Here is a 238425-nt window from a genome sequence, read left to right as displayed (position 1 = left end):
TATGCACTTTAAAAAAACATAACCAAGTGACTGGGCTGATGTCCAGAGGTGTTGAGTATTGGTTGCTGGTTGCTGTAGTTTATATAACTTGGCAAATTCTTGCCTCGATGGTTGTAATAAGAAAACTCATTCTTCATTCCAGTGGAGCTACAGTTGGGCATTGCTTACACAACCAGTGTATAACTTATCATGGGATGTAAAACTGATCTCAGTTCAGCAAACTCTCAGTAGAACATATTTTGGAATCCAAGTTCTGTTATCAAACTCAGAGGGTGGTCTGAAAGCACATGGTGGAATTCTGCTGCTGAAGCTAAATGGGTCTGGTCCTCTAAGTTACTTGGATGGGAGGGTGCCTGGGAACTGATACACACATGAACTCACTGCTCTAAGCTTTTTGAAGGATGGAAGGGGCTGAAACAAAACAAAAGCACAGTAACTCTAAGAAGGATCGGATCCTTTTCTTATATCCTCAAGGCTCCCCACGCCACCTTTCATCAAAGTTTGTGTGGCGATCCTTGAGAATATAAGAAAAGAATAAGACCCTTCTTAGAGTTGGTTGCTGACATCTTGATTAATGAAATGCATACATAGAGATGTGGGGAGGCAACTGGACCATCAGCCCTTCTATATGCATGCTGCACAAGCAGGCAAAACACCCCCCGCTCGGCCCACCATCTGGAGGTGCTCTGGAAGAGAGGGAACATGTTGACGAGGTGATGTTCCCTTGCTTCTGGAGTGTGAGCAGAGTAGAAAGATGTCACCTGAGGACTGGGGCAGTTGTCTGTGACCCAGGCCCAGTCACGTCCCCACAGCCCCTCAGTGCATGTGCTACATGAGTCAGCATGCCGCCACTGTTGCTTTTGTTTTGCTCTAGCCCCTTTCATCCTCCAAAAAGCTGAGGGCAGTCAGTGTGTGTAAACACAGCAGCTGCAGAGAAGAGATCAGGGCCACAGTAGGAGCAGAGTCTCTCTCTCTCTCTCTCTCTCTCCCCCCCCCCCCCGCCCAATAAAATCTCCCCCCAGTTGCTATTTGCCTCAGAAGGGAAGCTCACCCTCCTCAAACAATTAAAAATATATGCAAAGGCAAACTACATGATTAATGTCATGTTTTCAGCCCTTAGTCAGAAGCTGATCTGACAGGAGGAAGAACACCATGAGGCTGTGAAAGAATGCCTGGATTACTTATCAGTTCATATCCAAATTTTATATCTCTGGACAGCTGCTACAACAATAAAAACACTCCTCATTCTATAGAGCCCCCTCAAGCTACCTTTTCTCTTGTGGAGATAAAAGCAACTGGTGGTGTGTATGTGGAGAGAGAGAGAGAGAAAGAGCAGGCCAAGAGGAGAAGGTTAAAATGCCTCTCTTCCACCAAGGAGCCTGTCCCTCCAAATTCCAGCTTATATGGCTGTTTTGTAAAACAAAATTTAAAAGTCTGTAAAAAAAAAATCATTGGATAACTACATGTAATGTGTAGGTTCAGCCACACTCTGAGTCCTCACTCCTCCGCATTCCTCACTCTTCAATGGGAGGAGAAGTGGTCTTGTGGTAGCAAGCATAACTCGTCCCCTTAGCTAAGCAGGGTCTGCCCTAGTTGTATTTGAATGGGAGACTAGAAGTGTGAGCACTGTCAGATATTACCCACAGGGGATGGAGCCGCACTGGGAAGAACATCTAAGGTTCCAAGTTCCCTCCCTGGCATCTCCAAGATAGGGCTGAGAGAGATTCCTGCCTACAGCCTGGAAGAAGCCGCTGCCAGTCTGTGTAGACAATAGTGAGCGAGGTCTGACACAGTATATGGCAGTTTCCTATGCTGCATCTCATTGAAGGTTGCCAAACTGCATCTGGTCCACATACATTTGCCCTTCAACAGACCTACCAGGTCTTCTGACTGCTTTCATGCTTTTCCCAGGTCCATTTGGCTGCTCTTCCCCCAGCCAGCATTTGCTCTATTGCAGGTGAAGGAGATGGGCAGACACTGGACTGGCAATGAGGGAGGGACTGCTGGGAACAGCTGGCATAACTCCTGTTTTGCTCTGGTTTTCTTTAAATGCATGTTTTCCAGGCTGTAAGCTGATAACCCTGCTAGAGTAAATAATTACGAAATGCATAGCATTTCACCACATGGAAAAGTGAACAGGTCCCCTGTACCTTTAATAGCTGCACAGAAGAGGAAATTAGAAAGAAAAGCTGTACCTGCTGAAATTCCCTCTTCTGTGCAAATATACAGGAGACCTGTCCTCTTTTCCATATGGCCTCTCTCTATGCAAAGGGCCTTCAACTCACCACATATTTTAGGCCAAACTTTAAATGTTGCTCTGATTGTCAAATGTATTCTGATGCTGAAGAGCAAGGATCAAATATCTCTAAAAATCAGTAATTGTGGAGAGGAGTTTGTTTTTTTTTAAAGAAAAATTACACAATACACAAAATTACAGCACTTGCCTATAGCACATTGTGGCTAGTCTGTAAAAACTAAGGTGAGCAGGGACCTTCAGTTCCTTTTACTGTACAGTACAAATATTCACACAGGTAGAAACTCCAGAGAAGTCAAAATACGGATGCAGAGGAAAGATTCTCCAGAAATATGTAGACGCGCACACTCTAATGGGTTTAGGGCAGGCTTCTGGAGATTTACAGACTAAATAAGTGAGGCCCTGGGGAGCTTTGAGCCCATTTCTTTAAATGGGCTCCCAGGCTCAGTTAAATTACAGCATACTCACTTTCAATAAAGATACTATTTCCATTGATAAACAGTCTCCTCTGAGGTTCAGCTCCATGGTAACAAAATAGGGTCTCATGCTGTTCTTATGAGCAGCCACAAATGGTTACATCTCTGCACCTCTTCTCTTGAATGCAACCTGCTTTTCTGGTCCAGGTGCAGCAAAATATGACAGCTGGGCTTTAAAAGCCCTACCCACCTCTATTCCTCACCAGTAGTTAATCCATTTTCCACATCACAGGCAACAAAACAACATGTATTGTGTGCTGCTGGCATTTGTAAAGGTACTCAGAAATTGGTATATGTTGAAAGATGAAATTCACATCTGTATGGCAGAGTCTGATAGGTTCAAGAACCTGCTTACTGGAGGCGGTTTGATCACCCTTCCCTTTCCCCTTTTCAGAACTCCCTTCTGAGTTCTGACTAAAGTCTTCTCCTTTGGATTTGTCAACAGACAGTAGGGTTGTGCATTTTGAGATTATTCTGTTTTGTTTTGGCCCAAATCCAAAACACCCCCATTTTGTTCTTTCTTTGAAATCAACCAATCTGAAATACTCCCATTTTGTTCTTTGTTCGAAATTCCAAAATCTGAATCAGAAATGTTTTGTATTTAAAAAAATGGCCCTGGGGCAACACTGGTGGGTGGGGGTGGTAGTGCCCAATGGGTGGAAGCTACCACCCAAATTTCAGAGGAATTGAGCAAAGGGCTGATTTTTGGTGAATTTTTGAAGTGTAAGATTTTTTCCCCCTTAGGGAATAATGGAGGTTTCCGCAAAAGTCAGGGGGGAGGGGCAGCCCAGAGCAGAGTAGGGTGTATGTATGGGCCAGTGGGGGCAAGGAAGCTACCATAATTTTTTTTTAAGGAATTGGGCAAATGGCTGGTTTTTGGTGATTTTTTGAAGTTCATGCATCTTTAAGGTTTTTCCCCATAGGGAATAATGGAGGTTTCAGTAGCCCCATAACTAGCTGGGGGGCACTGGGGTGGCCTGGAGCAAGTGGTGGTGTAGTGCACATAGGGTGCCAACCACCCTCATACTCACAAGCCCGTGGGGTACAGGGTTTGGTTGTTTCTGAGGTGTTCCAAATGTAGATTCTCTGATAGCATATGAGAGTGGATTCATGGTTTGTCATTTTAAATCTCATATGCTACCAGAGAATCTACACTCAGAAAACCTCAGAAACAACAAACCCAGTACCCCATGGGTTAGCAACCCATGGGGGTGGTTGCCACCCACTGTGCAAAACACCACCACTCACTCTGGGCCACCCCAGCACCCCCTCAGTGCAGTTATGGGGCTACTGAAATCTCTATTGTTCCCTATGGGATAAAACCTTAAAGATGCATACACTTCAGAAATCAATTTAAAATCAGGCCTTTGGCTAACTCCTTTGCAATTTGGGTGGTGGACAGGCACCCCTTGGGTTGCTAATGCTCAACCCACTGCTCTACCCCCTTTCTACCCCAAATTTGCCATGAAGACATGGAAACTTCAACAATTCATAGAAAATCATTGCCAGGCAGCACATACAACAACAAAGAACAGTAGACTAGCAGAGCGTCTTAAAGAACCAGGTTTCCAAATCAAGCATCAGATGCAGCAAACTATGGCCAACAGCAGCATCAAGTGTGCCCTGCCCTCCCTCCTCCACCAAGCAAGCAGTTCTCATCCACAGACATTTTTTTCAACACATCAACAACAACACATCAAAAACAACAGAAGAGCTTTACAAAGAACCAGGTTTCCAAAGTAAGATCACACAGATGCAACAGAACAACAAACCATCCTAGGCAGGCATTTGAATTCACACACACACACACACACACACACACACGAGCAGTAAGGGAACTGAGAGACACAATATAACTATAGCTACACAATAGCTAGATTCTCCCACACAGAACCCCTGTTTAAACTTCCTCTAAACTAAACCACAACACAGAACTTTTTAAATTCAATTGCAACCCAAAACCTTCCTCCAACTTGCCTCCCCAAATTCAATTGCAACCCCAAACCTCCCTCCAACTTGCCTCCACACTCATTCAGGACACTGGTGGCTGCTGGCACAGGGCACAGTCAGGCAGTGATTCTCGCAAGGGGGTGGAAAAAAATTCTTCTGGAACAGAAAAGCAAGAAATGCAGCAGATTAATCCATTCCCAGGCTGGCATGAAGTAGCATGCAGTAGCCATAGCAGGCTTGCATGCTGGGCTCAGGCTGGCAGCAAGGCAAGCATGGCATCATGGAAACTTGAGTTTAGACATGCAATGCAAAGCTAGTTCTTTCTCTCTCTCTTGAATGAGGCAGCCCGAAAGGCAGAAACTACTGAGTAACTAACTTGTTGAATGAATTGAACCAAACTCCCCTGCCACCCTCAAAGCAATCAGCCCAGACAGAGTGGAAACAGGGCATTGTTTTTTAGAGCTGTCAATGGTTAATCAGAATTTCTTAGCACACAATTGCATTACAATACAACACATTCCAAGGAAATGAGCTTCCTCAGGGATGCTGTGCCTGCTTTTTGCATATCTTATCTTCTTCTCTGCTGCTAGTCTTCTTGACAAACACCCACTGCCTCGCTAGTCGCTGCAGTCAGGAGACCAAAGGTCTGAAATGTTTTCCAAAGAACAAAACTTAGGCTCCAAAATAGGGTCATTTCGATTTGTATATAAAACGTCCAAAAATGCCATTTTCGGACACAAAACGTTTTGTTGCCGAATTGTAATGCACAAGCCTAACAGACAATGCTAGACAGCTATTTTGCTTCCAAAGTAGAGGCCGCACTGTCTGTGTGGAAGATGATTCATTAACCTGTTGTCATAGAAATGTCATAAAAAGCTCCAGTTTTTAATTTATAGGTAGGCAGAATCTGAAAATGTAATCCAAAAAGAGTTTATCCAGGACAGATGGCTTGGTTTATTAAAAGCCCTATTAGCCAGTATTTCTGTATTAGTACATTATCATAACATTGCCCATACAATGTGTCATGTTCTCACACTTCTGAGGAGCCAGAAAATGCTGTCTTTCAGCATCTCATACCAGGAAAACTGCCTGACATAGCAAGATAACATAACATAGCCAGGAGTACCAAAACAATGAATTGTATGGTTGCGCCACTCCTATGGGAAGCTAGAAACTGCTACAACGCCAAAGTAGACACTGAGGCTATTCACATGATGGGGCGAAATCGGGCTAGGGGAGGCTAGCCCGATTTCACCCCATCGTGTGAACCACTGGGCTCGGCTGCAAGCCCGGTGGTTCCTAGGTGGGTAACCCGCCTAACTACCCCTGCCCTAAAACCAGGTTTGTGGAGCGAGCGCTCCGCAAACCTGGTTTTACAGATCGTGAGTGGCCGTGGCATGGCTCCATGTTGCGGTTACTCATGAGTAGACCCCTGGAGGGGAGGCAAAAAGCCACCTCCCGGCTCCGGGGGTCTCCCCAGTATGCCCTGTGCGCTTGCGCAGGGCATACTGGAGCTTCCGGGGGCTGCGCAGCCCCTGAGCTCCTCAGTCCCCACCGGAGCCGGCAATCATGTGGGCGGCCGATCCAGCAGCCCAGGGCTCCCTCCCTGCTCGGGAGAGCAGGCTTAGCCCACTCTCCCAGCGCACCCTCCAAAACCGAGTCTCACTGATCGTGAGACCCGGCTCATTGAATAGAAGGCCCTTCCCCTCTCATTACTTCTCTCAAGTATTCCCCTTCCTCATCTGCTTTTCTCTAGCCAGAGTTGCCAGATGTGCTTTCTGCAGAAGAGGATGGGGTTTCAGGGCGTCAGCACAGGAGTAGGGCCTTGAGGCACACTTCCATGGATGCCATACTGGGGTACAGCCCATGGGTATCTAATAGGGTTTTTCTGCTTCTCTGGTTCAGGCAGGCTGGGTTTTAAAAGCTCTCCCTGCTGGCATCCTCAGCCTATATGTTGTGTGTTTCGTCATGCTCATTAGTTTGCAGGGGCTTGCATTGTGGTCTAGTGCAGTGTGTCTCAAACTTTTTGGAGTCAAGGACCGCTAAATTCTTCGTGCAGAGTTTCAAGGACCGCTACATTCTTTATGCGCAGTTTCCCGGACCAGCAGTTAGTAAAGGGGTTTCAAGTCTGTCTATCTGTCTGTCTGTCTGTCTATCTATCAGACTTCTATACTGCCCAAAACTTGCATCTCTGGGCAGTTTAGAATGAAAATAATATAAGCATTAAAATAATTAAATTTGGAATCTTTTGCAAACATTGAATATTAGGGGTTCTTAACCTTGGGTCCCTCAGTTAAACTCCCATAACCTCCAACAACAATGGCATTTGGCCATTATGGCTCGGGATTATGGGAGTAGAAGTCCACCAACGTCTGGGTACCCAAGGTTGGGAACCCCTGAATCTAAAAGCCTGGGTGAACAAATTTGTCTCCAGTATGTCTGGAGTGGAGGTGCTTGTGATTACTCAATGGAGAGGGGATGCTGGGCCATTGGAAAAATTCAAAAGCTACATGGGGCCAATGAAAACAACATACAAGCAAGCCCCACTGATGCAAGAGGGAAACAGTGTTCCCTCTCAAGGCGCCTCGACCACAACAGGCAGCTGGGTTTCAATCAACCAACCTTTGGCTGCAAACAATGAGCATGCAAGAACCAGCAGGCCTTCAAGTGGCGCCCACTGCCATACTTTTTCCTCCATGCCCCCGCATCGCATACAGTTTGAAGCTGTAAAGATAGGGAATAAGATAGCTATAGGAAGATCTCAGCAGCACGTGGAGGCAAGGCACAAGAAGGGTCCCATGCCTCCGTGATACTCTTCCTCTTCTGTGCCATGTGCAAAATTGAGGAAGTGAGTGCCTTGATTTCAGTGTGTGTGGGGGGGGGTTGACTCCCAGTCAGGGACCGGCACTCAACCCTTCGGGGACCGGCAGCGGTCCAGGGACCGGTGGTTGAGAAACACTGGTCTAGTGTGTTCACAGAGTGAACACAGATGGCCTCCCCACTTACGGTGGTGCCCTTTGTGGTAGTGCTCATGCACACTCAAACGTACCCTTCACTCATTCACCCCCCGCCTATGCTCACCTCCCCTTCCAGCCGGCTGCCTACCTGGCAGGCGCCCCTCCATACCTGCTGCTGACTGGTTCTGCCTTCTGTCCTGCTTGGCTCCCAGGCCCACCCTCCTTCCATTGTCCCATTGGAGCACATGCATGCCCTCCTTCCATTGGCCATCCATCTCCCAGGGCCATCCTTCTTCCATTGGGAGCACGGGTTCCACAGGAGTGCATGCACACACCCTCCATTTGGAGCACAAGTTCTAAGGGAGCACATGCACACTCCCGCCTTCCATTGGCCCATTGGCAACACCTGGCTGGAAGCCAGGTAGATGGAAGGAGGATGGACCTGAGAGCCAGGTGAGTGGCTGAAAGAGGTGGCTGGTGGTGGCGGTGGCAGCAGGTGGCCAGCGGCAGTAGTAGCAGGAGCTCCAGGCAGCCAGAGGGGGAAGGGGGAGCCCAGCAGCTCCTCCTGGACACTTGGTAGGTCTAGGACACAGGGCACCTTAGGTTCTTTGAATCCATCTGCCCTATTATAGTTCTAACTCTGCCAGTGACTTTGCCCCATATTAATGGGTGGGGACTAATGGGATTATTTTAGAGATGTGCACAAATTGATTTTCAATTGATCAATTGATTTTTGATTTTGTACCCAAATCAAATCACCCTTGATTTGTTTTGGGTCCGAATCTGGCCAGCTAGCACAGAGGTGATTTGTTTTGTCCACAAATTTCTTGAAAGAGGTAGATTTGGGTACAAATCATTTTGTACCCAAATCGATTCACACAGACAGCAGGCTCAGCCAGTGATCAGGCAGTCATTCTCTCAACAGCAGGAAGGGGGGTGAAAAAAAGTTTTCTTCTCTTTTCCTCAATCAGGAAAGCAGGAACAAAAAGCAGAGAATCTCTCTCTCTCTCTCTCTCTCTCTCTCTCTCTCTCTCTCTCTCTCTCTCTCTCTCTCTCTCTCTCTCTCTCTCTCTCTCTCTCTCTCCTCCCCCTTCTCCCATGAGGCAGAAAGGCAGAATAGTGGCTGACTGCCTCCTTAAGTATATTTGAAAATCCCTCCTTCGTACTATTGTCATTGATTCTGTGACATGAGGGGGAAAGGTTTGATACCAAGCAAAGGTTTGATGATTTTGTCCAATTCAACCACTGCAGCATTGATTCAGATCTGATCTGGCAGATCAGTGAATCAGGCTAAACTGAAGCCACCCTGGCCCAATCAGCCCCTCTGCCTCACCTTGCCAACTGCTGTAGTTATTGGGCATTGGCAGGAGACAAGGCAGGCTGTATATCTTCACTTCTGGGGGCAAGGGAGCACCATCATTCATAGATCTAGTTTTAAGATAACTTCCAGTAGGGTTTATTTCCTTCTTTCCTGCAGTGTTTGGAAAGGCATAGAGTTTCATGGGAATTATAGTCTTTTGTGAATACAATGAATATTTATATTTATATACAAATATTCATCATATTCATATTATAGTCTTTTCCATAGCTGCAACCATTTACTAGTTGGCAAAGTGGCAGGGGCGTATCTAGGGTGGGGCAGGCAGAGCACGTGCCCCGGGCACCACTTGAAGGGGGTGCCATTTTTAAAAATTAAAAAAATAATAATAAATGGCCACCATGCATGTTCTAATGGTGGCCATAGGCCATGCCAGGCCTCACAGAGGCCATTTGAGCATGCACAGTGGCCATTTTGTTTTCAGCAGCCATTTTAAAAAATTATTTTTAAAAATGGCCACTGCACATGCTCAAATGGTCCCTGCGAGGCTCTAGAGGCCAGCAGGGGGAGGGGGAACTTTTGCAGACCCCCCCCCCACAGCCTTTAGGAAGCCCCCTGAAGGGGCTACAGATTTTAAAAAATTTAAATTAATATAATATAAGTCACTGTACAGATATTTAGTTTGGCACTATGTACAGAGAATCAGGGCTTGTGAATACTGAGCTGAAGCTTATGAGCTAGGATTGAATTCATTTGCTCTACTTTGCTTCTTGTGATAAGTGAGTTAAATGTGATGTCTTAACAATATGACTATTAATGGTGAATTTGTCTTTGAATCAGTATGAAATCTTTAGTATAAAGGCGCACTGGGAGTTCCTTGCTCTCTTTCTCTCATTTTAACTGTCTTTCTGAAATACTAGAATATATTCCAAGCAGTGACACAGTTTACTCTGCATATCTTTCAATTATTTTCAGAGTATCTGGGAAAAGTCCAATTCTCCATTTATTTTTAAAACTTATGTAATAGTGATGCTGCAATGCATAGTAGAGCATTAGACAGGCACTTCTGTTTAGTTTTCCAAGTACACCTCCATATAGTATTTAGGTATTTCATGAGCCCCAGCATACTGAAATTTGTCATTTTCTGGCATTTTTTGGTCTGGCTACGTTCCCTGCTAATTTTTTTAAAAAAATATTAAAAGATTAAGGAGCTTGACTTGTATTTTTCAGCTGATATTATGGTAAAGTTATCTGAAAGATGGGTGTCAGATGTTTGGATAGGAGGCGTCATTTCAGTGCTTGCCCTAGGCGCTATTTTCCCTAGATACGCCTCTGAGAAGTGGTGAGAAGCGAGGAGCTGATAATCTGGCCAAAACAAGTAGAAACACCCTGAAATGTTAAATCTTGTTGAGAAGCCTTCCAAAGTGCCAAGGTGACCCCTGAACTGAAGCAGCCCCACTTTGCACAGCCCTATTAAATAGCCAGTCCCTGCATTCTGTGGTTCAGATCCTGATTCTACTCTGTGGCTTTAAGTAAAACCAAAAAAGAAAGAAAGACAGGGCCAAACTATGCATTTAACATAATGTGTAGTTTAGTGCTTAGAATCTGGATTACAGGATACAGAATATTTATTTGTTTAGTGCAAAGTATGTACAGCACTACACATAGCCATTTATCTCCTTTACACTTCTGAACATGGCTAAAATTATGCCATTATTATGCCATTCTTCTGGCTTTACCAAGTATGCTATTCCTTTGGCATTCTGCAGTATGTTCTGCATGTTCTGTTTCCTCATGTCTTGATTATTTGTAGACATCTTATCTGGGATCTTCCACAGTGGGGTCATCCACACAATCAAAAACTGTGTTCTAACTGGGTTTGGGAGCTGTATGTGCTCCCAATTTTTGGTTGTGTGAAAGCAAGGTAATAAGAGAACCTGGGTAGAAGTGATTGTGTGGAAGCAACGTAGGAGGGAAAGCTACCCAGGTTTTCCTCCTACCTAGCTTCCACACAACCAAAAATGGGCAGCACACACAACTCCCAAACCTGGGTAGAATACAGTTTTTGATTGTGTGAATGACCTCAGTGTTTATTACATCCCGTGCTCTGTTTTTTCAGCTCACAAAAATAACTTCCTCTTGGGTAGCATCTGCATAAACTCTGGTAAACAAAGGCTACCTTTGGACATAACACAGAACCATTATCCAACCGACTGCAGTTCCGCTTCCCCACTCCCCCTGCTCTCCCATCCGAATGTGGACGTTAAGGAGAGCTCCCTCTCTGCAGTCTCGCTGACTACAGAGAGGAGGAGGGATTGACTGCTGGGGCTTCCTTCTTTACTAAAGGACAGCCCAGGCAGCCAATAGCATCTGGAGTGAGAGAGAAGCTTCCTCCCTCATCTCTGGGTGCAAAGCAACCATTCTGCCGTGCCAGCGTTCAGACGGAAAGCTGGCACCATGGTACTGGAGGTCCAGGCAGCGGACCTCACTACAGACCAAAGGTGAAAATCTCTTTCTGGGGAGGGAAACTGCAGGTCAATTTTATGGCAAAACGGTGGTTGCCCGCATTTGGACATTCAGGACAAACCAGATGACCCTTCACCTCCGGATTCATGTTACATGCGAATGTGGCAAGAGAGCCTGCAAAGTTACAACCAATTTTTGTCCTTGCTGATAGAGGCCTCTCCAGTCTCATGTCCACGACCCTTGCTGAAGAATGTTCCCAAGGCAACTTGATATATTGACATATATAATTTGGAAGCTCCCCCACACACACAATGGGGCTATTCTCACGAGCAGCAAAAATCGGGCTAGGAGAGCCTAGCCCAATTTTTGCTGCTCATGTAAACCACCGGGCTCACAGGCGAGCCTGGTGCCTTACAAGCGGCTAGCCTGCTTTTGTAGCTGTCCCCTAAGCCTAGGTTTTGCGGAGTGAGTGCTTCACAAACCTGGGCTTCCCGATCATGAGTAGCCACAGCACGGCATGGCTACTCACGAGTAGACCCCCAGAGGGGAGGCAAAAAGCCACCTCCCGTCTCCGGGGGTCTCCCCAGTATGCCCTGCGTGCTTGCACAGGGCATACTGGAGCTTCTGGGGGCCGCGCGCCCCCCAAGCTCCCCAGCCCCTGCTGGCTCCATCACGGAGCCGGCAATCGTGTGGGCGGCCGATCCAGCCACTAAGGCTCCCTCCTTGATCGTGAGAGGGGAGAGCGGGCTTAGCCCGCTCTCCCCACTCTGCTGCAGAAACCAGGTCTCACTGATTGGGAGACTCGGCTCAAAGTTTTCCTGTTATCCATCTTTACTGTTTTAAACCAGGGGTTTCAAACTGCAGCTCGCCTGCAGATATTAGACTACAACTCCCATCATTCCTGGATACTCACCATTGAGGTCCAAAAACAGTTGGAGGGCCACCCAGGTTACCCAGGATGGGCCATAGCTGGAGGGCCACAGTTTGAGACCCCGGGAACTTCTTTCTGAGTGCTGAATAGAGGTGATCAATGGAGGAAGGACGGGGCTAGAGGAAGAGGGTCAGCTCCCTAGCTGGCTCCTGCATTTTGCCAACAGTAACATTACATCCCACCTTAACAGTGAGGCATGCATATGTTGTTCTCTAAGTGGTTATCAGTAAGAACAATCTTTGTTATGTCTACTGAAAAGATAACCTTGCCGGAAGGCTCTATGTCTGTAACACAGCTATTGTCTCCCCACTTTTATTTTGAATCCCAGTGCTCCCTCCCCCCGGTGCCCAATAAAGAGGCAGCAGAAGAAAGGAGGGGGTGAAGAGGGATTATATTGCATTATTTTAGAGTGGAGCCACTCCCTTGATATTATCTGTTGACTCAGGATGGCACCAGTAGTTTATTTTAAGAGGTATGAAACAGTAAAGATCTCTTTTGGGCCCTGAAGTGGCAGCCATCCAATAGCCGAGGAAAAGTTAAACAACTTTAAACAAAAGAAGCCAGGGAGAGGGGAAATAACTGATGGTCAAGTTCTAGCATTGTTATGTAGGAAACTTTAATGATTAATGGGAACATGTAAACAATTAGAAATGCAATCAATTTGGCTCCAAGACTCCCCCCCAAGTCTAATTAGAACAAGCCATCTTCATGTTGTTTTTGAAAAATGTAATTTTCCAACATCATGTCTGCATCTAACATTCTAATATACGCTCTTTATATGACAAGCTTCTCTGGCTAAGACTGTTTGTATTCCAAATGGCGGTAGGGAAAAGGGTTGCAGCTTTACTGCTGCAGGCTCAGATTAGTCAGATACATGCAGTGATTTAGCCGTGGAAGTCCTTGAAACCTGTCCAGTCATATTATGTCATCTTGGTCTTGGACCTGCATTAAAATGGTTACTCCTGGGAAGGGGATTTGGAGAGAGGCATTTTGGGTTTATAGGTTCAGCATTAGGAGAGCCCAAGAGAGAAAAACTACCAGAAGAACAGGTAATTTGCTGGCTTACAGAATTGACCAGGGAAAGCATGGGATTAGTGAAGAGATATAAAACATAAATAGGACTTTTTGAATCTGCATGCATGTATGCATGCGAGCAAAATGCACACCACACCACTCTTTCCGTAGAGCCTTTAATCCATTTATATTGCAGATCAGCTTGACTCTGGAAATCTGAATCTAGAAATATAAGCTTTTAAAAGAGGAAATACGTGGTGTAGCATGGGGGAATCAGATTTCAGTTCTTATAACTACAGGTTTTGTCCAGAACTAAAACAGTTTACACAGCTGGAGTTTTGATTTGAGCCATTCCATACCATGGTTACTGCCTTTACAGGGGAATTGTGGCTTGTACACATTTCTTCCATTTTGTTGTGTTTTTAAATGGTGACAATTGACTCCAGGTGAGCTGGGCTCAGCAATGGCATAAACAGCCAGCTAAATTAAAGCCACACTTCAATCCTCCACAGAAACTGCCCAGAAAGTGTATGTTAGGATAGTTACAGTCCTTTTCTCATATGTGAACTGTGTCATCTGGAAGTAAAGAACTTTCCATGGAGCTAGATATATTTGGTACGTAATGTATATTTGTATCAAGAAACAGGGGTTTAAGAGTGTCTCAGAGCTTCTTTGATGTAGGAAGACTAATTTGTTAGGATTTTAACTTCATGGTTCAGACATCGAAATCTGATTTTAAACTTACAATACCTATTAAAATATCAACAATCTTTTGGTTTAAGATAAGATAATTTTAAACTGTTTAATTGTTTTTGTCCTGTGAAATTATTTTAACTGGCTTTATTCTGTGAACTTGTTTTAATTGTTTTTACTTTGTTTTATATTTCTCCTGTTTTAAATTTAAACTGCCTAGAGATATGCATATCAGTATATAAATATGATAGACTAGATAAGCATTAAGGTGCATACAATTTTCACACATGCTCTAAAAAGCATGGAAATTGCAAGTTAAGGTGGTCACCTTTACTTCCACACCATATAATCAGTAAAGATGTTTTAAAGGTAAAGTGTGCCGTCGAGTTGGCTTCGACTCCTGGTGACCACAGAGCCCTGTGGTTGTCTTTGGTAGAATACAGGTGGGGTTTACCATTGCCATCTTGCGCGCAGTATGAGATGATGCCTTTCAGCATCTTCCTATATCGCTGCTGCCCGATATAGGTGTTTCCCATTGTCTGGGAAACATACCAGCGGGGATTCGAACCGGCAGGCTCTGATGCTAAGCAAGTCATTTCCCCGCTGCACCATCAATGTTGTATATTATGCTGGCTTTACAAATTAGGCTTCCATGTACCTTCCTTCTGCTCCTTGTCCTGGCCCCCGCCTTGCAGGAGAGCAGGATCCAAGAGAGGTGGAAGAGCAGAAGTGGCAAGACCGCTCCTGCCACTAGACTGCTAATTGGTTGTTGCTGAGCCAGGCGCTGGAGGTGGTGAGTGGTGGAAGCAGCAAGTTCACTGCCTACACCAATCCATCATCTGAGGTGGCCGCCTCACACAAGGCTTCATTAGCAAGCCGGTCCTGTCTCTGCCAGTCTCAAAATAAATAATAATTAATACACACCCACTTGGGCTCATGAAAAGAGGACCACTAGGGAGAATTTACAGTGGTTGTACCGGTTGATTGTACTGATGTGCCTTTATTTAAACTGTGTGGTCAGTGGGAATCAGTTTGTGCTGGATCTTGAAAAAAAATTCTGTTTTCTGAAACAGTGTTGTGTTTTATCTCCCTGGATAACCAGCACTTAGCTCCCAGGCACAACTTATTTGGGTACATAAGAACATTGGGTACATAAGAACATAGAGAAGGAACTGGAGCATGCCAGCTAGATGATTCCAGTGATTAGATTCTTCTGCAGTCAAAATTCTGCAGGGCATGTGGCTAAGCAGGGGTGGAGCTACCGGTGTTCTACTGTGTTCTTGGAACACAAGCTGCCCTATCTCTGGGAGCTACCTCACTTCCCTTCTCCCACCTTGGGAGCAGGCTCCTCTTGCTGCTTGTGCTCACCAGTGGGAGTGTGGAAGAGCGTTGGCCACCATCACCCTCATTTACACTGCCCCAGGGCTGCCTCCACCTCCTCTCTTTGCCTCACCTGCCTGCCTGCCTCCTCCACTGCACACCACTGTGGCTTGCCAGGTTGGTAAGTTGCAGCAGTGGTAGCTGAAGGCAGGTGGACAACTGGAATGGTAGTCACTGTGGGTGAGTGGGGGCTGCATGTGTTAGATGTGAGAATTCTACAGCATTGACTCTTAACATCACAGAAACCTATTTTGAGCACTAGAGGCATGATGAGTCTCTTGGCCAGTTAGAATTGTTCAGTTGTTGAAGGCTAGTGCCTGTTTGGGTATGTTGTCCAATGGCTCTCTCCTGGTATGTGATTTTTTAAGATCTTTATTTCTTTTTTAGACCCGGCCTACTGTCTCCAGATAGTCTCTTGGGCTAAACTTCTTTACCACCAGAGCATACTCTGCTGTGTGAGGCCTTTAATGTTTCTCCTCACACCCCTCAACAGCACACACCACTGGGGAATGGGGGCTGAACATGGGCCTCCTCTCCCCTACCTCCACCACTGGGACAAAGAGTGTTTTGATGCTGGAACAGGAACTATCAGTGTACTCTTATTCCCTCTTTACTCAGGTATGGACGTTGTACCCGTAAGAAATGAACGTGTAACAAATGAAGGAAGTTTGGGTATTAGGGGTATCTATCTGAACAAGTAGAAATGTCTAATTATGTTATAAATGGAGAGCACTTTGCTTAACTACAGTGTTAAATCCACACCTTGTTGATTCTTTCTGGGCAGTGTGGGGATGAGGCAATGGAGTACATCAATGTAGGGGTCAGGGCTTGCTGTTCTGGACTATCAGATGGTTTCTACTGGTTTATAAAGGTTTTATTTGACTTCCAAGCATGCAAAAGTAACACACATCTCAGAGGCTTAGCAGTTTGTAGGAGTTTTGCAGTTCAAATGGAGATCAAAGTCCAGGAGGTAAATTCTTGAGGGTTATGAATTGTGGAAAGATGATTGCTAGGTCAAAAGCCATGTTCACTTTTTCTAACTATAAAAGTCCATGTTACTATTATCTAACTACAAGGACCCCTCTTAGAGAAGCTTCTGTCCTGTGGCAAGAACTCTGGGAATCTGAACTAAGAACACATGGCAGAGCTACTTACTCTGGAATAGCTAAGACAGAGGAAGCCCTCTGCTTCTGGGTAATCCATATAGACTAAAGCTCTAGACAACTACATAGGATTTTGGCGGGTACACATAGCAGTAATGCATGAACTGCTAAAGAGCTAATATATAATAACATAATGTTTCTGCCTTGCATGCATTCTTTACTAGTGATACCCACGTGACAACACACTTGCCAGAGCACTCGTGTGAATGCTGTACCTAGACACAGTTCCTATACTTACCTTAATGACTGGAAAGGGCAGAAAAACGTGAATCCTTCATATTCTTCCATGAATTTCTGAGGTGTTTTCTTCTTATTCAATACTACTTGGTTCTTTGTTTAGGGAAGTAGATGGTTCTAATTTCTGACTTTTTTTAAAAAAAGAAAGATTTCTGGAAAGATTTAAAAAAATGTGTATGTGCACAAATCATAACAAGATACTGTAAGGTGAAAAAAGTCTAAAATAATATTCACTTTACACTTTGAAATCAAGATAAATTGTACAGACGTAAATCTCACTAGGGCCACTAAATCTCAGGTTTTAGCTCAGGAGCTGGGACGATATGCCTGGCAGAGTCCTAGTTTGGAGAAACAAATACCTAAAGACGTACTGCAACTTTGGGGGTCTCTTTTTTTGTGTGTCTTTCAAGAATTGGTGGAAGTGAAGGACTCTGCACTGCCTCATGTCTCAGTGACAGAGGGGGACAGATTAGTGAGTTAAAGGACTAGAGGGGTCAAGACATTGGTCATTCCTTCTCTCTACTGCTCTGACACTATCCCTTTGATATGTAGATTGCTGTTCTCAGGGACTTCCTTCCTTCCTGCCTCTCTCTCACTTCCTCTCTTCCTTCTTCTTCGCCCTATCACACATGCTCGTCTCTCTCTCTGCACCATGTGTGCAGAGATGCAGACAGCAGCTCTCTGCATTCAGGTAGCTAGATAGATTAGATATTCTATGTCTCCACTTTCCTATCTAGAATGGAGTTCTCCAATAAAGAGTCCTCATATTGATTTGAAACTATGAACTGGCTACAAGTTTCTTTTACTCTCAGCAAACATGCTTGCCTGGGCAGATGCCACTGTGTTTTGCCTCTGTGCACTCTGCTGTAATAGAAGGGTATCTCTTATCAGAGAGAATTCCCAACAGCCTTGTGACATCACCAGAACCTGACTTGACATTGCATCTCCTATTTCTATACAGATTCCTCTTTGGCAAGTGGTACCCACCTGCAACCTTTCCACAGGTCACATGCAGTAAGGTGTGGAGTTGGCTGCATTGGGCCACGAGAAGGCTAATTTTACAACACTCCTGCTGCCTCAAATGTTTGATTACTTAGATGTAAAATTAATTACCAAAATGTACAATTTGTTATTATGTGAAGAAACAAGAGATGAAGTGGTAAAATCAACCATGGTAAAATGGGCACAAGATGTAGGTCATAATATTAACTTAGAGGCCTGGGAGAAGCTATGGAAGAAAGATCTTACATTTACAGCATGCTATAATCTAAAAGAAAATTTAATAAAAATGATGTACAGGTGGTATTTAACATCTAAGAAACTAGCTTTAATGTATAGAAATCTATCTAATAAGTGCTGGAAATGTAAAGATAGCGAGGGGTCCTTCTACCACATGTGGTGGTCCTGCAGAGAGGTAAAGAGGTTTTGGGACATGATTTATGATGAACTTTCTGTTGGGCATAATTGATGAAGAAATCTCGAAAGAAAATAGAAATTTATTCTTATATCTTATGACGGCGGCTAGAATGGTTCTTGCTCAGAAATTGAGATCTGCGGAAATTCCAACAAAAGAAGAATGGCTGATGAAGGCATATGAATATGCAGAAATGGCAAAACTTACTGTATTAGTAAGAGACAGTTATATAGAAAACTTCGTAGAAGATTGGAAACCCTTCTTGCGGTATATGAAAAACAATGTGAATTTGGATTTACTAATGAGGGTTGAAATGTAAAAATAACAGGTGGGGAATTTGTTATTTATATGAGAGCAAATATGGATGTTTTAGGATAACTGTGCTGAAGGATGAATGGGAAGTCACATTATAATGCAGAAAATTAATAAAAATAAAGTGCAAATGTTTGATTACGTATATATGGGGCAAAACCTTCCTCATTACATGATTTGGTGCCACTGAGATTCCCAACCGAGGTGACTGTGCACAGAAAAGGGGTGAGATTAGCAATGGAGAACCTTAGTGGAAACGTATTAAGCAAAATGCCTTACACTATATGTGAACATTGTGCTGAGAGGTTAAGTATCTAGGCCCTTGAAAGTACTGCTGTCTATATACTTGTACAGATGGGCCTCGTTATTCATGGGGGTTCCATTCTGGCCTACAACCGTGGATAAAGAAATCACGGATAATGACACCTCAAGTCAATGGGAATTGGCAGTTCGATTCCAGAGCCCAGGAAAATGGCCGTAAAATCACTGAAAAGACAGGGTAAAAAAGAAATAAGGATGGAGCACAGTACTCTACCTTGGTCACCTCAGCAATCCCACTATCCAGCTCCTCCAGCAATGCTCCCCGCCCCCAGCTTCTCCAGTAATGCAAAATCATGAAGTTTTCTCACCTCACTAGTTCAGCACTTAGCAGCACAAGCCCCTCGGTCTCCTCATTGGTTTGTAGGTTGGCCAAAGAGTCAGTACAAAAAATGTGTTCTTGTGATAGCCAGCATGAATTGCCCTCTTTGCTAAGCAAAGTCCTCCCTGGCTTTCATTTGAGTGGGAGACTACATGTGATCACTGCAAGATATCCCCTTTAGGGGATGGAGCTGTTCTGGGAAAAGCAAGAAGGTTCCAAGTTCCTTTTCTGGCATCTCCAAGACAAGGCAGAGAGACACTCCTGCCTGCAACCTTGGAAAAGCCGCTGCCAGTCTGTGCAGACATTTACTGAGCTGGACCAACGGTTTGACTCAGCTTCCTAAATCCAATTCAAGTTAACTCACACAGAGAAGTGTGTGAGAATCAAGGAGTGAGAAGAGAATAAATTTTCATTGGATAATTAAAATCAATTTTTAATTTTTAATTGAAAGTAGACATGCAAAGCTGCATACGATGGATAATGAGGTCGGGTATATATTGTCCGACCGCAGATACATGAAACCGCGAGTGCCGAAACCCCTGATAAGGAGGGCCACCTGTATCTCCACAGATATTTTGAAAAGCATGATGCTTCCATTTTCCTATTCTTTCATTTGTTTTTGAGCAGGGCCATCCCTAGGGGGTTGCGGGGCTGGGGACGAATCAGCATGTGTGGGGCCTTGCTGCCTCGGCCACCGCCGCTCCCCTCCCAGCACACATGGCAGCCACGCTAGCTGTTGCACCACCGGGAGCCAAGGCGGGAGCATGGGCAGCCTTGCCGAGGGGAACAGGCTGCTCACTGCTCGCTGGCCACTGCCACTCCCACCCCCAGCACAGCATTCAAGTGTAATTTAAACGCTCATTGCTGGCATCCTACCTAGCATTATGCACTAGAGGGCGTAGAGGAGAAAATGTGCGAGTCTAGTCTGTTTGCAATCATCTGTTTGTGTTCTACTACCAAATGGCTGACAGAACCTCATAAAAATACTTAGTAATGCAAATGTGCATTGCATTAAAGTGTCCGGAAAGAGGCTGGCAAACCGACGATGGAACTGATGGATTCACTGAAATGTGCTTGAAATAAATGCTACCCTTTACCGATCCACCCACTCAAGAAGGCTTCCCCCCCTTTCCTTCGAAATGGGGAGAGTATTTCCCCCCTCTCTCGCTTGCTTCTCGGAGGCAAACCCATGTGGCTTTTCTTTGCATGTTTATCTTACCTCCTGCCCCAGCTCGCAATTCCACTGTCACACACATGGTGGCCGGGCCAGCGGCTGCGCAGCTGGGAGGCTGCTCGCCACTCGCTGGCCACCCCCCACCCCACCCCCAGCACACATGGCAGCAGCCGGGCTGGCTGCTCTGCTGCCGGGAGCCGAGGCAGGCATGTGGGCAGCCTCGCCGAGCGGGGCAGGCTGCTCGCCGCTTGCTGACCACCAGCACACATGGCGGCGGCTGGGCCAGCTGCTGTGCCACCGGGAGATGAGGCAGGTGTGTGGGCAGCCTCGCTGAGCACAGCAGGCCGCTTGCCGCTGACTGGCCGTGCCACCAGGGGGCCCCTTGAAATGCGGGGCCCGTGGCGATCACACCGGTTGCCCTGCCCTAAGGACAATCCTGCTTTTGAGTTCCTGCTGGCACCTAAAAGTCACATTTTATAAAATATGCATAAGATAGTGCTTCAGTGACACTGGAGAGAAAGGTATTGACAAAGATGGAATGAGTTTTTGCTAAATATATGCTTCAGATCATTTTGGAAGAACTTGCAGTAAACAACAACTTAACTCTGACCATATCCAAGTGAGCATAAGGAAGAGCTGCACTATAACTGAGAGAAAATAGGTAAATATGCCCATGGCTAAATGTATAGTGGTGGATGAAATACAGACTAACTGTGCAATCCATTTGCTTCCCTTCCCCATATACAGTAGTAATAATGCATCATGTTCAAGAAGGTGAGTGGAAATTGTCCTGCATAATTCATTATCCATCCAAGGTACCTATTGAAGAGCTAATAGTTCCCTTTATATGGACAAAGAGATAAGAATTTTAAATGGTAGTATTTGAAAAACAGGAGAAAGAAAGTGGGCATTGGTCCAGGTTGCTTGAATGCTGAGTTTCATCAACTGTTTATTACATCATACCGAAAATATGCTGGAAAGCATATAACTGAGAGAAAATATGCTGGAAAGCACTATAACTGAGAGAAAATAGGTAAATATGCCCATGGCTAAATGTATAGTGGTGGATGAAATACAGACTAACTGTGCAATCCATTTGCTTCCCTTCCCCATATACAGTAGTAATAATGCATCATGTTCAAGAAGGTGAGTGGAAATTGTCCTGCATAATTCATTATCCATCCACTATTGAAGAGTTAATGAGCAATAGTTCCCTTTATATGGACAAAGAGATAAGAATTTTAAATGGTAGTATTTGAAAAACAGGAGAAAGAAAGTGGTCATTGGTCCGGGTTGCTTGAATGCTGAGTTTCAACAACTGTTTATTACATCATACTGAAAATATGCTGGAAAGCAACAAATTATTCATTCATTCATTCATACATTCATTCATGCGATTTCTATACCGCCCTTCCAAAAATGGCTCAGGGCTGTTTACACAGAGAAATAATAAATAAATAAGATAGATCCCTGTCCCCAAAGGGCTCACAATGTAAAAAGAAACATCATATAGACACCAGCAACAGTCACTGGAGGTACTGTGCTGGGGGTGGATAGGGCCAGTTACTCTCCCTCTGCTAGATAAAGAGAATCACCAAGTTAAAAGGTGCCTCTTTGCCAAGTTAGCAGGAGTTATAACAAAAGAACTGGGCTACAATAAGCCCAGTACTGAATCAGTACTGAAATGCTGATGCTTTTGAGGTAACAAGTCTTTCTGCTGTGGACTATTTCCCACCCTCACATTATTTACTTACTTCCTACATGTCTATACCACCCCATCCAAAGGCTCCGGGCGGTATACAACAAATAAAAAAACAAAGGCAAACACTATTTAAAACAAGGTACTTAAAGCAATGTACAAACAAATTTAACACAATTTAAAATCATTTAAAGCCAATTAAAATACTTTAAAACAATTGAAAAATCGTGGAAGGCCAGGTCAAACAAGTAAGTCTTGAGAGCTCTCTTGAAAGTCAACCATGAGTCCAAACTATGGATGTCTGTTGGGAGTGCATTCCACAGACAAGGAGCAGCTACAGAGAAGGCCCGGTTCTGAGTTGTGACAAGACGTGTCGGAGGCAACTGGAGACAGACATCTCCAGAAGACCTCAGCGTATGATGGGGATCATACAAAAGAAGGCACTCTTTAAGGTAAGCTGGACCTAAGCCATTCAGGGCTTTAAAGGTAATAACCAGCGCTTTGTATTTTGCCCAGAAACATATTGGCAGCCAAAGCAACTGCTTGAGAACAGGCATTATATGGTCTCTGCGGTGCACCCCAGAGACCAGTCTGGCTGCCGCATTTCGGACTAACTGAAGTTTCCAAACTATGTACAAAGGCAGCCCCATGTAGAGTGCATTGCAGTAGTCCAACCTGGAGGTTACCAGCTGATGCACCACTGTTTTGAGATTGTTCTCTTCAAGGAATAGACGCAGCTGTCAAATCAGCCGAAGTTGATGGAAAGCGCTCCTGGCCATAGCCTCCACCTTGGAAACCAGGGAGTTATTCACACATGTCTTCATGTGGGTCAAACCCACTCTCCTCACAGACCCCATTTTGGTTCTACACACAGATCGTGTGTGTAGAACAATGAGAAGAGCTTCAGGGCTAACTGTGGGGAACGAGGGTTGACCTTCCCTTCCTCGTAGATGATCAGTATTCCGTCCCTGCACAAGTGGATCGCCTGCCCAGACGACTGCCGGTTCTCCTGTGGGCCACCCATGCCTCACTTGGCCACTCCGGGGGTTGAGCTCAGGGAAGAGGCCACTGCACAGAGTCCCACCCCCGGAGTCCCAATAATGCACTGCACAAGTGCATGGTGCATTACTGGGAACCCCCCACCCCCTGAGTGTGCCCACCATGGCTGCCCACCAAGCAGATGCAGCTGACACATGATTAAGGGAGTGCTTGCTCCCCTAACCTCGTTTAATGAGGTGGCTACTTTGGTGGGCTTGCCTCCATGAAGCCACCAGGATTGCTCATGATCCCGGTGGTTCACACAAGCAAGCAAAACTGGGCTGAGATCCCTTAGCCCATTTTTGCTCGCTTGTGTGAATAGCCTCAGTGGCTGATTTGAACCTGGGCCTCTCTAGTCCTGGGACAGAACCCAGACCAAATTTGTCATGATCAAGTCCCATGATAAGTAACTTGTCTCATTGATTTCATTGCTGCTTAGTTATGACTAACGGTCTGGATCCTGCCTCTAGCCTGACACTCCAACCAATAGACAACACTTGCTTTAAAAATCATGGCAACTCATGACCCTTTACTGTTGCTTGCTTTGGTTACCGCAGTGTGCTGTCTTGCCTCAGTGAGCACTTCCACTTCTGTTTGTTTTTAAGCATGGACATTGGTACCTTATTTAATCCTCCACCCCTGTACAAGAGGAACAATAACATGGACAGGATCTGCAAAGAAACAACTTTTAATTAATGTTGGAAAGGGGCCTTTTACTGAACAACACTTTCTTGTAAGTTAACATTGAAGCTATTCTCATGAGCAGCCTGACCCAGGCTAGGCTGCTCGAGTGGAGGGCTTGTGTGGAGTGCCAGGAACTCAGAAGTTCACCACCAAGTCTTCAGTGGCACCCATCCATGGGATGAGTTATGTTTTGCCCCAGATATAAGTAATCAGAAATGTGAGGTAGCAGAAGTGTTGTAATATGATCTTCTTCACATGATTGCATGAACTCTGTGGTGAGACTGCAAGTTGCTACCACACGACAAAAGGGAATCTGTATAGTGTTTGCTGGCCTCTCTTAGAATTATCCATGAAGGCCCACTAATATGCATGGTAGCTTCGGAGGGTTACTTAGGTACAGGAGGCAAACCTGGGTGTTAAATGCCCAGCTTCAGGGCTCCAAGTTTGTCTAAGCTCCTGACAGGTAATTGGTTCTGAAATTTACTGAAATAACATGTAGTTGAGAGTTCAGTTGAGAGTTCAGCTCAACTGATGGCTGAACTCTTAAACTATCTTCCAAGTTTTAGCTAATGCACAAATGTTTAGCACTGTGATATATCAGAATCACAAAAAGTCTCCTCACAACAATTAGGTTTCATCAGGTCTCCAGATTTACCTTTTAAAATAATACTCTCATTTATAACTAGGCTCTTACTTGGGATGGGTCAATGTATTGCAACAGCAGAGTTCCCAATGAAAATGTACATTTCACTTTGCCATCTCATCTTGGTTAGCTGAAATCTTGTGATTGCTCCATCCATATTTTTTTATTGCTTCTAAATCACACTATTACTCTGACCATAAGTGCACTATTTGGAAATAAATCCCAGTAATTTAACTAGAATTTTGCCATGCAAGTAGCTGTGCAACTTGATCCAATGCAAGTTTACTTGGAAGTGAACCCCATTGGCTGTAATCAGACGTTAATGACAAACCATGTTGTTCTGAAAATGTGCCATGGTGAGTCCTGGGCTCATTCAAGCTCCTCACATGCAAGGTAAGGAAAATTAAAGTTTCCTGTTATGCTTTGTAACAAACTACAGTTTCCCATTTCACCCCACTATGGAAACTGTAGTTTGCACAAACTATAGTTAGTTAACAAACCAGGATTTAAATGATATTCAGGTTTGTTAACTAATTATGGCTTTTACAAAACCTAGTTTCTGTATACATAATGGAAAACTGACGCTTGTTACAAATCACAACCAGGAGATTTAATTTTCTTCCCTTCAGGCATGAAGGAAGGGTATAAACAAGTCTAAGGCATAGAATATTCTTTTAACAGTACATTGTAACAATTACATCTAGATGTGGTCCCTAAATTCAATGTGGCTTATTCCCAAGTAAGTGTATATAGCATTACAGTTTTAGGATTGGAGCCTGCATGTTATACTATGGCCAGGTTCACGCTGAATGCAGAATCTGAGGTTCCCTCTGTCCAAGCTATGGAGGAAACTTGAAGCTGGCGCTGCAGACAATCAGATATCTCAGTTTGTTAGAAGAAGCTGAGTTGAGCCAGAGGTACTGCCCTGCCTGGGCCTCTCAGGGAGGCTCTACATGCTGTCCCAGCCTGCCTTGTGCTGTCCTTTGACTGGCAAGCCTTCACTATATCATCTGTCATGCAACCATTGGTCCCAGTTGCAAAAGGGGGCTAGCTTGCCTAGAATGAACTAGACATTCATGAAGAGTGTAGGTTTAGACATAATGCACACCTTAGTGAGAGCAGCACTTAGACTGGCAAGCCAACTTCAAATCTTGGTTACATATCTTGGTTTAGGGCCCCAATTGAACTTTAGATTCCTGTCTTGGCATAGGTTCAGGACAAGTTGAGGACCAGTCACTTATCAACTTTTCAAGTAGGTTCCATGTCATTTATGAAACCCAGCCTATGTGATTGATAAGTCCTCCTGGTTGGTTTGGCCACACTGGCTCAACATGTTCCTCACTACACAGTTAAGAGAACTGACAGAACAGATCTAATGGATCTATGTGATGACCTCACTATCTGGAATAGTAAAAGAGAGTAGCTGACATACAGCATAATGCTCCATGTGTATTTAACACAACATGGGTGTTGCTGCATCTTCCTAATGCAAGTTGCAAAAGAGCAACTTGCGCACTTGCTGAAATTGTGCCAGGATACTTGTATGATTGCATGGCCATTGAATGTAATGTCAGTGCGATCATGTGAGTACCTTGCACAATTTTGGCATTTCTGCAAGTGTGGGCTTTTCACAACCTTTGTTAGAAAGATACAGCAGCACCCGTGTTGCACTAAACTCGTGGAGCATTGTGAGATATGGCTGCCAACTTAGCCTTTCTTGGATTCCAACAGCACTAGCAACTGTTAAAATACAATTGTGCAGCTCAAGAAGAATTCATCGGGGAAAACAAGGAAGAACATGTTTTCAGCATTAGCAATGCACATTCTGAACACATGATGCTGATTCAAGTTTCCCATGTAAGTGTGCTTAGGATCACGACTTGGCTTACAATCCTAGCTCGTGTTTGCTGTTGAGATATCATGTGTCCAATATTTTATAACATACATTTCTCTGTTTTATTAAAGAGAATTCAAAGCATGACATTTAAACCTCCCTCTGCTCTTAAAAAAGGGGGGGGGGGAGGTAATAAATAGACATATACTAAATACTGTTAGCCAAAGAGAAGGCTATTTTTAATTAATCTCACATAAAGAAATTCATGCTTTTATGAACATAAAATAGAACTGCTGATGCCCTTTTAGAAAAATGAAGTGTTAGACCTCATGGGCCTTAAGATAATAAATGCAACAAGAGAGGATTATAAAGAGGCAAAAACTGTTATTCCTGAGTAGTGGGGAAGGGGGTAGGGGAAGCTGACAGCTACAGGCACACATGGATGGGTTTAACTTAAGTATTTAATTTGTTTCTAAGCCATTTTCAGTCAGATATTCCTCAAATTAAAAAGTAAGTATACAGATAAATGATAATTCAATCAAAAGGCAGCATGAAAAATGAAAGTAAAAAGCTCCAGAGCCAGGAGCTCCTTCCCCAGGAAATAAAAGCCCCCAAGAACTAGGATGGTCTGAACTAACAATCTGAAGCTCAAAAGGGAAGTCATATTTCCCAAGGATGGAAATTTCAGAGCCTAGGTGCCCCTACCATGAGTGAGAATGGTCTCTCCCATTTACCTACTTACTTCTGAGTGCAGTGGGACAAATCTCCAAGGATGGGTCATTTGAACTGGTCCCCCACCTCTCTGAACACTGGAAGTCCAGCCACATCTAAACCCCATGTCATGATTACCCTCACCCAACAGATCACCCTTATCCTGTCCAGTGGGAAGAAATGAGTCAAGAGGATGCACTGTCCCATGAGTGGAACCCAGTATTAACTGAGATAGGCCCATGGTTCTCATGGAGGCCATGAACTCCTGATCTCCTCAATCCTGGTCATAATCCTCCCAAACAATAAATCTGGGAGTCTCCAATGTAACCATGGGTATACTCAGGGTTGGAAAGGGGGGCAGTCCATCCTGCCCAATTTATTGCTGGCACCAGAGACACTGAGGGCCTCAGCAGTTGAGAGCAGAATTCAAAGGGGAGGGCAGTTCTAAAATGTGTAACTTCCCTTCTGTATTGGCCTGCTCTAGTAGTCCTTCTATTCTTCTCTCCTCATGCACATTATTTGGCATTCAGTCTCCTGTCACCCCTTCCAACAACCCCTCCCCCCACCCAAATTCTCTGGCCATGATATCCATCAATTGTCTGCCACAACTAGAATAAGAACATGATACTCTCCCAGACAGCAAATAAAACTAGAATGTTCACAATACAGATGTTCCCAAGGGCAAAACATTCATGGGCAAAACTGCAGCTTCACTCATCCTAGGAGCTTCAGCCCTTCACAAATGTTAGATCCCCAACAAGTCAGCAAAATTATTAAAAGATTCTCACCAAGGAAGATGGCAGCCACTAAACAAGAATATCTCAGAGCTGAAGAACCAATCTCATACTTTCATTATTTCCTAATGAGAAAGTAGTAGGGTTCCAATACTTGCTTAATTCTTTCCATCCCTTCAGTGCTTATGAGTTTTGTTATGGCATTGTTGGCAATGGAAGAAATATATCTTGTGGACTGTGAAGTCCACATAGCTGAAATTATTCTGACATTGCTTGGAGCCAAATTTGATAGTATGCAGTCTTGCATGTGGAAAGCTTTCATGTCAAGCTAAGGGCTTCCAGCCTGGGATGAGACCTTAGCGCTATCCATCTTTCTATGCTTTCTCTAGAAACCAGCCAGGATAATTTAGAACAAAGATACAAAGTCTAAAGCCCTATACAGACATGTGTCTGTGTCTGTCCATGTAAAGCTTTACAGGACTACAGTGTGGCACGCAGGCCCTGAAATCTTGCCCTGGCATGTCACTCACCACACTCTACACTATTATGGCAGCTTTTGTCTGAAGAGGCAAACACTGTAACTGTGATGACAAACACTTCAGTGATTGGTGAGCTGGGGCATCCCAGGCTGGCAATCATGGAAATGCCCATCACGATTATGACATTTGCCTCCTCAGACAAACATTACCATGACCGTGAATAATACAGCCGGGAGATGAATTGTGCTCTAGGGCAGGTCTTCTGGACCAACTTTCCATGCTGTAATCCTGCACAGCGCTTTTAAAAATAATGACTGTATAGGGCTTCTATTACCACAGTGACCCATAGCGTCCTGGTTAATTCACACAACAGAGACTTTGTAGTGCCCAGAGCATGGCAGCCCTCTCATAATCTTGTCTGACAGCCTTTAGTGGACATAGCATTAACTTCAGCATCTAGGTTAAAAGAAATGTTTTGTTGTTTTAGCTTTTAGCCCTATCAGCATGATATTAAGCATCAGTGCAAGCAGTATGCTAAAGTAATCTGTGTTGAAATCCTATCACCTGTGATATGCAAAAAAGACCAGAACAAATGATATGGATTCTGCTGCCCTTACAGTTCATTGACATGAAGATGCAGATCATTTATTACCTTTTGTAAAGCAGAAGTGCCCCAGATGGTAATCATTACAAGGCCCAGTTCACATAAAGTTGAAAGGAAACTAATGACACTCATACACAAACCTGCTTAATTTTAAAAGCCCCCTTTTCTTTAGTCCAGCTCTCTGTCCTGTCCACTTTTATTTTATTTTATTTTTTAAAATTATTTTAGTTTTCCCAATGGAACCCAGTGGATTACAAAGTACGGAGACAAATAATAAAAGCCTCTTCATATAACGCTTGAGTTTCAGATTTAAATTTAGAACATGTTATCATAGAAGATTGGTTTGGGATATATGATGTGCTCCAATGACTGAATGAGGGTGACTTCATGCTTTTTGAGAAACATTTTTACAGATGTGGTCAAAGGAAAATATTCTTCAGAAAAACAGCAACATCTGCAGATAGCATGCTGATTATGTCACCACTACTACACTATAATCAGAGCTTCTCTACCATGCAGCTTGACAAAGCCAATGTGAAGGCTTTGAGCCTGGCCATGAAGAGGACTCTAGGAAAAAAGAGGCACCTACCTCCATACTTCCGTTTCTGAGGTGCCTGTTTCCAAATTCCTCTGCAGCCTGCATCAGAATAGAAGTACTGAGACCTGCTCTGTCTCTTGGGATTTCTCAAGGTCTAATTTCTCAAGGGTAGATCCTCTCCACACACAATTGAGTGGGACTGACCTGCAGTGTGCAGGTGTACTGCACACCTGACAGGCAGGTGTCTGGATGGCAGTGTGCCTTCAGGTATTATTTGAGGAACAGAGCAACCCAGGAAAAGTAAACATTTTGCACATGCAATATTTCTGCTGTGGTTTGTATGCTGTGAGACATCCTTGTGATTTGTGCTTCTAATTAAGTTTCCCAAGGCCTGTTTCTTTGTCACTTCTTTGTCACCTTATTCTAAGGTGCTGATTCAGGGCCAAAGTGTGCGTTATATTATCTTAAATGTGATTTGGCCCTGTGTACTTGCTTTTTTACAAGGTAAATAGGAGCCATGGGCAGCCCAATAAGGATCAAGACCCCCCCTGCTCACCTTCCAAGCTGCTTTTGGCCTGGGAGACTGTAGAAACCAGAGGAGAGAGTTTTGGTATGCAAGGACAAGACAGTGGAGCTGAATCAGGAATATTAATGGTTTAATGAGACAAATACTATTTACTGAGAGGCAAGTACACTCTGCGTTCAGGACTCTTGCTGCTGGCTGTTTGTTTGCCCTGTTTATACTCCAGGATTGGGATAAAAGCACCATTAAAAAAACAAACAAACTAAAGCACCATTCAAAAGCTGGCCTGGATCAAGGAATGGATTAACCATAAACAACACAGAGGCAAACTTTCTTTGGTGCCAATGGGACTTCCTGACTAGAAGTTATAGCAGGCATGATTGTTTGTATGTGTGATCCAGACTGAGACCATGTCATGGGGAAAGAGTTAGATCCCTCTGCCATGCCACACACTCACCCTTGGTTGCTAACGCAGAAATAGACATAGTGGGCATAACAGAAACATGGTGGAACAGTGAGAACTGGTGGGACACTGTTATGCCTGGGTATAAACTCTATAGGAAGGACAGGGAGGGGCGCCTTGGAGGAGGGGTAGCACTGTATGTTAGAGAAGGGATAGAATCTAACAAGCTAGAAAACCTAAGTGGACTGGAGTCCTCCACAGAAACCCTGTGGGTGACTATACAAGGCCGGAAAGGAAACGTGCTACTGGGGACGTGCTATCGCCCTCCGGATCAAAATGCCGACAGTGACTGGGAGTTGCAGGAGGAAATCAGGGTGGCATCAAGGAGAGGCAGGGCTGTAATTATGTGTGATTTCATCTACCTACACATAGACTGGGTTAATTCACATTCAAGTCAGGACAAAGAGGTCAAATTTCTAGATACGCTAAATGACTGTGCCTTAGAACAGTTGGTCATGGAACCGACCAGAGAAAAGGTGACCTTGGATCTAATTCTGAGTGACACCCAGGACCTGGTGCGTGATGTCAGTGTCATCGACCCTTTAGGGAACAGTGACTACAGTGCCATCAAATTCAGCATACATGCGGGGAGAGAATCACCAAGGATGTCAAACATGGACATTTTAAATTTCAAAAGAGGAAACTTCTCCAAAATGAGGAGTATGGTGAAAAGAAAGCTGAGGGGGAAAATCAGGAGAGTCACTTCGCTCCAGAGTGCATGGCGTTTACTCAAAACCACAATACTAGAAGCCCAGTTAGATTGTATACCCAAAAGGAGGAAAGGTACCACTAAGTCCAGGAGGATGCCAGCATGGCTAACGGGTACCGTCAAGGAAGCCATAAAAGGGAAGAAGACTTCCTTCCGAAATTTGAAGGCCTGTCCAAACGAAGAGAACAGAAAGGAACACAAACTCTGGCAAAAGAAATGCAAGGTGACAATAAGGGAGGCAAAAAGAGAGTTTGAGGAACATTTAGCCAAAAGTATCAAGGGGAATAACAAAAACTTCTTTAAGTACATCAGAAGCAGGAAACCTGCCAGGGAGGCGGTTGGGCCATTAGACAATGAGGGAGTGAAAGGGATTATTAAGGAGGATATGGAGGTTGCAGAGAAACTGAATGAGTTCTTTGCGTCTGTCTTCACGGCAGAGGATACTGAGCATATACCTGTTCCTGAACCAGGCTTTTTAGGGATGGAGGCTAGAGAGCTGAGTCAGATCAAAGTGACAAGGGATGATGTTCTAAACTGTCTGGAAAAACTGAAAGCTAACAAATCACCAGGGCCGGATGGCATCCATCCAAGAGTCTTCAAAGAACTCAAATGTGAAATTGCCGACCTTCTTGCTAAAATATTTAACTTATCCCTGAAATTGGGCTCTGTACCAGAGGACTGGAGAGTGGCAAATGTAACACCGATTTTCAAAAAGGGATACAGGGGAGATCTGGGAAATTACAGGCCGGTTAGCCTAACGTCCGTTCCAGGCAAATTGATGGAAAGCATCCTCAAGGATAAAATTGTAAAGCACCTAGAAGAACAGGCCCTGCTGGGAGTGAGCCAGCATGGCTTCCGCAAAGGTAAATCTTGCCTCACCAACCTTTTGGACTTCTTTGAGAGTGTCAACGAGTATGTGGATAAAGGTGATCCAGTTGACATAGTCTACCTGGACTTCCAAAAAGCTTTTGACAAAGTTCCTCATCAAAGACTCCTGAGGAAACTTAGCTGTCATGGGATAAAGGGACAAGTACATGTGTGGATTGCTAACTGGTTGAAAGACAGAAAACAGAGGGTAGGTATAAATGGAGAGTTTTCACAATGGAGGGAAGCAAGAAGTGGGATCCCCCAGGGATCTGTACAGGGACTGGTGCTTTTTAATTTATTCATAAATGATCTAGAAGCAGGGGTAAGCAGCGATGTGGCCAGATTTGCAGATGATACCAAACTCTTCCGGGTAGTGAAATCCAAAACGGATTGTGAGCAGCTCCAAAAGGATCTCTCCAACCTGGGGGAGTGGGCGACAAAATGGCAAATGCAGTTCAATGTTAGCAAGTGTAAAGTGATGCACATTGGGACGAAAAACCCCAACTTCAAGTATATGCTGATGGGATCTGAGCTGTTGGTGACGGACCAGGAAAGGGATCTTGGGGTTGTGGTTGACAGCTCGTTGAAAGTGTCAATTCAATGTGCGGCAGCTGTGAAAAATTCAATTCAATGTGTCAATTCAATGTGCGGCAGCTGTGAAAAAGGCAAATTCCATGCTAGGGATCATTAGGAAGGGGATTGAAAATAAAACGGCTAACATTATAATGCCCTTATACAAAACTATGGTGCGACCACACTTGGAGTACTGCGTACAATTCTGGTCACCACATCTTAAAAAGGACATTGTTGAACTGGAGAAGGTACAGAAGAGGGCAACCAAGATGATCAGGGGACTAGAGCACCTTTCTTATGAGGCAAGACTACAACACCTGGGGCTTTTTAGTTTAGAAAAAAGACGACTGCGGGGAGACATGATAGAGGTCTATAAAATCATGCATGGCGTGGAGAAAGTGGAGAGAGAGAGAGATTCTTTTCCCTCCACACAACACTAGAACCAGGGGTCACTCCATGAAATTGATTGCCAGGAGGTCTAGGACCAACAAACGGAAGTACTTTTTCACACAACGCGTGATCCACTTGTGGAACTCTCTGCCACAGGATGTGGTGACGGCTAACAACCTGGATGGCTTTAAGAGGGGTTTGGATGACTTCATGGAGGAGAGGTCTATCAATGATTACTAGTCAGAGGGCTGTGGGCCACCTCCAGCCTCAAGGGCAGGGTGCCTCTGAGTACCAGTTGCAGGGGAGTAATGGCAGGTGAGAGGGCATGCCCTCAACTCCTGCCTGTGGCTTCCAGCGGCATCTGGTGGGCCACTGTGCAAAACAGGATGCTGGACTAGATGGGCCTTGAGCCTGATCCAGCAGGGCTGTTCTTATGTTCTTATGATTGACCTCTCCCCCCATGGCTGCAGTTTACCGTAGAGAGAGAAAAACATACTGTGTATGTAATGTAAGGTCTAGTTTGATTCTCAGTGACCACATACTCAACACATGACTTTAAAAGAAATTAATGTGCAAATTGTCACTTTAATCATTTTATTTATTTATTTATTTATTTTTATATCCCACTCTTCCTCCAAGGAGCCCAGAGCAGTGTACTACATATTTAAGTTTCTCCTCACAACAACCCTGTGAAGTAGGTTAGGCTGAGAGAGAAGTGACTGGCCCAGGGTCACTCAGCTAGTATCATGGATGAATGGGGATTTGAACTCGGGTCTCCCTAGTCCTAGTCCAGCACTCTAACCACTACACCACACTGGCTCTTTTTTCATCTCTTGCATTTAGATACGGTTCTCACAATCATTTTAATGTAAGCTTACTGGCAAACCTGAGATCCCCAAGCCTCACACTCTCCCATGGAGCGTGTTGTATGAACTTAAGACATTTTCACTAGACCCAGATCTGCACGGCAATGCGATGCAAATGGCTGAGCCACAGACAGGCACAGAAAGAGACTGGGAAGATTAAAACATGAAAGACCAAGAAGGCTCGACCATGTGGGATGCTGCAAGACCTGGTTCTCCAGTTGCTAGTCAGCTGACTTTCTGGGAGCTGTTACCCTCTTTCAAGCGTGGGCTCCCCGCCAGCTACCCCAGAAACTCTGGCCTGCCTAGGAGGGACCGCCTTTCTCTTGAGTGGCATTGAAGCAAATAATATAATTAGCCAAGAGGTGACCCTTGGCGAATCACAGATGTTCACTCAGCGCTGGAGGCTGCGGCAGGGAGCTGAGCGTAGCCGGTTGCCTGTACTATACTATTTCCACCCCTCTTCCTCCCTCCGTCCCCGTGCCTGTAGCTCTTGGAAGACAGAACTGCAGGGGCTTGAATTCTCAGCCAGGGTTTGGGTGAGTTTAAGAAAATGGAAGCCAGGGCTTTGGGAAGTTTCGTCTAGGGAAAGTTTGTTTAGTCAGATTTTGCATTATACTTTTAGTTTCTTTTGTTTGTTTAGTATAGCCTTGATAATGGTCTATTATTGTTTACCTGTAACATAACTAAACTAAGAAACACTAGCCTTTGCCCATCTAGCCAGGGCGTTGTGAAAGACTCTATACGCTTTTAAAGGTGCTTTTGTATTTTCCTACATACCTGTTCCTTGTAACTGAGTGGCTATGATTTTTTAATTGTGTTGCCCCAACATCATTTGGGGTGTTTTCTGAAGTATTCTTGTAACCTACTGAGTATTTTTATCTGTAACTAAAAGCTGACAGAGCCTCAGATGGAAGCAGTCTGTAGCATTTAAATAAAACTCTTTTCCTTTTTGTTATTTTCTTTTACAAGCCTCTCCAAGTGGGTTTTTTTAAAATCAAGAGAAGTGGTGGGGGCCTGGAAGGGGGTCTTACACTGGTGCAAGCACATCCTCAGACGTTCAGCAGCTACCAGTTTTCTCATCATGAGTAGGTTCACATGTGGAGGATTTTTGTGTACTTTTCCAATAGCAAAAGAAGGAGAGTTTCCCTGGGATTTCCACCCCAAGCGGGTTTAAGCTCTGTTGATAAGCTTAAGGTGGTGGTAGCCTTTAGAACCTACCAAAAATAACAGGAAAGTTTTAGAAGCCTGAGTCGGAATGCTCAGCAGGGATGATTCCACATTTTTCTTCCCCTCACATGAGCTTGCTCCGATACAAAGGCTTTAATCCACTACACCGACACTCCACACAAGCAGCCCAACTTAGGCTAGGCTGCCCTAACCTGGATTTGGCTGCTTGTGTGAATAGCTTCTATATCTAATCTAGGATGGGCATGACCCATAGTCATGTCTGGTACAAATAAATTCTGTTATGTACACCTAGGGCTTTGTGTCATTTCACTTTCTATGGGAGCTTCTTTCCTTGCCACAAATCACATTTAAACTACCCCAAGGGGAGGAGAGGGAGAGACTGCTGAAATAAATAAAGGACCGGGTCTCACGATCAGTGAGACCCGGTTTTAACCTGTGAGCAGGAAGGGAGCCCTGTGCAGCCGGATCGGCTGCCCACACGATGGCGGGCTCCGAGATGGTGCCGGCGGGGGTGGGGGAAGCGGGGGCCACGTGGCCCCCACATGCCCCAGTATGTGCTGCGCAAGCACACAGGGCATACTGGGGAGACCCCCGAGCCGGGAGGCGGCTTTTCGCCTCCTGGACGGGGGTCTACTTGTGAGTTGGCATGGCGCGAAGCCGCACCATGGCTACTCACGATGGTAAAAAGCAGGTTTGCTGGAGCGCTTGCTCCGCAAACCTGCTTTTTACCATGGGTTCTTGAGCGGGTTTGCCGCTCAAGAACCACCGGGCTCAGCTGCGAGCCCAGTGGTTCTTATGGTCACCAAAAATCGGGCTAGCCTCTGCTAGCCCGATTTTTGCTGATCGTGAGAAGCGCCCCATAAAGGAGGAACCCTTGCCATGTATATTTTTATACTCTGCTGAATCCTAAAGATTTTCTGGAAGATGGGTGAGAGGCAAAACACATCAGTTAGGCTCTTCTGTTGCAACAACTTAGGTTCAGGGTATTTAAGAGAGCACCTTCTCTGTCGTAAACCCTGTCTCCTATTAAGATCATCTGGAGAGGTCTGGTTACAGTTGCCACAAACTTGTTTGGTGGAGACTCGGGACCTGGCCTTCTCTGTGGCTGCCCCGGGGTTTTGGAATGTGCTCCCTGCTGAAATAAGAGCATCTCCTTCTCTGTTTGCTTTTAGGAAGACCCTGAAGACGAATCTGTTTTCCCAGGCCTTCAACTGAGACTCAATTTTTAAAATTTTAATGTGTTATTAATGTGTTAATCATATATTATGATTTTATCTTTTTATGAATTTTAAATGTGTTATGTGTTATGATTTAATTCTGTACGCTGCCTAGAAATTTTTATACTAGGCAGTATATAAATTAAACAAACAAACAAACAAACAAACAAATAAATAAATCAAAATGTAACATATTGTTAGCAGTAACCAAACTCCAGCTAAATGGCTGACAGGTGTGTGAGAAATATGTCTTCTAAAATGTAAAGAAAGAACAAGAACCAGCACTGCCAAGTTCCAGATGATGTTTGGTATGCGTGACCTAGTGTGATTTGCACTTGTCTCTGCTCTTTGGACCACCTATCTTGTTAATTGCTTCTCTGCACAATGTCATGTCCTATTCTCCACCCCCACTCCTCACAGACTATGTTTGTGGTTTTCAGAAATCAGCATGCGCTTATTTTGATCATGACAACATGGGAAAGAAACGGAAGCTAGCTGACCACATCTGGCCTCCTTTAGTTCTTTATTGTCATGAAAAATGGAAACATATTTTATAGCCATGCACAAACAATGCTTTTCTAATTCCAGCAAAACCAAAAGCCCTTATCCGGCAAAGAAGATCTGATGTTATAAAGAGGCACATTGTTGGCTGGATCAGGAACTGGGATTTGTCCTCTCAGTCTGCCATTTCATCTGCATTGCTTTGTCCCCACACCCCAATCCCAAGGAGCACTCAGACACAATAAGCCTGGGTAAAGGGAGCCAATTTTTATTGAAATATAGTACAGTTAGTTAACTGTGAGCAGCAACTCCATCCCTTAAACAGTGCGAACCTAACCAGGCTAGATTTGGACATTGCTGTCCTCACCAAGGCCCCCTACATGGCGACACACCCTGGCTCAGGATATAAGTGGGTCTGAGCCCGCCTCATCACCATCCTTGCCAACCCATCCGGGTCAGGGCAACTCCCAGGGTTTCCAACACCCCAAGCCGTGCAGCCTTTGAGGCGTGGGAACCCCTGAAGCATTTTCTCTGGCAAACCATGCTCCTTGAGCCGCCAAGCCTCATGGGATCGATTGCCAACTTCACCTTTTCTCAAACTGCCCAAGGGTGCTCACCAATCTCATTTCATGTGTACCTCCATCCAGCCCGCACTGTTCCTGCCTCTTCCTGCTACAGAAGGCGCAGAATGGAGTCGGCGAAAAAGACCCCCCAGCCTAAGCCAATCTGCCAGTGGGGCCAAAAAATTCCTACTTGGCCCCGAAAAGGACGACCAGCCAAGGCCTGTTCTGTGCCTAGGGAGGGATGGAGAGAAGCCGGCCAGAGCCCGAAAGAGGAAGGAGGCCACATGCCACTGCGCGAAGAGTGCGTGTTCCCCGTCCCCTTCCTAACCCCAACTAATCGGGGCTCTCTCTCTTTGCTCTTGTGCTGGGGGTGGAACAAAGAGTCTGTCCCCTGCACAAGGCTATGGCCAGGAGCATTCAATGGAATGCACATCCCCCTCCTCTTTCTGGTACAGTTACTCAAATGTAAATACTCTCCTAAGAATAACTAGTCATTCAGATCAGAGCAGTTGTCCATGAATATGAAAGCTAGCACCATGGTTTACTAATAACATGCCAATAATTGCAGTCCGTTTGTTCCATGCAAGATATAAAGCAGCAGATGAGAGAATGGGTGGATCTCCCAGGTTCTGGTCTGACCCTATGATGGGCACTATTTCCAAGGAAAGCTATAGGCATGAACTTGTCACATCACAAGCCACAGTTTTTGTTTGTGTGATACAAGTCATCAAATGCCATGCCTACCCCTGCCCCACCCACAAAAAAACTCCTGGCTTCCAATATGGCAAGTGCATGTCCAAAGCAGCCCCAGACACAAGCAAAGGCACTAATTATTGCCTTTGGTATATCAGACCAAGTGTGGCACCTATCCTGGCCATTCACAAACAGAGCAAGACGGAGATAATCCTCCCTTGCTTTTTGTCCTCAACATATGTATATTAAATTGCCTCTAAAATGCTTTCCATCACTGGCTTATATTATCTCTTTTAGAGCTATATCAGCGTGGTGGTGGTGTGTGTGTAGCCACTGTTTGTTGGTAGCAACTGACCCAATAAAATGTGGATGAAACTGTATCTGAATCTACTCCAATCTAATTTCAGGCCTGGTTTTGGCTCAGAAACTTCCTTGGTCACCCTGATGGGGTGATCCACATAGGAGTGATATGGAGGAGTGAGACTGTGCTAATTTTCCTTGATGGATCAATGGGTCTCGGTAATAGTGCCGATGATATCCTTCTGATAGTAGACTGTCTGGATTGGGATCAGGGAGTGGTGTTTTGTGGCTCCTTTCCTACCTAGAAGGTCCATTCCAGAAAGTGGTGCTGGAGGACTACGGTTTAGCCTGGTGGCATCTACATATTGGCCCCCATGCTCCATGAAGTTGTAGAGTGACACCTGGGGATTTGGCATGAGCTGTCTTCACAATGTTTGTTTCCTGCCTATATGTTTGCATCCTGCCCTTTCCAATAAGGTGTTCTGTGCCTGGGCACTGATAATAAATAATAGTAATTTTCTCTGATGGTGCTATGCAAGACTATTCCCAGGTTTCCCTTAGGGTTTTCTAGGCAGCAGATCTTGGCTGGGAGCCAGCTTAAATCTCAGTCTTTTCCCTCACTTTGAAACTCACAAACTTTGCTTCAAGTGGCCACAAAATAAATTTCCACTCACTTCAGTGCAGTGCTGTAGTTGCAGTTATTTACTAACTATAGGTATTCATAGCTATTTTCATATTGATTGTGATTGTGTAAACAACACAATCAACATTTCATTTTAAAAAATCCAACCAGGTATAAAAATGTGGATGGATCTGCTAAGCTTTCTGGATGCTTTTTTGTCCAGGCAGTGGTTGACACAGAATAACAAAGCACCAGTGCTGGTGCTGCTGTGGATGGATTTTCACTGATCTCCCCTTCCTCTGAAAGCACTCTGTGTGACCTGGTAGTAGGTCCCTGAAGGCTATGTGACCCTCAGGCACCTATTTTTGTCTCACATGGAACACTTTTGGGAGAAGGGGAAATTGGCCAAATTCTACCTTACGCAAGCATGGGTGCTCTGCTACTTGGGAAGGCAGCAGCAGTGCCTGTACAGCGCCAGGGCATCTCACAAAGCACTGGTGCTCCATTAGTCTGCATGTCAGCCCATATGCTGAGAGAAGAAGAAACCACATTATTACCTCCAAATGCAAAAGAATATCTAAACAGTTATGTTATTTGTGTGACACGGAAAATTTACATGGATCATGAGGTGCATGGCTATGTACATGCTACAAATGGCTGAAGAATATTCCCCGCAGAAGGCACCCTTCTGGCTCTACTGCTGGAGCAATCTGGATTGAAACCCTCCACCTCCGCCGCTGCCCAGAATGGCATTTTCGGTACTGTAATTACCATGAGATGCCGCATATAATCTGACAAGATGCAGTTTAAGGCCATCGTCTCCTTTCGGCATGCTAATCCTTCCTCTCCTAAAACGTTGTCCCACTTTACCATTAGACAGAAACAATGAAGGAAGTCCCCTGGCAGAGAGGAAGTCCGCAGCAGCAGCAGTTCTCTACAGTCTGATGGGAAGCTTCTGAGGAATCCAGACCGTGTTGTGTAAAGTGTCTCCAGTCTCACGGAGGAGTTTCTGCAGTAATTTGCCCAGCATGTGTAGAACAGAGGTGGGGGTTAGGATGATTAAGGCCAACACAAAAGCAGATATGATGTAACTTACCTTGAGGTCCTGGGAAAAACACACACACTGGGGAGAGTCCAAGTGGAAAGGCAACTCCAGCAGAAGCTAACCCAGCAGTAGCAATGGTGTGCCAAGTGCATCCGATCTCCTTTAGAAGTGTATTAATGACATCAGGGAATGGCTTTGAAGCACAACGGAGCTAACAATAGCATGCTTGTTCCCAGCAGAGTTGTCAAAAACAAGATGGATCTTTCTGTGGGCTGAACTCACCAGCTTGTGCCAGGCCTTGGCAATAAGTGCTGGCATGGGACAAGGTGGCAAGCATCCCGCCTTGCATCTCTGCTCCCAGCTGCTAGTTGCTAGCTGGACTTCATGAACTTATTCCAGTGCCTGTATCAGGCTCTTATTATCTGCCAGAGCTCATTAAACCAAAGTGGTTTTTCACACGAGATCACGGTGAGCTTTTTGTGCTTCTGTATTCTAAACATATTGCTTTACATTAAAAATATTGTGGTTTAAAACTTGCCTTGATTGAATGTGTATATACAGTTGCATTCTCTTCTGCATTCCCTCCCACATTCACAACAATCACATGGAATCCAACTGCCATGAGAGAGTCTCAAAATCACTTCAAAGTATCATGTGTGAAAATGGTCCCCAAGTTTTAAAAAACTGCATATTGTTTAGCAACATGCACTTGCCATCTTGAACATTTATTTAGGTGTGTATTAAGTGCTGTATAGCACATGTTGCTTTACTACTACTTTCTGATGAGATAAGGATACCTTTAATATAAAAGTCAACCTAGTAGGAACATAGCTTCACTTTCCCCAAATGGTGAATGGTACCAGTTTCTGAGGGGTAGCTGTGTTAGTCTGTTGCAGCTAAAGAGGCTATTCTCACGATGGAGGAAAATCAGGCTAAAGAAGTCCAGCCTGGTTTTTCCCCATCGTGAGAACCAGCAGGCTCGCAGGCTCACCCGGTGGTTCTCTGGTGGCTAGCCTGCCAAAGTAGCCCTCCCCTTAGCCCAGGTTAGCAGAGTGAGCGCTCCACTAACCCGGGTTTTCAGATCATGTGCCGCCACGGTGCGGCTCCGTGCCATAGCGACACATGAGGAGACCCCTGCTGGGAGGCTGCAAACGACCTCCCAGGTTCAGAGGTCTCTCCAGGATGCCTTGCGTGCTCGTGGCCCCCAATCCCCGCCGCCCCGTTGGCTCGGTGATGGAGCCGGCAGTCGTGTAGGCAGACAATCCAGTCACCCAGCTACGAGCAGCTGCTCATCTGTGGAGAGAGCGGGCTAAGCCCTCTCTCCCTGCAGAACCCCCTCAGGTACTTCGCACTGATCATATGAAGAGCCTCAAAGACTAACAACTTTATTGAGACATAGGAGCTATTCTCAGGACCAACAAAAATCGGGCTAGCAGAGGCTAGCCCGATTTTTGTTGGTCGTCAGGACCACCGGGCTCGCAGCCAAGCCCGGTGGTTCTGGAGTGGCTAACCCACTCGAGAACCCCTGGCAAAAAGCAGGTTTGCGGAGCGAGCGCTCCTGCAAACCTGCTTTTTGCAATCGCAAGTAGTCGCAGCACGCCTTCGCGCCACGCCTACTGATGAGTAGACCCCTGGTCGGGAGGCTTAAAAGCAGCCTCCCGGCTTGGGGGTCTCCCCAGTATGCCCTGTGCACTCGCGCAGGGCATACTGGGGCTTGCGGGGGCCGCGCGGCCCCCACTCCCCCCACCCCCACCGGCTCTGTCTCAGAGCCAGCCATCGTGTGGGCAGCCGATCCGGCCGCCCAGGGCTCCCTGCCTGCTCGTGAGCGGGGAGAGCGGGCTTAGCCTGCTCTTCCCGCTCAGCGCCCTAAACTGGGTCTCACTGATCGTGAGACCCGGTCCATAGGCTTTGGTGGATCAGAACCCTCTTCATCAGATGCCTGAATGGTAAGCTGAGGGCCAAGCTACATATATAAAGGTAAAGTGTGCTGTCAAGTTGATTTCGACTCCTGGCGCCCACAAAGCTCTGTGGTTTTCTTTGGTAGAATGCAGGAGGGTTTTACCATTGCTACCTCCTGCACAGTATGAGATGATGCCTTTCAGCATCTTCCTATATTGCTGCTGCCCAATATAGTACCAGTGGGGATTCGAACCGGCAACCTTCGGCTTGTTAGTCAAGCATTTCCCCTGCTATGCCACTTAAGGTGACCTAAACGACATATATACCAAGTCATTATTAGTAAGAGGCATGTTTGTTACCAGAAGTGTGTCTTTAAAAAAACAATCAAGGTGGGGAGAGGGTTCTCATCAAGACCTGATATTAGCAACAGAGAGTAGTAGCTGGGGGAGATTCGGGGAAAATGGAACAACAGAAAAGGACTAAGCTCCCCCTCCCCCTTGCATGCTGTGGCCCTGATGAGAATCACTCCCTCTGCTATGGTTTGGGGGAAAGAGCAATAAGCATGCATCTAACACAAACTGGCCACTGTTTTGTTTGGCCCTTAGCGAGTAGGTAGACATGGGTAGAGCAGAAAGAAGAGTGGGTGGTGGGGAGCAGGTGAGGGGGAAGGGGAGAGATGAAATATATATTTCCAGTATCATGAAGGATTATTTTTCCTCCACATATTCTAATGTGATATATACTAGGGGCGGAGGGAGGCCAGTGGTGGCCCGAGTTCAGACGCCGTGGCCCCCTAGCCCTGCCCCCTGCATCTGACATCAGATGCAGGGGCGTGGTTTAGCTCCGAAACAGGGCCGTGTGGGTTCTTTGAACCCATTTGCCCAGTGGTGGCTCCGCCCCTGATATACAGGTATACTGTCTTTCTGCCATTGATATAAGCCAAACAGGACTATTCCCTCTAGGCAAAGGAATAGATGGGACATCAATTCAGATAGTAATCACCAGCAGGAGAATATTTCAGTCTCTCAGAAACAATTTCAGCCAATCTCCCAGCCAAAACCAATGTCAGTCACGCAAAATCACCTAGTTTCAATCAAAATTCTGCTACAAGACTGTTAACAGGCAGGTCTTTGCTTGGCATCTTAAAGAGTATAAAGTAGGGTCTAGATGAAATGTCAGTGCCTGCTATGGGCCATAATATCAGCACTCAGCAAAGGTGGGTGGCACTGGTTGTAGTAGCCAGGCAGACAGTCCATGGTCAAGCCCATGAGTGATGGTAGAGAAGGCTAGACAGAGCAGAGTCAGGCAGACTGAAGAAACCAACCAACAAGGAGCACAGAGGACTAAGCCGGCTTGGATTAAGAAAAGAAGAAGAAGAAAGATGGAAACCAGAAGACAGGCGAGATAAGCAGATCCAAGAAGAGCTCCACATTAGCTGTTGCTCCAACAGAGACCTGAAGCAGACCGTAGGCTTTTATTCAGTGTTGCCCAGGTTTGAAGGGAGGTAACTCTACTTGCAAGAGTTGGGCTGGATAGTTTGAAGGGACCTTGCCTGCTGTCTTAGTCTCTGCTACTGGTGAGGCTAGGATACTTCCGAGTCACTCGTGGATCTCTTTGAAGGAGAGTCTGGATGCAAGCTAGTGTCTTCTGGCCTTATACGAATATGACAAATATTTATATTCTGCTTATAAAGGAGGAGTGCAGGGTCCCTGGAGGGTCATGGGTTCTCCAAGTAAGGCTGTAGCTTGGGGCCCTGTACTCCATCTTCGTTCTCATCTGTGGTTTTATCCAGGGTAGGCAGGGAAGGGCATGATTGCCAGGTGTGTCCAAAAAAGCTCTGTTATTGGCAGGTCCACCTCACTTTTGAGGGCAAGGACCCAGAGCAGGGCCTCATAGAGAATGAGACATGTGGAGAATGACTCAGAGAGGAATTGTACCTGCAGGAAGGAATTATATCCCATTAGGAGTTTCTGTATAATATTCATCTTGCTTTGTCAACATATCATCAGTTGGAAATGGGTCACACCCTTTCTGATTGCATCTTTCCCTCTTTAGATTTAATCTTGTTTTTGCCCAGAGAAGAAAGTTTGTGTGGTATAGAAGTCTGATAAATAAAATAAAATAAAATAAAAATTTATGTATGGCATAGTAATCTCTTGTATCATCTGGCTTTTTGACCTCACTTAGTTTTTTAAAAAAGTTTTCCTCCCCACCACACTTTTGTCTCTCTGTACTCCTAGTGCCTAGTCATTGGGCTTACCACTTTATGTATTTGACAAAGAAGGTTCCGGCCCACAAAAACTTATGTCTCAATAAATGTGACAATCTTTAAGAGTCCCCCCAAGACTCTTTTATGCTTTATGTTGCAGACTACTAAGTATGGATTGGAAGGGGGGGATTAAAAAATAGTCAAAAAGAAATAAGAATTACAAGGTGGGATATTTTCTTTCTGATCCACACTATTTTTCTTTATACATAATGCCAATATGGGAATGGCATTCTTTAGCACCTCTGCTGCAACATTGAATCAGATTAATTGGTTAGATCAAATCAAACATATCAGTTTTAAAAAGTGACCTCAATTAACCAGGCAGATATATTCTTTGTAAAAATTTAATTATTTTTTAATACATCAAGGCTGACATGATGCTCAGCCTACCTCAGGCTGAGCACTACCCACGCTCAGCACCACTTGCTGTGGGTGTCTAAAACAATGCTGGTCCTCTTGCACATGTGCACTCCTGCGCTAATGCATAAAATTCTTCAATCCAACAGTAAGGCCATTATTTCCAGGGTCACATAAGTGTGGTTGTGCAATTTTATGTATTAGTGCAAGAGCACTCTTGTGCAACAGCAACAGCATTATTTTGAAAGCCTGCATACGTGCTTCCAGGATGCTGTGCCTCATGTCAGCCAATGAGTAGGAGGTCTACTCTACTTTCTATCTTAGAAGAAACATTTCTTCTCTCATTCACAAAAGGGGAACATCTTCTAAAAAGGATGCACGTCTGTGCATCATTTCTAACCATAGAAATATTTTCTTTCTTTGGAAATATTGTTTTATTCATCCAAAAAATTAGATTTTATTGATTAATACATATACATTAATACATTACACATGCAATTTATCTCCAAGATTTATCAGATGACAGCCCTATTTAATGAGCAACTAAGTGCTCTCTGCTTAGGACATATGCATCTATGGCAGGTATTCCTACATTAGGATCATTATGTACGAGTCTTGCTTCATTTAATCTAGTGTCATGCCATCTGTCAAACTTTAAATTGCCAGCTGGACACTTGTCTGAGGACACTAGTCCTCAAAATGGGACGTTTAGTCCTCAGAATAGACTAAGAGGCCCAGTTTAAAGTGCATCGTACTCTAAGATGAGTCGCATGTTTAAGCTCTATTTGTAAGGTTTGATCTGTCCAAGTTCTTGATGAGATTTATTAGTGTTTCTGAAATGTTTTCAAATATGGACCAGATTTAGGAAGGGCTATGTTAGGAAGATAGGAAGCTGCTATATACTGAGTCAGACCATTGGTCTATCTAGTTCAGTATTGTCTACAGTACACAGACTGGCAGCGGCTTCTCCAAGGTTTCAGGCAGCAATCTCTCTCTCCCCTATCTTGGAGATCCCAGGAAGGGAACTTGGAACCTTCTGCTTTTCCCAGAGTGGCTCCATCTCCTAAGGGGAATATCTTACAGTGCTCACACATGTAGTCTCCCATTCATATGCAACCAGGATGGACCCTGCTTAGCTAAGGGGACAATTCATGCTTGCTACCACAAGACCAGCTCTCCCATCCAACCTGCTACCTGGTTGCATGGTAGCAGCATCTTATTTATGGCTGAATACACAATGCTACAGAGCTGTTAGGCCACAGAAATATGTCTTTTTAGATGTGGCTATATATTGTATAGGATGACATCTCTCTGTATGTGCCTGCAACTAAGAGCTACAGCACTTGTCTCGGGCCCGTTTTGAGAAGTGTCTTGGTGGGACAAATAATTCTGATTACAAGTTTAGGGAATGTGAAGATCAGTGTTGTCCGAAACTAGTGGAAAATCCTCTGTATCAAATCCTCTTACCACTGGCATCACTGGATACGCAGATATATCTTGTGAATGTAGACATTTGCACAGTGAATGAGACACATATTGTAAATAGGTATGTGAAACTGGCCATAACGATGCTCATGCTGAGTGTGAACCTGGAAGCCTTATGTTATACACTGCTGTAAATGTCAGATCACAAGCCAATAATCTGTGCAGTTTCAAAAATTCAAACCATCACCTGTTTAAGAGCTTCCATAGACTATCAGTTAATAGTACAATACATCTGCAGTTATTATTCACATATTTCATAGGATTCAGACTTCTTCCCTCAAGGCAGAACCCCGGTTGCTTGGATATGTTTTCTGAGTACTGAAATAGCAGCATTTTGTCACCCGGAAATTGTGATTTCCCCTTCCAATCTAGTAAATCTATCACTATTGCAAGCACCGTGTAGAATGCAGTTATGCAAGGATCATGGCTCCCTACTGTTTCCAGTACCTATAACATCATTAGTAACAGAAGCATTGCCCATGAGATTTTATGAGTTGTTTATATGACCTCAGAAGACTTTTTCTTTCTGCCCACTGTACTGGATTTTTTTTTTTTTTTAAGTAGAGTGATCTAAAATAGCAATTTCAGGATTTTTTTCTTGTGAATTTTCTTATACCCAGTACATTTCTCCTATCAAGCGAAGTCAGCACAAGGGAGCTCATCTAGCCCTGTTTTTTGTTTTGCTCCAGAAAACTGTTTACAACTAGGGGTGTGCACAAAACCGGGTTGCCTGGTTTGGTTCAATTCCTGACTGAACTTGAACCAGACTGGGCATGTTCTGTTTTGGGACCCCCCAAACATCCTCCCCAGTTTGAGGAGGAAGTGTTCTCAAGGTTTTTTAGGGTTTTTTTTGGGGGGGGGGTTACATTTTAAAAAGTAAAATTTACTCACTGCCACCTGGTCTGGGGGCTTAGATTCGGCCATGGTGGGAGAATCCTCCAGAAGTCCCCCTCCCCCACCAGCCTCTATTTATGTACAAATCACCTGGTTTGGGCGGTCTTCAGCCTGTTCCAGGTCTGCCCTTCATTAGGGCAGCCATTTTGGAGGCCGCTGTGCATGTCCAATGGGCACTTTTAGACCATCAAACTGAACCTGTTCGCACATCCCTATTTACAACATCATGGTTATTCCTCTAACTCTCCCAGCCACATACATCTAGGATGTGAGGAGGGCGTGTAGCACTATAGCTAGTGGATTAGGACTTAGTTATAGTGATAAAGGAAAGTGCAGGGTCCCTCCCCCCGCTTCTCAGTGTCAAGGCTATAAAGCAAAGTAACTGTATTTAATCTGACTTACTTTTCTTGATTAAAACAGCTGCACTTCTAGGCACATTTGCCTAAGAGTAAGCTCCATGAGCCACCAAACACAATGGAACTTACTCCCAAGCACTGCAGTGTGTTTGCAGCACATCAAAGTATTTTAGTTTAGTTAAGTTGTGGTTGAGCTCTTCAAACACATGTGGACCTCAGTGGTCCTCATATTCCTCCCTGGTAGTTTTTGTTTTACTTTTTCTGCTGTTTTCAGCAACTTATAAAATATAACCCATTGCCTTTAGGTCAGACTACAAACATTCAGCTGTTCATATTTGCTCAGTTCATAGATATGTTGCCATGTGCTTCAACTCTGTTCCAGCTTCCAGAGCAAGAACACACTATGCTTTGGCCTTCATTCCCATTTACTTCTAGGTCTTTGTCCTCACATTTGAAGTTTTTCAGAATTGCTACCAATTATATGTAATAGGGACAATTGCCTGTTTACATCAGAATGACATCAGAATGAAGTTTACAAACAGTTGTCTGCTGAAAGCAACAGAATTCCGATAGATCATCCCATAGCATTAAAGAAAAACTGACATTTACAATAGATAACCACCTGTATTTCGTATTCCGAGTGCTACTGGTCTGTCAACACCTGTGCTTTATTTTGGCTGCTATTCAGCAGAATGTGTGCTCAGAATTGAGGAAAAGTGGCTAACTGTGGTGACAAGGCCCAGAAAGACTGAAACACAAATGCAATATGCACCTTGATCTTTGGTAGTGAAAGCTGATATACTAGAGGAAGACTACTGAGGCTATTGTGGTGGTGATGAAATGATTGCCAAACTACAATTAATTTGATAAGGGATCTGGCTATACATTTACAATCTATATGAATGGTAATACATTTAAATTTCATACATATGTGGTATCCCTAAAAATGCTTTGCATAATTATTAACGGATGAGTATGATATTTAGGGTAGCTGAAAAGCCAGTTCAAGGGTTGGCTCCAGGTTTAAAGAGGCACCTTAGACAAGGTCATCTCTGGTGGAGTCCTCCTAGCTGGGTGGGCTGCCCTCCCCTTACAATGATGGTGGTGACACAAGTTTATTTTCATGCTTGGATGGCTGCCAGCACAACAGTAGTCATTGACTGATTGATTTAGCACATTTATATACAACCCTAAACTTATGTCTCTGGGCAGTTTACAGCAAAATACAAATTAAAACAAAATTTAAACATTAAAACATAAATAATTTAAAATTTAACACAATGTTAAAAACTGTAAATCTAATTAAAAGCCTGGGGGAACAAATGTGTCTTAACTGCCTTTTAAAAAGTTGTCAGATGGAGAGGCTCTTATTTCAGCAGGGAGTGCATACCAAAACCTTGGGGAAGCAACGGAGAAGGCCCGTCCCTAGTCTGGGGAAGATGAGCTGGTGGCAACTGCAGACTAACCTTTCCAGATGATCTCAATGGGCGGTGGGGCTCATGACGAAGAAGATGTTTTCTTAAATACCCAGGGCCTAAGCTGTTTAGGGCTTTATAGGTTATAACCAGCACCTTGTATTTTGCCCAGAAACTTATCAGTAGCCAGTGTAGCTCTTTCAATACAGCAATAATATGGTCTCTCTGAGATGACCCAGAGACCAACCTGGCTGCCGCATTCTGTACCAACTGCAGTTTCCGGACTACGTACAAAGGCAGGCCAACATAGAGCGCATTGGGGTTGTCATGTCTGGAGATTACCAGCAGATCTACTACTCCTCTGAGGTTGTTTATCTCAAGAAATGGAAGCAGCTGGCGTATCATCTGAAGCTGATAGAAAGCACCTCTGGCCACTACCTCAACCTGAGACACCAGGGAGGGGTTTGGATCCAGAAGCACTCCCAGACTGCATATCTGTTCCTTTTGGGGAAGTGTGACTTCATCCAAAATTGGCAGATCGAAATCTTCTCCCAAATTCCAACCCTGTACAATAATTACCTCTGTCTTATCTGGATTGAGTCTGTTTGTTATCCCTCATCCAGACCATCACTGTCTCCAGGCAGGCATTTAGGGAGGTTATGCCTTCTCCTGATGCTGTTGACATGGAGAAATAGATGTGGGTGTCATCAACATACTGATAACACCCTGCACCAAATTTCTTGATGATCTCTCCCAGCAGTTTCATGCAGATGTTAAACAACATTGAAGACAATGTGGAACTCTGAGGGTCACCATATGAAAGTTCAGATTTTGAACAACAGTATCCAAAGGACACCATCTGGAATCTGCCCAAGAGATAGTAGTGGAAGCACTGCAAATTACAGTGCCTCCCACCCCTAACCTCTTCAGATGCTCCAGAAAGATACTATGGTTGATTGTGTCGAAAGCCACCAAGAGATCCAAAAGGACCAACAGAGTCACACTCCCTCTGTCAATTCCCCTTTGGAATCCATCAGGCCAACCAAGGCACCCATAGCCTGCCCACTTCTTGTGCCTTTCACATCCCAAGTAACACTACATGGGCACTGCTAGAGAAAACATATGGTGTGGAGCAGTTACTGGCTAGAATGCCATTGCTGGTGCAGGACCTCTGAGAATGAGATAAACCTTCAACTGCCGTGATGGTAAGGGAAGTGGGGGTCTCACCCAGCCAGCAGGTGTTGGTTGCTGGCTGGGCCCATCTTCCCCAAGCATGACAGTGGGCCAAAGGTGCAGCTGCCCAAAAGAGCCTTTTGTTGTCACCAGCTCTGGTCAGTACACTGGCAGAGATGTAAAAACAACAATGCTTTTAGTAATTTGTTTCCAGATTAGTTCTGCTGCGGGAATGGAACACATCCAGAAAGAAACTAATTTACTACAGGATGTTATTGTGCATGGTGACTCTATTTTGTGTTTCTAGAAAATCCAATGAGTTGTTAACTCATTAAAATAAATCGCTAGGAGACACGTTTGGGGGAATTTTGGTTGCAGAGAACTTGTTTTCAAATGAGAGGCAAGGAATGTTTTGTTTCCTTGCCAGTGTCGTTAATTGTATAAAGCCTGAAAGAGATAACTGAAGAATACCTACACGAATAGTGTTGTGTGATTTATAATGTTCAGAACTCAAGGGTAATGACACCACTTAAGAATTTCCAAGATGTGCCACTTTTTTAGTAACGCAGCACATATGAAGTGGACAGCAGACACCTGCAGGGTGAAAAATGGCCTTCAAAATGAAGTTGAATAGGAGGCAAAAAGCTCTGTTGTCTAACATGTCAAAAATGAGGGTTCACAGCATTATATGAGAAAAGGCTGGCTACATGAGGCTTGTGATACACTCTCCAACACAGGCATATTCACAAGCATCTCTTATTTGCTCAGAAGAACGACGCTCCCTATTTACTGTTAGGCAACCATATGATGATGATTACAGATGCATGTATATATTTTAGATCTCATCCTCTGTTGCTGCAAATGTTTGAGAAATGAGAAAACGTATGATGACAATGAGATATATGATTGGCATTTGTAGGTTTTAAACAGATAATAAACATATGTAAGAATGAGAAGTATGAACAGAGTTTGGACAGCGCCAAGCAAATACGATGGAAACATATGCTTCTCTCTTATACTGTGTGGGCTCATGCTGTGAATTCCTGAACGAAAGTGTTTCTCCAAGTGGGGTGGGGTGGGGGGGAGTCAAGCCTTGATGAAAGAGAAACAAACTTGTGATTGACTCTTGTATTTGATTAAAAACAATACTTGGCCTCTCTGTATTGGCTTTCAAAAGATTATTGCAAGGCATGTGGGTGAAATGGCCTCCCACCAGCTCCTGTAAAAACATATTAGGCAACATTCAAGCTAAATTAGCTGTGACTAAATTCCATTAGAATTAATGGGACTTATGTTAATCATGACTAACTTGCCTCATTGATTTCAATGGTGCATATTCATTAACTACCCTGGATGTTGTTGCCTGTTATTTCCATCACACTGATATGTAACAAGAAACGTTTCAAGGGGATCACTGAAAGTAAGTTTACGGCATGGTGGGAATGTAACCTAAAGGCAAAGTCTTAATTGTGCAAGAAGCACAATGATTGGTGACATTGTTTCTACATTATCGTCTAGCTGCACAATTGTTTTACCAGCTTCCTTGAGACGAACAAGTCTGAAAGATGGGGAACCCCTCTTTTAAAGCAAGAAATGGTAAATTATCTGTTAAGGGGGAAAGTGCCCAATATACAGAACTATTTTTGAAGATAAAATGCACCAGTTAAAAAAACTGAGATTCATAATACACAATCTATAAATTTATTTCTCCTAGGCCTACCCATCGCTAGTCCCATGCATGGCAGCTCTCGTGAGAGTTTGCGAGCAGCTGCTGGACTAGCAACAGGGATGGGGAGAAAACGGCCGCCCAGATGAGGAGCCGGTGGGCCTGCCAGGCTGCCATGATGAGGAGGTGCTGGCTCAGCTGCTGGGAGCAGGCAGTGGCGGGCAGGAGGAAGGGCTGGGCTGACTTGAAAGCTGACCAGAAACTGTGGCTGACGGGGTGGGGGTGGGGAGAAGCAGGCCAGGCGGGCCGACAGAGGCGCAGATGTTCTGCTCCTGGCCCAGCTAGTCAATTCACACCAATGTTATAATCATGCTTGGGCCTTCAAGGTCCAATTAGGTTAACACACCAAATTAAAATGAATGTTCACAGCAACTGCAAAAGTAACAATTCTCTGTAAGCTGCTCATACATGAATATTTTCTACATTTGATTTAATTAATAGGCCTCCAATGCATTTGCACTGACATGATTTCTTATATCAAAACACATAAACAAAACCCTATGTAGACAAAGCTGAACTTTATTTGGTGAGAAAACCTGTCTTATTTACTAAACCGCTGACAGGAATTTCAAAGTGGCACGTGGGTGCATTTTTTTTGACATGATAGAAGATTTGTTAAGTCATGATGTGGAGATATTAAGCCTGTGACTTTTAGTTGACTAACTGATAAGATTCATTGATCAACAACAATTTAACTTTTGTTTTTGATCAATTAAAAGTGACTCAAATTAGTTAGCCAGGAAATCAAAATACATTTATATTAATGTATATTGAACTTACTGGGGATGGTAAGTGCCTTCCTGAAATAAGCATTCCCTTTTATATAGAAAAAATGACCTCTTTAAAGATGACTCCTGCTAACACAGGCATGCCACTAAAACAAAGTATGCTTCTTTGGAACTATATCCTCGTATATAAAGCTATGCACTTTTTATCAATCAATCAATAAATAAAAAACTCATATGATTACTTGGTTAAGATTTCACCCTGAAAGTGCATTCATTGGGAAGAGAAATATATATTAACTGGCAAAGCCATATACTTTGTTCTCGGATACCAGCCCACAAATTATTTTTTGGCTGTTGCCACAAGTTAAGGAGAAATGTATTTGTTCACACTGGGCAAGAACCATCTTTTCTAGTAGTGTGACTGTGAAATGAGTATGCCATTTCTAAGTAAAACACAGCATATTCAGTCTAAAGAGATAAATGAATGTTTATACAAGCGGAAATGAATGAAACCACCGTATCAGTTTACAAAGAGTTCTTTTCTGTTTATTATTATCGATTCTTAAATTTGTACCCTGCTTTATGTACCCAGCAGGCCACTTATCAGCGAAACCTGACTGAATGATGGTTGTCTGTTTTGTTTTTTCTCATGATGTGTATAATTGATTGTTCTCTATTATAAATTCTGAGATGGTGAAACAATGAACTCTACTATCCCACTACACCCAGTTTCTTTAAAAAAGAAGCAGGGGGCATTCTTCATTAGTCCAGATAAAATCTCTCATGCAGTTGTGATTTGGAAAAAGCCTCTCCCTCCTTATGAAGTTCTACCAGATCCCTGACACCCAGCTTGATGAGAATTTTTTGTATTCCAGCTGACTAGTGTGTATTACAATATAACCACATCATGATAGTTGTATGCCAACCCTATGCTAAACATGCTAATGGCCCACTGCTCTCAGACAGTGGCCACATTTCATCTTGGGTAGTGACCAATGGATTTATTTTTTATTTTTACATTTATTCAATTCAATTCAACACAAATCAATAATTCAATACAAATCAATATAGCATATTTACGATATAAACCAACAAAACTATCTACATAGTATTGGACCACTACAAGGAGTGGGTGGTAGTGACCAATGGATGTAGCCCACTCTTGCTGCAAAAACCAAGCTGTTGCAGCTTTCCCAAGATGCAGCTGAGGTCTGAAAGTTTAAATATATACAGTTGTTTCCTCTTTACATTTAGGATTGAGCTTGACTGTCCAGAGAAATTTCTGTTTCTGAGTGTGCTAATACCTGAATTTAGATATTGAGACTGTTCTCATGACCAGCCTAACCCCATGTTCTCATGACCAGCCTAACCCCGCTGGGCTGCCCCAAGCAGAGTTAAGCTAGTTGTGAGAAGTGGCAGGATTCTCGAGGATCCCTCCCCTCCCCTCCCGCCGAATCTCCTTAGCAAACCTGGCCTTTAGCTGAGGTTAAGGGTGCTCTTGCACCCTTACCTTGGCTACCGGGTATTGTGTGATTCCTTGGGTGGCACGCAGCCTGGGGAGTCACAGAGACGGGTGCATAGAGTGCCCGTCTCATGGGGGAACCCCCAATGCAATGTGTGTGCTGCATGTTGCATTGAAGGATGCCTGGAGGCTGGAACAATAAGTTCTGGCCCCAGATCCCTCTGCCCTGCTCCATGCTTCATGGAGCTGCATGGAGCAGGCCTGTCCGTGTGGGCTTGTGGGAGGCATGTTGACACTGGATGGTTTGGTCGTTAAGTTCTTCCTTCTCCCAGTTCCCTCCCAGCCCACCCAGGATGATCATGTGACTTGCTCCATTATTTTGACTTTCTACGGTCTACAAACAGCTGAAGCTGTCTAATACTGAGTTAGACCCTTGGTCTATTTAGATCATTGTCGTCTATGCTGATTGGTAGCATTTCTCCAGGGTTTCAGAGAGGGGTGTTTCCCAGCCCTCCAGGGAGGTACCAGGGATTGAACCGGGGATCTTCTGCACACAAACATAAATTCTGTACTGTTGAACTACAGTGTCTCTCCTTAGTCATATCCATTTTATGACTCAGTCACATTCTTTTGATCTCAAACTACAGTGTTCCTTGCTTGCTCCGTAACTAATTAGGATTGGTGATGGCACAACTTCCCTTAAAACAACAAAACAATTCTTGTTCATAATATCAATTTCAATGCAAAATATGAATAATGAATGTGCAGTTGTGCTATGAAATGATTGCCTGGGAAAACCTAAAATGTTAATAGAATTTAGAAGTCTGATACCATAGTCAAAAATTATCAGGGAGGAGTTCTTCTTTTCATTCTAGGCTAAATTTAGATGCTCTGTATATAGTGCTGAATTCTCTAAGCCAACTTCACTGTATCTGTAAGGAGTTTTAAGTGATATGTGTTTAGGAATGTAAAACCCTTTGTTAAAAGTAAAATTAAACAAAAATGAAATGTAGGTTCCTGGAAAATGCAATACTGGAGAATGTCAGAAGAGAGATCATGATAACTCTTTAAGAAAGAGAACTACATATATACAGTGTAAAGACTCTATGATATACCTCATTCTTTGCTATAAGTACATACCCTGGACATGTTAGTGGTTTACATAATTATACAGGCGGCCTTTGTTATCCGCAGTTTCAACAACCATGGTTTTGTGTATCTGGCGACGGGTCTGAGAGACCTGGTTTCATTTTCTGCTGTATAAAAATAGGCTAAAATTCACCTATCTGCGGAACTTCTGATGTCATTTACAGCCACCATTTCACAGTGCAGAGCCATTTTGTGGCTCTTTTTAAAATAATTCCTGCAATTTTTCATGGAAAATCAAAGGAACCTGGGGTTTGGTGAATCATTGCTGGAGAGCTAGGCACAGTACTTTATTTCTCTTATTTCCTCCCCCCCCCCTTTTTTTAGCCCCGCTTTTTTTGTTAGGAACCTAACCGCAATCCCCATTGACTCAAGGTTTCATTATTCACATTTTCCATATTTGCGCCCATAGGCAAGAATGAACCCCCACGAATAACGAGGGCCGCCTGTATTAAGGTCAAGCTTGTCCTAAGGTGCAGTCATGGAGATTGCACTGGAGACTTATCTTGATCTTAATACAAGGAGATGTGTTACATGGCCTGAGGCAAGTAACTGGTTCTGTAACATCTACAATCCCTCACTACGGTCAGCCAACTTGGGACCATCCTTTGGGGTTCCAAGAATATTTTCTTTAAGATAGCAAAGAGGGCTATGTTGTTGAACACACCCCAGTGGACCCTGCTGGCTGATGCTGACATGCTTCAGCACAGGGTGGAAAACACAAGGAAGTGTGTGGAATGGCAAGCAGGGCATTATTTTCCAAAGTACTCTACAGAAATATAACAGAGAATAAAACACATTGTGAAAACAACAATTTTCTCAAATGTTTTACTTTTGTACTTAGAAGGTCATTTATCTGCTCACTTCCAGGTTCACGGTATATTTATTTTTTATTACATGTGACTTTAATTTTCTATCACCCTGTCAGTCACAAAGCAATATTTATGGCTTACCTATGTTGCTGACAATAGGACAACAGTAAATTTAATGCAGTGTTTTAAAATGCCATTTTCATTTCTTAAAGTGCCTTATTTCCTTTGAACTTTTAAACAGTCAACTTTATATATAAAATGAGAAAGAACAAGAGAATACTGGTTGTATATGAAACAGTTTTAAAAGCCTCCATATGTACACAGATATTGGGACTGGGCTATGACAGAAACTATTTGCAGTTTAAAAAAAGAAGACAAACACAGCAACTCAAAAGCAAAGTGTCAAAAGGAGGGGGGGAAACCCCTTCTCAGAGGCTTTCAGCACTATCCCCTTGAGATCCCAAGTGTAAACCACTTTATCGCTGAAAAGGCATCTTACAGAGACTCGAGTAATCGGACTTGATTACAGCCATACGTTAAAACAGAGACTGTGACTGCTGGTGGGTGTTCCACCTTCTGACCTCTTCGGGAAACAAGAGTATCTATTTAGACAAGTTCAACTTTAGCATTGGGATAAACAGCTACCACGTCATAGCCTTCTGGGGGCTTAACTCTTTCCTTGGCATGTGTTTCACAGTACAGCTGCTCCTCAATGAAGAAGTATCCTCTTTGCTTCAGGTTGAGGCCACAGTCATTGCACATGAAACATTCTGGATGGTAGAGCTTGTCACGGGCTTTCACTATGGTACCACTATCAGAGTGCAGGAAAGAAGAAAGATTAAAACTTTTTTTTAAAAAATCCATATTGATTATAGGTTGCTTTTTGTGTACCCCATGGAAGAGAATGCTACACTCAATCCTTCCCCATTCACACACCTTTTTCTTCTCTGACATTATACAGCCTACTTTAAAAGGTCTGCATCAGTGTAATTCAAAATGGAGGGGGCATTCCCCATTCCTGCATTTCAGCTCTGCGCCCCTCTGTTCTTGAGCAAGCTGTGTTGGGTTCTGGGCAACCTTTGTCAGGTTCCATTGCACACATGCAGCTGTATGAGCAGAAGTGGTTCCATTAACTTCAGAGCCGGGAAAGCGAATGCCGTGTGTGGAGCGCTCGCTGACATTGACGTGAACAGGGAAGGTCTTTCTTGAACAGAGCTCAATGTGTGCTTTGGAGCAAGAGAATATTTATTAACACTACAGCCCTGTAAAACATGGAGCAGAAATGCCATCTGACACTTTTTATTTCCATTCAGCACATGGCACTGCCTGACGGTATGCATCAAGATAAGGTTTCACAATGAAGCAGAGAGCAATTTCATTGTTTAACTTTACCAAAAAGTATATTAAACATTAAAGCTCTTGGGGTTTATGTACTTACACAATTCCATTGCCACATCTGGTGCACTCAGGGAGCATCTGTAAGCCAGACATGGCTCCACCCAGTTTAGATACTGGAGATTTAACATGTCTAGGACTAACCAGTCTGTCATGTTTTTCACCTGTCAAGAATTTAAGATAGCATTTTGAAATTATCTATTTAAGGCATATGGAAAGTCTCCAATTAACTCTGTACATCAAGAAGTAACTTATTCTTATATTCTGCAAGGTAAAGATAGGTTGACAACAGAATATCATAAAATAAACCTACCAGATGAACTTCCCCCTCCCTTGCCACTGGAGTGATAAAGAAGTTCTAAGGTTGCATTTCAAAGCATTCTTACCTAGAAGTAAATCTCCAGTTTGTATTGGACCTTAAATGCAAAAGTCATTAGAAGGGGCAGACACATGGGCACACGCATACAGCCACAGTGATATCAGAAGTCTTCTTCCCTTTGGAAAGTAAGCTGGTATGAATATAAGAAGAATAAAAATCATGTGAACACCTGTGCCATGTGTGAAGCGGCTTTGTGTTTTAAAAACAACCAAAAGTTGACCTTTTGGGAAATGTTAATTGGAGGAATTACAAGAAAAGAAGGAAAGCTGATAAGAAAGTGACACGAATGATACACAGAACAGAAGATTGTCTGGCTTCATCAGATGTTTATATCTATACCTGGAATCTGTAATCAAACCAAGCATTTTAAAAAAAGCATAAAATCTTTTGCTGTGCTGTGGAAATGAAGCCCAGCAGTAGGAATGCAAAGTGCACTTTTACATCTATTTGTTTTATTGTATGCAGTGACTCAAGAAGACCTTTGTGAGTCTGTAACAAAAATGACACATATTATAAGCTGGCTGCTTACTTGGTGTTAGCGCTTCTTCAATATGAATCTCCAAAGCACACAGGCAAAAAAGGGGGGGCGGGGAGCAATGAAATCTTCTATTTATTTCTTACATGCATAACCCACTTTCCTCCATCATGGAACTTAAGGAAGTGTACATGGCAGTTTCCCATCCTGATTATACACAGATCTACTTAGCAAGGTGCCTTTGCTTTCAAATTATGCCCTGGGACCAAAGGGAAAGGCACTATTACATCCTATAGTGCTCATAGATAAATTCACACAAGTGCTCACGTCCTAATTTGGTAGTACACATCTTGTGGGCATCTGCTGAAATGCCATTGACTTATCTGTACTAGGGATGTGCATGAAACAGTTTTTGCATTCTGTTTTGAGCTCAAAACAAAATGCAGATTGCTGAAATAGTTCGTTGGAACAAAACCTGAAACGTTTCAAGTGTTTCGGCCACAGAGAACAGTGGACGGGGGCGGGGGGTGGGGAGAAGCGCCTTTAAGGTGGTTATTTTAAAAAGGGGTGTGGGGTAGGATGTGGTCTGTTTATGCTGTGTGCCACAGTGCTATCTATAGCACTAAAGTGCACACACAGATGTTAAACAAAATTAAATCCCCCAAATAAAGACGCAGGCTTTATTGGGGGGGGAGGCTTTTTTTGGAGGGAAGCAAGCAACAATGGGGTAAGGCTAAGGGAAGGAGATTACTGTGGCCTCTCTTAAGCCACCCCTCCTGTCCTACAGTCTTAGTACCTAATCCCCTCCCAAAACCTGACCCTATTTAAAGAACTCTAATCTGTCCGGGGTGGGGGTGGGGTTTACCTTCCGGCATCTTCTGCTGGATTCTGGCCAGGTGCTGCTCTCCGAGGCAGTCAGGCCGAGCAGACACCAGAACTCAACAGCTGGGGCAGGGGCGGAGCAGCCATTGAGTGAACAGGTTCAAAGAACCCGGGCTGCCATGCCCCACGGGCCGTGCCTGACACCCCAGCCACTCCCCTACATCTGATGCCAGGCGCAGGGGGCGTAGCCACATTAGCAAACGGGGCCACGCACACTGTTTGGAAGTAAAATTCAGCCAGCACCACATTTGCAGTATGGCCAGAATGGTTTCTCCCTGCAAGCAAAAGCAGGGAGAGGCGTTCCTGGCCAGGCTGGGAGCCCAGTGCTGGTCGAAACTTCTCAAAAATGGAGCCGCACAGCTCCATTTTTGAGAAGTTCCAACTAGTGCTGGGCTCCCAGCCTGCAGGGATAGCGTCTCCCTGCCTTTGCAAGCAGGGAGAAGCCATCCCGGCTACGCTGCAAACACGGTGCTGGTCAAATTTTACTTCCAAGTGGGGCACATGGCCCGATTTGTGAATGGGGACATGCCCCCTGCCTCTGACAGGAGAAGCGGGGTGTGTGGCTGGGGTGGCAGGGACAATGCAGCAGGATGGACAAGGGCTGCCATCATCCTCGCTATGCCACTGAGCTGGGAGTAGGGCAGGTGGGTGCCAGATAGGCACCCACTCACCCCCCCAAATAAAAATAAATTAAAAGCAGGGGGGACAGATAACCAAAAACACCAGGGAAACAGAGAGAGCCTAGTAGGCTGGGCACCTGACAGGGGTCACAGAACATACCAGCCTACAAAAACAAAAAAACAAAGTCTGATAATCCAGGCACACAGCAGCAGCAAAGTGCAGCTTGGGGCTGCAAAAGAAAAATAGAGCACAGCACCCCAGTTATTAAGGCTACTGGGGGTTGGCTACAACAAGAAGAAGAAATCCACAGAAGAAGAAAAATCCACAGGAGCACCCGGTTAAAGCCACTGTGGTTGCTGATACAATTTAAAAGGGGTGGGGGGGAGCACTGACTGCTGCAGTCTCTGATCCTTCCTCTAGTGTATCCTCTCCAAAAGAGGAACACTATGATTAGGGCTCTCTCTGCTGCCCAGTCCCTTTAAATACATTTTGAAACTTCCTCCTTAGGTCTCCCCACTCCCTCTTCCCTCCCCGCAGTTGCCCATGACAACACTTGATTTATAGAACAGCAAGCCAACCAAGAAGCAAGGAGATTGCAAGCCAATTGGAAGTCAGTGCCAGAAAACCAATCATCAAGGGGAAAACAGGACTCTAAAATGGCACTCAGTCAAAACGTTTCAACTCAAAATTGGGTTGCCTTGTTTCTAGCTTGAAACAGGCCCTAGATGGATGGCTCCTTTTGAGTCAATTAAGTTTCGGCCTCAAAATGTTTTGCACTTCTCTACTCTGTAGTTGCTTTTTAATGGTATGCTCAGATGGATATTCCTGCTTCTTTTTAAATCAGCCTTTCATGGATTGCAGAGCTGTGGGTGTGTTGCCATGGCTGGATGGCTCCATTCCCAGAAGCTGCTTTTACCCATTTTGGGGGAATCCCCTCTCCTTCTGCAGTGTTCCACACCCCATCCCATTCCCAAGGATCCTCTCATCCCTAAGGAGTGAGGGGCCATTATTTTGGGGGGCAGGAAAGTTTGCTTTCCATAGCTACTATGCAAGGATAAATTCAGATACAGTCCATTAAGGTTTTTCACATGACCTGTGAGTGGGATGGGGAGTGGGGGAGGAGGCAGGATCGCACCTACCTTCTCCCCAGACAATTCTCAGTGTGACTTCTTGGCAGAGCCATCCATGTGCCCACATGAGTGGTGCTGCCGGGAGAAGCACGGGGATCCGGAGGCCGTGGAAATGCAGCCCAACCTCTGGAAATCCCACAATGCATTGAGCAAGGAATATGGTGTACTGGGGGATTTCCCTGCAAGCCGGGCACTTTAGGCACATGGTTCTGTGGTTGCTCGGGCTGCAGGCAGCCCAAGCAGACACACAACTGGGAACTGGGGTAGAAAGGCACAAGTGTGCCCTTTGATCTTGGTAACAGCCTGGGCTCGATGCCGGCACTCCACATGAGCAGCCCTACCTGGACAGGCAGCTCATGTGAACAGGCTCATGATCTTTTATTTGGTGAAATCATTTGACTAATGAAATCATTTGTTTTAATAAACATAATATTATTTTAAATTATATGTATTGCAAACCTGCATAGAAGCTCCAGGAATAAAGTCTTCAAAGTAGTAGGCAATCTACCATATTTAGGAGGAAATCTTTCCCAAATTAAAGAAAGAGGGATGTTAAAATCAGGTTGGATTTCACTGCATTCATGACTGTTTTTCTTGTCTGCTTCTTCTTGCCCATGCGTCCCACCTCAAATTTATGTCCCTAAACTAGGCAGTTACATGACTTTATAAAGAAGACTAAACAGTCTTAAATCCTGGAAATTCTTTTTCCTTTGTAGTTTGAGGGCCCATCTTTCACAATTGTGGGGAACCTACTGAGGTAACTATTCTGTTTCTTTACAAATCCTATCAGATTCCCTGCATGAAGTATTTTTTATTAAAAACACAGTGGGTGGCTGATCATTAAAAAGAAAAACCAGAGCTTCTCAGAAAAACAAACAAACCAATAGTCCTGTGTTTTCAGTGAATTCCATCTTAAATAAGGAGATGCTTAACATTTTAGGGACCCAGATCCTGAATCCTGCATGATGTCTGGTTGATACATAGACATCTATATGAAGCTTTAAACCTTAGTACTTGTATTCTAAAGTTTTCCACCTCCAAAGGAAGGAATCTTCCTACAGAGAAGGGAATCCTTCCTCCACAAAAGACTTCTTCCTCCAGAGAAAGGAAACCTTGGGATACAAATCTTTGTGTGCCAGAGTCACTAGATGAATGGGATAATTAGTTTTTGAAGGAACTGGGATGGAAAAACATTTAAGAAGATTAACAAATCAAAACCAGGCCACTTAAGAACAAATACTGCTTGGGGTACCATAATATTAGAAATAGCAATATAGCACTAGCAATAGCACTTACATTTATATACTGCTCTATAGTCGGAGCTCTCTAAGCGGTTTACAATGATTTAGCATATTGCCCCCCAACATTCTGGGTACTCATTTTACCGACCTCGGAAGGATGGAAGGCTGAGTCAACCTTGAGCCCCTGGTCAGGATCGAACTTGTAACCTTCTGGTTACAGGGTGGCATTTTTACCACCGTGCCACCAGGGGCTCTTCCAAAACAAAACAAGCTGCTCTTCCAAAACAAATTCAATGTATTATCAACAGAATCTTCTTTTCAATCAATTCTGCCCCTTCTGAAACTGTTTACGAAGCTGAACTTATAGGACATGTATAACTGTAGCTTTAGTGCTACGCAAACAGCATGGAAAGGGCAACTGAGAGATAAAAAGGGTGTTCACACACACAGCCTAGCCCAGGGTAGGGCAGCCCAGCCTGGATTGTGGTCGCTCCCAGCACTGCACCCGTGCCAAACCTCACGTACAAACCTGTTATGAACCTGTGGTTGATCTTGGCCAGTTATCACCTGAGCACTTACCGCTGGGTTAAATGACTCCCCTCCGGCCACCGGCCATTTCCAGCAGGGTGCCCCAGGTCATGAGTGTGGCCGCTGCTCTCGTTAGCGCAGTTGCGCCAAATGCAGTGGCTGCCCTAACGAGAGCAGCTGCCATGCTCGTGCCCTGGGGCACCCTGGGATGTGGGAGGAGGGGAAGTTCTACCAATCCCAGCATCTCCCTTCGCTGCACCGCCACTTGTGAGCTCTTGCCTCCTCCACAGCCCGCCCACCAGCAAGGTCGTGGGCACGACCTCAAAGTCCACATAACTAGATTTCCTTACATTTATCTCTATTTCTCGTCTCTCTTTGGGTTAAACTACCACATAACACGCAGTTGCTTGTAACTTTGCCACAATGCCGTCCTCCCTCCACCCGCCACCATGAAATTAGCCATAGGAGACTGCCATCTTGAGTGAAAGAATAGCAGGTAGAGAGGAGATGCTTCACTCTTGCCTAGTGGGGCATTTTTCTGCTGTTATTTTCAGTATTTCCAATGCTAGTGGGTACAGTGTTGTGCTGGCAAGTGAAAAGCCATCACTGATATTGGGCTTTAAAGGAGAAAGAGAGGGACTTGACATCCTGACACTGCATGTCACAAAGCGACCTATGTGCAATTGGAGCTTCCAGGCAGTATTGTGGTCTGTAGCTGCTGTCTGGCTAGCAGCAGCCAGCACCGGCTGTGTAAGAGAGCAGGCCAGTCAGTAGCCACATGCCCACACAATACAGACACATCAGCCCCCATGCTACCTCCACCACTAGCTTGCAACACTCATTTATAAGGATCTTGGAAACCACCCTCCTCCCCCCCACACTAATGCTTGTATGCATACATTACAGGTGGGGCTATTCACAGGACGGCATGCAAATTGCATGGGGCTATTCACACAACCCATCTCCCCCCAGACAATCGCACTGGACCCTTTGGGCATGCAAGCCGCGTACGCACACAACCGGTGCTGCCAGGAGCAGCACTGATGAGGCTTCACCAGCCTCCACATATCCCACAAGGCACTGCGCGATGAGCGTAGTGCCTTGGGGGATTGCACCGTCAGCTCTAGCTGCCGGTCTCTGTGTCTCCTCAGCTCTGTGAAGCCGAGGAGACAAATGAGCCCGGCAGCCGAGTAAAGGAAGCTCTTGCTCTCTTAACCTTGGCTAAGAGCTGGGTTTAGGAGCGGGATTGGGCTGGCCAGGCGTGCCGGGATCTTAGACTGCCCTAGCCTGGGCTAGGCTGCTCGTGAGAACAGCCTCTGTGTATATTACATTATACATGCATAAAATACACGAAGTGGTGACAGCCTCTTATATCTCAGCACACCCCTCTCCAGCCACAGTATATTTGGTTTTATTATTGAATGTAAGTGTATTTTTTAAAATTTTCATTGTAAGTCACTTAGAATTTTAAGACAAAGTAGGATAGAAGTTTTTAAAAAACCAACAAATAAAGTTATATTCCTTACCATTCTCTCCAGCTTCCAGCATGCCCTGCAGATATCGAAAGGATCCTGACTGCTTAGGTTCTGAAACTGGTCTTTCGTAATCCTGCAGCATTTTGTACACATCCGAGTCCATGTCGATTCCATTTCTGTTTCTTGGCAGGGACCTCAAAGGGTCAGCACTATTTAAATATAAAAGGAAGGTCAGCCAATCACTGCACACCTGAGAGGAAGGAGCTGATCAGAAAAGGATGACCCCTGGTGAATGCTGAAGGTTTTTTAAAAAACAGGATTCTCTAGTACTTCTGCGTTTCACAGAACAACAGTGAGTTCAATCATTGAAGTTAACTTATGAACAAAGCCTATGTTGATTTTAATGAGGATTCAGTTAAGCACCCCCATTTTTCCTGGACTAGTTTTTCTACTCACTACTTTGAAACAGGGCTTAAGATTGACTGATGACCATGTGCATCACAGAGAGAGCAGCTGCTGTAACTTATTACAAATTACCATGCCACACATGGATCATATTTTTTTTAAAAAAATGCATTAAATTAAATTACTGAAGCACTTGGAAGTAATTCAACCATTGAAAAATATCTGGCATTTGGGAGATTATTCGTTATTGCCAAACAACAACTTATTTTCATTTAAACACTTTTTATATCCTCTTTTCCTTCTGGATTGTTTCACATTTTCTGAAATACCTACTATACAGTATATTTATAAGAAGAAACAAAGCTAAACCCTTTGGGGACAGGAAACCATTTTTTAAAATAACTTTTGCTATGTAAACCACTTTGGGTACATTTTGGTGAAATACATATTTTTAGTAGTAGAAATAGCAGCAGCAGCAGCAGTAGTAACAAGAACAGCAACAATAATGATAAGAATGATAACTGGTGAAATATAATTCCTAAGAAGCCAAGACCTAAATTCGCTCTACATCCCACCACTGCTATCCCATTTGACCTCATATTTTCTATTTGCTTTCTAATGAAGAGTGTATACATTTGTTGTCTAACTTGAGAGTGGCTATCAGGTAACTCTACAAGAAAGAACATCAGGCAGAAACCTGTAACTGGGCTTCTTCTAGTGGTCATCTGTCCTGCACACAACCGGGCGCATCACAAGCTCACATTATCATTGGAGGAGGATAGGGATGTGCAAACTGGGTCGACCTTGAGCCGGTTTGACATAGAACTTGGCTGGCTCGAGGACTCACTCCTGGGTCACCCTCAAGCTAAACTAGGCTCGGTTCGGCTCGAGATTGAGTGGAACCCCCGCCGTTTAAAAAACAACTCACCACCTGGGGGTGTGTGTGTGCTGCCGCAGCGGGGGGTCTCCGGCAGCTCTTCCTCCCCCTGCCACCCTCCCCCCAGTCTCAAAACAGCCCAGTGTCGGTGGTTTCGGGCCCGTTCTGGGCCTCTTCCCGCTGCTGATGGCCATTTTGGAGGCAGCCACACATGTGCACTGGCCATCTGCAAACACCTAACCAGTGTTCTAATTTTTTTCATCTGTGTGTGGAATGACTTTTGTTCTGGGTGGCAGTATCAAGGCAATGTGTGTGCACATGCATTCAGAGTGAGGCCTTTCTGATTCAACCTGAGTGGAATCTAAAATTAACTGAGTAGACATAAAAAACTGTGTGAGCATGCGCACATGCGCACGCCTTAGAGGAAATGCTGCACCTAACTGATCTGAATCAAATGTGCTACAGCTCTAGGGACATATAGGGACACCTCAACAATGTAGTTTGTGATTATGCCATTCACCCCAATTCAAGATGGCAGGTGCATAAACATTTGAGGCACAAGTGGGAACTGATCTGAACCAAATTTGGTACAGTTGTAGGGACACATAGGGTGCATGCGTGTATGTTTGAGGCAGAAGTGGTCCAACTTTTGAACTGCCTAACCGATTTGGACAAAATTTAGTTCAGTTGTGGGGATAATGAAAGGAAAGTAGGAAGATTAGTTTTTACCAGAACTTCTTATTTTAATTATGTATCTGATTTTTTTTTGTCACTGCAGTTTTTTAAGCTGGTATGTTGATGCCTCCTGTTATTCAAAACCCTACTTCCCAGACATTTTCCTGTACCTCTGGGGAGATGTGATATGGAGGCTGCTCATTTGTGATGGTAAACTGGAATCTGTATTGTTGTTTGTATGCAGTCGTGTAGCGTTATTGTACTGCAAGTTTGGTATCTGTTTGCTGTCTGTTGGACTTCCCTCAGGTGAGAAGGTTGCTGGTCTTCTGTTCGGAACAGGCCCGTTGTCCTAAAACATAAAGAACAGATTTGGTGAATTTGCTTGTTGTAGCCCACATTAAGCAGACTCTTCTGCTAAACGTTACACACACAACAGTAATTTTTGTGCTGCTTCTTATCTGGAAATGCTTCTTCCATATGTGTAGATGAGCCAAAAAGAGAAATTTGCCAGCAAAATGGGAAATACAGGTTTGAGCTACATAGGTGGCTCTTGTGGAATCTCCACTGCTAATTTCTGAGTTAGCAATGTGGACTATTTAGCTGGGATTTGCCTGAAATACATATTCAAGTTTTGTTTTAGTCCTGCATAAATAATACCAGATACAGACTGAAAGAAATGGGACACAGAGTGGGATGCCCATAGATTAAACATTAGCTAGTGCTGATATGGGAAACTAGGCATGTGAATGACAGTATTGTACAATGTTACCTATTATACAATACCATAATATTTGCATTAGGATCCTAAGTTCCACTTGAATTTGATTAATAGAGGGACTAGAAGAAATTCCTTTCTATCCTACGACTATGAATGTTTATGTACCATCTTTTGACAAAAGTTGCCAAAGCGATTTACATAGAAAAATAAAATAAGATAAAATAAAATGAATAAAGTTGCTTTCCTGTCCCCAAGGTGCTCACAATCTAAAAAGAAACACAAAGTAGACATCAGCAACAACCACTGATGCTATGCTGGGGTTGGATAGGGCCAGTTGCTCTCCCCGTGCGAAATACGAGAGTATCACCACTTTAAAAGGTGCCTCTTTGTTCACTTAGCAGGTCCCCCTCTGCAGGGGCGGAGCCACCATTGGGCCAATGGGTTCAAAGAACCCGGGTCGGGCCCAATCAGGGGCCGCGCCTTGTGGCCCTGACATGCCCCCCGTGTCTGATGTCAGACGCGGGGGTGCAATTTTAGCTCCCGAGTGGGGGCCGCATGGCCCCTTTGGGAGCTAAACTAAGGCTGGTGTTGCATTCTTCCCTGCCCAAGTAGCTCTTGAAGGGGCCACGTGGCTCCTTTGGGGGTTAAAAGGCTGGTGCTGCGAAAGGCTGGTGCTGCGAAACTCAACCGTGCCAACTCAAGCCATGCCAACTCAAGGCTCCGTTCAGGAGCCAGACCACGGCCCCTGCGTCTGACGTGGGGACATGGCTAGCCCCTGCGTCTGACATCAGGGGCGGGGTCAGCGAGGCCGCCGCTGCAGCCGCACACAGGCCAGTGGTGGTCAGGCCCCGCCACTGCCCCTCTCATTAATGTCCCAATTCCCTCCTTCCACTTGAGTTGACTTCTGAGGCCAGTTGTTTAGGCCTACTCTCCTTTCCACAGGTCAACAGCACCAGCAGTCACAAAGCTAGAAGTTCCCACTGGACACAGAAGCACCACCTTGTTCCACCAGCCATACTCAAATTAGTATGCTGAGCAAGCAGTGTAAGACTGTGGCTGTGCAGCTTTACTCTATCCAGCTGCTCACCTTGATGCAGTGGCAGTCAATGAGGGCTGTGCAGGTGGGGTGGGGTGGCAAGAGGTACCTTTAACAGATTTAACCAACGATATCACTGGCACCTGATTGCTGCAGGGAGCAGCAGTGCCCTGCCCGGCATTCTGTGCAGAGGTGGTCTCACCTACAGCACTCACAGTGAATGTATTCCAAACCCAAAATAGTGGGAAAGGCAGAGCTCCAGTCATAAAGTTCATCACTTACATAAGGCTGAGGCAAAAATGACAGTGTGTGTGTGTGATGTCATGAGCTGGGCTAGTGTTTGCCAAACAGAAATCTAGCTTACAGGGTTTTTAAAAAATAAATATCATAGCTCTGTAAGGTCTGTACAAAATCCTTAAAAGAAGAAATACCACACTGTGAATACACAAAAAAGATCACAGAATAGGAACTGTTATGATGATATGGGTATAAATGTTTGCAATTAAAGTTTGGTGGGAGATCTGAATTTAAAACATAATGGTTAATGTCCAGATTAATGAAATGCATGTGCAGAGATAAGGGAAGGGGTGATTTTTGTTGATCTCCCCTTCCTCTGTAGCCAACAAGAAAATATTCCCTGAACACTGCACAGCCTTCAGGGATATATTTTCAGTAGTCAGAGTTGGCTAAAGAGTGAAGGGAAGATCAATGAAAATTGCCCCTTCCTACAGTATGTGCTGCACTTTTGCTGCACAAATTCTTCATTAGTCTGGTTGTCAGTCAATATTTCATTCCCAGTAGCACATAGCCTAGAGTACCACATTAGAAGTAGCACATAACCCAGCACCAGCCTGGGTTAGGCTGTTTGTGTGCAGCGCTGGGATCTGTGCAGATCCCAGCGCAGCCCACCTGCCTGACCCAACTTTTAACCCCAGCCTTTGACCCAACCCTAACCCCAGCTCATTGCATGGTGCATTGTGGGATACGTGGAGACTTGTATGCATTGTCCCGGACTCTGGAGATCCATGCTGTGGGCAGCAGCGTGGATCGTGTGGGAGTGCGGTCCACGCTTCCAACCAATGTGAAGGGTTATCTGGGGGGAAAGGTAAGTTCTATGCAGCCTTCCCCCCGCCCGCCCGCCTTCCCTGCCACCCTTAGTGTCTGTGTTTCCAATTTCTGTAAATAATAACTTTTAAAAGGTTGACTGACATCTTGACTAAATTACTATATGGAAGTTCTATTGAAATCATGAGGTTCTTTAGAATAACTCATTAGCAGTACTATCGAGCAACTTAGATGTCAGTCAAAAATAGAGACCTAACTAATGGAAAATACAGTGTGCATTTCTGAAGCCTATATTACATTTCACCTCCATTCAAACTAGGCTGAGAGCCATTCATATCTCCTTAATGAGATGATGTAGAAAACAAAGTTTATCCTTTTAAAATGTGAGCCTCCTGCTTTGCTTCCCAACCACAGCCCTAGCTTTTCATTTAAAGGAGTGGCTCTTTTCTTTTATATCTTAAAATCATGCTAAACTGGAATAAAGTGTGTTTTAAATTACTTAGAAAGTCACATTCTTCATGGTTATCTCTAATCCCAGGCATTTTGTACACCACTTAGTATTAAACAAAATGAGTTCTAAATACACACTGAATTCTTCTGCAGAGCTATAATTATTGCCTGAGTGCTTTCCAGAGGGCATAAAACTTTGTTGATACACACAGACATACTAAGATTCTTTTGGGGTCTTGTTCAAGTCTGCTGTATTGTGCAGCTCTGAAATATTTATTTATAAAGAAGTATCAGTCTGGCTAGCTGTTTTCTACAGGATAGTTTCCCAGTTGGGGTTTTTTTTGGTGGCTTGACAACTGCAGAAGATTAGGGTCATTTTGAACAAGCCAACACATACCTTTTACCCCTTTGTGTTTCTTCCAGAGTTTTCTCCCCACAGGAGTTTTTACCAGCAGACAGGGCTAGTAATTGTACATGATTCCCTGAAGCCATTCTCACAAGCAGCCTAACCTGGGGTTAGGGCAGCCCAGCCTGGGTTAGGGGGCTTGTGTGAAGCTTCAGGATCGCTCCTGATCCTGGCACTCCTGTCTGCCTAATCCTACTTTTTGCCCCGGCCTTTAACGAGGATTAAGGGCATAAGAGTGCCCTTAACCCCAGCACCATGGTCATGTGTATGCTCGGACTGCACACAGCCTGAGCATACACTGAGCCGGGCTCCTTCAATGTGGTGCATTGAATGGTGCAGTGCACTGAAGGATGCCAGAGGACTTCCTCCTCTGGTTCTCTGCTCTGGTGCTCACTGCGCCGAGTGTCAGATTGAATGGCAGAGGGAGGTTGTGTGCAGAGAGGCAGGCTTGTGCCTGCCTGCCAGCACCCCTACTCCCACCGGCAATTCAGGTCATGTGTATGACCTCCCTATCTGTTGTCCAAAGCTGTTCATCTAAAAAGTAGCAGGATGTGATATTTATACCTGGTTTTGGTCTACCTGGTGGTAATCATCATCACCATCACCTGATGATGATGTTTTTCTTGCTCATTGTGCAGGAAAATTGTGATGTACATGGGAAGTGAGGCATGTTTTAAAAGAGATCAGGAGCATTTTCCTGTCCAATGAGTTGAGGCTAAGCTGAAATGGTTATGGGAACATCTGTTAGTTACTTCTACCAAACAGTTGCCATAAGTAACCAGATAAAGATTTTCAGTATTCGTAATACTGTGAGAACTCAGTAGAGGGAATTTTAAGAACAGAGAATGTCTGTGGCTGGGTGTCTATGAGATACACAATTTGGTTGTTTATCTGCCCAACTTAGAGCTATGAGTTCCAAAATCAGATGTTGGTCTTCCATTAGAAGTATCCAGTTTCTTCAGACTTTTTAAATGTGTCCCAAACACTTCATGATCTTTTTTTCATATCTCTCATGTTCTTTGCCCCTGTAACACTATGGGGCAGCAGGACGAAGGGTTGGTGGATTGGTGAAAATCCATTGTAGATTATGTGTTTTTTATGATGGCTGAACACAAAGTTTTGAACATAAAGAGAAACAAAGTTAAAAATTAAATGTTTAAGAAGCATTTGGGATATCAGAATACTCTTTTGAAATGGCACTTTGCCTAGAAAAACTGTTTTAGGACTGTAGGTAGGGCCCACCAGATACTAGAGTAGGCTTGGAAAGTATTTTGTAAGGTTTGCTTTGCCTTTACTGAATGTTATAAATGAGGTATACTGATTTATTCCCCTTGAAGAAAACCTTTCTGATTTGTTATCGTATTTCCTGCTGAGTCATGTCGACTAGCACATAGGGCCTCTATAACTATAATCGCTTTGCCAGATAGTTGGCTTCTCAAAGGAGAGCGAAAATGTCATGAGTACACAGCCAAATCCTTCTTTGTTTTCAGTCTTTTCCTCTTCTTGATGTAAAGACCCTAGCAGATAATACAATTGTTGAGATTAATTTAACTTTAGGTGCTATGCATATTTTAATTTTTAAAAAATCATTTTTAAAAAGATAACTCAGAGCAGTTTACAACCAATAACCATTATTGCAAACACATTAATTCAGTTATAAGCAATGCATTGTAAAACAATGGAACTTCTGTAATACATGCGGATACATAAAAGACTAACAGGCCTGGTTTACACGAACAACAAAATCAGGGGGCAGGCTTCCCTGGCTTGCAAGATATTGTAGACTCACAAAAATCGCTCCAGCCCAGGTTGCACAAAGCAGGATAGGTAACCCAGCTTTCCTATCTTGCTCTTAACCAGTGTAGGAGGAGATGAGGGTTCTCCTACCTTGATTCTCTGGTCATGTGAACTCACTTGCCTCTTTGACTCAGCCACCAGGACCTAGAAGGCATGGAAACTATAGAAAACTGTGGCTTCAGTGGCTGCTATCCATGGATGTGCCACTCTGCAAAGCACACTCTACAATCCTGAAGCAGAAACATCCACAGCAGAGCTGGGTATACTTCCTGCTCTTTTGTAGCCAATCAGAGGGCAGTTGTGGACATCAGCAGCTTTCCAGTCTTCCAGCAGTGCAAAGCATGCTGGGAAGGAATGGAGGCCTTGGAGGACTTTCAGCTCCCAATTTCAACAATGGATACCAAGCCCAGCTTAATCATGTGCTTCCTTGGTTTGTTGACTCAAAAAGAGGTTCTCGTATCTCGTGCTGCTAATGGGATAGGAGCCCTCCAACCAGTGGTCCCTCTAATTTTTTAAATCTTTGTATGGAATTAGTTTTGTTCTGGGTGGCAATATGAAGACACTGTGTGCGCAAATGCATTCAGAGTGGAGCCTTCCTAATTCAACCTGAGCAGGATCTAAGTGGACATCGGAAAACTTGTGAGCACGTGCACACGTGCACACCTTAGAAGGAACAGTGCCTCCAACTCACTGCTAAATGGCCATGTGAACAGGCCTACAATATCTTCTAAAACCAAGAATGGTTTTGGTGGGCTTCCTAAGATAGTGAATTTTAAAGTCACTTGACAACAGGTCTTATTCCCATTCTTTAGCTGACTGTAGTAGAAGGAACCTGGAGCAGACCCTTCACCTGAAAGTTAAAGTTTATGAAATTTTATACATTACTTCTTGCTTCCTTAGTTTTATCTGAGGCACTCTTAGTTACTGTCTTAAGTCCATTGATAAAAATTATATTTTCCAACTATTGTTAAGGCCAGAAATGCTATACTTCCTGTCTCTGATGTTGTTCAAAAGAACCTGCTCTTCTTGTAACCAAGTGTATAAGCCTGCCCAGTGTAATTCATGGTAAGTTCCAGAATCCTGCACCTAGGTAATTTTGGAGCCTGGGCCCAGGGCTGTCCTTAGAGAGACCTGGCGGGGTGCGGGGCCCAGGGCAAATCAGCCAGTGTGGGCCCCCCTTCCAGTTAATTCTAATGGGGATTAAAAGAGCAGGGCCTGGGGCAGTCACCCTGCTTGTCATGCCCTAAGGACAGTCCTGCCTGCACCTAAAGGTCTTTGGAGGTCCCCCACTGCAAGTTAAGCATCATTTTTTAACACGTAGGTTCTTGAGGGCACAAACCACACCATCCAGGACAGACTAAAGACTCTTTGGGGCCCCCCAGGGTGCGTGGAGGCCCTGGACTTCGGCCCTGAAGTTCAGAGGTAAGAGTGCCTCTGATCCTGCCTTGAACAAAACAAACCTTAGTGTAGCTTCCTAATTTTATTAAATTAAGCAAAAATATATACTACTTGAAATATTATGTGTAGACTAGGATGCCCTTGATATTCTCATTGGGGTTTTCTTCCCTCCATAGGAACCCTTAGAGGGAGCCTGCAGGGAGAGTTGCTAGTTTTGTTTTGAGGGAGGGAGAAGATATTTCACCAAGCAGCTTGGCTTTTGCTGCAGGTTCTGGTTCAACCCCCTCCCCCCCACCTTAAGCTTTAAATTATTATTTTAACTCCCAAGCTGGTGCAGGGGGTTGTGGCTGTATAGTGTTTTTTTAATGGGATGCAGCCATAGCTTTGTTGTAAACCACCCAGAGATGCAAGTTTTGGGAGGTATAAAAATATGTTAAATTAATAAAAATAAAATAAATCTACGATTCCCATTCACACAATCCCCTGCACTGGTTGGGGACCTACAAAGAGTTTAAAGAACAAAAAGGTAGCTTTTAAAGTAGAAGCCACTGCTCGCTCCAGTGCTCCATAGGCAGTGAAGAGAACACCACTTCTGCTCTCCCTATACTCACCCAGGTCCCAGATAAGCAGCGGGACAGAAAGAGCACTCTGTGTGTGTGTGTGTGTGTGTGTGTGTGTGTGTGAGAGAGAGAGAGAGAGAGAGAGAGAGAGAGAGGTTTGACAGGCATGTTGGAACTCTAACAGAGTTCTGCAACGACAGGAGGGAATTTGCTCAGAGTCTGATGATCTGAGCTCCCTCCTGTGGTTGCAGAACTCATTCTGATAATGCCAGACATAGGGCAAACTGGGTTCAACATGCTAGATCCGACCAAACACACAGCCCTAATAACTACCATCCTCTGAACAACTCTCTGGAACCAGACTCTACTTGGGGATAAGTAAGAAGGGGAAGTGAACAAGCAGGCAATATCTAACTCTAGATACAAAGCATTATAGTCAGGGGAGCTATACAATCTTCTGGAACTCTGTCAAACTTGGTTTTCTATTCCCGACTTTCTCATGGGCATCAAGAGATAACATCTCTAATGTCCATTGTTCCATGTTCAGCTTGACTGGAACTCTTTAGTCCTGAAGTATGAAGCAATTGGCCACATGCCCTGACCTGGGCAGACTGCAATATATCACCAATCCAGTCCAGCTGCTCTCAGACTCAGTTGCCTGGACTGCTGACCCATTGTCTTTGCACACAGGTTCTGGCCTGACCCGTTCAAAGACCACCAACACCATCATAGGAATTAGATTGGCCCAAAACATTAAAAATATAGAACATTTGTTTCTGTGATTAGGAATTGTCTCTCTGTAGTCTTTCTATCACTTTCCAGCCTTTAATGACTTTAATGCCTATTCTAGGTCCCACCCACCCCCGCATCCTCTGTAAAAATCAGGTTCATAGCTTGGATTGGGTGTGGCTCTTGGGGCACATTTTTTAACCTCTGGCTGATGTTACACCTTTGCCTCCTGCTGGAAGAGCCATTGTAATTCATGCTTTCAAGTTGTACAAGTTAGAGTACTGTCTGACAGCGAGGTGGGATAGAAATGCATAAATATATATTACTGTAATGCACTCTATGTGGGGCTGCCTTTGGAAAAATTTCAGCTAGTCAGAACTACTACAGCTCTTGGCTGGGACATGTGAGAAGGCCTTCTTCTCTGTGGTTGTACCAAGACTTAAGGACTCCCATCCAAAGGAGGCTAGTTGTGTCCCCTCTCTGATATATTCCTTGTCACTTTGATGATTTTGTTTGTTTATTACATTTCTATATACTGCCCAGGTGCGTAACAACGATCGGGCAAGGGGAGACAGTTGTCTGGGGGCCCCACTGCCTGGAGGGGCCCCCCAGAGGCACCTCACGTGACTTCCCATTGCCCCCTGCCCAGCCCCAAGGCCCCTCAGCCACTTGCCCTGTTCGCCGTCTCTCCAGCTTGTTCTCCTGGCCGGCAATCGAGCAGCAGACAAGCTGCAAAGAGCTCCTTTTCTCCTGCCTCTCAGCTGATCGGCGGGTGGGCGGGGCTTCCACGGAGGCCTCGTGTAGGCCTCTGTGAAGCCTGAACTCCAGTAGGGCCCAAGCCAGCCAGGAAGGAGGAGGCAGCCAGAGTGGCCACCACTGTTCTCTGCAGCAGAAGACCCCCTGCTGCCAGGTAGAGTGTGAACTCCTTTTTGTGGTTACCTTCCCCACCCCCCCACCCGGATATATAGGGATCTGCTTGCCATAGGGCTTTGATATGGGGGTGGGGGAGGAGGGACCGAGAAGTCTCTGAATATTTATTTTGAAACAGCTTGGAAAATTTGCTGACTTAAAAAAAACTATCTAAAAAGTCCTATAAGTGGCTTGTTTCATGGCAGAAAATTGCAAAAACTTCTGGAAGAAACAGTATTATATTTATTTTATTCATTCATTCATTCATTTATAAATGCACTTATGTTCAAGTTGTTTTGCAACCCAGAAGGTCTGAGTGAGAACTGTGAAGCTTGTCTTCTGCTTTTATTTTATTTTATTTTTCTTGTGTGTGAACTGCTCCCCAATAACCTGCAGGGACTTCAGGATAAATCTGGCCAACATGTGAATGCAGCACCTCCATTCCAGAGGAGATGTGTGTTAAAGGGCTTTAAAAGCCTCCTGTGAAATCCTCCTGGAATCAAACTTGACTGAATTTATTCAAAATTCTGAGAAAACATGCATAGGCTCACCCTGCATGGTTGAAAGTCTCCTTGGCTAATCTGCAGCGAGGGGCCCATTTTAATCATTCATCTTTCTAGTGTGTTCTAGGCATTAAAAGTAAAACAAATGTATAGTACTCAATGTATATCACTATATATTGTGACGTGTGCGTGTGTGTATTCAGTGAAATGTATTTCCAGGCAGCATACTTATTTTGGAATATCAGACTTAAATCCTTGGGGGCCTGGGGTGTGCGGAGGCCCTGGACTTTGAGTGGGGGGGCCCCATTTTAAAATCTTGTCTCTGGGCCCACTCCAACCTTGCTACGCCCCTGATACTGCCTCATACCAAAGACTCATGGTGGTTTACAAAATTTATTTGAAACTTTTCATGTATGAATATTTGTTATTTATTGGCCACCTGTCATCTTTAATGTTTGACAATGAGGTCATTCACACAATCGAAAACTGTGTTCTACCTGAGTTTGGGAACTGTGTGTACTCCCAATTTTTGATTGTGTGGAAGCAAGGTTAGAGGAAAACCTGGGTAGAAGTGATTGTGTGGAAGCAAGGTAGGAGAAAAAGCTACCCAGGTTTTCCTCTAACCTTGCTTCCACACAATCAAAAATTGGGAGTACACACAGCTCCCAAACCTGGGTAGAACACAGTTTTTGATTATGTGAATGACCTCAATGTTTGTGTTTTAAGACTGTTTGAAAGCTATGCTCTAACCTACCTTTTATACAGAAAGGTGGCATATACAAATCTATAAAAATTAAATATATTAATGGGCTCAAACTGGCATTCTCATATCTTACTTATTTTAAAACATCTATCAATTTGTTTCTAGTCCCAGTTCAAAGTCTGTGTCCTTGCTGGTTCTCAATAGCCTGGGTCTGATTGTCTCAGGGACATTTCTTCCCATATGAACCTACCTGGCATCTGAGATCTATAAATGAGGCCTGGGTACTTATTTCATGGACACTAGATTAGCATCCACAAAAAACTAAGGCCTTCTCTATATAATCCATAATTCCGTGGAATGCTCTTCCTTGAGAAATTCATCCAGCACCTACTCTGTTATTATTTCAAAGGCAAGTCAAGACCATACTTATGGAATTACTTTTTGTATTTTGATGTTGGTTTCATAGTATTGGTTGTTTTTGATACTGTTGTGTTTTAAATGTTCCCATTGTACTCATTTTGAAGTTAGCTTGAAAATGGGCATATTGAATAAAACAAATAAGTAAAATTAAAATAATAGATCAAGTGTCAGAGGATTCAAATAGCCACTCGACAGGAAATGACAGGAAATATTAAATCCTCTTCTGCTTAAACCATTGTACTTCTGTGAATTGCATCCCCTTTGCCCCTGAATTTCTCATGAATCCCCAGTAGAATTTCACCAAGTATTAAGTTACTGGCCCTTGGCACTTGGGAATCTTGATGTATTGTCCTCTTGCTTTCAAATTACAGGCATTCTCTCAGTTTGGAGACTAACTGAACTGCTTTATATAAAGCTTTAGAAATCATTTTGTTATCCTTCTGTTTTTGCAGAATGTTTTTGACTTAGCTTCTTTTTGTTTTTATGCTTCGAAGAAGGATACCTCAAAAGCTCATTTTTTAAAAAAAACAGAGTTAAAAGTCATCTTTTGAGACACAGAAGCCCTCTTCCGATGTTATTCACCAAAGTGGTGCTGAGAGTTACAGCACCAAAAGTAGATAGGAAGTTCTGCCCCAGTGCTGTCACTCACCTGCTGGACCTCTCTGCTCACAGTTACAGTGGCATTTGTGTGAACAGGGACACGTTGTAACTTTGATGGCTGTTGCTCCAGTAAGTGAAACGGAGAGTAACTTCTGAAGAGAGCTGAAATCAAACAACTGTTCCCTACTAGGAGAAAATTCCAAATTTGTGTACCCCACACACAGAGGAGTATTGATAGAACATACAGCTTTCCGGAATGAGACTGTTTGTATAGTACTTTGCACATGTTACTATCATAAAAAATTATTATGAGCCCTAGTAAGGTATTTACGCTTAAGGTTAAGAAATACGTATCTCATTATTAAAAAGACACAATGGCCAACACCCTGATTAAACCTCTGTGTGTGCAACCAAATGCACAATGCACAAGCAAATGCACCTGCACAATGCTAGGATCCCTGTTTATGAAGTGTGGGGACTTGTGTGTGAGGGGGAGAGGGGGATTGGCAATTCCCCCCAATCCCCCTTTCTCTCAGAAGTGCTCCACGAGACCTGGAAGTAGGTCTAGGGAGATGGGAGATGTTGGGCAGCAGATGACAGGAACAGAGGAAGCTGCCATATACCAAGTCAGACCATTGGTCCATCTAGCTCAGTATTGTCTTCACAGACTGGCAGCAGCTTCTCCAAGGTTGCAGGCAGTAACCTCTCTCAGCCCTATCTTGGAGATGCCAGGAAGGAACTTGAAACCTTCTGCATGCAAGCATGCAAATGCTCTTCCATCCTGAGGGGAATATTTTCCTGTGCTCACACACGTAGTCTCTCATTCATATGCAACCAGGGAGGACCCTGCTTAGCAAAGGAGACAAGTAATGCTTGCTACCACAAGACCAGTGGGAACCCTGCATACATTGGGGCCCCTGAACATGCCTCTGCTCCAGGTTCACCCATAATGTGGACTCAGCCCTGCAAATAATGATCACCTACTTCTTTCCAAGGAACTATACCAAAAGCTGTCTGAGTAAATGTGTCAATTTCTTAAAGCTTACTTTTCCAGAACAACCAAAATGTAAAAACAGTTTTGGTGTTAATATTCCAGTTTACCTTTTATGCCCCACTCTCACATACTGCATCAGTGGTCGTTTTCTCCCCCCCCTTTTTTGGGGGGTGATTTATGACTAATTCAACAAATAAGGCTATTTGCAATACATATTCGATTTCTTTTTAAACATTCTAGATAGTAGGAACTACAACAGAATGTAGGCCTGCTACTTAGGCAGTGCACAAAGAAAGACAAAGTATATGCATTAAGTAACATTGGCAGCAAGTAGGTCATTATATCACAAGCTGAGTTAAGTGCTCTCTCTAGAGAGATATTTTAAGTTGCCTTGTGCACTCAGAGCTACTGGATTTCCTTCCAATAAATCCTTTCATTAAGGTCTATGTTCTGCAAGCTTTACACATGTTCTGCAGCATCTTGCTTCAAACTGCGGTCAATTTCCAAAGGCAAAAATTTGGCTCATGACTGCTTTGCCTCACTTTCGTTAGAGCTGAAAAAGGATTTGGGTATATATATGCAATTTCCTTTCCACATGAATTAGTGAGGTCATTTGACATCATATAATAAAAATATAAAAGAAACAAATAATCAACAATTAATAAAGATGCCAATGATGCTTCAAATGGTTCAAAACGGTGGGTGAAATGGAAAAACCTTATTCATTACAGCTTTTGGCTGGAATTCTGTGGGGCGATTCTTGCGATCAACAAAAATCGGGCTAGCAGAGGCTCGCAGCTGAGCCTTGTGGTTCTTGAGAGGGTAACCCGCTTGAGAACCCTGGTAAAAAGCAGGTTTGAGGAGCGAGCGCTCCAGCAAACCTGCTTTTTATGATCGTGAGTCGCCGTGGCGCGCCTTCGTGCTGCGCCTACTCATGAGTAGACCCCTGGCTGGGAGGCGAAAAGCCACCTCCCCGCTCCGGGGATCTCCCCAGTATGCCCTGAGTGCTCGCGCAGGACATACTGGGTCTTGCGGGGGCCGCACGGCCCCCACTCCCCCCACCCCCCGCCGGCTCTGTCACGGAGCCGGTCATTGTGTGGGTGGCCAATCCGGCCGCCCAGGGCTCCCTGCCCGCTCGTGAACAGGGAGAGCGGGCTTAGCCCACCCTTCCCGCTCACCCGAGGAAACCGGGTCTCACTGATCGTGAGACCCAGTCCTGTGTATACATCCAAAGTAGCACTGCGCTGGGACAATACTGCTGAGTTTCATGCTAACATTCCACCATCACAATGTTAGTTTGTAAATAACATGGGGAAGGGGAGAACTGAAGATCTCCCCTACCCTCTGAAGCCCACCGTGCATTACAAAAATATATTTGTGTGGATTGCATGACCCTCAGGGACACATTTTCATGTCTCAGTGTGGGCCTTCAGAAAATTGCCCCTTCCCCTGCCCAAGTGACAATACAGTGTTACTGTGGAACTCAGTTGCCCCAGTGAAGTGCTCATCTGGGTATCAACCAGTTGGTTACAATGAATTTAGCAGGACTTACCACGGAATAAACATGCACAGGACTTGGCTTGGCTACAGAAGTGAAACTCTTAATTTTGCAGCAATATTTTACAGGTGAAGGAAAGTATATTTATTGATATATTCAAGGCATAATGGATGAATGAATGAATGCATAGATAAAGATATCTCTCATAGGTAGTCTTAAAATAGCAGCTTCTGTAGGTGTACATGTCAACAATACTATGAATTGTGTTGTTACTTGTTAATCTCATGAGATTAGCTTAAACCAGTTTAACTAGTAAAGTGCAAACAAAGGCTTTGGAATGCTACTTTCAGAACTCAGCACACATGAGATGTGTTTTATTTGTAGGAGAGTTAACCATTTATAAGAAGAAAAATTATATAGGAGCAAATGTTTTGTCCTGTGTAATGTTGTTTATATACATTGTATTACCAGGCAACAAGAAAGCCCCCTTCTGAAAAGCATGAAGATGCACCCAAAATTATTAGTACTGGGCCCTTTCCAGATTAGACCCTAAAATGGGGTCAGGATGTATCTCTGAAGTGTGTTTCCACACTTACTGTGTTGTGGCAATGGAGTCCCAATGCTGACCGCAGGGTGCAATTTATATGTCGAATGCCTTGTTTCAAATTTAATCACTGCGATTTAGTGCTATGACATTGTTTATCCAGCGTAAAAAAGGTGTCAATTTTCTGGGTTGATCGTTTTCGCGGGACTGCTCCCCCTGCAGATTTTACATTTTGACTGCGATTTGCCTGAATGAGGCATTTAGCCGCTTTAAGCGGCTAATCTGGAAAGTGCCCTGGAGATGATGAAGCTATTCACATGACCAGGAGAAAACGGGCTAAGGGAGCCTAGCCCGATTTCTCCTTGTCGTCTGCTACCACGGGAGCTGTGCAGCTCCCGGTAGCAAACCACCTAAAGTACCCCTCCCCTTAAATGAGGTTAGCGGTGTGTGAGCTCTACTAACCCCGTTTGGTTGCTCGTGTGCTGCCATGGCGCGGCTCTGTGCCGCGGCAACACATGAGGAGACTCCTGGGCTCAGGGGTCTCTCCAGGATGCCCCGCATGCTCACGCGGGCCATCCTAGGACTCCTGGGAGCCGCACGGCCCCTGATCCCCACAGCCCCCACCGGCTCCATGACAGAGCCGGCAGCTGTGTGGGCAACCGATCCGGAAGCCCAACTATGAATGGCTGCTCGTCTGTGGGGAGAGCGGGCTAAGTTCGCTCTCCCTGCAAGACCAACAGAAGCTCTTCTCACGGATCGTAAAAAGAGCTTTGATGTGTACTATTTTTAATGCAGTAAATTATGCAGTTATAAAAGAAGCAACTATCTTTTTATTACATTTACTTAAATTGTGAATTAAAATATCTGCATTTATATTATGATCCATGATCATGCCATCAACACAAAAAACAATAAGGGAACGGAAGTTTTTCCTGGTAACAATAATGCTGTGGGACACAACTTTTTCTGTCAAGGGAGAAGGGGTGATTTTCAGTGATCTTCCTTTCCCTTTATAGCTGCATGTGTCTCCCAAAACTATGTCCCTGAGGAATGGAGTACCATTAAGGACATAGTTTCATGAGACACAGGCAGCAGCAAAGGGACGAGAAGACTGGGCCCTGGGTATTTAAGAGAACAAGGCTATTCACATGATTGTAGAAAATCGGGTTAGCCGCCGATTTTCTACAATCGTGAGAACCACCGGGCTCAGCTGCAAGCCCGGTGGTTCTTGAGCGGGTAACCCGCTCAAGTATCCCGCCCCTTAAACCAGGTTTGCAGAGCGAGCGCTCCGCAAACCCGGGGTTTTTTTTTAATCGTGAGTAGCCGTGTGAGTGTGGATTCTATGATAGCTAATGAGATTTTCAATGAAACACCATGAATCCACTCTAATTTGCTATCATAGAATCCACACTCAGAATACCTCTGAAACAACAGAACCCTGTACCCCATGGGTTAGAAACCCATGGGGGTGATTGGCACCCTATGTGCACTACACTACCACTCGCTCTGGGCCACCCCAGCACCCCCCAAGTGCAGTTATGGGGCTCCTGAAAGCTCCATGTATACCCTATGAGGAAAAACCTTAAAGACACATAAACTTTAACAATTCCCCAAAAATCAGCCCTCTGCCCAAATCCTTTGAAAAAATTCAGGTAGCTTCCTTGACCCTACCTGGAACTACCACCAACCCCACACTGCTCTAGGACACCCCTTTGCCCCTCACGTGAAGCTATACATTTGCTGACACCTCAATGCTTCTCTATGGGGAAAAACCTTAAAGACGCATAAACTTCAACAATTCCCCAAAAATCAGCCCTCTGCCCAATCACTCTGAAATTGGGGTGGTAGCCTCCACCCATTAGGCACTACCACCCCACCCCACTCTTTTTGCCCAGATCCCACGCTATGCCCCCGAACTGCCCCAAAGACACTAAAACTTCAAAAATTCCCCCAAAATCAGCCCTTTGCCCATTTCCCCTGAAATTTGGATGGTAGCCTCCATCCATTAGGCACTACCACCCCACCCCACTATTTTGCCCCTGGGACCCGAAATTCGAGCTGACTTCACATCAGACCTTTTTGCATTCAAATCAATGGAGGCAAAAAGGCGGGAAATTCAAAGAGACGTCATCCCGAATCACCCGAATTTTTCAGGCACGAATCAGGGGTGATTTGGCTCGGCCCCAAAAATATCGGGGGACATCGGGGGTGATTCGGTTCAGACCCGAATCACCTGAAATTGCTCGTTTTTGCACATCCCTAACTAAAAGTCTCCCAAGTGCTAGTTTAACAAAATATCTCACTTCCTTAAGATGGAAAATATTAAACCAAGAGACAAAAAGTGGTACTGTGCTAGATTACAGAATTGCCTGATTTTTATTATGTACTTTTAAAGGAGATGAAATATTTCCTATAGTTGACAAGTAGCAAATGGTCTGAATTTTAAAATCAGCCCTAGACCCTATTGATTGATTGTTCAGTTGTTATACCACCTTTCATAATGCATCTCAAGGCGGATTACATGAAAGTTACATTTAAAACCTTAAAATCAATTAAGCATTAACACCATAAAACACAAAGAAGAATTTTTTAAAAAGCTGAAGAAACCTGAATCCTCTAGCAGGTAAAAGCCTGAGTAAATAAAAAAGTCTTTATTTGTTTTTTAACAAATAACCGCCCTGAGCCATTTTGGAAGGGTGGTATATAAATCAAATAAATAAATAAATAAAATAAAAGCAGCCACAGCTGTCACAGAGCGGATGTTTACTGGGAGAGAATTCCAGAGTCTGGGGGCAATAACAGAGAAGGCCCTGTCCCATGTGCAGGACAATCTAGTCTCTCTCAACGTCGGCACATGGGGCAAAAGGCCCCCCCCCCCCGATGAACTTGTTTGGAGGGCAGAAACCCTTGGAAACCTTACTATTACTTTTTTTTCTTAACAGTATTTAACCTTAGGACTCCGCTACATGCTATAGAGTGCACAGAACACTGCCATTGTTCACTCTCAGCAGAATGGAGAGGATGAAGGTTACAGAAAGAGAACAGGAACAGATAATAAAGAGCTGTGAGAGTGTTAAAAATGGTCAAGAAGAAAATATAAACCATATCTTATTAAATTCTGAAATATACATCTAAGAGGAATGCGTGTTCGGTTTTTTATTACAAAGCTAGTTTTTACAGTGAACTCTGACCCAGTTGGAATAATGAAGCAAATACACACTTAATAATCTCTAGTATTCCTAATTAACATATGAAATCTAATATTTAAGTAAGGCACTTGCATCATGCAAAGAATTTTTAATGTTGATATCTGGTTCTTATAATAGGAAAAAATATGCAATCTGCAAGGAATTTTGGAAAGAAGAAAATTATTCTTAGAGAGAAAAGCGTATTCATCATTTTTTATTGCCTTATTTATGTAGAATCAAACACACTAAAGTTTAAACATATCTGACATATAGAGCATGAGACTGGAGGATTGTCTGCCTAGTGGGAATGAGTTGGATTCAAAACTTCAAAGGATCTTAAACCAGGAATTTGCATATAAGCCTTTTTCTTGGCAAAGGTACTCTGTTCCCTTAAACTATGTTACTAACAATGAGATCTGGAGGTACCAACATTTTATCTGAACTCTCCAACCTTGTTTTGGAACTCATTTGCTGCTCATAGTCATATATTCCCCCCCTGCTCGGAGAGATTTATACAGAGCATGTTTTCTAAGCAGCACTCTGTTAAGTAGCACTTTGTTTTCTGACCTCCCTTATCCATATCAATACACACTTAACTTTAGGAAGCTGAGCAGTATTTTGATTTTATTTGCTGCTTGTTGATTTTTCCATTTCTTAAGGCTCTCTTTTTCTTTTTTTACAATGTGTTTGGCATAATCAATTTGTTCTCTGAAATATGTTCAGGGTATTTCAAGATGGAAGGTTGTTTTTCTTTTTTGCATTAGCTTCAATGGGTTTTTGGAATGAAATGCATAGCTGGTTGTCCTGTGCTAGCTCATCGTGCTATTTTCAGTCTGCACTGGGGTGGAGCTCTGGGGAGCATTGTAGGCTGGGGTCCCTTCCATGTCCCTTCCACTGTCACCGTCCCGCCCAATGTGTGCATTCAAGAGAACAAGAAGTTTAGTTTTAACAATTCTGTTCTTGTGCTATGGTGCACTTCTGGTTCAGCACATGTTCAGTTTACCAAACTTCTGCAGCATTTTCCCCACTTGTGCCAAGACTCCCATGGAGCTGGGTGGGAGTGGAAGAAATCCTGTCTGATGCGGTTTTCCGTGTCTCCTTGTTCTCTAGACATAACTGCTGATCGCTTAAGAAATCATTTCCTGAAACCCCTCTGAATTGTTCCCTTTTCCTCCTGCCTGATCCAATAGGATTCTAAGAAGCCTTGGACGGATTTCGTGTTGGCTCTGCCAGTGATTCTATTGATGCCCTGGTAGAGAACTGGAACACACCAGGGCAGTAGACACGATCGCCCCTAAGCGTCCTGTCTGACTCGCTTCAAAATTGGCCCCTTGATATTTGGAAGAAGTACGGGAGCTGAAGCGGCAAGTCGTCTGACTGGAGTGCAAGTGGAGAAAGACTCGACTCAAATCTGACAGATTACAACATAGAGCCAGGTCTCACAATCAGTGAGACTCGATTTGCGAAGTTGAGCGGGGAGAGCAGGCTAAGCCCGCTCTCCCCGCACACGAGCAAGCGGCAGCCCTGGGCGCCGGATCGGCCACCCACATGATTGCTGGCTCCGTGACAGAGCCGGCTGGGGCTGGGGAGCTCGGGGACCGTGCGGCCCCTGGAAGCTCCAGTATGCCCTGCACGAGCGCATAGGGCATACTGGGGAGACCCCCGGAGCCGGGAGGCGGCTTTTCACCTCCCCTCCAGGGGTCTCCTTATGAGTAGGCGCGGCGCAGCATGGATCCACGCTGCGGCTACTCACAATCTTGAAAACCAGGTTTGCGGAGCGCTCTCTCCGCAAACCTGGTTTTAAGGCAGGGGTACTTGAGCGGGTTACCGGCTCTAGAACCACCAGGCTTGCAGCCGAGCCCGGTGGTTCTAACGATTACAGAAAATCGGGCTAGCGGAGGCTAGCCCGATTTTCTGCAATCGTGAGAATAGCCTCATAGTGCATTAGAAGACTTATTGCTCAGATAACAAGTGTGACAAAGAAGTGATTCTTTTCTGCCCATATTGCAACTGCTAGCTCACATCCAGCAGAGTTGTTTAGGGTTATAAGAGGGCTATTATATGCCTGTCCTCCCTTGAATCAGAATTTGGAACCATCCAGGGGCAGAGCTACCACTGAGTGGACGGGTTCAAAGAATTCGGGCTAATGTCCCTCAGGGGCTGCACCTCGCGCCCCAGAAACGCCCCCTGCATCTGACATCAGACGTGGGAGGCATGATTTAGCTCCCAAACAAGGCTGCATGGCCCCATTTTTGAGCTAAATCGGCCAGCGCTGTGTTCGCAGTGCAGCCAGAGCAACTGTCCCTGCCTTTTAACATCAGGAAGAGCCACTCCTGGCCACGCTGCAAACACAACGCTGGCCTATTTAGCTCCCAAACAGGGTCACATGGCCCTGTTTGGGAGCTAAATCACGCCCCCATGACTGACAGATGTGGCTGTCAGAGATGGGGGGGCATGGCTAAATGCTGCCTGCATCTGGCGTCAGATTCAGGGGGCAGTACAAGGAGGGCTGTGGCAGCGGCAGAACCCAGGCCACCACTGGCCTCCCTCTGCTCCTGGAACCATCAACTGTGACATTTTTAATGAGTCCTTTGTGGATAAAATATCTCTTATTCGGGTTGACTTCGATCCAGACCCCACAATTATTACAGAGTCTGATGCAAAGGTGTCCAGCAATTCCTCTTATGTTATTAGGCTGGATCAGTTTCAGTTTGTGACTCCTGAGGATGTGGATAAGCTGCATGGAGTGGTGCAGCCTACCACCTGTTCTCTTGGCCCTTGTCCGTCATGGCTTTTACTATCAGGCAGGGGGGTTGTAGAAGGCCTGGTAGATATTATAAATGCTTCTCTGAAGGAGGGCAGGATGCCTCCTTGCCTTAAGGAGGCAATCATTAGACATTTCCTGAAGAAGCCTGTATTGGATCGCTCAGAGTTAAGCAACTACAGGCCTGTCTCCAACCTTCCAAGACTGGGCAAGGTAAGTAAAAGGGTGGTGGCCTCCCAGCTCCAGAAAGTCTTGGAGGAAACTGATTATCTAGAACTATTTTGAACTGGCTTTTGGGTGGCCTATGGGGGCTGGGGAGACTGCCTTGGTAGGCCTGATGGATGATCTCCAACAGGGAATTGACAGAGGGAATGTGACTGTTGGTTCTTTTGGAGTTCCCGGTCGCTTTTGATACTAGCAACCATAGTATCCTTCTGAATTTTCTGAGGGGGTTGGGAGTGGGAGGCATTATTTTGCAATGGTTCTGCTCCTACCATTCAGGTAGATTCCAGATGGTGTAGCTTGGAGACTTTTGTTCTTCAAAACATGAACTTGTATATGGTGTCCCCCAGGGCTCCATACTGTCTCCAATGCTCTTTAACATCTATGAAACTGCTGAGAGAGATCATCAGGAGATTTGGTGCAAGGTGTTATCAGTGTGCTGATGACACCCACATCTATTTCTCCATGTCAACAGCATCAGGAGAAGGCATTACCTCCCTAAATGCCTGCCTGGAGGCAGTGATGGGCTGGACGGGGGATAACAAATTGAGACTGAATCCAAATAAGACGGAGGTATTTCTTGTGTGGGGTCAGAAGTCAGGAGACAACTTTGATCTGCTGGTTCTGGATGGGGTCACACTTCCCCAGAAGGAACAGGTACTTCTGGATCCAGGGCATCTAGTCTAGGGATGCTTCTGGATTCAAACTTTCCCCTGGTGACTCAGGTTGAGGCAGTGGCCAGAGGCACTTTCAAATTAAAAGGCGGTTTACAATTAAAACAAACCACTAAAACAGTAAAGAGCTAAAACAAATTAAAAAACAACATAATTAACAATTTAAAAACATTTTAAAGCAACAATTAAACAATTATAGTGATTAAAACCCCCGAAGTTGGGGTAGTGAACAAATATAACAAACAAAAAGATACATAATAGCCTGAGCCTGACGCTGCTAAGTCCAAGACTCTGCATGGCCATTTTGGCTGTGTATCCTAATTGTGTAGCCATTTCGGCTGAGAGTGACTGCAGTCTGGATAAAGTTTTAGTCAATAGTTATGTTCTTATTTTACAACTCACTCAGACTATGCTGTTCCTTATCGGACAAATAGACTTCTAAGTTATTTAGAACTTTTGTTATGACAGAGTGTAAGAAGATCGGGTCTCTTGCTCGAAATACACCAGCCTTAGGGTAAAAAAACAGAAAACATGTATCATTCTTGTTTCCTGTTGAAGGTCCTGGTTTTCCCCTTGTCTGATTCTTGTTCTTTATTTCCTGTGGACTTTCCTGCTTGCTGTAATCCATCCCTTCCTGCATGTATTACTTGTCTGAGACATGTACCTCAGATTATCTCCTGGATTGCATAATTTAAACAAAGTTACTGAGTTGCGCCCTAGCTTTGATGCCCCGTGTGCGTTGCCCTGACCACTGACCTGAACTAGACCTGACCCTGTGTGGTCTTCTGTCTAAGTCTGCTTTGTGACCTGCTCCTGACAAGGCACTTCAGTTTCGTGCAACAGAGATTAGGAAATTGCAACTTCATTTTTAAAAATGAAAGCAATTTGATATCAATCTTGAATTTGATGTCAGTGCACAAATTAAGTATGCAAATTCAAACCAAGAGCTGGTAAGACCAGTGCTTGCCTTCCAATATGTACACTAGAAACTAGTGCCAAAGATGACCATGTATGGATTTAGACCAAGAGCATTGTTTCAAACATTCTAAGCAGCCACAGCTTCCATTTTTCTTGTTAAGAACTTTAATGTGTTTGGAAATATGTAATAATGTGGTACTACAAGACTCCAAATAGTGTAAGAATACAGAAGGATCTTCAGAAACAATTTCAGTTAATTTGCAAATACATGCCTGGTCATGAGCAATATCTAATGATCCAAAAGTAGAGCATATAATCTAAATTCCTTTTCTTAAAAAAAAATTTTTCCAACATTAGGATAGAAAACAAACAGCACTGTGGCATAACGTTCTAGAGAGCAGAAAGGAAAATCGCATTAGGCCTATTCACACAATTATCAGCAACAGGGTAGGAGGCATTTTACCCTGGTTTGCATGACTGTGTGAGCTCACAAAAATCCCTCTGACCCAGGTTGTTAAATGCAGGGCAGTCTAGCTTGAGTACCTTGCTCTTCCCCAAGGAAAGAGGAGAGGAGAGCTCTCCTACCTTGCTTTTCTGGCTATGTGGACCCATTTACCTTTTCTAGCAGCCACCAGGATCCAGCAGGCCTGGAAACAATAGAGAGCTGTGTCTACAAGGGTGGCTAACCATGGATGTGCCACTTTGCAAAGCACATTCTGAAGCTACTCACACGAGCTGCCCAACCTCGTGTGGAGCACCAGGATCACTGCCAATCTGGATGCTTCTGCGCTCGCTAGGCCTTTAACCAGGGTTAGAGGGTGCGAACATATCCCCAGGTCCAGGGTTGTGTGTATACTTGGGCTGCATGCAGCCCAAGCATACACAGTCAGGCACCTAGAACACCCAACTTGAGGGAGAATCCCTCAATGAACCGTGTAGTTCGAGTGGTGCATCTTGGGATTCCTGGAAGCCAGGACTCATTTTCCTGGCCTCCAGCAATCTGCGTTGCTCAGAGCAATGCAGATTGTGTGGGCGCTCGATCCACGCACTGAAGAGCAGCAGGACGATCGACTGGGAGGAAGATAGGTTCAATTTTAGTATAAACTGCCCTAAGCCACTTTAAGAAGGCCTTATATAAATCAAATAATTAAACAAACAAACAAAATCCTGCCTTCCCCCTGCCCACCCTCCAGGGGCATAGGGAGCATGGCTGTGGCTGGAGGACAAAGTGCTTTATTCTTGCCTAACCTATTTTCCCCTTGAAAAATTTCCTGGCCTTTATGGGGGAGTCTATTTTACTTGCCCCCATTCCGCCCTCATGGCTCTAATACTGTGAGTCCAGACATGGGGAAACTGTTTAGGGGCAGTAGCTGCAGGGGACACTCAGCAGAAGTGGGAAAGATTAACACTTGCTCCCCCACCAATTATTTTTTTCCAACAACTGCTCCAACCCTGCAGCCATATAAGCAAAGAGGTTTGAGAACATGCGTTTGCTCAAGAGACTAGGCTTGTTCACACATTCATTTGAATCTAGGTTTAACATGGATTTCCAACATTGAAGTGATTGTGTAAACCCATACCATTCATATTGTTTGAATCTTGGCTTAATGTGGGTTACTAACATTAGCATGATTGTGTGACACACCAAGGTGGTTTATGGCCCGAGATTCCCACCTTGGCATGGGTTCACACAATCACACTAATGTTGGTAACCCACATTAAACCTAGATTCAAATGACTGTGTGAACCAGCCTTATGTAGGACAACATTTGGGATCAGAACATAGTTGATGGTATCTGAGTTGCAACCTTGATGAGTATTTGAGCCAAGTGATCACAATCACCACTGCAGATCTTTTACACCTGACTTGTACTTTCTTTCCCTCTGTTCCAGACCCTATCCTCTCTTCTGTCAGTTCCCAGCCGTAACACACTCCGGTGACCATGTTGGTTGGTGATTTGTCCACCAATGTTACTATGCATACCAGGGAGTTGGGTTTGGTTCTGGTTCAGGTTCAACAGCATTTTTAAACTCCCCAGTTCAATTACAGTTCAAACATTAAAAATTGGTTCAGTAACCAGTTCATACATCTGACTCACACGCAGGCAAAACCAGGCTAATGAAGCTAATTCCAGTTTTGCCTGCACGTGAGAGCTGCTGGGATCATACCCAATCCCGGTAGTGCCTTGGCGGCAAACCTGCCTCCAGAGCCACCCTCTAAAATGGGGTTAAGAAAACGAGCACTCTCTTAACCCTGTTTTTCTGCTCGTCTGCCAGCTCCGGCTGCTGGCAGCTGAGGCTGACAGACTGCAGGGCTCCCAGCCAGCTTCGGGAAAAGGAGTGGGGAATCCACATAATGGGACTTCCAGAGGGTGGGTCGACACATCCTGGCACCCCAACCCTCTGAGCTACCGGCAGCAGCCAGCAATTGTCTGGGCTGGCGATCTGTACACCCAACAAACAGGAATGGATTGTCTGCGGGGAGGTAAGCTATTTAAGGCTTCCTCCCTGCTGACCCTGTAGCCCTTTCTAAATGATTATGTGAAAGGGCTCTCTGAGTACCCAATTATTGAACCACTTATTCAGAACTGGCTACCACAGTTTTTTTTTAGGGGTTCCGTTCTGGTTCAGATTCAAGTCAAGCTTGAGATTTTAGGATTAGGTTCAGGTTCAGGTCCATTCACTGAACAAACTTCTCTGAACCAGTTTTTGGGTTTGGTTCCAAGCTCGGTTCAACCCGCTGAGGTTCACACATGATTTCAGCAGCCATTACACCAATGGCTGTAACCCTCAACCCAGGCTGTAACAAACCCAACCTAGGTTGTAACAAACCCAAACTCAAGCGCAGTGCTCCTGAGAGGAGATTCTAACTGAGCCATGCCTCTCTGAGCCTTGTGGGCTGACTGGGTTTTAAATTAATTAAAAAGAATCTCTGGTAGAGTATATCACTGCCACCAGGCATTCCTTAGCGATCACAGAGTTACCTCTGACTGGAATGGGAATGCTAAAATGCTAAAACTTCCAGTCCCCTCTTTAGTTTTCTAACAGGCCACTATAAAACTGTGGTTCTCTCTCTCTCTCTCTCTCTCTCTCTCTCTCTCTCTCTCTCTCTCTATATATATATATATATATATATATATATAATCTCCAGTTGACGGGAACTAGAGACAGGGCCTTTTCAGTTGTGGCCCCTTGGCTTTGGAATGCCCTCCCTGAAGATCTTTGCCATGCTCCCTCCCTCAGTGGTTTTTTTTTAAAACAACTTAAAACGTATCTTTTTAAAGAAGCTTTTTAATGCTCCATCTTTGGCTATATCTAGTAGGTTCTTTGGCTTTTAAAATAACTTTTAATTTGAAACTTAATTCTGATTGTGGTTTTAGCCTGACTTTTAACTTGTTTACTTAATTTGGTTAATTTTATTAGTTTTATTTTACATTGTATCTATTTTACTGTTGTGAGCCAGTTAGGGTTAGTAGTGTACTAGATGAGAGGGGGTATAAATATTTTAAATAAAATAAATAAATGTAAGAGGGTAAGTAGCAGGCTTAGAGATCCTGGTTGCAGCCATGTGAACTAGAGGCTTCCCCTCCCCTCTCCCAGAGCCAGTCAAACACTCTGAGAGGGCTGTAAAAACAAAGGAAACAATTTATTAGTTTACTACCAAAAAAAAAAGGAAAAGAAAAAAAGGGATGTCTTGGGCTTCAAGCGTAACTGTTGCAAATAGGATTATTCCTCTTCTGTTGTTTCAGGTATCTGGGTTGCCTTACTTCTAGCAAGTTGCTGCTACTGCTAACCTCAACTTGTTCCAGCTGTTGAATTTCTAGCAGAAGGGTTGGCTGGCTGGTTGCTTACCCCACTTCCCCTTCTTGGACTGTGGCCAAAGCGCAGCCAATGGCACAGCCAGTGGCCTGCCTGGAGGTGGCCATCAAAGCCAGCCGCCAAAGAAAGCCAACCTTGGATGGCTGGGTCTGTGGTGGTGGAACTGAGGACTGGGGGCAGTAACGTTATTTTGAAAGACTTGTGTTCGGTATTGGGACTACCTCTCTGTTGTTTGGCTGAAGGATGCATTTGTGACTCCTGAGGATGTGAACAAGCAGCTTGGAACTGTATGTCCTACCGCCTGTTCTCTTGACCCTTGTCCGACATGGCTTATATGATAAAGCCGGGAGATTGTTGGAGAGGGCCTGGTTGAGATCATAAATGAGGGAAGGTAGGATGCCTCCTTGTTTAAAGGAGGCAATTATTAGGCCTCTTTTAAAGAAGCCCACAGTGGATCCTTCAGAGTTGGGCAATTATAGTCCTGTCTCCAATCTTCGGTGGTTGGCCAAGGTGATTGAGAAGATGGTGGCCTTGCAATGCCAGGCAATCTTGGATGAAACAGATTATCTAGACCCATTTCAGACTGGCTTTTGGGCAGGTTATGGGGTGAAGACTGCTTTGGTTGGCCTGATGGATGATCTCCAAAGGCGAATTGACAGAGGGAATGTGACTTTGTTGGTCCTTTTGGGTCTCTCAGCGGTTTTCAATATCATCAACCATGGTATCATCAGCCTGGGGAGCAGGGGACTGGGCGTAGGGGCCACTGGTTCCGCTCATACCTCTCAGGCAGATTTCAGAAGGTGTTACTTGAAAACAGCTGCTTTATGAAGATAGAGCTTTTGTAATTTGTATTGTGTCCCTCAAGGCTCTATTTTGTCTCCAATGTTTTTTAACATCTACATGAAACCGCTAGGAGAGATCATCAGGGGATTTGGTGCAGGATATTATCAGTACACTGATGACACCCAAATCTACTTCTCCATGTCAGCTTCATCAGGCAATGGCATAACTTCCATAAATGCCTGCCTTGAGGTAGCAATGGGCTGGTTGAGGGAAAACAAACTGAGACTGAATACAAACAAGATGGAAGTACTCACTGCAGGAAGCTGCTGTTCAGGAAATGGGATAGATCTGCCTGTTCTGGATGGGATTCCACTCCCCCAGAAGGAACAGGTTCACGGTTTGGGAGTACTTCTGGACTCTAGCCCTCTCTGATACCTCAGGTGGAGGCAGTGGCCAAGAGTGCTTTCCATCAGCTTTGGCTAGTTTGCTAACTTCACCCTTTCCTGGAAGTGAGTGACCTTAAGACAGTGGTGCACATGCTGGTAGCCTCCAGGCTTGACTACTGAAATGCACTCTATGTGAGGCTGCATTTGTACGTAGTCCAGAAGCTGCAATTGGTGCAGAATGCTGCTGCCAGATTGGTCTCTGGGACATCCTGTAGAGACCATATTACTCCAATTCTAAAAGATCTACACTGGCTACCTATACAAAGGCAATTCCAGGCAAAAATTTCCGGGCAAATACAAAGTGCTGGTTATTACCTATAAAGACCTTAATAGCTTGGGCTCCCGGTATTTAAGAAAATGCCTTCTTCGTTATGAACCCCACAGCCGATTAAGATCTTCAGGGGAGGTTCGTCTGAGGGGGCCACCAGATCATCTGATGGCGACTTAAAGGCGGCCTTCTCTGTGGTTGCCCTGGAACTGTGGAATGCTCTTTCTGCTGAGATTAGAGCTGCTCCATCCCTGTTCACTTTTAGGAAACAGCTGAAGACACATCTCTTCAGCCAAGCCTTTTAGTTAGTTGGTTGGATATTTTAATCTGGTTTTATGTTTTAACAGTTAAATTCTTGGTTTGTTTTATGCTTTAAACTGTCTAGAAACTTCGGTGGGCGGTATACAAATTTATTCAATAAATAAAATAAATAAATACAAGAATTTTTCCAAAATGTCCAGATGGTCTCAGGCGGTACTTAACTTTGTCATTTACTAGGCTAGTGATAGTTAGTTACAAGAAGCAGATACTTGGGTATACAAAGTGACACATACAAAAGAAAATAAGTTCTAATGCAAGTGTCTTACTAAAACACTTTCTCCTAAGTCTAAACTTCTGAAGCCATAAGCCTTGGCTTCCTCCCCTTGGACCTCACCAGGATTTAGATGAGACCAACTCCTGGAATCCCTGACCCCCAGGGATTTGCAGAACTTACCCTGAGGGAATCTGGCAAGACTTCATTGCTCCTCTATCAACTGAGCACACGCTTCTTCTTCCCAGAAAACCCTCAGAAGCCCTTTAGTCTCACGCAACTTGTTAACCGATTGAGTCGTGACCTAGGTTCTACAGACTGTCATAAACTAAAAGCATGATAAAACAGGCGTGTTTTCAAAAGTCATTTAAAAACGAGAAATGGGGAGATTCCGATTTATTGATTTATTTGTCATGTTCATACAGTAAACAGCTTGTTAAATCTTGGCTTTTTATCCAAGCTTTTACATGATTGTTTTCTATTGCTGCTTCTATGTGTTTTTACCCATGTATAGTTTTTATGCTTGTATTTTATAGGTTTTAGATTTGTTTTATATTTTTAGCTTAATATTTTTATTGTCATTTTATTGTATGTTTTTAAATTTTTGTAAACCGCCTTGGGATTGTTTTTAATGAAAGGCGGTATATAAATTCAACAATAAATATAAATAAATAAAAATAAAATAAATACAGTATAGTCTTAGTTACTGTCCCTGCGGTACAATAAGGGAGACTGGAGTAATGACTGAAATATCACAAAAATGAACAGTTAACAATATCACTTTCCCCCTAAAACAGGGGAATGGTATTACCTTCTCCACCCCCTCAGGTTTCAGACCATACAACCTGCACCACACATGCTTGAGGAGGAGGAGGAGGAGGAGGAGGAGGAGGAGGAGGAGGAGGAGGAGGAGAAAAACTGACAAAACTTGCCAAAGTGCAGGACATTATAGAGGATTTGGTAATAATTTTTATTTTGTATTATAAATAAACATATTCATATACAGGTTGCACAACAATAAACTTAACTGAATCAGTCTCTGTTGATCTGTTCTGAATGGTGCCTATATGATTAGAACAAAACCAGAAAAATATAATGCAATCTAACACTCCATGAGGGATTTAACTGTGTATCTTTCTGTTCAGGCAAAATCAATCCTCTCTAGAGACAAAACAGGGGAAAGAAACGACATAGATGTGAGCAGAATCTGAAATGCTATACACTCCCCCATGTCTTTGCAGAGATGAATTAAAACCTTACAAATTTCCCCTCAGGCTCATATAAAGCCAAAACACTTCTAAATTAAAACAATGCTTCTTTGATCCTAAAAACAAGAAAGGGAAGCAGCAACTTTCATATATTTAGAGAACTTTGCTCTCTTGTATCTTGAAATTAGTGTTTTTCAATTTTGGGGGTCTTTATAGGCAACTGAAGCCAAAACGATGAAAATATCAATAAGCAAAAGCAAAAGCAACTTTAACCAAAAGGCAAAGCCTGAAAAGAGGTGTCCTAGAATCTTCTAGTGGACAAGGCTGTCCTGAATATCTGTGCCTTGATTTACTGATTACACAGTCTTCATTTTTTATTCCCTGCCACCAACAATACTATGAGGCTCTACACACAATCGGTGTGTAGAGCTGGGAGGAGTTTGGTGGGGAGAGTGGGTCAAGCCTGCTCTCCCCACAGATGATCAGTCTTCGAGCCCTGGGCAGCTGGATCGGCCTCCCACAAGACTACCGGCTCCATCATCATCAGGGATTGGGGGCCACCCAATCTCTGGAAGTCCCAGGATGCCCAGCGTGAGTGTGTGAGGCATTCTGGGAAGACCACCCCACCCAAAGCTGAGAGGCTTGTTTTAGCCTCCCGGTCAGGGGTCTCCTCCTGAGTCACCATGGCGCAGAGCTGCGCAGCAGCAACTCATGATCAAAGAAACGGGGCTTATTTGAAAGAAACACTCCGCTAACCTAATTTAAGGGGAGGGCTTCTTTGGTGGGCTAGCTGCCATTGAACCACTGGGCTCGCCTGCAAACCCAGTGGTTCTCACAATGGAGGAAAACCGGGCTGGGCTTCCTTAGCCCAGTTTTTCTCCATTGTGTGAATAGCCTCTATGTCAGTTGAGAAAATCATGGAAACCTGAAATGCTCCAGATATCCACATTTTTTAGTTGAAACAGCCTCAGAATGCATTTATGATACCCTGAACTGCAAAAACAGCAAAATCAGGCTTACATTTTGTAATAAGTGTATATAAACAGCATGAGTTAAATCTTGGCTGAAGAATTTGATTTGGGACATTGGGATTTCCCTGTTTAGGCTGGTGTGAAAGTTATGAAATATATTTTTCAGTGTTCTGTGGTTTCACCATGAAACTGAAACTTGCAGTGCAGCTTTATGTGTTTTGTTCAGCAATTCAGTTATAAGAAAAGTACAGAGGCTAATATCCAAACTAACGTAGGGCTGATGCAGCAATGGTGTAGACTAATGTAGGGCTGGCGCAGCACTTTGAGGGAAGGGCGATATTAATCAATATCTCTTCTTCTCTGAAGCTGACTGTGACTCCTGAAAATATGTCCCTGAGGGTTGTGCAGTTCTCAGGGACATATTTTTGTGAGTCACAGTTGGCTTCAGAGGGAAGGGGGAGAGTGATAAATATTGCCACTTTCCTGAAGCGTACACACAGCATTATCTTCACCAGTACCTTGGATGCCAGCCAGTGAGGCTGTTCTCATGAGCAGTCTAGCCCAGGCTATGGCAGCCTAGCCTGGGCTAGTGTCATGGTTCAGACTTCTGACTCAGAAGAGTCAGAGCAGGAGGATTCGCCTGCTAGTGAGGGCTCAGAGGCACAGCAACAGGATTTGGCAGGGAGACCAGACTCTGGAGCTAAGGATTCACAACAGTTGCCAGACATGATTTATGATGGGGAAGAGCCTGGGATTTCACCTGTCTTGAGAAGGAGTCTCAAGAGGCAAGCTCAGTGGAAGTCATGCAGGCGCAGGAGATCACAAGAGAGGAAGCCGAAGTGCTGACTCAGGGAAGCCTGATTGGCTGCTGGTTCTCTTGAGCCATATATATTTAGCAGTCTCTCACTTGCTCAGATGCTGTTTGCAACTTTCTCTGGCGGCAGACAGTGTGCTATTTAAATTCCAGACTTTTCCGAGTTCCAGTTTGTCTTGTTTATGCTTTCCTGCTTTGTTCCATTAATTCCTTGTTCCGGTGTCTTTTGCTCGTTTCATTCCTTGCTTTGTGTTTTCTTTTCACTTATTACTCAGTTATTGTTAGAGGGGGGTACCTAGTTCAGTTCAGGGGACTTAATTCGTTTACTATTTTCTTTGTGAGCCTTTTCTTTTCTTTTCCTTCTTGCAGTTTCACTGCTGCTTTCTGTTATCTCACAGGGGGAATGCTGAAAGGGGTTGTAAATCCTGTTTAGTTAGCCGAGCTCACAGATTTACGACAGCTAGGCTGCTCATGTGGAGCGCTGGGATCCACACAGATCTTGGCGCTCCCTCCCAGCCTAACCCCACTCCTAAGCCCAGCTCTTAGCGCTCTCTTAACCTTGCTGCCAGGCTCCAGTTCCACGAAGCCGGGAAGTTCCTCAGTTCCACGAAGCCGGGAAGACACAGAGACGTGTGCCTAGCGCGTCTGTCTGATGGGGGAATCCCCCAAGGCCCCACACCCATGGTGTGGTGCCTTGTGGGATATGAGGAGGCCAGGAAAACGAGTCCCAGCCTCTGTTTATCCACACTGTCAAGAGTAGTGCGGCTAGTCATCCACGTTGCTCCTGGAATCACGGGTCGTGTGGGCATGTGGCTTGCATGCCAAAGGGATCAGGAGTGATTGTCTGGGGGAAGCTAAATTGAATCCTGCCTGCCCACCCCGCTTGTCCACCAGTATGGTTGTGTGAATAGCCCCTGTGTGTTTCTACGCACTTGCATATTTGCAAGATGTGAGCAGATCAGGGAAAACTCTTAAAATAAACTTCGGTAGGACTGCCCTTGCAACTGAGAGATACCCTAACACATCCTAAAACTAGATGAGCTCAACTGTGGTTGAAAAAGCTGTCCTTTACATAAAGGACTCTAGCTTTACATAAATGTGAAACTCTAGCTTTACATAAGCTAGAGTTTCACGCTAGCTGTTTTGTCTCTGGAGAGTTTTACACACACACAAATACACACACACATTCCAGTCATTTATCTGAGTCACAATCTTTGGTATTAAAAAAAAAAAATCAAGATACTGCCTGTTCTCCTAATGACATGGCCATCCTTTTCAGTCCATGCTGTATTCATCCATGTTAGCTTGTGGCAAAGCAGTCACTGAATTTGGTGTGAATCAACATTTGTCCAGGTTTGGGTGATTTTAAACATGCAAGCAAATCCTTGCTTCTTCTTCTTCTTCTTTTTACACAGTTTGTGTTGCTTTGTTTAATAGCAGCAGAACTGCTTGGAAGGGCAATTCAGAGCTTGGCATGTAGAGCCATCTCCACATTGTCACATTTGAAATGTGGCTACTTCAGAATGTGAACTGGATGTTACATGGCAGACAGAGGCGTAACTATAGGGGGGGCAGGGGGGGCATGTGCCCCGGGCGCCATCTTTTCTGGTCACGTGGGGGGCGCCGCCATGACCAATTTTTAAAAAATTTTTTTAAATTTGTTGTTAATACAAATGTTTCCTGCTCAGTGCAGCAGTGCTGCAGCAGTCAAGGGAGCACGTTGGTGCCCCCTTCCCCACGAGCAGTCCCTTCCGCGCCGCCTGCACACACACACCCCCGCATTGCTTTGCTGGCGCCTGGCGGCCAGTCAGTGGCCTGGCTTGGCAGCGGCGGCGGGCGCTTGTGAGGAAAAACCTAAGTATAATGTAGTATGTGGGGTGGCGGGGGGGCACCATTTCACTGCTTGCCCCGGGCGCCGATTTCCCTAGTTACGCCTCTGATGGCAGAGATCTCCATTAGTAACATTTTTTCCTCAAACACAATAATGCCACACAATAATGCCAACATTGGTTATTGACTTTAAACCTAGATTCGAATGACTGTGTGAACTAGGGGTATGCCTGGACCGATTTTGACTGAATTCAAACCGAACCACCATTCTGCGAACTGGTTCAGTCAAACTGAATGGCCAGCCCATTCAAGCAACCTGGCTTGTACCGGTCCAACCCAGTCTGATGGATTATGCTTGTAATGGGGAATCTGGTCAGGATTCCACTGTACAAGCAAAGGGGAATCCTGCCTTTAAAAGGCTTCTAAGGGCAGCCGGGGAGGTGGCAAGGGGGCACCTTTAAAAGTACGTACTTATTGATTCTCTGGTGGCACTGGTGCCAGCCACTCCTCAAAACCCCAGCACTCCCAGTTCCCAGAGCCCGGCAGCGCAGTTCCAGCCTCCTCCAGTATGCACAGAGGCCATTTGAATGACCACATAAATAAAGGCAGGATTTGCATAAACACTGTTTTTTTAAAGGCAGGATTCCCCTTTGCTTGTACAGGGGAATCCTCACTGGATTCCCCTTTACAAGCATAGCCCCTCGGACCGCTGAACTGGCCTACAACGGACCAGGCTCGGTTTGATTGTGGACCAGCCTGCCTTCCTGGGAGGCCAGTTCCATTTGCAATCAAACAGTCGAACCAGCCCAGTTCATTGCAGCCTGGTTTGTGTACATCCCTAGTGTGAACCAGTATTTATTTAGGTTCACTTTTGCTCTGAACATCTATATTTGAAGAAAGACCACTTAGGTTAAAAAAACCAAACCCATAACCCTTGCACGAAACTAAAAGATCTTATTTCAGGTCCATTCAAAGATCTCATTTTCAGCTGTTACTTTGTTATCCTTGGAAGACATTAATAACAGAGATGTTTTTAATAACACTGTAGCATAAAAGCCCCTGTGGTTATTGTTTTCAGTTCCAGTAATATACAGATGCGTATAATAGAGCGATGAAAAACTGGTCATGGCTTTTCCTCTAAAGATATACAAATCTTCCCCCCACTCTCAAAACATGCTTAAAGATACATAATTATATCTCCTTTTTGGTAAGTTCCACCTTTGTTTCAGACATGCAGCCAGGATTTGTCTTGCACCACTAATAACACAAATATTTTTCTATTCTGTTCTTTGCACAATAATTCGTTCTTTGTTTAGACAAATCTCCCTTTCATATTTAGTGAAAGAATATTTCCATGAAAGAATATTTCCAGAACAGTCATTCTTCAATGATCAAACAATAATGCTCTGTTAATATGCATCCTATGTTTCATATATCCCTTGGACTCAAATTTTTGCTAAGAGCTCCAGGACCTACTATCTTAGGATATAATCTACAAAACACTGCTCATACCCAACCATAATTAATTTTTATTTGGGCTTATGTGGCAGTAATGCTTAATGGACTCTGTGACGCAAGTAGGTAAAAGAGGTTTTCACAAGCTTATAAGGGAGCTGAGGAATGTTTGGAGGATTTGAACTGATTTCCTTTTCATTACAATTCTTATAAAAATGGCATTACAAAGTAGTAGTTTTCATCAAGGGAGCTGCAGTGAGATCCATATTTCCTTTTGCTATTTTATAGCTCCCAGTGGTTGAAGTTATTTTTCTGGTATGAGATTTATTTGAGTTTATAGAAAAACCAGCTGAGAAATAAATTCAAAGTTCTTTTAGAATAAACCTGGTTGGTAATTATGTAGGGTATCTTTCTGGATAAAACCTAAAATGTTTTTAATCCCTTAGTATACAAAAAGTACACAAATTGCAGAACTAGGCATCATCTCTGAAGAAAACTATGAATTTATCTTGAAATAAAATTAAATAAAGACAATAAAGAGCTTGCTAAAGTAAAGGCATCTAGTTGAATTAGATGTGACACAGGAGTTGTGTAAATAGGATAGCCTGCATTTTAAAAAATGTAATTGCTACAGGACTGTTTGGATCAGGACCACAGTGCTGTGACAAAGGGCTTTTTATCTCCTTTCCCCATGGCATTTTTTCAATGAAAATTGCTCCTCCCCAAGCTGCTATTTGCTCCACAATCTTCACAGACACAGAAAATCTCCTGGTTGCAATTAAATTCCACAGCAGGAAAACAGCAGGAAATCCTATATATGCATCATTTCTATCTTGGCCCATGGTTATGTTCATTTACTACACTGTCCTATCTGAGCTTTAAGAGGAAAGACAGTATTGAAGACTGAAATCCTAGAACACTTACTTGTGAGTAAATCCCACTGAACTCAGTGAGGCTTACTCCTGAGGAGATTACACTGTAAGTGAACATGATAAACCAGTTCACACATCTAATCTTTTTCTGCACTGAGTTACAATGCCGGGAACACTGCAGGAATAATAGCTTAAAATCCCTTCTGAACCAGTATGGCATGATAGAATGAAGCCTCTGACCACAGACCATCACTGACTGAACTTTAAAATTTTAAGATTCAAGCAAGTGAAAGGGTCTGGAGAAGACAGCTATGCTGGATAGGATAATATCTCCAAACTTGCATGATGCCTGATACCACCTGAACTAGGGTAGGAACAGAGGCGCTCTTACCCCTGGACTTTGAGGCCAAAGTCTAGGGCCTGCACAGCCCCTGGGGGCCCCCAAATCCTCTGTAGTCTGTCCCAGGTGGTGTGGTCATCTGGCCGAGCATGATAATGCTTCATTTGTGGGTGGGTGGGCGCTCCAAAGGCCTTTAGGTCAGCTCCAAAATTACCTAGGTGCACCTCTGAGTAGGTTTAACTGTTCCTACCCTAGTCCAGGTATTTAACTGAGTAATAGTTTAACTGTTCCTACCCTAGTCCAGGTTGTATCAAACATCCTATTTACTTGTCCCCTAATTCCAACAGAATAGCTACTTGTAGACATCTGTCACAGCTGTTGCACTAGGGCCACGAAATAGCATCAACACTATGGATCCAGGAACACAGACCTGTACTCATATGTTAGTTTCCAAATGCACAGAGTCCTTCCAAATGTTGCATGCCTTGCAAGCACTGCTCTGGATGTTGTCTGGCTCTGGCTATCCTTTCCAAAAACATGACATGCCAAGTCACAATGAAGACAAAAAACCCACAAAAGACTACGGTAGCTGTTCCAATCCATTTACTAACAGAGCACTTCCTCTTGGGCAGCTTTCATGTCACCAGGAAACTTCAGAAGCTTATTCCTGCCTTGAGATTGTTCTAACAGTCCATCTAACTCTAGCTGACTAGAGCTAGTTTTACAAAAGGGCCACTCTGCGGAGGAGATGGAAGGTAGCAGGTCAGACTGTACCTCCACTTCCCAAGGTGGACTGTGAGCAAGTTCCATTGCCACAGCTACTTACTGCTTTCTCAATGGCATCTCTTGCCTCTGGATCGACTTCTGAAGGGCTTCACGGGTCTAGATTTGGCCTTAGTTGCCTATCCTTAGTTATACAGCAGAGCGCCCACCCCCCGCCACCAGTTCTATTCTAATGATTTAGGTTTCTCTCTCACCATTATATGTCATATAATGGTGAGAGAGAAGCATGGTTTCAGCTTCTACCCAGAACATACCACACGAACCAGGGTCTATAGCAAAGATCTATGATACAACTGCATTTGTTCAAGAGCACCAGACAGGATCTCAGATCTGAAGAATTTACACTAGTCATTCCTAAAATTACCCTATCTACCCAATGAAGTGAAGAGATTTAAAAGCCCAAATTGCTACCCAGGAATAACATACTATAGGATCACCCTGAAAAGACAGACGGAACACCACTGGTTGTCACCTACAGCTGCCAGCAACAACCACGCAAGCATGTCTTCAGTGACCTACAGCACACGCTCAACAGTGAAACTTTCCTCTCTCTCTCATGCATTGGGTAATAGGTCTCTTCTTGCTTACAGGAAGCCCCTGCAACCTGAAACACTTACTAACCAACAACAGATCACATGTCAGAGTCAGGGATTAGATCTTACAGCAAACCCAGATGCCAAGTCTCTTCCCCTATCTGCTCATTGTCACAGGACCTAATAACTTCTTATTACTTGCTCAAGCTCCAATGTGATATATACTATCACCTGCCAACAATGCCTTTCCACCGTCTACATAGGACAAACAGGACAGTCTCTATGCAAAAGAATAAATGGACCCAAATCTGATCTCACAAAATGGCCACACTCAGAAACCAGCGGAAGAACCAGTGCTGACTTTGAGGTCAGCTGTAGAATGTCTTAGGAGAAGAAATTATGGGGAGCCTGAAAGTTATTATTTTACAGCAAAGAAACTTCAAAAGGAGTTCTAGCAAGAAACTACTGAACTAGAATTTATCAGGAGGTTTGTTTCTCTTCATTTTGGCTTGAACAAAGATGGGAGTTTCTTATCTCACTATGTTAAATGGTTTAGCCAGGAAGACTGTATTAGCACTAGCAGCAAAGGGAGGGCATAGGCAGCCTGTGTTTGGGCCACCTGCCCCTCCAAACCCAGTAGCACCCCCCCCGCAGCACTCAGCCACAGTGCCCGCCAACACACAGGGGCAAAGAAAAGAAGCGGCGGTGGGGTAGGGCAGGGGCAGGGGGGCAAGGGGGGCGAGACAGGGGGTTGGTCTGCTTGGAGGACCCTTGGCCCTTTGGGCCCAGGGACATCTATCCATGCTTGTCCAATGGATGCTACGCCCATGTCTGGATGCCACCCTTGCAACTTTTGAAAATGGAAGGTGTGCAATTTTTGAAGTGGAAGTTGTGGAAGGACAAAGCAACTTTTCAAAGCAATTTTGAAATGGAAGGTGTGCATGGGGAGTGGAATATGTTAGCGGGCCAGTTCAAATGATACTGGCCCCAGCACATGTGAAGAAGGACTGGTGTGCCAAGAGAGCACCCCTCAGGATGTCCTCCATAGACATCCCAATGGCCTCCTGGTGCTGTTCGTTTGAATGGTTCCTAAACATGTATTCCAAATATTTGTTTAAACCTCTCCTTCATGTGTGCTGCGACCAGTATTGTTTGAACTGCCCCAGAGTCTCAGAAACACAGAGGGACTAGGCATTGGACTAACTGGATTCCAATTAACATGGGAATTCCCTCACCATGGCCCCATTCCTCATTTCAGCTACACACATGCTGTTCTTTTCTGTTTGTTCCTTTTTTCCAACACCCCAACTGTTCCTTGCTGTGGTCCTATAATATGCCTATTGCATGGTTGAGATCTGCATGCATCATTAAAAAAAAATGTAAATAGCATGTACAGAATGGCCCAGATCAGGACCATGGCAGGGAGGAATGGGCTTTAACCCTTTGCTCCCAGTGTAACAAACACTCACCTTGGTAAATATAGCAAAATAGAGTAGTAAAGCACATGCTTTTCATACATAAAGTCCCCAATTCAATAGTTAGGATCTCAGGTTTCATGATTAAGGGAAACCTTTTCCTTGGAGATCTGCACCCAGTCAAAGTAGACAGTGAGGTTGTTCTCACAACCAGTCCTACCTGGGTAGGGCAGTACTAGCCTGAGCAGAGTGGTGGTGAGAACAGCCAGGATCACTTCCAATCCCGACACTGCTCCGCCAGTTAGTTTTTAACTTGGTGAGGCAGGAGGACATGCACACACCTTCTACCTCACTGCCCGGTCGTGTGGGTAAGCAGGCTGCCAGCAGCTCCTTTTGGGCTGCTGGCAGACATATTGCCCATAGAGGTTGGGGGAAGGAGCATCCCAGCAGCAGGGAGGTATCCCAATGCACCATGCAACTCACGCAGTGCATTGTGGGGTATCTGGACGCCTAGCTGCATTTCCCCCACCTCCTGCTCATGATGCAGCGGAACTGGGAGCAGCAAGGATCGTGTGGGGAGAAAGCAGGTAGGCTGCTGTTTTCCCTCCAGTCCTCACCAGCACAGATGATCATGTGAATGAGCTTAGTATTGGGCAGGCGACCAACAGTATAAAGTAGTTTTTAGAGACAGACCTTTCAGCACTGAAAGAATGGAGAAAAAACACTTGAACACAGAGCAGTTAACTTTAAAAGGTAGGCCTCTACACTTCCAATTTGTATTTGAGCTGTTTCAGTGAATCATCTCTGTCTGCACTGACTTCCTCTTCATTTTCCTGAGTTCACAGGGTATACAACACCAGGGTTTGTTTCAAATGGTTGGCTTTTATTTTGTTTTAGTCCTAATATAAATCAAAGTGCAACCTTAAATATTCATCTATGTAAATGAATTAACTACGCAAGTAAAAAAGTGCCTCCCTCCACCCCCACCCTTGGATGAGATATTATGCCTAATGCGCTGGATACTATTTTTAATGATCTGGAAACATACAATTGGAAATCAGACAATAAAGCCTGACTAACCTTTCATAAGAACAGCTTTTCTCATTTGGGACTTTGGACAAATTATCCTTCAGTGTTATTAATAGAAACTGTCCCTAAATAACAACGTTTTCCAAATGTCTGAGCTCCACATATAAAGCAGTTGACAATGGCTATTGCATTTTGGACTAGCATTTTCCCTGAAGACAAACTGAAGAATTACACTGTGATCAGAATTATTTACATAAAGTATTGGTTGCTTGGTTACAGTTTGAGCTATATTAAAATGGTAACAAATGATTGCAGAGTAATTTATTTACAGGAAGTGACTATGTGGAAAAATACATAAACTGAGTCCATCATTTTGTCTTCCATGGATTCCAACGGTACATGTAAAACACAACCAACCTAGAAATCTGAACTGTACATACATAAATAAGTTTGAATAACAAACTGCACCTTAGACCCCTGTTCTGGAACCTACTTGCAAGTTACACATCAGTTAGGATGGTTGGGAATATAATCCTGGCCATTTAAGCATCTTTATATCTTTTCCTGAAACAAGGTGGCCTTTTATACATCAATTCTTACAGAAGGCCTCAAGTGTTGACATCTTTTATAGACAGTGAGGCCATTCACACGATCAAAAACTGTGTTCTACACAGGTTTGGGAACTGTGTGTGCTCTCAGTTTTCAGGTGTGTGGAAACAAGGCTAGAGGAAAACCTGGGAAGAAATGAATGTGTGAAAGCAAAGTAGGAGGAAAGCTAACCAGGCTGGCATCCTGACTAAATTACTTGAGGGAAGCCCTTTTGAAATTAATAGGACATGTTAGTCATGATTAATGTGTACTTTTACTTTCAATTGAGTAAGTGTTATCAGGATATCAACCAGTGAGTTGGGTGGACCAGTGGTTTTGACATATTTGTCAGCTATTGTATTCATAGATCTGCTGATGTTATTCATCCTGAGATATAGTGGGCTCTTGCACAAGATCAGAAAAGTAGTAGGTGGGGCTGAGAAGAGTCCTTACCACATGAAGAACAGATGAATAAAGTCTCTCTTTGGCTTTGAAACTAGTGATGTGCCCAGACCGTTCATAGGCCATTCTACAGGCCTCCGAACTGGTCTGGACAGGGGGCGGTCTGGTTCGGAACGATCGGGGTGGGGGGGTCCATTAAGGGCGGGGGAAGGTTTACTTACCCCTCCAGCGCTTTCCCCACTCCGGCGCCGTATTTCCTTTACAAATCGGGTGGCAGGATAGCTCCCTGCCGCCCCTTTCCCCGCTGGCTCCTTGTTCTGTTCAAAATCGGGCGGCAGGATATCTCCCTGCCGCCCCTTTCCCTGCTTGGCTGCAAAAGGCTTTAAGAAGCCTTTAGCAGCCAAGCCTGGAAAGGGGCGGCAGGGAGGTATCCTGCCGCCCGATTTCAACAGAACAAGGAGCCAGCGGGGAAAGGGGTGGCAGGGAGGTATCTTGCCACCCGATTTGTAAAGGAAATACGGCGCCAGAGTGGGGAAAGCGCTGGAGGGGTAAGTAAACCCTCCCCCACCCTTAATGGAACCCCCACCCCAGTGCTGGACTGCAGCTCCGCGTTTCCGTGCACACCCCTATTTGAAACCCCCACTCCCAGATGAGCACTGCAGTAGTGAGCTCTGACCAAGGAAGTCCACTAAGAATCAGGGGAACCTCCCCACAATGGACTCTGCTGCCAGGAGAAGGGAAAACCTCATTACATGAGCTGTCCTTTGGCCACGAGGGGGAAGGAAATGGAGCAAGCCCCATTCAAGCACTTTGAGCAAGTGATCATAGAGTGGACTGTGCATAGGAAACATAGGAAGCTGACATATAATGAGTCAGACCATTGGTCTATCTAGCTCAGTATTGTCTTCACAAACTGGCAGCGGCTTCTCCAGGCTTGCAGGCAAGAATCTCTCTCAGCCCTATCTTGGTGAAGCCAGAGAGGGAACTTGAAACCGTCTGCTCTTCCCAGAGCGGCCCCATCCCCTGAGGGGAATATCTTAAGTGCTCACACATCAAGTCTCCCATTCATATGCAACCAGGACAGACCCTGCTTAGATAAGGGGACAAGTCATGCTTGCTACCACAAGACCAGCTCTCCTCTGAATGGTATTGCTACCACAAGACCAGCTCTCCTGTGAATGTGCCACTGCAGAGTGGCACATTCACAAATCACAGCCTCTCCAGCCACAGTGCTTTCTAACAAGACCTGAAAACACAGGGAAAAGACAATACACAATCAATAATACCAGGTACTGAGGCCCCTGCTGTGCACTAACCTGGATTAAGTCAGGGAGGCTCTCCACATGAGCAGTGTGGAGAGTTGAGGAGACCCACTCTCCCCCAAGACGATCCCGTGCCTAGCCCTGGGCGGCTGGATTGGCCACCCACATGATTACCATCACCGTCACGGAGGTGTGTTGACCCCAATCCCTGCAGCCCCCGCCAGCTCCATAATGGAGCTGGCAGTTGTGTGGGCGGCCAATCCGGCCACCCAGGGCTCCGCAGGCGATCATCTGCAGGGAGAGCTGGCTAAGCCCGCTCTCCCTGCAAACCCCCTAAAGGCGAGTCTCACTGATCGTGAGACTCGCCTCACTTACTGTTTCACACTGAACAACTGGTTTCCTAGTTTTATGAATGGAGCAAGTCAGCATGATCAGACCACTGCTAATTTCAGCGTATGCACCACAATCACAGATATATGGATGATGCAATCAATCAGCCCCAATTAAATTTAGGGTTCCCAGGTCACTCACCCTTCTTTGTATTGGTGGTGGTAGCAGATATGGCATTCTAGATCTGAACGCAGATATGGCATTCTAGATCTAGGCAGGATCTTCTGATCTTTCAGACCATATTTCTAGCCTGGCAAATTCTCTTAGGAGCCTTTCCCAAATTTTCAAGTTAGACTCTAGAATCAGCTGCTGGAATCAATGTTTAAATTTAAATTCCATCCCAATTACTGATATATGCTGATAATCATTCTCAAAAGCAATGAAATACAGGTCATGATACAAGATGCACGACATCAAGTGTAGTTCTTCCAGTACTATTAACAGATTCATCTAAACTATATATTTGGGCTTAAAGTAATGGGCCTGCCAATCCCAGCATTATAATCACAACGTTGTTTACCTGCTTTGACAATAAAATTCAACTTGATTTGCCACCTTTATGAAGGGATAAAATTCTATAAGGGTTTTTTTCCTGCCATTTTTTTCTCTCTCTAGCCATTTGATCTGCAGGAATGAGTCATCTCCAAAATAGCAATGCCTTTTGAATGGTGAGGGAGGGTACAAATTCCTTCCATTCACGCTTGATTTGAATAACAGTAGCTGTAAGGCTTCTGCATGTTTCTACCATTAAATCAGCCTTCAGACAAGCTTGGAGTTCCCATGTGATTGGGAATCTAATATTGTGCCAGGGTATTATCTCACACTTTGTTTTCTAGAAGTATGAAGAAAACTATTGTCCCCTTTTGGTATGCATTTCACTAAATTCAGCTGGATGTTTTATGCACCAAATGCTCCTTTTGCTTGATATCTTATAGTTTCAGGAGTCATTTCCATTACTAGGATTCTTTTCAGCTTATTCCTTTGCTAGGAAAGAAGGTGACTGTAACAAGAAAAATTCCATCTGCTCCACAGAAAGAATTTGTATCACTAAGTAATATATTAATTCAAACGGAAGGGACTGCTGTGTTCCCCAATTCTCCAGGTAGTGAGAAACTCAAGGGACAACATTACAAGTTTTAGTTTCCTTTGCATGAGAGACCGCTGGAAACTTTGGTATCTTTGTAATACCTACTTTATTTACAAATATACAAGCACGGCAGTAGCATACATACTCAGCAGCACCACTTCTGCAGCCTCAGAGAGGGCTCAAAAAGGGCAAGGGGAGGAAGCCTCAAAATGCTTACCTCCCTCACAAACGATTCTTTCTACCTTGCTGAGCAAAGAGATTGCTCATCCAGATGATTCCCGCCTCCTGCTGGCAGCAGGGAGTTTCTGGAGCCGGGAGGCTTCTGGAACTTCCATAATATACCACACAACTGCGCGATGCGTTATGGGGAGCCTTCTGATGCTGGTCGGGAGGCTACTCATGTGTAGGTGCCACATGGAGCCGTGCAACACTGACACATGATCTGTTAGCCGGGGTTTCGGGCATGCTTGGCTAACAGCTGGGGCACCCTACAGGGTTTGCTGCCTTGCCGCCACCAGGAGCCATGCAGCTCCTGGCGATTCACATGTGCTGGCAAAAACCGGGCTGGGCTTTCCTAGCCCAGTTTTGCCTGTGTGTGTGAATAGCCCCACCGTTTCAGCCAACTCTAACAAAAAAAACCTGACAGCTCTCTCTCAGTTCCCTTTCCGATTCTCTCTGTTTATCTCCAGATTCAAATCTGTTCCTGCCTCTGTATCCTTGTTTCCCTCCAAAACTCTGAAGGGTATCATATTCTAAAGGCAAGGGAGACAGATTTCCAGCAATCAAGGAACATGAATGCAATCTTATTAAATCACTGGGCACCCAAAAGTTCATGCTAATCAAGAGAGGCAAGATTAGCACAGTATTTTTGTTGAAGCTAACAGGGCATTTATTCAGGGTGACTTGCTCAAGCTCACAAAAATGCATTTGATCTGCAAATATCTTTGCAAATTGTTGTTAATGAACAATCTTTTCAAGCTTTGAAAACATATTTAAAAGGTTGGCACAGAGTAATTAAAATAATACTAGCTGTATTTTAGGTTTTAGATTGGTCAGATTGTATCTTTTCTACAAATGTTAATAGTTTGCATTTATCACAGATTAGAACATACTTTGTTGAACAAATGTGAACATAATTCAGTACAGCTCTGCACTTAGTATACGACTCAGTAAAGTCGTTCTCATGAACATTTTTGGTGGGCAGGGAGGGCACGGCGGGAGGCAAGATCTAGCTTACCCTCCCCCCAGATGACCACTGTCCATGTGTGGGATGCGTGCCTTCCGGCAGCATGGATCTCTGGGTGTTGGGAAAATGAGTCCCGGCCTCCAGATATCCCTGAATGCACAATGACATTTATAAAAACACAGGCTAACATCCAGTGCAGCAATAGGAGGGGCAAACAGGAATTGTATCCTCACAAAGAGGCTGCTTCAGAGCTCAGCCAGCATATTGCTGAGCAACAAAGTGCACATACAGGTAAGTATGTGCACAAACCTGTTCAGAGGCCTTTTTATGGGCCTCCGAACAGGTTCGAACACAGGGCAGTTCAAACGTTCGGTGGGGGTGGGGGGTAGAACTTTAAGGGTAGGAGAGGGTGTACTTACTCCTCCCCCTGCTTTCCCTCCGCTAGCGCTGGAGTTTTGTAAAATGCCTCAGGGCGGCAGTGTACCTCCCTGCTGCCCTTTCTTCTTTGGCTGGAAGTGGATGGAAGTACTGGGTGCACGTGCACACATCTGACGAGTGAGCGTGCGCACCCGGTGTGCGCCCGGTACTTTTAGCCACTTCTGGCTGAAGAAGAAGGAGTGGCAGGGAAGTATGCTGCCGCCCCAAGGCATTTTACAAACTCTAGCACCGGCAGAGGGAAAAACGGGGGGAGGGGTAATTGCACTCTCCCCCACCCTTAAGGTGCTACCCACCCCCACCCCTTCGAGCCACCCCAGCCCGGTTCCGTGCACATCCCTACACACGGGGGGAAGTGACTCACCTCCCTCTCACCTCCCTGCTCTCACCTCCCTCCAAAAGTACTTTTTGCTCTCACCTCCCTCCCTCTCACCTCCCTCCAAAAGTACTTTTTGGTTTCCAGGAATATATTCCTGAGGACGTGATCCTCGGGGACATATTCCTGGAAGCCAAAAAGTACTTTTGCAGCTCCTGCTTCCCTTTCATAATGCCGCACTGGATGTCAGCCACAGTTATTAAAAAAGAACCAGAAGGTGTGACTCTTTTTTTCAAAATGTACTCCTGTTCTTTGACTGAATAAAGACCATTGTGCAACCTGTTGAGAAACCAAACCTCAACCCATCTTTATCCTTCATATGGAGTAAACAAGTGTTGAAAAATGAATCTGCAGAACATCCTATGATCTTTAAAATAGGCAGTCCTATCACCATGGGATAGACATTCTTAGGGTTTATTGCATGGATGCATGAATTGGACTCTGTGTGCTATGTTTTTTACACCAACCATAACATGTAGCTAAGAAGGCTTGGCATGTGGTTCTTCACACGACCAGTGCCAACTAATATCAGGAGTGTGTGGTACTGCTGCTCCACATGATGTAGGAGAATTATGTGCTTATTTTTAATATCATGGGGGTGGCCTGGAAACAACCTGTTACCTATGAACATTTTCCAAAGATGATAAATAGCTTACACAAGGCCTGAACTCTCCAGAAGCAATGCTTTACTTTATTTCTTTAATAGGAAGTCCTTCATTATGTCCCTTATTTCAAAGTATGCTCACTACAGTTGTCATGTGCTTCGAGAAATCTGGTCTGAGCTTGGAAGGGTCAAGGGGAACATAGGAAGCTGCCATATACTGAATCAGACCATTGGTCCATCTAGCTCAATGTTGTCTACACAGACTAGCAGTGGCTTATCCAAGGCTGCAGGCAGGAATCTCTCTCAGCCCAAGGAGGCATTGGGGGAATACCCCATGAGTTGGGCTCCCTAGGCACCTGACTCTGTAGGCAGCCCGAGCACACACACAACACACACAAGGAAGTAAAATTGAGTAAGAGTCCATTCGTCTAACCACACGAGTCCATGGTGACCACTTGAAATTGCTCTGATCATTTGCCTGGGCATAAGGGCACACTGGGGTAAGAAGGGCTGGGGTAAAAAGTTAGTCTACCCACAAGGGCAGTGCTGGGAATGGGCTCGATCCCAGCACTCCACATGAGCAGCTCAATCCAGGCTGGGTTGCCCTAGTTTGGGTTGGGCTGCTCATCATAACAGCCTTAATAACTGTAAAACTGAGTGAGAACTGAGGAAGTAAAATTGAGTAAGAGTCCATTCATCTAACCACACAAGTCCATGGTGACCACTTGAAATTGCTCTGATCTTTTGCCTACCATTAGCAGGACCTTGCCCACTGTGAGCTCAATATGTGTCGGCATCATCATTTAGCACTCTTCCAGTCTCATACATATTTAGGATGGTTTTTCAGTGAGATGCAAGAAAACTGATCTCTGCATGTGTGGCACCCACCCAAAAGCAAAACTGGCTCATCGTGTGGAGGTCAGAGAACCAGGTATACATGACAACTTGTCCAGATGGTAAAGTAAACAGTGCTAAGGTCCTAGGAGTCTGGAAGTGACTTTAGTCACTTCAGTCCTAAGGTCCTAGGAGAAATACTTTAGAAGTGACTAGATTTAAAAGCTTTGCTTTCAAAAATGTGTTCACTACATGTGTAACCAATTATAGTTAGCAAAGCAGAGTGAAGCAGATGTAGAGTAAGCAAGCCCCCTGACGTAGCACTCTGAGTGCTTGTTTTCATATGAAATGCAGGGATAATTAGGCTTGCTCAATTTTCATGAGTGAAGCAGGAATTTGTTTCAAAGATGGTTTTGTGGTGTCCCCCAACCAGCCATTTATTTAAGAAACGTCATAGCTCATTTATAACTTGTTATTAGAGGGGTTTTTTGTTAAGAATTTCAGAACTGAAAACATGCTATAATATAACATGCTATAATATGTCATCTCAAAATTAAACATTATATTTCTTTGTGTGAGGTTAAAACCTGGAAAGACATGTGTAAATAATTATCAGTTTTAAGCAATATTTCTTCTTTGCAATCCCCTTAAGGGAGTTTTGTCCACCAGGAGATAAACAAAACTAAATGACACATTAGACAAGTAAAATGACACAAATGCAATAATTACTGTCATATAGTACTTCAAAATGGCACAAGAAAATACTATTAAGTTCACTCTTTAGCTGTGTAGGGATGGTTTGGCTGGTTCAACAAAAGGTAGCTGTTCATTCTTTTAGGAGCCAAGGGTGATATGGACTTTACCAAACAGGTCTAGGTTCCATATACTGGCTCCCAGACCTGGGGCTTTCCTGTTAAGGCTATAATCAAGGGCATCCGATAGCTAAATACCAGGTTACAATGGCTGGTTTATCATCATGGATCTTGACTGCAGAAACTTAAGACTGAATTCACCAGAAACTTTTGATTACTGAGATTCTGGACTGGAAATGAACCAGTGACCTGCAGTGTACCTCGCCCTCATTATCCGAGGTCCCAGCACCCGTAGTTTCATTTATCCATGGCTGGGTCATAGGGACCCAGTTTCTTTATTTGCAGAGGTTATTTTCACCTACCTGTGGTTCTAGAGTGGCCAGAAATGACCTCTGGCATCATTTCCTGCCATCACTTTTTAGTGTTGAGCAAATTTTGAGGCTCTTTTCTGCACCCCCCCCCAAAAAAACCCAAGAACCTCAAAAAAGAACAAAACCTGGAGGATTTATACATTTTTGGGGCATTGTTAGAGAGCTGAAGAGCAGGAGAGCAAGGTACTGTGCTTATATCTGCTCCCCCCTGCTTTTTCTTGTGATTTTCAATGCCCTTCAGTGTGCTAAGGAACCAAACCCTCCAATCCCCATAGCATTAAGGTCTTACTATTTACAGATGCTATTCACATGTGTGCACAAAACCAGACTAAGGGAGCAGAGACTGGTTTTACACGCCTGATCCCCGTGGCTACACAGAGGAAAATCCGCCTAAGCAGCTTCCCATTACAACGAGGTTAAGGGAGGAAGCACTCCCTTACCCTCATTTTTCTGATCATGTGTCAACCGCGGCTGCTTGCAGCCAAGGCTAGCACACTTGGGGAGGGGAAGGGAGATTCCCATAATGTACCATGCACTCACATGGCGCATTATTGGAGCTCCCTGCACCCCGATCTCCGGAGCTGCTGGGCAAGCCGCCAGTTGTCTGGGTGGGCGATCTGCCCGCCTAGGGAAGGGTAGGAGATCGTCTCCGGGGAAGGTAAGTTAAACCTGCCATCTCCACAGACTGCCCTGGAGCTCTTCTCACCAATCGTGAGAAGAGCTCCACAGTTTCGTTATCTGTAGAAATAGGCAGGAGCAGAACCCCCACAAATAAAGAGGGGTCTCCTGTACTGTCAAGACCCTTTTCTCTGTATCAGTTTCTGCTGTTCAAATTTCCATGAAGCTGTCAGTGCCCATTTTCCAGCAATATTTTTCCCCCTTTTCCCTAATGACCAGGAATCTGCAACTACTGTCAATTAAGAAGAGTAGAGTCTGACCTCACAGTCTGAAACATGAGTTTCTAATCTTTGCTGTGCCAGCAAGCTGTCAAATCTGGCAATAGGCAAGTGATCAAGAAAGCAAACATCCCCATTCCTTTATTAGCACCATATGGATGTATTATGACTAAAATTCTATAAGAAAGAAAGCTCAGGAGAATTTATACTAATCAGTTCCTTTCTTCAGTGGCACAGGCATCCTTTGTGTTCTCGAAGAAAATAGCTCTGTTGTGGGCACAGCTTTGCTTTAAAAAATTTTAAGGAGAACATACAAAAGACATTGTAAAGCTCTTGATAATAGTATACAGTGCTTTAGAATATCTCAGTAGTCTTCATAGCAGTCTTACAAATTACGTCAGTATTATCATTCACATATTGGAGATGCGAAGGTAGGAAGCTGTGGCTGAGAGTATAGTGGCTTCCTTAAGCCCACTAAGAAGGTCAGACTTGTGCAGCACAATCCTGTGCATGTTTACCGGCTGGCAACCTGGCTAGTGAAGCAAGCATATAAAGAGGTTCTGTAGGGATGTGGGGATGTGCAGGTAGCTCACATGCAACCCCTCCTGTCCCTTTGTGCATTTGTTGTTGCACCAGTGTTGCACCACACAGTGTTTCGCCACACTTCTGAGCGCTGCTTGTGTTCCAGAAGCATTTGGGAAGATCAGAAGCATCCAAATGTTTCCAGTCTTGCATAGAGCTTCTGAAGGTCCAAAAGGACTCAGAAGTGTTAGCTCTGAGAATTCCAGCACATTCCTGCAGAGTCTCCTTACATGTGGGCTTTGTTAGTCAGGATGTCAGCCACCTTGTTCAATTGTGTGTAAGATAAGCATGTTTAGACTGAAGTCTTAACCACTACACTACAGTAGTTCTGCAATAGAATACAAAAAAACCCCCACAACACAACCTATTTTGAGCTTAGTATATACTGTAGAGGAGCTGGATTGTTTCATAGCCATATAATTAGCAACATGAGCATGGGTCACATTGTCAGTGCCTGGATAATAATAACTCTCATTCTATTTGCTTGACAGAAGAAAATTTCATAATGAATAGTTCACAGAGAATGATAGAGGATGGATTGTATTTTGCTCTTCTTGGCTTCCTATACAGGTGATTCTATCTAGGACTGACAACTGTTGGGGTCAGGATGCTGGATAAGAATAATTACAGATCTAAGTTCAAGTAGCTGGTGGGCCACTGTGTGAAATAGGGTGCTGGAATAGATAGGCCTTGGGCCTGGTCCAGCAGGGCTGTTCTTCTGTTCTTAAACAAGGAAGCAAAATTAGGATTGAAAGAATTAAATCTGAAGCTTTTGCTGGCAATCACAAAAAGCTGAATGAAGAATGCAGTCCCTTTTGCAGTCATGTCTTTAACTACTTGTTTGGTCACCTGGAAATTTTCTTGGGCAAATGGTGTTGGTTTGTTTGTTTCTTTTTTCTTTTTAAAAACTTCTCAGCCACAGCAGTGGCTTAAAAGTATATGGAAACATGGAGAGTGTCCCAGTAGCCAGTTGTTGCTCAGTATCTTTTTATCTTTAGAATAAGGAAGGAAAAGCACCTTTTGTCATGTTGTAGGATTCTAACAACTGCTTACAAAAGGTGGCTGCTGCCAGATGCCATCTTCTTAAAGTCTAGAATGGGGGTGGGAATGGCCCTATGATGCGCTTGACGGTGAGATGCAGCAATCAGCCACCAGGAATGCTGTGAAAGCCACCACTGCACTGAAAAAAGTAAATGAGGCTATTCCCACAATCAGGCGAAACTGGGCTCCAAGTGGTTAACCCACTTAATTAACCCTCCCCTAAGCCCAGGTTAGCGGAGCGAGTGCTCTGCTAACCCGGGCTCTACGATTGTGAATTGTCATGGCACGGCTCCACACCATGGCAACTCATGAGTAGACCCGCAACCGGGAGGCTTAAAAGCAGCCTCTCGGCTCAGGGGTCTCTCCAGCATGCCCTGCGCACTCGCGAAGGCCCCTGATCCCCGCCCGGCCCCTGAACCCTCCAGCCCCTACCGGCTCCGCAATGGAGTCATGTGGGCAGCCGGTTCAGCCACCCAGAGCAGACTGACTGCTCATCTGCAGGCAGAGCGGGCTTAGGCTGCTCTCCCCGCAAACCCCATCAAGGCTCTTCTCATTGATCGTGAGAAGAGCCTCAACATGTTTTTCAAAAAGCAGCGCCCACTGGACTAAGGAGCAGGAGAGTACAGTACTATGGAGGGCTTACTAACAAGGTTGTCCTATTGTTTGTGAATAGTAAAGTCTCTCCTATCACTGATCAGAGCTCCACTTCCAAGTGGGAGGAGAGCTGGTCTTGTGGTAGCAAGCATGACTTCTCCCTTTAGCTAAGCAGGGTTTGCCCTGGTTACATAGGAATGGGAGACTACATGTCTGAGCACTATAAGACACTACATGTCTGAGCTCCATCCCCCCTCAGGGGATGGAGCCGCTCTGGGAAGAGCAGAAGGTTCCAAGTTCCCTCCCTGGCAGCATCTCCAAGATAGGGCTGAGAGAGATTCCTGCCTACAACCTTGGAGAAGCCGCTGCCAGTCTGTGAAGACAATACTGAGCTAGATAGACCAATGGTCTGACTCAGTATATGGCTCAGTATATGGCAGCTTCCCATATTCTGACTCATATATTCCTATACTTATATTCCTATATTCCTATACCTATATTCCTATATCTGACTCAGTATATGGCAGCTTCCTATATCCCTATATATAAGTCATTTTAATATTCTCGTTAAATAAATACTGAGGCGATTCTCACGATCAGTGGAAAGCAGGCTAAGGGAGCTTAGCCCATTTTCCATGGACCGTGGGAACCACCAGGCTCGCAGGCGCAGGGCATCCTGGAACTTCCGGGGGCTGAGTGGCCGCCCAGGGCTGCAGCCTTGATCGTCTGCAGGGAGAGCAGGCTAAGCTCTCTAAGCCTGCACTCCCTGCAGAACCCCCTCCAGCGGGTCTCACTGACCATGAGACTTGTCTCACTAACTGCTTATGATTAGTTTGAACAAATGGCTCGAGTTTTCTCTCATCCTGACTGTTGTTCTGCTCTCTTCCTTTAAGTATTGTAACCTAGTTGATTTTGTATAGATCTGCCCATTCACCTTGGTAACTTTGGGCCAAACAAGTAGTTTTAAAATGCTGTTAACCTAGATGGGTTAGTTTTTCTTTAGACAACTGCAGCTGGATAAGGGCTGCAAATCAGGACAATTGTAGGGAGTCAAGGTGCTTTTACCCCCATTTCAGTCCCAATCCATGAGGGCTGCTAATCTGACAGCAATTTATCCCAGAAAAGAGCCCCCGTTGGTTTCAATAGGAACTTTTTCCCAGGGTAAGCAGTAGCCAAACTGAGCATCTCTGCAGACTGGAACTATGGCAGAAGGTAAAATTGAAGTTCCCAACCTTCCACCATGGACCTGATCCACAAGGGGCACTGATCCAGCCTCATTTTTAGTCACACAGTTTAGTTTTCAGATAATTTTATTGAAAAATAAAATAATAAAATAAAATACTGTATATAAAGGTAAAGTGTGCTGTTGAGTCGGTATTGACTTCTGGCAACCATAGAGCCCTGTGGTTGTCTTTGGTAGAATACGGTAGGGGTTTACAATTGCCATCTCCCGCGCAGCATGAGATGATGCCTTTCAGAATCTTCCTATATCGCTGCAGCCCAATATAGGTGTTTCCCATAGTATGGGAAACAGCAGGGATGTATATAACGTTCATCATATCAGAAAAATCAAAACGAATATGCTTTTTACCTCAGAAATGTATTTGGCAGTAATATGCTACACATTAGTTCTCACTATAACACTATTGTGAAAAAAATCAATGAGTCGGGTCTCACGATCAGTGAGACCCAGTTTTGGAGAGTGAGCGGGGAGAGCGGGCTAAGGAGTCCTGAATCAGGGCAGGAGCCCTGGGCAGCCAGATCGGCTGCCCACACGATTGCCGGCTCTGTGACCGAGCCAACGGGGGCTGGGGAGAGTGGGGGCAGATCGGCCCCTGGAAGCTTCAGCATGCCCTGCACGAGCGCGCAGGGCATGCTGGCAAGACCCCCGGAGCTTTTCACCTCCCCTCTGGGGGGTCTCCTCGTGAGTAGCTGCGTCACGGAGCCGCGGCGCGGCTACTCACAATTTTGAAAACCGGGTTTGTGGAGTGCTCACTCCACAAACCCGGTTTTAGGGTAGGGGTACTTAGGCAGGTTAACTGCCTGGCTCCCACGATCAGGCAAAATCGGGCTAGGCTCCCCTAGACTGATTTTGCCTGATCATGGGAATAGCCCCAATGTCATTTGAAATTACTGTCATAAGAAAATGCCCTGATTGATGAAGCTAACAGGACCAGGAAACAAAAGAGAAATACAGATATCACTCTGCATCTTGAACAGCTGTGGAATAAAGACTAGTTACAGATTATACTTGTCCTATTAGGGCATCTGAAACAGCCTTTGAATGGCAAGTACATTGTGACATACTTATAATGTCACCAATATTATCTTGTGAATTGCTGACATTGTGTTCAGTTTTTAACACTGTCATCTGCTGTACTGTAAGGGCAGCTGTGGTATGGAGATGCATGTTATGAATCTCCGCTCTAGATTGGAGCCTAGCACGCTTTCCTGTGGTTTGTTGGTTTGTTTATTGTTAAATTTATATACCACCTTTCATTAAAACTACCCAAAGGCGGTTTACAGGAAAAATTTAAAAACAAGATGGTAAAAAAAAGACACAAGGGCTCCCTACAGCAAACCACACAAAGTACCTGCGCCCTTAAACGAGGTTAGCATTTATGCGATCGTGAGTCGCCATGGTACAGCTCCACGCCAACTCATGAGTAGACCCCTCTCTGTAGTCTACAGTATTACTTTGTTCTTCAGACCTCTAAAAGTCTTCCTATGAATGTTTCAGTAGGCTAAAATTCCTTGCAAATGGCATGAATGCTATTAGTTCACTGAAAACAATAAGGCTCAATCTGCTGCAGTGAACAGATTGCTGAGTTTGGATATAGCACACGATGGTTCTAATCTTCCTCGGCTATAAAAGTCTCTTGACATTAGGCAGATCATCATCTTTCAGCTTAGCATACCTCACATGGCTAGTAGAGAAGATGATTTAAATTCAATTAATAAAACACTACTACTACAATGAAGATGACGACAAATATTTATATGCTGCTTTTCAACAAAAGAGGTACATTGGAAAACACTGAGGCTCTTCTCACAATTAGTGAGAAAAGCCTGGGGAGGGTTTGCGGGGAGAGCGGGCTTAGCCCACTCTCCCTGCACACGAGTAGCAGTCTGCTCCGGGCAGCCAAAGTGGCCACCCACACAACTGCCGACTCCGTTATGGAGCTGGTGGGGGCTAGGAGGATCGGGGGCTGCACAGCCCCCGGAATGCTGGAGAGACCCCCGAGCTGGGAGGCTGAAAAGCAGCTCGGGGGTCTACTTGTGAGTTGCCGCGGTGCAGAGCCGCGCCACAGCAGCTCACGATCGGGAAGCCCGGGTTAGCAGAGCGCTCGCTCCGCTAACCTGGGCTTAAGGGGTGGGCTACTTAAGCGGGGGACCTGCTTAAGAACCACCGGGCTCACAGCCGAGCCCGGTGGTTCTCACGATGGTAAAAAATAGGGCTAGCAGAGGTTAGCCCAATTTTCTACCATCGTGTGAATAGCCTTACTATGAGGCGAGTCTTATGATCAGTGAGACTCGCCGTAAGGGGATTTGGGGGAAGAGCGGGTTTATCCTGCTCTCCCCGCAGACAATCAAGGCAGCAGCCCTGGGAGGCCAAATTGGCCACCCACACAACTACCGGCTCCATCACGGAGCCAGCGGGGGCTCTATGTCCCCCGAAAGTTCTAGGATGCCCTGCGCGAGTGTGCGGGGCATGCTGAAGAGACCCCCGAGCCCAGGAGGCTGGTTGCAGCCTCCAGGCGGGGGGTCTCCTTGTGTGTTGCCGTGCCATGGAGTCGCACCGCGGCAATACACGGGGGGGGGGAACCCACAGTGAACGGAGCATTTGCTCCATTAACCTTGTTTTAGGTGAGGGCTACTTAAGAGGATTACTCGCTTTGAGGAAACTGGGCTCACCTGCGAGCCCGGTGGTTCTCATGCTCACCCAAAAGCAGGCTAGTGATTGTGAGAATAGCCTCTATAGATCTCAGAAGCTATCTGTTTGCAAAATGTCACACATGCAATATTTATTCCTTAGCTAATCAATATTGTATATTGTGAAAGGAAATGAACTCTTCTTTTATCTAATAAAATGGTGGTACGAAATGGAAATATACCTGTGGTTCTGGTTCTACATTGACTCGGTAAGCTTGTGCTTTTCCATCTTCTAAAATACTAGGGGACCAAGCCTTGCTTTCGGCCCTGCAACGAGAAATCCAAAGTCAAAAGTTTATCATACAACAATATATTACATTCTTAACCGAAACTCGGATTAAGCAGCAAGCTTCCTAAGTGGGCTTGCCACCAAGCCACCACCGGGAGCCACACAGCTCCCAATGCTGCACATGAGCAGCAGGAACCGGGCTGGGCTCCCTTAGCTCGGTTCCTGCTGCTCGTGGGAATAGCCTCATTGTCTATGGCAGTGTTCTTCATTGTAAAGTCTGCAAGCCAGTGGTGATTCCCATCAACTGTAAGTGCAGCTCCCTAATGGTTTATTAGGCCTGTGTGAAACATTGGCCAAAGCCAAATACTCCACACAGCCTCCTCTCTATGACTTCTTGAGAGTGGAAGATGGAGTACGTACATCTTGGAAAGTGTGATGCAATGCTGGGAAGTGTAGTCCTTCTCAGAACTTTACCCATTTGGGGAAAGTGTTGGGAAGGACTACACTTCTCAGCACTCTATGAGGCAAGTCTCACGATCTTCCTTCAGACGAGCAGGGAAGCAGCCCTGAGTGGCTGGATCAGCCGCCCCCACGACTGCCAGCTCTGTCACGGAGCTGGCGGGGGCTGCGGGGATCGGGGGCCACGAGGCCCCCAGAAGTTCCAGTATGCCCCACACAAGCACACGTGGCATCCTGGAGAGACCCCCAGGGCCGGGAGGCTTGTTTCAGCCTCCTGGCGGGGGTCTCCTCATGTGTTGCCGCGGCAAAGCAACACACAATCAAATAGATGGGGTTAGCGGAGCACTCGCTCTGCTAACTTCATCTAAGGGGAGGGGGAATTAAGAGGGTTTGCTACCGGGAGCCACACAGCTCCCGTAGCAGCACACGATCAGCAAAAAGCGGGCTAGGATCCCTTAGCCCGCTTTTTGCTGATTGTGAGAATCTCCTCTGTGTGGGCCTTCCAAGATGGTTCCGGGGCTTCATAGGGCTTTGTTTCTCTTAATCCCTGGGAAAAGCACAGCACTGAACAGCAGTCTCTCATGCGATGAGGCTGTTTACATGAGCAGCCCTCTCTGGGCTTTCACAGCCCTACCTGGGTAGGGCTGCTCGTGTGGAGTGCTGGGTAGGGGCCGAAGTGCACCCTTCTACCTAGGATCAAAGTTTTGTGTCTGCTTGTGCTGCCTGCAGGGGAATCCCCCTGTGTATTGTACTCCTCATGCGGTTCAGTGAGGGATATCTGGAGACTGGGCTGTTCCCACAACCTCCAGAATGCTGCACTGCCAGGAACAGTATGGTTCATGTGGGTGCACGAGCTACACAGCCCACTAAAGAGTCAAGATTATCGGGGGGGGGGAGTACATGCAATCCTGCCTCCCCCCCTGCTCCCTTCCTGCCCCACTCACAGGTCATAAGGATAACTTCAATGGCTTTAATATTGATGGTTTTTTGTCCCAATGGCCCCTGCTTCACAAACAGTGAAAATTAGTGGTCTTGCAAGGAGCTTTTTACATGATGTAAACATCGAGGCTAGGGGTGTTCATGGAACTAGCTGGTCCAGTCTGGTTTGAGTCCTAAGCAGACCCAAACCAAACCAGGCCAGTTCAGACCGGCACCCCCTTGAACCCCGCCCCGGTCTGGTCCGGGGGTGTGTGCAGTGTTCATGGACTTAAAAAATTTAAATTTACCCCTCGGGGGGGGGCGTTTCTCTGATGCAGTGTGTGTGTGTGTGGGGGGGGTGTCCACGGAGGTTCCCCCTCCCACTGCCAGTCTCCCTTCCTTCTAAAACTGGCTCATTTAGCCATTCTTCCCCCGGCGCGGTGGCTATTTTGGAAGCCGCTGTGCCTGCACAATGGAACTCTGTGTGGCCTGGGTCATAAGACACAAGAGTGTGGTGCTGCATTATGGGGATCCCCCCTTTCCTCCCTAAGTCTGCTAGCCATAGCTGCTTGCAGGCACAGCTGACAGACGGTTGTTAAAACAAGGTTAAGGGAGCACTCACTCCCTTAACCTCGTTTTAAAGGGAGGCTTCATAGCCAGGTTTTCTGCTGTGGTGCCACCAAGATCGGCCCAATCTCGGTGGTACACACGTGTGTGCCAAACCAGGCTGGGTTCCCTTAGCCTGGCTTTGCATGCATGTGTGAAAAACCTCACTCTGAAGCTATTCCCATCCGCAGGCAAAACTGGGCTAAGGAAGCCCTTCCTGATTTTGCCTGCACATGAGTGTGATGACTCCCATGGGGGCTGTGGAGGAGGTTCTTCAGATGAAGGCTCAGAGCAGGGGGAGCAGGCTGAAACTCCGGCTAGCTCAACAGAGCCAGAACTGACAGGCTTGCAAGTCCCTCTGCCGCCTTCCCTCCCTCCTCCTGATGAAGCCTCCAAGGCCGCTGAAGGTGAGGTGCCTGCCCCAGATCCCTGACAGTGATGTTTGGCCAGAGTACCGGCTCAGAGGGAGGAACTCTGTAGGTCAGAGAAGCTAGCCAGAAGGAACAGGTGTCCCAGCTCTGGCCCGGCCGTATCTTCTTGATAAGACCCAGCTGCAGTGATGGGTGGGGCTCTCAGAACTCTGCCTATTTAAAACAGCCTGGAAGCTGTGTCTCTGCTGGAAACAGTGTCCATAGTGACCAGCCCTACTATGAGCAACCTTGACTCTGCTTCGTATGTACCCCTGATCCTGTGGACTTCCCGGTTTAGACCTCTGCAACATTTGTGACTCTCCGATCGTCCGTCCTCTGGTGTTGACTACTGGCTACGTCTAACTTTCTGTTCCTGTCTCTCCTTTCCAGCTCTTCTTTCCCCTCTGAAAAAGAGTGGTTTTTGCAGCTGCTGGGCAGTCAGCCAAGGCAGGTCATTACAGACTGTGCCCGATCCCAGCGGCGCCTCGGCAGCAAACCCAGCTCCAGAGTCACCCTCTTAAATGGGGTTCAGAGAGCGAGCATTCTCCTAACCCCGTTTTACTGATCGTCTGCCAGCCCCCCTGGCTAGCTTTGGGGAGGGAGGATCCCCATAATGCACTGCACACTCACCCGGGAGTTCCGGGGGGGGGGAGTGCAAGATTTCCGGGCACCCTGACCCTCTGAGCTACCAGCAGAAACCAGAAATCATCTGGGCGGCCAATCCGGCCACCCAGCAACAAGGAGGAGGATCATCTGCGGGAGAGGCAAACTTTTCAAGGTTTCCTACTCTCACCCCTTCGAGCCCTTCTCATGGATCGTGAGAAAGGGCTCTTTGTTTTTCTCATTTTGGACATGAAAGTGAATTTAGGGAAGAACTGAGAGCTTTCAGTGCATAGCACAGAACTTTCCATTCAGCCTTAGAAGCAATATGCATGTCATTTTGGAAAATATGTTCCTGGTAGGTACAGTTCATGCTAGAAGCCCAGAATCTTTTCTTTAGACATGACTTGAATTCTAGGAAACACCAGAATTTAATTGTTGGCATTTATAAAACAAGATGAATATAGGCTACGTAAATATTTTAGCTTAGGAAATTTTACCTAAAGTTTTTTTTAAAAATCTTTTAAACTCAGTACTTCAGAAGACTCTTAATGTAATTGAAGCAAAAATGAGTAAAATAAATGAATAGGCTTGTACTGAGGTAAAAAATATTGAAGGATGGCTAACACAGATAAAACATCTTGAATAAAGACTAACATTTATTGTTGTATTTTATAGAACAGAAACAATTTTGTATTTTATAGAACAGAAACAGCTGAAGTGCTTTATTATTGCTGATTTTTAAAACCTGAACATTAAATATAAGAATGCTGCCCTTCTTTCTGGGGAGAAAATATTGGGTCAGTTCAGTTCACATGATCAAAATAATCTCTGGTAACCCTCCGATCCTAGATTCCTTTGTGTTCGCACTCTCAAATTATGACCATATGAACCCAGGAAACACTGGAGATGTCATGTTGGCACCATACCAACCCGACACTTACCCAGTGCCAGAGTTCAGATCTAAAATTCGCAAATCCTTGGTAGATATTGGACCGGGTCTCACGATCAGGGAGACCCGGTTTTCATGGGTGAGCGGGAAGGGAGCCCTGGGTGGCCAGATCGGCCGCCCACACGAGGGCCGGCTCTGAGACGGAGCTGGCGGGGGCTGGGGAGCTTGGGGGCCATGTGGCCCCCGGAAGCCCCAGTATGTCCTGCGCAAGTGCGCAGGGCATACTAGGGAGACCCCTGAGCCGGGAGGCTGCTTTTAAGCCTCCCGGCTGGGGGTCTACTCACGAGTAGCCGCAGCGCATAGGCGCGCCGCGGCTACTCACGATCGTAAAAAGCAGGTTTGCTGGAGCGTTCGCTCCGCAAACCTGATTTTTACCAGGGGTTCTTGAGCGGCTTACCCGCTCAAGAACCACCGGGCTCAGCTGCGAGCCCAGTGGTTCTTACAGTCACCAAAAATCGGGCTAGCCTCTGCTAGCCCAATTTTTGCTGTTTGTGAGAAGCGCCCCGTTGAGTTGGTGCACTGCCGGCCTGACATCACTGACTTTTCTCAGGTTCACATGACCGGAAATTGGAAACTTGCTCACCACTGGAATCCAAGATTTATCAGTGACAGAACTACTTTATATGGTGTGGACTGACCCATATTCTACCAGCTACTTACAGGTACGTTGAGTATACATCAGAGTAATGTTCTCTCATTTTAGACAAGAAGTTTGTATCTATTTCCTTTACACATTTTGACATTTGCTTGTGAAACAGATAAAAATAATCAAAGTTATGGTTCTGATAACAACTGCAATACAGTTAGTATACATTTGCCAATAAGCACAACAGGGAATAACTCTGTTCTGAAAGTCAGAATGAGACAAATTTATAAATCCTCCTACAGCTGCATGAAGAATATAATACATGGTCAGTTGTTCACAATTTGAAGTCCTGAACAAAATATTTGGAAGGAAGTTCTATTGGGCTCATTGCTCATTCACTTCCAATATATTTATTTAGAATTGGGGTTTAAAGCCAGGGGAGCAGACATATTACCGGAATTGAGTTTTTGGTCTTGCAAAGAAAAATATATACATATGTGGATAATGCAGAGCCAAAACTGACACACTTCCTTCCTATCATCATTTTTACTAATAAAAATGAGTAACTACCTGATTCAGCGTAGTAGGAACAGAACCAACACAAACTAAGATAATGCTTCTGAGTTTGTTTGTTTTTTAAAATAGAGCTGTCTGAAATAAGCCAAATCCTGATCTCAATTTGATCGTAAAGCTCTTGGTAAAATTATTTCTGATTTACAGCAGTGTGAAAGAAAACAAGAAAGCAGGCTCTGGAGTACAACCATGGACATTATTTCAACTAGACATATCTGAATCAGCAGGGAAATGCATTACTTCAGCGTAATTCTGTTCCATCATGGAGATAAAATATATTAGGTCTGTTGGCAACTGCACTTCAGTACAGGCACTGAGATCCTTTCTGCCCATGTGAAAAAATGGACATAACAGCATGATTTTTATTTATTTGGATGTCTATACTGCTTTTTCAGACAACTGATCAAATTGGTGTACACACAAGTCAAAATTGCAATGGCTGACATTCTAATAGTGTGCACATGCATCTAACAAAAGCACATGCGCAACGCTAGCCTCCCAATTTTCTGATGCATGGGCACTCTTACATAAGAGCACAACAATTTTTGCCATTCTTTCCTTGTTCCAGAAGAAATACGTCATTGAAGGCTGCGTAACCCTCAGTGACTTGTTTTTGCTCTCAAACAGCGTGTCTAGAGCAGAGGAGAGTGGTAAAAATAATCACTATGCTTCAGGAGGGAGCTTGATGGAATTGCCCTCCTTCCATCCAGTGTCCTCTGACCTGTTCAGCCTCAGCTAACAGAACTGGCCCCTAATAAAATGGGTCACACTGTAATTCAACCATTTTTGTACAAAAGTAACAGCAATGTAAGGTTGTAAAGAATACATTAGGCCATTGTGTCCATGTGTCCAGGGAGGGTACTTGCTGCTTATAGCATTGTGACACAAACACCTGCCTAACCTTTCTGCTCGTGCAGGGCATGCTGGAGCTTGCAGGGGCCGATATGGCCCCCGCTCCCCCAAGCCCCCACCGGCTCCATCACGGAGCCAGCAATCGTGTGGGTGGCCGATCTGGCCGCCCAGGGCTTCCTCCCTGCTCACCCTGCAAAACTGCTCACTCTGCAAAACTGGGTCGCACGGCTCAATGAGAATCCTGGTAAAATGCTAGTTAATTGCAGCAATTTAACCAGGAGAGCCTGGAAATTCCAGATTCTTGTGACACGCTCTGCAGGAGCTCTTTAACCGCAACCATTTTCATCGTGAGAACACAGTCCTTGTTGTGTACTAATCCTCTTTTATCTCTTTTAGAAATAAACACATCAAATACCATTTAAAACTATGCATTCTAAGTATAGTTGTTATGGCTGTACTGTTGACTTGCCATAAAAGTAAAGGTAAAGTTGTACTGTTGAGTCGGTGTCGATTCCTGGTGACCACAGAGCCTTGTGGTTGTCTTTGGTAGAATACAGGAGGGGTTTACCATTGCCATCTCCCATGCAGTATGAGATGATGCCTTTAAGCATCTTCCTATATCACTGCAACCCAATATAGGTGTTTCTCATGGAGGTGATTCACACGATGGGAGAAATCGGGCTAGCGGAGGTTAGCCCGATTTTCTCCCATCATGTGAACCACTGGGCTTGGCTGCAAGCCCAGTGGTTTGTAAGTGGGTCACCCGCCAAACAACCCTTCCCCTTAAACCGGGTTTGCGAAGCATTCGCATTTGCAAAGTATTCCGCAAACCCAGTTTTTGTAATCGTGAGTTGCCGCAGCGCGGCTCCATGCTGTGGCAGCTCACGAGTGGACCCCCGACTGGGAAGCTGAAAAGTGAGAAGAGCCCCATAGTCTGGGGAACATACCAGCAGGGATTCAAACCAGCAACCTCTTCATCCCTAGGCAAGTTACTTCCCCACTGCACCATTAGGTGGCTGTGACTCATTTTATTGATACATACTAACTTAATGTCATTCTCATTCTCAATGTAAACACTTTGTTAACATGGTATTTATGAAAGAGATTACAGCTACTATTTGAAAAAAGAGAGACTTTTCTTAATATATGTGAGATCACATATGCATTAGACACCAAGTCAAACTTCCACATGCACTGCATTTCACAAGTAGAACTTCCCTGCCTGCAAGGGGTTTCCCACTGACTTCAAAATAGGTAACAACATTCTGGGGCTATTCTTACGATCACAAAAATCGGGCTAGGAAAATCCTAGCCCGATTTTTGTGATCGTCAGAACCACCGGGCTCGCAGCCGAGCCCAGTGGTTCTGGAGCGGCTAACCCGCTCCTGTAGCCCACCCCTTAGCCCGGGTTTGCAGAGCAAGCGCTCTGCAAACCTGAGCTATCTGCTCATGAGTAGCCACGGCATGGCTCTGTGCCGCGGCTACTCACAAGTAGACCCCCGACAGGGAGGCTTAAAAGCAGCCTCCCGGCTTGGGGGTCTCCCCAGTATACCCTGCGCGCTTGCACAGGTCATACTGGGACTTCCGGGGGCCGCGCAGCCCCCGAGCTCCCCAGCCCCAGCCAGCTCCGTCTCGGAGCCAGCCATCGTGTGGGCAGCCGATCCGGCCACCCAGGACTCCCTGCCCACTCGTGATCGGGGAGAGTGGGCTTAGCCCGCTCTTCTCGCTCACCGCTAGGAACCGGGTCTCACTGATTGTGAGACCCGGTCCTCTTTGTGCATACTTTTGCACAGGGAGAATTGCTCCCTCCACTGAAATGAACAGGAAGCTCTGCTTATCAAACCCTTGAAACTATAGTTCTGGGGCAGGAAGGAAACACTTAGCAGCTAGAAGCTATTCACATGTGCAGGCAAAACTGGGCTAAGGAAGCCCAGCCTGGTTTTTCCTGTGTGTATTATTAGAGCACCAGGGGGCAGGGTGACACGGCACCCCAACCCTCCGAGCAACCAGCAGCAGCTGGTAATCGTGTGGGCAGGTGAAGAAAGAGCCCTCAGTTGTCTGCAGGGTGGTAAGCTTTTTAAGGTTTCCTCCTTGCTAGCCTTCTTTCCCTTCCTCACTGGTTGTAAGAAAGGGCTCATAGTTTCCAGTGTGTTAACCCCTACTGAGTTTTGTTATGGCAGTTAGACAGATTTAAAACAGTCTAATATGTCCTTAGACTGCCTTTTCCTGAGAAAGACAATAGTTAAAAATTTCCAAAGACAATTAATGTGAATGAGAAATTAGTCTCTTGCCCATGTGTGCTGCTGGATGGACATTTTAGAGAAATCTACTTTATAGACCCTCACCTAACAAAGGGTTAATCTGATTATTTCCAGATGAGGGTATCAAGGCCTACAACTTGCAAATTCAGGTTGGACCAATTTACCACCTCAAAATTTGTCACAAATTTATCCTTCTACTGGTTGTTGCTGGTGGCTATCTTCTGTTCCGTTTTAGATTGGGAGCCCTTTGGGGGACAAGGAATCGTCTTATTTCTTCTACGGTATGTAAACTGTTCTGAGAACATCTTGTTGAACAGTGGTATATAAACAACAACAATAAGAATAATGAAGTTTGCAGGCCCACACATATCTACATTAGTCAGCCTAAAAGGAGCAAAACAACAACAAAATAACCTCTATAATCTTCTGCCCCTGAACATGATTCCTAATCACCACATACAACAAAATAAGTGGCTATTTACAAGCCTGTTTCATATATGTAGGAGAGTTCCTGCAAACTAGAAAGAATACACAGAACTATCAGGACTGTTTATCTAAACCTACATCCAAAAAATGCCCATCAGTGTTTTAGAAGCTACACTCCACCCCCCACCCCCAATTAATGGTCTTAAGTAAAGTGATTGATGGTTGCCTGGATTTCCCATTAGGCCATCATCTGCAGATTTGTGTCTCCTGCCCCCGCCCCAACAAACCTGATTTATTAAGGCAGCTACAAGAAGAAGATTGTGATTCGCTTTTTCAATGGCACCCTCTCAGAAAACTTGAGTCTATTATATAGCAGCACTTTCCACACTCAGAAATAATACAGTAATGCACAGAGCAAACTTATAACATAGAAATTGAATTATTATTATTATTATTATTATTATTATTATTATTATTATTATTATTATTATTTATCCAGGACATCACTGTCAAGGAAGCCATGTTAGTTGACAGAAACATGTCCCCTTTACTACTGGTTGAAGGTGGTATTCTCACCAATGGTATTCTCACCCCACTGATGCTTGAAGTCAGTTTTCAGACACAGTGGAAGTCAGCTGTTAAAGAAAAGTTCGCCTCTTGTGGCTTTTCCCCTGAAGTGCGGCAATCCATGGGCCATGAGCAAGCAAAAAAGGCTGCTAAACAAAGAATATTGGACATGGAATGGCAACAGGAGTTAAGCAAGGCCCCCAAACGACTAAAATTATGGAGACATGCCTTTAGCACCAAGCCAGCTGAATACTGTCAAGCCCTAATAGTTCCCAAATATCGCAGAGCATTTGCATTGGCCCGCTTTGATGTGTTGCCCTCAGCAGTTCTACATGGTGGCCGATATGGTGGGACTCCCGACTCGGAACGCGACTGCCCCCTGTAGTACACAGGCCATACAGGATTTGGGCCATGTTTAATTATATTGTAACTTTTACAGGGATTCACATGAATCACTAATTTTACCCTTGATTAAGGATCTACTACCAAGCAGAGGAGATGAAGCATACGTTTTATTTCTTTTATCAGATCATCAAGCCCACGTTATCCATAACGTGGCTAAATTTTGTTTAATAGCAATGAATATACGACAACAACTAATGACCACTGTAGTGGAATAATTTGTCATGCCACTGTATATTTGTAAAGCTATGCTGTTATACTGTACGTGTATGACACTGGGGCTATTCTCACAATCAGCAAAAATCAGGCTAGCCTTGGATAGCCCGATTTTTGCTGATTGTGAGAACCGCTGGGCTCGGCTGCGAGTGGGTAACCCGCTCAAGTACCCCTCCCCTTAGCCCGGGTTTGCGAAGCGAGCACTCCGCAAACCCGGGCTATCTGATCGTGAGTAGCTGCGGCGTGGCTCCGCGGCGCAGCTACTCGCAAGTAGATCCTCGGAGGGAAGGCGAAAAGCCGCCTCCCGGCTCCAGGGGTCTCCCCAGTATGCCCTGCGCGCTCGCACAGAGCATACTGGGGCTTCCGGGGGCCGTGTGACCTGCAAGCTCCCCAGCCCCGGCCAGATCCGACACGGAGCCGGCAATCGTGTGGGTGGCCAATCCGGCTGCCCAGGGCTCCCTCTCCACTCGTGTGTGGGGAGAGCTGGCTTAGCCCGCTCTCCCCGCGCACCCTGCTGAACTGTGTATCACTCATCGTGAGACCCGGTCCACTGTGTTTTTAATTCATGCTTCTGTACTGGTCAAAGACCGCAATAAAGTTTATCTATCTAACAGTAACTTGTCAAGTAATAGATATGCTACAAACTAAATATATGAGTTGAGTGGGTGGTTTTTAAGCTGCCATGAGACTGAACTGGTCCCTACCTGTGACCCTTCTACAAGGAAATGAACTGGCACGGCCACAGCACATCATGCCATATTCTCTCCAACCATCCTAATCACAGCGCTTACACACTGTACTCCTTCTACTCGCGACACAATCAGCTGGTTCACACAATTCTAATTAGGTTAGGAGATGAGGCACATCCAACCCAAATTTGAGAACTGTGCACGCTCCCATTTTACTGTTGTCTGCAAGTAGAAAGCAAGGTCGGAGGAGAAGGAAGTGCTTGTCTGCTAAGCAGCGCCTGGGTTGGAGGCTCCATCCTACCCAGCAGCTGTACCCAGCTCTTTAATGAGGTAGAAGGAAAAGTCTTCCAGTGAAGCAGCTGCTGCTCAGCAAACAATCATTTCTTCCTCCTCCTACCTTACTTTTTATTCACAGGTAATTGGAAAATGGGACAATGCAAATATCCCAAACTTGGGTACGACACGTCTCCTGTTTGAATCAGAATCATTATCATTATTTTTATGTGGCAGATGAAACCAGTATTACCCTTTACATCTTGGGTGTCAAACTGCTGGCCTGCAGGCCAAATCAGGCCTGCGGAGCTCAACTGACCAGCCCGTGTAAAGGAGCCCTGGGACAAGTTGCTGCCACTGCTCCACCCCAACCCCCAACTCTGTGCCGGAGAGGTGACATGTCTCCTTATTTGCTGGCCGGCAAGTTTCCTTCTTCCCCCTCCCCACCACCAGTGTCATTCCTCTCTTTCCCCACAGCCCATGCACCACAGTGGAAGCTATGAGTTGTTTCCTTTCCCTGCTGCTGCCACTCTCCTCCCCTCCTCCTCCCTTGCAGTGGGATGTTCAATGTGCAAAGCACTATCCCAGGAGAGGAAGAGGGGAGATAAAGAGGGAGGAAGAGGAAGACCAAAGTCAGAAGATTCCTCAGGGTGCTTTTTCTCTGGACAGGGGAGGGAGGAGGAGGGGAGAACAAAAGGAAGAGAGTGAGAGAAAGAGGAAGAAAGAACGGTGAGTGAAGCGTAAGGTGGGGAGAGCGGTTCTGCTTTTCTTGGGGCATGATGTTACTTTGGAATTATTGATATGATTAATGAGTGTTAAAAATCTGTTGAGAAGATGGTTATGTTCAGAATTCATTCTAAATAAATAAGATAGATAGATAGATAGATAAAATTTCCCTGAGCATATTCTGGTATAAAAGGAGTGTGATCAGCTTATTTCAGTGGCAGGATTGTATATGCAAAATGTGGTAACTGTAGGTTATCAGAAAATATGATATTCAGAATTTCTAGCAAATTTTTATTTAAATGTTCCCCGAGCACATTATGGTGTAAAAACAGTGCATTCACCTGTTAAGTGGCAGGGCAAGGGAAGGAAGAAAAAAGGAAGAGTGAGAGAAAGAGGGAGGCGGAGGAAGACAGAAGGCGGTACAAGGCTGTGTGTGCCCCCCACCCCAGAGGTGCATCAGAATACAATCTGGCCCACCACCACCCAACACCATTTTGAGTTTGACACCATTGCTTTAGAGTGTCTCAGGCTATGGAGAGTTGGCATGTCCAGTTCCCACACCATATTGTTTCCACTCTGTATGTAGATAAAATCATACACACTTTACTGGTTTTGAATGCGTTTCTTTACTAACCAAGAAAAACAGTTTTCGTTGTCTATAAAACTGAGGTATAAGATTTACAAATATATATATACACATCTTTATTTATATTTAAATCTCCTGAATGCATCATTAATACTTTGAACAATGACTATCTCAACATGATTCTGTGAACCATAATTTGTACAACTATGTTAAATGTTAATGGAAACCTTGCCTTAAACATCTGCTATGAACTTGCCATTTTAATCTCTTTTGGACACACCAGAGTACTAAAGCCTCTACAATGGCTCAAAGAGGCATATAAGCACAAATAGAGCCGGGTCTCACGATCCGTGAGACCCGGTTTCTTCGGGTAAGTGAGGAGGGAGCCCTGGGCAGCTGGACTGGCTGCCCACATGATTCCTGGCTCCGAGACCGAGACGGTGGGGGCTGGGGAACTCGGGAGCCATGTGGCCCCTGCAAGCCTCAGTATGCCCTGCGCAAGTGCACAGGTCATACTGGGGAGACCCCCGAGCCAGGAGGCGGCTTTTCGCTTCCCGGCCAGTGGTCTACTCATGAGTAGGCACGCCGCGAAGGCGCACCGCGGCTACTCATGATGGTAAAAAGCAGGTTTGTGGAGCGCTCACTCTGCAAACCTGCTTTTTACCAGGTGTTCCAGAGCGGGTTAGCTGCTCCAGAACCACCGGGCTCAGCTGCAAGCCCGGTGGTTCTGACGATCAGCAAAAATTGGGCTAGCGGAGGCTAGCCCGATTTTTGCTGATTGTCAGAATAGCCCCGTTTATTTATAGCCTAAATGGCTCTGCTAAAACTTCACTTATTCCGATCACTTACTTTCTCCCATATAAAACAAACTATATGTGCTAGTCTACTTTACTGTACTTCCTACCCTGGCATCTGAGAGCCTTTAGCCCTAACATCTGCTACCTTTCATGGGGATGTCTAGGTAATTCCTCATGTATTACACCAGAAACCGCAGATGAATCACTTGCATAAACTGACTACCTTGGGGAACTGGTCAGAATTTGTTCCCTGCCCCATATCTCGTACGAGGCAGTAGCCTAGTAGAGGCTACTGTTTTACTGCTATCCACTCTACACAGCAAAGATGTTCATTTAAGATGTTCATATATGCACGGTTAAATCCTTCTGTCCTTGAAGTCAGTGAAGATTTCAGCCTTGGCTAGCCCACATAAAGCACCTAACATTTAAGAAGTGTGCATTTATAAATGGGAAGTGTGAATAAAACAAATACAAATATGTGTGTCCGGGGGTCAACATACGTAGTTATGGGGGAGGGTAACTGGCCCTATCCACTCCCAGCACAGTACTTACAGTGACTGTTGCTGGTGTCTGTTATATGTTTCTTTTTAGATTGTGAGCCCCTTGGGGTCAGGGAGCCATCTTATTTATTTATTTATTTATTTATTATTTCTCCATGTAAACTGCTTTGGAAACTTTTGTTGAAAAGCAGTATATAAATATTTGTTGTTGTTGTTGTTGTTGGCAGCGGCAATGGCAATCATGCACTTCTTCATACATATCTTAATATTTAATACTCCTGTCTCTGGATGTTCAACATGATGTGAAAGGCCCCTTTCTCCCAACTTGTCAGGCACATACAGGGAACAGAGGGATCAATGTCACTTCACATCAGGCTTTGGAGGCACTCAGATGCAGCAAGCGTCTTTCTTGATGCTCCTTATCTTCTCTAACATGTGGTGTGAACTGACTGCGAGACTGGGCTTGGCTGCTTGTGTGGAATGCCGAGATCTGCATAGATCCTGGTGCTCCCGCCCAGCCTAACCCTGCTCCTAAGCCTGGCTATTAGCCAAGGTTAAAGGAGCAAGCGCTCCCTTAACCTGGCTGCCGGGATCGTGCGTCTCCTCATGAAACCCAAGGAGACACAGAGATGGGCACTTAAGAGGGCCCACTGGATGGCGTGGTGCATTTTGGAATATCTGGCGGCTGGGACGTGTCATCCTGGCCTCCAGAACTTGCTGTGTGGCACAGATTGTCTGGGAGTGTGGACTGTCTAGGAGCATAGTCCGCCCTCCCAGAAGCATTTCTGTGATCATCTGTAGTGAAGGTGAGTTGGAGCAGCCTCCCCCCACCCCACTCGGTTGTGTGAATGACCCCTGCATTTCTCACGTCACATCAGGAAATAGCAGCAGACGGGGGCACAATCTGGATGGGGACTGGGGGGGGGAGGTGCTTCAACCTGTCATGACCCCAGATCTGGGACCTTCTCAACTGGTGGACAAAGTCAAAGTTCAGGGGATGACCCAGGGTGAGAAGACCCTACAACACAGATCCTGTATTGTCTGGAGCCAGGAGAACCAGGGGGATCACAAACTGAGGACACAGCCTTGCTTTCATCCTCTGACTCAGAGGAGTCACTCAAGGACATGTCAGTCCAAGTAGAAGTCCCCCAGTGTCACCAGAGCCACTGCTTAGAAAATCAGGCAGGGCCCCTTCAAATGGAGTCTTCTCAGGGAAAGCATGGGGCCAATCCAATCTATCTGGGGCAGCAGCCAAAAAAACCAACAGACCACCCTCCCTCCTCACCATGGTCCCAATCTGGATTAGGACCCCCAAAACTGCTATTTTAGAAAAACCCTTGAAGCACACCAATTCTAAACTATGAGTTTAATGAAATGCTGAATGGCTGCAGCTCCTGTTGAGTGTACACTTGGAAGTAAATCCACATTTGCTTTTGAGTAATATGTGAAATCACCTTGGAATGGAATACAACGAGCCTCTTCTCACAATTAGGGATATGCATGGAACTGGTTCGGAGGCCCTTTATGGGCCTCCAAACCAGTTTGAACAACCAGCGGATCCACCGGTTCGAAGGCAGGGGGTGACATAAAGGCAGGGGAGGGTGCATAGGCATGTCGGGTACTTCCAGTGATGTCGAGACCAAGGAGGCAGGGAGGTACGCTGCCGCTCCAAAGGTCCATTTCAAAAACGGAATGCCGGGTGGGGGGGGGGGACTGAGGGAGGGGTAAGTGCACCCTCCCCTGCCCTTAAAGTCACCCCCCGCCTTCAAACGTCCTCCACCTGGTTCCATTCCCATCTCTGCTAACGATCTGTGAGAAGGGCTCACAGGCGGACTGGAGGGAAGGCAGGTTTAACCTACCTTCCCTGCAGATGATCTCCTCCTCTTCGCTGGGCAGGCAGACCGCTCTCTGCAGTCCTGGGGGTCAAGGTGCAGGACATGCCGCCCTGTGCCCTTCTGAGCTCTGTTAATGCACTGCGTGACTGTGCAGTGCATTATGAGAATTCCCACTTCCCTCCCCGAGTGTGCCAGCCACTTAACCTTATTTAGAAGGGTGGCTAAATAGGCGGTTTTGCTGCCGTGTAGCCACCAGGATCAGCCTGATCCCAGCAGTTCATACATGCATGCAAAACCGGGCTGGACTCCATTAGCCCAGTTTTGCACATGCGTGTGAATAGCTTCAATATGTCAGAAAAACTTGGAGGCTATTCTCACGATTGCAGAAAATCAGGCTAGCCTCCGTTAGCCTGATTTTCTGTAATCGTGAGAAGTACCGGGCTCAGCTGCGAGCCCAGTGGTTCTAGAGTGGGTAACCCGCTCAAGTACCCCTCCCCTAAAACCAGGTTTGCGGAACAAGCGCTCCACAAACCCAGTTTTCAAGATCGTGAGTAGCCACGGTGCGACTCCGCACCTACTCATGAAGAGACCCCCGGAGGGGCGCCCGAACTCCCCAGCCCCTGCCAGCTCCATCACGGAGCCGGCAATCGTGTGGGCGGCCGATCTGGCCGCCTACGGCTCCCACTTGCTTGTGTGCAGGGAGAGCGGGCTTAGTGAACCGGTCTCACTGATCGTGAGACCCGGCTCTTGGTGTGATACTATGATTGAAGACTGAAGATATGAGATAGCAGGCTTGTTCACACAATCATTTGAATCTAGGTTTAATATGTGTTACCAACATTAGTGTGATTGTGTGAACTCATGCCAAGGTAGGAATCTTGACCATAAACAATCAGTCCAATGTTGGTAACCTTCATTAAACCTAGATTCAAATGATGGTGTGAACAAGCCTACTATGCAGTTCAGAAGTGCTATAATGGGAAACAAAGAAGGCAATGGAAATGCAACGTTTACCTTGACTTAAGGTTTCAATGACAATTCCTTATTTGGTTACAAAAGCACTGCTCCTGGAAAAGCCACTTTCCTCCTACCATATACACATCTCCTCTTGCGCAGCTATGCTGGGCTCCAAACAAAAAAATCTATCTCCAAGAATGTGAAGAAGCTACACGGCAGCAAAATGACCTGCGTAGTCACCTTCTTAAATGAAGTTAAGGGAGCGACAAGTTTTGCATTGCAATTTGAAATGTATTTTGCAACACTGTCTTGAAAAACACTACAGAAGTACACAGTAAAAGGGAATCTGTCCCTCCCAACACAGGACACACATTTCAAACACACTCTAAAAATGGCCAAAAAATAATCACTGACCCAGAATCCACTGCCAGCCAGTGGGGCTATTCTTGCGATCACAAAAATCAGGCTAGGAAAATCCTAGCCCGATTTTTGTGATCGTCAGAACCACCGGGCTCGCAGCCGAGCCCGGTGGTTCTGGAGCGGCTAACCCGCTCCTGTAGCCTGCCCCTTAGCCCGGATTTGCGGAGCGAGTGCTCTGCAAACCCGGGCTATCTGCTCGTGAGTAGCCACGGCACGGCTCCGCGCCGTGGCTACTTGTGAGTAGACCCCCAACCAGGAGGCTTAAAAGCAGCCTCCTGGCTCAGGGATCTCCCCAGTATGCCCTGAGCACTCGCGCAGGGCATACTGGGGCTTCCGGGGGCCGCGCGGCGCCGAGCTCCCCAGCCGGCTCCATCTCAGAGTTGGCCATCGTGTGGGTGGCCGATCCGGCCGCCCAGGGCTCCCTGCCCACTCCCTGCCCGCTCGGCTTAGCCCACTCTTCCCGCTCAATGCTAGGAACCGGGTCTCACTGATCGTGAGACCCGGTCCAGTGTCTGCTCTGCAGTAACATCATTGGCACAAGTTGCTCTCTCACACACAATTATGACTCCTTTCATTACTTCCCAGCATTGCAACAGCTGCCACAACAGCACACGTACTTAGCAACAAGCATAACCATAAGCTCAGCTAGAACAACTTCAGCCACACTTTGACTGAGTATACCTTGCAACACAGATTGCAGACCAGACCAGAGCACTAGTAAGTCTCAAGGCTAGACACAGATCATCACAGCAATCACCAAGAAATATTACCACGAAATCAAACAATCCTTCCTCCTCTCCTGATCTATCTGTTTCAAGAGAGCACACTATAAGGGCTCTCTCTGCCTCCCAGCCCCTTTGAATTTATTTTGAAATTCTCTCATTTTGTATTCCCCCATCCCTCCTTCCTTCCCCCAGCGAATGGGGGCATAGTTGCCCATGACACCACTTGATTTGTATGATAAAAAGCCAACCAAGAAGCAAGGAGAACCAAGAAGCACCACTTGACTTGTATGACAAAAAGCCAACCAAGAAGCAAGGAGATTGGAAGCCAATCGGAAGCCTGTGCCAGAAAACCAATCAGCTAAGGAAAAACAGGCCTCCAAAATGGTGCTTGAAACATCAAAAAGTTTCGATTGAAACGGGGTTGTTTTGTTCTGAGTCTGAAACAGGCCCTTTATTTAAAGGGTGTTTTGTTTCAAGCTCAAAACACTTGAAACGGCTTATTTGGAGTAGAAACGTTTTGCACATCCCTAAACTGTTTTCACTGCTTCTTCATATCATCCAGTTACTATTTGCGTATTATGCAAATAGTAAGGCTATTCACACAGTGGGGCTATTCCCACGATCAGCCAAAATCAGGCTAGGGGGCTCTCAGGCAGAGCTCCCTACTACTACTACTTCTAGCAGTAGAAGTAGTGGTGGCTCCCAGATGGTTAATTATATCCCAGGCGAGCCCGGTGGCTCCCAGGAGGTTAACCCGCCTAAATACTCCTCCCCTAAAACTGGGTTTGCGGAGCAAGCACTCCGCAAACCTGTTTTTTTCAATCGTGGGTAGCCGTGGCGTGGCTCCGTTCTGCGGCTACTCACAAGGAGACCCCTGGAGGGGAGGCGAAAAGCTGCCTCCCGGCTCCGGGGGTCTCACTGGCAATCGTGTGGGTTGCCGATTCGGCCGCCTGCAGCTCCTGAAACCGGGTCTCACTGATTGTGAGACCCGGCTCAATCTCTGCCGTGGAGTGGGAAGAAGGCAGGGTTCCACCTACCCCCCCCCCAAGATGATCTTTAGTGTTCGCATGGGCGTCAGTGTTCCCTCTAAGGTGTGCACACGTGTACATGCTCACGCGTTCTTTGATATCCACTCCGTTAATTTTATATCCCATTCAAATTGCCCTGCCCATCTTGGCTTTGGCTGCTCACGTGCATAGCCTTATTATATTCTAATCTACAGCAACCTCTGTACATCACAAACCCAAAATATGTATTGCATTCATACCCTGAAACAAAAAACAATTAATAGGTGCTAATAAACCAGGACCTGGGATTTTGTCTTGTTTTGTTTTCAACTGAATGTCGTCTTTGTCAAAATTAACTGATCATGTGACTCAAACACATTAAGAAGCTGGTCATCTCAGAGATCCTAAACATTTCTGCTAACTGAGCTATCCCATTAACTGAGGAAAGAACTTTTTTAAAGTAGTGGTTCTCTTTATTTAGCAGGAGTGTAACTGACTTTATACAACTCCAGGATAGCATCCCTCCAGTGGCTGTTGCTGGTGTCTATCTTATGTTACCTTTAGGCTGTTAGTCTTTTGCGGACAGGGAACGTTTCTATTTCCCCCAAAGCAACTATGTTACTTACTTTTCTACATAAACTGCGTTGGGAACTTTTATTGAAAAGTGGTATATAGATATTTGTTGTTGTAGTAGAAGTAGTAGTAGTAGTAGTAGTAGTAGTAGTAAAAACAGTGTGTTAGAAACTGCTGAGATTGGGATTGTGTATGTATCGACACACAGCAGCAAAGGTCATTTTGTTTTGGCCTCTACAAATCAAGGAGGAAACAAATAATGTAACACCTATAAGTTTTTCTTGCCAAGGCAGCAAGCTGGAGATTCCATTGCCTCATGATGCTGTCAAACTTTACAACTATTCAGCCTCAGTCCAGATAGTTTCCTGAGAGGAAAATCTTAGCAGCCAGATAGATTGGTTAGAATGAGAATATTATCCAGTGAATATTATCAAAATGAACTGGGGCTGTGGGTGAGAGGAAAGACTTGCTATACTTATCCTGGGTAACATTAGTTACACGTGCTGTTCTAGCATAGTGAACTATGCATCAGGAAGTCCTTAATTTAAATTTCACTTCTGTTATTAAATAATTAAGGCTGTTCTCACAAGCAGCCTAACCCAGGTGAGGGCAGCCCAGTCTGGGCTAGGCTGCTTGTGTGGAGTGCCAGGATCACTCCCAATCCTGGTGCTCCCACGCAGCCTAACCATGATTTTTGCCCCAGCTCTTAGCCAAGGTTAAGCGTGCAAGCACCAGGATTTGTGTTTGCTTGGGCTGCTTGCAGACACAGAGATGGGTGTCGAGACATGGGAATCACCTAATGCACTGTGCTTGGTGCACAGTACATATGAGATTTCCGGAGGCCAGGACACATTTCTCAGCCTCTGGCAAGCGCCGCTTGTGTGTATGGCTGAGCCGCACAACCAGGTGGGCAAGGAGAGCATCTGGGGGGAAGGTAAGTACAGCATAGCCTCCCTCCACCCACTTCCCGGTCATGTGAATAGCCTCATTAAATAGCCTTGAGGAGCCCACTCCCAGCCCCCCTTACAAAACTGTGGGCTAAGGGGTGGGCTACAGGACCGAGTTAGCCACTCCAGAACCACCGGGCTTGGCTGCGAGCCCGGTGGTTCTGATGATCACAAAAATCGGGCTAGGATTTTCCTAGCCCGATTTTTGTGATCGTAAGAATAGCCCCTATGAATGACTTAGGTTCACATTCAGATAATTTTCCAAACCATATCAGGAACTTGTCAGGGACTTGCATGCTTCCTCCTCTCCTTTCATGCAGAGTTCTCATTTCACGCACATTTCATGCAAAGTGATTTTCAAATTGGGAAAACTATGGTTAGCAATAAGGCAGAATGCTTCCAAACCATGGTTTGCACACCAAATCTTAAACCACAGTTTCAAAACATAGAGGCTCTCCACACGAGCAGTGTGGAGAGCCTTACCGGGATCTGCGGGGAGAGCGGGCTTAGCCCGCTCTCCCTACAGACAAGCAGTCGCTTGTTGCTGGGCGGTCAGATCGGCTGCCCACACGACCACCGGCTCCGTCATGGAGCTGGTAGGGGCTGCTAGAATTGGGGCCGCTTGGCCCCCAGAAGTCAGGGACTGGGAGGCCTATTTTAGACTCTCGGCGGGGGTTCTCCTTGCAAATCGCCACAGCGCGGAGCTGCACCATGGCGACTCATGATCTGGAAAATGGGGTCAGCGGAGCACTTGCTCCGCTAACCCCTTTTAAGGGGATGGCTTCTTTGGCGGACTAGCCACCAGAGAACCACGAGGATTGCCTGCAAGCCTGGTAGTTCTCACGATGGGGGAAAACTGGGCTGGGCTTCTTTAGCTTGGTTTTTCCCCATTGTGAATAGCCTCATAGTTTACAGGCACGTGTAACCCTAATTTCACCTGGTGAAAATGATGAAATTTTCATGGATGACCAGGAGCAGAAGAAACCAGGACATTGGAGAGGGAATTGTCAAAGAGAGAGTGGGAGGAAAGCACCCACAAGTCCATCGTATGCTGCTAGTACTGCACCCATAGTCCGAAGAATTGAAAAGTGACTTCTGAGCCAGATCTCTGTTTCCTTTCAGTATTGATAAGGTAGTAAGGCGTGTTCCTTGTAACAAGGATTCACAGATGTTGTTCACTACAACTCCCATAATCCCCAGTCAAAGGTCATTGTAGCTGTGGATGCTGGGTTTTGTAGTAAACAACATCTGGAAATCCTTGTTACAGGAAACACTGGTAGAAAGTTATTTAATTTACTGATTGATTGATTGATTACATTTATATTCCATCTTTCTTCCTTCACAGAACTTAAAGTGGTGTACATGTGGATCTCAGGTGGTCACACATCCAGACAGTGGCCAGACTTAGACCTGCTTAACTTCAGCAAGATAGCTAAAGAGCATGCCCTGGAAAAGTTATTAGAGGCCAGGAAAGTTTTTCCTACCATTTAAGGTACTGGATTTGCTTTAAGAACATTCTCGCCTATCTAGCAGTCATGGACTTAGAACATTATTATTAAAAGATACTGAACACAATAAGTTAAATATTATATAAAGCAATGGAAATGATATCAGAGTAAACTTCTGAAATTACAGTACTAATGCTGGTTCTAATTTAACCACTTTTCAAGACTGTCTTTCAATGTTAACATGGAAATATTCTGTCACCCTCTAATTTTTCCTACTGAACTTTCCAAAGGGAATGAAAGGCCACTGGCTGAGCAGAGTCTGAAAACAAAAACAATCTTGTATGTCAGAACTGTACATAATAGGAATAGTTCACTGAATAAAAGGGTAATGGATGGAAAAAACAATGGCAAAAGGGTAAAAGATGTTCACTGAGACATGTCCTTTATCTTGACATGACCATTAAGAACATATCCACAGCTGGGTATCCATGGGCCCTTATTTGGCAAAGCAATAAGCAGCATCAAATTCCATGAGGATTTACTCAGCAGATATAAAGAGAAACAAAATCATAAACAACTCCGCTCTTTGAATCGGCCCTCAGAAGTTTCTCTGCTTTAAAAATAATGCAAAAGTGTTGTTTTTTTAGAAGTCAGATTTTTGTTACCCTTCTCATTTTCCCTAGTTCTGTCCAGTGGAAAATAAATGAAGAAAGCAAAGGAGATTATGTCAAGGACGCAAACAGGAAAGCAGTCACATAATTCATTGACAGGAATGCATTTGTGTGAAAATACTCCATCTCAAAATTACAGGAACTACTTACGCAAACTCTGAAGAATGAACTACCTTCCTATCTCTCAAACTGTGAAAAATGAACTACCTTCCTATCTCTCTGTGTGCGTTTAGGTTTAGTTTGAATCCAAGCTTAAAGACTAGGTGTGCAATCAGTGAAAATCTGAGTACTAACTAAGATATCCTGAAACATACCTGCTGAGAATTTGACCTTCAGTACTGGTCTTCAAAAATATATCCTTTTGAGTTGAAGGCCAAACCACCATGAAGAGGATGCCCCCATACATACAACCCCGACTGGGCCTTCATGTCTTAGATCTAATCAGAAGTCTCTAAGTCTGCCAACTTGAATTTGCAAAAATAAGAAACAATAAGGAGCAATAATATTTGTCCTGGGAAGTAATAAACAGTTGTATTGTACTTTATTAAAGGACATCTATTATATTCTGTTATGTTCTAGAACTATGCTCCAAGGACATCTATTATGGTCTATGGAGCATGAAGGACAGCTGGTCTTAGGGAGGAGAGCTGGTCTAGGTCTTGTGGTAGCAAGCACGAATTGTCCCAAGGTCAGCCCTGGTTTGCATTTGAATGGGAGACTACATGAGTGAGCACTGTAAGATAGTCCCCTTAGGGGATGGGGCACCTCTGGGAAGAGAATCAGAGGCTCCAAGTTCCCTCCCTGGCATCTCCAAGATAAGGTTGAGAGAGACTCCTGCCTGTAACCTTGGAGAAGCCGCTGCCAGTCTGTGTAGACCAGGGTTTCTCAACGTGTGGGTCCCCAGATGTAATTGGACTTCAACTCCCATAATTCCCAACCAAAGGCCACTGGGGCTGGGGATTATGGGAGTTGAAGTCCAATAACATCTGGGGACCCACACATTGAGAAACCCTGGTGTAGACAATACTGAGCTAGATGGACCAATGGTCTTACTCAGGTGGGCAGCTTCCTGTGTTCCTATAATATTATTCAAATATAAGCACCAATAGTTTAAGGATCATCCTTGGAATTATTGAAGGTTTACAACACTTAACAGCTAATGCTCTTAAACTAATACAATTCAACCTACAGGTGGGATGTGTTCCTCCAACTCGCAAAACGTGCACAGTACTGAATACAAAAAAGTCACAGTACTTGAAAGTTTTATTCACTTCAGTGGTTCCCAAGCTGAGCAATCTTTCTGGAGATTGGAACTTAAATCATTTTTGACAATGCAACTGAATTGTAATAATTCCATCAATCCCCGATCAATATGCAAAACCCTCTTATTTCTCATAAGTATTAAGCAAATGAATAGTTTCACATATCATCAAATCAATGTTTTGGCATACAGGGATGCCAATTAAAGATATTTTCTGAAATGAAAATAAAGGAAATGCACTCTGATCTTCTGTTCTCTAAACACTATAATACAGGGATTCAGGGTAATAAAGCATGTAGGTATATATACAAGCAGGAGTGGTAAAGCTCGTTGAGCTTATAGAAGGATACGGGAGCTCTAGATTAATTATCACAAGGGCAGTTGCCTGGTCAATTTGGCTTCACTCTTCTTTTGAGGAGTGATGCTCTGAAAACATGATTCATCTTCAGTGACAAAATAGGTCTGGATCTGGTTTGAGCAGTGACTAACTTTTATTGGCCAGACATAAAGCTTAACAGATTGCTTTGGGCTGAGTGGAATAAAGTAAGAATCATGTCACCCAAATGTTTAATTTAGTCCAAACTAAAAATAGAACCAATAAAAGCATTACTGTAGTTACTTAGCCTACTGCACAAAACAAACTACTGGATTTTTTCCCAATAGAAGAAACTTCCATTGACATATATATTCACCGAGACTGTTAGATCTGTTTTATGAATTTTAACTGCTTTATATTGTTTTTATATTTGTTATGTTTTAACATTGTTCACCACCTAGAGATGTCTATATCAGGTGGTATAGAAATATGATAGATAGATAGATAGATAGATAGATAGATAGATAGATAGATAGATATGCATATACACAACTGTTAAATTTTTAAAAGCAGATATATTTCAGATTTAAATTTTGAAGTGCAGAAATTAAAACTGAGCATTCATAAATACAGCAGGGTCCTGATATGGAGACGTAAATGGACCAAAAAGCCTATGTGTGATGGAGGTTGTTTCCATGGTTGGAAGGCTGTGGTGCCCCAGCCTTCCGATCACAAGAAAAAACATCATTGCCTTTACGGTGCCGGTCTCTTAGACAAATGCCATAACCCCGAATAGTGCAGGGAGGATGATGCTTCTCCGCATATATGCTCTAGGGAGGGACCTCTCTGGAAGCTGTACACAAGGTCAGCATCCCTTTAAAAAAATGCTGAATAGAGAATTTGTCATCATATTATTTCTGCTCCACAGTTCCTCGCTATTATACTAGACTATTTTTCTTCTTAAGGATTTGACAACTGTCCAGAATCTACTAACATTACTAGAAGACACAATGGGCTTTTTGGCCCATTTACTTCTCCATGAATCAAAACACTGCCACATTTATGAATGCTCAGTTTTAATCTCTGCACGTCAAAATTTGAATCTTAAATTTTGTAAGCAGATATATTTCACAGGGGGTGTGTGTGTGTGTGTGTGTGTGTGTGAGAGAGAGAGAGAGAGAGAGAGAGAGAGAGAGAGAGAGAGAGAGGTTAAATGGAAGTTTCCTCCAATGGGGAAAAATCAAGTTTATTTTGTGCAGTAAGCAAAGTGCTGTAATGCTTTTATTGATTCTGTTTTTAGTTTGGACCAAATTAAACAACTGGGTGACATGGTTCTTACTTTTCTCCACTAAGCCCTAAGCAATCTGTTGAGTTCCAAGTCGTTCTGTCTGGCCAATAAAAGTTAGTCACTGCTCAGGCCAGATCCAGGCATATTTTGTCACAGAAAATGAGTCATATTTCCAGAGCATCACTCCTCAAAAGAAGAGTGAAGCCAATCTGACTAGGAATACTAGCTAATGAGGCACAGAGGTATCTTTTCAAAAGGGTGATTCTCTTCTATTTAGCAGGGGGAGAACAACTAGCCCTAAATATAAGATAATCAGCCCCAGCATAGCACCCCTCCAGTGCCTGTTGCTTGCGTTTATCTTGTGTTTCTTTTTAGATTGTGAACACTTTGTGGAACAGGGAACTAGGGTTGTGCGAACGGGTTCGAATTCAAACGCATTCGACATTGAACATACCTGGTTCGATGGTTTGATATCAAACCACCCTTGAACCAAACAGGCCCCATTCAGGACTGAACAACCCATGATTTGGGTTTGGGGGTTTGTGGCCAGGTCTCCCGGCCATGCAGAGGCCCATGGGGCATGTGCGGTGGCCTCCAAAATGGTCACTGCCATGGAGGAGAGGCCTGGAACGGGCCAAAAACCACCTGAACTGGGCGTGTTTTGTGACAAACTGAAGGCCAGAGTGGGGAGAGGGAACCTCTGGAGACACCCCCCCCACCAAGGCCACAGAGAAAACCCCAGAGCGGGAGGCAGTGGGTTTTATTACTGTGAAAAAAGTAAAAATAAATAAATAATATACAAACTCCCAAACCAGATCTAGGGAGTGTTTGGGGATGCACAAAACAAAACCTGCCTGGTCCAGTTCAAGTCTGGTCCGGACTCGAACCGAACTAGGCAACCCACTTTTGCGTGCATGCATACAGGGAACCAACTTATTATTATTTTTCTATCTAAACTGCTTCGTGAACTTTTTGTCAAAAAGCGGTAGAGGAGGAGGAGGAGGGGGAGTAGTGAAAATCTAGACCTCCTATATCCAACATTTCAGTAAGCTTAACAAGCTTTATATCTCCTGCTTATACAAATATACCTGCACACCATAGCATGTCAGTTTAGAGCACTGCAGAATTAAAGGTTCGACACTGAAATCAGAGTTATGCCGAATTTTCAACCTCAAATATTTACAGGGTAAAAAATGTACTTTCAAGTTTAAAAAAACCCTCTCAAAACCCCTATCTCCTTTTTTTTCCCCTTCTCATTTTGTTTTTTACACCAGTTCACAGTACTTGTTTCCTAGATCTGCTGCTACTTGGCACATTTTTAAAACTTTAATAGGACTTTTTCTTTCTTCTTCAGCATAAGATCCTAAACAAATTGGGTCAGTGCTAGCCCAAGGATGGGTGGTGCCCCAGGCAATGCTGGGCTTTGGCACCCTCACCCCCTTGGCCCACATGGGTACCTGGACCCTTCGCTCATGCAGGCAGGCGCCTCCCATTGGGTGAGTTCCCGCTCACCCACCCAATTACTCCCCTTGCCTCCTCCATCCACCACTCCTGCTGCTGCTGTATGCTTCTGGGCAACTGGGCTGCTGTGGCACATCATAATGAATGCTGCATAATGCGGCAATGTGATTATAAAACACCGGGGCATGCTGCCTGCCCAGAAGCAGCTGGAGGGCAGAGGTGGTGAGGAGAGCAAGTGGGCATCCAGGTGGGTGACAGGGATAGGGCGCACCTGCTCATTCAGCCACCTGCCCACTTGATCCAACAACGGGAGATGGAAATGCCTACCTGTGGGGACGAGGGTGCCCCTGGCCATTGGTGCTCCTCCCCAGTTGTCACCCTCAGCAACCGCCTAGTTTGCCTAGTGGATGGGCTGGTCCTGATCAGGGATCACATAGCAAGTGTGATGACATGATGGAGCCACGGAGCTAATCAGATTTGATAGTGAAATTAATGAGGGCAAATGCAGCTGTACTGCCCATATCCTGAAGCACTGGTTAACCCCTGCTAACTGAGCAAAGTGGCACCTTTCAAAGTGGTGTTTCTTTTTACTGAGCAGAGAGAGAGCAACTAGCCCTGGCCCTAGCCATCCCCAGTACAGCATCCCTCCAGTGGCTGTTGTTGGTGTCTATCTTATGTTTCTTTTTAAATTGTAAGCCTTTTGGAACAGGGGATCATCTTATTATTTATCTGAATACATCCTACTGAGATGAATCTAGTAGCCATCAAGTGGCCAAAAAATGCCCATACTTGGATGTGAATTCTGATGTGCATTCTGCTTCACCACGCTGTGTTATAATGGTACCCTCTGGTACTACAGTGAGCACACCAGGGTAAAACAAATAAGGGCAGGCTGGCTGCCAAGACAATGAGGATGCTCTCTCTCTGCCCCATGCAAGCACATACATGTTTTCAAGTATCACATAACTCACCTCCTCCAGCTTAGCTCAGCTTTGATCAAAGCTGCAGAAATCTACTCTGAGCACAGTAATAGTTATTCTGGTGCAAAAATCTGCTAATCGCTATGAGAAAACTCATGTGTTGAAAGCATTACATCACACTGTTTCTGAACAATGTTGTCTGGCTCAATTACAGTTACTGAAGAACTGCTGTACTAGACATAAACACTGCTGCATGTTCATTTGTCTTAGAATTTGAGAATGATATTATTAGAAAAGAAACCTCAAGGATCATCTAGCACTTCTGCAGCGTTTACAATACAAAAGCTACTCGGATGGATGATGATGATGATGATGATGATGCAACCTTTAAAAAGATTCAGTCTGTTCTCCTGCTAAGTTTATCTTAGAATTCAGATCCTTAATTGTAATATTTAGTCTCTCTCACTATGCAACTCTAGGCTATTACAACAGTTCTATAAAGGATCCTTCCATGGAACACGTTCTAGCACAGTTGCCACCAGGATCTTCTGGGACTGGTATGCTATTTACGTATTATTTAGCTACAGATTTATATCCAAAGGGGTCTCCAAGGCAGTTATATTTATATATTTAGGTCATTAATCTCCTTGGCCACAGTTTCCCCTCTGAGCAATACCTCTCTTCCATAATACATTTACTTCTCCTATCACTGGTCGGATGATCTGCAAGCTCTAGTAGTGAAAGTCAAGGAGCATAGTGAAAAAATGGGACTAAGACTAAATGTAAAGAAAACTAAACTAATGACAACAGGTACAGCAACCATTTTCAGAATTGATAATGAAGACATTGAAGTGGTAGGTAGCTTCTGCCTTTTAGGGTCGACCATCAACAGTAAGGATACAGCAGTCAAGAAATATGCCGCAGACTAGCACTTGTTAGGGTTGCAATGAAGGCCTTGGAAAAGATATTTAGATGCTGTGATGTGTCTACACCTACAAAGATAAAAATAGTTCGGACAATGGTTTTTCCCATTACACTCTATGGATGCAAAAGCTGGATTTGGAAGAAGCAGGACAGAAAAAGTATTGACACTTTTGAACTTTGGTGCTGGAGAAGACTTTTGAAGATACCACAGATAGCCAGGAAAACAAACAAATTGAGAGGGGTGTGCATTTTGAAATTTTCTTGTTTCGATTTGTATCCGAATCAAAACATCCCCGTTTTGTTTTGTACCCAAATTTTTTGAATCCGAATCAGCCCTATTTTGTTTTGTAGCCAAATTTTCCGAATCCAAATCGATTTGGATTTTTAAGAAGGGTCCCAGGGCAAAAAGAGTGGGTGGTGCTGGTAGTGTCCAATGGCTGGAAGCTAACCACCCAAATTTCAAAGGAATTATTTATTTATTTATTTATTTATTATTAAAACTTTTATACCGCCCTTCCAAAAGGCTCAGGGCGGTTTACATTAAAACACCATTAAAATAAATTAATCATTAAAACAAAAATTATAAAACATAAAACAATAATTAACAATTAAAAACATCATAAAACAACAATTAAATATTCAGAACTATTTAAAAACAAATTTTAAAAAGCTGAAAAAGCCTGGTTGAAGAGGTGTGTTTTCAGGTGTTTTCTGAAAATTGTGAGAGATGGGAAGGATCGTATCTCAGCAGGGAGCGCATTCCACAATCTCGGGGCAGCAGCCAAGAAGGCCCGTCTCTGTGTAGCCACCAAATGAGTTGGTGGCAACTGGAGACGGACCTCCTCAATGACCTCAACGGCCGGTGGGGCTTATAGTGAAGAAGACGCTCTCTTATATAGGCAAAGGGCTGATTTTTTTGTGATTTTTTAAAAAGTTTACACATCTTTAAGAATTTTCCCATAGGGAATAATGGGGATTCCAGCAAATGTATTGCTTCAAATTAAGGGGAAAGGGATGACCCAGAGCAGAGTGTGGTGGGTGGTAGTGCCCAATGGGGGCAGGGAAACTTCCAGAATTATTTCAAAGGAATTGGGCAAAGGGCTGATCTTTTGTGATTTGTTGAACTTTACGTGTCTTTAAGATTTCTCCCATAGGGAATAATGGAAGTTTCAGCAGCCCCATAATTCCACTTGGGGGGCACTGGGGTTGCCCAGAGCGAGGGGTTGTGTAGTGCACATAGGGTGCCAACAACCCCCATACCCACAAGCCTGTGGGGTACTGGGTTTTGTTGTTTCTGAGGTGTTCATTGTAGATTCTCTGGTAGCATATGAGATTTTCAGTGAAAAACAAGAATCCACTCTCATATGCTACCAGAGAATCTACATTCAGAACACCACAGAAACAGCAGAACCCAGCACCCCATGGCTTAGCAACCCTTCCCCTGGCTAATGTGGGGTCAGTAAAGAGTGGGAAGAAGGAAAAGAGCCAATGGGGAACAAGGAGGGAATTGTCAGCAGGTCAGCCCATGATTTCAGTCACTGATCAGAAGGCTGGAAGGGTGGGAAATTCAAAGAGATGTCAAACACAAAATGGAGACTGACTCAGAGATCACCACAAAATGGAGGTCCGAAACAACAAAACGTTTTGTAGCCGAAAGAGGGACGTTTTGTTTTGTATACAAAACTTTTGGATCTGGAAAATGGGTGTTTTGTTTTGTCTACAAAACACCCGAAACAGGCTGTTTTGGGTACGGAACGTTTTGTATCCGATGTTTCGCACATCCCTAGAAATGGATCATAGAACAAATCAATCCAGAATTTTCACTCGAGACACAAATGACCAGGCTCAAACTATCACACTTCAGACACATTATGCGAAGACCCAGCTCCCTTAAGAAGCCCATAATGCTGGGGAAAGTTGCACTTGGAAGTAGGAAGATTACCTACAATGTATTTTCACATGGGAATACTTCTCACATTCTATTAAAATTAAGCAAAATGGGATTACTCTAGAATTTTATTCCCATATTCAAGGTTATACATGCAGGCTTTCATTGGCCAATAAAATCAAGATGACCTTTTCTCTACCATATGCTGCATTTCTGCCATTTCATTGCCCTCTCCATGCCCTCAACACCACCACTATTTTTGACACCTGTTTATGAAAGCACACAATGACAGTACTCAACAGCGACAGAAGCTGCAGAACATATAATGAAAGTCAGAAATAAATGGGTCTGGGGCAGCTCCAAATTTGTTTCAGACAAAGTCTAAAAGCATAGGGGTAATGGCACAGTCATAACAGCGGGGAGGCTAGTGCTGCATGTGTGTTTTGTTATAAAAGCACATATCAGAGGCAAAAATGGGTTCAATCAATAATGGAATGATCACCTAACCTTGACACTGATTGCATTTCATCTATGGGAACCTATGCTATAAAAGATATAGTATACAGTACAGAAAATGGCCATGGAGGATATATGAAAAACCATTACTGAGGTTTCAAACAGTTTTCAAAGCCGTAAAATCTAAATATTTTCCAAGGTGAAGTATAAATAGTCTATGCTAGCCCATCTTATAAGAAAATGCCTTGTTAACTTGAAGTGGAAACTCTTATAAACATATCTGAAGCTATTACAGATAATATTAGCCTTACGGAGATAACTCATTTTGGCAGGACTATAAAAATAATTTGTAATTCATTCCAAAGCTTCTGGACAGGGTCCACTGAAGAAGAAAGGAACAAAAATGCAGTCCAGTTCCAGTATATGAACAACTGGATCCACTCTGTGTCCTCTTGGAAAAGGTGAAGCAAAGGCACAGCAACATTTTTTAGCTAGCATGGGCATGATTCTTCAACAGCCAATATGGATGGCAACCACCCCCACCCACATTTGCCACCTTAACACAACCACATACTCACTTGACTTTTAAATCTGCTGGGAGGAAAGGCCTTTTACTATATGGCAATCCTCACTCCTATAAAAATATTCTCAATATATGACCTGCTATCTTCCTTGATATTACTAAATTACACCTTTTTCTACAACAGTAAATCACTGGGGCACATTACAGAATGACTTTGCCTTCCTTTACTCTGTAACTCATTTTTAGTTTTTGACACAGCTATTAAGTTTGATTGGCACCATGAAACATCAACATGTTTACAGTAGTAAGATAACTGTCTTTTAAAAACTGCTGGGCTGCCTCCTTTTCAGTGGCCAAAATTATGAGCGGATGTACAAGGTCTGTTCACATGAAAATGCTTAATGCGATAAGATTACAATGAGATAGGAGGCATTCAAACTTGTTAACTAAGCACCACTGAAATCAATGAGACAAGTTAGTATTGCTGGGTGTCTTCTTTAGGAGAGAAATACAAAGTTTGCTGCCTCCTCTGTCTTCAAGATCTGCTGGTGATCTTGAGTCTTGAAAATCAGAGAATAAAAACTACACATTTTGAAACAATGTGCCCTCATCTATTGTACTTAGACACAGCATAACACATTTTTGCATAATGTGCTAACCTGGTAATGTGCAAGCAACCACATGTTCAGCACTCACAGTTTGGTGAATAAATGCACAGGCTTAATGTGTAAGCATGAAAAAGGAGTCACAAACTTACCTGTTCACAGACAGTGTGAGTTGATCCAGACAAGCTTTGATCTTGTTTTGTGCTTCTAGATGTGTCATGTTTTCTGTGCTCTCACCATTAATCGAGATAATGACATCGCCTGGGCACAGGTTGGCAATTGCAGCTTTACTTCCAGGATTAATCTGCACGATAGAAAGAAAATGAGGGTTACTAATTAGTTTTTATATTAGAATAGAAGAGATTCGGATTTCTTCCTCATGGGACCTGGGTGTACAGAAAACCACATCAGGATAAGATAACTTGATTACTGTTCTTTTGAAAGTGAAGAAAACAAAATTGATACTTGCTTGTAATGTGTTGTTTCTCTGAGTGAACAGCTTTGAATAATTATAAAAAATAATTATAAAAGCAATTATTTTTCACTAGGTTAATTGCTAAACTGCTGGCACAATTGTGCCAGTATAGTTAAGATGAGGAGTGTTTTCAACATTCCACCATTATAAGCTCTGAACATTCTATTGCTTATAAAGTCAAAAGTATACACCCAATCTCTCTGAAACTGCGCACACGTCAACTGGGGGCCAAGAGACACCACTCCTCCGTATTTGGTGGAAATCCATTACAAAATGGCAGAGATACAGTAGTTTAAGTTTTTAACTCCTAAAAAGAAATTGCAAAGTGCTGGCAACGTTTCTTCTTTACCTGGCGTCAGTTAAGAACAAAGTGATGATGCCGGACGAGCCTCACGGGGGAGGCTGTTCCATAAATGGGACATGACCACCAAAAAGGCCCTCTCCCTCGTAGCCACCCACCTCACCTCGTTTGGCAGTGGCACTCAAAACAGGGCCTCCAAAGATGATCTTTAAGGGACATATGGGGCAAGGCACTCTCATAGGTAACCCGGTCCCAAGACATTTAGGGCTTTAAAGGTTAAAACCAAAACTTTGAACTGGGCCTGGAAATGGCTGAACATCCAGGCTGAACATCGGAGCCAATGCAGGTGATGAAGCACTGGCGTGATATGATCAAAACACCCAGTCTCAGTTAATAATCTTGGCAGTCCAATTCTGCACCAACTGCAGTTTCTGGACCATTTTCAAAGGCAGCCCAATGTACAATCCATTGCAGTAATCTAAATGAGAGATTACCAGAGCATGAGTAACTGTGGCCAAGCTATCTCTGTCCAGGTAAGTTGGTGTATCAGCTGAAGCTGATGAAAGATGCTCCAAGCCACAGAGGCCACCTCTAGCAACAGTGGTGGATCAATGAGTACTCCCCAGACAGCGAACCTGGTCCTTTGGGGAAGTGTAACCCTATCTAGAACAAGCTGAACATCATTCACCCAGGCAGAGGAACCACTGACAAACAATACTTCTGTCTTGTCTGGACTGAGTCTCAACTTGTTCATCCTCATCCAATCCATTACTTCATCCAGGCACTGATTCAGGACAGTCACTGCCTCACCTGCGTCTGATGAAAAAGAGAGATACAACCGAGTATCATCCACATAGTGATGACATATAAGGCCAAATCTCCGGATAACCTCTCCCAGCGGTTTCATGTTGATGTTATGGGGAAAGAACTGAACCCTGTGGAATCCAAAGAACAACTGCCAAGGGATTGAGTAGTAATCCCCCAGCACCACCTTTTGGAAACAGGTCTCGAGGCTGGAGTGGAACCACCTTCAAGCAGTGACTCCCAATTCAGCCAGCCTATCCAAAAGGATACCATGGTCAATGGTTTTGAAAGTCGGTGAGAGGTCCAAGAGAATTAACTGAGTTTCACTCCCCCTGTCTCTCTTGGCACAGGTCATCCATAGGGCAACCAAAGCAGTTTCTGTTCCAAAGCCAGGTCTGAAGCCTGATTGAAATGAATCTAGATAAGGTTTCCTCCAAGAGTACCTGGAGCTGTCAGCCACTACATGCTCAAGCAACTTGACTAGGAAGGGGATATTGGCCACAGGCCTATAGTTGTTTACATCCTCTGGGTCTAGACTAGATTTCTTTAGGAGTGATCATATAATAGTTTCCTTCAACAAAGCTGGGACCACTCCCTCTTTCAATGAGACATTTAGAACCTGCTGGACCCAGCTAAAAATCCCCTCCCTACTAGATGTAATAAGCCATGAAGGGCAAGGGTCAAGCATGCACATGATCGGCTGAACTTGACTGAATACCTTGTCCACATCCTTGGGCACCAATAGCTGAATCTCTTTCAGCAAAACTGGACCAGGTGGTCCTCTGAACACCTGTATCAACTGTAAAGTCCAACTCATGGTGAATGTGAGCAACTTTACTCTCAAACTGCTGTGCAAATGCGTCATAGCATGCACAGAGTGTTCTAATACATCTTTTTTTAAAAAAATAAATAAATCTTTTTATTGTTTTTCAACAAGGTAACAGGGGAAAAAAGTAACACAGAAAGAAAGAAAAAAGATAAAAGTAATTTTACAATTAGCAGTTCCTAAACATCTCATAATTACATACGTCAATCGGGAGGTTCAATCAACAGCCCTCTGTTCTCCACCTTCCAAAACACACACACCTGCATGAAACTGCCCTTGCCAAGAATTGTAAAAACAAACATAAAAAACACAAAACCCAGAAATACCACTTTAATTAACCATGTATTCTAGAAAGGAAAAAAACAAATCTTGGATGAGGGTCACTGCAGTAATCATATACAAAAACAGCTCCAAATACTTAGTATGAATATAGGATTTAGTCATATTTAACAAAAAAAAACACCTCTGGAGAGTAAGGGAAATTTATGTTTAAAATTTCTTGCATCATGGTGAATTTTTTTCCAGAATTGTTGCGCTTTGCTACGTTAGATTTCGGTTCCGAGGGGGCCCTCTGAACTGGTTTTTAGGTCCAGGTTTGGGTTCAGTTTGACTTCCTGATTTAGAGTGCTCAAAGTCCCTCTGAAACAAATTCCGAACTCACAGGATTGTAAGGTTTAGGTGCATTAGCTTCTCTCTTCTTTGCCAGCATTAGAGCTTCTTTTGTTTGATGTTGAGATGGGCACATTCACACCACGGCCCCGATGTTATCACATGTAGGGGTTTATGTTCATCTGAACTGGCCCATAATGTATCCCCATTCTGAAGTGGTTAATCTCTGGTGCTTGCCAGACAGGAATGACTTCACTAGTGGAGATGTCATCTCCCTGTCACCAACACACTCTCTCTCTCATTCTCTTGTCCAGGGTGCTTTCCAGACTGTGTAGGAAGAAGTGGTGTAAAATCCAATGGCAAACCCTAACATTTTGAAGCCAGTTAAAGTTAGCCATCAGATTGTACACCATTTCTTCCTGCACTGAGGCTTTGAGGGGAGAGGAGGAGGTGGGTGATGTAACAACTTACCCTCCCCTCCTTCCTCCACACTTGGTGAATTTGCACAAGAGCATCAGGCTCTTGCAAAAAAAAAAAAAAAAAGAGGAGGGACTGCTGGAACCCTTACACAAGAGAATCAAAAGGAGTACCAAAGCAACACACACACACACACACACACACACACACACAGACACACACACAGTCTTCCTATCCCTAGACCAAGAAGCAGACAGGTCATTTCAATTACATACCCAGACTCAATAATAATAATAATAATAATAATAATAATAATAATAAGAAGAAGAAGAAGAAGAAGAAGAAGAAGAAGAAGAAGAAGAAGGCACCCCCAGTGAGGCACTACCTTGGTGTGGTTGTGGGGCTTGTGTGCTCTGATGAAGGTGAGAGCTATGCCAGAGGTCCAACCATACTGGACAGGTTTTACCAGAGGAGCCAGGCAATGAGTGCCTCTCCCATCAACAATATGGTGAGATGTAACTTTAATAAATCTATACCGGATCGGTCGTCGCCCGGGTCAACAAGGACCGCGCCAGATGCTATAGTCCCTGGACATCTGGTGGCAAGTGGGCAACAGGACTCAGGATCTTCAGTTGAGCAACCAGGGCTGGAGACAGCAAAGTTACCAGAAGAAACGTCGCTTAACCGAAAAAAATATACGAAAAATGCCAACAAGGAAATAATGATCTGCTATTACAAGTCTAGTCCAACTAGAAGAGGTTATTTAAAAAGAATGTACCAAATTTGGAAAGAGAAGCATCCAGACACAGAAATAACAGAACAAAGGTTAGCAGACCAGAGAAGATTCATAATAAGAAATAAAGTATTCACATGAGTTGAGCTGGAAGAACTGCAAAGAGCAACACAGGCTCAAGATATGGAAGAAGAATTATCACCATTTGAAGAAGTTGCTCAGGCGCAGGTGGAGGAGGTGTTGGAAATCGAGGATGCCACTGTTGCTGAACTGTTTCAAAATCAAAACCAGGCAACCTCCCCTTTGCCTTCACCTCAAAAACCCAAATGCCGTTTAACAGTAAAGCTGAAAAGACTGCAACATTGAATAAATATCCATAATTATTTGAATATATACAATCACATGACCTCATATAATTTTCATGTGTTAATCATAATTCATGTGTTAATCATAATTCAAATAATTATGGATATTTATTCAATTTTGCAGTCTTTTCAGTTTTGTTATATACAAGTATAAGGTGGGTTTCCCCCACAGAGAAGAAATTTGTAATTTTCAAAACTGTGCCTGCTTGAGAGGTGTTATCTATTCTACCAGCCACTACAGCACGGTTCATGTTTATCTATCACTAGCTGGTCGTGCAGTCCCGCATTTTTGCCTTGTTTAACAGTAAAGCAACAAGAACTCAAGCAAAAAATAACTGAGCACATGAACCAAACAACCACCAGGGTTCGACTTCCAGCTCTAAAAACAGTTGCCAAAAAACAACTTGCTCAGGTATTAAAAGATGTCAATGCTGCACTTGCAGAAATAACAACCAATAATTTACAAGAAACAAATCAACTAATGTACAGTGCAGCAACAATAACAACACAAGAGCTCGGATATAAGATCAATGGGCCTGTCAAAAAAGAAAGTAGTACATCACCTAAATGGGAGATTAGATTAGAAAATAAAATCTCCAGGCTTAGATCAGATGCTAGTAAATTGAAAGATATGAAAGACAAGAAGCTGAAGAATGAAAACACCAAACAGTATCTGATCCAAAAATACCACTTAGATTCAAGGAAAATTAGAGAAGTCCTGGAAATAATAAAGCAGCAAATAACTGCAGTGACAAAGAAGATTAGCAGATATGAAGCCAGAACTACACAACACATGCAGAATCTCCAATTCCAGTCGAATCAGAGACGTTTCTACCAAAGCATAGAAAGAGAAACTGCAAGAAACATAGAAACACCAAATAAAGAAGAAACAGTGCAATTCTGGGGGAAATTATGGGACAATCCAATAGATTATAATAAAAAAGCAAGCTGGATGAAAGAGGTCAAAAATATGTAACCAACAAATGCAAAATCTAATAATAACACCAGAATTAATAAGTGAAAGAGCAAAGAAAATTAAAAATTGGACTGCCCCAGGCGACAATGAACTGCATGGCTTTTGGCTTAAACACCTAACAAGCCTTCATAAACAACTATCAAAACAGTTCAATCACATTTTGCAAGGAGGTGATATTGAACAATGGCTAACAACTGGGAAAACTCATCTCATCATGAAAGACCCAGCAAAAGGTGCAGTTCCAAGTAATTATAGACCGATAACCTGTCTGCCAACCATGTTCAAATTATTAACTGGACTAATAGCAGATGAAGTGATGCAACACTTATTAACTAACAAACAGCTTCCAGTTGAACACAAAGGAAATTGCCCGAACACCAGAGGCACAAAAGACCAGCTGCTGATTGACAAAATGATTTTAGAAAATTGCAAGAGAAGAAAAACCAATCTAAGTGTTGCATGGATTGACTACAAGAAAGCCTTTGATTCATTGCCTCACACATGGATGTTTAGAAACAACTGGTGTCAGCAAAAACATTCAGATATTTATTTAAAAAAGCAATGACCATGTGGAGTATACAGTTAACAATCAATGGCGAGACACTTGGACAGGTTAGCATTAGAAGAGGCATTTTCCAAGGGGACTCACTATCCCCTCTGTTGTTTGTAATCGCCATGACCCCACTTTCACAAATACTAAACAAAACAGTCCTCGGATACCAAACATCTAAAACATCCAGTAAAATCAACCACTTGCTGTACATGGACGATCTGAAGTTGTATGGAAAGTCCCAGTCAGAAATCGAATCACTGCTAAACACTGTCCGTATATTCAGTAGCGATATAGCAATGGAGTTTGGACTGGACAAGTGTGCTGCATTAATAATGAACAGAGGGAAAATAAGAAAAACAGAAGGAATAGAACTGCCCAATGGAAGCAAGATCAAGAACCTGGAAGAGAAAGAACCTTACAAATACTTGGGCATTCTCCAGACTGATAACATTGCACACACTGAAGTGAAAAGAAAAATTGGAAGTGAATACATCAGGAGAGTTAGAAAAATCCTCAAGTCCAAACTCAATGGCGGGAACACCATACAAGCCATAAACACCTGGGCTATAACTGTTATCAAATACACTGCAGGAATAATAGACTGGACCCAGGCAGAGCTAGAGACGCTAGATCGTAAGACCAGGAAAATCATGACCATCAATCATGCTCTGCACCCCCGCAGTGATGTAGATAGGCTAGACCTCCCTCGCAGCTCAGGTGGAAGAGAAATGCTGCAAGTCCATCAAACAGTAGAGGAAGAGAAAAGAGGCCTTGAAGAATATATAAGGGACAGTGAAGAAGATGCACTCCAAATGGTCAATAATGAGAAACTATTCAACACCAATGAAACAAAGCAGGCCTACAAGAAAGAACAAGTCAAGAACCGAGCAGAAAAATGGAAAAATAAGCCACTGCATGGTCAATATTTGCACAATATAAGTGGAAAATCAGACATCACCAAGACCTGGCAATGGCTTAAGAATGGCAACTTGAAGAAAGAAACAGAGGATTTAATACTGGCTGCACAAGAACAGGCACTAAGAACAAATGCAAAAAGAGCAAAAGTCGAAAAATCCACCACAAACAGCAAGTGCCGCCTTTGTAAAGAAGCAGATGAAACCGTGGACCACCTAATCAGCTGTTGGAAAAAGACCGCACAGACTGACTACAAACAAAGGCATGACAAAGTAGCAGGGATGATACACTGGAACATCTGCAAAAAATACAAGCTACCTGTAGCCAAACATTGGTGGGACCATAAAACTGAAAAAGTTGAAGAAAATGAAGATGTAAAAATATTATGGGACTTCCGACTACAAACAGACAAACACAATACACCAAGATATAACTGTAATCGAGAAGAAAGAAAAACAAGTAAAAATAATCAACATAGCAATACCAGGGGATAGCAGAATAGAAGAAAAAGAAATAGAAAAAAAATCACCAAATACAAAGATCTACACATTGAAATTGAAAGGCTGTGGCAGAAAAAGACCCAAATAATCCCAGTGGTTATAGGCGCCCTGGGTGCAGTTCCAAAAGACCTTGAAGAGCACCTCAACACCATAGTGGCCACAGAAATCACCATCAGCCAATTACAAAAAGCAGCTTTACTGGGAACAGCCTATATTCTGCGACAATATCTATAACAATTGACAATAAAATTCAGCCATCCCAGGTCCTTGGGAAGGACTCGATGTCTGGATAAAACAAACCAGTCAATAACACCTGTCTGACTGTGTAAAATAATAATAAAAACACACAGATATAGACACAGATAAAGGTAAAGTGTGCCGTCAAGTCGGTGTCGACTCCTGGCGCCCACAGAGCCCTGTGGTTGTCTTTGGTAGAATACAGGAGGGGTTTACCAGTGCCTTCTCCCACGCAGTATGAGATGATGCCTTTTAGTATCTTTCTATATCACTCTTGCCCAATATAGGTATTTCCCATAGTCTGGGAAACATACCAGTGGGGATTTGAACCAGTAACCTCTGGCTTGCTAGTCAAGTCATTTCCCCACTGCGCCATTAGGTGACATAGACACACCTCTAAAAGGCACAGAAGGGAAAACAGTCTGCCTCTGTGCAAGCCACATTTCTACAGTTGCATCCTATGCACTCTTACTTGGGAGGAAGCTCATTTAACTAAATAATTTACTTCTGAGTAAGCCTAGCAAGCCTGCAAACTGTTCTCAAAACTAAAAAAAACAGTTACTATTTTCTCACGCACATACAATGCTTTAAACCTGAAATGGCAAGATCCAAATACAGGCTGTGGCTGCGTGAACGGAATCTTGCTGTTCCCCTATGAAAGACGGTGTCAAAACTCAGATCGTATGAACACAAGCCTATACGTTGCAAAACAATTTTCAGTTCCTGCCTGGAAAGCACCCAGGTGAACAGGGACTAATAAATACAATGATTTGTCATGTACTGGCAGAAAAAGTGCCCGAAAAATGTTGTTTTAATGTTTTAAATTATTTTAATTGTAAACCGTCCAGAGGCACAAGTTTTGGGTGGAACAGACATATTTTAAACAAACAAAGCAACAAACCATCAAACAAAATAAAATCTGTCTGTCCAGGAGGCAGATAATGATTAGGTATAGGTGCAGTATGTTTTCTACATTTAGAACACTCCAACTCCTGATGGCAACCCCAGGAATATAATCTGCCATCTTTATGTTTATACTTTGGAGAATTGTCACAATGAAGCTTCATTCAAAAACCAAATTAAATCCAACTAGCTTGTGATCAGACTGTAAATGCAGTTGTTCCTTGGAAAACCCCATTTTTAATTTCCAAGTTTCACTGTTTCATAACATGCGTAGGTTCAGTTCCTTAAGAGCAAGGGACAAAGGTGACATTAGTTCTACAATTAAAATAAGTACCCCACACTGTAGCAACTAAATTAATAGCTTCCTGCAGAGGTGTTATCTTCAATAACAGTTTTTCCTAACTTCTGCTCAAATTACTTGTCACTTTCCAGTAATGCATTAAATATCCTGTTTAATTAAATCTCCATAGCATTTCCCCCCCTACTGTTTTTGTATTAATGCCAAAACATTGCAATGCTTGAAAATTTCCTTTTCAGAAGGTTAATGACACATTCTTGTAACATCTGTAGTTTGACTTTTAAAAAAGAAGTAGGATTCTACACTCCAAAATGAAACACAGTTTTCCTTGTAATCACAGGATGTTAGAACATACTCTCTTTTTTTCTGGCAAGATTAGTCTACAATGATGTAATATAAGCAGATCAATGTCCAATAAATCTGTGCATAATTTAACTAAATGTTTATCCTCTAATTTCCACCACACTGTTCACCACATCTGTTATTGCTTCCATACACTTGCCATGAAAAGTTAAACCAGCTATCTAATGAGAAAGCTCTCTGATGTTACCATCAGATGTTACGCCAGGCAGCTCGTGTTGTCTGGAGTGCTGGTAGCCCTCCGTTCCCGGCTGTTCGAGACCTGTGGGGCCTCCCTTTTGTACCAGCATTTTACTGAGGTAGAATGAACCATGAATTTGTTCTACCTTGGCAAGCAGTCATTTCAGTAATCACCACCAGGTAGCTGGGCTTCCCCCGGCCCGCCATCATTTTGGGCAGCGATCCAGGGGGAAGAAGTGGCTGCAATGAGAGAAGCAACGGCTCTACTAAGAGTAGCCACTCTGTGGCTGGTGTGGGACACACTGGGATGTGGAAGGACTTCCTATTTCCAATCCCAGCTCAGGGATCCACAGCAAGGGCACTTGAGTGGGTATGTGGCACAGCAGAGCCCAAGATGTATGCCACTTATCTGCGAGCTCCTGCCTTCCCCCCAGCCTTCCCGAGCGCACAGCTGAGGTCAAATGCATTACCTCAATGTTTTTTATTATAATAGTGCTGGACCTTGTTATCCACGGTTTCCATATTGCGTATCCGCAGTCGGAGAAAAGACACCCAACCTCAGCATACGCGGGGAAAAGGGGGGAAACATGCCGACCTTACGTATCTGCGGGTCAGAGGTGGCCGGAAATGACCGTGGAGGTCATTTCCGGCTGCCATTTTCTTTGATGGAGCCACAAAATTGCTTGTAAAAAAAATTTAAAAAGGGGGGGGACATACCAATTTTTGTTTTATTTGGGGGCACAGCATGACTTGGGGGAGCAGCAGAGCACAATAAGAAGCATCCCTGGCTTCAATTTTTGGCTGATTTTCGGCTGGCCAGAAACTAACCCCCACGATCCCACGGGATCATGATTTCCATATCCGCAGCTGCAGCCCAGAACAGAACCCCCACGAATATCAAGGTTCTCCTGCAACTATAATCCTGGTCTCAAGAGTTGAGTAAATGTTTTTTAAAATGCTTTTATTATCTTCTCTGGCATAACATATGGATCACAAATCTTTCACCATGTTTGTTTGTTTGTTTGTACGTGTATATAGTGACTTTACCAATGCACTGAAATTAATTTACAATTTAAAAATTAAAAAAACCCAAACAAAAAGATACAAAAGAGATAAGAATAGTACAGCAGCATTCTCTCAGGCTATTAATGACTTTTTAATGGTGTGGTCTCTGGGCTTCTCCCCTCGTGCCCTTCCCTCAGCATATAACCATTCTGAAATTATAATAGCATTAGCTAATAGAGATACATTGTAGCCAAGTATGAGCAGATAGATTCCTGGTTCATATCACACCTCAGTCATGAACACACAAGAAGTCACTTTGCAGTTTTAATATCAGCCATCCCCATATATTATCTAGGGATGGTACCCCTGATCTACCTTTCAGGATTTCTGTTAATGTGATACCTTACAGGTAACATGGATTATAGGCTGTATTATGTATTATAAAGACATATATATTATTGAGATAATGCATGCAAGGTGCTTTAAATACTGCATATGCTAAATATTATTAAAGATTTTCTATTAACATTTTTTTTATTGTAAGCAAAGAATAACCAAAACTGTTTTTTGTTTTTAAAAACCCATTAACTATCTGTTCACGAAGATCAAATTCATCAAGGTCTGTGATTATCTGGAAAACTATACAAGAAGAATTACAACTGAGTAGGTGGATTTTTGTGTGAAACAGTTTTGATGAATTAGAAAATTGCATATCAATATACAAATAACTTCATCATTGTTTTGGTCTCGTTACCACCTTCTTTTGTAGAACCAGCTCATACACATCATAGTCAGATCTCTGATTTAATCCCATACACACATCTCCATGTTCAAAGGATTAAAATTGGGGATATGCATGAAACAGATTTTGCATTTTGTTTCAAGCTTGAAACATTTCACCGAAACAGTGCAGAATCGGCTGTTTTAATGGAACAAAACTTGAAACATTTCAAGTGTTTTGGCCACAGGGAACAATGGGGAAACTCAAAACACCCCACTGTTTCCCATGAGTAGCTCCTAGGGACACCAATGGGGGTTTGGGGGGAAGGTTAAACATTGTTTAAAATCACCCGCTTGCCCATTTCTTTTGTGGGTTGGGTGGTAGCTACCCATCATGCTCTACCACACAACCCACTTTGGTGTCCCTAGGAGCTACCCATGGGGAACAATGGGGTGTTTCAAGTTTCCCCATTGTTCCCTATGGCAGGAACAAGCTGCACTCACAGAGTGCACACACCAGTTTTTCATTGCAATTTGCAATGCATTTTGCAACCCTACCTTGAAAAACACTGCAGAAGCACATAGTAAAAGAGAATCTGTCCCTCCCAACATAGAGCACACATTTCAAATACAGTCTAAAAATGGCCAAAAAAGAATCACTGACTCAGAATCCACTGCCAGCAACAGTGCCTGTGCTGCAGTAACATCACTGGCACAAGTTGCTCGCTTTCTCACACACAATTATGACTCCTTACATTACTTCCTAGCATTGCAACAGCTGCCACAGCAGCACCCTTAGCAGCAAGAATAGCCATAAGCTCAACCAGAGCAACTTCAGCCACAATGCAGATTGCAGAGCAAACCAGAGCACAAATTAGTCTCAAGGCTAGACATGGAGCTTATCACTGCAATCACCGAGGAATATTGCGCGCGCACACACAGAGAGCTACTACTGCTGATTTCTTGCCACAACACTATCGCACAAACAAAACAAACCACAACTCAAAGAAGGAAGGCACCCAAGTTCTGCCTTTGTCAATCTGAGATTCAGCAAAACCTGCAGCAAAAAGTTATAGCTGCAATAGCACAGCATACTCAGTGCTAAGAAAAGAAAATAACAAAATCACCTTCCTGGTGCCTCTTCAAGGCAGGCACACTCAGGGGCGTAGCTATAATTGAGCAAAAGGGTTCAAAGAACATGGGCCCCCAGTTCCTGAGGGCCTTCCAGATCCATCCCTCCCTATGTCTTTCATTATCTCCCTCACTTGGGTGGGCCACCAGAGAGAGGGATGAACACGGGTCTAGCTACGCCCCTGGGCACACTATAATGACTCTTTTTGCCTCCCAGTCCCTTCAAATACATTTTGAAATTCCCTTTTTGTACTCTTTTCCCTGTTCCTCCTCCCTCACACCGCAGCCAATGGGGGCACAGCTGCCCATGACAACACTTGATTTGTATGATAAGAAGCTTGTTTTGAGTTGAAACATTTCAATGTTGAAATGTTTTGCACATCCCTAATTAAAATCCTTATAAAATTTAGCATTGCTATATAAGAAAATTCCATTGCTTTCCAGCCTATCATATTTTTTTTTGAATTGATGGCATTATCATAATTGAAGCATTAAAGAATCTCTGAGGGGAAAGTAGAAATGATTTAATAAATACAGAGCTAAAGATATTTAATTCCCATTGTGTAATGTTCTAAAAAGGTCCACCTTCGGGAAATGCTTGACTAACAAGCAAAAGGTTGCCGGTTTGAATCCCCACTAGTACTATATTAGGCAGCAGCGATATAGGAAGAGGCTGAAAGGCATCATCTCATACTGTGTGGGAGGAGGCAATGGTAAACCCCTCCTGTATTCTACCAAGAAAACCACAGGGCTCTGTAGGCACCAGGAGTCAAAATCAATGTGATGGCACACTTTACTTACCTTTAATGTTCTAAAGCAGAAAATATTGTTGAGTATGAATGGCAGTTCTGCAGACTGGAAGGAGTCAGTGACTGAGGCGTAACTGGCATATTTGCATGTTTTAACAATTGAAGTGTATGAATGGTTTAGTGGAGAGGGTGGGGACTGAATATGTATATTATTTTATTCATGATGTGTTACTACTGACAGTCATCTTCAACTGCTGTCATTTACTACAGCATTATGACTAAGTAAAAGGATTGATAAAATCAATTTTTAAAAAACTTATTTTTTAAATTTACATCAGATTTTTAAAAATTTGAATTGGATTTTAATTTTTAAAAATTAAATTAAAAAATAACCTAGGTCAAAGATAACATCTACAAATTATATTCTGTGAACTTGCTAACAGCAGAATATGGGGATGAGATATCAATCCTATTCTGCAGATGGTGTACATGCAGCACACACACACACAGTCAAGCCCTTGCCCCCCCCCAAGTGCAAAGACATTAGGCCCATTCACACATTATGTTCAACACTTGTACAATGAGTGTACAATGTACACAGATACAAATCTGTGCACAGTTACAGTCATTTACATGTTATGTTGAAAACAAGTACAACAGTACACTTCCTATTGAACCATGGATATGAAGGGCCTTTATCCAGGAGGAGAGCTGATCTTGTTGCAAGCATGTTGATCTACTGCAAGCATGAATTGTCCCATTTGCTAAGCAGGATCCATGCTGATTTGCATTTGAATGGGAGACTACATGTGAACACTGTAAGATATTCCCCTCAGGGGGTGGGACCCTGCATGCTTGAATGAAGCAGGTTCTAAGTTCCCTCCTTGGCATCTCCAAGGTAGGGCTGAGAGAGATTCCTGCCTGAAACCTTTGACCAGCCGCTGCCAGTCTGTGTAGACAATACTGAGTTAGATGGACCAATGGTCTGACTCGGTATAAGGCAGCTTCCTATGTTCCTATGCTCCATTCCCGGTTCACTTTAAAAATTAACCCAAGTACAGTAATTCACACAGACTTGTGTACAAGTGTACAGACATCTGTATCCTTCTACAGCATAATGTCTAAACCAGACTAAAGAAGGCCAATGAATGAATGAATGAATTTGTTTGTTTATTTATTTAACCTATTTTCATACCACCCAAAACTTGCATCTCTGGGCAGTTTACAAAAAAACAAAATAAATAACAAAAGAAAAGTGAAAACATTAGTTAAAACAAAATAAATGACAACATAAAAATTAAAACATTAGTTAAAAATAAATGACAGCAGAAAAAGTTAACACATTACAAAAATTTAAAATTTTAAAACAATATTTTAAAACAATGTTAAAACTATTAAAATGTTATTTAATTAAAAGCCTGAGTGAAAAGATGTGTCTTTAAAGATTTTTTTAAAGTTCTCAGAGATAAGGAGGTTCTTATTTCAGCAGGAAGTGCATTCAAAAACTTTAGGGCAGCAGATGAGAAGTCCCGTATATAACCAGCACCTTGTATTTTGCCCAGAAACTTACCGGCAGCCAGTGTAGCTCTTTCAACACGGGGATAATATGGTCTTTCCAGGATGACCCAGAAACAAACCTGCCTGCCGCATTCTGGACCAACTGTAGTTTCCAGACTACATACAAAGGCAGCCTCACATGGAGCACAGTGCAGTAATCCAGTCTGGAGGTTACCAGCATATGTACCACTCTTCTGAATTCGTTTATCTCAAGAAACAGATGCAGCTGGCATATCAGCCGAGGCTGATAGAAGGCACCTCTGGCCAATACCTCAACCTGGGTCACCAAGGAGAGGGTTGGATTCAGAAGCACCCCCCAGACTGCATACCTGTTCCTTCCGGTGAAGTGTGGCCCCATCCAGAACAGGCAGGTCAAACTCATCTCCCAAGTTTCAACCCCGTACAAAGAGTACCTCTATCTTATCTGGATTCAGTCTCAGTTTGTTATCCCTCACCCAGCCCATCACTGCCTCCTGGCAGGCATTTATGGAGGTTATGCCCTCTCCCGATGATGCTGACATGGAGAAACAGATTTGGGTGTCATCAGCATACAGATAGCATCCTGCCCTAAATCTCCTAATGATCTCTCCCAGAAGTTTCATGTAGATGTTAAACAACAGTGGAGACAATACGGAGCCCTGAATGAATAGAGGATTTGGAGGAATGAAACAGATCTGAGCAAAGAGGAGTAGTCTGGATATAAATGCAAGGTTTAGGGAAGGGGAATAGATAGTGAAACCAAAAATGAACGGAACGCATTCATGCAGTCCTGAGAAAACCTTTTTGGAGTGTACTCTCCATTTTAAAAGGTTTAGAAGTGTTTCCATTTTAGAAACACCTATCATGGCAGCAGGCCAATAAAAAGACCACACTTGGGAATATTTTAATGAAGTCCATGTACCTGTGGGCAAGACAGACATGCATGCAAAATACAAACAGTGCAACAAAGAAATGCAAGACCTGGTTGCTCAAATGAAACAACATTAATGAGACGTGTACCTATTATAGTATGTACCCACCTTCTAGAAATGAAATCTACATCTCTGGATGTGTATTAAAGTTATGTTAGACTACAAGAATGGACTTTTACTAGAAAATGATTAATAGTCTTTCCTGGTGATTTAAATCATTAAAATTGAGTTGTCCTGTGAAGCGATTTAAATCATGATTTAAATCATGATTTAAATCAAATCAACTCTGCAGAGTAAAAGTAAAAAATGTAAAAGAAAATCCAAAGATATTGACTTGGATTTTCTTCAGAATTAAGGATGTGATAAAAATTGTTTTAATTTTCTCAGATGTAAAGCCACGGAGGTCAAACAGGAAAAACTACCTGCACTGATAGTTGCTTACTTCATGTCTGCTTGTGGACTTCCCAGAGGCATTTGGCTGATCAGCCATGGACACGGGATGCTGGACTAGATGGGCCTTTGCTCTGATACAGCAGGGCTCTTTCCTACATTCCTACGTTCACTGTAGGCTGAAGCGCTAACAGCACTAGTTCAGCATGATCTTTTATGACTGCTTCTTGGTGCACTTAAGGAAGGGACAATATTCTAGGTGGCAAAGGAAAGGGCCATGCCCCTTATATCATAAGCTACACTTGCTAGGTACTGCTCTGCACTGATTATAAACATTTTATTTGTCTCTCTCAGACTGGCTTTCTTTTTCTTTAGAAAGAAAAGAAAAAAACACAATAATAGCTCCAGAACTGTGCACCGAGCCACTTTTTCATACAGATATTGCGTTTCTCATATATAGTTGCTTTGTCAGGAAATGTAATCGTTCATATTGGCAATTAATTCCTGTTTTGTTGTTGTTGTTTATTAGGGATGTGAGTTTCATTTCGGATACAAAACATTTTGTGCACAAAACAGGCCGTTTCGGCTGTTTTGTAGCCAAAACAAAACACCCAATGCTCAAAACAGAAAATTTTGTAGCCAAAACAAAACGTCCCTATTTCGGATACAAAATGTTTTGTTGTTTCGGCTGTTCTGGAACTCCATTTTGCAATTGCAAAAAGTCTTTCTCCTTCAGTCTCCATTTTGAGTTTTGACATCTGTTTGAATTTCCAGCCCACAGACTGGCCAGCGAAAGCATGGGCTGATCTGCTGGCAATTGTCTCCTTATTCCTTTTAAGCAAATTTAAGGGTGAATTTTACCCTCATTGGCTAGTGGGGCAGTGTGCATTTACCCTCATTGCCCAGTGGGGCAGTGTGCATTTCATTGTTGTTGTTTCACACTGTTGTGTATAGATCAATTGCATTTTGGGCGGGAGGGATGTGGATGTGTATGACCTTTGGAAATCTGCCTGATTTTTTTCCAAAGCTCTGCTGTTGTTAATGTGTGATGTTGATGTTATTTGGGGTGTATTTGGGGCAGAAAGGGGGCTTTGGGGGCAGAAGAGTGGTTCAGGTGGTAGTGCCCCAATGGGTGCCTGCTGCCACTCAGATTCCAAAGGAATTGAGAAAAGGGCTGATTTTTAAAGAATTTCTGAAGTTGACATGTCTTTGGGGCAGATTCGGGGCAGAAAGGGGGCCTGAGGGTTGGGTGGCAGTGCTCCAAGGGGTGCCTGCCACTTGCCCTATTCCAAAGGAATAGAGCAAAGGGCTGATTTCTTAGGAATTGTTGAAGTTTACGCTTCTTTAAGGTTCAAGGGAATAAAGGAGGTTTCAGAAGACCCATAACTCCACCTGGGGGGCACTAGGGTAGCCGGGAGCGAGTGGTGGTGTAGTGCACACAGGTTGCTAACCCATGGGGTGCTGGGTTATGTTGTTTCTGAGGTGTTCTGAGTATAGATTCTCTGGTAGCATATGAGATTTTCAATGACAAACCATGAATCCACTCTCATATGCTACCAGAGAATCTGAATCTACACTCAAACATCTCAGAAACAACAGAATCCAGTACCCCATGGGTTAGCAACCCATGTGGCTGGTTGGCACCCTATGTGCTCTACACCACCACTCGCTCTGGGCCACCCTGGTGCCCCCCAAGTGCAGTTATGGAGCAGGAATTATGGAGGTCCATCATTCCCTATGGGGAAGAACTTTACAGACGCGCAAACTCCATTACATCTTTAAAAATCAGCCTTCTGCCCAATTCCTTTGAAATAATTCTGGCAGCTTCCTTGCACCCACTGGGCACTACCACCCACCCTACTCTGCTTTGGGCCACCCCTTCCCCCCCCCCCAACATGAAGCTATACTTTTGCTGAAACCTCCATTCTTCCCTATGGGAAAAATCCTATACTTCAAAAATTCACCAAAAATCAGCCCTTTTCCCAATTCCTCTGAAATTTGGGTGGTAGTTTCCACCCATTGGGCACTACCACCCCCACCCACTAGTTTTTCCCCGGGGACATTTTTCAAAATCCAAAATGTTTTGGATTCAGATTTTGCAATTTCGAACAAAGAACAAAATTGGGGTGTTTCAGATTGGCTGATTTTGAACAAAGAACAAAACGGGGGTGTTTCAGATTCGGGCCAAAAACAAAACAGAAAAACAAACAAAACGCACAACCCTATTGTTTATTCTTATTTATTTGTTTGTTTGTTTAACATATTTTTATACTGCCCAAAACTTACGTCTCTGGGCAGTTTACAAGAAGATAAAAACAATATTAAAACATTAGTTAGAAACGAAAAGAAATTTAAAACACAACAATTTTAATTTTTTGAAAACAATATTCTAAAACAACATTAAAAACAATCAAAACAGTATCAGTTAAAAGCCTGGGTGAACAGATGCATCTTTAATAGGCATGTGCACGGACCGGTTCGGAGGCCATTCTAAAGGCCTCCAGACCGGTCCGGACACGGGGTGGTTTTGGTTCGGGTGGGGGGTTCTAAAAAGAATAGGGGGGGCTTTACTCACCCCTTCAAGAATTCTGAACGTATATATTCGAGTAAGCGGGCGGCATACCTCCCTGCCGCCCGCTTCACTCCCCCTCCTCCGGCGGCGCGCGTTTCTCCTTAAATTTCCGGCTTCAATTGCAATCGGGCGGCAGGGTAGCTCCCAGTCCCTGCCGCCCGGCTCTTCCATACCCCCGTGTCTCGGCTGGCGGCCGCCCCCTGCTTAATCACAGGACCCCTGCCACCCCTTCCCTTCCAATACACAGGCGGCCGGCAGGAGAGCTCTCCTGCCGACCCCGTCCCCTTCCCCGGCTCGGCTGCAAATGGCTTCTAGGAAGCCTTTTGCGCGCCTGCGCAAAAGGCTTCCTAGAAGCCATTTGCAGCCGAGCCGGGGAAGCGAGCGGACGGCAGGGAGTTCTCCCGCCGCCCGCTCGCTGAAGTTAACGTTAACTTCAGCGAGCGGGCGGCGGGAGAACTCCCTGCCGTCCGCTCGCTTCCCCGGCTCGGCTGCAAATGGCTTCTAGGAAGCCTTTTGCGCAGGCGCGCAAAAGGCTTCCTAGAAGCCATTTGCAGCCGAGCCGGGGAAGGGGACGGGGTCAGCAGGAGAGCTCTCCTGCCGGCCGCCTGTGTATTGGAAGGTAAGGGGTGGCAGGGGTCCTGTGATTAAGCAGGGGGCGGCCGCCAGCCGAGACACGGGGGTATGGAAGAGCCGGGCGGCAGGGACTGGGAGCTACCCTGCCGCCCGATTGCAATTGAAGCCGGAAATTTAAGGAGAAACGCGCGCCGCCGGAGGAGGGGGAGTGAAGCGGGCGGCAGGGAGGTATGCCGCCCGCTTACTCGAATATATACGTTCAGAATTCTTGAAGGGGTGAGTAAAGCCCCCACACACACTCTTTTGGAACCCCCCACCCAGTGCCGGACCGCAGCTCCGCGGTTCCGTGCACACCCCTAATCTTTAAAGACTTTTAAAAACTGGTCAGAGATGGGGAGGATCTTATTTCACGAGGGAGCTCATTCCAAAGCCTCGGGGCAGCAATGGAGAAGGCCCGTCCCTGAACAGCCACCAGACGAGCCGGTGGCAAATGCAGACGAACCTCTCCTGATTATCTCAATGGGCGGTGGGGTTCATAACAAAGAAATACCCAGGGCCCAAGCTGTTTAGGGCTTTATAGGTTATAACCATCACCTTGTATTTTGCCCGGAAACATATCGGCAGCCAGTGTAGCTCCTTCAATACGGGAGTAATATGGTCTCTCCTGGATGACCCAGACACCAGCCTGGCTGCCGCATTCTGAACCAACTGTAGTTTCTGGACTACGTACAAGGGCAGCCCCTTGTTGTTATTGTTGTTGTTGTTGTTTTTGCACTAAATCTCTTTTAGGTCAGTTTCTTCCAAAACTCAGATGAGGAGGGATTAAAGGATTAAAAGAAGAAGAAGAAGAATTGGGTCTTTAAAAAATGCTATATAAAGAAAAACTATGCAATGCAACATTCTGAGATGAATGAGGAACTGTTCCATAAAAAGGTTTTCAGTCCTGTTAAGTAACTAGTGCCTACAGCGGAGACATGACTTGCCTAGCAGGCATGAGGTTGCTGGTTCGAATCCCCACTGGTATGTTTCCCAGAGTATGTTTCCCAGAGTATGGGAAACACCTGTATCAGGCAGCAGTGATATAGGAAGATACTGAAAGGCATCATCTCATATTGCGCGGGAGATAGGAATGGTAAACCCTTTCTGTATTCTACCAAAGAAAAACCACAGGGCTCTGTGGTCACCAGGAGTCAACACCGACTCAACAGTACACTTTACCTTTTACTGCTGTTTCCTTACAATTCCTTAAAATTTAGATAATTGGAATATATAATGCAGAGCTGAAAATAATAACTAAAAATGGACTGCAAGCCTCACTGATTGTTACTCGTCACAGTTGCTTATTATCACCACTGGTGTTTCAGGAAAGTGCAGAACAGCTTTTTTGGTAATCATGAAATTTCAACTCCCTTACAGGAGGATTACTTTGAAAGTAATCCAAACAGTTCAGAACTCTCTAAAAGAGAACTTAAGATGGGCTTCTTACACAATATTGAATGAACTGACTCAACACAGAATACCTTTTTAGATGCTCCAGTTTGTTCTTTACTTTGTCTAGACTATAACATTTTTTGTATTTCAGAGCTGTCTGTTGTGTTTTTAAGCCGCAGTGTTTAACAGACCATCATACCCTTACGTCTACTTCCATCACAAGGTCACAGGGCTGAAAGATGCTAGGCCCTTGTTTTTTTTATCTGTTTGGACAATGCTCAAGTGACACATCAGGGACTGAAATAACAACCTAAAAAAAAATGTATGTGTATTCTGCAGCCTGAGCTACAAAGCCCTGCTGTGCATCATGGACTCATAAAATGTACCGGACTCATAAAATGTTCCTCCCTGATAGAGTTCACGTGGGCATGGAGCCTTGCAAGACAGTAAAATCTAGATGAGCTGATATAGCATTTATATAATAGGGAATAAATCAAAATATGACTTGCATGAAGGGCATTTGGTTCTCACTTGCTTATACTGGACAGTTGCAACTCAGTACATGACATCTTCATTTCTACAAGCCAAAACATATTTATAGTACTTTAAATAGACGGCCAGAGGAACAGAGAGAAAATTAATATATATTGCTGTGACTCCTGAGTCCTGAAGAATACACACAGAGATGCATCTCTCTCTCTCTCTCTCTCTCTCACACACACACACACACACGCTCTCTCTCTTGCATGCGCTCTCTCCCGCACACACACTCACACTCTAAAGAGCCTCTGGTGAATATGTCATCATCCAGTGTGGCTGACAGGAGACAGCCTCCATCACAACAGTGTTTAACAGAACGTCTTCTTCACCATAATCTGGAGAGGTTTGTCTGCAGTTGCTGGCCACTTGTTTGGCGGCTACTCGGGAATGGGCCTTCTCCGTTGCAGCCCCTGGTCTTTGGAATGCGCTCGCTGTTGAAATAAGAGTCTCCCCATCAATGGCAACCTTTAAAAAGGCTTTGAAGACACATTTATTCACCCAGGCTTAAATATGCAGTATTTCACTTTTCCCACAGGAGAAATAATAGGTAGCCCAAGGTGGCTTGTGCAGCCAGTTGATGCTGCCACTGACGTCATTGATCAAGCAGTGATCAAGGGACATAAAATCTCTTTGTTGTTTTCAAATAATTATATTAAAATATGGAATACAGAAAAATTGATTTGCAAAGATGGACTAGAATGAACTTATCTTTAATGGGAAGAATTTCAGCTGTGAAGATGAATGTCTTACCTAAAATGTTTCTTTTTCAGACTATTCCTTTAATCAATACGCTAACCTGTTTCAAGCAATGGCAAAAGGACATAACTAAATTTGTATGGCAAGGGATTAAATTTAAACCAATAATTAAATTTAAAAACTTAACAGATGCTAAAGGAAGAGGTGTTTTGATGCTGTTTGTTTGACATGGTTAAAGGAATGGAGAACATTAAGAAATCCCAGAATACTTTATTTGGAAGGATTTGATAGAAGGTTTGGCTGGCTCTCATATTTGTGGTATGATAAAAGCAAAGTGCATAAAGACCTTCTTAATCACTATGTAAGAAGGAGTCTGATGGGAGTATGGGCAAAATATAAACAATGGTTGGAGTGTAAAACTCCACTACGGGTATCCCCAATTGACGCTTTGGCACATAAAGAGACAAATACGCAATCTGAATGGGGTACCTATAGGGATTTGTTATGTTTTCAAGAGAAGGGCTGTAAATTAAAAAATTTAAATGAAGTACAAAATTTGGTTAGTAATTGGTTTCAGTATCATCAGCTAAATGAAATTTATAAAAAAGATCTTAAAGTTGGATTTGTGGATCAAATGTCGAGATTTGAGAAGGAGTTGTGTGAAAATGACAAAAATTAGTCTCTAAGATGTATAAGTTGTTGCTTTTGAAGGAGACAAGTGATGAAGTGGTTAAAACGACTATGATAAAATGGGCTCAAGATGTGGGTCTTAATATAAAGATGGCTGCTTGGGGAAAATTATGGAAAACTGCATGTTATACTTTAAAAGCAAATTATTATAAGACTATGTATAGGTGGTATCTGACACTGAAAAAATTAGCATTAACGTATAAAAATGTTTCAAACAAATGTTGGAAATGTGGACAATGTGAAGGAACGTTTTTCCATATGTGGTGGTCATGCGGGAAGGCAAAGGCTTTTTGGGATATGATATATAATGAGCTGAAGAACATTTTTAAAATGACATTTCCTAAGAGGCCAGAATGCTTCCTGCTGGGAATAACCCAAGGAGAGTTTTCCAGAAGAAATGTAACATTTTAAATGTATGCAACCACAGCGGCTAGGATAGTATATGCGCAGAAATTGAAATCTAAATCCCCTCAAAAGAAGACTGCTTGATAAAATTTTTGGAATATGCTGAGATGACAAAGCTTACAGCACTTATAAGGGATGAAAATTTGAAATCTTTCAAAGAAGATTGGGAACCATTTTTACTTTACTTAAATAACTATTTTTCTAATATGGACTTTTCAGCAGGGTTTGAAATATAGTAATAACAGCAGGTTGGGTTGGGTAAAATCGAGTAGCAATGTGGAGTATCTATGTTTCGAATTATTATAGCAATGGTTTATATGTATAATTAACGTGAACCACGCAGATAGGTAAGTGGGAAGTCAATATTTACTTAATTGTAAGCTATTGTAAAAGCCAATAAAAATTTAAAATGAAAAAAGAAAAAAAAAGCAGTGATCAAGGGACAAGCAGTGACCCTTCCCAGTGATTGTCATTGGCCTGTGCTGTGTTTATGCCAAGTTCTGCCAATGATGCAGTAGCTGCATGCCAGCAAGGTGGTGGTGGTGGTGGTGGTGGGACTGCTGCTGCTTTCTGCCTTTGCTGCCACTATGTGATGAACTCTGGTAAAGGCATAGGGTCACCACACAGAAGCATCATCTTACTGCGCGCTGCCCTACCTCACCAGCCACCAGAGTTTAAGCCATGAACCATAACTTTAAGCCATATACTTCTATAGGGGAAAAAGCAACAGATCCATTCAGGTGATCTGAAAAGGGAAAGAGCTTTTGTGTCCTTCATGCCACGGGATGTGGGGATGGCCACTAGCTTGGACGGCTTTAAAAGAGGCTTAGACAAATTCATGGAGGACGTGTCTATCAATGGCTGCTAATCTAGTGGCTAGGACTATAGGCCACCTCCAGGCTCAGAGGCAAGATGCCTCTGAATATCAGTTGCAGGGAAGTAACAGTAAGAGAGAGGTCATGCCCTCAGCTCTTGCCTGTGGGTTTCCCAGAGGCATCTGGTGGTCCAGTGTGTGAAAGAGGATGCTGGACTATATAGGCCCTGGGCCTGATCCAGCAGAGCTGTTCTTATGATCAGTGTTCTCTCTAATTTTTTTTCATCTGTGTGCGGAATGAATTTTGTTCTAGGCGGCAGTATCAAGGCAGTGTGTGTGCATGTATATTCAGAGTGGGACCGTCCTGATTCTGAGTGGGATCTAAAATTAACTGAGCAGACATCAAAAATCTTGTGTGCACATGCATGTGTGCACAGCTTAGAGGGAACATAGTCCAAATTGTAGTGATTTTGCCTAGCAGAGACCAATGAGAGCTACTGAAGCAAGTCAAGACATTCCTCTCTACCACCTCATCCTGGGTTCCATTTTGTGTTCATGCTAGAGTGAAGCTAAGAAACAAAACCCAGCAATTGGATTTATATAAGCAATATATTATTATTAGCTGATCCCACTGCAAAGATATAAAATAAAACTAATTACAACAATAACATTTGAATTCCAGGACACCATATCTACTTAATACCACCATTAAAAACCAGCACAAATGAAAATGTCTTAGCAAGTTTCTGAGCAAGTTCTATGTAATAAAATCTTAGAAACTATCTTTTTCCTTTAAAAAATAAAATCAAATCAAAACCATTACTAAAAAAAGAACTGTTTCTCAGCATAGTCTATGTCCCATATCCACCAACTTAAGAGTGGGAAACCTGACAGATGTGAACTACAAGAATTAAGGCCCCAATTCTCAAATCCACAGCAAGAATTATTACCATTTCAAAAACAAAACATAAAAGAAACGTTTCCCCCCCCCCAGATGTGTGCAATGAATGGACTGTAAATTGATATAGAAGGCTTGTAATGTGTGCAGTTACAAATGGCGCAGAAAGGGGAATCCAAGGACACTCAGACCACAGTTACCCTGAACTCATTTATCAAAAGCTGTACCATGTAATAAATGAAGCAGGTCAGCAGTAGCTGCCAGCAGAGTAGGATGGTTCATTCATTAAGGATGAGTCACCCCATGCCTGCCACATCAAGTAGTGCACTCTTTTTCATTGCCTAGTTTTTTTCTATTCTTATTATCCCTTACTCCCACATACTCCAGTCTCTACCTTCCCATTTTTTATTCCTGACTTCCCTAGCAATTACCCATGTGTCCTTACATTAGCAAGACTCAGTGTCAGTCTATGGTCTACGCTTATTGTCTTTGGTCCCAATTTCTAACTGCTTATTTTGAAAACAAAAACAAAAACAAACATTCCAACAGAACAGAAGTTATTTTGTTAAAAAGTTGTGGGGGTGGTATTTGTATTATCTGTGATGGTCACTTATCGCTATATGGTATGAGACAGGAAGCAAATTTTGTCCGATGAGTGAAAAGTAACAATGAAAATTACAAACAAATTGTGCTAGCTCAGTTAAGAAATGGTTACAATTTTTAAAATGCAATATATTCCTATCAGCTCTCCAACCTTCTGAAAACTACCACCCACGACTTCTCTTTTAGCCAGGAAAGCAGAATCAATGACGGTCTTTGTGAGAGTGGCTTCCAGCTGCTGACATGCAGAGTGCTCGGCTCATGTCCCAGGAGTGCAATAAGAAAAGCTACCTTCTCTAGAGAGTGCAAGTGCCTGCTGCATGTGAACGCTGTTGCCAGCCAAGAAGGACTACATTATCTCAGTGAAGAAAAGGGAAGGCAAAGGATCACAGTGAGCAACTAGGTGTGACAAGAGCCAAATGGCAGCAGCCCCATATTACCTCTTTCGCTTTCCTCTTCCAGGAATCTCTTACAGCAGGAGTTCTCAAACTTGGGGGTCCCCCAGATGCTGGACCACGGTGACTGGGGATAAGGGGAGTTGTAGTCCAGCATCATCTGGGTGTCCAAGTTGGAGAATCTTTGTCTTACAGTATAAAACAATGATGTGGCATCACCACCATGCTGAGGGGTTCCCTCTCCACAACCTCAGCAGTGGTGGAGCAACTCAGGGGTAGAGCTGTAATAGCGCGGATGGCTTCAAAGAACCTCTCGTGCTCTGTGCCTGGGAGCTGCCAGGCATCCAGGAGGAGCCACTGAGCTCCCCACTCCAAGTGGCTGGGGTGCCTGCCACTGCCACCACAGGCCACCTCCTTTGACCACCACTTGCCCACCACTGCCCATCCTCCTTCCATTGGCTGGACTCCTGGCTATTGGAAGGAGGACACACACATAGCCCATTGGGAGCACATGTGCACCCTCCTTCCATCGGCCGGGAGCCCGCCCAATAGGAGGAGGGTGGGTAGAGCTAGGCGAGCGGCTGAAGGAGGCAGCTGGCAGCAGCCAGGACCAGCCCAAAGCTCAGGGGTGCCCCAGGCGAAGTGCACCTGGGCACCTCCCACCACAGCCTCTGCCACAGGATGCATGCCTAACATCCTCATCACTACCACATCCACCTCTGTGGCAGCAATGAGGAGGGATGGCTGCCCTCCTTGCCATAGCCACCTCTGCCTCTTCCACTCGCTGCAGAAGTGGCAGATGGAGGCAGCAGAGGCAAGGAAAGCAGGCAAGCGAGTGGGCAGGTGTTCCCCATCAACCGCCCACTCGCCCTCCTTCCTTGGTGCTGCAGCAGGCAAAAGCACGGGAGCCAGATGGGACAGAGGCTGTGGGGAGGGGGTGGAGGGCAGCCGACCCTGGATCCCACGTGACCCAGGCTGTCTTTGCCCCTGCACTTAGCAGGCAGCCAGTATTGCTGTTGGCAGCTGCAGGAGGCTGGAGGCAGCAGCAGTAGGAGCACCAGCCTGAGGAAGGGAGGAGCTTGGCGGCCCCTCCTGAAGATGGGGAGCAAGTGGGGGTGCACCATGAGTGGGGAGGCCACCCATGTTAACTATGTGAACATGGGCCCCTTGGCCTCTCACTAAACCCCTGAAGAAACTTTCAGTGTAGTGATATCATGCCATACATTTCATAGTGCTAAATGTTATGGGAAAAGGAGATATGGGGCTGCTGAATGTCCCCTAATGCAGGGATCCTCAACGTTGGGCCCCCAGATGTTCTTGGACTTCAACGCCCATAATCCCCAGCCAAAGGCCACTGGGCCTGGGGATTATGGGAGTTGAAGTCTAAGAACATCTGGGGGCCCAATGTTGAGAATCCCTGCCCTAATGTATACTTATATTGAGCTAAATGTCATTGATACATTGGCTAATAAATAAAGCCAATATAATAAAGCCGATCTACTTGCCTAATTCATCTATTAAGCACATATTCGGCTCATTTTTAAATCATGAAAACCATCTTAGCTCATGAAATCAAGATAACCTCTGCAGTACTTTTCAACAGTATGACTATACTGGTATTTTGTGTGTGTATTTTACAATCTAACATTATATTAGCTTTTTTATCTCCCAGGGCAATTTCCATAATTAACAACCCCTCTCCATTCCTTCTTAAATCTTTTCTATGAAGGTTGGTATGGAAATGATGCTCTTTAAAAAGGGATTATTCTCTTGTATTTAGCAGGTGGAGAGCAACTGGCTGGCCCTATCCCTCCAGTGGCTGCTGCTGGTGTCTGTCTTATGTTTCTTTTTTAGATTGTGAGCCCTTTGGGGACAGGGAGCCTTTTTATTTATTTATATCTATGTAAACCGCTTTTGGAACTTTGATTGAAAAGCAGTATATAAATATTTGTCATATTTATCATATATTTAAAAATGCTTTTCTGTTCTTGCACAGCAGCAAAGATAAAATCCGCGAATCCATCCTTTAAAAACTATCAAAACTTTTTAAAAATGGCACTAAAGACACATTTATTCACCCAGGCTTTTAATTAGATTTATGGTTTTAAATTTTTAATGTTGGTTTTACATGATTTTAATGTTAATGGTTTTAATGTTTAAATGATTTTATTTGTTTAACTGATTTAGTTTTGATTTTAATTATTAATTGATTTTAATTGTTTTTATTTTGATGTAAACCACCCTGAGCCATTTTGGGAAGAACAGTATATAAATCAAATATATATATATATATATATATATATATATATATATATATATATTCTTTAAGGCGTACCCATGGATAATCCCGTGCATTGAAACTCTCACGAGATTTCCTGGCAGGGCAGAACAGAGCAGAGCACAGCAGGGGGAGCCTCTCTCCAAGCCAGCCTGCCGAGGAGGGAGGTAGATAGAGGAGGAGGTGGTGGCACCACTGCAAGCTGGCGGGAGAGTGCATGTCGGCTCCAACCACCCGCCTCCTCGCGAGGAGTACAGTTGAACAGGCGGTGGCATGGGGGGCGAGAATGAGCTGGCTGAAGGGACATGGGGAGCGGGAGAGCAAACTGGCCGAAGGGGTGGGTGGGGAGAGTGAACTGACTGAAGGGATGTTGGGGGAGAAGAAGGGATGGAGACAAAATGAAGATGGGGCAGGGAACCGGATCAGTTGCAGGGGAGGGGGAGAGACGGGGCGCAGATGGTCTGTGTCGGGTCAGTTAGTTAACAATTAAAATATTTAAAACAGTTTAAAAACTCTGGAAGGCCAGGCCAAGCAGGTTTTAAGGGCTCTCCTGAAGGCCAACAAGAAACTCAAGCTACGGATTTCTGCTGGGAGTGCATTCCACAGGCCAGGAGCAGCTACAGAGAAGGCCCGCATCTGAGTCGCCACCAGACATATCGGTGGTAACTGGAGACAGACTTCCTCAGATGACAATGTGCAGTGGGATCGTGCAGAAGAAGGCGGTCTCTAAGGTAACCTCCCTGTCTAAGCCATTCAGGGCTTTAAACGTAATAACAAGCAATTTGTATTTTGCCTGGAGACATATTGGCAGCCAGTGCAACTGTTTTAAAAAAGGCATAATATGGTCTCTCTGAGTTACCCCAAAGAACAGTTTATCTGCCGTGTTTTGAACTAACTGAAGTTTCCAAACTACGTACAAAGGTAGCCCCACATAGAGCGCATTGCAATAGTTACACCTGGAGGTTACTAGCTGATGCACCACTGTTTTGAGGTCATCCACTTCAGGGAATGGACACAGCTGTTGAATCAGCCAAAGCTGGTAGAAAGCACTCCTGGCCATAGCCTCCACCTGAAATACCAGGGTAAGGCCTGGGTCCAGGAGTACAGTCCCAAGGTATGTACCTGTTCCTTCCGGGGGAGTGTAACCCTGTCCAGCACAGGAAGATTTAACTCGTCCCTAAAATTCTGAACCACTACAATGAGCACCTCCAACTTGCTTGGATTCAGTTTCAATTTGTCCTCATCCAGTCCATCACTGCCTGTAGTCAGGCATTTAGGAAATGAATGCCATTTCCTGATGATGAAGATGACAAGGAGAAATAGATTTGGGTGTCATCAGCATACTGATAACACCCTGCACCAAATCTCCTGATGACCTCACCCCGCGGTTTCATGTAGATATTAAAAAGCATTGGTAACAGAATGGAGCCCCCAGGGACTCCATATAACTGCTCCTGTTTCGAAGAGCAACTGTCACTAAGCTCCACCATAGACTGTTTGATAACTGTAAGCATAAAGGCTAAGCCAATCTGATTATAGTAACAGGCTATTACATTTACTTTTACCAATTATATCATTGTGAAGTATAGCTGTTTTGAAGTACAAATCTGATCCCACCCTCATTTTATTTCAGAGACAAGATTTGGGACCTATCATGCTTTCTATTTTAAAATATTTTTAGTCGTTCTGCTGCTGAAAATAACAAATCACTATAGTCAACTTGAGGTATGGGTATGTTTTAAGATTTTTGGTATGCATCCCGATGTTTGCATAGTTTTCCACAATAACTCTGAACACCTGAGCAGGAGAACAATAGTTCAAACTTTGTTTTAAAAATGCTGACGTAATTAGACTAACATTGTAAAAGTGCTGTAAATCCCTTCCATTAGGCAGAATTTCTGTTTTGTTTTGTTCAGATTGGCAAAGACTGAAAGTGTTTAGGACGTGTGAGGTTATTTTGTTAAGTTTCCACCAAGGTCAGACCATTAATGAATGGAGCATTAATCACTTCTTCCACTTGATTTCCTATCCTGAATTATCAATGTGGATGATTAATTAAAGTAATTCATATTAGGAACTAACTCAAGACTATTCAAATAGGGGAGTGCAGAAACCGGTCCAACACGAACCAGGCCACTTTGAGGAGTCCAATTGCGAACTGGACCGGCCTTCAAGGAGGCTGGCTGGTCCGTGTTTGGACAGGACCGGGACCAGTTTGTGGTGGATTGGTTCGGAGGACAATGCTTTTAAGGGGGGATGCAAGCAGCCAAAGCTGGCAGACAATCACAAAAACAAGGTTAGGAGAGTGCTCGCTCTCCTAACCAGAAGCCCAGCAGAGGAGCGGGAGAAGTCAATCTGTTTCCCACCCAATACTGCCTGGGGTGTGAGACCAGGTGGGTCTTGGGGGCTCCTTCTGCTGCTGCCTGCCTACTCCTGCTTCCCCTGTGGGGCTGCTGCCCGTAGGTAACATCTGTGGGGAGTGAGTGCAGGACTGGGACCAGCCCCTGAGTGACTCAGCTGTTCCTCAGGTCATCTGCTCAGTCTTGGACTTTATAGGAGGCTGCTTGTGGCTTTAGGGTGTCAGAAGCCCAGCAGAGGAGTGAGAGAAGTCCATCTGCTTCTCACCCAATACTGCCTGGGGCGTGAGACCAGGTGGGTCTTGGGGGCTCCTTCTACTGCTGCCTGCCTACTCCTGCTTCCCCTGTCGGGCTGCTGCCTGTAGGTAACATCTGTGGGGAGTGAGTGTAGGACTAGGACCAGCCCCAGAGTGACTCAGCTGTTCCTCGGGTCATCTGCTCAGTCTTGGGCTTTATAGGAGGCTGCTTGTGGTGGTGGGCCCGCCACCAAAGGGGCGACACCAAAGGGGCGACACCAAAGGGTGTTGCCACTTCGGGGGAGAATGAAGGCGAGGGCTAGAGGGCTTCTGTTTAATTAGTTTTAGCTGTTTCGGAATTGGGCTGAAGTTGCTGCAATGTGTTTGGGTTCATCTGGAGATGGGGAAACAGGGGGCACATTCGTTGACTATGGGGCAGCTATTCCGGTGGTAGTGGGTAATAGAAGAAGAAACGTTGGCAGGTCAGCAGATTGCTCCAGGGGAAGGGTAGTCAGAAATTTATTAGCTGTCTCTCCTTCCAGCTGTCCTGCCAGCTCTTTGACCTTGGGGAGCAGTGCCAACCAGGGGCGTAGCAAAGTTCGAGTGGGCCCAGAGACAAGATTTTAAAATGGGCCCACCCCCCACTGAAGCTCAGCTCATGAAGTAAAGAAATCTTAAATGAGGCTGAATAGTGGTAACAAAAAGCACAGTAAAATTTACACACACACACACACACACAGATTGCCTCTCTGTCATGTCAACATTGTAATGTGTAGCAGTGGCTTGGTGGATGTATGTGTATAATATAGATATGCTGGAAATTTTCCATGCAATGTTAACTTCCATAATATCATTGAGGAATTTTCCATAGTCTTCTATCCTCAATAATTCCTTTCCCTGCTTTCAGTTTCATTCACAAGCTGGATATGATCTGTTGTATATATCTAAGATGGCAGCAAAAGCTAATGACTGTGCCAGCCCAATGTCACAAAATGTTACAAACACTTAAGATTGTGATATTTATAAGCTAAAAACACTTCTCTTAAACTATTGCCCAGCTAATTGATATGGCTGGATAAAATTATCTGATTATTATTCTCTTACTGTTTGGTCAGTCATAATATTGTAATAATGATAATAATCATAAATTAAACATTGAGCACTCACTATGGCATAGCCTCATTGCTCAGGGGCCAGTCCTCCTGAATTCAATGAAACTTACTCCCAGCTAAATGTGTATATGTTGACCCCTAAAAAATGATTAAGTGCTAAGTAACACTTCTCTAGATGAGATCAATTCCATCAAGATGAAGAGTAGCAAAGAGAGAGAAGGCTTCCTAAAAGAAACAAAATGGGGCTGTTCACACGAGCAGCCTTACCTGGGCTTGCGCAGCCCTACCCGGAGGTAGGGAGGTTTTTACCCTGGCTAAAAGTGAAAGTAGGAGAGCACACAGGCACCTTCCTACCCCACTCCCTGGTCATGTGGCAGCACGAACTGCCTGTAGTCCCATTCGGGCTGTCGGCAACCTGTCCTACCATAGAGGCCAGGGAAAGAAGCGTCTCAGCCCCTAGAATGACTTCAATGCACCGCACAAGCAGTGCAGTGCATTGTGGGCCTTCTGAAAGCTGGGCATCCTTCTCCTGGCCTCTCTCCCACCATGCTACCCTCCACAGCGGTGATCGTGTTGTCACGCAGAGGGGAGAAAAGAATCATTGGCTGGTTGTGTGGGGGAAAGTCACAATGCTCCTTGACTTCCCCCACCCCCATCCGGGATAAACAGTCATGAGAACAACCTTAATGTGTTCATGCCTAGATAACTTCCCTTTGGGTACAACTATGATGTGCCTGTTTAATAGATTTCTGTATTATTTTATTCAGTGATCATTAATATCTAGTCACATGTTACTTACCTGCTATATTACACAGCTCCGATATTATTAACCTCCCTTCATAAAACAATGTGATTTAAGAAAAGAGATAAAGTGTGCCGTCGAGTCGGTGTTGACTCCTGGTGACCACAGAACCCTGTGGTGGTCTCTGGTAGAATACAGTAGGGGTTTACCATTGCCATCTCCTGCACAGTATGAGATGATGCCTTTCAGCATCTTCCTATATTGCTGCTGCCCAATATAGGTGTTTCCAACGGGGATTTGAACTGGCAACCTCTGGCTTGCTAGTTAAGTCATTCCCCCACTATGCCATTAGGTAGCTCTACTTAAGAAACACCTACTCCCAAATGTAGAAGAACATGTAAAGTCTGGCAGCTTAAGAGGTTAAAGTTCAGTGGATCCAGAGAACCATAAGTGGTGCCCCACTTGCAAAATTGGGCTTCACCCCATTCTGCACTGTTTGCCATTGCCTCCTGAAAGTTGAACCTGATGGTTAGGGAACCTCCAGAAATCGCATGGTCCATGGTGTAGGGGTATGAAAGTGAAAGGGTGGGTTTGGTAGACATCAAACATACCCTACACAAATGGAAGTGCCACTCTGCTTGCATAAACCCTCCATGAGATCCAACCCAATCGGTTTTTTAGAAGCTACAAGTTTGCTTTCCTGGTGTGATATACTGGCTAAGAGACTAAATCAGAACCCATTTGAATGTTTGCCATGAACTCACTGGGTGGCTTAGACACACCATTCACTCTTGGCCTCAGCTGCAATATGGGGTAAGTAATATTTACTTACCTTATAGGGTTATTGTAAGGATTACAGCTAGATAAAACACATGGAGTGCTTTTCAAATTCAGAAAGTGCTATACAAATGCTCTGTATTACAATTATCTTTAATGATTTCTGCATATGATTCCCATTTACTGCAGTTAATTCTTCCAGCCTGTGCAGTTACAAAGAACAAAAGCTACAAGCTGCATGAGCAAAAATACCTTTTGCTCATGAAGTCTGTGACAAATTTATTAACCTTCATTTATAACCATTCTAAAACAAATAGCTGTAAAGGTGATATTTTAAAAAGCAAGTTCTGCATTTGACTTCCAAGAAAAAACCAAACATTCAGTTTTTTAAAATACCGGGTGACTCTAGAGAACTGAGATTCACAATAATTTGCGCTATGAAGTCTAAGGAGATCAGTATTCTAATATAATAAATCACAAATAACTCAGAATGGAACGTATAGGACATGACCATATTATTACTTATTCACATTTCTGTACAATGTTTGGAATTGTTTATAGCCTCTCCAAAATATGCAAAAAATAATGTTTTAATACAACATGGCTGTAGCCAAAAGGAAGAACTCAGAAAATATTTCTTTATAACAGCATTTTAAAGATAACTGATTGTCTCATTTTCACATCAACCTGACAATATTTTTTCTTGGTGTTTTGTAATGTATGCCCTTAACATTTTACTCAACATTTTGTCATGTAAAATATTAAGGGAGGTGTGGCTAACAGTTTATCATTCCCACTGTCTGTGGCATCGTACTTGATTTCATGAGAAAAATATATAACTTAAGGTAAGCTTAGCTCTAGAGTTTTAAAAGGATTTTCTTTGTTATAGGAGGAATCAAAGTACATTTTATTAAAGACTAAAATGGCCATCTCAGATGTAGTTGGTTCAAAAAGAATCAGGCAAATGCAGCACTACTCTTTAATTACTAACTGTTGGGTTAAATCACAGCAAGGTTAGCTTTGTATTAACAAGTCCGTGGCACACAACGTGCCCAATTCTGCCCTGTTTTCTATCCCTGCTTATAAACTGTTTATAAAAACAATATTCAAAGAGTGTTGCTGCAGACAAAATCTAGACCCGTGCTTGATGCCTAGGTTTGTCACATGTCATTTTGTTTACAGGTGAATCAGAAGAAGTAAATCAATTGTTTTCTTATCATGTGATGGTTACACTACTATAGAAAAAAGACACATTCTTTTGCATTCCAAAGTACTCTTATTATAAAAAATTTTTTATATATACCATGCAAACTGGAACTCCAAACAAATTGTATAGTATTGTGGTTGGGAGTAGAGAAAGGAGGCACAATGAGCAAAACCATCACAGTCCATAAACATTGTTTGGATCTGCTCAACCTCCTCCCATCACTTTGAAAAGGATTCAAAAAGGAATCTACAAAGCTGTGCAGCAAATATGCCAAAGCCACTGAGCATATTCCGACATTCTTAAGAGAACTTTTCCTCTATGCTTCTTGCAAGATGATGATGATTTTACATTTATATCCCACTCTTCCTCCAAGGAGCCCAAAGTGGTATATATGATTATGTTTCTCCTCACAACAACTCTTTGAGGTAGCTTAGAGTTAGGCTTTAGCTGCTAATGATAGGTTGTTTGGCAGGATATGTCAGTCTTTTAAAGTGCTGCGTCCTGGAGAACCAATCTCCCTATTTCTTATCAAGAACTGGGTTTACATCAGCCACTGAAGAACGTCCTTTGCAGTTACAGTCACCTTCATGAGGAGACTTGGACCATGTACAGTGAACTACATATTTTAAAATGGGTCAAGCTTCAAGGCTTCTATATCATCACAGGAGTTCAGTTCAGAGAGTAAGACTGTCTCAGTGGTTACTAACCATGATAGCTTAGTGGAAACACCATGTTTCCATCAAAGCCATTACCTTTTGGAGTGCCAGATCATGGAAACAAATAGTAGAGGATGACCATCATCTTTATTCCAGTCTGTGAACTTTTGACCAGTCGTTAGGAACCTGGCTAGGCACTATTGGAAATAGAATAGTGAACTGAACAAAACTTGATTTGACTCAGCAATGCAAATGTTTTTGTGTTCTTAATAGTTATGGAGGAGTCACAGTGACAGATATTGCCCAGCCTGTTTGTACCTCAGATTATCCCCCCCAGATCCTGTTCTCCAGCAAATCTGCATTTGCTACTTTAATCTTACACCACATTCATAAAAGCATGACCACATAAGGTACCCTAAAATGGGCTTTACATAGAATTTGGAAGGTTATAAGTGACCCTATTCGCAATGGCTGCTATTATATTTGCTATGTTAATATACAGTTCTGAAGTCAAACCCAGGTTTGGAGATCTTTCAGACTGCATGTTTAGTGACTATAGCAAGGCTGCACAACTTCAGCCCTCCTGCAGATGCTGGACTACAACTCCCATCATACCTGACTATTGGTCATGGTGGCTGGGGATGATAGAAGTTGTAGTACAAAAATAGTTGAAAGGCTGATGTGCTAATCCTTGCTAACTGAGAGAAAAGGCACCTTTTAAAGTAGTGATTCTCTTTATTTAGCAGAGGGAGAGCAATTGGCCCTATCCATCTCCAGCACAGCATTCCTCCAGTGATTGTTACTGGTGTCTACCTTATGTTTCTTTTTTAGATTGTAGCCCTTTGGGGACAAGGAGCCAGTTTATTTATTTATTTATCATTTATTTATAAATATGAATATTTATAAACCGAAACTGCAGTCAGGTTCATCTGCAGTTGTCATTGGCTCATCTGGTGGCTACTCGGGGACAGGCCTTCTCCATTGCTGCCCTGAAGCTTGGGAAGGCAGTTCCCTGCTGAAATAAGAGCCTCCCCATCCCTTACAACTTTTAAAAAGGCAATCAAGGCACATTTGTTCACCCAGGCTTTTAATTAGATACTGTGTTAATAGTTCGATATTTTTTAATAGTTTTAATGTTGTTTTAAGTTTTAAATTATTGTAATGTTTTAACCTTTTTACTTGTTTTTATTGTTTTGTTGTAAACAAACAAAGACTTGCAAACTGACCAAAGACTTGCATTTTGGGCGGTATACAAATGTGTTAAATAAATAAGTAAGTAAACAAACCGCTTTGGGAACTTCTGTTGAAAAGTGGTATATATTCGTCATTTTCATTGTGTAGCCCTAGACTATAGCAAAGATGACCAGTTTCAATGGCTATTGAGGCAAATGAGACATGAGATTAAAGTCCAGAACATACAGATTTGCTGAAAAATTGTGATTATGTCAATCTGCCCCCCAAATAAGGTTAATAAAATAACATATAAATTAGGCTGCAGTATTAAACCTTTCCTGTATTCTACCAAAGAAAACCACATGGCTCTGTGGTCACCAGGAGTCAACACCAATTCGAGGGCACAACTTTACTTTATTAATCCTACAGTCTCTAGGTACTAGTTGCAATAGTTTTTAAAAAAAAAAACTGTCAGCAGAAAATGTTCTAAGTACGGTATTTACCTGAATCAAAGAGGACTCTGAATTTAAGACAACCCCCTTTAAAAGTAGAGGTTAAATACAGCCTGTACCCACATAAACATGAAAGGAACCAGACTCTGAATTTAAGACAACCTCCGAATTTCTAATATAAAAAAAACTTGGGGGAAACCTAGTCTTGGATTCAGGTAAATACTGTACATAGGACAAATTCAGACAAGGGAATCAGAGGTTGAAGTGCTGCAAACATTCGACTCCATCATATGTGAAGGCAAAACTAGATGTGGAAGAGTAAGCTATATTTATTTATTCATATGTCTGTCACATGCACATACAAAGCAGAGGTAGGGTGAAGAGCCTGTGTTTGACATAAGGCATGGGAAAGAGAGCTAAACTTTCCCCACATCCTTGCTTTTCTTCACTATACATCACTCTACTTCTTGCCCAAGTCCAACACTGGAAGTGATCTAGTCTGGGGAGAATAGTGCTTGAATTACAGGCAAGGGCAGAGGAAGGACGAAGGTTTTGGGTCAAAGACAGACTCTCATTCCCTGCTTTATACTTAAATGGGGTAGACACATTAATAAAGACTCATGATTGTGTCTAGTTTAGCCCTTCTGTTTTGAGAGTGGTGTGTGAATGGCTCATCAGTACTTTGAGCACTGTGCATGTAAGAGTAATGCACAAGTGACTAATGAGAATGATCTTAACTTAAATCCCACTTAGTCCTACTTTGTTCAGTGAGATTTACTTCCAAGTAAGTGTATGTAGGAATCACAATGTGATATATTGTGTGATATATATCTGTGTGATATACACAGATGTTCTGTAGTATTTAAATATGTGCTCTCTCTGTTACAGGAAACTGCTCCTTTTTAAAGTAAGCATTTCAAAAATTCCCAGAGAGAAGGGCATACTGCCAGTCACCAGACTCCTGGAAGCAGCTTGTTTTTTCTTTCACTCACTATGGCTTCATGATACATTAACTTGTTTAATTAAACAGAAGTGTACTTATTAACACATCTGAGGAACTGGGATATGAATTGCATGTCATATACTTCACAGTTCATTCTTACAAAACAAAACAGCAATGCTTTTTTATTGAAATAAAATCCACAGGTCTCATATATAGTAAAACAACTCTTTTTAAATATCAGTTGTGCAGGCTAACGGTTAAGAGCTCCTAAACGCACCATCAGAATCCCAACAATCTGTGGAACAGTATCAGCGCAGGAGTAGCTTATGCCAATGTCACTAACATGTGTCAGGGAAATGGAACACAGTATGAACAGGTCTTTGCTATCACATATCAGGTGCACAAGATTTGTGCCATAGATGTTTTAATGAGTGGTCAAAACTATTAGTGTGGGAAATTAGTGTGGGAAAGAGGTGTGATGAAAATTAAAATAGGTGAGCCACCATCCCTAGCATTTGAATTTTCAGCACATCAGAGTCATGCTCTTTCTGAAATAATTTTGGAAACACAGCAATGTGGTTAGCTGGAGTTGTGTAGTGCAGGGGTTCTTGGATTCCAAGATCTTTTTGGACTACAACTCCCATCATCCACAGCCATTCTGGCCCTTGTCTGGGGACCCAAGTTTGAGAATCGCTGATATAATCTTAAATATGTCAGGCAAGTTTCATCAAATTCAAGAGGATACGTTTGAATAAGTATACTTGGGATTGTAACCACCCAATCCTATTGCCTTCAGTGGGGCTTATTTCCAAGCAAGCAAGTATAGCATCAGCCTGCTAGAGAGAGCAAAGTTGACCCTGGTATAATTTTACTAATTTCTGAAAAGTTATTCTGTAGCGCAAGTTGCCTTTACCCCCCAATATTTCCAGGCAGATCTGCATGGCACTCCAAAGACGGAAGGTTCTCTATGCTCTCGAAGTGTATTCGTTGGTGGGCAAACGCCTCCTTCTCGCCCCTTCACTCTCAGCAACGTCACTCGCCTCTCTTGAACAGGTTTCATAGGGCCCGGCACGCCAGTTAAAAAGAAGACAAACAAAGTGCTGCTAAACTATACCCCGCTCTTTTCTAGTCACTCAGCAACTCTGTCTGTTCTGCGTTTAAATAGCCTCGTTTCCAGGCTGAGCTCCAACAAACAAATAGCTTTGCCTAGCTCACGCCGAGCTCAGCTAACAGCGCTTCCTCCTCCTGTTGTAGCATCTCCTCCACAAAGAGAGAAACCCCCTTCGGAGCACGAAAGGAAACCACAGCAGCTCCTAAGTGCAAAGTCCCGCTCTTGGGGGTGGCAGCACAGGCTCCGGGTCTTGCCTAACTAAGGGAGCAGCCGCCCTGCTTCTGCCCTCGCTGCGGCATCAACTCTGGAAGTTCGCTGCACCGGCGACGCTCGGCTTGATGTGTGCAACAAGTGCCTCTGCAAAGAGTGGAGCGCGGCTCCAGAGCCCTTTGCGTGCGGTGCGTCCCGGGAATGTCGTCTCTGCCCGGCCCTGTAAGGAATGGCACGGACTCCCCAGATGCAATCGTGTGCCTAGAGGGGGGCAGCTCCTGATCGCCCGCCCAGCTCCGACCCTCCTCATACCCGAGTGTTGCGAATGCACTCTGTGTTCAAAGCCTCTCATCGGGAAAGGACGCAAGAGAGCGGCTGACCTCCCCCGCCCCCCCCCCCCCGCACACTTCGCAATGCTGCTCTGCCTAAGCCGGCGCAACATGTGCCTAAAAAAGCTGCCGGTTCCCGCCAAGTCTCCCATCCATCCCGCTGTGCCCGCCCAAAGGAGCCGGGTTCTCCTCAGACTTACCCGAGAGATCGTCAAGGGAGTGCTGAAGTCCTTGCCTCCCACGAGCCGGAACCCCCAAGGCGAAGGGCCATTCAAAGCCACTGTCTGGGGCATGGCGGCGCGGCGAGGCTCTTCAGCGCAGCAAGGAAGAGAGCGCCTGGTGGCGAGGCTTCGCTCGCGGCAGAGGGGAAGGCAGCGCCGGCTCCACTCGCTCTACGCCCGCTTCTCTCTCTGGCTCTGCTGCTTTCTAATCCACTTAAAGCGCCTGCTAATCTCCAGTCCGGCCTGACGTCTCTCTCTCTCTCTCTCTCTCGCGGCGTAGGGGAAAGGAGGAGGAGGAGGAGGAGGAGGGGAGAGGCGGGCCCCTTCGAGCTCTCAGGGCGGGCGGGCGAGCGGGCGGGAGTCCGACAGGCTGCTCGCAAGGAGCTGCTGCTTCGCTTCGAAGCAGAAACTCTGCTCAGGACCCGTCTCTTTGATGGTGAGGCCAGCCGTCCGAAAAGATCATTCATGACCCATTAGACTTCCGATGTGAATTATTTCCATCCCCACCACCCCATCCACAGAAGTTGCGCTTCCCCCTACCGCGCCCTCCAAAGTGTACCTGCTGCTTTCTCACTGTGTAGTACCAGGGGCTCATTCACACAGGCACGCGCATCACTCGGTTTCTCCACACTTGATAATGATTACTACTGTACACTTGGTGGACTCTTCCGCGCTGCATAGAACATTTGCAGAGAGCTGAGATGTCGCCTGCTGCCCGCCTTTATACACACTCAGCATAACCCGTGAAGGGATCTACACACACACATAAAGTGTATGCATGTAGGCTCCTCTGCCCATGTAACCCAGCCCCTTGGATAAGCAGGCTCCCTGATTACATGTGGAAAAGCCTGCCTGTGGTTATTGTGTATACCTATGTATACTCCACACAGAGATGCACCTCCTAGGGAATGTTGAAGCCTGGACTGGTCCTAAAGGCCTTCAGAGGGCCCCCACCCCACCCCGCTGCAAGTTAAGCATCATCCCCCCCCCCGCACACACACACACCATGACAGACGCAGTATTTTTAACACATGGGTTCCTGAGGGGACAAATAGCAACCGAACTCACAAGAATGTAAGAATATAAAACAGGTATATTTATGCAAATATGCATTAGCAGAAACATGTCAACCTGCAACTTAATATTTTATTTATTTATTTATTGTTAAATGTATATACTGCCTTTCATTAAAACAATCCCAAGGTGGCTTACAGCAAATTTAATAACAAGATTGTAAAAAAGACACAATTAAAATATTAAGCGAAAAATATAAAACAAATCTGATTAAAAATTTAAAACAGAAGCATAAAAGCAATACAAAGGACAAAGAGCAGCAGCAGAGACAATCTAAAGCCTGGATTAAAAGCCACGATTTAACAGGCTTTCTAAAAGCTGTGATGGAGACTGAGGAGCAAATAGCCACCGGGAGAGCATTCCAGAGTCTGGGGGCAGCAACAGAGAAGGCCCTGTTCTGAGTGCACGACAACCTAGACTCCCTCATTGTCGGCACCCGGAGCAGAGCCCCCTCAGATGACCTTGTCAAACGGGCAGCAATCCTTGAGAGCAGGCAGTCCCACAGGTATCCTGGGCCCAAACCGTTAACGACTTTAAAGGTCAAAACCAGCACCTTGAATTGGACCCGGAAACAAACTGGTAGCCAGTGCAGGTCTTTCAAAATGGGTGTGATGCACTCCCACCGGGCAGCTCCAGATAAAACCCTAGCTGCCGCATATTCCCATCCCATCCCACATATTCTCATCCCACATATTTCTCTCCCCATTCCACCCTCTGTCTCTAAAGCAGAAGTCAGGTTCGGTCACCTGGTGCAGTATGGGCCGGCAGTGCGACAAGCACACCACCCCGGTCAGATGAAAGAGAATTTGGGGGCCCCCAAGGGATGTGCAAGCCCTGGACTATAGCCTGGAAGATCAGGGGTAAGAGTGCCTCTGATTCCACAATAATGCATGCAGGGACAAGGAAAATGGGCACAATCCTGCTCCCTCTACATACATCAGTGTCATGTGTGTGAAAAGCCCTTTGAAGGTTTGCACCTGAATGTGTGAATGTCTCTGCTGAAAAGCACTGGCTGAACTCCAGATTGTAGTGCTATTGGACATGCACTATGCAGCAGGAGTTATTTTCATCAATCTCCCTTTCCCTTTGTAGCCAACTGCGATTCTGATTCTGTGAATGAACTGTGACTGTCCCTGAGGGCCAGGCACCTTTAGTCCGGTATACAGCAGCCCGCACGAGTTCTGCTTGTCTGCTTTGTTAATCAGGATGTTAGCCATGACTTTTTAAAATAATATTTAACAAAATTTACAAACATTAATCAAAAATATATTAACAACAATTTAGCAGAAATTAGGAGCACCTGTATTAAAAAACAAATTTCACATTAAAAATGGCATGAAGCACCATTATCCAATATCCAGTTAAACTTCTATTATCTAATCTTGAAATCTGCACTTCAAGAGCGGATGTCAGCCACTACAGACAATAAAGTCATATATTTGTCGACTTCCCCCTTGTCTAACACAGCATAGGGCATTCAGACCCTCTCTTCTTCTCAAAATTACTTTCATTAGATTTATTGGCACTTGTAACTGCAATTTACTGGAATAATGAAATCATCTTCCACTGAAGATGATGGAAAGGAAATCTGTCAGCATGCCTGTAAAGTGGAAAATCCCTCATTTTCCAGTTAAGGCACAAACAGGAAAGTCACCATTGCATAGAAATCTAAACAGAATTGTCTTTGTTTAAAACAGAATAACGGGGGTGGGGTGGTCTGTTTACCAAAATATCAAACATAGACTATGAACTTGTTCAAACACAGGTATAACATGGGACTGTCTTCTTATATGCCCTTTTCATTTTTATCAAAGCATCTTTGTGTTCTCAGCCTGCCAGTACAGAAATTGTCAATGTGTATTTTAATACCATTTCCAAAATATTCCATAGCCATGGCATTAAGAAATCTCAAGATTAGTTTAGAAATCCACATAGTTTGGAAATTTCATCTGAAACTTCTCACAACATTTTTCAAATCTTAATATTATTAGCAAGCTGTTATATAATATTAATAATAATAATAATAATAATAATAATAATAATAATAATAATAATAATAGACCTGGCAATGGCTTAAGAATGGCAAATTGAAGAAAGAAACAGAGGTTTTAATACTGGCTGCGCAAGAACAGGCACTAAGAACAAATGCAATAAGAGCAAAAGTCGAAAAATCCACCACAAACAGCAAGTGCCGCCTTTGTAAAGAAGCAGATGAAACAGTGGACCACCTAATCAGCTGTTGTAAAAAGATCACACAGACTGACTACAAACAAAGGCATGACAAGGTAGCAGGGATGATACACTGGAACATCTGCAAAAAATACAACCTACCTGTAGCCAAGAATTGGTGGGACCATAAAATTGAAAAAGTTGAAGAAAATGAAGATGTAAAAATATTATGGGACTTCCGACTACAAACAGACAAATATCTGCCACACAATACACCAGATATAACTGTAGTCGAGAAGAAAGAAAAACAAGTGAAAATAATCGACATAGCAATACCAGGGGATAGCAGAATAGAAGAAAAAGAAATAGAAAAAATCACCAAATACAAAGATCTACAAATTGAAATTGAAAGGCTGTGGCAGAAAAAGACCAAAATAATCCCAGTGGTAATTGGCGCCCTGGGTGCAGTTCCAAAAGACCTTGAAGAGCACCTCAACACCATAGGGGCCACAGAAATCACCATCAGCCAATTACAAAAAGCAGCTTTACTGGGAACAGCCTATATTCTGCGACAATATCTATAACAACTGACAATAAAATTCAGCCATCCCAGGTCCTTGGGAAGGACTCGATGTCTGGATAAAACAAACCAGTCAATAACACCTGTCTGACTGTGTAAACAAGAAATAATAATAGTAATTTGTTTACTACTACTATAATTTGATTTCTATACCGCCCTTCCAAAAATGGCTCAGGGCAGTTTACACAGAGAAATAACATCTATCTATCTATCTATCTATCTATCTATCTATCTATCTATCTATCTATCTAACTATCTAACATCTATCTAACATGCTCTGCACCCCCACAGTGATGTAGATAGGCTACACCTCCCTCGCAGCTCAGGTGGAAGAGGAATGCTGCAAGTCCATCAAACAGTAGAGGAGGAGAAAAGAGGCCTTGAAGAATATACCAAGGACAGTGAAGAAGATGCACTTCAAATGGTCAATAACGAGAAACTTTTCAACACCAATGAAAGAAAGCAGGCCTACAAGAAAGAACAAGTCAAGAACCGAGCAGAAAAATGGAAAAAAATATGCCCCTGCATGGTCAATATTTGCACAATATAAGTGGAAAATCAGACATCACCAAGACCTGGCAATGGCTTAAGAATGGTTACTTGAAGAAAGAAACAGAGGGTTTAATACTGGCTGCACAGGAACAGGCACTAAAAACAAATGCAATAAGAGCAAAAGTCGAAAAATCCACCACAAACAGAAAGTGCCGCCTTTGTAAAGAAGCAGATGAAACCGTGGACCACCTAATCAGCTGTTTTAAAAAGATCGCACAGACTGACTACAAACAAAAGCATGACAAGGTAGCAGGGATGATACACTGAAACATCTGCAAAAAATACAACCTACCTGTAGCCAAACATTGGTAGGACAATAAAATTGAAAAAGTTAAAGAAAATGAAGATGTAAAAATATTATGGGACTTCCGACTACAAACAGACAAACAGACAAACACAATACACCAGATATAACTGTAGTCGAGAAGAAAGAAAAACAAGTGAAAATAATCGACATAGCAATACCAGGGGATAGCAGAATAGAAGAAAAAGAAATAGAAAAAATCACCAAATACAAAGATCTACAAATGGAAAATGAAAGGCTGTGGCAGAAAAAGACCAAAATCATCCCAGTGGTAATTGGCGCCCTGGGTGCAGTTCCAAAAGACCTTGAAGAGCACCTCAACACCATAGGGGCCACAGAAATCACCATCAGCCAATTACAAAAAGCAGCTTTACTGGGAACAGCCTATATTCTGCGACGATATCTATAACAATTGACAATAAAATTCAGCCATCCCAGGTCCTTGGAAAGGACTCGATGTCTGGATAAAACAAACCAGTCAATAACACCTTTCTGACTGTGTAAACAAGAAATAATTTGGTTTCTATACCGCCCTTCCAAAAATGGCTCAGGGTGGTTTACACAGAGAAATAACATCTATCTATCTATCTATCTATCTATCTATCTATCTATCTATCTATCTATCTATCTATCTATCTAACATCTATAATATCAAACCTCTAACTTTTGCTGAAGTTACAGAAAGCTAGTTTGTCTCTTCACATCTTGGCTTTGCAAATAAGGCAATGCATCAAATTTAAATGGCATTTTCTAATCTTATCCACTCTTTTCCTATCTAGAGAAAGATGTGTGCTTTTCTGAATAACTGACTGAGTACTGTGGTTTTGTGGAGTATGTTAACATCAAATTCTTAGTGTTTGCAACTTTTTTGAGCCACAGTTTTTCCACTGGCAGCCATTCTGTCTTTCATTACTGAGGTTTTTAAGGCAACTCTCTCATTGACATGCAGTACAGGGCAATATACTATTAGAATGTTCAGAGGCAATATACTATTAGAATGCTTAGAATCAAGCAGAAAAGAGATTAAAATTCTTTTTAGTACCTCCGAGTCCACATAAAAATAAAAATCATGTTTATTTGGCTAAGAAGCAGCTACCTAGCCAAAACCTCTTTCAGATAATATTTTAATATAACTGACAGATCGACTGATTGATTGAAACTAGAATCCACCCTATCACAACGGCCCAGGATTGGTAACAGTACATTAATTATTATATCCTTATCTTGGGCAAAACCCCAACTAATTAATTATTTCTTATGCAATGCATCACAATTACTTCAAGACCATCAAACACACAAGATTTCTGATAAGTATTTCTTTTTCAACCAGTGATAAATCAAGATTTTACATGTGGATTCCCCAAGGGCAACATTCATTTGATATATCACTGCTGCTTGCATGGGAGTTTCCATAACTGAGCATACTGGTTCAGCAACACCATTATACATGGCCAATTGCAGTAATATGCATTGCTGTCCTATATAATGCACAAAGCTAGCATGTGATGTACTGAAGATCTGTGGTTGCAAGTATTGCAGGCATTATATATTATAGTTTCTGTTGGGGAGAAGATACCCTTATACAAACATTTTGACAGCAATTCTATATAGTAAGCATTATGAGAATTCTGATCAGAGAATATTAGCATGTTCTAAGCTGAAATGGTGCTGGAGAAGACTTTGGAGGATACCAGGGAAAGCCAGGAAAACAAACAAGTGGATCATAGAACAAATCAATCCAGAATTTTCACTGGAGCCACAAATGACCAGGCTCAAACTCTCATACTTCAGACACATTATACGAAAACCCAGCTCCCTTGAGAAGTCCATAATCCCGGGAAAATTTGAAGCAAAGAGAAGATGACCAGCATCAAGGTGGATGGACTTGATTACAACAGCAATGAATGCTCCACTGAGAGACTTAAAGGCCAAGCTGAAGACAGATCATCCTGGAGAGAATCTATCTATGCAGTTGCTAAGAGTCGACACCGACTTGATGGCACTTAATCAAGCAAGCAAGCAAGCAAGCAAGTAAGCAAGCAGAAATGGCAAGTCTATGGGTAAGCAAACTGTTGCCAGTTTAGCTGACAGTCATATTTGGTTGGTGGAAACTTAATGATACTGTTTCCTCTACATCGCTCTTTAGATAGGAATGTAATTCATAAGTGGGATACTAAAGTAAGAACACTGGAATGAAAGCTCCTTTTAGAGCAATCATCAGAGTGCGATGATAGGCTATTACAGACCTTATTGAATTTGGGTGAGTGCGTCTTAGAAGAGTCTCTGACTTTGTGACCACAGGGGAAATCTCTAGAGGGGAAATGTTGTTACGAAAAACCACTATGAGCCTTCATCTCCTGAGATGGTACCAATGGCCAAAACTGGTGGTTCTGGCTCGTGGATTATTCTAAGAACACAGTTCAAAATGTTTTTCAAGCATAAATATTTTTTAAGATTATGGTGGTGATCTTATACTACAGCTAAACTTTACACCATGCCATCTCACTTTCAACACTGGTGTAGCTTTTTGAATATTCAGACACCACTGATTGAAAAACAATGTTGGGCTGCTATGGCCTAACCCCAATATTATTTTTTACAAATAACATATACAATAAAATGAAGGCTTACAAACACAATGTAGAAACATTGCTATCCACTTTTTAAAAGGGTGGGTGGGTTGTGCATAGGGGAAACTGCACCATCCCAGCTGCCTACCTTCCCACTATTTAGTCCAGCAGGCAAGTTGAAAACCCACCATCCTGACCAGAAAACCACCCAGCTGAGTCCATCTGAGGAAGCTGGAGGGTACTTTGTGTAAGCACAGACGGGAGCCTCTTTCCTGTGCTTTCAAAGTGCATTGGGTGTTGCTGCCTCTTCCCACAAGGGCATTGCCTGGAAGAGTGGGAGGTTGCTGTCATTGAAAGATTTGAAGGGTGGTGCTTCATGTGGGGCTTGTAATTAGTTAAGAGCCAAGCAGGGTAAAAGGAATACAGGCTTTTGTTGAATGATCCAGTTTAGCTTCTCTCCCACTCAGTGTTCCTCCTGCACTCCCTCCCTGCTGCTGGCTGGGTCACTTCCTGTGAGCTATTCCTTCATCCAGCGACTGCATCCCCATATTAATCCTCCTGTCTGCTTCCCTCACTCTCTCATTTGGTTCTGCATACAGTGACACAGGCGGAATACAGTGGGCTTGGGCTGCTAGAATCAGCTAGAGATGAAGTGTCAAATTCCTCCTATTGCTAGAAATAAGGCACTTGCTATTCATTTTCACGGGAAGAGCATGCTTCAGCAGCGTGAGCCGTGCTATTGACGGAACCTTTTCCTGTGCTGTCACGCAGGAAAATACATCTTTCAAAAACACATTTAGTTCTTCCGAAGTGATGTGCTTCCTTCTCAAGTGTTCAAATGCACCTTCCTGCATTTTTTGGAAAGCACCCTGGCTATCCCTCACCCCAAGGCTGTCTCTGCAGCAGTCATTGTCACCACTTTTCATCAAATGCGGATAGAATACAATACAGTTGGCATCAGATGGGGTTAATGCAAGTAAAGTGTACCGAAAATAAAATGAGTTTTCAATTATCTTAGGTCTAAAGTATCAGAGTCTAATTATTCTAATAGTATAGTAGCAATGCACCTTAAGATGAAACTTCTTGTTATGCCAGTAATTCAAGTGTGAAATTCTAATTAAAAACAAGTAACTAAAGCAGGAGAAGCTGGTATTTTAGCAAATGTATGGGGTAGTGCATTATTTAGCTTCACACAAACATCAGCAAGATTAATAGCTTGTACTTTCTGTCCACTCAGGCAGAAGGTGAAGTTGAATGAGGTACAAGATGACTGAAGTACATGGGTACAAATGTACATGTGTGTGTTTGAACACACACACACACACACACACACATTTTGCAGAAGTCCAGCACATCCAAACAGCCCACTTTTGTTCAGACAAAAGTGCAGTTGATGAAAGTGCATTGAAAGAAAAATTTCCTCATAGTAGCACAAAAAATTATAAACTCAAGAAATGCTTTGAGCACTTGTGAAATTATACTTTTCTTCCATCTGGATAAAATGATTATAATATTCCAACTGGGTCTATCCTCTATTGTTTTTCTTTTGTGTTTTCTTTTATCACTAGACAGTTGTTAAATGAATTATTTTCTTCCTTATAGTATTTCATAAGAAAAATAATGTGCACAGAAAAGTCCTTTTAAAAGTGGAATCTGTCACATAGAGCAACATAGTTACTTCACTGAAAGGTTCCAGTTGAATGAGTTTTCTGAAAGTGCTCTTATTGCACCCAGATGTAATGTGGTAAACATGAAACACCAAAGTCCATTTATTTATTTATATTCGAGAGCTTGCAAGTCAAAGTGTGGAGGAAGAATGGGGGGATATTTTTACAGCCTTTCCCCCTTAAGTGTGGCTATTAGCACAACTGTGTGGTTTTTCTTCTTCTGTTGCAACTATTGCAAGTTCTGTATATTTGGTGCTATTATGCAAACATCCTTAAGGACGAGGATATTTAAACAAGAGCATACTTTTGATGGCTGAAAATAGTTTAGTAGGACGCAATCAACTGAATCACAAGCTGAGCATGAGTATCTATCTATATAATTAATTCACTTGGCCGGCTATGCGTGGAGATGCGTGGTGAGGCTCTTGCGGCGGAACTCTCGCAACACACTGCGAAAGTCACTGGCATTGGGCAGGAGAACTCCGGCAGTCCAGCGGCAGACTGCTGGGACGGAGGGAGAGGAGTGAGCGCTGCACAAAGAGATTGGGGCCCGAGGGCAGGGGGAGATATTTTGGGGACATTGATGGACGGAAAATTGGGGCCCGATAGCATGGGCATGGGGCAGACTAGGCACTGGATTGGCTGGGCAGCGGAGGCTTGCGCGCAGCAGGAGGCTGTTGAATGGCCCCCGAACTCCAACGAGCACTCCGACTTTGGGCGGCAGAGGAGGTAGGCGGGCGAAAATGGCGGGGAGGGAGGGAGCTCGGTGGGGAGAGAAACGGACGGAGAAAGCGCTGTGGAATGGACTGGGGTGGACGGAAGGAGGGAAGCGGTGGGGAAAGGACTGGGGAAGGATGGGGAATGGATTGGTGCAGAAGGTGGTGGGAGACTAGGGCAGAAGGTGGGGGGAGATTGGGGCAGAATGTGGGGGGAGGGCAGGGAAGATGGGGCAGAAGGTGAGGGAGAGCAGAAGGTGGAGGAGGACAGGGGAGATGGGCAGAGAGCAAGCAAGAGAGTGATAGGGAGAAAGCGAGTGAGAGAGTGGGGGGAGAGAGAGAGTGGTGGGGGAGAGAACGAGCGAGAGAGTGGGGGGAGAGTGAGCGAGAGAGTGGTGGTGGGGAGAGCATGAGCGAGGGGGGGGGAGAGCAAGTGAGAGAGAGGTGGGGGGAGAGAGGGGGATGCCACAGGCTCAGTGTACTACCGCACAAGTCATATTGTCTAATTGGATGGAACTGGAACTAGAACTGGATAATAAGGGAAAGTACCAAGAAAATTTTCTACCTGTTCTTTTAAATACTTATTTCAAGTGGAAATCTTGCAATCTTTTGAAATTATTCATTTTATTTCTGAGAATATGAGTCATGCATTGCAGCACTTTTCTTGATTTCTGTTTGTGTGCAATCAATATCTCAGTCCAGACTTCATGAGCTAACACACAGAAGTCCCATTTAGGATGGGTGCAAACGGTATTATAGCACTAGCTTCCTGGCCTTTTAGCATCTCTAAATTTTTCTTTTCTTTTCTACGATTACATTCTTAAATTTTCTTATTTTTGTATTGCCAAAAAATTGAAACAAACTGTAATGTAAAGAGTTGATTTTTTCTAGGGGAAGAGCTTGCTGATGTCATCAGAAAGGCTCCAGGCCTGTTATATAGTTGAAATAAAGCTCTTGGAAAAGATAGGCTTGTCTCAATTCTCTCAGTATAATACATAAACCTCCCTCTATAACATGTAGATAATCTCTCCCGGATTCCTGATATATTAACATATAATAAATTGAAGTGAATGTGGGGCAAGATAGGGGAAGGAATAACTTAGAATTTGGACAAGAGGAAAGAAAGAAAGAAAATATAAAGAAAAAAAATTACATATGCATGGTTGGGTATATAAATTATTGGCCTCCTATATTCAGGTAGTCAAATAGTCAAGCTGCAGTTATCTCTTATAACTTTTGTCAAAGGGTTCAGGCTATGTTGACCAGATTTTAAAATGTTTTTCTAGTGTTTCTCTCCTGTAAACATTACCCATTCCCTCACTGTCAGTTCTAGCATATTCTTGTGACTTTCCTCCAGTTTGGGTGAAGATGTGGCCTTCTATGTCCACAGTAACAACAACACCCCATGAAGACATCAGATGATACATATCCAAGAACTGCTGTGATAGCAGAAAGATTTTTCAGATATTCTAGCCAGAATTGTCAGAATTAAGATATTACTGGGTAGCTGCAAAGCATACGTGCCAATTTTGCTTTGGGGGTCTTGTATCTCTAGCATTGTGTGTGCACAATGATTCTTATTCTGGCAAATCTTCCTGGTGCCCAGTATATTCTTTGGAGCATTTTTAGCCTACAAGCTTATGAGGTCACCCAGCTGTGTGTGTTTGTGTGTGTGTGCCCCCATCAACTTCATAATGTCTGGACCAATGTGAACCAAATTGGCGACAGCTGTAGGGACACCTCAGTGGCATAGTTTGTAATGATGTCATCCACCCCAATTCAAGATGGCGGATGCGTAAAAGTTTCAGGCGCAAGAGGGCTAACTTGTGGATAGTCTAGCCAATTTGAACCGAATTCAGTACAGTTGTAGTGAGTGGTACATGGGGACACCTCAATGGCATAGTTTGTGATGATGTCACTCACCCCAATTCAAAATGGCAGACACAGAAACGTTTGAAGCACAAGTGGGTTAACTTGTGAACTGACTATCCAGTTTGAACCAAATTTGCTACAGCTGTAGGGACACATAAGGATACCTTGATGGTGTAGTTTGTGATGATATCATCCACCCCAGTGCAAGATGGCAGACACATGAACGTTTGAGGCACAAGAGGGCTAGCTTGTGAATCACCTAATCAACTGCTAAAACTGGGATAAGGGGACAGGTTCATGTGTGGATTGGTAACTGGTTGAAGGAAAGAAAAAAGAAGGTAGGAATAAGTAGTTCTCTAATCAGAGGGAAGTAAGAAGTGAGGTCCCTCATGGATCTGTACTGGGACCAGTGATATTTAACCTATTAATAAAATGATAGAGACGTTGCGGTAAGCAGCGCAGTGGCCAAATTTGCAGATGACACCAAACTATTTAAGGTGGTGAAATTCAAAACAGAGAGGCGAGTCTCACGATCAGTGAGACCCGCTGGAGGGGGTTCTGCAGGGAGAGGGGGCTTACCCCGCTCTCTCCACAGACAATCAAGGCAGCAGCCCAGGCCGCCCACACAACAGTGTCATGAGCACATGGATGGACTCTGAGGAGGAGGAGGAGGAGGAGGAGGAGGAGGAGGAGGAGGAGGAGGAAGAAGAGACTGTAGGGAGGGTAGCAGAGGTGAGAGTGCAAGGCCCATAACTTGCAGAGGAGAGTGGGACCAGCCCACGGGAGGCTGGAGAAGAGTTAGAGCCTGTCGTGGCAGCTCCTGTGGAAAAAGGACAGCCGGTCTCAGCAGTGGAGAGGCATCGCTCAAAGAGACAGCAGGAGATAAAGGACCACATGCGCATGCGACTAACAAGCAAGGCTGCTGAGTCAGGGATCCATGATTCCTTCAGCCTATATAAGCCAGCTTTGCCACAGCCGCTGTGCTGGTATCAACATTGTTCTTCACTGAGATACTTGGCTGTGTTCCTGTTTGCTGTGCCTGTGTTTTGACCTTGGACCGTTTGGACTGATTTTGGACTCTGTTCAACTGACTCTGGTTTGAAGAAACTGCTTACTGCCTGGCTTTGTTGTTTGCCTCCTGCCCCTGTCTGTTTCACTTACAAGTGGCTGAGATTTATAGTTTCAGATTAGTGGGACAGGTTTATGACAGACTGCCGGCTCCATCATGGAGCCGGCAGGGGCTGTGGGGATCGGGGGCTGTGTGGCCCCTGGAAGTTCCAGGATGCCCCATGCGAGCGTGCAGGGCATCCTGGAGGGACCCCCGAGCCCAGGAGGCTGCTTGTAGCCTCCCAGCCGGGGTTATCCTTGTATGTTGCCACGGTGCTGAGCCGTGCCGTGACAATATACAATCAGGAAGCCCGTTAGCGGAACACTCACTCCGCTAACCTGAGTTAAGGGGAGGGCTGCTTTGGCGGGCTAGCTGCCAGGGAACCACCGGGCCTGCCAGCCAGCCTGCTGGTTCTCACGATGAATGGAAAGGGGGCTAAGCTCCCTTAGCCCACTTTCCAGTGATTGTGAGAATACCCTCAGATTGTGAGGATCTCCAAAAGGATCTCTTCAGACTGGTGAAGTGGGCAACAAAATGGCAAATGTGGTTCATTGTAAGTAAGTGTAAAGTGATGCACATTGGGGCAAAAAAAAACCCCAACTTTACATATACGCTGATGGAATCTGACCAGGAGAGGGATCTTGGGGTTGTGGTGGACAGCTCACTGAAAGTGCAAATTCGGTGCACAGCAGCTGTGAAAAGGGCAAATTCCATGATAGTGATCATTAGGAAAGGGATTGAAAATAAAACTGCTAATATCATAATGCCTTTATACAAATCTAGGGTGTGGCCACACTTGGAGTACTGTGTATAGTTCTGGTTACCATATGTCAAAAAGGATGCTCTAGAACTGGAATAGGTACAGAAGAGGACAACCAAGCTGATCAGGGGCCTTACAAGACAAGGCTACAACACCTGGGGCTTTTTAGCTTTAAAAAAAGACGACTAAAGGGAGACATGATAGAAGTCTATGAATTATGTATGGTGTGGAGTGGGGATAGAAAGAAATTGTTCTCCCTCACTCATTACTCTACAACCAGGGGTCATCCCATGAAACTGATGGCCAGGAAATTAAGGACCAACAAAAGTAAGTACTTTTTCACACAACACACAACCTATGGAATTCTCTTCCGCAGGGTGTGCTGACAGTCACCAGCCTGGATTGCTTTTAAGAGGGGCTTAGACAAATTCATGGAGGACAGATATATCAATGAATACCAGTTCATTCATGTATTTGCTCCTCAGATTTTTAGACCACCCCAAACTTGTGTCTCTGAGTAGTTTACAATAACATAAAAGTAATCAAAATGAAAACCACAATCGAATTAAAAAGCTTGGGTGACAAAATGAATCTTTAGGAACTTTTGAAAAGTTGTCAGAGATGAGGAGGCTTCCCAGGTGTAAGGGGAGCAACAGCAGGAGGGAGGGCAAGCCCTCAGCTCTTGCCTGTGAGCTTCTTAGAGGCATGTGGTGGGCCACTGTGTGAAGAATGGACTATCCTTTCTTATATACAGTATATCTTCTTTTTTCTTTGTTAGTTATTTTTTTAAAAAAAATTATGCCATCTTTCTGAGCAATAATAACTTGATAGCATCTGAGTACCCAGAATGTTGGGGGCAATATGCTACATCATTGTAAACCGCTTAGAGAGCTCCGGCTATAGAGCGGTATATAAATGTAAGTGCTATTGCTATTGCTATTGCTAGCATCAACAGATACTGCCCAGAGCTTTTTAGTATCATTTGATCTATTCTTGTACACATAGACTGAGTTCCAAACATAGCAGATTGGCAATAATTCAGCCTGCATGAACAGCTTGACCATAATTCTTTCTGTTATGGCATCTTTGCAAAATAATTTGTAGAATATCTTTGAATCTCATTGTTTGGATTATATCCAAGCAAACCTGAACCCTAAGGCGGAACTGACTTCAGGTTTGAAATTGATTACTTAATTTATAGGCTTGGCTTTACAGAACTTCTCAGCTTGGAATTATTTTGCATTGTGAAAGGTCTTTGGAACATGTCCATGTGCTGAGAGTCATGGCTGCAAACTGTATCCATTTGTTTGTTTAAAGCATTTATCAAATGTTTATCATAATTTATGTAAGACTGATGTATAGCAAACACCAAGTTGAAATGCAAAACATTAAATATTTCTAAATATCTATTTGTCACATTAGATTTTTTTCTGTTCTAAACTGCCACCTACAAGTGGCAAAACTTGTTGACAAATGTGAGTACCAAGTAGTTCTGTAGGATGACTGTATGAGTAGCATAATTGCTGTTCAAGATACCTGCATTAGAAAATACAGTGATATAGGAACCCTGGAATCTTTAGGTTTAGTGAATACAGGAAGGTAAGGCAAAGTTTAGCTAATGATAAAAACTATAATTACCCCTTTCCCCCCAAAGAAGCAGCCAAGATTAAGAACAAGATGATCTTCTTTAATTTGTTTTGACAACTATTTGCATATGGCCAGCTTGAATTGTATGTCCATTGGCCCATCCTAATGGTGTAGGGGAGAAACATGAGTCATACACCTCCCTTATGTGTCAAACAGGTCATTCTCATGACCATGCTGGGGAGGGCAGTCAGAGAGGCAGTCTCCTGCCTGCCTCCTCACACATGACCTCCCTGCCCCTCTAAGCTCTGCTGTTCTCCCAGCACACGATCGGTGCTGCGATGAGCAGCAGAGCTGGGAGCCAAATGAGGAAGTCCTCCAGCATCCCACAATGCACCATGTCCTTCTACCTCAGTAAAAGCCTGGAAGGACGAAACTCGAGCTACCCAGCGGGACAGCGCCAGAAATGGGCTTGATCCCAGCACTCCACATGAGCAGCCCTACTTGGGTAGCTGTGCAAGCCTGGGTAGGGCTGCTCAGGTGCATGCCTTCATTCTGTTTTGCCACTACCTGATCATGCAGGAGGGTGGAACAGTAGTATTTCTTTGACATGTACAATTAGGTAGTGGTGGGATGGCATGCTGAGGCTTATGAATGAACAAACTTATTCTCCTCCTTAAGTTAAAATTTTTAACTTAAAATAGGGCAGTGAACATATTTTCCAAACCAGCCCTTAGTTTTCCAGTGTACTTACTTTTGGAGTGTGGGGTTTGTTGGTTTGTTGGTTTGTTGGTTTGTTGTTTGCTACTGGTTCATTTGAGGTAATGATGTGGCCAAGGAACTTTGTTAGTTACAAACAGAACCAATCCATTTATTTAGGAAAATGGATGGTATAGTCCTCCTGGAAGCTGGTTACTGGGATGTCAGCTTTACACAAGCAGGAAGTTTTTGACTTGATGAGCATTAAATATTTCAGTCTGTTATCTATCTATCTATCTATCTATCTATCTATCTATCTATCTATCTATCTATCTATTTCTCTAAGGTGTACTCATGGCTAATCCCATGAGTGGCAGCTCACATGAGAGTTTGCAAGCAGAAGCACTGTGGTGATTGGGCAGTGGGGATTCCATATGTAGATAGGGAAGAGGAGCCTGTGAGGGCAGAAACACCATGGTGATTGGGCAGTGGAGATTCCATATGCAGGTAGGGATGAGGAGCCTGTGATGGTTAAGGTCAGTTGGAATGCAACTGTTACTGGTCAGAAGATGTTCTTGATTGTAGAGGAGAGGAATCTATCTATATATAAAAAGATAGTGGGCAGGGGTCTGCAAAGAGAGGGGTCGTGAGGGAGGAAAGAGTCCCTTCAGGAGAAGGAGGCTGACGTTGTGTGAATTAGATAAGGAAACAAGATCTGTTAACTCAGGAAGGGAAAGAGAGAGAGAGAGAGAGAGAGAGAGAGAGAGAGAGAGAGAGAGAGAAGGGAGGGGAAGAGCGAGAGGAGGAGAGAAAGAGAGAACAAGAAGGGAAGGGAAGAAAGAAAGAAGGAAGGGTGAGGTACAAGCCCAGTCAACCACTGCTGCTGTTTTTGGGGCTACCGAGGCCATTGACAGAGGGAGACAGGCAGGCAAGGGATGGGCCTGGGCTTGTCAGTCACCCGAGGGGAACAAGCGGCCATGGTGGTGGCAGCAGCGAGGTGCTGGAAGTTAAGGACTTTGCGCTGTCTCTTGTCTCAGACAGTGGAGGACAGACTAGTGAGTCAGAGGGCTAGAGGGTCAAGACATTGGTCATCCCTTCTCTGCTGCTCTGACACTATCCCTTTGGAATGTAGATTGCTAATCTCAGGGACTTCCTTCCTTCCAGCAACTCACTTCCTCTCTCTCTTCCCTACCTGTCCTTCTACTTTGCAACATGGCAAGCTCCTCTCCCTGCACCATGTGTGCAGAGAAAATGCAGAATCCATCTGCATCCAGCTAGCTAGCTAGATTAGAGATCCTAACTCCTCACTTTCCTATCTAGAATGGAGTTCCTTAGTAAATGCCTTATATATTGATTTGAAACTATGAATTGGCTCCAAGTTACTTTACTCTCAGCATACATGCATGCCTAAGTAAATTCTGCTGTGTTGTGCCTCTGTGCACTCTGCTATAATGAAAAAGGGTTTCTCTCACCAAAGAGGATTCCCAACATGAGGAAGGGCCCAGTCAAACTGCTGCTGCTCCTGTGGGGAGGAGCAAGAGCTGGGCTTCGGTGAGCGTAGGGAGGTCTCTGGGGATAGGGGGCTGCAGCTTGGCCAATAGGTGCTACAATGCAGCCACGTCCAAGAAGGGTGAGGAGGAGGATGGAATAAAGAGATGGAGGAGGAGGAGCAGGAGTGCAGCTCAAGTGAGGGTTGAGAGATCTCTGAGGTGAGGGGGGCTGTGGCAGAGGGTGAGGGGAGCAATCAAGTACTAGTGCGCAGATGCTCTGCATGGATTAAGATAGATGATGATGATGATGATGATGATGATGAAGAATATTCATACAGATTTCACCTATGGTCAAATATGTGTCTGAAGGTGAACTCTAGAGCATGCAATTCCTATGCATATATCTGCTTATTACTTTGATGTCACTAGTTAATTGAGAATTAGGAGATGTGAGTGATATCACACATCTGAAATATCTACTTAAAGTAAGAACCTGAATATCCTGTCATTGAACAATAGCACTCTCTCAGATTAGGGTGTACTTTTGTAAGTAAAATGGTTTGCATTTAAATTATTATTTAAATAATAATATTTAATAATTAGAGGTTAGACCCTTGCTAACTTGGCAAAGAGGCACCTTTTAATGTGGTGATTCTCTTTATTTAGCAGGGGGAGAGTAACTGGCCCTATTAACTCCCAGTATAGTACCTCCAGTGACTGTTGCTGGTGTCTATCTTGTGTTTCTTTTCAGATTGTGAGCCCTTTGGGGACAGGGATCCATCTTATTTATTTGTTATTTCTTTGTGTAAACCTCCTTGAGCCATTTTTAGAAGGGCGGTATAGAAATTGAATAATGGATGATGATGATGATGATGATGATGATGATGATGATGATGATGATGTAGATAGGCTATACCTCCCTCGCAGCTCAGGTGGAAGAGGAATGCTGCAAGTTCATCAAACAGTAGAGAAGAAGAAAAGAGGCTTTGAAGAATATATAAAGGACAATGAAGAAGATGCGCTTAAAATGGTCAATAATGAGAAACTATTAAACACCAATAAAACAAAGGAGGCCTACAAGAAAGAACAAGTCAAGAACCGAGCAGAAAAATGGAAAAACAAGCCACTGCATGGTCAATATTTGCACAACTTAAGCAGAAACAGCACCAAGACCTGGCAGTGGCTTAAGAATGGCAACTTGAAGAAAGAAACAGAGGGTTTAATACTGGTTGCACAAGAGCAGGCACTAAGAACAAATGCAATAAGAGCAAAAGTTGTGGATCAACAACAAACAGCAAGTGCCGCCTTTGTAAAGAAGCAGATGAAACAGTGGACCACCTGATCAGCTGTTGTAAAAAGATCGCACAGACTGACTACAAACAAAGGCATGACAAGGTAGGTAGCAGGGATGATACACTGGAACATCTGCAAAAAATACAAGCTACCTGTAGCCAAGAATTGGTGGGACCATAAAATTGAAAAAGTTGAAGAAAATGAAGATGTAAAAATATTATGGGACTTCCAACTACAAACAGACAAACATCTGCCACACAATACACCAGATATCACTGTAGTTGAGAAGAAAGAAAAACAAGTCAAAATAATCGACATAGCAATACCAGGGGATAGCAGAACAGAAGAAAAAGAAATAGAAAAAAATCACCAAATACAAAGATCTACAAATTGAAATTGAAAGGCTATGGCAGAAAAAGACCAAAATAATCCCAGTGGTAATTGGCGCCCTGGGTGCAGTTCCAAAAGACCTTGAAGAGCACCTCAACACCATAGTGGCTACAGAAATCACCATCAGCCAATTACAAAAAGCAGCTTTACTGGGAACAGCCTATATTCTGCGACGATATCTATAACAATTGACAATAAAATTCAGCCATCCCAGGTCCTTGGGAAGGACTCGATGTCTGGATCAAACAAACCAGTCAATAACACCTGTCTGACTGTGTAAACAAGAAATAATTTGATTTCTATACCGCCCTTCCAAAAATGGCTCAGGGCTAACTTGGCAAAGAAAAACAAGTCAAAATAATCGACATAGCAATACCAGGGGATAGCAGAACAGAAGAAAAAGAAATAGAAAAAAATAACAAAACACAAAGATCTACAAATTGAAATTGAAAGGCTGTGGCAGAAGAAGACCAAAATAATCCCAGTGGTAACTGGCACCCTAGGTGCAATTCCAAAACACCTCAAAGAGCACCTCAACACCATAGGGGCCACAGAAATCACCACCAGCCAATTACAAAAAGCAAGTTTACTGGGAACAGCCTATATTCTACGACGATATCTATAATAACAACAACAACGATCTTGATAATAAAATCCAGCCATCCCAGGTCCTTGGGAAGGACTCGATGTTTGGATAAAACAAACCAGTCAATAACACCTGCCTGACTGTGTAAACAAGAAATAATAATAATAGATAGATAGATATAATGAGGTCTAGTGCTGAATTTGAGGTTTGGGGGCCTAGGTATTTGCCCACGTCAGCACCCCTCTCCCCCTCAGTAGCTCTATTCGCAACTGTTCTTCCATACTGGCAATCGCAAAAGGTCTTGTAGTAACCACTAGTAGCTCTCATCTTTTGACTTTTCAAGCATATTTAGTAAGAAACATATTAGACAGATACATGTTAAGCACAGAATAGAAGACATAGCTTCCATCCTTCCAAACTGTCATCAGTATAATTGAAGATTCTAAGAAACTGAAATGTTGGGAAATAAATTATATTGGGGTAAAATGTGATCCTATCTGCTGTCAGCTTGATTAATAGCAATGTTTCTTATTACTGAGTTTATAAGGCAGTCTGACCCTGAGGCGTTTAAACAGTGCACACATAAGTCAAATGAAACGGTTTGCAACTATAATGCACTCAAATATAAAACAGGTGACCAAACATTTCTCCCAACCTGTGGCCTACACACCCATACATTTTGTTTTGAAGAGGCAGAAGCAATGGGAAACATGCATTTGCTAGGAAGATTTACGTCTTTTCATTAAAAAAAATGAAAAAGAGGTCTGTTATTAAATATGTCTGACTTGACAATTGCTTCTAGAGTATTCTTTGTACAATTGCTCAAGCATGTAATCCTACCTTCCAGCCAATGTTTTGCATCTTGCAGTATTTAATGGGAAATCTGGAGAAAATTATTTTTGTTGTATTCCTCTGGATACAGTTCCAATAGATAAAGGTAACTCTTCTGAAAAATGCTTCCTTAATCCCTGTTACTATTCAAAACTGGGTGTAAATAAAGGTAAAGACCATACATGAACATGGGTTTGACTGCATGTGCAAAGCAATTCTGTTCATTAAGAATGCTAGGCAAGGTGTGAGGGGCCAACAGGACCTACATGGAGCTGAATCACGAAAGATGAGACCAGACACAGTGACTGAAGAGGATGGCATGAAGAGCCATTTCTGGCCTAAAGTGCATCAAGCAAGAACAGGTCAGCTTGTACTAATTGATTGCAAATGGCAAATAAAGCCAGAAATTGGCATGAATAAAGCTGTAACTAGGGAGTTTTGTGTGCCAGTTTGGCCTGCTTTGTCTCACAACTTCTGTGATGCTGAAATGAGAGCACTTAGGGAAAACCAGATGTGATGCTAAATGCATTGTAAAGGCTGGTGTTTTTTTCTGAATCAAAATGACAGCTGCAGGGGAGAGTGATCAGGATCAAGATCTACAGGGAGAGGCCACTGAATGTCCTGCCAAAGTTGCTATAATGCAAGATTCCCTTTCTGGGCTTATAGAAGCTTGAGGAAGCATTTTTGTTGGGACTGAGGTGTGAGGGGGTTAACTTATATTTATTTATTTATTTATTTAATATATATGTATACTGCCCAAAACACAAGTCTCTGGGCGGTTTACAACAAAACAATAAAAAGAAGTAAAAAGGTTGAAACATTGCAACAATTGAAAATTTAAAACATTAAAACTATTAAAAACCATCAAACTATTGATGGTATCTAATTAAAAGCCTGGGTGAACAAATGTATCTTGACTGCCTTTTTAAAAGTTGTAAGAGATGGGCAGGCTCTTATTTCAGCAGGGAACGTGTTCCAAAGCCTCGGGGCAGCAACAGAGAAGGCCCGTCCCCAAGCAGCGTCCCCAAGCAGCCACCAAACGAGCCGGTGGCAATTGCAAACAAACCTCTCCTGGTGATCTGAATGGGCTATGTGGTTCATAGCTAAGAAGACGTTTTCTTAAATACCAGGGCCTGAGCTGTTTAGGGCTTTTTAGGTTATAACCTATAACTTATAACTGATGGCTGCTCTTGCAACATAGTCCTAATTAGGGATGTGCCCAAATCGGTTCAGCGCCTCCTTAGGGAAGCACTGAACCAGCTCAGGTGCCCGCATTCAAACTGGTTCAGCAGGGTGGGGATCGATATCGATTCCTTTAAAAAGAAAATAAGTAGGTCCTTACCTGTTCCTCCACTGCCCCTCGCCTTTTCTTTGCACATTGCCCACTTTCCAAAAGGCCGTGCGCGGCTGCAGCACTGTTCCCAGCAGCTTGCATGTGGCGTCAGCACACACATGGCCGCCGTGTACAAATCATGTATGGATTGCTCCCCTCTAGCTCACAGGGACTTCAATGTAAATCTTGATGCTATGTGAAAGCACACCTGCCCTTCCAGGCTCCTGTTCAGTGATTTCCTTGTTCTTATTCCCTTTTCTTCCCAAAATCTGTCTTTCCTCTGTTTCTCCCCAACATTTTAAGGGATCAGGAGACAATTCAACACTATTTTCATGAAATATCTAGTCGAAGTGGAATAACCAAATGGAAAGGAGGGCAGAGTTCCATTTCTTTTAATTGCTGTATAAATGAAATAATTTCTGTAGGTGCAGCTTTTCTCACAGTCCTCCACCCCACCCCACCTCATCCCACATACAATAAGCTGCTTAAGATTCTCACCTTTGCATACTTATTCTTATCTACAGTGTCACAGATCAATAATTTGATATGCTTTCTTAATATCCAGTTTTTGTTAGGAGCCCTGGAAAAAGACTGTCAAAAGTTTCAATTTCCACCCCTGCTAACTTGGCAAAGAGCCACCTTTTAACGTGGTGATTCTCTTTATTTAGCAGAGGGAGAGTAACGGGCCCTATCCACCCCCGGCAAAGTACCTCCAGTGATTGTTGCTGGTGTCCGTCTTATGTTTCTTTTTAGATTGTGAGCCCTTTGGGGACAGGAGCCATCTTATTTATTTATTATTTCTCTGTGTAAACCACCCTGAGCCAGCTTTGGAAGGGTGGTATGGAAATTGAATAAATAAATAAATAATGATGATGGTGATGAATAATAATAATAATAATAATAATAATAATAATAATAATAAGAAGAAGAAGAAGAAGAAGAAGAAGAAGAAGAAGAAGAAGAAGGCACTAAGAACAAATGCAATAAGAGCAAAAGTCAAAAAATTCACCACAAACAGCAAGTGCCGCCTTTGTAAAGAAGCAGATGAAACCGTGGACCACCTAATCAGCTGTTGTAAAAAGATTGCACAGACTGACTACAAACAAAGTCATGACAAGGTAGCAGGGATGATACACTGGAACATCTGCAAAAATTACAAGCTACCTGTAGCCAAACATTGGTGGGACCATAAAATTGAAAAAGTTGAAGAAAATGAAGATGTAAAAATATTATGGGACTTCCGACTACAAACAGACAAACACAATACACCAGATATAACTGTAGTCGAGAAGAAAGAAAAACAAGTGAAAATAATCGACATAGCAATACCAGGGGATAGCAGAATAGAAGAAAAAGAAATAGAAAAAAATCACCAAATACAAAGATCTACAAATTGAAATTGAAAGGCTATGGCAGAAAAAGACCAAAATAATCCCAGTGGTAATTGGCGCCCTTGGTGCAGTTCCAAAAGACCTTGAAGAGCACCTCAACACCATAGGGGCCACAGAAATCACCATCAGCCAATTACAAAAAGCAGCTTTACTGGGAACAGCCTATATTCTGCGACGATATCTATAACAATTGACAATAAAATTCAGCCATCCCAGGTCCTTGGGAAGGACTCGATGTCTGGATCAAACAAACCAGTCAATAACACCTGTCTGACTGTGTAAACATGAAATAATAATAATAATAAATTTCAATACTAACATTGGATATAGATCATTCCTATCTATACATGCTGACACCTAGTGTAAGCATAATTTGATTAGAGTGGCCAAGGACAATAAGCAACCATGCTGGTACATTCTGAACAAGTAGGAAGCCCATTTTAGGTCATTACAGAAACTGAACCATGGGGCCATCAGGATAGGAGGTTACCACAGTAAGGTCAGTCTGAGACAAAGACGAGCACAGCTTGCATGAATTACGCAGCTGACAAAATAATAGCAGACCAAACAAACAAACAAAAAAAATGCAAGGACATAGTGTTCCAATATTCAAGGTTGACAATGTGATTATGCCAGACGCTGGCTTTTCTGGTCACATTAATTACTACCATTATGGGATTTAACTGATCTGTTTCCTGTGAGAAGTAGTGGCTGGGTGAACAAAGTCAAAACCCCAGCCATAGGAATTACAGAACTGCACTTTTCTGAAGAATGTCTCTCTATCTTTGTCTTTGTTATTGCTGCTCCGTACTAGTGTATTAACAAATAGCTTGTTCCTATTGTGTGTTGAAAGTAAGCCATTTTCTATCTCAGTAGAAAGTTATCAATTTTAGAATGTTTCGAGTTCTTAGCCTATGGGATCTCCATTTTTTTAGGCACAGTTGGTACAGTTGCAAAGATGCTTTTAGAGTGCTTGGGCTGTAGAAACATTTCAAGATATATGGATGTGTATATGTGTGCACATACAGATCTAGAGCAACAGGTCCAAGTAAACCTTCTACAGCCAGCCTTGCATGCAGAAGCATAACTGTAATTGTATGGACATGTTCAAAGAATATGAGCCCCAGGGGCTGCTGAGGCCCCTCACTTGCCACCCCACACTGTAAAGTCCCTTGCCTCCCTGCCAAGCCACCCCCCTGCTCCCCTCCATTGCGGGGGTCAGCACTGGCCCCTCCACTCTGCCCACTCCCTTGCTGCCACCTCCTCCTCCTACCTTCTTTTCAATCTCTTGCTGCTGCCAGTCCTCATTTCCTGGCTAGCTCTTGCAGCGGCAAGCAGGTGAATGGCCTATTTCCTCTATTGGACCAAAGTTTTACTGATCTTGTTAGGATGGACACTTTGTGTAAACCAAGGAGAAAATGTACACAAATACTAAGTCAGATACATTAAGGCTTTATTCAAATACTTATATAACCTCTCTTTCACATTTTTTACCCTCAAGCAATATAAACAGAGCTGAAGAACACGTTCCTGGTTTAGAGCTGAAAACCAGGTCTAACTCAAATTATAAAGTCGTTCTCATGACCATAGTAGGGGCACGGAGTGCAGGCAGGGTGGCAGGGGAGGGGAGGCAGGGATGGACCTGCCTTCTTCCAGACAATCGGTGATGTCCCCTTCATCGACCTACAAAATCCATTTTGCTCCATGGAGCGCAGGTCTCTGGAGGCCAGGACTCATTTTCCTGGCCTCCAGGAATCCCACAATGCACTGAGCAATAAGCACTGGAGGATTCCCCCGGGAGTCGGGCACTCCAGTTGCCCGAATCTGGGGTAAAGGGTGCACTTGCCTTCTTTAACTCTGATTAAAGCCTAGGGTAAATTCCTGGGCTTTAAGGGGGAGGCAGCGCTGGGATTGCCTGCGATCCTGGTGCTGCACATGAGCAGCCAAACCCAGGCAGTACTGCCCAAGGCTGGGTTTGGCTGCCCATGTGCACAGCCTCTTTCTGTCAGAACTTCCTAGTCTTCACCAACCATGCCTCCCTTTCCTTGCTCTATACCTTTTTCTCCCTTAGAGCCCCATGGAATTTCTTCAGCCTAGCTGCCAGTTGCCCTCTTTCTTCCTCCAGCTTACAGTGGAAAGGTGCAAGGGCCCCTTTAGTGTTATCCAACTAACTGATTTGCTCTGTTTCAATCCCCAAACCACGTTAATATTTTGAACAGACTATCACCCTAAAAATATTTCTTACACTTTAAGTTTACCAACTTCCATTGGAACTATGCACACAAACATGTGCGCCCACAGTTGGGCAGGGCAGAGGGGAGGGAGGCAGGGTTCAACCTACCTTCCCTCAGACAACTGCTTGCAGCTCCAAAGTGCACAAGCCACGTGCCTACAGGACCAGCACTGCCAAAAGCAATGTGGATGGATCTTTGAATCTCTTGGCAGTGTGGGCAAATGTTGGCCCTGGGCAGGGGCGTAGCAAGGTGGAGTAGGCCCAGAGACAAGGTTTTTAAATGCCCCCCCCCCTTTGAAGCTCAGCTCATGAAGTAAAGAAATCTTAAATGATTTTAAGACCTGGTTAAATGATTTTAAGACCTGTTAAGACCTGGAGCTACCAGAACAGCAGGTCTTTCTCTAGTACCTAGACTTGCATTGTTCACAATTTACAAAACTTTAAAAAATAATAATTTAGGATGATGTTCTATTGTGGCACATAGGTTTTACCTATGTGTAAGTATATGTATATGTATATGTATATGTGTGTGTATATATATATATACACACACATACACACATATATATATATACATATATACATACACACACACACACACACACACATATACATATACATATACATATACATATACTTACACATAGGTAAAACCTATGTGCCACAATAGAACATCATCCTAAATTATTATTTTTTAAAGTTTTGTAAATTGTGAACAATGCAAGTCTAGGTACTAGAGAAAGAGCTGCTGTTCTGGTAGCTCCAGGTCTTAACACTCACATCAGTTTTGGAGGATGAATACAACTGAAGGAAGCCCAGGTGGGTGTGTGGCTGGGGGAGTCAGTCATGTGATTTGCCTCGGCGGGGGGGGCCCCATGGCAGTGGGCCCTCAGACAACTGTGTCCCCTTGCCCTGTTATAGTTACGCCTCTGTCCCTGGGAATCCCACAATGCACCGTGCGGCATGTGCAATGCTTTGAGGGATTCCCCCAAGAGATGGGCACGCCTATCTCTCTGTGCAGCCGGGCTGGAAGCAGCCTGGCTCACACATGAGCAAGTAGCTCGCGTTAGGGAGTGCTCGCTCCCTTAACCTTAGCTAGTAGCTGGGTTGTCCCACCAGGACTTGGCCCAATCCCAGTGGTTCTTACATGCAGCCTAACCAGGTGTCTCTAGCCTGGGTTGGGCTGCATGTGAAAACAGCCTCATTATGTCACACACACACATCCTCATGGACTAAGTGGTGGCATCCTAGTGTGCTGAGAGCAGAGCAGAACGTACATGTACATAGTGTGCTCATGTCCCTTACTGCTTGGGAATGATGCTAGATGAATGGCATCATCCAAACTGGTCCATGGAGTGCATATTTACAATGTCTTTTAGCCCATATGTCTAGGAAACCAAACTTCCTGTTAATGGAAAATGTTTAGTAAAATTCACTTGCAGACTGATCTTATGCGTGTCTATTCAGAAGTAAGTAGCCCCAATGAGTTCAATGGGAGTTTATCCCAGGTAAGTGTGTTTAGGATTGTGCCTTGGGTTTCTTGGCAATGTCTCAAAAGCTTATATCTGTTATAATTATTTCCCATCCTTCCTGTGAAGAAGAATGAACATTTTTTATTTGTTCCCTCTCCACATTCTGTGAAATAGGCTAAGTGGAGAGAGTGTGTGGCAGGCTCTGAAGGATACAGTAAGCTTTATAGCTTAGCAGGGGCTGGAACTCATGAATTTCTGTCCTAGGGCTAGCACTCTATTCACAGTAACATACTGCTCTGTGATAGGTCTGGAAGCCTGAACTTTCAGAAGGTGAACTTCTGTGTACAGATGATGAAACAACTATAGTCTTATTCTATGCTTCTCTTACTAGAAGTAATGCCTCTGACTTTGGGGGTTACTTCCAAGTAAGTGTGAATAGGATTCCATAGACAAGAGGCACTTCACACAAGCAACGTGAAGCGCCTCGAGGTGGTTTGTGGGGAGCCATCCATGGGCCACTGGATCGGCCGCCCACACGATTACTGGCTCTGTCACTGAGTTGGTAGGGGCGGCAGGGATCGGGGGCTACCCGGCCCCCAGAAGTCCCAGGATGCCCCACATGAGTGCACGATGGCGCCTCCCAGTCGGAGCCTCCCAGTCAGGGGACTCCTTGTGAGTTGCCATGGCGCGGAACTGTGCCGCGGCGTCTCATGATCAGAAGAATGGGTTAGCGGAGCACTCGCTCTGCTAACTTAGTTTAAGGGGAGGGGTATTTTTGAAGGTTTGCTGCTGGGAGCCATGCAGCTCCTGTTGTAGCCTGATTCAGACATTATCCAAAAGCTCCCGCTGCAGATGTGTATAGTGGGGTAAAGGGGCAGGGAGTTTTGCCTCTGCCACATCAATCACCCAGGCACCCTGCTGCTCACAGTTATGATGGTAGGGGAAAGCCCTCCTCATGATGGCAGGCACATCTGTAACTGCAAGAGTGGATCCGTCTGCCTTCATAATCACGGAGAGGGCTCTTCCCTCTTCAGACAAGTCCTATCTTAACCGTGAGTGGTGGAGTGCACCAGTGAGTGATGCAGCGGGGGTGGGACTTCTTCCCCCTTTGCCCTGTTTGATAATGTCTGAAGGAGGCTAATATCTCTATTGGTAATGCTATTCCCTGATATCCTTGCTATTTCTGTGGAATATAGCTTGCCAGAGGCTGCCCTTCATGGGTGATGTAGTCACCTTGGGTGTGGGGTGAGGAGCAGAGGTATATCTAGGGGGAACAGCGCCTAGGACAAACACTGAAATTGCACCCCCTGTCCAAACATCTGACACCCATCTTTCAGATAACTTTACCATAATATCAGCTCAAAAATACAAGTCAAGCTTGTTAATCTTTTAATATTTCAAAAACTATTTAACAGTGGATGTAGCCAGACCAAAAAATGCTGGAAAACTACAAATTTCAGTATGCTGGGGCTCATGAAATACCCAAATACTATATGGAGATGTACTCGGAAAACTAAACAGAAGTACCTGTCTAATTCTCTACTATGCATTGTAGCATCATTATTACATGTTTTAAAAATCAATGGAGAATTTGACTTTTCCCAGATACTCTGAAAATAATTAAAGGATATGCAGAGTAAACTGTGTCACTGCTTGGAATATATTCCAGTATTTCAGAAAGACAGTTAAAATGAGAGAAAGAGAGCAATAAACTCCCAGTGGGCCTTAATACTAAGGATTTCACTGATTCAAAGACAAACTCACCATTAATAGCATATTATTAAGATATCACATTTAACTCACTTATCACAAGAAGCAAAGTAACAGCAAATGAATACAATCCTAGCTCATAAGCTTCAGCTCAGTATTCACAAGCCCTGATTCTCTGTACATAGTGCCAATCTGAATATGTGTACAGTGACATATTATTATTTTTTTACCTGTAGCCCCTTCAGGGGGCTTCCTAAAGGCTGGGGGGGTTCCTGCAAAGGTTCCCCCTCCCTCTGCTGGCCTCTAGGGCCTCACAGGGACCATTTGAGCATGTGCAGTGGCCATTTTTAAAAATAGTTTTTTTAAAATGGCCACTGAAAACAAAATGGCCACCGTGCATGCTCAAATGGCCTCTGTGAGGCCTGGCATGGCCTAGGGCCTCACAGAGGCCATTTGAGCATGTGTGGTGGCCATTTTGTTTTCAGCGGTTATGATAGTGTTTTTTTTAATGGCACCCCCCCCCTCAAGTGGCGCCAGGGGCATGTGCTCTGCCTGCCCCACCATATATATGCTCCTGGTGAGGAGGGGTACAGGTAGTGAACAATACCCCTACCACCACCATAGCTTCCATTCCATAGGCCTTTCTACCACCAGCTGCCATTGCCCTTCCTTACTCCACTGAGGCATGCTGTTCATCTCCCCTCCTTACCCTACTAGAGCATGCCTAGTAAGTTACAAAGAAGTGCCTTGTCTTCCAGAAGTATTGAGTTAGAACACAAGAACAGAAGAACAGCCCTGCTGGATCAGGCCCAAGGCCCATCTAGTCCAGCATCCTGTTTCACACAGTGGCCCACCAGATCCCACTGGAAGACTACAGTTCTTTTCATATAGAACAATAAAGTTTTGCACACATATAGTGCATGTAAAGACCTTTCCAGTGGTGATGCCAGCATACATCTCCCCCCGCCTCTCCAGTCTGATGTGAGCTAGGAAAGCCCCTGGCAGGTACCACTGCCTGGCTTGGTGGCAGTCAGAAAGTGCTCATGTGCCACCACTGCTTCCTTGGCAGCATGGTAAGAGAATGCTGGGCGCTCGTGTGTGCGTGTGATGTTGTCCTTCACCTTAAACAGTGGAATGTCTTGGACTACCCCACAGCTGGTGTAGAACTGAAATCAATTATTGCTATCAATTCATTGAAACCAATTAAGTTCACTTAACTTTGTGTTGGACTGTGGCCTGGATGTTTGGAATGGAATAGTTACCACCCACTTTTGAATCTGACAGCCTTTCATCATTGTGAAATAGAGGGGAAATAGTGTAATTAAGTATTATTTTCCATGTTGGCATGGATTCAGGGAAGTCTAGTTTGTAGCATATTAATTTCCTTGTATATATATTCTCTTTTACTCTTCCCTGGTTATGGTTTGAAGTTGGATTAAGAGCTCTTGGGACAAATGCTTATCCTGAACATGAGAATGTGTTTAATGTATTAGAGGTGAGAATTGTTCATAAATCAGAAGTGATGTTAGAACATAAAGAATTCTGTCTATCATTAAATGAGCAATTTATGCTTTGGAGAATTGTCCAAAAGTTTACATTACTTTTCACTTGAGGTAACAGAGAAAAGGCTTAGTTTATGCAGCTGTAACTTCACTCCCTTGTGTCCCATATAAGTCCTAATATTTTAAGCATTTTATATTTGGCTTTTGGATATATAAAGTTCTTTAAAAATTGAACCATTAAAATTAAATGTTTTTAAAACTGCACTCTATATCCAGGGGCCCTAAAATATTATGGAACTTGTGCAAAATCATCTACACGTTGATCAACCTCTTACAAAGAGCAGATGAGGTAGTAACCCTGTCGGCTGGTTCGCACAACTGTTAACATCAGGATAGGAGGTGGGCTGCCCAGATTTGCATGATCATCAAGTTTTGCATGATTGTCAGAAGTCATGCTTTCTCCTCTAGCACAGGTTGTTCATGGCTGGGCCACCCAGCTTTTGTACACAGGTTTTTACAGAGGGTGGAGGAGAGGGGTCCTACCCTGATCCTCTGGTCATGAGAACCCTTGCACTGTTTCTACCCAGCTACTGGCTACCAGCACCCAGCACGAACACACCTGCACACAACCATAGAGAGCTGTCCCTACAGAGGCTACTGTCAATGGATGCACTCGCCTGCAAAGCACATTTTATGATCCCAAAGTTGGAGCAGCTTTGGCAGATCTTTGTCAGCCTCCTTTGTGGCCAATAGGAGGGCAGCTGGTGGTGTCATGAGGCTTTCCCCATCTGCTGGCATCACAAAGCATGCTGGAAAGGCATATGGGACCTTGGTGGACTTTCTATGGAGGGGTGAGGCTTGGAGCTGACAAATGAAGCACTGGAGTTCTTGCCCATGTGCTGTTGGGGTAAGCAGAGACCAGCTGTTGGTTTGCTCAGGAATTGCTGACAGGAATAACAGCTTTCCTAGGCTCCAACCCACCTCCAAATGGTCATGTGAACAAGTCTTGTGTCTTGACTGTACGGTTTCAGCCTTCAGGTGAAAGCTTGCCTAATGGGTCATTTCTCTACACAACAAATTCCCTGCACAGAGAAGGAAGAAGATTAGGCTAGGAGATTATCCTTCATGCTAGTTTTCTTATGTGTAGGGTTTTTTAATTTAATGCAGGAAAATTTCATCATTGAAAAGGCCCACACCTATCTCCCCTCCAGTAGCGGCCGGTGTGGGTGCCACCGGAGGGTGGCGGCAGCAAGAGGGACCTTTAAGCATAAATGAGTAGTGGCTTGCCTCCACTCTGACCACACCTGCAGGCTGCTCCAAGCAGCAGCACTCCCTGCAGTGGGGGTTTGGCTCCGTCACTCACCTGGCCGCTGTTGGGCGATTGGCTCCGCGGAATCCAGATGAGTGGTGGAGCGGATCCCCCGCCGCAGGGAGTGCTGGGTGCAGGCTACTGCTCAGAGCAGCTTGCAGGTGTGGCTGGAGCGGAGGTAAGCACCCACTAATTTCATGCTTAAAGGTGCCTCTTGCTGCCCACCCCGGCGGCACCTGCCCCAACTGCTCCTGCTCCCCTCCTATCCAGACTCCCTTGCCTTCCCACCAAAGTGAGCAAGTGACTGGTCCAAGATATGACGGGGCTTGAAGTGAAGTGCCAAATGCTGCCTTATCCCATGCCCCGGGGGGGGGGGGGCAGCAGCCTCCTTTCAAAGGCAGCCCTTGCACACTATGAAGGTCGTCTCAGGGTGTGGGGAGGACAGAAGGTTGCTGGCAGCCTCCTCCTCTCTCCTGGTGGTGCTTTTTGCAAGGTTTGCAAGGTGTGTAAGGAGAGAAGCTCCTTGCAGGATTTACAAGGGTCAGATGGGTCCCAAAGAGCTGCTCTGATGGCTGCAGTGGGCCTTTTGTTACCTGGCTGGTGCCCCAACAATCTGCCACCAGAGGTGATTGCCTCACCTTGACCCATGAAAGCCCCACTCCCTGCGTGAGTGGTAGTTGCAAAGAGAAGCAGCTTTCCACTTGCTTAGCTGCTCTGGGCAGCAAGGGATCAGCACTGTTCAGCCCACTGAACTACACCATGGGGTTCTCAGGCCCTAGTCTGACCCTGCCCAGCTATCCAATGGATCTTTTTGGGACTGGGAAAATGTGCTTCCTGTTTAGGCTAAGACTTTGTCTTAGTATCAAGGTCTCCTTGGTCCTTTTGTTTTCTGCTCAACTTGACCTCGGCTTCAGCTTTGATTGCCGCTCCTGGTTTAACCCCTAGTTTCCAAATTGACTCCCAGCTTGCTTCTTGATCCTGATTCCTGGTCAACTGTCTCAGTCCTGGTCCTCTGTTGGACCCTTCCAGGCTCAACTTTGGGCTCTGACCAGTGCCACTTATGATCCAGGGCTGACAGAACGTGATCCGCTAGAGGAAAGAGGAAGATTTGAGATTCCACCAATGATAAAGGGCTCCATAATGTGAAACCAACATTACCCTGAGGGACCATATTTGGCCCAGAAACATCCAGTGGTTGACCTCTGTGGTACATTTCTTCTCCAGGAAATTAATCACCTTCCACTTGCTTTAATCTTAAATCAAAATAGAGTTTAATACACAACAGTGTTATACCAAATAATTTTCCTGACCTGACCTATTCTGAAAGTCACTTATTTCCACTACTTAAAGCAATCTCAATTTATCAAAATAAATACTGCATTATATCATTAAAATATGAAACACAGCAGAGGGTTGCTAAGGAATAAAGTGTTTTATGATGGTTTAGGAATGGTAAGGAGGGGGTTGATACGAAAATCAAGCAAACACTAGTAATTTTGTGCCTCATAAAATGGCAAGCTAGAATGAGTTAGGTATTTTATTCATCTTTGAGACTTTGAAGATTAATGTTTCAACATGGCTTTAATGTTCTCCTAAAGATCATGTGAACCCCACCCCCCGCCCCTTTTCAGGAATGCTGATGTCAAAGTATCATTGGCCTTAATGTTTCTTAGTAGAGTAAAATGCCTGTAAACTATTTCATCGTTGCTTGTAATACCAGTGCTGCAACATCAAACAACTTGGCAGTCTTCCATTTTCCTGGTGGCCTGGCACTCTGCTTGGAATTTTAAAATATCACCCCAGTCAACTAGCATCTTATTTCACAACAATGTTTAGTTTCCCAACTGTTTGGACAGTAATCAGTGTTGTTGCCCATTGAGAGAAAAAGTGAGAATACAAATATTTGGCAGGGCTTGGTCATTTTCTCATTTTTTCATGATTATGTCGGAGGGTGAATGTACCCATGATGGGTTTTGTGATTAATTAGCAGAGCACTAAAGAAGCTACCCACTCCAGTTACAAGTAGAACACAGAATTTAGTTGTTGCAGCTATTTATAGAGGACACATGGAGATTCTTGTGGAATCTAAATACTAAGTAGATTTATTGGTGAAGTACTCTTTGGATAGGAAAGACCTAATTGTATCTATAGGCTACATAATAGATAGGAAAAAGATAGGAAGATAGGAAGCTGCCATATACTGAGTCAGACCATAGGTCCATCTAGCTCAGTATTGTCTACCCAGACTGGCAGCGGTTTCTCCAAGGTTGCAGGCAGGGATGTCTCTCAGCCCTATCTTGGAGATGCCAGGGAGGGAACTTGGAACTTTCTGCTCTTCCCAGAGTGGCTCCATCCCCTGAGGGGAATATCTTACAGTGCTCACACATCAAGTCTCCCATTCATATGCAACCAGGGCCGACCCTGCTTAGCTAAGGGGAGAAGTCATGCTTGCTACCACTAGACCAGCTCTCCTGGTCTTGTGAGAAAGAGAGAGATATGTGTTTCCAACTGCTCTCTAAGAGGATAGGAAGAGATTCTGACTCACCACAGAGTCTGAGGACTTATATCAGGAGTCATAGAGTAGAGACAGATAGGAACAGCTAGGGAGACCCTTACTCACTATCTCTATTCCCAATGCATCTAGTGGTCAATGGGATAGTTTGTGCAAAAAGTCAATGCACTGGAACTCTATCTCCAACACTCCTTCTCATTGCCTGTCACACCGGCTCACGACTGGCTCATTTATTGTGGCTGAGGATGAGGGCAGTTGTAGTTCAGCAACTTCTGGAGGACCACAGGCTGGGAACTTCTGCTCTAGATCCTTTAGTGTCTGCAGAAGCATTGATTATCTGCATAAGCTTTGATTATATGCAGTCAGCTGAAAAGAGAATTAAAATGTTGGTTCCATACAGCACTTAAAAGCCAGAAAGTAAAGCAATATCCATCTTAACACAAACTAAATCCATAAATGGAGATCTTAACAGGAGTTCAGACTGAAACCAGAAGTCTATGGTTTTGCATAGGCTTATGGACCTTCAAAGTTCATGCTCTGATTCATCACTAGGATAAATGACCTAGAAAGTTCCCTGACCGAAAAAGTTCAAACCTTTAGAATCATTGCTCAAATACTTCTGGAGATACATCCTATGTCTTTCATACACATTTATGGAAAATTATGATCACAAAGCAAATGACAGGTATGCAAGCAGAGATGTGCAAAAAAGCAATCACCAAGGGACAGAAAATACTCTCTGGACCACCATGGTTAGAATCCCATGAGCCTCACTTTTATTTCTTCTGTTTACATTCACTTATGTGACATCCATGTGCAGTCTTCCAAGATAACTGTGAAGCTTGAAATACTAATCTCAAGAAAGAGTTGAGTTGGGATGATGGAACAATAAATGAGAGTCAGGTCCTGGAAAGTCTCCATAAATGCTTATATCAAAGAAATCTCATTTAAAATCTTGAGTCATTGGTATTTAACTCCAGACAGAATCAATCATATTTAAGACTGGAAGCAAAATGAGCTGAGAACATATGTTGACTCAGACTGCCCAGCCATGCAGACATTTGTAGATCCCATAAGACCATAGGCCACATCAAACATACCTAATGGCCCTCTGCTGGTTCTAATTAATAAAAATGATAAGTGCCAACCTTATGCATATAGTAAGGACACCGGAGACAGGGATTATATGCAGGATAGAGTATGAGGGACTGTGTTGATTAAGTGCAGAATCAGACACAAGAGCTTTTGACAGAGTTCAGAGGTCTGGAGCATTTTCTGAATTTAGAATAGTGTGTCCACAGGAGGAAATGGACTTGCATAATGAGAACATAAGATCATAAGGACAGCTCTGCTGGATCAGGCCCAAGGCCTATCTAGGCCCAGTATCCTGTTTCCCACGGTGGCCCACCAAATGTCTTTGAGAAGGCAAAGGGCACACCCTCTCTCCTGCTTTTGCTCCCCTGCACTGGCATCTCACTCAGAGGCACTCTTACCCCTGGCTGAAATCCAGGGCCCCCCATCCCCTGCCCCCCGCTTTAGTCTGTGCCTTCAAGAACCTACGTGTTAAAGGCTTCCAAAGGCCTTTAAGTCCAGGCTTCTAAATTATCTAGATGCAACTCTGACTTTGCCTCTGAGGCTGACAGTGGCCTATAGCCACCGAACTAGTAGCCATTGATAGACCTTTCCTCCATGAATATGTCAAGCCCCTTTTAAAGCCATCCAAACAAGTGGCCATCTAAGCTAGTGGCCATCATCACATCTCATGGCAGAGTATTCCATAGATTATTTATGATCTATGATAATAAGGAGCCAGTGTGGTGTAGTGGTTAGAGTGCTGGACTAGGACTGGGGAGATCCGAGTTCAAATTCCCATTCAGCCATGAAACTAGCTGGGTGACTCTGGGCCAGTCACTTCTCTCTCAGCCTAACCTACTTCACAGGGTCGTTGTGAGGAAAAATTTAAGTATGTAGTACACTGCTCTGGGCTCCTTGGAGGAAGTGTGGAATATAAAATGAAATAATAATAATTATTATTTATTTTATTTATTCATCAAATTTATATACTGCCCAAACGTTCGTCTCTGGGCGGTGTGAAAAAGTACTTCCTTTTGTCAGACCTAGATTTCCCAACACATCAGTAGGGAGCTGGTGCTGGTGGGGTGCTTTCATGTTGGGTGATCTCTAAACATGTTGGCAACATGTTTTTATGTAATAAGAAGCTTTTCTAACTTGCAAGTGTGGCCAAAACCAAACCGTGTAATTAAGTTTTAAGAAAATACATTCCCTGAACCTTGAAGTATACCAGAGGACTGGAAAGTAGCCAATGGAGCACTTACTTTTAAAATGGAATCCAGGGGGAATCACGAAACTATATCCTGGTTAGCTTAACATCTGTTTGGGGTAAAGTGGTGACAACCATTATTGAAAACAAAATTATCAGATATATAGAAGAGAAGATATATAGAAGAGCAAGTCTTGCTGAAGAATGGTTTCTGCAAAGGAAAGTCCTGCTTCACACACACACACACACACACCCCTTGAGAGTGTTAGCAACTATATGGATGGGGTAATCTGGTAAACATTTTGATGGGTATGATGGGTAGAGATGTGCTAACGGTCCAGTGGTCTGACGGTTCGGTCTGGAGGTTTGGGGGTTCGAGATTGAACCGAAACCACCACCACCACCCGTCCCTCCAGACTGGAACCCGAACCACCAGAACTGGTCTGTGATTTTTTTTTAAATTAAATAAATGTCTAAAAATACCTTTAGCCCCTTCGGGGGGGCTTGCTGTAGGCCACTGGGCGGGGGTGTCCGCGAGGGTTCCCCCTCCCACCGCTGGCCTTCCTCATTACCGCTGCAGCTGAGTAGAGTAAGTGTATCCTTTTTGGCCTTTTAGGGCCTCCGTAATGACGAGTGGCCGCCACCGCGCATGCACAAATGCCATCTGCAAGGCCGAGAGTCCTTGTGGTAGCAAGCAGTATATAAATATTAGTTGTTGTTGTTGTAAACTTAAACACTTGTTTACCATGTTTTGCATTGTAATTTGCAATGCATTTTGCAACCCTGCTTTGAAAAACACTGCAAAAGCACACAGTAAAAAGGAATCTGTCCCTCCCAAACCAGAATGTCCCTCCCATTTCAAACACAGTCCAAAAATAGCCAAAAAAGAATCACTGAGCCAGAATCCACTGCCAGCCAAAGTGTCTGTGCTGCAGCAACGTCACTGGCACAAGTTGCTCTCTCTCACACAATTATTACTCCATAATTTAGTGGTTCCCAACCAGGATTCCTCCAGATGTTGCTGAACTACAACTCCCATCATTCCCAGCTACAATTTATTGTGGCTGGGGGTGATGGGAATTGTAGTTCAGCAACATCTAGAGAAACCCTGGTTGGGAACCACTGCTACTTCACAGCATTGCAACACTGTCACAGCATGCATGCTTAGCAGCAAGCATAGCCATACACTCAACTAGATCAGCTTGTCACCTTTTGACTGAATACATCTTGAAATGTAGATTGCAGAGCAGAGCAGAGCAGTAAGTGAAGCACAAGTTTGTCTCAAGGCCATGGAGCTCATCACAGCAATCACCAAGAAATATGGGGGGGGGTGCCACTGTCCATTTCTCACCACAACACTATCCTCACAAATAAACCGCAACTCAAGGAAGGCAGGCATCCAAGTTCTGCCTTTGTCAATCTGAGATCCAGCAAAACCACCAAATAGTTATAGCAGCAATGCTGAGAAAAGAAAATCACAAAATCAAGCCTTCCTTTATTCCTGCTCCTCTCCTCCTGTCCTGACGTAGCCTCTTCTTCAAGAGAGGCATAGGATAAGGGCTCTCTCTGCCTCCTAGTCTCTTTGAATACATTTTGAATGCCCTCCTTTTGTGTTTTATTTGTTTTTATTTATTTATTTGATTTCTATACCTTCCTTCCAAAAAATAGCTAAGGGCAGTTTACACAGAGAAATAATAAATAAAAAAGATGGCTCCCTGTCCCCAAAGGGCTCACAATCTAAAAAGAAACATAAGATAGACACCAGCAACAATCACTGGAGGTACTGTGCTGGGGATGGATAGGGCCAGTTACTCTCCCCCTGCTCAATAAAGAGGATCACCATGTTAAAAGTTGCCTCTTTGCCAAGATAGAAGGGGTTCCCTCTCCCCAGACAATAGGGGCACTGTTGCCATGACAACACTTGATCTTTATGATAACAAGCCAACCAACAATCAAGGAGATCACAAGCCAGTCGAAAGCCAATCAGCAAGGGAAAACCAGACTTCCAAAATGGTGCTCAAAACATCTAAACATTTCAATCAAAACAGATTTGTTCTGCTCTGAGCTTGAAATAGGCCCTTTATTTAAAGGGTGTTCTATTTTGAGCTCGAAACACTCGAAATGGCCCATTTCTAGTTGAAACATTTCTCTGTCAAAACATTCTGCACATCCCTACTTTATGCTGTGCTTATGAACTTCCTGGGCCATTTGGTTGTCCACGATAAAGAACAGAGTAGTGGATTTGATGGACCTTCTCTGATCCAACAGAGCACTTCTTATGTGGGCCAGAAAAGACAACCCTTATGTGGGCTCTTCTTATTTGGGCCTGAAAAGCCCACCTGGCCTGCTCTTATGCTTTGCCATATGACATACAGCAATCAGCAGGTGATACTTTTCACTGCTTAGAGATAAAAAAATAACTTATGCAGGTCAAATGACTCAGAATGGCATAGCTAAAAGAATAAGTTGGCAACCCTGTTGGGGGAAAATACAGGAAAGCTGATGAAATTTGTGGCATGCAATATAATTTAATGTAACATAAACTAAGTTAGGAAAGTGCTTATTGAGCCAGTTTGCTTGCCAAATCCAGTTTTATATGACAAGCAAAGTGGATTTTAACTTGACTTGTACACTTACTTCCCTCCTTGACAACTACTATCAGCATTTACTCTTCACACATTATCTTATACTATAGTTTAAATGAATAGGACAGGATTTGCATGACAGCTTTATCACCGAGACAGCAATTTCTTCAAGGCTACATCCCCTCTCCCCACGCCACCACTGTTTCCAGTCCTGTGCTTTTAGCAACAGTTCAGCACACAGACATAAAGCTGGTGAAGGTTTTTCCATCACGACTTTATCTCCCACAGCAGGGAATGAGTCTTCCTCATAATCTCAAGATCAGGAAAATAGCTAGCAATCCTATGGCAGATTAGCACTGATCTGAAGGCTTGTTTGTTTGTTTGTTTGTTTGTTTTGTTTAAAGGAAATATGGTAGTGAGGCTCTGCAATAGCTGCAGATATTTCAGTGGCAACCAGCAACTGTAAATGAATGAATGAAGATTCCATAGACTTTTCACAGATTTTGGCCACAATGTTTAGAGACATTCCTTCTCAACCAGAAGCAGAAGATATTTCAGAATGCCTGGGACTGACAGATGCCGGTGAAGTCAGTACACCAATGGATGCAAATTTCTGGCAACAAAATGGAGACAGCAAGCCTTTACCAGCCAACAATCCATGCAGAAAGGCAATTGGAAAGCTTCTGGACCTATTAGGATGGTCCGTCCAAAAAGGCTGCTGGACCCAGTGGGATTTCAAAAGGCCTTGGAGGATTTTGACGTTGGTGCGGCTGATGATTCTGTCGATGCCCTGGTGGGAACCTGGAACAGGGAACTCATCAGGGCAGTAGACATGATTCCTCCTAAGCGTCCCTTCTGACCGGCTGCAAAAATGGCCCCTTGGAATACTGAGGTGTTGCGGGGGCTGAAGCAGTTGGGTAGGTGACTAGAGTGCAAGTGGAGGAGAACTCGGTTCGAATCTGACAGGATACAGCATGTCACCCATTTGAAGAGTTATGCGGTTGCGGTGCGTGCAGCAAAAAAGAGCTTTTGGTCTGCGCACATTGTGGCTGCAGGTTCGCGCTCAGCAGAGCTATCCCGGGTTGTGAGGAGTTTAATTTCTGCTCCTTCTACTTCAAATCAGTCCCTGGGGTCGTTCTGCTGTGATGCCTTTAATGGGTTTTTTGCAAACAAGATCTCCTGTATTTGGGCCAACTTGGACTCCACTGTTTTTGCAGGGTCTATGGAGGAGGTGTCCAGCAATCTCTCTTGCAGTATTAGATGGGATCAGTTTCAATCCGTGACTCCTGAGGATGTGGACAAGCTGCTTGGGGATGTGAGGCCTACCACCTGTTCTCTAGATCCTTGCCTGACTTGGCTGCTTCTGTCTAGCAAGGAGATTGTTGGAGATGGCCTAGTTAATATCATAAACGCATCACTGAGGGAGGGTAGGATGCCCCCTTGTTTGAAGGAGGGATTGATTAGACCACTCCTAAAGAAGCCTTCTTTGGATCCCTTAGTGAGGGACAGTTACAGGCCAATCTCCAATCTCCCTTGGTTGGGCAAGATGATTGAGAGGGTGGTGGCCAACCAGCTCCAGGCAGTCTTGGAGGAAACTGATTATCTAGACCCATTTCAAACTGGCTTTAGGGCTGGCTATGGGGTTGAGACAGCCTTGGTCGGCCAGATAGATGACCTTTACCAGGGAATTGACAGAGGGAGTGTGACTCTGCTGGTTCTTCTGGATCTCTCGGCGGCGTTCGATACCATCGACCATGGTATCCTTCTGGATCGCCTGGGGGAGTTGGGGATAGGAGGCACTGCTTTGCAGTGGTTCTGCTCCTATCTCTCAGGTAGATTCCAGATGGTGGAGCTTGGTGACAGTTGCTCCTCAAAACGGGAGCTGTTATATGGAGTCCCCCAGGGCTCCATTCTGTCACCAATGCTTTTTAATATCTACATGAAACCGCTGGGTGAGGTCATCAGGAGATTTGGTGCTGGGTGTAATCAGTATGCTGATGACACCCAAATCTACTTCTCCTTTTCATCTTCAGGAAATGGCATTCATTCTCTAAATGCCTGCCTACAGGCCGTAATGGGCTGGATGAGGGAGAACAAATTGAAGCTGAATCCAAGCAAGATGGAGGTGCTCATTGTGGGAGCTCAGAATCTGAGGGATGAGTTAGATTTCCCTGTGCTGGATGGGGTTACACTTCCCCAGAAGGAGCAGGTACGCAGCTTGGGAGTACTCCTGGACCCAGGCCTCACCCTGGTATCTCAGATGGAGGCCATGGCCAGGAGTGCTTTCTATCAGCTTCGGCTGATTCGACAGCTGCATCCATTCCTTGGAGAGGACGACCTCAAAACTGTGGTGCATCAGCTGGTAACCTCCCGGCTTGACTACTGCAATGCGCTCTATGTGGGGCTGCCTTTGTACGTAGTCTAGAAACTTCAGTTAGTTCAGAATGCGGCAGCCAGGTTGGTCTCTGGGGTAACCAGGAGAGACCATATGATGCCTGTTTTGAAACAGTTACACTGGCTGCCGATATGTTTCCGGGCAAAATACAAAGTGTTCGTTATTACCTTTAAAGCCCTGAACAGCTTAGGTCCGAGTTCTCTAAGAGAGCACCTTCTTTTACATGATCCCCACCACACGTTAAGGACATCTGAGGAGGTCCATCTCCAGTTGCCACCAGTTCATCTGGTGGCGACACAGAGGCGGGCCTTCTCTGTAGCTGCTCCTGGGCTATGGAATGCACTCCCGGCAGACATTCGTAATCTGAGATCATTGCTGTCCTTCAGAAGAGCCCTTAAAACGTACTTATTTGGCCTGGCCTTCCAGAGTTTTTAAATGATTAATTGTTTTAAACTGTTTTAAATTGTTGCCCTGATTTCCAGGGCTTTTAGCTGTTTTATTGGTTTTATTGTGTTTTAATAGTTTGATTTTAATTGTTAATTTGTTTTAATTGTTTTTATCATGTTGTGAACTGCCCTGAGCCGTATCGGAAGGGGGGTATATAAATCTAATAAATAAATAAATAAATAAATAATAAAATAAGTGATTATAGATTTTATTGATACTTATGGGTCTGCAAATCAACAGAAGCTTATCTGACCAAGGTAATCACGCTTCCAACACCAGAATTAAGACAAATTAACATCCAGAGCTGTAGTGGAATTCTTGAGTAGAAATTATACAATAGTTTACACAGGAACCATTGAGAAATAGGAGAGAGGTCAGAGTTTCCTTCCTTGAAAGATTAAAAGAACATGCTGCATAAGCATCTGACATGGGTAATTTAGACACAGCTAATTCTGCCTTGCTGCTAGATGTTGAGTCTCCAAGATTCAGTTCTACGATTTCTTACTTTTTCACAATCAAGTGACATTCCCCAGGGTTAATAAACTACAGATGAGTTCCAAGCTCACATCATGTTAGATTCCCAGTAACACTGGTTAGGTTCAGATTATATCACCTGCACCCGGCCCATCAAGAACAATGGTATGCAATGTCCCCCTCCCTGACCCAGTGTGCCATTCAATGATGCATAATAGTGGAGGGGTGGCATATTTAAACCACCCACTACTCATATTGTTTTCTTAAGTCTCATAGTAAGAGTGTATACAGTTAAAGAGAATGTCTTTGTGCATACGAAATTTTACTGGACACATACTCTTAATTAGACCAAATTCCCCCCCCTCTTTGCGGCATTAAGAATGGAAGGCAATGTCTTTGTTTTTCTAGCAAATGTTATGCAGACTGTTAAAGATATCCATGAAATGACCTGCAAAAGTCCAGGTCCTGTCTCTTATTTCTTTGCTTTTAAAACAAGTAGCCTTCTTAGACCACCACCAGGCAGATGTTATCAAGGAATTCTACAATACAGATCCCAGACACGATTAAATGTCTGCCTAAGGTTCTTCTGGACATCTGGAAAGGTTTATATTATAGCAATGTGTTAGTCCAGTGGGAGGTATGGAGCGCTCACACATGTGTTGACCTTTGAACTTTCCAATCTGTGTAAATGCTGCATGTGCTTCCTAAAATATTTTGCAGCAATTACAACAGAGTATCATATCTCACTGTCATTAGTACTTCACTGCTGTGTCATAGGCCTCTCTGGGCCTGTCATGTTTATTTCTTATCCTGCAGAGCTCAGGGTTTGTTTGTTGCTCAGCTTAACCAGATCTCACACCCTAATCAGAAGTGCCATTTCAGATTTCAGGCATTTTCAAATGGCTGCTGTTATATGTACTCAAAATACATTATAAGCAGTGTATTTTAAAGAACATATTATATAACAACCAATGATGCCTGAAGAATAATCAAGAGGATTACCCCTCTGCCATCACTAAAACGTGCCCTGGTCATACATGTATGTAAAATATGTGTGTGTGTGTGTGTGTGTATACATACATAACATGTGCAAATATATATATTCTGGCTTAATTAATGGAAAAAATTAGCATACATGTAGTATTAAACAATTTCACATGCTTTAAGCAAAAGGACTTTTCTTAATTAAACTTCCACTTAGATTACACTAAATGCAAATGATCACACTCACTTTCTACAGAAATAAAGCTCATAAGTAAAAAAATGTTCTACAGTTGTGAAGCAGGCACTGAGAAATCCACCCAATATGTTGCTCAAACCTGGCACACGTAGGGAATATTGGTATGATGGGCTATCAGTGGTCTCGCTCTAAGGAGATGTGTCACTGCATTCTGATCAGCTGAAATTTCTGGATAGTCGAGAGCAGGAACATGTGGAAATACTTTGTACTAGTACAGCCTCGAAGCTAAAATGGCTCAAATTATGGTAACTGGGTTTTAATTGGACAGAAAGAGCTGCTACATTTTTACAAGCTAGAATTGGTTTGCTACCACAACTTTAGATATAAGGTACAGCTGTGGACTAGGAGTGCTCTAAGATCAACAGTACACCTAATTCCAATCAATCTTCTTCATTCTGCAACATACCCTTGTTAAGAATACATGTGATATGACAATATCATGAGGAACATTCCTCCACCCCCATGCCACATCTCTCCCTCTCATATTTGATTTCTCTACCCCAAGATCATTGGCTGCCACTGAAAAGTTGAACAGAACAGGAGCAGAATATCAATGACATTACCCCAAATATTTGCTTATCTACAAGTTATGTCCCTGTTCTAGCTGGTTGCACCCTGAGGGTGCAAACCTGAGAAACTAGTGGATACTGCACACATTCTACTTTGGTGGGTTCACCTATCCTCCAAGGCCATAAGATTTACTGACAATTATGTTAGAGGTTGTTGTTTTTTACCCACAATAGGTAAAACAGCAGAGCACTAAGGAATGAGCACACACTCCAGTTACAGAGTAGATAGCAGAGGATGGTTTGGATATTGCAGCTATTTAGAGAAAACACATGGAGATCCTTGTGTGACTAAACACTAAACATTTATTGGTTAAATACACTTAGATAGGAAAGACCTATATCTAATCTAAAGGACTACATAGTGGATAGGTAAGGAGAGGGAGAGAGATGTTTCCATCTGCTCTCTAGGAGGAAAGGAACGATTGTGACTCAGCACAGGAAGTGCTGCAGAGTCAGTTCAGGGGTCATAGAGTAGGGACAGATAGGGAGACCCTGACTCACTGTCTCTACTCCCAATGCCCCTAGTGGCCATTAGGACAGTTGGTGCAAAAGGTCGATGCACTGGAAGTTCATCTCCAACAAATTATTATCTCAACCTTGCGGGGAAAGAGCTGAACCAACCCTAGACATGTGACTATTGTGATGAATTTGTGATGAATCTGTTAAGTTTTAACAATTCCTATAATTTTTTTGTTTCAGAATTTATTTTATCATTTTGTTGTAAGCAGCTACATCGGTCTGGCCTGAAAAAAACAAACTAAGGGTCGTTAAGATTGAATCCTAAGCACATTTCCTAGAGTGTGATCGTAAATGATTTTAATTGGACTGATATCTTTAATTTTAATTGTTGAAATGTTTTAATCTTTTATTGGCTGTTTTTATTGTTTTGTAGACTGCCCAGAGAACTTGCATTTTGGGCAGTATAGTAATGTAATGTAATGAATGAATGAATGAATGAATGAATAAATAAATAAATGTAAGAAGTCAGATTGCACGCAAGTGATTAAGTAAGTAATCCTCAGTATCATATGATTCAGTTATGATTTTTTCAAAAATTAGGCTCCTGTAAGTCCAGACAGCAAATCCTCTTTGAATACAAACAGCAACAAAAAGAAAACATCGAGCTCTTTATTATGAGCAGTGAGGAAGGGCAAGAGGGTAAGCAGGGAGGAAGCCTTAAAAAGCATACTTCCCTGCAGACCATCAGGGCCCCTTCATCAGCGGGCAGAGCGCCCACCCAGACAATTACTGGCTGCTGTCGGTAGCTTGGGGGGTTGGGGTGCTGGGACGTGTTGCCCCACATTGCCCTACCCCCAGAGCACCCATATTGCACGGCACAAGTGCATTATGGGGATCTCCCCTCCCCGGCACTGGACAGGATCCCCGCAGTCTGTCAGCCGTGGCTGCTGGCAGACGATTGCAGAACGTGGGTTAGGAGAGCGCTCACTTTCCTACCCTCATTTTAGAGGGTGGCTGCCTCTTTGCTGCTGGGATCAGGCCCGATCCTGGCAGCGCACATGCACAGGCAAAACTGGGAGGGGCTTCCTTAGCCCAGTTTTGCCTGCACATGTGAATAGTTTCATTATAGGTTTCATCCAGATTTCACTTTGAATCCCATATTTTACCAAGCATCTCTTCAAAATGATCAAGAGAAAAGTTGTATGCTGCAAGAAATGATCTGCCAGTCTTTAGAAAAAACCCATAGAACAAGCCAAAACATTTAAAAGCAGCTGGCAATTCTTAACATTTATCCTTGCCTACCTAATATAGAAATCAAATCCTTTCAGATTCAGAGCTTGTTGGAAAGCATCTTTTTCCTATTTTTGATACCAACTTCAGGTATTGCAGGAGTGGGGTCAGTAGTTAAACCCTCCACTCCTGCCGTGGTCCTCATCCAAATTCACCTGTTAACACAACTGGTATTAAAAAAAAAAGAAAGAAAATAGAAAGACTTGAGCAGATTTACTGTCCCATCTAGTATCAGGGGCATGGCAAGGTTGTGGTAGGCCCTGGGACAAAAAGTTAAGATGGGCCCCTGTCCACCCACTGCCCTTTTCACCTCCCCCATCTTTGCTGCAGAAGAGAAAGTTATCACCCAGCCATTGCCCCACCAGGGGCTCAGGGACTTCCCGCCCACCTTGTTCAATTATAGCTATGCTCCTGTCCAGTATGACCTCAGTGCTTACAGTTAAATGCAGACAGAATATGTATAACAGAATATGTATACTGCTGTTTATGACACATGGGGTTAATTGAGGAAGATAGGTTCAATATATTTCCATTATGATTGGGCTGTATTCACACAGCACTTTTCTTTTCAGCTGCTAGTTTGGTGTCGCCTTCCAGCTGTTCTGTTTTCCTGGCTTGCTGGCTTGGCTTCTGGATTAACTTTGCTCCACCCTGGAATTAAAGAAAACATGTCCATATATCTATCCAATGGAAGAAGACCATGAGTTCCAGCCTGTGTTTTCACGGTTACTGCAGCTGGAAGGTTTGGCTGTGGACTTTCTCAACAGTTTCCCAAAACTGAACAGTCAAGGATTATGAGACAGAGCATTTTTATGAGGTTTTTGTCAAGGCATATGGGAGCCGTCATCCAAATTAGTTTCTCTGTCCTCCACTGTAAACTAAAAATGGTCAAGTGCTCTTTTTTGGTGGCATACATTTTCATCTGGTGTTAAGCCAGTACTCAATGTGGAGTCATGCCAGTTTAATCTGGATGACATTCTGGAAGTCCCGACTAAGTGGCTACTGGGTAATTTCTATTTATTTGTATGGTGCTTTTCATCCTGGGACTCTCAAAGTGGTTTACACAACATATTAAATCAACAAAGTACAATATAATACAAGCAGGATAGCAGAGCAGTAAGAAAATGAAAAACCAGCTAAGTAATGGAACAAAATCACAAAAAATCACAAAAGTAGAACACAGGGAATCCTTTCATTTTATCTATCTATCTATCTATCTATCTATCTATCTATCTATCTATCTATCTATCTATCTATCTACCTACCTACCTACCTACTGGCCGGCCGACCTATCTATATTTTATCCTTGGTAATGTGCAGTTCAAGCCACCTAATGGCACAGCGGGGAAATGACTTGACTAGCAAGTCAGAGGTTGCTGGTTCGAATCCCCGCTGGTATGTTTTCCAGACTATGGGAAACACCCATATTGGGCAGCAGCGCTATAAAAAGATGCTGAAAGGCATCATCTCATACTGTGTGGGAGGGAGCAATGGTAAGCCTCTCCTGTATCCTACAAAAGACAACCACAGGGCTCTG

General features: G+C 44.1%; 1 protein-coding gene and 2 long non-coding RNA genes across 3 annotated transcripts; 2 read left to right on the top strand and 1 right to left on the bottom strand.

The window, feature by feature from the left end:
• Window positions 1–52634: 52634 nt before the first annotated feature.
• Window positions 52635–191749, bottom strand: PDLIM4 (PDZ and LIM domain 4). The gene is made up of 7 exons (XM_053299558.1): window positions 191421–191749; window positions 152261–152412; window positions 120438–120522; window positions 65839–66017; window positions 63763–63920; window positions 57024–57144; window positions 52635–56396 (listed from the first exon to the last, which is right to left on the bottom strand). Exons 1-7 carry the CDS (start codon window positions 191511–191513, stop codon window positions 56192–56194), a joined length of 993 nt encoding a protein of 330 aa, XP_053155533.1. The 5' UTR covers window positions 191514–191749; the 3' UTR covers window positions 52635–56191.
• On the top strand, window positions 74583–83133 carry LOC128346356 (uncharacterized). Its single transcript, XR_008316927.1, has 2 exons — window positions 74583–74737; window positions 82941–83133. It is a non-coding gene; the product is annotated as an uncharacterized LOC128346356 (long non-coding RNA).
• LOC128346357 (uncharacterized) lies at window positions 180296–189674 on the top strand. Its single transcript, XR_008316928.1, has 3 exons — window positions 180296–180646; window positions 181549–181640; window positions 189516–189674. It is a non-coding gene; the product is annotated as an uncharacterized LOC128346357 (long non-coding RNA).
• Window positions 191750–238425: the final 46676 nt, after the last annotated feature.

This window comes from Hemicordylus capensis, chromosome 2 (genome assembly GCF_027244095.1).
Source record: "Hemicordylus capensis ecotype Gifberg chromosome 2, rHemCap1.1.pri, whole genome shotgun sequence".
In the NCBI taxonomy this organism is placed as follows: domain Eukaryota; kingdom Metazoa; phylum Chordata; class Lepidosauria; order Squamata; family Cordylidae; genus Hemicordylus; species Hemicordylus capensis.
This window is presented reverse-complemented; position numbering and strand designations above follow the sequence as displayed.

What these genes read in the sequence shown, in the direction of transcription:
- PDLIM4 (XM_053299558.1), bottom strand. Translation starts at nt 191,513, where the DNA reads ATGCCCCAGACAGTGGCTTTGAATGGCCCTTCGCCTTGGGGGTTCCGG. An exon ending in CTCCCTTGACGATCTCTCGG is followed by an intron (nt 152,413 to 191,420) that starts GTAAGTCTGAGG and finishes TCTATCGTGCAG; the next exon opens with ATTAATCCTGGAAGTAAAGC. An exon ending in AGATGTGGCAATGGAATTGT is followed by an intron (nt 56,397 to 57,023) that starts GTAAGTACATAA and finishes GCACTCTGATAG; the next exon opens with TGGTACCATAGTGAAAGCCC.